The sequence below is a fragment of the Plutella xylostella genome, chromosome 22, assembly GCF_932276165.1.
Source record: "Plutella xylostella chromosome 22, ilPluXylo3.1, whole genome shotgun sequence".
Classification (NCBI taxonomy): domain Eukaryota; kingdom Metazoa; phylum Arthropoda; class Insecta; order Lepidoptera; family Plutellidae; genus Plutella; species Plutella xylostella.
In genome coordinates this window covers 10,631,361-10,919,718 of record NC_064002.1, presented here as the reverse complement: position 1 = coordinate 10,919,718, position 288,358 = coordinate 10,631,361, and the positions used below count along the sequence as shown (strand labels likewise).

At 37.5% G+C, this 288,358-nt stretch overlaps 7 protein-coding genes and 2 long non-coding RNA genes across 11 annotated transcripts in view; 5 read left to right on the top strand and 4 right to left on the bottom strand.

Annotated features, from left to right (window-relative positions):
- Positions 1–89,205, bottom strand: part of LOC105381728 (protein qui-1) — a 123,127-nt gene extending 33,922 nt beyond the window's left edge. Inside the window, exons 1-14 of the mRNA XM_048628841.1 lie at positions 88,705–89,205; positions 49,326–49,475; positions 47,366–47,445; positions 36,480–36,602; positions 35,990–36,159; positions 24,371–24,525; positions 22,140–22,308; positions 18,960–19,119; positions 17,009–17,753; positions 16,510–16,653; positions 13,582–13,782; positions 13,066–13,244; positions 9,241–9,387; positions 5,444–5,562 (exon numbers count right to left, since the gene is read on the bottom strand). Of these exons, the coding sequence (XP_048484798.1) occupies positions 5,444–5,562; positions 9,241–9,387; positions 13,066–13,244; positions 13,582–13,782; positions 16,510–16,653; positions 17,009–17,753; positions 18,960–19,119; positions 22,140–22,308; positions 24,371–24,525; positions 35,990–36,159; positions 36,480–36,602; positions 47,366–47,445; positions 49,326–49,437 (2,504 nt within the window). The 5' untranslated portion in view covers positions 49,438–49,475; positions 88,705–89,205. The remainder of the gene's footprint in view (positions 1–5,443; positions 5,563–9,240; positions 9,388–13,065; positions 13,245–13,581; positions 13,783–16,509; positions 16,654–17,008; positions 17,754–18,959; positions 19,120–22,139; positions 22,309–24,370; positions 24,526–35,989; positions 36,160–36,479; positions 36,603–47,365; positions 47,446–49,325; positions 49,476–88,704) is intronic.
- LOC125490252 lies at positions 74,995–76,235 on the top strand. Its single transcript, XR_007267572.1, has 2 exons — positions 74,995–75,545; positions 75,946–76,235. It is a non-coding gene; the product is annotated as an uncharacterized LOC125490252 (long non-coding RNA).
- A 60,556-nt stretch (positions 89,206–149,761) lies between the features above and the next one.
- Positions 149,762–171,903, bottom strand: LOC105395541 (folliculin-interacting protein 2). Its single transcript, XM_048628928.1, has 13 exons — positions 171,691–171,903; positions 170,315–170,504; positions 165,400–165,512; positions 164,656–164,834; positions 164,211–164,324; positions 162,610–162,767; positions 159,872–159,993; positions 158,805–158,945; positions 156,586–156,732; positions 152,226–153,706; positions 151,747–151,873; positions 151,220–151,328; positions 149,762–150,885 (listed from the first exon to the last, which is right to left on the bottom strand). The coding sequence occupies exons 1-13, from the start codon at positions 171,765–171,767 to the stop codon at positions 150,679–150,681; spliced, it is 3,165 nt and encodes a 1,054-aa protein (XP_048484885.1). The 5' UTR covers positions 171,768–171,903; the 3' UTR covers positions 149,762–150,678.
- Positions 171,904–172,099: 196 nt separating this feature from the next.
- On the top strand, positions 172,100–173,880 carry LOC105395542 (bifunctional peptidase and arginyl-hydroxylase JMJD5). The gene has a single exon (XM_011567494.3). It carries the CDS (start codon positions 172,599–172,601, stop codon positions 173,811–173,813), a length of 1,215 nt encoding a protein of 404 aa, XP_011565796.3. The 5' UTR covers positions 172,100–172,598; the 3' UTR covers positions 173,814–173,880.
- A 17-nt stretch (positions 173,881–173,897) lies between these two features.
- LOC105395543 (isovaleryl-CoA dehydrogenase, mitochondrial) lies at positions 173,898–179,892 on the bottom strand. Its single transcript, XM_011567495.3, has 9 exons — positions 179,727–179,892; positions 179,208–179,334; positions 178,724–178,802; positions 178,300–178,405; positions 177,730–177,891; positions 177,249–177,404; positions 175,100–175,291; positions 174,316–174,484; positions 173,898–174,062 (listed from the first exon to the last, which is right to left on the bottom strand). The coding sequence occupies exons 1-9, from the start codon at positions 179,847–179,849 to the stop codon at positions 173,929–173,931; spliced, it is 1,248 nt and encodes a 415-aa protein (XP_011565797.3). The 5' UTR covers positions 179,850–179,892; the 3' UTR covers positions 173,898–173,928.
- A 5,522-nt stretch (positions 179,893–185,414) lies between these two features.
- On the bottom strand, positions 185,415–245,817 carry LOC105395544 (bifunctional 3'-phosphoadenosine 5'-phosphosulfate synthase). Of its 3 annotated transcripts, none has more exons than XM_048628877.1 (16): positions 245,599–245,817; positions 208,321–208,495; positions 207,382–207,554; positions 206,745–206,882; positions 199,816–199,935; positions 193,355–193,495; positions 191,900–191,962; positions 191,142–191,244; positions 190,487–190,623; positions 190,165–190,209; positions 189,787–189,897; positions 189,276–189,381; positions 188,581–188,723; positions 187,657–187,818; positions 187,185–187,293; positions 185,415–186,931 (listed from the first exon to the last, which is right to left on the bottom strand). In XM_048628877.1, exons 1-16 carry the CDS (start codon positions 245,635–245,637, stop codon positions 186,822–186,824), a joined length of 1,875 nt encoding a protein of 624 aa, XP_048484834.1. In that variant the 5' UTR covers positions 245,638–245,817; the 3' UTR covers positions 185,415–186,821. The 3 variants fall into 3 exon arrangements, with proteins under 3 accessions (XP_048484834.1, XP_048484833.1, XP_048484835.1); XM_048628876.1 differs by lacking the exon at positions 245,599–245,817 and adding an exon at positions 211,652–211,862; XM_048628878.1 differs by lacking the exon at positions 245,599–245,817 and adding an exon at positions 209,298–209,443.
- Positions 245,818–246,165: 348 nt separating this feature from the next.
- LOC105389230 (inner centromere protein) lies at positions 246,166–255,061 on the top strand. Its single transcript, XM_048629243.1, has 9 exons — positions 246,166–246,485; positions 250,867–250,944; positions 251,309–251,447; positions 251,875–252,013; positions 252,318–252,438; positions 252,770–252,817; positions 253,053–253,243; positions 253,865–253,984; positions 254,547–255,061. Exons 1-9 carry the CDS (start codon positions 246,377–246,379, stop codon positions 254,634–254,636), a joined length of 1,035 nt encoding a protein of 344 aa, XP_048485200.1. The 5' UTR covers positions 246,166–246,376; the 3' UTR covers positions 254,637–255,061.
- Positions 255,062–255,802: 741 nt separating this feature from the next.
- Positions 255,803–257,015, top strand: LOC125490344. Its single transcript, XR_007267611.1, has 3 exons — positions 255,803–255,872; positions 256,418–256,475; positions 256,928–257,015. It is a non-coding gene; the product is annotated as an uncharacterized LOC125490344 (long non-coding RNA).
- A 7,914-nt stretch (positions 257,016–264,929) lies between these two features.
- Positions 264,930–288,143, top strand: LOC105381829 (protein FAM13A). Its single transcript, XM_048629035.1, has 12 exons — positions 264,930–265,103; positions 268,633–269,290; positions 269,514–269,603; positions 270,615–270,827; positions 272,837–273,173; positions 273,619–273,791; positions 274,809–275,090; positions 280,525–280,608; positions 283,130–283,273; positions 283,611–283,724; positions 284,103–284,282; positions 284,953–288,143. The coding sequence occupies exons 3-12, from the start codon at positions 269,580–269,582 to the stop codon at positions 285,127–285,129; spliced, it is 1,728 nt and encodes a 575-aa protein (XP_048484992.1). The 5' UTR covers positions 264,930–265,103; positions 268,633–269,290; positions 269,514–269,579; the 3' UTR covers positions 285,130–288,143.
- The last annotated feature ends 215 nt before the right edge of the window (positions 288,144–288,358 follow it).

The following is a 288,358-nucleotide window of genomic DNA, read 5'->3' as shown; positions in this document are numbered from 1 at the left end:
GGTAAAAATGCTACCAAATGGGTAGCCGATAACGGCCGCCGGCACAGGGGCAGACCCAGAAGAAGATAACGGGATGACCTAGACGTGTTTAGTAGGAACTGGAATGAGGGGGCCATGAACAGAGATAGTTGGACCCAGACCCAGGAAGAGACCTTTGCCCAGCAAAGGGTCACAAATGTCACAATTGAGTTGGGAAACTCCGTCACATATTCTCCTCGGCCATCCCTGATCAGAGAAGAAGACTTTTATCATTAGAGCCTGAAGACCAAAGTCTTCTTCAACCAGTGCATCTTGCTAGTGATGACGTATGGGTCAGATAGGTCGGCACTGACGGTAGTACTGGTCCACCGATTTAAAGTCGCTCAGCGTGCTATGCTTGGGGTTTCTCTGATGGATCATATCAGAAATGAGGGTATCCGTCAGAGGACTAAGGTTACCGACATAGCTGTCAAAATGTGCAAGCTGAAGTGGCAGTGGGCTGGCTATATCTGCCGAAGAACCGATAACCGTTGGGGTCGACGAATTCTCGAGTCATAAATAAGGACAACCGTAGGCTGGTAGCCAGTAGTGGCTGGATGAGGAAGCCCGAGGACCGAGTGTTGTGGAGCTCCTTGAGAGAGGCCTATGTTTATCATTGGATGATTATTGACTGATGCTTGGACACAATGGGGTCTTCAAAAAACATTTTATAAAATAATTGTATTTTGTAAAAAAAATTAGGACCTAAACAAAAAATAATATAGCGCAATCAGCACCCTCCTAAATAGGTTATTTAAAGATCCGTCTTTGAATTTTTCCATATATTCCCTAAAACAACGACGAAAAGTATAATACGCCATTAGATACGCAATAAAAGTCCGTAAAAAAACGACGTATCATATAATGCGACATAGTAGGATACATAGAACAATGACCTATCTGATTTTTCAGGAAACCTAGACTTATTACAGACTAATTATACAGGCTATATTGCAAAAGTCCATTTATTTAATAATGTGACCAAATTTCAAATGAATTGCTTCAGCCGTTTTCATTTTATCGAACAAAACGTTGTTTAAAAACTTTAACTGGCTCTCCTGTAAAGTTGCTGTTTTGCAGATCCGTCATTGTTCTACGACTGCGACGATTTGTGTCGTGAATCGTAATGTAGCAATTTGAATTTAGTGTTGGAATCGTATTTGATGAAATATAGGTGAGTAATTTAGTTAGGATAATGAGGACGTTTCTGAATATACCATACATTTTGTGTTATCTAAGCGTAAATTGGGTACACCCTTGTACCTTTAAATCCCACGGAAAACCTTCCACACTAGGCAAAAACTTCACGTGAAAAAGTGAGTCCGTTCATACATAAAAGCCTAAGTTTCTGAAGAGCACAAACACTTGTGTAAAATATGTTGTCGGCATTGTTGAGATCTCTCCCGACTCTTGATGTTTTGCTGAGAGATACTTCAACGCAAGACATATTATGTGTGGGGCTGAAGACACTCGAAAACATTGTACAGCGTACGCGACACTAGAATTTGTTTTTTTACGTCTGACCAAAAAGACGAATGTTTCATCTTATTGTTAACTAGACGTATGTATGTACATAGATTTAAGAACAGTGTAATGCAAACATAGTTGCAATAATAAATCGTCGCAGTCGTAGAACAGTGACGGATCTGATTTTTTTCGATTTTCGGATTATTGCAGATTCTTCATTAAAATTTCATTATTTACCTATACAAAAAAAGTTTTTTTAAAAATCTTTTATAATAAGCGAAATACAGAGTCGAACACTGACGGTTTTGATTTTTTCGCGTAGAACATGGGCGCTTGTGACGTCCCGTCGATGTTCCGCGGTGACCCTCACCCCCCGCGACCCGCTCCCGCGCGACGGTTTGTTTGTTCTGTCAGTGTTCTCTGTAGGAGCACATGGAACACGTAATGAGTACTTAAAATGTTTTTTGGTATAATTATTATTTAAAAAGTTCTGTTTTCCAAGTAAATATTTTTTTAATACTTCTCCCATAGAACGAAGACGGTCTCTTAAATCCGTCGTTGTACTTGGAACGCTGTTTTAAAAAAATAAAAGCCCTAGTTTTCGCTAAAATCATTGAGAAGTTAGTTATAATTAGGTACGGTGTATTAAAAAAACAATATTGTTTGTTTGTTAAATTTAGTGACGGTATTTCAAATGCGACTATGTTCTTTGTCCTAACTATCGGTGTTTTGTATATACCGTCATTGTTCTATGGATAAGTGGTAGACGTGTGTAGATAACCGTCGTTATTCTTTGGAATTATTTTAGGATACGTCGTTGTTCTTTCATAATATTACGTATTTTCAATGGAAAATAAATAAATTTATGATTTTTCAGTATATTTTGCTAATTTATTATGTTTTTAAAACTATGTGCTAAAAAACAATGTAAAATAATGTACTTTTTTTGTTCATTAACTCTACTGCCAGAGGCAGGTGACGATGGGAGCACAGTACTATGCGGGTAGGTTTGAAATTATGTTTTTCCAGCCATTTGCATGAGTTACCAAACATACAAATCAAGTCAGCCGCAGAATCCACGTCAAACATTAAATTTCTGTATTAACAACTACCGTTACATCAACTGCAAAGGGAAAGTCCCAGCATCAACCGAACACTGGCGACTGTCAAACAGCTGAGGACAATGACCATCGCGAAGCAGCCCGAGAGGATCCCCACACGGCCACGGACAAGATGACAGCAATTTCCTTCATTGACTGACCACAATCAGTAAATTCTCTAGTTCTAGGGGTGAATGGCATCGCGGGGAAGTCAACGTGATCGGACAGCAGTGAATTTACTGTTTGCGGGCAGTAAATAATTAAGGAAACTGGTATCATCCCATCTGCAGCCATGCAAGGATCATCCCGAACTGCTTGGGGACGATAACCCTCCCCAGCCGTTCCACAACCACCAGCACTCGATTGATACTAAGGGCTTTTCCTCTTAAAAATAGGTGAGCCCACTTTATTCACGTATTAATTTCAGGAAAAATTCCCCGTAAATTCTGTAATTCTCACATTATACTTACTTCTCCATAAAAAGGGTGAGAAATCCGACCTCGGAAACTATAGACCCGTTAGCTTGACATCACACATGTATAAATAATTCACAATCGCATCCATTCTCTGCTGAACTAATATCAACCACCAGAACAAGCCGGTTTCCGACCTAGTTATTCAACCAAGAACCCTCTATACACGTTCAATCAGATTGAAAAGTTCATAGCGCTTAACACACCACTTTACCATGTATTTATTGACTATACAAAAGGTTTCGACAGTATCTACCATCAAGCAATACTTTCCGCCCTTAACACCACAAAATTCATCCAACCTACATCGAACTCGTTGGTACTATCTACATAAACAGCTCAGCCAACGTGAAATTGGAAAAACCTGGTACTGGTCCAACGTTTCCGATTGAAAAGGGTGTCATACAAGTCGACCCTCGCTGTACACGATTTACAATTTTCCTCAAAGAGATCTTCAAGAAGTTGACACAGTCCTGGGAGGACAAGGACATCAAATTTTGGAAGTAAAAAATAGTCAAACCTCGGTTTAGCGAACGATATTGCCCTATTCTCCCACTCAACGCCCGAGCTCCAACAAATGTTGCGAGAGCTATCCACGGCAAGCCTTGAAGTTGGACTAAAGGTGAACCGTTCGAAGACAACAGACATGACCAACAGCACGAAACGTAGGGTTGAGGTAGAAAGGCAGGAAATACAATATGTCAATGAGTAATTTATTTGGACGAGATAGCGTCCTTCGTCGTGGGTGCTAAGACTGCCAAACTGAAGCCCGCCGCCCAGTGAGACTGGGCGGCGCACGTCTGTCGTATGCAGCCGGATAGGTAGGGTAAAAATGCTACCAAATGGGTAGCCGATAACGGCCGCCGGCACAGGGGCAGACCCAGAAGAAGATAACCGGATGACCTAGACGTGTTTAGTAGGAACTGGAATGAGGAGGCCATGAACAGGAATAGCTGGAAGACCCAGGAAGAGACCTTTGCCCAGCAAAGGGTCACAAATGTCACAATTGAGTTGGGAAACTCCGTCACATATTCTCCTCGGCCATCCCTGATCAGAGAAGAAGACTTTTATCATTATAGCCTGAAGACAAAAGTCTTCTTCAACCAGTGCATCTTGCTAGTGATGACGTATGGGGCAGATAGGTGGGCACTGACGGTAGTACTGGTCCACCGATTTAAAGTCACTCAGCGTGCACTGCATGGGGTTTCTCTGATGGATCGTATCAGAAATGAGGGTATCCGTCAGAGGACTAAGGTTACCGACATAGCTGTCAAAATGTGCAAGCTGAAGTGGCAGTGGGCTGGCTATATCTGCCGAAGAACCGATAAACGTTGGGGTCGACGAATTCTCGAGTCACAAATAAGGACAACCGTAGGCTGGTAGCCAGTAGTGGCTGTATGAGGAAGCCCGAGGACTGAGTGTTGTGGAGCCCCTTGGGAGAGGCCTATGTTTAGCATTGGATGATTATTGACTGATGCTTGGACACAATGGGGTCTTCAAAAAACATTTTATAAAATAAATGTATTTTGTAAAAAAAATTAGAACCTAAACAAAAAATAATATAGCGCAATCAACACCCTCCTAAATAGGTAATTTAAAGATCCGTCTTTGAATTTTTCCATATATTCCCTAAAACAACGACGAAAAGTATAATACGCCATTAGTTACGCAATAAAAGTCCGTAAAAAAACGACGTATCATATAATGCGACATAGTAGGATACATAGAACAATGACCTATCTGATTTTTCAGGAAACCTAGACTTATTACAGACTAATTATACAGGCTTTATTGCAAAAGTCCATTCGTATAATAATGTGACCAAATTTCAAATGAATTGCTTCAGCCGTTTTCATTTTATCGAACAAAACGTTGTTTAAAAACTTTAACTGGCTCTCCTGTAAAGTTGCTGTTTTGCAGATCCGTCATTGTTCTACGACTGCGACGAAATGAATATTAATATGAATATGTAATGTATGTAATGAATATGTTAATGCATGATCGACACTCTTTTATGTGTCTGGGGTGCGCCGGACGTATAATTATAACGAACAGACGATACCTCACGCTTCCTTTCATGTACATTTCTTCACTTTAGAAATAAATTAATACCTAATGATTAAATTCTTCGGTAAGAAATTAATAAATTTCATCAGTGAAGAATTTATACTTACTTACCTCGTGTTCGGGACTTAGGTCACCTTATATTGGCCTGCTGAAAACCAGCGCTCTGGCCTTATTTATACAGCACATGCTGATTTGGTGCCTATTTGACGCAGCCCAACTTTTTATGTTATTTATGATTTGTTTTGTATTACATATTTCCTGTCTATTTTATATTTATCAGTGTGTTAAATATTTTCGTTATCTTAATCACTATCTCACCATCCGTTGAGCGGCACCAGCAGCGGCTTGTCGTACCCGTCGCACCACGCCATGGCTGACGTCACGAGCGTCGCCAGCACCCCGCGCCGCGCCACCGCCGGCCGCAGCCACGCTATTATCTGGAATAGGGAGAATGGTTTAAGGCATATTCGCACATATCAGGGTTGCTTCAGTGCTGTTACTGACATGATATGTTGAAATTGAGTAAAATACGTAGGTGGTCTGAAAAGTTTCCGACCTCAACGCGAAGATGGCAGCACACATCAATTAAAGTCAGGGAATGTAATTGTGCATCTTAGCTGAAAAATACCAGGCGACTAAAAACGCAAAGAAGTTAACAAAACGTGCTACGCGGCATCGTAGCGATACGGGCTACAAAGTGCTTCGACATCTGTTACCTACTTACTACTTATGCTGCCCTATGTGTGAATACGTCCATAATATGAAACAATAATTTTTCCTGTCACTGAACTGCACTGGACCTGTGACGGCACTGAACCAACCCTGATAATTATGTGCGAATGTTTGAAACCGAGAAACTGTTTTAGCGTCACAGGTGTACCCAGTTACACAGCTACTCAGAGTTTGAGACTATTAGATATGTAAAATTGATTGATATTACATAGATTCCTACTTATCTCTATAAATTGAACATGTTTTCCCCTGCACTATATTGCAAACTGTCTTTGAATCGGCATTCGCTACGTGACCTCATACTATTGGATTTTAGATTTTCAGCGCTAATGCCTTAGACATAACGTTTATGGCGCAATTTCATTCAACCTTGCAACGCTTTTCAATTCGAATGCAGCTCAAATGCCAATGCTATTGGCAATACGCCTTTATATAAAGGACTTAGTGCCGGGATATAGGATATGGAGTTGTCGACGCAACGACTTGTGGACTGCCGGGAAATATAAAACCATGACGGAGATAGCATTTCACTCAATGGCTTTAGATAAAAGCAAAAACATTCAGAAGTAGAAAATGGTTTTTAAACGCACGTTCTTTGAAACGAAAGTTTATATTATTGAAAAGAGGCGAGTAAATTATAATGTTTTTGTCTGACGCAGCCTGGTATCTCCAATAGTCCAAGTTCGGACTGATTCCAAAATGATATTAATTCGGTTTTCTATACCTCATTGCTACAATTATTTAAGAATAAAATTATGGGATGTTATCAGTGCGTTGACCTCATACAAGGACCATGTATCCAAAATTATTAAGCAAATTTTAGTAAAGGAATAACTCTGACATTGTCAAAAAACGGCAACGTTACTGATAAAACTCTACCCTGTATATGTAACTTCGAGGAGCTATAAATTTCCCCGTCTCTTAAATTCCTTAATCCCCCCACGAATTTCTCTAAATCGTTTCAAGACGCCTGTTTAGATTGAGAGGCTGAAACGTGTTTAATTAGTTTTGTTAAATGTTTTATTACCTGATGAAAATCTGCTCCCCAATTAAATGTTATGTCGCTCGTATATTTTAAGCAGACCATTAAGAATGTTATTGTAACACTGGTTTTATTATGCTGACTAAGCTTGTGTTTAATTGTACATGACGTGTACAACTCATTAGGTAGGTAGGTACTTCATTGTAAATAATTTTAACAGTGCAGGGTAGAAATTAATCAGTGAAGCAGCTTACTAACTAAAGTTCCAACCGATGGCAATGATAAAAAAGAAAGATAACTAATAAGGTCATAATTTTATTGAAAAGCGTATTCATTTGAGAAACATTTTCACCATGGATTGAATTAGTTCATCTATTTCTGAGCTACACGCTTCCTACCTGAGATACTTACTTGCCAGTAACTTGCTAGTAAGTAGTCAGAAATTCTGAAGAACAAATTCAGTGAAAATTACCTATTTACCGTCGACCACATGACCTGATTGAACCAATTTTCTTTTAGATATGTCCTCGATAGGAACCTAAAATATACATATTTTCTCGATGTGGATAAAACCACGCATCGAAGTCCTGGGATCGAATTCGTTTGAATTCTGAATTCGATTTTATTCACTCTCGGGACTAAAATAAAACTTACGGAGACGTGAGTCGAATAGAATTGAACATAATGGATCAATTGTAAAGGATGTTTGACGATCGAATGGTGTAGTGGTTAGTGACCTGACTGCTATGCCAAAGGTCACGGGTTCTATTCTCGGCTGATGCAGATATTTGTTTAAAGACAGATACTTTACTACTTTTACTATGTAACTATATATGTGTTAGTGTAAATATATCAGCTGTCCGACACCCATTAGCTTTTGGTCGAATGGCCGTGTGAAAGATGTCCCCACATATTTATTTATTAATTTAAGAATTTCATAAATGTTTGTAAGTATTTTATAATTGCTTGATTCCAGAATAAAATTAAGGCAGCTGTGTACATTGACGTGCCGATTGATTTTGCACATTTGCTTCCGGAGATCTTAGCTGATGTATTGCCAAAAACCAGCTTAACGGGTGTTTAGGACAAAATTCGTCATATTTATAAGACGTTTAGCAAATTTTGATGGTAAAGCCCCAAACATCAAGTTTTTGTTCAATATTAAAAATTAAATTAAATTAAAAAATTGTTTATTTACACACCATGTAAGCATAGACAAAATATTATACAGTGAGAAACATTACATAAAAGATGGTAGGTACAAGTCGTCCATACTAAATGATGACATAAGGTATTTCGCAGGTTTATCTCGTGTTTGTTGTATTGTACTCATTTAATTAAAAGACAAACAAAGCAAAGAAAACAACATCTAATTATATGGAACTTTAATCACGCCATAATTAATCAAACTTAAATGGATTTGAAACTCTGCAAACTAAGTTTTGCTTAAAAGTTTTAAATAAGAGGATTCATTAGTCCCCCTAATGGGTTTATAATGCTGTCAAATTACGCCGAGATAAGTACTGCTAACTTTGTTACAGAGCATTATGGCTCTCTAATTAAGTAGGTATTATTATCCGAGATTCTCTCGTCGGATAATTATGGAAGATATCTTATGATACCATCGACATGACTCTTATTAAGTGGGGTGCCAAAAAATGGCCATAATTATTTGATAAGATCAGTCTACGTACAATCATTTTTAACACCTACTTAACTATAGGCTTCTGCGACTTTTCAAAGTATGTGTTAATTCAGAAACTGTTGGTTGGTAGGACCCCACCCACAACAACACAATATAATAGAATAGAACTCCAACCATATGTGAAAGATTTTCTAGACACCTGTGCTTCAGCATAACTTCTTGCTTTAGGATATCATTGTCCGTCTAATAAGAGACCCAGCATACCCAACCCTAACGTGAAAGAAAGAGACATCAACACACCTGTGCGCCCAGCTGCATGGGATCCCTGATGAGGATGTCGCTGGCCTTCCTCACGGCTCCGTAGATTAACATGGAATTATATTTCGACAATGCACGAAACTACTAAAGCGTACACTTATGTAGAAAGAGACACAGCGTACCCAACCTCACGTAAAGGAAAGAGACATCAACACACCTGTGCGCCCAACTGCATGAGATCCCTGGTGAGGATGTCGTTGGCCTTCCTCACGGCTCCGTAGATTAACATGAAATTATATTTCGACAATGCACGAAACTACTAAAACGTACACGTATGTAGAAAGAGACACAGCATATCCAACCTCTACGTGAAAAAAAGAGCCATCAACACACCTGTGCGCCCAACTGCATGGGATCCCGTGTGAGGATGTCGCTGGCCTTTCAAAAAGAGACACAGCATACCCAACCCCTACGTGTAAGAAAGAGACATCAACACACCTGTGCGCCCAGCTGCATGGGATCCCGTGTCAGGATATCACTGGCCTTCCTCACGGCTCCGTACACCAGCTCCACGTCGCGGTCCAGGATGTAGCAGCGAACGTGCTCGAGGATGCACCGGAGGTAGGAGACGGTCACTGTTTGTACCTGTGAGAGAGAGAGAAAGAGGGAATTAGTGTTATGTATGGATAGCTAGTGGTCGACTAGACCTATAACCCCTTCCTCCATTGGAAGGAGACCCGTGCCCCACCAGTGGGGACGTGATGGGTCGTGATGAAGTGATGATGGATAACTAGCGGTTGCTCGCGAGATTTGCTGTGCCAGAAAAAGTTTACAGGTATGTCGCCACAAGGTATTTCAGAATAAAAAGTATGCCTATGTGTTAATCCAGAGTACCAACTTACTGCATGCCAAATTTCATAAAAATCGGGTAAGCCGTTTTGACGTGAAGAAGTAGCAAACATACACACATACTGTCAAACTTTCGCATTTATAATATAAGTAGGAAGTATGTAGCATAATATGCTGTTGCCCACGAGGTGTTAGATTTCCTTCCCTTCACCTTTTTATCCCGAAATACACACCTGAAAACTTTTCAGGTAAAAATCTAAAGTGTTTCGGTATAAGGGGTGCCGAATATCATGAAAATTGGTAAAGCTGTTTTTCCCTGAAAGTATTGTGGATGCATTTTCAGATCTTACACAACTACCTCTAAAGTATGTCATAGGCAAAGGTCCATTAATTTTAATAATCAGCCTCCGAGGCAGAACTTTGATAACTCCGTGAACCGACAGCGTTGTGGAACAACAAAGGATAATTGATTTTAGTTAGTGGGCCTTATTGCGACCGCCGGAGCATATACTGCAGGGTTACTACGATATCCAATATGATGAATATAAGTTTTGATAGCTTAGACAAGTTTAGGTTGTAATGTGTTTCATCGTTGTTTGTGTCAGGTATGAATGAATTCAGATAACTTGTGTTGGTGTAATGTACCTACCTACTTACTTAACTTGCCTATAATTACACCAAAGATGCCTGGCTACCCATAGCACAGAGTATCCTAGTTTGGGAGCCAGGAACCCGAAATGTGAGCTAGCTATTTTCTTTCAATGATAATTTTCAGAATATTAAATATTGTTTCTTATTCTTTTCTACTTTCAATGAATTTCAAGAGTAAGCTTGTCGATTCCACAATTAATTATTATTGCGAGCCTAAACGTATCATGTGAAATTTAATTACAACAGATCAAATTAGATTAGCTTAGTTGTATTCAATAGTTTACAGTTTTGAGGCATCCGATTTGAGATTTACTGAATTTGTGTAATATTATCATGTACAGACCTACATGGATGGCGAAAATCGAAGGCAGAATATTGTGGCTTAGTAGAAGAGGCCCAGGTCCAGCACCGGGTGATACAATGATTATGACACATGCAATGAAGTCAATAGATCATATTTTAGAAATTGTAATTTAACGTAGGTATTATGTGCGATCTTTAAATATAAATACGTACATTAAGCTGAGTGTACATTGTCGATGGCCCATTGATACAAGTAGCACAATTTACCATTTTTATTATTATCATGCTTTCAGAAAAGGCAAACATTGTTGCAACTATGCACTTCAAGCCAGGCGTAAGCGTTAACATGTAAATATTACTACACGAGTAAATGCAGCATAAAATACAAAACCCACAAATCAAACTAAAAGTGTTTACTCCACACACTGAGGATGCAAGTTTTTATACAAACAGAAAACCAGCGAATGCACCGAGAAATCCGTTTGAAAAATCCCAGTATAATATTTCAGTAGCATTGGTGCGCTTTTCAAGATACTTCAAGTTATACCGTCAGTCACTCGTGGCTGGTATGGATTCGATGGAGTGAAACTTCGCCTACCCAACTTCATGATGTGATTTATCGACGCTATAACATCACTTGTTGTGAGGTCCGCATTGGGAAACCTGTATGTACCTTTTAGTCTATGCCTATATGTACCTATATTTCTTTCCAATTACCAAAAATCGTCGAATAAAAGTTGTTTAGAAATGCCCTTCTGAGTCACCCCTTTTCGGCTTACTATAGTCTTTTTCAACACTTTTTCTGTATTATAAAAGTTGAAAAGTAGTAAAATATCCAAATATCGAAAGGAGTTCCTAGTATATCCGGAGTGAACAGTTTCCATTTAGAGAAACCTACATAAACCGCGAGTAAATATGAACAGAAAACTCGTGTTTTCTCACTGAATTGATAAAGAAAAGACTTGGTTCTGTGTGTGAGAAGGAAATGTTTACTAAGCTAAGACAACACTGCTCACGAACATTGTTAAACTGCAAACTCCAATACCAGTAGTTAGGTGAGGTTTATTTGAAGTTCTTACTGTGCATAATACTCGTACAAATAAGGAAAGGTACGTAAGTAAGTCGACTATATTATGCAGGTCTGTGGAAGAAATGCTACATTCTAGTCATTCTAACCATTGTCTTCGAATTCATCATCACTCGTTCATATTCACTACTAATGTATCTTACATTATTGGTATCCATCGTTTCATAATTTGATTATTTTTTCATAATAATATAGAGTTTTACCATCGTCTTATACCGCGAAAACGGTATCCTACGAACGTTTTGTCTTTTCGTAACCTATTTATACTTGGTTAAGAGGATTTAAGGTAAGCGTCCACCTATCGGTATCGTACGTATAGCATAGCAACAAACGGATTGTCATAAAAATGTATGGAGAAACGGCGCCGGCAATGCCGATGAAATGGACGCACTTGTGTGAATAGAATGTGATGCACCCGTTGCGTAATATGGACGCTTCGCTTACCTATAAGAGACAAGTACTAGTAAAGATTTCAGTATGAAAATTTAAGTCTAAATTAAATATATTTCATAATGGCTTATAAACCGAGGCCGCCGCTACCGGCTGAATCTGTGCTGTCCGTCCGTCTGTCAATTAGCAGCGGCCCGTTGTGTCTCGCTTCGATTATTTTAAAAGGGTAGCTACAAAATCACTTTGCTAATAATACGGACATTCATTACGTACTTACTAGTGAATATTATGTAGGCACGAGGTTGGGTTATTAGTTTCATAATCTTTGTCTTTTGTATTTATATAAATAGAAATGTTTACACATATCGGAACTAGGTACCTTTACATAGCGATTAACTATTCATCATCATCATCATCACGACCCATCACGTCCCCACTGCTGGGGCACGGGTCTCCTTCCAATGAAGGAAGGGTTTAGGCCTAGTCCATCACGCTGGCTGGCTGATTAACTATTATTAAATTTATAATATACTGCGACTCTACGAGTGTACATAAATAGAGCACAATGAAATTGGAAAACAATGGTGTATTTATTTGTTCAATATTTATTGTGAATGATAAAACTGCTGCGCCACAGATATATTTATAATGTCTCATCAAACTAACGTAAATATATTTCTGCTATTAGGTACGATGCAAGAATACAATATCCACACTAGACCATTCACAGGATTCAATCGCCCACGGAATGGAAATTTTGTATACCTATACCTACTTAAACGCGCGATGATGCCAGAAAGGCACTAAGAACCATCCGATCTTACGCAAATCGATCCAAATAAGACCGAAATACAGCAGAAAGTCAAAGTTGCAGACAGAAACCTTCATCCTTCACCTGCAATATTTAAGCTAGGATATCAATGGCATTCAAAAACCTACTGCTGCCAGCAGAAAGTCGAAGATGCAGACAGTGGCGTCCTTAACCATTCACCTGCAATATTTACGCTAAGACACCAAAACACCGCACCCACAAATCCACCTACCGCAGCCAGCAGAAAGTCAAAGTTGCAGACAGTAGCGTCCTTCAGCTTGGTGAAGTCTCCGGCCAGCAGCAGGTGCAGCCAGGACTCCTCCACGTGCCGCTGGGTGAAGGCGGCGGCGGTGCGGCTGCCCGAGTGGAAGGGCGTCGAGTCGAGGAGCGCGTCGTCTTCGTCCACGCAACCTGTGCCGGGTTAATATGTGGTTAATGTTGGGTTACAACATTGGGGTGTACATAAAAAAAAAGGAGTTAAGAATGGCGTAGCAACGCACCCTTACGGACGCCGACGGTTGGAGAGCTATTGGCTCGGGGTCAGGTCAAGAGATTTCAGGCATAGTGAACAGTGCAAGAGTAGTGGATGACTGAAGTTATGACTAAAGTTGGAGTTAATATGTATAAGTTTCAAATATAGAATTTAACAAAATGACTAGGAAAACGTTTTCGAGACCTCTAGAGCGAGTTTGAAGGAAAACTTGTCGTCCGCTGCGCCCCGTGCTAACCCTGCACTAAAAACACTTACCCGGCTCCTGCGCCTCAGACGTATCTGTATCATCAGCATCAGCGAGGAAGTGTGCGAAGTGCAGCGCGGCGAGGTCACTATGAGCGTCCCGCAGCGCGCTTTGCACGCGCACGTAGCGGCGGCGCGCCCGAGCTGAGGCGGCTGCGGCGCGCCATCGCCACGTGCAGCGCCCGGAGACCACGTTCTCTTGGAGGAGGGTGCCTGAGGAAGAGCAGTTTGGTGTTAGGATTTATCATGGAGAGCTGATTTTCCACATTTAGCCTCTAAGGTTGGCCATTATGCGTGAAATACCTATGGGGGCCAGCCAAGCTCACCGCCTCCGTAGATCTGAGGGTTTGTGACCGTAATAGTTAGCTCTGTTCATATTATTATTATTATGTTGTGTCGTTACCATCTCGGGACCATGGGGTCCCGGGCATTTGGAAGGCGTGCATGGGGCCGAAGCCAACATGTAGAGGCCCTTTTGACAACATTAATCTATATGAAATGTGACACTAACCGACGATTTTCCCTATGAAAACTATAGAAGTGAGCCCAAGGAAAATCCCCGGTTAGTGCAGGACTATTGTAGGATATGGAGAAAACTTATACAGGGTTATGGAATGGGGTGCTAAATGGACTGGGTATCTGGGAATATGGAAGAACTATGGCCCCTGCCTGGACCTATATGTTTCACATACGGATAAAAAGGCAGGGGGTGACTCGCACACACATTAAATGGGCCCCCCAAAACAGTCGCTAGCACATTACAGTGACGTAGCAACAAGGGGGCAACATGGCATGAGGTGCTGAGGGTGGAGAGGTATAACAAGGCTCTCAGAGCAATCACGGATGCCGGTCAAGACCCCTACAAGCACTTACTGGATATACTTCCTTCCTCCGAGCATTTCTGCTCTAGCGGTACACCACTCAAGCCAGCCAATGAAGGCAAGCAAGAGGTGGGAGACCCTGTTCATCGTCAGTGTTCACTCTGGACAACCAATAAAGGCAAACCAGAGATGAGGAACAGGGGTTCTCCCCGGCATCGGGTGGGTGGGGTCGCTAATGCCCAACAGCTCGCCACAAGCTGCCCTGCCGCGTTATTATTATTATTATTAAGCTTATAAGTATTGTATACTAACTAGTTTTAAGCCTTTTTTTGAAAAGATGGCTCAGGAGTTTCTTGCCTCCGTTCTTCTCCTTAGACAGAAAGAGCCCCCCCTTATCCGAACGGAGAGTAGTTTGTAAAAATTGACGTTCATCAGAAAAAAATATATTTTTACGATGAATAAAAAAAATTGACTTTGACTTTGACTTTAGTACCTCACGCCTTTGCAATGTCCCCACATAGGTAGGTATTTATTATTTATTTATTTTATCTTCCTCCATGCAATTTCTGCAGAGGAGTGATGTAGATTTTCATGCGATAAAGGTGTTTAATTAACCGGCAGTGGCCTGTTATGTTTCGTCTTAGGATAAGAAAATGACATGGTGAAGCGACCTCATACCGTATTGTTTAAGTTAGAGATTTTAGTTCCTATACGTGTCGTCTATTATTAAAAATGATTATACCTACTTGAGCCATAAAAACGTGCGAACCATTCAGACCAACACTAACTTATCAGAGCTCGCGTTTGCACTTAGGGCAGACTGCATAATATGCTAAATAATTATAATAATGTTAACGAGTGCAAATGTAAAAAAAAACACTTTTTAGGTTACAACAGGATAATTTGTGTCCTATTCGGAGATGTTTACATAATAGGAGAGAGCGTGATTTATGCGTGTAACGCATGAATCATGAGTCCGATAGATAGAGATATTGAAAGAACTGGAACCTAGGTATAGGTAAAGAAAAAAGTTACTAACGAACGAATTCAATTCGATTTCGAAACGACGGGAAAAATTCAGCTTCCCTGGTGTTCACTCTTGGATTAAAAAAGTAGCAAAAAACTGAAGCCTGACAATTGAAAAGTTACGCCTTACGAAATACCTATAAGTACCTGTGTAACTCGATAATTTTCATCAGAGACTTTTGTCTTCCTTTGCCGTTATAGAAACGGAATTTCTGCAGACTTCTTTATGTGATTTTGATCCAACTAAATTGTATAATTGGAGACGACAAATGCATTGATGCAGTAAATGAAAGAAACGAATGCCATTGCATACGATTACGCCAGAACTTCGATTAGAAATGCTAATGTCATTACGACGTAGCTTAGATCCAGCATCAATGCATGATTTTTCATGAATTATTCAACTTTGAAAACTGTTTTGCATCAATCGGAACAGTCGTGTTTGCTGAATGCATTACGATTGTGCGAGCACGTGCAAGTGAGCTCCATCCAATATTCAATCAGACCAAAACCGCAGAATCAATTTAAAACTTTTGAGCGGATTTCGATATTTGCTTATATTTGGAAACTTTGAGCAGCCACAGAGCTTTATCATTATTAATGGCTACCTCTGCCTTTTGTATAAATTCATTGGTAATATTTCCTAATATTAAATTTTTGGAATTATCCCCACAAACTTAAATGCTATAACTTATAGCCATGACAATTTTCACGTACTTAACTATGTTTTGTAATTTTTCTATCAGTAAAATCTGTTTTTCTATAGATCTATAGCTATATCAACGTATTTCCAACGTATCACTGCATACGTGGGTAGATCTGTGGAGTAGGTAGGTACCAAATAAATGTACATTTTTGTCTTTCTTCTTAGGGTTCCTCAAAACGTAAAAACGGAACCCTTAAAGAATCACTTTGTTGTCTGTACGTCTGTCTGAAAGGTCTGAAGTTGGTATTATGGTGGATAGTAAAATTATAGCATGGATGTGTTATGACGAGATGTAACGTAACGTGACGTGACTTGACGTGACGACGCGACATGGTGTGACGTTATGTAGCCAGGATGTGACAAGACGTGACGTGACGCAATACTCACTCATCATAAACTTGGCGGCACATAGCGTGGAGAAGTTGAAGTTGGCGTCGCGCAGAGAGATGACGGCGTCGCTGTTGGACGTCGGCATCAGCAGCTCCAGCAGCTCCAGCTCCGTCAGGCCGAACTCCGAGCAGGTTATGTAGCCTGGAATTTAAGCTTGAGTGAGATAACATGTGACACAAACTCTCAATTAATGTTACCACTATAAACTATATAATGATTATGGCACTAAAATATAATCAGTCAATGAATTGCATGGTAGCTAGTGGTGTCACTTAGGTCTCATCATCGGGTTACATGCGAGAGCCTATGTTTTAATTCAAGGTTTCAACCTAGTGCGAACCAAGTTTCATGAAAATCAGACAAGTAGTTTTACATAAAATAGTGACAAACATAAATCCACATTTATAAATGTTCGCTTTTGTAATAGCTTATTGCTCTAATAGTAGCACACTGAACATATTATCATATATCTGTATATATTTATATTGTTATTTACCTGCCAATTTACTGAACGCTTTCGCTCCGAACACCAGTTCTAAGTTATCAAAGGCACCGTCGATGTAGTCCCCGTAGCTGTGGTTCTCCGGAGTCTCGGCGATCGCGTCCAGCAAGTAGTAGCAATGCTGAACCTTGAACTTCTCCTTCTGAGCTGGAGTCAACTGGAGCTGGTCCAAGGGAACCGCACTAGTGCACACTAGAAACACATTCCTGGGCAAAGACATCGGCAACCAAGACAACCCCGTCACTATATCACATTCCAAAGGATTAACTCTATGCACATTGTCTATAAATATCAGTAAGACCTCGTTATCCATATCCTCGCATCTCCGTAGAAGGCTCTGGAACCAGTTGTTTATGTATAGAGGATCAAAGCTCGCGTCTTTCGGTAAATATCCTTCTGGAATGTTCAAGATGATCGAAATTTGTTGGCACATGACCCTGAGTAGCTCCAGGTTATAAGCGGATCTGGGGGTTGCTGCTGAGAATCGAATTATCCTCAGCACTGGTTTAGGGAATATCGTTTCGCAATTGAAGTATAAGTGCGTCAATAAGGTGCTTTTTCCCGAGGCGTCAGGGCCGTATATTAAAACGGGGTTGTGTCTCGTTTTGCTATCGTAAATCTGTTTCATATTGCTTAGTATACTGTTGGCTGCGTCTTCCACTTGCTTAACTGTTACCTTATATAGATTATTATGTTCTATGCATATTCTAAGATGAGTGATGTGTTCTAGGAAAACTTCCTGAAACAAAATACAAAACTGTTTAAAACAAAGGCTTAAATTAATTAAAATAGATAATCTCTATCCGATTCAAATATTTATTCATTCATGAGATACAAGAGTTCCTACTAGTATACTAGTATCTCATTACACACGTTATCCCTACAAAAATATAAACTCTCAAGTCGACGAAAAGTTTCTCAAACAGAAACTTCAACTTACGTATGCAATTTTAACGTTTGAATTGAACTTTCAAACTTCCCAAGGTAAATTTTTAGATGTTGAAAACGAAACAAGGGATGTCTCTCGAGTGAAAATAATTGCAAGTACCACTTTGATCTCAAACAATGAACGCCTGAGTAAAACTTGGGCAGACAACATCAAGAACAGAGGGGTACACTTTATCTTACGATAAAAGAAGATTCGCAGAGCTTCTGCACGACTTTATCTCGTCGTGTTAAACGTACGAATTGCATCTTTCGTTCGTTCGTGAGATAGAATAACCCTCCAGGCAACAATGAAATTTAACGGCAAGATAAACGGTTGTTTTCTAAGTTCCGAAACTCCAAGTTTCCTTTTGTCGGACAAGCGTTATATTGCGATATAAAGGAGATAATTGGGCTGATAATTTTCTGGTATTCGGTTGTTCTATAATTTAAATTAGATAATGGAAAACGTTTCCGTTTATTTTGCTTAGTTAAACCGTGCAAATTTTGTCTGTAACACTTTTAATTTACTGTATTTTATTCCAAGAATATCATACGCGTAAAGTTTCAAATGTTAAAAGACTTCACTTATATTATACATTATTTGGAATTAGCGATCATGACATTTTCCTACCTTATTTCACCCTAAAATAATTCGATTTTTAGAACTAAGAGTGCAAATCGACATCGCTACCGCTTATCTAACCCACACCACACCCCTATTTCACACGACAACAATATCCCTTATAGCTCTGTGGCCGCTACACGGGTAAGTTATCGACGTACATAAAAACTCGTTTATTGCGAGTTCCACCAATCACATCGACGTATCTTCGGCAAATCGCGACATGGTGACGTTTATCTAACCATCCATAACAGACCCGTGTAGCAGCTCAAAAGGTCTTCCAACCCCACAGTACCTGCACAGTCTTTTTCCGTCCCTTCCCCTGGTGAATCTATAAATCTAAAGTTTATTTAGCCTATACCCCTTACCCCTGAAATACTTTTATCCCCACAGTACCTGCACAGTCTTCTTCCTGCCCTTCCCCTGGTCGGGCTCCGTGCTCAGACTCTCGTCGACCAGCGCCGCCACCGCCGCCACCACCTGCTCCCGGAGGGGGGCGAGCCGCTCCTCGCACTCTGAGGGGGGATCCGTCCGGGATGATTCGGCTGAACTTGGCCTGGGTAAGGGAGAGGGAGATTAGATGTAGAGGTCAGCTGCATAAGTCGTTATACACTTCTGTACCTTGTCAAACTGACGAACCGTCAATATTTCAATGAATGGATAGACGGTTTCAGATTGACAAGGTACAAAAGTGTATAGCTACTTCTGCAACTGACTGTACCTATTATGTTGGTATGGCATTTTTCATCACTCTTGTTCGGAATGTATAGTTAATATATTATTTGTATTGAAAATAGGGATCCGTATATGTGTCTCTTTTAGTACATCCATCCAAAGATTGTCTGGAAGCGATAGCTATAAGCGATAAGACCACCTTTTGTACCCTAATTAAGTTGTAATGTGAATATGTATGGTAAATTATTTCTTGTTGTACATTGGCACATTTTTCTAAAATGCATAAGAATGATGTACGCTACTAACCCACCAACCTTATAAATATTTACTTTATAATATATTATATAACTAAGCTGCGTAGTGTTTCGTTACAAAAAAGCACATTTGCTGAGATTCTACTCGAAGTTTACAGCTCCCATCCAATGCTACAAGAGTTATTTTAATAATCAAATAAGCTTGAGTTAACGGAATGAAGAAGGGTGTTATTCTGAGGCAAAATTAGTATAACAATAACGTAATTATTACATCCAAATAATGCATAATTTAATACCCTCCAGCAGCCAGAAAGTTTTAATTAATTATGAAAGGCTTTGATAACAATCAGTCAATTATATTCTTCTTTGATAACCTTAATTATATTTGGAGATAATTAACATACACAATTTGGTGTAACTTTCCACAGTATTTTGGTAGTCTAAAATTTGAATATTCTCAAATTTTAATCTGTATGAAACAGGAAAGGATTAAATAATGATGCGTAAATAGATGGATGGAAAAATGTTTCTGAAAACTACCTAACTAGGTACTGTCTTAACAAACTGCAAATGTAGGTATTAGAGCAAGCAGCTAAAATTATATTGAAAGAAAATACTGAAAGACATTACAGACACTCGTCCGGCCCCAAAAACCACTTCCTTTTATAATCTTTACTATTATCTACATCTCTTCTAAAGTTACCAGAGCAGCCGGCAAAAGGTCCCGGGATCAATCCCCGGCCGGGGCAGGAATTTATTTTAAGACGGGCGTTGTGTGTTAAATGTTTGTGAGTCTTTCAGGCTCATATCATGTAGTAAATTACAGTACCATGTGTTTTCATTTGTTTTTTATTCCTCTCGTAATAAATGACATAAAAGCTACTGTACTCACTCGAGCCGTATAACATGCGCTTCCGGCAGCACGTGAACCATCCGCCTCTGCAGTGCGCGCCGGTCCAGAGTAAGCGAGTCACCCGCTTTTCATTGTACATTTTTGTACTCACGTAAGGTCGCGAGCCTCATCATCCACTGCTGGACATAGAGCTCTCCCAAGGAACGCCACAACACTCGGTCCTCGGCCTTCCTCATCCAACCACTACCGGCTACCCGCCGATCGTCAGTTCAGCGGGCAGGAGGGCGTCACACGCTGCGTTTGCCAGTTCGCGAGCCTTTTTTTTATTAATCTCGTAACAAATGACTTAAAAAGCCACTGTACTCACTCCAGTCGTATAACATGCGTCTCCGGCAGCACGTGAAGCATCCTTGTCTGCAGCTGGCGCACGCGGGCGCGGGCCGGCGCCGCCGCCGGGGGGTCGTCGGCCTCCAGCTCCGGCGGCTCTCGCAGCACCGCCACCACGCCCTTGGGGCTCCGGTCGAGTGTAAGAGAGTCACCCGCTTGTCGCTGCACATTTGTACATTTGGGAACAGAGCGTGCCATCAAAACAGCTCCGGAACCTGTCAGGACATCAGCACCCCGAGGCGACTCTCCTTGTGAGTACTGTAGCTATACGCTGCAGCGGCTTGATCTACTGCTCCATGTATCCCTGATGTCAGACTGCCGTCTGACTGAAGGTATGCCTGTAGTTTATGACCAAGTCGTCGGGAGCGACAGGTCACTATATCAAGTAGTTTAGAAAACGGGTTACGTGTACATTTGTACCCACGTGACAGGTCGCGAGCCTGTTTTAATTACTGTCCCAATAAATAAACTAAAAGCAACGTGACTCACTCGAGCCGTATAACATGCGTCTCCGGCAGCACGTGAAGCATCCTTGTCTGCAGCTGGCGCACGCGGGCGCGGGCCGGCGCCGCCGCCGGGGGGTCGTCGGCCTCCAGCTCCGGCGGCTCTCGCAGCACCGCCACCACGCCCTTGGGGTGGCCGGTCCAGAGTAAGCAAGTCACCCGCTTTTCGCTGTATATTTTGTACTCACGTGATAGGTAGGTGAGCCGTATCCTTGTTTTTGAATGAGTCATGCACTTTAGGAATCTAGAATCTAGATATGCAGATTTCCTCACGATGTTTTCCTTCGCCGTAAGAGTAATGGTATTGCTCTTACGGTGTAGCATTGTCAGCGCCGGGATTCGAACCCGCATCTTTAACGTTCGAAGCGGGCGCTTATCTGACTGAGCCACCACCGCTCGTGTTTTTTTTTACTCTCCTAACAAATGACTTAAAAGCTACTGCACTCACTCGAGCCGTATAACATGCGTCTCCGGCAGCAAGTCACCCGCTTTTTGCTGTACATTTGTACTCACGCGAACCGTATCGTAGATTTTGAATGAGTCATGCGTTTAAGGTACGAAATGAAATGAAATGAAACGAAACGAAACGAAACGAAACGAAACGAAACGTCATAGTCATAATCTACCACCATTTCACAAAGGCCCCGTCATTAAGGAGGAAAGAAATGGCGAAGGCTAGAATCTAGATATGCAGGTTTCCTTACGATGTTTTTCTTCACCGTAAGAGCGACGGTATGAAATGTACTTACTTAAATTCCAAAGAACTCATTGGAACACGTCAGCGTTGGGATTCGAACCCGCATCTTTGGCGTGAGAAGAAGCGGGCGCTTACCTGACTGAGCTACCACCGCTCGTATTTTTTATTATTCTCCTAACAAATGACTTAAAAAGCATCTCAACTCACTCAAGCCGTATAACATGCGTCTCCGGCAGCACGTCAAGCATCCGCCTCTGCAGAGCCATCACGCGGGCGTGGGCCGGCGCCGCCGCCGGGGGGTCATCGGCCTCCAGCTCCGGCGGCTCTCGCAGCACCGCCACCACGCCCTTGGGGTGGGTGCCGGTGGAGAGGAGGTCTGGTGGGAGATAGGTTGTTAGTAAATGGTGGGAGGGATGGTAAAATGTGTGTGAATTAAAGGTACTCCATGCATCGCGACAGTCGTCGGCCGCGCGCGACTGTCATTTTGTCCCCTATATGTCTGTCGCAGCTACACCCGAGTCCGCGTTGTTCTATGGTCGCAGCAGTGCCATACATTTTCATACTCTGACAGTCGTAAGCAGCGCGCGGCCTACGACTGTCGCGATGCACGGAATGGTACCTTAAGGCCCTGTTCCACAATGTCTGGTTAGTGGCTACCTGTGAGATAAAATACATGCTGTCACTCTCTTTTATTATTTTTTTGACAGTGACAGCATGTATTTTACCTCACAGGTAGCCACTAACCAGACATTGTGGAACAGGGCCTTAGGGTAATAAATAGCAAATATTTCAGTTAAAAAAGGGTCTCAGAGGGTCATTCAGACTAGAAGTCCAGCAGTGAGTAAGGTATTTTTATTATATTTATTTGTTATGCATTTTTATTTGTAAAGTACTTATTTAAGTAAGTAAATCATCATGTTTTTCTAAGTTATTTCTTGCCACTTGCATATTTCCAAATATCAATGTTTATAATTGTGTTAACAATATTACTTAAATTTAATATCCCCGACATGTAGACAAGTTACTTTGCCATTGCATATAATATGAAGAAAAATATGTACCTATACATACACGCATGATTTCTGTACAAATCAAGACCCCTTGAAATAATTATAAAAATAAATAAATAAATATGTGGGGACATCTCACACACGGCCATCCGACCCCAAGCTAGGCAGAGCCTGTGTTATGTGTATCGGACAGCTGATATATCTACACAAATACATAGATACATATTAAATATAAATATCAACACCCAAGACCCGAGTACAAATATCTGTCTTTAAACAAATATCTGCCCCAGCCGGGAATCGAACCCGGGACCTTCGGCTCAGTAGTCAGGGTCACTAGCCACTACACCAGTCGGCCGTCTAAAGCTATGTAAGTAGGTAAAGCTACACCTCTTGATAGAAATAACAATTCACTGAAGTCTTCAAATAGCCATTAAGTAATGCTATCTATAGCCATAGATCTTTACTTTAATAAAACTTTGCAATAAAATTCAAGACTTTGCTTCAAAACATAAACAAAGCTTCGTAATGAAAGCTCACAAAGGGACGTTTCATTTCACTGTCCATTTTTTATCCATCCGTCTTGCATTAAACAGTAATACAATACGCTCTGTTAAACAAATCGCTTCAGGGCAATAAGATCTCAGATTTGCTTAAGGTACTTATATAAATAGAATGCGGCAATGCTAACTTTGTAACGAGTAAATGAATGAAGAAGCTTTATTGATACTGAGATATGATAAACCGTGAGTCAGCCATTATATCTACTTAATACACACTCTCTTTTTCTGTCTGTACAAACTTCCTATTGGCTTATAAAAAGATGATGCTATGACATAATAGCACTCGTGTACCGGTGTACCAATTCCGATACGTTTACGATATATCCGGGGCCGACGGTTATCTCGAACGGGATAATCGCTAATCCCGTAAACCAAGTGTCGTGAACATTTTAGAGGCACTCCTCGATCGATCTCGACTACGCGGTTCATTTATTTTCATTATTTTGCCCGACAGTCTCTGTTCTCACTTCGTTTTATGATTACGTAGTAAAGCTTTAGTATTATCATTACTGGTAGTAAAAGCTCAGTAGCCATTTGGGGATGTTATGTTATGGAACTTGTGAAATACGGTATTTTTCTTCGTTGTGTAATGTTTGTATGTTTTGTGTGTTTCTGTTTCTTGTTAGAATCCTATTGGGTGTTAGCGGATTTAAAAACCTTAACTATAAGGATAAGAATTTACTCGATAAAATTAGAAGAATGAATGAGAGAAATGAATCCTAGAATTGTATACTTATATCGTAACAAACTACTTACTCTGTCTACACTAAACCAGAAGTACCTACTTATAGCTTACATACACCAGCAACGATTAGTTTGCCTACTAGGAACGCAGCCTGTATAACAACAAAATCTTCTTTCTCACCCAAAGCCAGCTCGCACTGTATCTCCACAGGGCTCTTCAGCAGCCCAGCCACGTCCACGCCTCGAGCCATCGCGTCGAGCGCTGCAGCGGTGAATGCGTCCTGCACCTCGGACAGACTACGACGCTGCTCTGTACGGTCTTGCAGGTCGCTGAACCTGAGGGTAGAAGATTGTGCTCAAGTAAAGTGGACATAGGATAGCGCTGCAGCGCTTACCATTCTTGCTGGTCACAGAACCAGGGGTTGAAGATTTTGTTTAAGTAAAAAAAAAAACAAATATCCCGACGAATTGAGAACCTCCTCCTTTTTTTGAAGTCGGTTAAAAATGGAATAGAATTTAGCGCTGCAGTGCTTACCACTCCTGGATGTCACCATAGGTGCGCTAGATACGCATTTACAGTTCTCCCATATTAATAATGCGCATGCAAATCTTCGCAAACTGTCGTATTCCCGAAAACACCCGAATCAGTGCCTTAAACAAAGCACTTGCATTTTGATCCTTGTTCGAAAGAAATAGTAGTCAATATCATGTGACACATAATCGAAAACAATTTGGGCCGTCGTCGGTGGCTGTCACCGATCAGTCAAGGGTCTCAAGGTCAAGATCAATATTACTTTTATGGAATTATAAAGAGCTGCAATTACACATCGTTCTTGTTATTTTTTTCAAATGTGAATTTAATTTCAACTTTAATTATTTTTGACGATGCCATATTATGAGGCACATTTAAGAATAAAATATGCGTCACATTGATAGACTTCACTTTGCCAATAAAGCCACACCCAAAAGACCAAGTTTGTAATTGTAATATTATTGTGAATGATCAGCGCTGTAAATACTTTTGAACTGAGATTTTAATGTAAACATTTTTATTAATGTGAAATAATCAGTGCTGTAAATACTTTTGAACTGAGATTTCAATTTTTTTATATAAACCTGTGTTTGAAATCCATTTCTCCTTATAATATAAACCTAGTGTTATTCAAACCTTCTTTCATCCATCTTTACATCAGCTTCAGTAAGACACTTGAAAAGTACCTATTGTAACATTTTCGAAGTAAATTTTAATATTATGGAATATTATGAATTATCGAATCAAATTTCGTTACTGATAAATCAATTATCTCTTTTAGCACCAATTACATAATTCTACTAAAATTTCATGAAGAAAATGCACTTAACCACTCTAAATACATAATAGTTTTCTAACGCTCGGGAATACGACCGTTGCCGAACAATGACGAAGATTTCTATGTGCATTATCAATTTTGGGGAACTGTACAGTGCTCCAAAATTGATAATGCGCATAGAAATCTTTGACAGATCGGTTGTTTTCGATTATGTGACACATGATATTGACTCACTATACTATTGGGGGGCTTATCGCTCACGTCCGTAGGTACAAACCCTAGTTACCCTACACGTGTCCCCTGGGTGGTGCTAACGAGTGACAACGCCGAATGTCGGGCGGCGGTAAATCGACGAGACCTCCTCTCCTAGCAGAGGCGGCGATCTCCCGCCGTAAAAAAGGAGAATCACCAACACGCCTGCCAAGCGCGGTGATTATGGCAAATACACCTCCTGATGGAAAAAACAAAGCCCCGGCCCCCAGTCCCCGGCAGCCCCGCTATCCCGGACTCCGGTAGCGGTCACGGTAACGGCGGGGCAGGGGGTGCGAAGAATCTCCGGCAGAGAGTCGGCTACCAGCCCAACCGACCCTTGCACCTGGCAACATATAACGCACGGACACTGAGGGAAGACGTGAAGATAGAGGAGCTGGAAGAGGAAATCAGCAAGCTAAAATGGGACATTATAGGGTTATCCGAAGTCCGACGAGAGGGAGAGGATACGGAAATTCTCCAGTCCGGAAACTTGCTGTACCACCGGGAGGGCGACCAACTGTCCCAAGGGGGTGTCGGGTTCATCGTCAACAAGTCCCTCGTCAACAACATCGTTGAAATCGGAAGTGTGTCGGCACGGGTTGCGTACCTCATCCTGAGAATATCTAAACGATACTCAATAAAGGTCATACAGGTTTACGCACCCACATCTAAGCACACCGATGATGAGGTCGAACTTGCGTATGAAGACGTATCGTCTGCCCTGCGTAAGCTCACTACTCATTTCACGGTGGTGATGGGGGACTTTAACGCGAAACTCGGAAAACAAGAAGGCGGCGAGACGAAAGTGGGGTCACATGGATTTGGAGTCCGGAACCATCGTGGGCAAATGCTGGCTGACTTCTTGGAGAAGGAGGGCCTCTATATGATGAACTCCTTCTACAAGAAGAAGCCACAAAGGAAAAGGGGGTAAGTAATACGAGGTATAAAAACGAATGGTATAACATTCACAAGGTATATGCCCATATGATATAAATTTATTAAGTATACCGATCACTGTGCATAACAAACGAAAGACATAATTACTAAATACATAATTTCGTAAAGAATAACGTTCAAAAAGTATAATTTCAATTGATATATCGATTAAAACATATAAAGTTCATAATATATAACGTTTATAACATATATTATTCAACGGATATAATATCAATATGTATAATGAACAAAAAAATATATTATCATTGGTTTTGGTACTAGGGTTTTTCACAGCGATATTATTATTGAAGCTATTTTGGGAGACGCTCCGCTCCGCTTCGCTGCGCTCCGCTTTGGTTTCGACGAACATGTGCACCTAACACGCTCCTCCTCGCTTTGCTCGTCGTCGCACCTATCTTTAGGTTTTGGTATTAGGGTTTTTCACAGCGTTATTATTATTGAAGCTATGTTGGGAGACGCTCCGCTCCGCTTCGCTGCGCTCCGCTTTGGTTTCGACGATCATGTGCACCTAACACGCTCCTCCTCGCTTTGCTCGTCGTCGCACCTATCTTTAGGTTTTGGTGCTAGGGGGTTTGACGGCGTTGGGTAATTTAACACATATATGATATGAGAAGAACTTTATACAAAATGATAGTATATATTTTAATTGATATACGTAATGTATGTTATACGAATTGATATGAGTCCTCTTGAGTGTTAGTTATTTTGATATTATATGAAATGTAAGTTATACCAATTGAATCTTATACCTTATGAAAATATAGATGTTGTTGTTATACGTAACGTTCATTATATATTTTGAACGTTATTAATGTGAAATTATACATTTCGTTTTTATACGTCGCAATACGCACCCAGGAAAAGGACGTGGATTAGCCCCGATGGGAAGACTAAAAACGAGATCGACTTCATATTGACGGATAAGAAGCACATATTCAATGATGTCTCAGTGATCAGTAGGGTTAACTTAAGACCGGCAGCGATCACCGACTCGTAAGAGGCACTTTGAATATAAACTGCAAAATAGAACGCTCCCGTCTAATGAAGTCCACGCTCCGTCCTACTCCTGCTCAAATCCAGGATCCCGAAAGCTTTCAGTCTGAGCTTTGCGACCGCCTGATATGTTTAGAGAATTGCGTTACAGTTGACGATTTAAATAATAGGTTTGTGGAAACTGTCCGAGAGGTAGGATCGAAATATTTTTCGTCCCGAACCAACCGAGGACCTCAAAAACTCTCAGATGGGACTCTGAGTCTCATAAGAGAACGGAGAGAAATGAGGTTGCAGTCTTCAGTTGATATGGTCGAATACAGACGTCTAAACAGACAGATCGCCAAAGCAAGACGTTGCGATATGAGACGCTACAATTGCAAGCGCATTCAAGACGCAATAGAGCAAAACAAGGGCTCCAAAGTCTTTGCTAGAGATCGACCTGTTCGGCAGACTCTGTTGACCCAACTGAAGACCGACAGTGGCAACACCGTTTCATCAGTGCCCGAAATTCTGGGAGAAATTGAGAGATTCTACGGACAGTTATACACCACAACACAAAACCCTATTACCAGCGGTGCTCACGACAGCCGAGCGCCACTCACCCGACACTATACCGAAGATATTCCGGACGTCAGTCTAGACGAGATTGATTTGATTTTCAAAATTCTTTATTATCAATAAGTATAATGGTAACAAAACAGTACAACTAAAATATTATACTATTTTATGACATTGTGGTTTACACACTTAATTAGGCTGCAGACACCTTTGTAAGTTTACAAATTATTTGACTTAATGCTATTTACATCGATAAGTATTTTAGTAACAGAGTAGGAATGTACTAACTCGACAACAGTATTTTAAATGCGTACGATCTCATTAGTGTTGAAGACCATTTTTTGCCGGAGACCATTTTTTGCCGGGCGAGACGAGATTAGTATAGCTCTCAAACAGCTAAAAAACAACAAAGCTCCGGGAGATGATGGAATAACGACAGAACTTCTGAAAGCCGGCGGTAGACCGATTTTAATAGCACATCGGAGGCTGTTTAATTCCGTCATACTCGAAGGCACAAGCCCGGAGGCATGGAGCAGAAGTGTAGTGACTTTGTTCTTCAAGAAAGGCAACAAAGCCCTATTGAAGAATTATAGACCCATTGCACTTCTGAGCCATGTGTACAAGCTGTTTTCGAGAGTTATTACGAATCGTCTCGAGCAAAGACTCGACGACTTCCAGCCACCCGAACAAGCCGGGTTCCGAAAAGGCTATAGTGCCATAGATCATATACACACGCTTCGGCAGGTTATACAGAAGACCGAGGAGTATAATCTACCTTTATGTCTAGCGTTTGTGGACTATGAGAAAGCCTTTGATTCTATTGAGCTCTGGGCGATGCTTCAATCCCTTCAGCGGTGCCATATAGACTATCGCTATATCGAGGTGTTGAGATGTATGTACAATGCTGCCACAATGTCAGTTCGATTACACGAACATAGCACAAAACCGATCCAGTTGCAAAGGGGCGTGAGACAGGGAGATGTTATTTCTCCGAAACTGTTCACCTGTGCACTGGAAGATGTTTTTAAGCTTGTAGAGTGGAAAAGACTGGGCATTAACGTCAATGGCGAATATATCTCTCATCTACGATTTGCTGATGACATAGTTATTATGGCGGAAACGCTGGAGGAGTTAGGCGAAATGCTCACAGACCTCAATGATGCCTCTAAACAAGTTGGGCTGAAAATGAACATGGACAAGACAAAGGTCATGTCGAACGAACATGTTTCATCATCGCCCGTAACTGTAGGAGGTGTCACCATCGAAGTTGTCGATCAGTATCCCTACCTAGGACAAGTGATCCGATTAGGTAAATCCAACTTCGATAAAGAGGTAGCTCGTAGAATCCAACTCGGATGGGCAGCGTTCGGGAAATTACGACACATCTTCACTGAAAACATACCTCAGTGTCTGAAAACAAACGTTTTCAATCAGTGCGTGTTGCCAGTGATGACTTACGGAGCCGAGACGTGGTGCTTCACCAAAGGGCTTATCCACAAGCTCAGAGTTGCTCAGCGTGCTATGGAAAGGGCTATGTTAGGCGTGTCCCTGCGAGATAGGATTCGTAATGAAGAAATCCGCAGGAGAACTAAAGTTACCGACATAGCCAAAAGGATTAGCACGCTGAAGTGGCAATGGGCTGGCCACGTAGCCCGCAGAGCCGACGACCGCTGGAGTAGAAAGGTTCTGGAGTGGAGACCCCGTGTCGGCAAACGGCGTGTCGGTCGCCCCCCAACCCGTTGGTCTGATGATCTGGGGAAGGTAGCGGGAAGCCGCTGGATGCAGATGGCGGGTGACCGTTTGGGGTGGCGATCGTTAGGAGAGGCCTATGTCCAACAGTGGACTACAGAAGGCTGAGAGAGAGATATTGACTCCTATTTCTTTAGTACAAGGTGCAAAATGCAAGTGTTTTTTTAAGGCTCTTACGATTTAATGATTCGGGTGTGAAGATCTGCATGTGCATTATTAATTTTGGACAAGTGTAGCTATGCAAGCGCTTACTGTGATACTACGGTATACGTATAATATGGTATACGTAGCAGTGACTATAGAGTACGAGTACAGCTGGAACAATTTTGATGATGATTGGTAAGTATATGGCAAGCTTTTTACATACCGGAATTAAAACAGTTTTTTAAAAAGTGAAGTGAGTTCCAAGGCAACTAGTTTAAAATAAATATAAACTTAGAACAATACTTTTGATCTATCAATTTAATTCCTTTAACAAGCAGTTACTTTTTATGCTACTGAAATCACTTTCTAAAGCATCTTCCGTCTCAGGACTCCATCCATTTAGCCAATTAAATTACTTAATTGCCGACCAAGTGCTCATAATTTCGATTGTATTACTGTACAGGCTGTTGCAAAAATTGTCATTTTGAAAAACTTTTACTAAATATAATATACAATGTGTTGTTTTTCGAACCCGACAAACTTTAAGGGTGTATTCTACGAGTGATTACATTAAGAAAACACCCCCATATGTGGGGTCAAATCCCAATATTCTAGAAATGGCGGCTATTTTAAAGTTTTAGATACTTAGTTTTCATAAAAAATCATATCTCGAGATTTAAACGCCTTACGGACATGAAATAAAATGCTTTTATCCGCAAAAAGTCATTTCAATCCAATAAAAATATGCACAATTGCAAAAGTGACATAAAATAAGTAACAAGCACCTAATCTAGTTTTTTAACAAAAAAAAATCAGAATTTTTTTTTACATTTACTTGAATAACTTTGAAAATAGCCCCCATTTGATGGTATTAAGGCGTTTAAATCTCGAGATATTAATACAGATAAGCAACAAATAAAACTAAATATTTTACTCGATACGGATTGATCAATAAATCCTACTATCCCAATAAAATATGTTATGAACGTCAATAAAAATCTTCTACTTCAAGTAATGTCGCGAAAAGAGCAAGGAAAATACAACCGACGGGGAGAAATGAAATAAACATAACAGTAACTTACTATGTTATTGTGTCTGAGTGGCTTTATTTATCAAGCGGATAGCTCTCTTATTTCCACTTCCATTATTATAAATACATAATAAATAGTAATATACAAGACAATTTTCCGCGAATAATACCCACGTGATAGCCTCAAACGGATTATGGGAACGGTAATAACAGTTGTGTGCAAAAATATCATCTATTCCACTGTAATAAGAACGTGGGACACTGTCTCGTCAGTCTATATTAGTCCACTCCGGCCCCTTAATACTGTTCTATTTGTGATTCAAAGTTAGTTCTATAATAAACATAATATAAACTGTGAAATTCACAGTAGGCCAGCGACACCTGAGTTTCTCAATGAAACATAGATAATAATATCGGTGATAACAGCTACTGGTTCTGTTAGAAATGTATCATTGACTCATCGCTCATCGGTGATCTTTAGAGTTTATTTTAATTTCAATTAAATCTTACAAATACTCTTTTTCTAACTACTTAGCTAAGTGGTAAAAGGTGTAGTTATGCCTCATGTAGACTAAAATAAGTTAAATAAAACTCTATAACGTCGTTTAATTTCATACATTATTTTATATTCTTTTAAAACCCATTTCCTTTTAAAAGCTTTTAACTTTTATTTAATTGTATAAAAAGCACTGAGCTTTGATTTTATGGCATGGCATTTTATGGACATGGCTGCGTAAATAATTGAAATTTACACAGAGTTGTGTTTTAATATCGATTACTTATACAATAACTTACGTTGCGTACAAAATAAGTATCTATAGGAAGAGCGGAGTCTCCTGGCACAGGTGTTTATAATACTTAAAACTAGCATTTAAGCATATTTTTGGTTTACGTAAATAAACAATTTTGAATTTTTGAATTTGAACTTAGTGAGTAACTATAGAAAGCCAAATTACTGGTTTGAATACAGTCATAAATATATGTATAGTAAAAATAAAGTACCTATAATTTGTTTTATCTTTCCTCTTTTATGTCCCCTGAATAAAAAACGAACCTTAGTACGTAGTAGTAGGTAGATCTACATGAAAATTAAATTTTCAGGATATTATGAAGGTAAAATCTGTATATATGATCTGTATTCTACGTAGGTAGAAGGCTTTCCTAGGTTCACCGGCAGTAGCTCCATTTCCCCCCTGAATATAAGGCAGTGACACTGATAACCTACTTTCAGACTTGAATATAGGTATTTTGTTTGTTTCGTAGCACGATTTTTATGTAAATTGAAGCCATAAAAAAATTACAGATTGCGTTTTACTGTATTTTCAATGATAATGAAATTCCACTTTACAGTAAGTAGATTTTGTTCTTTTGCATGATTAAATAATTATATTCCTCCTCAGATTTGGCTTTCCATCATACACAGGATGTACTTTTAGTCAACGTTATGACGGCAAGAGGAGATATAACTCGTCATTCTTGACATTCTAAATTTTTTTGGTTTCTCCTTACAAATTGGCTAAGTCAAATTTCCCAAAGAAAAAAAGTAGCTTAGAATGACGATTATTATCACCTGCTACCAAGTTGACGTTGACTAATGGGACACCCTGTATTTTATCTAAGAGGACGTGCGAGATAAAACATGGAGTATCCTTATGAAGGCAGGAAAAATGATGGTCCACTCTAATGAAGGCACCTAATGGATGTGTACATTTATGTAGAGAAGAATGCTTTGTTACCGATATACTTAGTGTAGCGACCATTATTATTTTATACTGATGCTATGTCGCTGGTAAAAATGGGTAATCCTTGCATTCAAATATCAGGCATTTCTTATTTCAGACATACTTGACTACAGTGAAATATAATTATACATAATAATTAAACTCATTTATTATTAAAAAAAAATACATAAAAATCTAATGATGCATATTACCCTTGCCTAGGCATAGGCACACAGATACGGAAATACGGACCTTAAACTTTTTAAATCTCTCTTTTCCGATCAAGGTATAAAAAAACAAGGTTTTTTTTAGTAAGGCAACGGAAACATAGCCATTGTTAAAAGCAGACCTTTTTTCTGAACCTTAGGATACATTTCGGTTTTTATAAATGTAGACTATTTAAGTAATAATTATTTTTCTTTGCTACATGCAAAATTATATAATTAAAGCAAATATTTATAATTGGATTTTTACTGAAAGAGAGAGAAGCTTGAATTTCGTCCTTCGGATTAATCACAAAATCCTCAAAGCATGTTTGAAGGTTTTATGAATTCGTTGTTATCATTAAAATTAGAAGAGATATTTATGGTATCCTATCTTCCATAATTATGAAGTTATATTTTCGCACAAAATAAATTAGGTATTGAAAATGTGGTATTTTCACCCCCTTTCGGCTTTATATAGCATTTTTGCAGCCACCTGTATATTATTTAATAAGTAATAGTACAAAGTATAAGCGGACATCACTAAATCCTCTACTTTTATTATTTACCAATGTTATAATGCCGCCAAGAAAAACACACAATATTAATGATAGACACCTGTCAGACGAGCGCTGCCGAATATTGCCGGCTTATATTCGGATGTCGCTCGGGATGATAAAATATGAAAGTTATTACTGAAGCATGAAGGCAGCTCTGTCACTGGTACGTGCCTTGTTTATATACGGCTTACTTTGGCAATTGGACACACTAGATGTATTATTTGCTATCTGTTCGATCACTTGGATATGGATAAACATAAGTTGAATGTAATTTAACATTGAGCTGTATAAAAGTATTGGATGGCTGAGCAGATTTTTATAAAGTCAAAAGGGGAACTCTTGATCAATGTAACTGTAATGGTTTATTATACCACTTTTGAAACATCCTGTATTTCTTTTAAGGCTCTTATCCTTTCTTACTAATTGTCAAAAAAATTCTAAACATCTAAAGCATTTGAACTAAGGCTAGATATCCTTACGCTTTTTTATTAGAACTTCAATCAGCTTTAGCGGGGATCAGTAAGGATTTGTACGCTTCGTAATTTAGTATCGCATTATTTTTATTTGATACTACCTTCGCATAAACCAATAATAATGTACCAGCCAGAGGACTTAAATCGAACATGGAATATGCACTGAAAATAATACATTAGTCACCCAACAGGTTGGCTCAGTAATCAGTTGGATCAGTAATAGGTACATCTGACAAATATGACTGTAATTTTATTTGTGCTACAATCATAATGATTACATTATTTGTAATGAATCTACCTACAGGGTTGCAATATGATAATCTCAGAACTGTCCAAGTTAGCTTTGAGTATAAGCCGTTCTAAATCAATTCTAGAAGGGTTATGAAAGACACACATGATTCACAATCCTCTCTCACAAATCATGAATATTGTCGACTCCAGTCGATAGGTACCATAGCAATGTGTATATTAATATCTTGATGGGCCCCTGACGGTAACGTTAGAAAGCCTTGACATAATGTATGTAAATTATAATCTATGTATACTTATCGTCTTTCTTTAATCTGGTTGCCGGTATTATATTCTCCCCTACAAATTAAATGCATGTGCATGTGCTAATAAATTATGTATCTACTTATTTGTATGTCCTACTCTAGTTGGACAGAACATAGCGTTCACAAGAATTGTTTAAAACATCTATTAATATATTATATCATGTTCTATGAATGTATGCATAATGCCTACCTGTGTTCTCAAATAAATATATCTGAATCTGAAACCAATGAAACACATACTGAAGTTTTTCTTACGCCTATCTAACTATAGACTAAAGTCGACAATAGTCGTGACGTGATTCGCACACTGGTTAGTGGTACGGAGCAATAAGTTTTGTATTGGTCTTGTTATCAACCTTTTTGGTTTGTGCTTTTCCTCGCTACCAACCTTTTTGGTGGTCGGATCGTTAACTTTTTTATTAGCTTCGTGCCGTTCCGTTTATGGTAATCGAATTTTGATCCCTTCATGGCTTTGGTAAAATTTTACGTGATCGTTGCGCGGAAATGGAAATTTAATTTGAAACGGTTTTGATTAATCCATTTGGGTAGAATATTCTGATACAATAGATGCGTTGAGTTCAATCAGAAAAAAATAAATGATATAAGTTTGTTTATGTGTATTTATGCTGTCTGTGACTACGTTGATCCGTTATGGATGTTAAATGGTTTTTTCTTTGATAGGTGGCTTAACTAAGAGTAATTTTAGTAATATACTCAGCCTTTCAAAAGTTATTCGATGTTTCGGTTACAAAGAATACAAAACATAAAGCGGATTCCAGAGCAGCCAAACAATTCTATTTCATAGCATTTTTTTCGCGGAATCAACATGTCTATGTCAAAAGCTGAATGAATTTAACCATCGTGTTTTTCTTTCATTATGTTTGCCAAACACAAATAAAACACCAAAATGTTAGGATAAATATTCGTTTTGTAGATACGGATCGTCCTTTTTGTATTCAAAGAAGATTATGCTTTGTTACGCAGAGCCGTAGAAAATTTATATTTTTATCCCTGACTTTTTATGTGGCATTGTAGATAAAAAATCATTATAATATAGCATATAGATACTGTATATTGCTTTTCCCCCTTATCCTAATTTATTTATTTCAAAACATTCTACAACCTAATTAAGACCCATCTAGCTGTGTACAGTCATGTGCATTAACTGTTTAAAAATGTTTAAGTACACTTTTTTAGTTGTAACAGTTTCTTAATTTACACTTTGAAGATACGTCAAAATAGTCTAAAGCATAGCATAGGACAGCAACAAAAATACCATCCACAACAGTAACTCACCATTTCTCATCGCCCTCCAGATGATAGCTGCCATCTCCGTTCAGCCTATAGTGTTCCTTGACCAGGGCAGCATGAGGGGAGTCCCCTGGCACCAGCTGCTCGAAGACATCAGCTGGTATTGTGAACGGGAGCACCGGGTGGTATGATGACGGGTCTCCACCGATTAGGCACTGTGGGATAAATTATTATGTTCAATTGATTATCTTTTGTTTAATTCCATTTTTTATCGTGTCGTTGACCAATATTACAGAGGTATGTAGGTAGAGCTGCATTAGTAGAAAGGGATGAAAGACGCGCAAACGCAAACTTGTACTGTGATGTGAGAGATCGCACAGCAAATTTTTTGTCACGTCTTGTGTCGCGCCCGCTCTGCCTACTCCGCGCTCCGCACCCTATATAGCCGTAGACGCGGCCTTACGCCATGTGCCAGTTACGCTATAAGCAAGTCTGTAGCAGCAACACTATTAGGTATACTGGCTGATCTACTCACCAGGAAGTACCCTGCCTTGGAGGTGCGGTGGCAGCAGCGCAGCTCATTGAGGTGGTGGCGCAGCAGCGCGGGGTTGGTCTCGTCGCCGCCGTCGGTGCCGTAGTGCATGTCCACGAATTCGATCTGCGGAAATACAAGCATGTATTTGTGAAGGTGATGGTAATATCGCAATGCGAGAATGTATTTGTGAAGCTGCTGGATGATTGACTGCTCATGTCATTTTATAATCTACAAATAACTAAGAGTGATATTGTTTCATTGAAAAAATTAAAGTAAAATAAGTGAAATAAGCTAACTTGAAGGTAGTTTACCTCCAGAGCCAATCTTATCTGTCCACCCTGTATATGCTCCCAGTTGTAATTCCCGAAGGGGTAATGAGTGCTTCACAAGCGAGACAATTAGCACCCATATTTTATTCTTCAAAATAACTCCAAATGGAGACCAAACAACCCAGGATTCATCCTATCTATCTACACTACATACATAGCTTACAAGCTAAAATCTAAAACACGGGGTCAAAACAAAATATTCGTTCGACGTAATCCCGAGTTTTTCCAAACACACACAGCGCGTGGGAGCCACATCCAGTTCTGGGTGTACTGTGAAAGAGTTCTCGCTGCTTTACAATTTGCTGCCATGTACCAGGGAACAGTTAGAAAAAAAACATACATACAGACGAATTGAGAACCTCCTCCTTTTTTCGAATTCGGTTAAAAACAACGTTAAAAGTAAGTATACTGCATTAACACACACTAAGGGTGGATTCGACTAACGTCGAGTAACTTTTTACTCACGAGTAAACTACCAGTTACTCGCGAGTAAGCCGATTTTGCATTCTACCAAACCCGAAACCAAGATAAGTAGCTTATCCCAAGAATAAAATGTTATACCGCCAAAATTGACCGTGTAACGAGCTTATCCGAGAGTAATTTTGTAATGGCGGCGGCACATCAGCTGATTAGAAAACCGTCATAATGACATATAAGCACATCTGTCAAAACATAAACAAAAGTAAGTTAATAGGCAAATTCTCAAAATAACAACAGCGAATAAAATATTAAAACATAAACAATTTCATACTATTATAATCCATTCAAACTAAGTTGGCATGTCATTTCTATTGCATGCTTTGAAACGCAACTATTTTTATTTTAGTTGCATTACAGTTTCGTTCCTCGTTCATTGAATTAATCATGGTATAACTTGGTAGAATGCAAATGTACTTATCCTAGATATTTACTCGCGTATAAATTTTATTCCGGTATAGTTATTCTCGTGTAAGATGATGTTTGGACGAATTCGCCCTAAGATTATTTGACTTTTGTGCCAAGTGTGAATGAATGCAGTTTATATTTATCAAGCCATACGATAAATTAATAAGTCAGGGCACCAGGGAACTGACTACTGTAGATGTAGATGAGTGAAGGCCTTGAACAGGAAAATACAGCATGGGACATCTTCCCACCCACTGTACCGATGACTGGGGATGACAAAAATCAAGCAATAGTTTGATAACGATCTGACAGAAGCCGTTGTTGGATAGTACCAATATGATAATGATGACGTAAAGATCGATTTTTTAAATGTAAAATAATATATTATGTGATTGCTATAAACAAGCAATAATTGAGTATAATAATAGATAGCCTTTTTGTGTTTTAGTTTTTAATAAGTTGCCTGTGTGTTATTCTGCTGGTGAAACAATAAATAAATAAATAGCTGGTAAATATAACATAAATTCCATAAGTCTAAGTTTATATTTATTTAGTACGCCAACTGTACCTTGGCACAGAAACAGGTGGCTTTGAAATGGATTTCAATTTCGGTTTGTGGGTTCTATTTTTGAAACTCTATCCAAATGTCTACGCTGAGGTATAGTCTATGGAAATCCTGAAAACGCGAGACAGACGTGTTAGCGGATTAGCGGACTGTTTCACCAAAATGTTATACTCACGAGCAATGACAAAGTTCCATGACATGGAACGATAATGGCGGGTGGAACTTTTTCAATGCTCTTGAGTGTTTTATACTACACATTGGTGATAAAAAGCTGATAACACGGATGATTACAAAACTTTATTGTATGTCCCATAAAAAAACAAGTCTTCTTTTCCACGCAAACTCGTAAGCTTATTACCACTTTACAACAGCCTTCCCGTTCACGGAACTAGTGCTATAAATTACCAGCTCTATTCTATTGATACTCGAGTTTGCTGCTGCGAATAGTTGAGCATTTATCAAGAAACTTCTGTGATATATCAGCGTGAGCCGTTGATGGCTGTAGAAAGGCAATTTGTTACAGCGTTCTCTGGATTCCTCGTTTGTTGTTTTTTACTTTTACAGGTTAGCATTGATTGATAAGTATTAGATATAATACAATATAAAAAACATATTTTCGTTTTTTTATCTGTGGCATTGTAGTCGAAATGCAAGTCTTCACGTGGGTGCGTAATCATATAGTCCGGGACAGTAATTGAACCTAGGACCTACAGCAAAACGTTAAAACCACTGGGCCATCCGGTAATCTGTACGCAAGTTAATTAATACACAAAGGTACTTAATAAAGTTTGTTTACCTAATTACTTTTCACATGGATATTTTACATCGCTAATTGGACTTGATATTGGGTTACTGTAACAAATTAATTTATATAAATACATCTGAAATGTTAAACTCGATTAGTTTAAAAAGTCAATACAAATTAGATTTTAATGTTTAGAACACACTTTTCCAACATCACCAAAGGTTGACTGGTAGAAAATGCTGCTAGCATTAAGTTCGCCTTTGTACCCATGTACTTTGTGCAATAAATAATTTAATAATAATAATTGAATTCTAAATTGGGTCCATTATTTTTTTTTCTGTGAAGCTGTACCTTCATTATACCTGCATACCGTAAAACCACACAAAGGAGATACTCAAGTATCCTAAACCGAACAAACTACACCATTACACAACAGAACTTCACACATTTGGTAACCCGTTACAACTGAGAGCAAAGTTTCAGGTTTAAACCGTCAACAACTACCTATTATTCAGCATTAAAGTGCCGTATAGAGATGCGCAGAATAAAATTATAGTATAACCTATTCATATTTAATGTAGAGAGAAAACTTACAAAGATTCAATTTAAATAAAAAATAATTTCTTTGTTTAGGTAGATATGACCTAAGTATAATACAAAAAAAAACTTAATAATATATGTCAAATCAAATCAAATCAAATCAAACTCTTTATTCGTGTACACAGGTAAATGGAGATCTTATACAATTGGTAGTAGGTACATTCCATGTACTGCTTATTAAGCATACGAACATTTAGTGATATAGCACACTAGTTAATACATGCAAACTAATAGTAACAGGCAAATGTACAAAAGAAGGTATCCAATTAACAATATTATCAATCAATAATTAAATTTAAATTAAATAGGTATTAAATAATAGCTAAGGTGAGTAAATAAATAGATTGTAAGTAATTAGAAAAGTCAATGTCATAAAGTAAATAATTTGTAACCGAGTAGTCCATTGTCAATCTCATTCGTTACCTATATTGTAGTATCTCCAAAAAATTCTGTTATCGTATAATAGCATTTATCAGTCAATAATTTAAATAATTTTCTTTTAAATAATTTTAGGTCTAAATCTCTAATACTGTTCGGTATTTTGTTATAGATAAGTGGTGACATGCAGAAAACACTTTTATTCATTAAAGCAGTCTTTGAGCTTTGGATACATATCCTATTCCTATGGATCGAACGGATTCTACTGGAGTGATGTACATCTGCTGCTTTGATGAAGAGATTAGGATTTGTTTTTACAAATAATGCGACTTCGTAGATATAAAGACTTGTAAGAGTTAATATTTCATTTTTTTTAAAGTACGGCTTACAGCTGTGTGTCGTTTTAAGACCACACATTGATCTGATAATTCTTTTTTGCGCTTTAAATATTGTATCTTTTTTAGTGCAGTTGCCCCAAAAAATTATCCCATAACGAAGTGTGGATGCCACATATGCATGATAGGCTATTATAAGTGTATCCATATTAACAATACCTCTCAGTCTGAAAAGCATATATGAGTGTTTACTGAGCTTTGAACAAAGATCATTCGCATGATCGTTCCACGTTAGTTGGTTGTCTATATTAAGACCTAGAAATTTAGTTACTCGTGTTTCATTTACGGGCTGGTTGTTGTAAGTTATTGTAACATCAGGAATGGTTTTTCTCTGATGAAACATCATCAATTTAGTCTTACCGAGATTAGCTACCAAGCTATTGTCATCTAACCAGTTTATAATTTCTGACAGGTTCTTATTTATTGTCTCCTCATAGCTGAGTTTATCTGTGCATTCTATTATGACAGTGCTATCATCTGCGAAAAGGATCATGGGATTGGAAACATGTTTAGGAAGGTCATTAATATAAGTCAGGAATAACAGTGGGCCCAGTACACTGCCCTGAGGAACTCCATGTAGTATTTCTCTATTATCCGAAAGGTATTTTATTTCCATTTTAGTTTTAGGACACATTTTGGTTATTTGTGTACATTGTTTCCTATTGCTTAAGTATGACTTTATGAGTTCAATAAGGTTGCCCCTGATACCGTATGATTTCAGTTTACTAATTAATATATTATGATTTACGTAGTCAAAGGCTTTAGTCAAGTCCATGTATATGGCACATACGGGAGTTTTTTCATCTATACATGTCATTACTTTACTTAAGAATTCAAAAATTGCTAAATTTATAGTCATATTTTTTCGAAACCCCTTTTGCTCGTCTATAATAATATTGTGCTTGTCAAAAAATGATGTCAAAGAATTATAAATATATTTTTCAAATACCTTGGAAATTACTGATATTAGTGCTATAGGTCTATAAAACTGCATTTCTTCTCTGTTGTCTTTTTTAAATATAGGAAGTACAGTCACTGGTTTAAGTTTATCCGGATATATTCCGTAACTAACGCATACGTTAATTACGTATGCTAAGTGGGGAGCTACTGTTTCTGCTACGTATTTAAGTACATTAGTAGAGATCTCATCATAGCCAACGCTATTCGTGTTTTTTAAATCTTTGATAATCTTTATTATAGCATCAGAGCTTACTGGGTTCATAAATATAGATTGGGTAATGAATGCCTTTTGTATGTTAGGTGTTGCTGGTTTTGTTTGAGAGCATTTAACTTGGTCAATAAAATAATTATTAAAAGCATTGGCTATATCCTTTGGGTCAGTAAGTAAATTGTGATCTAATTTTATCTGTTTTATTTCCTCTTTGGGAAAGTTTGAAGTACTATTTATGACTTTCCATGTTGCTTTAGACTTGTTTTGTGCAATTTGGATGTAGTGATTATTTTGGGCTTTTTGTGTGAGCTTAATAACCCTTCTATATCTTTGTGAATAAGATTTTAATTTTATTTTATTACTTTCAGTTGGTTGTGTTCTGTAGTTCCAAAGAAGTTCTCTTTGTCGCCTGCTACATTTGCGTATGCCCTTTGAAATCCATCTCTGCTTCTTTTTTGTATATATTTTGATGATTTTAAATGGGAAGCAAAGATTAAAAATCAACAAAAATGTCTCTAAGAATGAACTGTATACTGCCTCTGGTTCATTTAGAGAATACATCTCTGAAAATGTCATTTTTTTTATGTGTTTGTTAAAGAGTTTAAGATTTTCTTCACTGAAATCCCTTTTTTTGACGAACCAGTATTTCATTTTCGTATATTTTTTAACAGGAATAGATAGCAGTTGTGCTGTGTGGTCCGATAACCCATAGTCTAGTACTTGGGCTTTACAGCCCCTACGAATGTTATGTGCATAGTTATCGATACACGTTCCGCTTGATAGCCGGGTAGGTTCGTTGATCTCTAGTTTTAGATCATACTCCAAGAGGGTATTTTGAAAAAGTCTAGACTCATTATTATTTTGCAATCTATCAATATTAAAATCTCCACAAAGGATGATTTTTTTATTTGATTTCTTACATAACTTATTCAATACACAGTCTAATTTTTCATAAAATATCCCTAAATATTTCTTTTTTTCTTTCGATTTAGGTATTCTATAGGCACATATAATTATTATACTATGTTCTACGAGCTCTATTGCGCAAAGCTCTATAACACCTGAAACAGATAATTTTGCTACGTCTTTAATTTCTTTATATTGGTGATAGTTTTTAACGAAAATGCAGGTGCCTCCTCTTCTTTCATCGCTACGTGAGAAGTTCGCTGCAAGTTGGAAATTTGGAATATTTATCATCTTTTCTTGGCCTAATTGCACAAAAGATTCAGTAGCACATATAACGTCTACATCAATTCCTGCAGTGTTAAGATTTTCAAGATGAACAATTAATAGATCGGACTTATTTATAAGTCCAGCTATATTTTGATGAAATATAGATATGCTATCATGTACAAAAGAATTAGATTTATTTGAATTATTGACGAAAAAAGTCGGGGTCATTTATGTGGTCTGTTGTAGAATTGTCAAAATTATTATTTATGTTCATAATGTCATTTAATGCGTATTTAATGTCATCAAATACTACGTTCATGCCTACGTCATTTACATGTCCTTGTTGTAAAAACATATTGTAGTTATATTTTATATTTTTATTAGTGTCCATCAAAAAAACATGCTTATGTGTGGATACATCTAAGTACAGTAGATTATTGAAGGTCTCTACTCTCCAATTGTACATAGTTTTATACCCATTATATTTATATGTCGGGAGGCATATTAGGATATTAGTGTTCTCAATTTGCTTTGTAGCATTTCTTATTAAGAGGACTAGTTCAAAATAATCGTTTGTTTTTTTAAAATCGTCTTCTCCAATCATTACTACGCAAAAATCATTTCTAGTCAGGTGTTTAGTGTTTTCCGCGATATCTTTAAACAGTTCCCTGATTCCTGCATTAGTATTCAGGTTGTGGCAAATCTTGAACGTCGGTCCTAATTTTTCCTCACTTATTTCCAATATATGATTGGTCTTATTGGCTGATTTAATCAAAACATTCTGTTTATTTTTCGATTGATACTTCTGCTGTCGGGTTGAGGGTTTTGAGCCTTTAGGTATTTGTGATGGTAAGCTTTGTTCCGGTTCTTGTGACTTTGTTTGTGTCTGCGCATCAAGTTTTGAGGTTAGTGTTTCCTTATTTTGATTGGGTGAGTTGTGATTTACCGCTGGTGACGGTGACTGACTATTGTCACTACATTTTTTTCCTGTAAAACAGGAATTTGACTTGTTCAGTGAGCCATCTGAGATGTTATTTGCCTTATTGCCTTTTCTTTTCTTCGGGGTTGTGATATCATTTTTAAGACTGTTAGTCACCTTTTTCATAATTTCATTATCTTTTTTTAATTTTTCTATATTATTTTTTAGGTCTGTGTTTTCTAAATTTAATGAGCTTATTTCCTCGTGTGCAGTTCTCAGCTCTATAGTAAGTGTCTCGATTTGGTCCTTCAGAGTTTTAATTTTATCATCTTCATACCCAATAGGTATATAAAACACTAATAATGGAGGTGCACATATTTTCCCACAGCAAGCAAAACATATAATTTAAGATACAGTTTATTAATGTCTGACCAGAACCTGAACCGCATAATCGCATTTGAATACAGAATAACGCTCCGTAAGGTACTGGCAACCGCAAACTTACCACTTTCATCCTATTTGAGAGAATTTGGTTTATGTTTTAACATACCTTCCCTCTTAATAGTTTACTAGCTAGTAAATTTAGTCTCATACTAAATTAGAACGAGCGAGAATAAAAGGTTAAAAATATAAAAGCACAATAAACCCAATTGAATGATCCCAATATTTTAACACTATTCCGGGCAGACCCATGTTTCAATATAGGTTCATAGTACATAACACACACCACTTAATAAATACTATACGATATGAGCCTCCTACATGACAAGAGGTCATTGCCATTATCTCCACGTTTGGAAGGCGTGTTAGAGATATAACACTACATAGACCCGAGTACAAATAACAATATTTAAACACCTGGCCCGAGTATCGAAACCGTGACTTATATAGCGATCTAGCTGACTAACCGCTACACCATAATAGTATGTACATCATTATAAATCACCGACTACAAACTTCGTTTTACATACGACTAAAACAGTAAATGTTTGCAGTGGCATATCGGGTCTCGCGCAACTTTGAACTAGTTGGAAATGGATGGTAACGTTTTAGTTCCATTTCATTTCAAAACAGCACAGAACTTTATGGCATAATGCAGAGGACATGTCAATATATGTAGTTGCAATAATAAATGAATATGAATATGAAGGCATAAGTTGAGCATAAAAGTGTCTAAACTGTCCCTGAGCCACGACTTCACGAGCTCATTTTAACGACCAAGTAGTCAGGTCAGAGGAACTTTTAATATAAATTTAGGAGTCGGTTTTTTTTCCTTAGGAGATTTTAAATCAATCATCAAATAATACATACATACATACAGTATATGCTCACGACTGTAATCCCCGAAGTATCAAATAAGTAATTTACAGATTTATAAGACGCATGGAGAATATTTACTAATTTAAATTATTTACTAGTTATGCACAGTTAATGATCGTAGATACCCACTTACCATAAAGAGTAATTGAATACAATTAAATATTCAATTATTAACCTACTACATAATTATTATAAATTACTATCATCATGTCACAAATAGAGATCAGTTTTCTGAATGATCTGCTCTCGTAGTGCAGACTACAGAATATTTCCTTTGCACAAAAAGCCGCCGGATCCAGAAAGTTTGTTCACAAACAGTTGTAATTGCAGGGAGCACGTAAGCCCCTAATGCGACAAAGTTGTAACTTGATCCTTTGTGTTTGCACCAGATTCCGTGTCAAAGTAAAAGTATGTGCGCTGCAATATTGCTCGCTGTATTTGCCCGGCTGCTTTTCTATTGTTGTTTTGTAGGGTTCCGTACACAAAATATATCAACAGGAGTTAAAACCTGAACGAGGCAACATATTATGAGCTTTAGAATTATTGATATTGAATGTCTAGTTAAGGTTATAATAAACGAAGCTTTCAAACCTTAAGTGCCAATTTTTCCATTCTTGGTTAGAGCATAACCAGGGAGTACTGGTTCACTTTTCACACATCTGTCATGAATTTTATATGGAGATGACGTTTAATTTATGAATCAATCCCTGTCGGTTAGATAACCGACAGTGGAGAAATTGGCACTAAAGCCTCAAAGTGTCGAAGAAGTGTCCACAGGCCGGATGACACAATAATATACAAACTCAAACTCAAATTTTTTTATTCATCGTAAAAATATAAAATTTTCTGATGAACGTCAATTTTTACAAACTACTCTCCGTTCGGATAAGGGAGGCTCTCTCTCATATACATTTGAAATGCCTATCTACATGTATCTAACAAAATAGTTTAACAATGTGCACTGCTAAACATCATACGTAGTATCTCTAAGTAGTCTGTGATAACACCCTTTTTTCCAATGGTGTAAATTTAATTAAATAAAATAGAACCCTTTGATTTTGAGTCTGACTCGCACTTGGCTGGTTTTATTTTTGCTATTATTTTCTGAAAGTACTTGGGAGGTTGTTTCAAACAAGGTTTGAAATATACCAATAGCATCTATATTTATAATTATAATGGATTTTCTCTGAATTACTTATACAACTGCTGACTTCATGAAATATTTAATAGTGGGTTCATGAAATGTAATAGTCTAGTTACTAGCTACTACTCGTTGTTACCTACTAAAGTCAGTATACTAGCTAACCAGGTACACATTAAAAAACATATTAACTTTGTATTTTCATTCCAGGTTATAAAAGCTAACATTGTGACTCAGTTTGTATTCTTTGCACAGTTGCATGGCAGTATGACAAGGTTGTATTTATGGCAATGTACGTAGTTTACGAACCACCCTCTTTACGTGACTAGGGTAATAGGCGGAAGTTTGAAGCTGTTACTATGTTCTTGGGAAAATGTAATGAAAGCACGGCAATCCATATCCTAATATTATAAATGTGAAATCCTTGTTTCTTGTTTTAATATGGTTTTTGATGTTTTTATTTTTTTAATTTCAGAGGAAAGACTCGAATTTAATTCAAAACGGTTATAGTTTTGAATTGAAACTAGACTAGTAAGTTGTCTAAGCTTCTATTTCCTTTTGAAGTTTTTAGTAAACACAAACATTCGTGAAAATGGCTCACAGGATTGATTTGTTTACACGTGAAGAACCAAAACATAAAATAAAGTGTTATAAAGCATCGGACATAAAGTGAAATAAACTGATATACAGACATTGGCACTTCAAAGTTATTTCACTCCGGTTTGGTTAAACCTACCTAACGAATGTAGGTTTATGCTGCACAAAATAACCTTGTGGTTTATAAGTTATCCAGACGACGCTGCTCGTAGCACTTTGCTACGACAATGCTACGAAATTGGCTACGACAGTGCTACGAACAATTTTGTTCAACGTCAGGGAAATAAATAAGTGAGGAGTGTTATGGGCCGTTATATTAATGTCTGAATATTTTTGAACGGATGGACAGATTTTAATGCACTTCTCATTTTTTTATTGTCACTACGAGTAAAACTATAAAGTCTTGAAAACGGAAGTGCATCCCAACAAATTTTTAAAGGCCGTATTTCATCGATTTATTATATTTATTTAAAGACCGTCAAAAAGCCATTATCAATCGCTACTTTATTTTAAAACTTATCTAAATGTATTTAAATTATGATAAAAAGTATTTGCCAAATCGCACTCTTCATTGCCATAACTTTTTTATAGTTGGTCTGTAACTCAGTTTCATTAGGATGTTTGAAAGCCTGTTGTTACCTTCGATAAGGTTCTACTGTGGTACGTACCTCGATGTAGCGGTCATCGTACGTGGCCTGCAGCTCCGGCCCCACCAGCTCCAGGATCTGGCGCCGCTCCTCGCGGAAATCTGCAAAATATAGTCACGATTATTTCCACTATAATGATATTCAGTACAGTCTATTTTTTATAACAAACGAGTACTGCGAATTTATCTAGCACATTTCCGATTATATCAGAGGTGATGGATCATTGTCAAAGACAAAGTTAAATATTTTTATTCATCGTAAAAATATAAAATTTTGTGATGAACGTCAATTTTTACAAACTACTCTCTCATTGTTAGGACTAATTATAGCAACGCGTATATTACGTGGAGTACGTGGACTAATAGCCACGTAGTAAAATAGTTTTATGTATTAAAATTGGATTCCTCAGTCAAAACGAATAATAGTTTACACAGAGGATTAAGTTTGACCCCCTAAGCCATCCTCTTTTAGCTTATTATACTAATTACTTTAGCAATACCCTGTATACTTATGAATTTAATTATGATAGGTAAACTTATGACTTTACAAACTATTAACTAAGTACTAGGTAACTTGTGGAATTAGAATATATCCATGTATATGTATATGAAACGAAAAATGTTCTGATCTGTAGAAAAAAGACAGTAACTTCTAGTTAATGGAAAGCGTTTGATGTTACAATATTACTTACAACATTCACGACACAAGAAACAACTTACCTGAATCAGTCAAAGGTTACACGTGCACTCTTTATGCGTCTAGATCTTTTCTAGAGAAAACATGTTTGCAATCTTTTCAGTTATAATTGGGAATGTTGTTGCTTCGTGAAAATTTTCAGGTGAGTTCATAAGTATGATGCAGGTAAGGTAGACATAATGAGGGTATGGTGCGAAAATTCATACATACTCACGCCTGTCTCCTAGATAGGAAAGTGGACCTCCACGTGTCACAATCCTGACATACTTCTTTCGCATCTTCTATATATTCACAAGTCCTGTCATACATTTGTGAAGTAAAACTAAAACTAACAGGCAAAATAAAAATAACTAAGCTAGTACCTACTAAGTCAATAAACCGCCCCGAGACATAACCGACGAAAATGTGCCCATGATGCTAGCGGCATTACCTCGCTGCACAGCCAAGGAGATCCTGTGCATCAGGTATTCCCCAGAGCGGTTGTCATAGCCCCAACTCCTCAAGCGACGACCGATCGCCCTAACAAAGTCCCTTCCCCGTTCACCCCAGACCCCCACAGTCTCCAACGCTAACGGGACAAAGATGTAGGTAGCCATCAACTGCCCATACTTAATGCACTTCTGCCTTGCAGCTGCCTCTGCAGCGGAACCAGCGGTTACTGTGGTTAGGCCTACATGGGATGGGGCAAATGTACAAACGCACGTCGCATCCCATAGCACGGACCGGCCCCGCTCCCACGGAATCAAAGTGAGACCGTCCGGGCACTTCCCGTCACTACGGCATAAACCCGGCGGTTCTAAAACCACTGGAACGCCAGCCGTGACGAGAGCTCTACGGACGATGTCATTAATCGCTTGATGCCGAGAGAGCCTCCCCGCGCTGCGAACACAATGAAGGCCATGTCGGCCTAGTCGGTCCACCGTCGCTCCACAAACGCACGAGTGTGGCTCACAGATATCACAGCCGAGGCGCAGCGCCACACGCAGGGAATCGTCATCCAGTAACGTCCCCAAAGTTTGTGAAGTTAATTTATAAAGTGTTACAATAATTATACCAGTAACACGCGGTATGTCCAAGATAAGCCTGACTGCTATTCTACTTATGCACTCCTTCAGGTATGCGCGCTTCAAGACGGGGGGCAGAGTCAGCTGCTGCGCACTGTCACGTCTCTGACTCTGTCACGCTCGTGGCAACCTCGCCCCCACCTCGCCACACATACCTCAGGGAGTGCACATCACTAATGGTCACACAACATTAGTTCCAAGTGAAACAAAACTCAGCTCACCATTATACACAGAAGCCACATAGATCTTGGCGGTGCGCGGGCCGGGCCAGGCGGCGGCGCCCCCCCCGCCCCCGCGCAGCGCCTCCAGCACCGCCGGCTCGGGCGCGCTCATCGCTGCCTCACCCGCCGGCCAGCCTCCACACCGTCATTCTGTGGAGAGAGGGAGAGGTGAGTACATTATGACAATAGTAGTCTATCTAGGCCGACACTACCTGGGTCCCCTTCCCAGGTGTCTGTGTAGATTTTCCTCCAGGAGTGCAAAAAAAAACAATAATATTTTATTAATAATAATATATATATAAAAGATATATATTATATATATATATATATATATTTATAATAAGCTTCCACATTGAGTAGTGAGTATTTAAAAGATGAAGATAAAAAACAACCAAACTCTCACAATTATTGATCTCTCAAAAAGGCACGGACATAAAGTCTGTGGAGTGATAATAAAATCTTAAAAAAAATAAAAAAATGGTAGTCTATCTGGGCACATTTGATAAGAGCCTGGCCGCCGCCTCACCCGCCACCAGAGCGTCACGACGTGGGGAAATGGGGAAGTGAGTATAGGGTGACAGCAGGATGGTTGGAATTATGAAGTAAAATCTGACAGCAAAAAAATTGATTTGACCAATTTTGCCATACTCGGTTAACTTATAACCAGGGATTGGTTCATCAATGATAAATAGATAGATAGAGTACTCTTTATTTATTTGTACACCAAGAAATGATTAACAATTTTACATAGACACTTAACTAGGGTACAAAAGGCGGTCTTATCGCTTATAGCGATCTGTTCCAGACAACCTTTGGATGGATGGACTAGAGATATAAAATAATACGTCATCTCCATATTAAATTCTTGACACATGTGTCAAAAGTCAACCACTTATCCCTGGTTATGATCTAACCGAGTATGAAGAAAATGGGGCAAGTGTCTCACATGGACCCGCTGATAGAGGCCTTTACATAAACAAAACATAAATTTATTCGTAGTCAAAGTAGTATGTAGTAATGATAATAATAATAATAATAAGCCCCTCACAAATCTAACTCCACGTCCGGCACGACCATCAGTGCCACGTGAGGGGCGGACGCTGGCGTCGTTTATCGACATATACTTACCAGCGGCTAACGGAGCCATAGTCATCATCATCATGGTAGCGGAACGAGAGACGAAGCTACCCCAGGCGGGTCCCAGCGTCAACAGCGCTGGTCAATCCCGCCCCGGGCCACGAGGCTCGGGCTGCCCCTCGTACTCTGGGGGGGGCAACGTACCGCTTATGAGAGTGACGCGATCAACCAGCAGATCATCAACACCAATAGGAGAGACCCAGTCCACTGTCAATAGTGCTGCGCCAGATACGAGAACTAGGACTTGGACCAGTACTACTAGGAGATATAATTTAAGGTCGCTTCCCGGAGGACGCCGGGGCGCATCTGGAGCCAGTGCTGGATGTGACAGCATGCGAACCATTGGCGACGCGGAGCTGAGCAGGCGGGCTCCCGTCGAACAATATGTTACAGCCGAACAATCAGACCAGGAATCGGACCCATACTCACCCTATTCATCTTCAGCCACAAATCCATCATACCGCTCTTCCCCAACACTTTCTTCATCCTTCAGCATACTGCCTGTAGATGTTGCGCAGGAGGCTTCTACAGTCTCAGATTCTGTGCCCACTACTCGCAGCAAGTGTACACGCAGGAAATGGACCAAAGACATGAATAAATTCATACTGCGTACCTTCTATCAACTTACCGCAATGGAGACAGACTTAAAAGTATATCTTCCACCACTACACACCAAGTTTCTGGAAAAATTCCCTCACATGCAGGTATCACGGCAAAGAATAGGAGATCAGCGTAGGGCCATCATAAGGAGCAACCTATTAACCCTAGACGAAATAGAAGAAATAAAAAAAGAGGCTGCTACGGAGCTAGAAAATATAGAAACAGGAATTGAAGGTGCTCGTCTGCAAAGTACCCAGCATACTCAATCACAATCACAACGAATAAGGTGGACTTCTGAATACAACGAGGAAATAATGCGTTGTTACTTTAGAATAACAGAAATGGAAACGAACTCAACAGCATACAGACCTCAATTACATCAAGCCATTACAAGCAGGTTCCCAGAGCTATCACACCTATCAGAGCAGCGAATTTCGGATCAGAGGAGAATCATAATGAACAATAAACTTATAGATTATGATAGACTCGCCCAAATACGAACAGAGATTGCTTCAGAATTAGAAATAGCCTCGAATTTAGCTGATACAAACACACCATTAGAATTAGAGAACAGACCCGATTTTATTTCTCAAATCCAAACGGACTGCCTTACAGACATATCAGTACCACCTAAACAAATTGAGTATCTAGATTCAGAGAAAAGCCAACAGATTGAAGAAACATTTCAAAATGCTTTAGACTATTTTACAAACATTGCACCTACTAATAGACCATACATTCCCCGCCAAAAACCATCCAGAAAACTAGCAATGTTAGTGGAATACATAGATAAAAAGATCCTGCCTGCTAATGTTAATGCCAATACTGAATTTCATTCTTTACAAACCACGATATACTGTGCAGCATGGACCGCAGCTAAAATGAATGGAGCTAAACTTGACCATACCCCGCCGACACCAGAAAACCAAAGCACCAATAGATATAATTCAAAACCAAGATGGCAGATTAGACTTGAGCGAAAAGTAGATGACCTAAGATCTAAAATAAGCAGATTGACACAGTATATTAATGGAAATAGAAGTAAAAAACTAACGAAAACTGTAAAAAAGACCCTGGAAGAATATAAGGTACATTCAACCCACGAACCTCAAAACTCCGAACTCACACACTTTTTAGACACCCTGAAACAAAAACTCACCGTAGTAGCTAGTAGATTGAAACGATATACAGCCTGCTCACTTCGCAAAACACAAAATAATCAATTCTTTAACAACGAAAAACTGTTCTACCGTAATCTTATAAAATCCTCTACAAACAACACCACTAACCAAACCATAGAAACACCTCCACCTGAAGAGTTACAGGAGTTTTGGTCTCAGATATGGGCAGATCCAAAAGAACACAATGCAGACGCCGAGTGGATCAAAGAGGAGGAACTAAGATATTCGGAAACCATTCAGATGGAATTTGATCATATTCCGTTGGAGACGTATCAAGATGTCCTAAGATCTCTACATAACTGGAAAGCTCCTGGGACTGACAAAATTCATAATTACTGGTATAAAAAATTTACATATTTACATCCGTTCATGTACAATTTCATCAATAACTTCATAAAAAATCCACAGAATATGCCCAACTACGTTACAGAAGGGATTACATACATGATACCTAAGGATAGTAGTGATACTAAAAACCCAGCAAAATATAGACCCATTACATGCTTACAAACTATTTACAAAATAATTACATCCTGCATTACCCAATTAATTTATATACACTGTGAAAGCAATAAAATTTTAACTGAACAACAAAAAGGGTGTAGAAAATTCAGTCAGGGATGCAAAGAACAACTTGTGATAGATTCAGTTATTCTAAAATTAGTTAAACAAAAGAAAAAAGACTTGCATACTATGTACATTGATTATAAAAAAGCATACGACTCTGTTCCACATTCATGGCTCTTACAAATCTTGGAAATATATAAATTAAACCCACAAATAATTAACTTTTTGAAATTACGATGAACAAATGGACTACACAACTAAAACTTAATGACAGACTGACAGACCTTATTAAAGTTCAAAGGGGCATATTTCAAGGAGATGCACTGAGTCCAATGTGGTTTTGTCTTGCAGTAAACCCACTTTCAAACCTCTTGAACTCGTCCCAATCTGGATTCCGACTTTCTAATAGGCACCCTGACAATAATACACCTAATAATGATCAAAATGTAAAAATAAACCACCTTCTTTATATGGATGACATAAAACTATATGCCTCTTCTGAAAGTGAACTAGACCATTTAGCTGAACTTACAGACAAACTATCACAAGACATACACATGGAATTTGGAATAGACAAATGTAAAATAAATTCTGTTAAAGCAGGCAAAACTCACCCACACCAATATCAAACACAATCCGGAAATACAATAGAACCAATAACTGAATCTGAAACCTACAAATATTTAGGATATAACCAAGCTAAGCAAATTCAATACAAAGAAACAAAAGCCAAACTTACTCAACAGTTTAAACATCGTCTTAATGCAATATTAAAAACTCAACTTAACGCTAAAAATATAGTAAAAGCAATAAATACGTACGCAATACCAATATTAACTTATTCTTTCGGAATCATTTTTTGGACCAAAACTGAACTTAAAAACCTTCAGAGAACTATAAACACATCCATGACAAAACAAAGAAAACATCACCCAAGAGCTTGTGTCCAAAGACAGACCCTACCACGTAGTGAAGGAGGCCGTGGACTAATTGATATAGTCAATTTACATAATAAACAAATAACATCACTTAGAACTTACTTTCACACGAAAGCTACAACATCTAATATCCACGAAGCTATAGTACAGACAGATACAAAATTTACACCATTAAACTTACAAGACAGAAACCAGCAGCTTAATGAAACACAAACAGACCATAAAACAAAGATAAGTGAGTGGAATCGAAAGTCATTGCATGGAAGACACCCCCACGACTTGAGTCAACCAAACGTCGACAAAGAAGCGTCGCACGAGTGGCTCCGTCGAGGTGAGCTGTTCCCGGAGACAGAAGGGTTCCTAATTGCTATTCAAGATCAAGTGATAGAGACCAAAAATTACCAGAAGCACATTATGAAACTCCCTGGCTCTCATATAGACCGATGCCGTAAATGTAATGCCTTACCTGAAACCATCCAACATATCACTGGTGCCTGCAAAGCAATAGTTCAGACCGACTACAAGCATCGGCACGACCAGGTGGCAAACATCATACATCAAAAACTGGCAATTAAACACAACCTTGCACCTTCACCACCCACTCCGTATTACAAATATACCCCGGAAGTTGTCATTGAGAACTCCACACACAAACTTTATTTTGACAGAGCCATCCTCACAGATAGAACCATTCACTTCAACAGACCGGATATAACATTAATAGATAAAGTCAACAAATCAGCTCTTATCATAGACATTGCAATCCCAAACACTCATAACTTACAAAATACAATAGCAGAAAAACTTACCAAATACACAGACCTTAAAGATGAGGTAATTCGTATGTGGCAACTCAAGACAGCTACCATAGTCCCTATAGTGCTCTCCACCACAGGAGTGATCCCTAAGCAATTAGAAAAATCATTAAAAACGCTCGATCTCCCATCCTACACATACAAATCCCTCCAAAAAGCTACAGTCCTCAATACTTGCCGAATAGTACGTAAATTTTTGCAAACCGACCCAACAAATACCCCATGAATTACACTTGGCTTAGGCCCGTGTGGTTCATTATACCAGTTATTTGTATAAATAGCTGAGCTGAACAAAATCAGAATCAAAAATAATAATAATAATAATGTCATCCTAGCCGAATTTCGACCACGGCGGCCAATCTCATTTGAGATCAGCCATCTACGCAGGAGTAGATTATAGTGACCAAGTGTGTGCGCAGTACACAGGAGCACTCTCTGTTCCATCACTCTCATAGCCCAATGGGATGGATTGACCGACACGACTGGAGAGAGCTAGGCGCAGGACCGACTGCTTTACATGCCCATCCGACAGCATGGATCGTTTCACTGTTTCGGACATCAGGTGATCAGCCTTCTGTGTCCTAACCAAACTTAGAACCACAATTTAAAAACACAAATTGATGGTCCCACCCGGGAATCGAACCCGGGACCTCTGGGTCATGAAGCGAAGCTTCTACCACTAGACCACAGAGGCAGTATGTAGTAGTATGTATCTCTCAGTTGTAGAGGTCAAAATGTAAGAAAAGAAGCAGATAATTAAAAATAAATTAGTCATAAGTACTTGTTCGTGTTGTTGTCTTAGCGTGTCGGTAGAAAACCGTATAGTTCTACGCTGATTCTGAAGGTTTTTCAATGTTGTGATTGGATAAGCCAGTCAAATTTGCATCAAAGTTGCTGACGCTGATCTGGCAGGCTAATCCTTTCTCTGTAGCAGATCTGGAGCGCCAGCAGTAAATATGTTTGACGCCTTCCTCAAAAAAACTTTGGTATCGTACGAGAATGTGTTTTTTTAAAGAAAGTAACAATAAATGTAATTTAAAAAACCGGCCAAGTGCGAGTCGGGCTCGCGCACAAAGGGTTCCGTAGCAACAAAATTACAGTTAAATCAACCTATCTCAAAAACTATAAGAGATACTTTGATCAAACCAAAAATCGTTGAAAGAGTTAATTAGCATGCATCACCTCTATTTTTTTTAGAATTTTATACCCCGTAGTTATAAAAATAGAGGGGGGGGGGGACATACTTTTTACGACTTTGAGAGCTGATATCTCAAAAACCGTTCACTTTAAGAAAAATGTTTTTTAGAAAACTTTATATCATTTTAAAAGACCTTTCCATTGATACCCCACACGGGTATGTACATCGAAAAAAAAAATTTCATCCCTCAGTTACATGTATGGGGGCCCCACCCCCAATTCTTTTTTTTACTATTTAGTGTCATATTTTTGTAGCGGTTCATACAACACATATTCCCATCAAATTTCATCACTGTAGTACTTATAGTTTCCGAGTAAATCGGCTGTGACAGACGGACAGACGGACAGACGGACAGACGGACATGACGAAACTATAAGGGTTCCGTTTTTGCCATTTTGGCTACGGAACCCTAAAAAAGATGTATCATTTAGGCTTTAGTAGACTTGCTTTGGAGAAATTATGAAGCCATCTTGTTTGTGCCCTGCTTCTGTGTTTATATAACAAGATAAACTTTAATCATTCAACACACATTTAACAAAGTCATAAAGCAACTAAAGACCCATCTTTCAATAAACCATCACAACTTTATTTTATCGCAGCCATTGATCGTTTTTAACTTGGTATGTTCCGCTTTCGGATTAGTAATGCGAGAGAAACGCTATGCAAAGTAGTCATAAAACAGCGATATCAGAGGCCTTAAAGAAGAATTTACTACCGCCAAGTCATCGTAATTTGCAAGAATTTATAGACGTGGCATCCTATTCTGGAAAAATCAAAGAATCCAAAGCGATACGGACTCTATGGGACGTCTTCCATTGACTTTTCAGAGACGAATGGTCTTCCTGAAGAAGTTTGTCATTTTGTTTTAAGTAGCCCCAAATAGCATAATTGGCGTAAATACATAAATGTACACTAAACCACACTATACGTTGTATAATTTAAATTCAACTAAAGTGATGAACTACCTACCTACCACCTACCACAGACAATTTATTAAGGTATTTTAATATTTGTAGGTAGGTACTATTTTAGTTTAGGTTTATTAGTCGTAGATCATATTTTATTCTGTTTTATTTAATAAATCAATCCCTACTAAAGTGATATTGTAACAGTTCGAACGTTTATCAAATACCTACGCAACAAATTCTAGCATACACACTCTGACTTTTTTCATAGCTGCTTTCCTTACAAACGATGTGGAATGTCTCTACTCTACATAAAGAAGGCCATGGCATGTCCACAGCCCCACGTTCAAAAACCCATTATAGCCACATCGGAACTTGCCTCCATTAGAATAATACGGCACGATGTTAAATGGTTTTGTGGGAAAACAAAGTTCCGCCGCCTAAAAGAGGGTTAGCTAAAATTGGTAAATAATAACTCAATTTATCGTCGCAATGTACACGGAAAAAACATTGGTTACGGACTATCGTAACTCGCAAATTATCTTGTTTACGTCAGATATTCACAAAAGTTCCATTAGAGAAAGTCAGGTGCAGGCACTAACACTCCTGGACAGAATATAATAGAATAGTAGTTAGTAGATTAGTACGACATCATCATCATCAATCAATCATCGTCTACCGTTGGATATGGACATAGGCCTCTCTAACCGTGCACCACACCAAGTCCCCTCTACCTTTCTCAACCAACCACTACCACTATTATACGGAAACATCGAATGTATTCATCATTGTATCACTGGGCTGTTATTGATATTAGTGAGTCTTTACGTTTTGGCATTTCGCGAATCTATGTAATGCCTTTGCAGCCCTATCTATTATATATTATGTAGCTATTATATGGCATAAATATATCTATACATACATAATATATGCTATTTAATACCTCGCTTCATACTCGGTTGGACGTCAATAAGCTACTATGTGCCCGCAAGTCCCCACTTACTTTGATGTCCTGTGTAACTTTGAGCCGCAAACAGACTGCATGCAAATGACTATCACCTAGTTTCAATGCGGGTCGCTTATCTATCGAATGTACATTCATGAAATTTCAGTGGAATATATCTGAGTTCCGTCGAAAATTTTGGCAGCATTTTCGGATGACCGAACCAATTATGATTTACTTGATTTTAGCACAGTATCTAATACCATTTTTCGTTTTGTATAGAAGCACTTTGGATCAGTGACCTTTTTATTACTTAGTTTGAGGTTTAAAAAACGTCATGATTTTTTTCCGCGAAATAGTAATAACCTTTTGCAAAGATATTTTAAAAAAGATTTCGATATGAAATAAAAATTATAAACTCAAGGAATTATTATTTTTTCTTTTTTGCGCCGTTGTTTGTTAATGCTACAGCTATCAAAGTCATCATTTCAAAATAATGATTTGTACCTCGGAATAATAACGGCCCGGCGTTATTCGTTCCTACAACGGGGCGTCCCCCACTTTGTACTGTTGTCACACCCATAAAATGTAACCTGATTATGCATGACGTCATAAATAGGTCATCGGCCCAGTAAGGCGTTAAATTATCGTGCAAAAGAGTAATTTAGTCCATAAACAAATTAGAATGCACAAACGAACACAATCTACAACTAAACATGTGAATATGGCATGAATTTGAAAGGAGTGACTTATTAATTAAGCCCGATAAAAATACAGGGAAATTCTATCAATTAAGGGTGGTAAACGTATTTAAAATTGTAGTTAAAACAGCGGGTAAGTCCACCTGTGTGGTCAACATAAACCATGTCTATGTTAGTGGGTAGTGGATGGATGAGGAAGGTCGAGGACAGAGTTTTGTGGCGCTTGTTAGAAGAGGCGTATTTCCAGCAGTGGAAGATTACAGGCTTCTGACTAGCTACTGATTAGTAGGGATAATAATCTAACATAGAGCCTCATCGGCACATAATAATACAATACAATACAATACAATACACTTTATTTGCACCAAGAACAAAAATAACAAAAAATAACAAAACTTAAAAATAAAACAGTACAAAGAGGCGGCCTTATTGCTTATAGCAATCTCTACCAGACAACCTTTGGATGGAAGTGAGTGAGTCTATAATGATTGTGAGGTAGTTGTGGTGCAAGTATATACATAAATATTTATATACTACTTAAACAGTACATACACTAAATAAATAAAACAAATAAATATCTAATAACTATATATATAATATATATATACCTATAATATACTTACATAAATAATCATACATACATTACATAATATTATATTCAACTAGTTAGTCAGTGACTGTAGGTAGTGCAATTTGACCCTTTCTTTGAAAGAGGCCACAGATGGTGCACGTCTAATTTCTTCAGGAAGAGCATTCCAGAGAACCACTGATTTCGTCGTAAAGGAGTCACCATAGAAGTCAGTTTTATGCGGCGGAACTAGCAGTCGCAAGTTCTGAGCAGACCGAAGTGTGCGATCGTGTGAGCAGTGCCGAAACTGAAAACGCTCTTTTAAATATTGTGGGGATGCCGGGTTAAATAGTATGTTGTAGAGAAGCGTCACATACCTATTTCTGGTCGACATCTGAAGGCATTTATATTATTTAATTTCATCATCATCACATATACTTACATAATTATATCTAAAAAAAATCTAAATTTCATGGCAGAATTAATGAGGGGCACATTTGCAACATAAAAAGCAATAGAAGAATTTCTGAACGTAACTGAAAAGAAAAACGCGATATAATGAGCTTCTTTTGTGTTGCTACCTCCGCGGCAGTGGCGGCCATTTCACCGACAATGTCAACTATATGATGCAGCAATTAACGACAATGATATTGGAATATTATGGAAAGCGATGAGAAATTAAGACTCGTCTGGTGGAAGTCCTAATGCAAGGTATATTTGTTCTTGTGTTTAAATAAGTCACACATTTTCTCATGCATTCGCCAACAGTTTTGATGAAACATAATATTATTGGTAACAGCAATCGACCCAACAAAAATGATATATTCAATAATGTCCATGCTACGTAATAAGTGGCCAGTGAAATACAGACACAGATGCCAAAGTTGTAAGTATAACACCTCCCTTTTTCTGTTCAACGTTAAAAGCCGTTTAATAAACATTCAGCTGGGGCACTGGGGTGAAAATTATAAAGTACAGGTATTTTATTCGAAAATGAGCTTTTTCGTAGGAAAACTTTTTATTTTATTGTCGCATTAAGTTGAAAAACTTCACCTATTAACCTGGTTGTACGAGTACTTTGACAGGAATTTATTTTCTTTTTCCTTTAACAAAACGTTTTGGAAGCGTCGCGACGCTTCGACGATATTTTAACAATAACTGTTTATTTCGGAGACGAATCTTCTTTGGAGGTCTTGTCTTAGAGTTTAGGATATACTTAGAAATTAGTATATATTGAATAAAAAAGGGCTTTTCTACTGGCAATTTAATGTAACGACGTAATTATAGCGTATTTAACGAATGCATCAAAGCATGAAACCATACACAACTCAACTTGCTTAAGTTATTAAGTTTCACATTACCCTTTTTGGTCAATGTATTTTTTATTTCTATTCAGACGACCTTATGACTGAATAGGTAATTCAGTCTTAACATTACCGTATGAAAAGATTGAAAAGGAGATTATTCTGTTTTAGCTGAATGTGTCCTTCACAACATCAATGCAATAACAGCAATAACCATTAGTCTATTTCATTACGTACCATTCATATGGCTAATCAAAGAGAAATGCACCCGTAGAAATTATATAATATTATAAATGCTAAAGTAACTGTGTCTGTCTGTCTGTTACTCTTTCACGCCAAAACTACAGAACGGATTTGGATGAAATTTGGTATACATACGGTCTAGACCCTGGGAAAGAACATAGGCTACTTTTTATCCCAGAATTCCCACGGGAAAACTTTTTAAGGCGAAGCGAAGCTCGCGGGAACAGCTATAAAATATAAATTGCTTTTCATCGTCCTTATTAGCCGGAGCACATAGCATAGAAAACTATATCTATAATCTAAGGCAATAAGATCGTATTAAATAAGGACGGGTGAAAAGGCTCTTGGAAGGCTTGAACCCCCGTTTTGTAGAGCTCTCAACGGAAAGCTAACGGACCGTATTCTTAGTTGTGATCTCGATAGAGATTGAGATTATAAGTATTTAATAGATTTTATTTATATGTATTAAGTAAACCAACATCACATTTTACCTGCATAGAGGCTAAGAAAAAAAGTGGGTGTGACTGGTACGTTTATTCGGGTATGCCACTTCCATGCGATTTCCATACCAGAAATAATGCTCGGGTTATAGAATACGTGAACGTAATAGGACATAATGACGTGAAAGCAATCCATTTAATTGTTCTTTATTTATTTATATTTGGAAAACAACCAGCTAAATTCAAATTTAAGTTACTTGAGGGGGTTGTAAACGAATAAAAGGTTTTCTCATTGAGGCACTTTAATCTATGTATATAACAGCGAAAGCAAGACAATATTTTACAGATTTAAAATCAACGAAATAATCCATGCAAAAAGAATTAAAATAAAATTGTAAAGTAAGATCTTACGTAAAACTAAAACCTAAAATCAAATTGGGACGTGAGAACTAAGAATATAGATGGAGGATTTATAGTGGTCGGCCATCGTGGCGGCTCGGATGTGCGGTGGAACAAATGGCGTGTGTGCTCTAAGTGATCTAGACCTTCTAAGTCTTAACTCTTGTAAGAGTTTCGGATTTCCGGAAAAGCTGTGCTGTTAGGACTTAGGACTTATAGGTTCTTCAGTGTGGAATTGTAAAATATTTAAAATGCACAAAAATCTGTGTGTAGATTAGTATCACAAGGGAAGTACTTACTTTTAATATGCATAATTATGCAAATTAAATTAAAATGATGTAAATATTTGAATGTCTGTGAAGTTGAACCTCAGACAAGGGTTGTTTCTTTTATGTACCCATGTAAAAAGGCCACATTATTAGAGTGAGCTTTATTTTTATTTCGGAACTCCATCGCAAAACAAAAAGCTTCATAAAATTATAATGAAAACTTTCAGGTCAGTTATCCCGCCCTCATCCTGCAAGCATGTGGACTATGCTCAAAACATTAACGTTTTTATTTAATCCCATCAACATGGGCCTTGAACAACACTAAATATCTATATTCGTAAGTTAACTATTCGCATAAATTCAAAGCTAGTTTTTTACCGAAAAGTACAGTTTGATAGAAGTGTGATATATCAATGTTGTCATTTCAAGCAGGATGCTTTAAAACTGCCGGACTTGTACGAGTATGATGTAACTGGCCCAAACAAAGCCACGGTAATAATTAACGCCAAAACGAAAATGTAAAATGGAAACTTCCTGGAAATATCAACAACCTGTAGCGTCAATCAGAGCTTAATCAGGTTAATGTCGTGCGACGCATACAGGCGGCGTGATTACGCAATAAAATCAACAAAAAAGTCATCATTTTCGGGACTTTTCACAAAAAAACGTATAATTTTTTGGGTGGATTGAGACAGAAAATATATTTTTTAAATGTTTTCACAAAGAAGTTTTGTATAGAAAATAACTATGTATGTATGTATGTATGTGTAATGTAATTATGTTGAACGATTGCCGTTCACGGAAAGAGCCTTCTCGAGTAACTTATTACCTGTTTCCTATGCCTGTTTCATAAATCAACTACTGCTGACGCTAATCTGTCTGACGAGTCCTCGGGGACAAACCCTAGTGTAGCTAACACGTGTGTCAATGATACGATTAAAAACAGATAATATTGAATTTAAAAACGTACTCTTGCTGTGTACTAGTCCCGAAAAGGCGAGTCCAAATATGCATCACTTTAAAGAGGACTCCCAACCTCTGACTACCCCTTTGGAGATAACAGTCATGAGCATATGTATGTGGGTATGTATGAAAAACACATCTCTGTGAAATACGAAGGATACGGATAACGTAAACGTATCCGCTGACACGCAACGTAAACTTATTCATTCCGACGGTGACAGTAACACGGAGGTACACCTACAGACCAAGTCTGCTAATCTAAAAAAATGCTAGCAGTCAGACTCTGTAAGAGTATAGAAGGGGATACTAATTATAAAAGTAAAGATTGTATTGTTACGATAAACTCCACAACTGGGGCAGAGTGGAACACGCAGAAAAAAGTTATAAGAACTTACCTATTCACTATTTCCTTTACATAATTTAATACAATATGTTTGTGATTGTGAGAGCAGTGCCCGTATCATGAAAATTCGAGCTAACGAATAGAATCGAATGCGAGTGCGACTATTGTCAACTTGACAGCACTTTCGAACACTTTTTACCTTTCGAATGAGTTTCGAAAAGAATGACCACAGAGTACATAATATTATTCTGACAATGACCTATGGAATGATAGCTGTCAAACTTTCGCAAATCTGTACACCGCAATTCACCGCCATTTTGTTGTTGACAGGTGGACAGCACTTTCGAATAGACTATCGAATAGAATGTGCTGCGTTTTTTCCGGATCGCTCTACAGTACCTATGATCTTATATGAATACTAATGATACTTTGTCAAATTTATACAAAATTAACGGCATCGGTAGTGTCACTATCCGAAGAGCAGACTCGACACTCAGAAATGAGGTTGCGTGTATCGATCGCACGCTTTCCACCTCCTTTTCATGAACATCACGAATATTTTTCTTTTTAGTGCCATAGACAACAGACAACGCGGCTGGATTCGGAACTGCGATTCGAAAAAGTTCCTTATTCGAACAGGGAAAAGGCGCGGCGCACCTGTTGAGTTTGCTCTCGTATCGATCGCGCGTACACTCGAGCTATGTTCAAGAGTTTATGGTGTTATGAAATACAGGAGAGACATGAGTATATTTAAATCGACCTTCATAAAAGCGAGTAATGGCTGGATGAGGTCTATACCAATGTGTTGAATATATGCATATAATATCCAGCAGTAGATGATTGCATCTTCATTACCTACATATAAACTAGAATATAAACATAAACTAGATAAGTATAAAGTAGTACCAACAAAATTTGGGCAATAAAGCATATTGCTAATTGCTATATTACAGGCACACCCACACCAAGGGCTAATGTGTATTCAAACAAAATAGTATTATTTTTTATATACAGGAGTATTGCATCAGAAATTCACCGTTTTAATACTCTAAAATAGTTATCCAAGGATGTTCATTTCCCACTATGAACGATAGTACAAGCAATCTATTAAGTTATGATTAAGAGAACAAAGCGAGGCCCACTTCGCCTAATAGCGAGCTGTAATAAGCAGTAAGTGCACTACCAACGCCTGAACGTCTAAATACGTTGGAGGAATAACGTTATAGGTCTATAGTGCCTGGGGGGTCAGTCTATATGACGAAAAACTAAACATACTCTACTCTACTCTACTGTACATCGTTGTATTAAATGTGCCGATTGCACGACAGCTCTCGTTCGTTACTTTTTGGCCATTATAGAGTAACCCCCTGGTTACATATCTTTACTTACATATACTAGGACTATAACTTGACCCAATTCAGATCACATTAGAATTCCTACCCTTGTAATTGAAGCATTAGAGTTAATTTTACATTGTCCTGCTATTTAAAATAGCGAGGGTTTATAAGTTGACAATGATTCGTAACAAGGGAATTTTAAGTTTTTTTTAAGGGGATTTTGAGTTCTACGGAAACGGAAACGGAACGGAGATTTAAGAATCGGCCGTGGAAGACATTAGGGTCAGGCCACATTTCTGGGGGTTCACAGATATGAAGTCTGTCAAAATATATGAAAAACGACAAAATGTAAAGCTGCGTCAATACCTATCTGCCAAATTAATTTCATACAATAGTACTGTCGTTGCGACACGTCACGTCGTCCGTCGTCGGCTATAACTATAACCTCATCTCATATACTTCGCCGCCTACTTTTACCCTTAATTACCATATATCTATAATTATTATAGCGTTGGTCCTTTTGAATGCTTTGTTCTATTATTTTTAATGCCTCGAGGCTAAGCTTGGACATTATAATGCTTTTTCTCTTAATTTTCCTTCGCTTTGTATACTTTACTAATTCTTTAAATATACTTTCTCTTTGTTGTGTCGCCATTTCTTTGCAGGCAAGAGGTTAATCTTTGTATTCTTAATGTTAATAATTGATAATGGAAAAAGGGATACTGGAGGGTTACTCCATACTGATGAAAAACGAACAAACGAGACCTTTGAGTTTAATACAACGAGATAGAGTCGTGCCTCGCGCAGGCGCTCCGAATCTTTGTTTTTCGTCATATAGAGTTTCCATATTGTGTTATAGCTTAGTATAAGTTCTCAGACAAACAGTTCGCTTACTTGGAACGTTGTATTATTTATGAGGTGTCTCCTACGCCGAAGGATATCTGAAGGAATTATCATGACATGTCACTACTGTCCCTTTCTCCTCCACTAAACAGCATTATCATAATTACCGGAACACGGACAGTGTCGACTAATTATTCTGATAATTACATCCGAAGCTTGTTGTTGGTGTGGGTATGTGTAATGATGTATCAAATGGAACCATTGTAGGTGACAGGGTGATGCAAAACTGGTATACTTATACTTAGGGCTGATTTTTCAATGGTCAGATAAAATGTTTTCTAAGGAATAAAATTGTTGCTATCATTGTCTTATATACAATTATTCAGATGCGACAGCATCAGAATTATTCCTCAGATTACTTTTATCTGACTATAGAAAAATCAGCCCTTAGTAAAAGATTTATTTTCAAAAGTTGTAGAACAAAAATTGCTCAGAATAGCTCATTGAATCGGCCACTTTCAGCTTACTATAATATCGTTAAAACTATGGTTGAAATACAAATACTACAAAACCTATATTTTTGATAAATCCAACACACCGTAAAGAACCCATCAATATCTACCTATTTTATTGGTAAATCTATCGTATTGTAATAATAATTAGGTATGCGAGTGAAGTCACGAGGCGCCCATTAAGCAAATTCCTCACTGCCCTCTCGGAAACCCAATTAATTTACACATGGGTAGATGCATCATCTGTGATAGGTAATGTATGAATAATTTAGGAATTCGTGGTATAAATCATGTTATTATAATCGTATATGGTAGCCATATCATGTGAGTAGTAGAAAATTTCAGCATACATTTGACCGAGTGTGTACATGACGAATTATTTTTAAACTTACATCTACATAACGAGTAGGTAGAGGATAGTGCGATGCATTATACTTTTAGGGTTACTTTACTCCCATTTTACTTCAGTGTAATTATTAACACCTATGTAACCTATATTCAGCAAATAAATGCCTTTGACTATGTTTTTTTTTTTTTTTTTTAAAGCAGTATCAAACAGGTTGTTAACAATACATGTCACAAATGATTAAACATGGCTAACTTACATACTTAACTAATTAACATCCCACAATAGATACTGACAACATGTCTTGTTAGTTGCTTACATAGTATTATATAAGTACAAAAGTTAAGAATTTAAGGTTGAAATAGTTATACTTAAATTAAAGTTTAAATTACTGGTTTTAGTTTTACATAAGTAGTTAAGTTAAATTTATTACTAACCAACAGTTTCCATATAAAGCTCAGGTTCATATAATTTTGGATATAAAATATAATATAAACTAGTGAAAGGAAGAATAAATTAGTGATCGCAATGTAGTTTTATTACTAACAAATATGTCCAAATTTGGTTCACGAATGGTTAATTCGTTGTACTGTCTACAAATGCGAGCAATTGGAGAGTTCGAATCTCTGTTTGTTCTACGTGTCTTAATATGAAATGTCTTGTAGACTCTACCTGCTCTTGGTGCTTTTGTGATAAAGTTTATGTAAATTTCAGACAAAAGTGACGTATGAAGACTTCCGTGGATTATTTTATGTAGAGTCAAAATATCTGTAGAGCAGCGTCTATTCTTTAACGAATCTAATCCAAAATGAAGTAGTCTACTTTCATATGAACGTAACTTGTATTTAAGACCAAAACGGAAGGATAATATTCTTAAGAATTTTCTCTGAATGCGTTCCAAGAGGTTAATGTGGACCATATAAAACGGGTTCCAGATTATACTGGCATACTCTAATTTCGATCTAACAAGACAATTGAAAAGTGTAATATATGTGTAAGGATTTTTAAACTCCTTGCAAACTCTAAGAATGAAGCCTAACGTTTGATTGCATGAGCTAATCAGCTTTTCGTAGTGAAATTTAAATGTTAATTTTTTATCTAATATGACTCCTAAATCTTTTACTGTCTCCTCAGTTTTCAACACGGTGTTATTAATTTTGTATGTATAATCTCGGGACTTGGCTAGATTACTAAATTTGACAACGAAACACTTAGAAATATTTAAACACATTTTATTTGATATGCACCAATTATTAAGAGTTGATATATCGTTTTGTATATCCAAACAGTCAGCATCAGATGATATCTTTTTAAAAATCTTAAGGTCATCTGCGTATAGGAGAGAGTTACATTTTAGTTTTTTAGGAAGGTCGTTTATGAATAAAATGAAAAATAATGGTCCGAGGTGTGACCCTTGAGGAACACCTGATGTTACCAAACTTGGAACAGATTTGAAACCCTTAAGAGTTACCAACTGAGACCTATTTGTCAAGTAACTAATATATACGTATGTAATAAACGCCCCGTTTATGCCTTTTTTGAGAGATTCAAAAGTAACAAACGAGAATGGGAATCGGACCTGAGGCACAATTATCACTACACAGCTGTATTCAATATAGAGAGCACATAACGTTATTATGTAAAGCCTCCTATGTGCTACCTCAGCAGAACCGAAAGCCCCTTTGAAACGATCTTACATTAATTCGTTATGAATTTGCAAATTTCAACCCTTTTTTATGTACCTACGTACATAATGACGCCCTTTTCTGCAAACGTAGTCAATTTAGCTGACCGCTACCATACAGCGTTTTTAGGTCACGCAAAAAGACCTTTTTGGATTAGGAAAGCTTTTGTGGCCATAATTACTGTAGGTATGGAAAAAATATGTTTTTGTTAAGATTTGAGTTACCCAGTTGCATGATCTAAGATCCTGAATTAAGTAATCCATCTTTCTATAATACCTAATTAATCCAAATTTGATCAGAAGACCATAACAATTAAATTAAAGTAAGAAAATAGGAACATATTTATTACCTCCTTTTATTTTACCGTCCATAAATTTTTGATGACAAAAGTACGCACGATAATAATCACACACACATTTTCCCTAAAAATAATAGACGGTAAGTAACAATACCATTTCCGTTGGTCAGTTGCTATTAAAGCTTCATAAATATTAAAGAAAACTACTACCTTCTTACCAAGTAATTATTTTATTATTTTTGGCCATAAAGTTGGCCATGCGATCGATATGAAATGAGAGGATTGCTGAAAAAAACTAACCTTAATAATATTTTCCTGAATACCTACTTATTTGTGTATGTGTATCAGTTTGCCTATTCCACAGACATATACCATATTCCACAATGTAATCTACCAACAATAGAAAAAGAAGATTGGACCTCCTTTTTTGAAAAAAACCTTGTAAACCCTAATATCTGAAAACCAGCGTTGTGGTCTTATTGTCTCCAGCACATGCTGAGCTGGTGATTTGTTGACGCTCTGGACAGCAAGCTTTTGTGTTATGTTTACTTGTTTTGTAATGATTTTTTTGGTTTTTTGTATTGTATTATTTTCTTCATTAGAACTGGACAATATGAATTTATTTTCCATAAAATGGCGTGAGCCATCCAGTTTTCCGCACAACTGTATTTGCGTCTAATCTAAGCATACATGATTTTTTACAGAATCACCTAACATTATTGCATAAATATATTCTAGGTATTTTTTTACCGTTTCAAACGTTCAAATAAACTGGTATTGACCCAAAAAAAAACCAACCAGTTGGTAAATACCAGGTTGAAATGTACCGACCATCACAACCTTTCGCGGCCGCTGACTACTGAATTCTTTATATCGTAAATAGAATTTTGTATTAGCTACCGAATCTTTTATCAGACAACTCAATAGAGGTATTTATAAAATGTTCTTGTTAATCAGACACTAAAAAAAAACGTCTGTATTATTACAGCTTCATACTAAATAATCACTGTTTATGAACGGAGATAAAAGTCAAATAAACAACAATTGTTTCATCAACTCGGCAGTTAATTCACGCAACACATTTTCGGTTTTAATATTAAAGTAGAAAAGTGGATATTTCGGTAGCTGATACATACTTTTACTGTTTCAAGGTATGTAGCTGCGTGTGCGTTTGAAGGTGAAATATAAAATGAGAGTTAGAATTTTAACTGCGAGTTTCGCGCGCGGCGTGAGATCAAAGGCCGTTCAGAAACTTCGACGCAACTTTGTCACCCTGTCCTCATTTATGTCACGAGGTGGTTTTTATACGTAGTTAATAGTTATTTTCTCAACTGTTCTAAGTAGGTAAGTATATAAGATACTTTTCGCTGTTTGCTCAAGCATTCCTTGAGTAATAGACACATTGAGAATGATATAATAATATAGATATAATGCGACAATCCATGTTTAGAACAAACGAAAATAACCTAACTTGACCAACGTAAAAAATGGTGGGTAACACTTTTTTAGGAATTATGCCTTTATTTGAAATTTTGTTATATTTACTTGTGAGATATGTACATTACTTAAATACGTTTATTACATTTATTTACATTACAATACTTAAAAATGTATAAAGTTAATTAATACCTACTTAAAAACTAAATAAATTTAATACAAATAAAAGTTTTTACATTAAAAATAATAACTACTACCAAATCTAAAACTTAATAAGAACCAAAATTATTTATCCATAATTCTATTATTTCATTTCATTTCACGGCTATTGGTTGTATTACTTTATACATACATACTTACCTACAAAAGTTTTTTCATGAAAGGATAAATTTTCGTCCAATATAATACTGCTATTTCTTCGCTAAATTGAATGAGCTGACCTTTCCAACATTGTTAGGAGTTATATTACCAAAGAAAGTAAAATATTAACTGTACTAACAAAAATATAAGTTACGTAAACACTCACACAATCTTGTGAAATATTCCCTCGAAAGGTATACCTGCATTTATGCATTCACCACTGCCTATGTCACATCAAGACAAATAAACCTTCCCTTTCCCTACACATAGTTTTAGGCCTTTCCTAAGAACCGCTACACAAACCAAATACTTTTTGCCACATCTAAGAACTTTGAACAAAATGTCTATACAAATACCAGCCTCACCCCAACTTTGTATCAAATTAATTCTAAGTTATTTGAAAATAACATTAGCCGATAATCATAATCAAAAACCAAGAGTAGCAGGCCTCGGTATCTACTACAGGGTGTTGCAAAAAGGGTATACTAAGCCGAAAGGGGGTGACTCAGAGGGCTATTCTGAACAATTTTTGTTCTACGAGTTTTGGAAATTCACGAAAATACCCTTTTAGCAACACCCTGTAGAGTTGGCAACTCAAAAACTGGCGCACGCAACGCTTGTGTTTGTATACCTCCTTTGTAATTTCAGCAAACAAAATGAAGTAAAATTAGACACGGCTCGCATAATGTTTATCTTAAACTACCTCGCACGACGCGGGAGAGTTTTAAAATAAATCCGACGTTCATAAAAAGCTTTGTTTGGCAAACATGAATATGATGATGGTAGAATAGCATAGTGGATACTAGTGGATAGTAACGGTGATATTTTGGGTTCCTCGATCGATTCCCAGATTTGGTGGACATTTTAATTTTATTTTAAGACAGATATTTTGTACAGTCGTCAATGCTAAATTTAGATTTAATATTTTGGTGCATGTCGCCTTAATAATACCTCATTAGCAAAACGCTAACTAGGTACTTAGTAGTTTAAAATAGATATGAGGTAAAAAATCTATAGATAGATAGATAGATTGAATAATCTTTATTTGTACTCACACATAATAAAATAAACTTACATAACTTAAATACTTACTAACAAATATGTACAAAAATGGCGGTCTATACTTTCATGCAGGTGAAACACATAACTCTGCTTTTTGCTTTACCACAGTTGGTGGTAAAAAGAAAAGCAGTCTCGCAAACATTATTTATCACCCTGTAGATCTCGTAATTTACCTAGCGCGACCGGCGCGACCGGCGCGGCAAGGTACAAAAAATACGTTTGCTATTTCAGCAAGAGAAAGTAGTAAAATGACCTACTTAGATTTACTTAGGCCTTGTTCCACAATGTCTGGTTAGTGGCTACTTTTTTTTTAGTTAGATTGTAAATGCTAACTGTAAATGTATAACTATCTTCTTTAGATATAAGGACAGACAACACTGTCACTTTGCAGTGCCCAATATGGGTAATCAAGTATTAAGCACATCCCTATATTGAAGATCTAATGTACACTTGATTGCAATAAATATTTTGATTTTGATTTTGATTTACCTGTGAGATAAAATACATGCTGTCACTGTCAAAAAAATAATAACAGAAAGTGACAGCATGTATTTTATCACACAGGTAGCCACTAACCAGACATTGTGGAACAGGGGCTTAGAATTGTTGCTGTTTATTTAAAACCATTTTCTTCTGCAAAATATGAAGATAAAATTTATTACATAAATTCAAGTAACATAAGGTTGAAAAAGGTTGAGCTAGCCTGCTAGACTATCCGTACACTTTAAGGGCTTACATAGAGTACTTACACTGGTATATATAAAATTTGTAAGTAGGTATACAATAAATTAAAGAAATTAAACAAAACTCGGTCTTGTCGTTTTGGAGCTGCGCTAGCACAGACAGATACACAGAAACGTTAAACTTATAACACACCTCGTTTCACGTTAAAGCATATAAATATGAGCAGTGCTATTTATTCTGCAGAAACTGCTCCCACTGACTTTAATAACGTTAACTTCACACTCCAATCTTAGTAGGTATTTAGCAGAATTCCGGCCCAGTTCATTGCCCTTGCGAGAGGCTACAGAGTATGTAGCAGCCTCACAGATCGCTGGCTGCTCTTCAGAAGCGATACAGCAATGCTTAAGCAGGCAGATCTAATGAGATTTTCAGCTTCAGTGCGTCGCCCGCGCCCTGACAGGGGCCGCCTGCGAGCGCCGAACGTGGCGATTAAAACCATCACAGTCCTCGTATAATGCCCGTAGATTAGATAGAGAAAATAAGAATAATAAGGAAATGTTAGAAGCCTTCTATCTGGCTTTAAATTAACAATTATTGCCAATACTCCTTCCACATCTTATTAGCGTGTAGGTCTGTCGGTGTAACTATGATGAAAGGATTAGCCCAGTCAGAATATCTGATAGAAAATGATAGCAGAAATGAACAGATATCAAATGACCTAACCACATTCACGTTAAAAACCTCCGACATTCATCACTCAAAATCGCACAACTTTTGAACGGCAAAGCCAATTTTGATAAATTATAGCTAAGAACACCATTAGTGTTAAGATTACCTACCTCAATGACAAAAAATAATAATCGAAATCGGTTCCGAAGGTTTTTTTTCGTATGTTATAAATATACATATTTTATCTTTCAACTGAAAACTTAATTTTGAATATACACTGAATCCGCCGTAGGTTATAATCATAGCCATGGTCATGTTACAAGTAGCCAAGATCATAGTGACTCGCCGGCCGTGTCAATTTACATCAATATAGAATTTCCTCTTTACTAATGTACCAACTAGAATAACTACTTGTTCCACTCAAGACTGCACGAATCAAGGCGTTCTCTGCACGTTATTTCGCAAGTCTCCTGTGCCAAGCCATTATGAATTATAACACCGCACTGTAAGGTTCCTCTCAGGGGACTTTTGATGTGAAATAATGAAATTTTAGTGAGTACTAAAAAACCCCGGTATCTTTGCATCAGAATGTAAATTCATTCACTCCCTAGGCCCCAGTGAAATAAGATGATTTAAATAAGTAATTGATACACACGCTCTATTATTCGTTTCATGTATCACTAGTAAATTTTATAAGGCATTGCTTGCTCTTGGAGTGGACACGTATTTCTTTTGCTGACTGTACAAGATTTCCGTCTGAAGGCGTGTCGTGTCGTGACGTGAGTAGCGTGATGAAACAACATGGGAAATGGATGGTTAAAAGTAAACATAGAGAGCGCTTAATAATAAATAATAACGCTTCCCGTAACTACCTATTAGATACTATATAGATTACAAAAAGGTTCTGACTTGGAATCATTTTTATTGTATATAGAATAACGCGGAATTATACTCACATTATAATAGATAGGAAGCTACGTACTAGGTTTTGGTAAAGTTACTGAAGAAGAGTAGTTTTTTTTTTGTATTATAAAAAAATGTAGCCACACTTTTATAAAATAATTGTAATTTAACTAAGTATTTAGTTTAGATAACTAAAGTTCGGACCGCCTCTGCAATAAATTTAAAGCTTTATAAATTTTCATCAATGTTCCTATTCTAGGATACCGCGTCATAAACCTTATGCCATCATCCGACCCATCAAACATGTCCAATAAACGCACCAGGCACCATCGGTACACATTCCTAACTACACTGCACTTTTATCAACCTTATGCGCTTAGTCTTTAGGGCTAAAATTGATAATTTATGGTAATATTAGTGCGTATACCTCGCCCCCGCAATTTTGCAGGCTATACAAAGGCTGATGTGGACGCGTCGTTACGTTATGTGATTAACGTCATTTGTGTCCACCCTGTATAGGCTTAAATAGGGACTATAATTACTGTACTAAATTAATATGCGGTGTGTGCGTGTCTTTACTAAATGTGTAGATCATCCCTTAGGGGCCGTGTGTTTGTACCGTAGAATTAGATAGACATAGAAGTTTTCCTACTTTTTAACCTCGACCGAAGAATGATGTGTAGAAAGTAGAAATTTGTTGTACAGTAGCCAATTAATTTATTTGTATCATTTTTGAGGATCGATTTATCAAGAGATTTATGTAGGGTCCACTAAAAATATATAAGTAACGTATTATTAGTCCTCCTGAAAAAATAGTTCTCAACCAAAACTATATTTGGTCTACTTTCAATCATATTAAGGGGTTAAAATTATTGTTCACAGCGTTAGGCAAGTTAACAAATTTACTTCACTAACAACCGTAGCAATTTACCGGCCTTAATTACATTTACAACAAGCAAATTTCTGAGGTCAGGATTCATAATAGAAAAGATAAAAATAAAATATTTTTTTCATAAAACCTTTTCGTTAGAGGCGCTCCAGTATTTTGGGTGTTAGTGTTCTGTGGCTGAAATAAAACTTTTTTTTTACTAGGTGTTTTAAAAGGTAGTAGTAGTTTGGCAGAAACTTAGGACGTGTTATTTTTTTCCGTTACTCTTAATCCTTGCTCTACAAGAGTGAATTTTAACTAGCAAAAGTATTAGTACTGCATGTGTGTAAATTTCTTATCTCGTCGTATTTAATCAGCCTTGAATTAACATGGTATTTACATTACATAAGTGTAGATAAGTTTGCGTTGTTTACGAAATTAATCTAATTCGCATGTTTAATAAAATGAAACTGTTCGTACATATACCTACCTATATGAATAAAAAAAAACACTGAAAGAATAAAATTTCAGCCTGTTACACAATATTAAGCACTTTTAGCATTAGAATTTACATGGCGGCAAATAGTAAATATAATATACATCATCTCAATGTAATGGGAATGTATGAAATTACAATATTTCATTAACTCCATATACATACTGTTTCAAGGCTATCACGCTTCGCTGGTGTTCAGCTTGACATGGCATGAAGGAACATACGAGATAAGTACGGATGTGGATTATACTTGCCACTATTTTGTAAAAGGTACTAACTTGTTTATAGTACTCGTACGTTACGTTACGTTATGTACTCGCGGTACTGAAGTTCTTTATTTCTAAACATTTCATTGGTACATGTAAGGATTTGTCATATTATAGAGGATTTTTTATTTTTGTTACCAAATACCAATCGGATGAACCTGACCCAAAGGTGGAAGCTAAGTAGACGTAATTGAAGGAGGAAAGTCGAGGACTACCTAATTGTAGGAATCTTACTCGTATGTCCAAAAGTAGGAGGTTAATAATTATGGTTCTTTTATTACAGTAATAAGTATACATAAGGAAGGAAGTTAATAATTATGGTTCTTTTATTACAGTAACAAGTACATGAAGAAAATTTTGGTCAAAATAGTAAAATTTATAGTTTGTAACGTTGTAGACGTACATTTCTTTAATTAAACGTATTATTAACCTAAATCTAGCTTATTTTCTACATTTTAACACTTAACTATGTAATAAATAAAATAAAATATTAATTAAATCTAATAACTAAAAGTAAATAACATTTTAAAACATAACTTCTTTTAAAGTACATTCGTACTCAAAATACTGAAACGTAATCTGTAGTCATAAACAGTTTATGGTAGAAATTTAGTTTCATAAACCTGCCCACATTTTAATATTGGTAGAAATTTATTGTTCATAACCTGGTATTATTTTTAACATTCCGTGACATCGTGACACTTTCAACGGCTGTCGCCGCTCGCTAGCTAGTCATTCATTAGCTTTGCCATCACTGGACTCGAACGTACGCTTGCGCATCTAAATAATAATTGCTTTCGCACATATCATTGCGACTTAAAAGTAAATTTTTAAATAGATAGTGCACCTTAAGTGTCCTAACCGTTCCGGGTCCGCTATACAAGGCGCTGCTGGCTCTGTGTACCTGTGTTTTACATAAATCCTCAAACCCCCATATTGGGTAAGTTGTGAACAAATGTTATTTATTTTAATTTGTGTGCTAACTTTTCTTCTTAGCTTTTGAATTGCTGTTGATTGTCTTTTTATTGGCGGTTACGGTGTTCAACCGACCGTTGGAATATTCCAGTGGTCGCATTTTGAATACCGTATCCTACCTTCACCTTTTTAATATTTTCATTTTTAAACTTGTAACTTAAATATTTCTTTTTAATTGCCTTCTGCATTCATTATCTTTTGTTAAATTTAAAGCCTACTTAATTCTTCGCATTTGTAAACTCCGTTCTGATTGTTTTCACCACGGCACCGCTTGCTACATAAGTACTTACCTACAATGCGTTGCCGTCGGTGGTAACACGGAACGTTATGGAATCATTCCTAACGTATTTCGTTGGCCATTCCAGGGTTTCAGTACGGGATTTAAGAAGATTTCAGTACGGGATTTAGAAGACCTAGGCTTCGCTTCGCTACCTACTGCTGCCTACCCTCTGCTTCGCTTCCGCTTCGGACCTGCAGCTTAGCACGGCGACCTACAACCCCGCCCGTGGCTGACGACCTGTTCCACCGGCATCTGACCATCCAGGGGAGTGCTTGAACTACGCAGTGAAATCAGATACTAGGCCGACACACCACGACCCGTTCTACCGACTTAGGTGGCCTGCGGCCATCAATAAATTTATTTTCGTTGGACCTACCTACCTCTTTCATTTACCTCCCAGTAGGGACGATAGGTAAACAGGTAGGGAACGTCACACTGGCGCCCAACGTCCGTAAGACGGGGGGTCACAAGTTCTGAGAGTAAAACACCATTTCTCACACGAAATCACCCCGTATTAAGTAGTAACCTAAATCAAAGAGCCAAAAGTAAGTTTATCTTGTTATCCCTTCTGCCCTAGACCACCACGAATAACTTGTAAACTCTATGCCACAATGTAGATACCTTAACCCCTGCTCCACCACGTGACTTCAAATATTTGAGAGATAATCCGGTATCTGCCTTGATTTATTTCATAGACTTAGTATATAAGTATATACTAAGTCTATGATTTATTTGGACCCACAGTCGGTTAAGGTTACTGTTCATTTAAGTAGTGGTTATCTAAAACGTTGGTTTCGCAAACACGTTATAGTAATTCAAAGGGGGTTGAAATATGGGTAAAACAAACAAATTTAGTTCCAAGACTTTTAGAAATTCGTGAAAAAAACATTCCTTTCCCCATAGTAAAAAGTCACGCGACCAACGAAATTTCTATGTAGTTTAGGTTGTCAGTCACTCCTTTTCGGCTTACTATACTTAGGGCCACTTGCAGAAACATATTAAATCTAGATTTAGTGTCAAATCTCGATTTAAGAAACGTCAGTCCATATAAAATTTGACACTAAATCGAGATTTAACACTAAATCTAGATTTAATATGTTGGTGCAAGTGGCCCTTAGGTACTTACAAGTCTTATAACTAAACAATAGAAGTTGTACGCAAAAGGCCTTCCTTGCATGGCAAATAATAGTCTAGAATCCGGGGGCATTGGCCATTATTACCCCAACATTACCGCCATTATAATACAAAACCCTACCAAGAAATGTTAGTGTCACATTATGTGGGTTGAATGCGGGTAAGGCATTTACTATTATAAGATTTCTATGTAGAGGATAAAGAAAGGTTTCCTGTAATTTCCCTCGTTAACGAAGATAAACAAATTTACCAATTATTACAATAGTAATGAGCGCTATAGACGTAAGATTTAAAAAATACGGATCAAAGTGTAAAGAAAAAAAACTACGTAGACTTTACAGTTTAAATTAATGATTAATTTACAAATATTTAATCATTAACTTCTAAGTAAAAGCAAACTTTCTCAATCATATTAGCAACAAATCCCAAATATCAACAAAACAAACTTATTAATGCGATTTTATTAACCGTAAAATGACTTTCAAATCAAATATTTACGTCTAGCAAAAACTTTTGACTGAGTATTCGACCTTCTTGTGCCCCGGCTATGAACACGGGCAAATAGCGAATTGGCTTATATTTTAGTGGCAGTCTAAGATCGAGACATAGTCGGTTCATTCTACAGCAAAAATACGACATAACATAAGGCATTTATTAATTATGCACAAGAAATGTATTGAAAGAAACAAAATCATGTAATCCAAATGCTCTGCTTATCATCAGGAGAAGAAATGATGAACGGTTAAAAATACATCAAAATCGTATATAGAAGAAAATGTATGTGGCCCCAAATTAATCAATCAAGCAGAAAGAGGCTACCCCCCTCCCGTCCCCTAACGGACTCAAACAAAAACCACTTAGGAACTGAATGGGGACCTCTAATTGTAAAAGTTTTTGCACCAGATTCGAACCTGGGAAGACCCGAAAGGAAATTCCTCACTTAGTAGGCTTTACAACGATGGATGTTGCTGACGATATGGCGTGGCGCAGTGGTTAGTAACTGTGACTGATGTGCTGAGGGTCTCGGCGTGGATTCCCGGCCGGGGCATATGTTTTTATAAAGACAGATATTTATTCATGTTTGTCGCCCATCTTTAGCTTAAAACACGAATAGGGGGTCACTCTATATGACATAAAAAATAGTTTCAGAGCGCTACTGCGTAAGCCGCGACTCTATCTCGTTGTGTTAAACGTGACAGCCTCTCGTTTGTTCGTTTTTCGTCAAAAAGTAACCCTCCATTACCGCATTAGTAGGCTATTCATCTAATGCAGCATGTACCAGCCGTAACAAATATCGCATATATCACACGAAACCTACAGGGAGTGTTTCCGGTAAACTAGCTAATGGCAGTAATGGACAAGCACCGGGGGTAGTGCGTATATACAGCGTGTTTCCTTTTTGAACTGTCAATTATTCACAGATGAGGGTTCGCTTTCACATTGTGTCTCTGAAAGCCTCCCAAGTATAGTGCCACAAACTTATCTGTTCCGGTGAGAGCGAAGTAAATTGATCCATATCTCAGTACTTACTATGAATTGTATATTGATATAGATTAGATGGGTTTATTAATACCGCAAGAGCGAATTAACAATACGAGCAAAGTTAAAATCTTATAGAATTAAGAAATATTACACATTTACGTGAGCTGTCACCGGAACAGATAAGTTTGTGGCACTGTAATGTGTCAATTAATATTCATGGAACTTGATAGGTAGCGCGCCAGAGCCTCTCTGGAGTGAGTAATAATGTTGTTTATTTTTAATCAATTTAAAAACGGGGATGGTTTAAAAATATAGAAGTATGTACTTACTTATCAATTTCTTTTAGTCAACATTTGATTATTTATGTATTGTGTTATGTTATACTTCTAAGATCTGAATGTTAAGTGTTTTTACATTACGTTTGACTGTTCGTGGTCTCCACTTGAGAACTTGTCTAGAAGCGAATCAAATCGATGTCTTCCAGGCAACCTAAGGTTGAAGTAGTCACTTTGTAAGTACTTAAGATGGGAAGTCGCACCAATGTTAATATACAAAGAGAATAATAAATTACTAATACTAATTCACGGATGGAATTAGGAAAGCCAAGGACATGGTGTTGTGCCACTTGTTGGGAGAGGCACATGTCAAGTTCAGCAGTAGACATCGGGTCATAACGATGGTGACGATTTAACTTGTTCTACTTTTATTGATTTATTTTACAATATTAGGAAAACTTAACTATTTTAATATGTAGATAACAATGAAAGAGTAACTCATGTTGCACAAGTTTCCACCTATAGGTGTGTTAAAAGTTTAATATTATAAGTTAAATGTATGCATAATATGCGATTCATTCAAACAGTCAACTGAGCAGATTGTTGAATTGTTGATGCAAGCAGGTGGTGTTGAAAATTGCATTTTAGATTTAACAATAAAAGTTTCAAAAAGTTATAATATAATTTCTAACTCATACAATCAAGACTGGCTGCTGAAATTAGCATAATCTCCAACTTTGCGTGTAAATCCGCAAACCCCATTTACAATTCAAATTGTGTGTATTGAATCTTTAAAAAATATTTGACTATTTTTTTCTTTGTTATGGCTTTCAGGGCTTAGAGGAGGCGCTGAAACGTGCGCTGAAGGAGCTGAGCTGAAAGAAATACAAGTCTGATAAAACGTCTTCACTGAAACTTTCTGAAAGTTGGCGGCCTTGTTATCGTTGTCTTATTAAAAACTGTTTCTTTACATTGTTGTAGATACTTACATAATACAATACAATACAATACAATACAATACAATACAATACAATACTCTTTATTTGCACCAAAATAGAACATACAAAAAAAAAACTTAAAAATAAAAACAGTACAAAAAGGCGGCCTTATTGCTTATAGCAATCTCTACCAGACAACCTTTGGATGGAAGAGAGTTATAAAAGAAAATAGAAATAGAATTAGAGGTAGCTGAGGTGCAAGTGTATAATACACTACTTAAACACTACATACACTAAATAAATAAATACAGCAAGAAAATAAATAAATAAATACATAATATATATTATTATACCTAAACTTACATACAATAATACATAATGATATACAGCAATAATATATTCAACTAAGGCAGTGAATTTAGGTAGTGCATAATAATACTTATGAATAAAATATAAGGTGTTAAAATAAGAATAAGAATTACTCCTGATTTTCCTACCTTATATCTACCTTTTTTATCACTTTTGTTCAAAAAAATTTGATAATTGGCGAATTTTTACAGCTGATATCAAAAAATCTGTGGTAAAGTAATAGTCGGCATTTCAATACCGGTTCATCTATGACCTTCAGTCCTCCGTATTGCTCATCCAGCCATCTGCCGTCCACTGTTTTCCTATTACTGGACCACCATTCCTGAAAATGCCAGCAAAGTTCAGGGGCGCAATGTTCTATTATTACACCAACGTGAAAATTCACGAGGCGAATTTTTTAAAACTCTCTCCGTTATTATTGTAAAATGCGAGTATAAAAGGGACAGCACTCACTGAAAATCGGCTTGTCACGATGTTCATAAAAAATACCGTATTTTATTTCCAAAATATGGCAGAAAGTTTAAAACTGCTCAAGTACTTAGGTATAATTTTAACCAGTGACTGAGTGCATGATGCCCTGAGTCACCACCTTTCCGTTTACTATAACACTTTTGCACCACCCTACCTACATAGGTATGCGACCTACCCTTTGGTACCTACGATGAATAGAAGAAAAGTATAAATTCAACGAAGCAAGTGAGGCTGTGTACACAATATAGAGATTGATGCACTATAAAGTCCGCTGAAGAAAAGGCATAAGCCGGAAAAGCCGGGAGATTATGAGCTAAGCTGGTATTAACCATAAATCCGCTACGCACAGCCAAGTACAAAACGTTTTTGTTTCATTAAAAGTTTTTTTTACTATGATTGTTATACCTAGATATTTTTCTTCGCATAATATTTGGAGTTGTTTATAAAGACAGCTGACTTATTTAGTGTATGAATGTATACTATATATGTACTTACTGTTCATTATTAAACCTGGTCATGCCTCCTGAATCATCGTATTCCTGAATTTGTTGTAGGTAATTCTATATTATAATGATATTGTACAAATACCTACTTGTCTTGTTTTGTAATAAATTTAAATCATGTCGCGTTGAATCAAGGTGAGCAAGATTGAGGACGGAAAATCGTTGTTACGATTGCTATGATATGCCGATTTATTTCGCAATCCTAAGTATTCACAAAGGTTTTTTTACTTAAATATTGAAATGATACAATGTGCGTTGGTTTAATATTTGTTCAGGACGCGGCCAATATCATCTCGGGTTTTCTTGTTGAATTTCAGACAAAAGTCCTCAAGGAAAATAATCCCGAAATATTAAACTTATCTTTTTCAGGATTCCGCATCAAAAAAGAAAAAAAATCGAATTATAGTGCCACAATCTTATCTGTTCCGGTGGTCAAAATGGTGTACTAACAAGACGTCATTGTCAAACGTCATTTCATACTCTGTGCGTTATTTGAGTTGTCAATTTCTGCGAAGAGGCTGACGCTACGTTATTTAATTTGTTTTGTGATTTTCTGGGTGTAATAATGCCAAAAGCGCTGAAAAGTGATGCAAGAAAAGTAATACTAGATATATTGGCTTTTATGCAGGAAGAATAACGTATTCAGGCGCCTTTAATTCCGTTAGAAAAATTGGAAGAACGGGTTGCAGCGGCTACAGGTTAGTGTTGCCAAATATGACGAATAATTTTACCCATATACTCACATGTAATTTTATTAATATTTTCCCGAGAGACCCGTACCCGCAGTGGGGACGGGATGGGTCGTGATGAAAGTATATAATCTTTATTTTTCTTTGATTACAGGTGTGAGTGAAGCTGCGTACCTTAGGCAGTATACCAAGAAGAATTTCTCGCACCTGCAGCGATTTTAGACGAAATAATGATGATTAATGACATCTTCTTCTTCCACTACGAGTATCAAGGGTTGGCTGGAAGAAATGGATTTTTGGCAATTAGCCTTTGTACATTGTCTGAATTTCTTTTAATTTTATGCTATTGTTTCTTGTTACTTAAGAAAATGAAAAAAATAAATAATAATTAAGTACAATAGTTTTCTATCTCGTTATTCCCACGACCCACAGATATTACCTATATCATTGTAAAATCTAGATTTAATGTCTTATATCAGAACATAATCAGAACTAATTTTGTTTCTGTTCGCCGTGGACAATTTTTTTATACAACAAATGTCGTTTAATATGTTTTATCCTCTTTAATTTACTATCGACCCTATATTTTGATTTATCTATACTTATTGGTTAATTATAAAAATACGTAATAGCAGAAATGAGTTGTCGTTTAAACCAGAAATAGGCAAAATTTTATCGATGGCATCACTGGATTCAATCACAGCGACGTCGCCACCGGAACAGATAAGATTGTGGCACTATACTTATTGTGTTGTCCGTCTATCTGTCTGACAGTTTATAAGAACTAACGTAACGCGTCCTTATTCCGAGGTAAATCACAACATTTGAAAGTAAGTAAGAAAAATAAGCATTTGTAACCATTAATATTGATCTGAAATATTGTCTTCTGTAAGAATATACGTTAAATTTTATATTTCTTAACACAGATTCATTGATAACACATTTATTATACGTAAAAAAATATAATTTATTACACATGTCGATTTACCCTAATACCGAGGTAGGATTATGGTTTCTTCCATATACCGAGGTAGCCTGTTCCATATTCCGAGTTAGTCCTGTCAGTGGCTCCATGAGTGTGGCCATGAACGTAAGGAAATTACATCGAAAATATCGATATACTTTTTTAACCTTAAAGTACTCCAAATAAATTTAATTATTCTAAATAGTAGTTGAAAATAATGAAAAGAATTAAATACTCTCCATCTATATTGGTTTTCGTGATAATTTCTATTATTTATGTAACATTTTCATAATTCATTATTGCAACTGGTAACATTGGCTAGAAAAAAATATTCATAATGCTTGTATGATGTTCTATGGACTTTTCCAAGCGATTAAAAAAAAATAGAGTAGAGATGGGTTAAATTGATGAAATAGTGACAGTAATCGAATATAATCGATTATTGAACTCGAATGATTTAAACATTTTTTACTATAGTTTTTATCTAAGTAAGGTCTAAATTTTTTCCACAATATTTTATGTTCTTACTTAAATGTTTAATAGTTGATGATACGTAATACAAGTAGATGTGTAAGGACTGAGGAAAAGTATCGAATACTTACAAAAGCATTAATACCTTATCAGTACTAATTTCCGATGAGTACCTAATGTATTTACCATAAACGAATATGATTATAATAAAAGTATCTACCAAGGAATCGATCCAGCATCGATTATTTTTTCATTCAAGCATAGGTCGGAAGCAAGGAACATTGCACTAGGTACATCTCTATGGCGCATGCGCGCTGGACTGGAGGCGCGCCGGCGCCATGTTCAATTTTCCGCCGAAAAGTTTGCCGCTATTCTTTGAAAGTATTTTTGTTAAAAGTCTTTACATTAGAAAACAAACATCTTTTATTAAATTATTATGTTTGTATTTGCAATATGCAATTGGAAAATCGATAAGGTAAGCTTGTGTGCGAATTATTTTAGGAAATTACCTACGTAAAATGGAAATATTTTTATGTTTTTATCAGTAATTTGGCATCAGTTTAGTTACTAACCTAGGTTTTTGTTATAGCGTTTTCGTTTCTAAACTCACTAAGTTTTGTGAAAATGGGTACATACTTATAAGGATAAGCTTAATTCTGGCAACTATCCATTACTTACTTTATTTTTCAGTGACAACAAGAAGAAAATGACAAAATCAACCAGACCCCTAAACCAAACATGAAATGCAGTATACAGGACATTCATTTATCTGGGAATTCTGGGATAACAATATTACAACGGCCATCAGACCAAGAAGTAGAAGGATAATGGAAATAAAATACAGAAATGAAATTAGGCAATTGTGTATATAAGTGTTATAAAAACTCAACCGTCGTGTGTGTTATTTTATTCACCCAAATAAAGTTTTACGTCTACAAATCTCTTTCTTTCTTCTTTGAAAAAGAGTAATAAGTACTTTTTATAGTTATAGATATACTAGATATAGTAGTAGTTTCGTAAAGTCAGGCATATCTATCCAGACCCCTTTTAAATTTAGGAAGAAAGTCGCTAATTCATCTTGATTTTATGGTTTGATGACGGCATCGGATGACACTGCGAATGTGTGATGTAGAGTCATATTCCGATTTCCGAGGTACCTACCTATGTAAAATGTCATACTCCATATTAAGGGTTCAGCAAGTATTTTAATAATCCATATTTCGAGTTATCAAATTATCGATTTAGAAACAACATAGATATGTTACTCAAATCATACATAAAATATTGGTAAAAATATGTATCACTTACCTTAATAGCGATAAAATAACACTGTTTTTTATCATTTCAAATAAACATACTAAGTTAAGGTTTTCTAGGTAACCATGATTTTTGCGTCAACAATTATCGTGTCGTATTAAGATTCCTAGAGGATATTTTGTACCGCCGAATTAGGTTATAAGCTTGTCACGTTCATCATTATTATTATGTAATCAAGCATATACTTCAAATGTTATTATTTGTAAAGTTATAAGCTAAAAATCATGACATAGTATTTTTCCTTATACCGAGGGTACCTCGGAGTTAGGAACAACGTATAAAAATCAGGCCATTATACCGAGGTATTTTGTTTTTGAGTTTAAAGGGGTTAAATTAGTTTAAAAAGAGTTAAAATTTAAATTAAATGTAAGTATAAGAATATAATACACTAAATATAAACTATTTACAAAGTTGAACGTCGTATAAATATTAAAAAACACAATTATTAAATATGGCTGGCCTTAAGTAAGCCGGGTCGCGTTTGTATGAAAAACATGGCGGCGTCGCCCTCACGGCACATTACATGAGTTTTTAGTAATTTTAGGCAATTTTAAATATATTTACTAAATCAAGTAGTTTCAGTTAAAGATAATGAACGATTAAATGTAATTTTAGAGTATCCAAACCTATTAAAATGAGTAATAATCATGAAAATAAATATAACTCGAAATAAGGACGCCATTTTGAATACCGCGAAATATGGACTCTCTACCTTACGTTCTTGCTCTACAATTTGTTCTTTGACAGAGAGTGACAAAACAGTGCAATAGCTAATCCGTCCAGTAACTTTTTTATGAATAAGGGTGAATTCGTCCAAACATCACGTTACACGAGAATAACTATACCGGAATAAAATTTATACGCGAGTAAATATCCAGGATAAGTACATTTGCATTCTACCAAGTTATACCATGATTAAATTGAATGAACGAGGAACGAAACTGTAATGCAACTAAAATAAAAATAGCTGCGTTTCAAAGCATGCAATAGAAATGACATGCCAACTTAGTTTGAATGGATTATAAATGTATGAAATTGTTTATGTTTTAATATTTTATTCGCTGTTGTTATTCTGAGACTTTGCCTTTAAACTTACTTTTGTTTATGTTTTGACAGATGTGTTTATATGTCATTATGACGGTTTTCTAATCAGCTGATGTGCTGCCGCCATTACAAAATTACTCTCGGATAAGCTCGTTACACGGTCAATTTTGGCGGTATAACATTTTATTCTTGGGATAAGCTACTTATCTTGGTTTCAGGTTTGGTAGAATGCAAAATCTGCTTACTCGCGAGTAACTAGTACTTTACTCGTGAGTAAAAAGTTACTCGACGTTGGTCGAATCCGCCCTAAGGGGGTTAACATAATTACTTATCAATTATTGACTTTACTCCTTTACTTTCATCAATTATTGACTTTACTCCTTTACTTTCATAGTGAGTTTCACGTGGATCCAACATTCCCACGACGTCACTAATGAGAGCCGAGACCTTATCCGTTACTCCACCATGACCCACTACTTAGGTACCGTCTACATAATATTTTCACTATCCAAGATATTGGTTGTATTATGTTATTCTACTATTACATTTGCAATGCGGCCTTCACGCATTCCCCTTTTACAGTCTACTGGAAATAGAGCATAATAATATAGAGAAGACATCGTAGAATAGTAGGCAACAAACCGTGGCCGTGGCTTAGTTAATCAGCGCATATTGTTTACTCTACGTAAGTATATAATGTTCATATTAACACAAGCAGTCTGTGTTTGCGTCGGAGTGGTAAACTGGCAACCTCACTGAAAATATTTGCTTATCTTTTCTCGTTCTCAGCTTATTCTGTGGAATGGATGTTGGTATAAATGAAATTAGCCTACTTAATGACGACCGAATGGCGTAGTGGTTAGTGACCCTGACTACTGAGCCGATGGTCCCGGGTTCGATTCCCGGCTGGGGCAAATATTTGTTTAAACACAGATATTTGTTCTCAGGTCTTGGATGTGCCCGTAAAATGGCAATAGGCCCGCCCCCTATTACATTGGGACTAACATAACACTCTGGCGAAAAGTGGGTGCAGCAATGCACCTCTGCCTACCCCGCAAGGGAGTACATTAGTACAAGGCGTGAGTGCGTGTTTTTTTTTTTTTTTTTTTAGCCTACTTAAATTATCTCTTATCTTACTATGAGTAGTTACTAAAAATCTACTAATGTAAGTGTAGGGGCTAAAAGGCAATAACAGTTTTTAATAACACCTCACACACAAGCTACGCCATTATGGTTATTGAAATTGCACATAAATATTAAACATAGGAAGGAATAGTAGGGTAACGTAACGTACCTTGAGACGCTTGTACCTCGGGACATTGATTGTATTTTAAAAACCGGCTAAATAAACACATTAAAATTCTACCCTAGGCATAGTATTTTACTCGCTTGGCAAAACTAGTGAGTCTCGTGATCATACCAGCATCGAGTGTGTGGTGAAGACAATATGAAGTTTTTTGGAATCAAAAGTAGCTTTTGTATAGTTTTTTGTGTTGCTTTATCTCATTGAGGCATGCTCAAAATAAAGACATGGATGTCACGTATAACTTTTCAGTTATTTAATTTTATGACATGGCAATTATCTGAAAGATTCCTAAATTAAAAATAAAGATATTTACATTTTGGTTAAATATTGCTTTTTTGTACCTTGGGACACGATTAAATTTGTACCTTGGGACACTGTTTCCTATGGCTTTGTACTATGGAAAATGCAAAAATCGAAATAACGCCTTATATCTCTGTTCTTATTAGTGCCAGAGTGAAACTAGACAGAAGAGAGATGCAGTAAATCAATAAGAACAGAGATATAAGGCGTTATTTAGAAGTTTGCATTTTCCATAGTACAAAGCTATAGGAAACAGTGTCCCAAGGTACAAACGTGTAACGTACCTTGGGTCAAAACAAGCATTTTTACTTTTATCTTAATTTAATAAAATCTGGCCACACTAAAGCTTTAGCACAAATACTAGTGATAATAGATTATATATCCTACCGAATAAATAAAATTTCACATTAATATCTTAGTTGTACGCTGCGATAGCTTCATTCAAAGTTGGGGTAGTCGAAAATGTCCCTAGGTACGTTACGTTACCCTACCTAATATAAAAAATAATATCCTCAATATAAGTATTAATTTATTAAAAAGTATCTAACTGGGGTAGGTAATGTTCTTCATTACCTAATTGCTGACTTAATTCTAGGTTGTTTATTGATTTTAATATTAAAATATGTGATAATAATTTATACACTTAAGTAGTTTTTCATCAATACTGTGACCTAGTTTTAGTTTAAACGAAGTTTTCTATTTGGTCAATTTTTATTTAGATGGATTTCAGTACGTCTATTCTATAAAATTGCATTCTAATTGAGACTGAACGGCATGAAACATTATAATATGAAACTCAAGTGACTCACTACGAAAATTTTATTAACTTACCTAGCAGTTTATTTACATTGTTCCTGTATTACCTACCTATATAATTATGGTCTTCTATTAGCTCTATCATGAAACCTAGGTTACCATTTAACACCTAAGCAATATAATATATGTGTCGTTTATTCACCTCCCATTAATTATTTTTTTCAAGTTAATTCTACTAATACACTTAGTTGGTAGGTAATATTATAGGATCGAAGGTATTTTTCAGTTGGTGTGGGTTTCATTTTGATAGAATCACACCCATTTTCTTACAAAAAAATTACTGGCTACCTTTAATAGATTTATATAAATGTGAGGGACCTAAACAAAAACCAAAAAGACGCTCGAAATCCAAGTTTCATTTTCTTTAAACTTTAACCCCTGAAATGTTAAGGAGCTACTTAAGTGCCGACATTCTGAAGACTGAAGTAATTACTTACCTGAAATGTAACGAGGGCCTCCAGACATAATTAAATTAAATATACTATGCCCAAAGTTTTTCGAGAAATGTCGACTTTCACTGTCTCTTTCCCCTATATAGATTTTTTAAGAAGGAAAAAAATTGGACTATTAATAAATACATTAGAAGGAAATGAGACTGTCAAGTGTGCTCTACTTAAATATCATCCTATAAGTATCAGGTAAAAAAGAAAACTCAGTATCCCAAAAAAAATATAATGAACGATAATCCATTTCTTTCTTTTCAGAAGGCTTTCAGCACTACTACATAAACTATTTAATTTCTACAACAAAAAACAGTCGCCTCACCCAATCAATCAGACCGGGATTCGTTCAACCGCCTTTTTGTTCACAAAACAATAGAATCACACAATCTAATCTACAGGGAACACAGAGTAGAAACCACAGCACTGGCAACCTCACACACTTTAAGAGACAAAACGGGGTTAGAGGGATTTGTTTTAATTCAAAAATTCGAATTTGGAATTGGAACACTCGCGTTTTCAAGATGGCGGGCGGGGTGCGTGCGAGCGCTCCGCAGGGTCCGGCGAGACTGCAGCCCGGGCGCCCCCGCGGCCCTAGGCCCTGCCACAGGTACGTACGCCCAGGTTTATCTCCTATAAGCAGAACTGGCAGAATACAACAATTGTCGTTACCGAGATCGGATTTGGGCCTTTCCGAACGTTGCACGTACGACGGTTAACCCTTCCCCCTGGCCATTTTAAAACGGAGATTGCGGAATTGTTTTGTACGAAATACAAAGGTGGAAATTTATCTTTGAAATCACGCTTGTCCGTAAGTACCTGTGTTCTCTCTAGTAGATTAGTTTCTGCGCATTTTTATCGTTAAATCTCTTATCAGGTCATGTGAAATTTTGAATTACGTCGGTACGTAATATACGCGGTGTTGCGATTAAGATGGAACCTAACACAATTTGACACACTGGTCACTGAACACTTTTATCAGTGATGAGCCTTTATTTCTCGATGAATAAGGTTTTATTACATAGGTGAGATGTGGTATACTGAAAATTTTTAACTCAAAGAAAAAAACTGAAGAACACCCTGTGAACAATATGTTTTTTACACGTCATTGTTTTTAATCTTCCTTATCTTTATGCGATGGTCATGTGTCAATAAAACAAAAAATCGCAGTGAATAAGATTTACATTTTAGCACCAAGATAAATATTTTTATGCTATCAATCATTTTAACCGTCTCATAAAATAAACATTATAGCATTTTATGATCTTTTGGTCAACTATGTAGTCAACACTAAGCCATATTATCTCATCGGTTTAATAATACCTAATGCTATTTATTTTATGCGCGTGTATTTTCTTATGTTTCTAATAAAATGTTGGTACGGACTACTACAAATTTCCCACTGTAACTTGTGTAGTATAGATAATTATAGAGTCTCAAGAACCCACCAACCCGCAGTGTACCAAGTGGTGGGAAATCGTCCAAGCTTAGAAACACAGTTTAGAACTTGGAGATATGCACAAAGGTTCCATTCGAGAGAGCCAGGTGCAGGTACTAACACCCCCACAGAGAATAGAATAGATCCCTCCTGTCTTGGAGGAGGTTCATGTCCTGCAGTGGACTATATTTACTGCGTTGTGTATGTGTGTGTGTTGTATGATTCTTGAACGGATATGATCAACTTTCCGCCCTTGTACCACAAGTTATTGCCGCAATGTTCTCCTGAATGGAACATTATATATTCACGATCCACCACCAACTTTTTAGATTGGAACGTGAAGATTCTAGTGGCACAAAAGCTCGAGAAGTAAAAAATTTACTCGTAAATATTCATTGAATTATTTATTTTAGGAAACTTTTTTCTTCGGGAAACTTCTTTTGGATGTTTACTTATTGGGACTTTGTTGTATTGGCACTTTGCGACGAATTAAACTTTTGATTGCCGCGATCTTTAAATATACGTAAGTACTTTTACATAGATTGGATACACGCGCAGTTTAAGTAGCATCACATAAAAAATGCCGGAACAATTTTCACCGAAAAAGCTATTTAAAAAAACGTAAACTGCAAGTAGCTTAGCCACTTAAGCCAACTATAGGTACACTCGTTTGGAAAAGCTGCCACAGGACACGCTGCTCTTTTGTTTAGAACGAACGCTGAAGAGCTTTTGTTGGTGAGCGTACCCGCGTAAAGAGCAACTTGACCCAGTCACCGTGAATGCCCGCGAGTGTACCGCAGTATGGCCGTCGCATTTCACCACTAATGTTCGCCACTGTACCCGTAATGTCGTGTACTAGACGCACTTTGTACAGTCTGGTAAAGTGATACCTGACCCTGTGATAATGGTACCTAGGAAGGGTCGGATTTACTTGCCTCACACTGTACATTTCGTGAGACGTTTCAGTAAAGGCGTGTCAAATAGGCGGTGGTGCAATATCATTTTTTTCTCAACTAATAATAATATGAATATGTAGGGACATCTCACACACGTCCATCTGACCCAGTTGATATTATTGATACAGATACTTATAGATAGAAACATATTATATGCTTACTAACTAACTAACTAACTACCAATCATCGAAAGACACAGTTTTAGAAACTGGCAGTGATTAGGGAATGCAATCTCGTCTCGCCGAGATCTCGATCTCGCGAGATCTCGGCCATTTTTTACGAGATTGAATCTCGTCAAATTTTGTACGAGATTTCGCGAGATAACGAGATCGAGAAATGCAACGTGACGACGTGTTTTTCATGCAAAATATGTGTTTTTTGACAAACTTTCAGACAAACTAACTTGGCTTTCCGTACCTTGATAACTTCATCTTCTACTTTAAACTTATTGTATTTGATTAATACGATCTCACAACATTTATTTCAAACTCGTGAAGTTAAATTTTTGTTTTTATTTATAAACAGTAATGTTGTATTACTCTTAATTATTGAAACTAAAGCAATACTTAATATAGATCATTAATTTGTTACCAATATTTTATGAATTTGAACTTATCAGCTACAGTAGGGACTTATGATAATTAGGTATAGACATAAACAAATGTTATTAGAGTTAGAGACAAAATAATAAGTACTCTGCTGTTGATTTTTAAAAGAAACTTGCATTATTTTAATAACTAACAACGAAGTTACTATTTAATTACAAATCATGTCAGTTCCTACTTCCATTCTCCCAATCTCGCGAGATCTCGTAATTTGCGAGATCTCGCGAGACTGCGTTTTGAGTCTCGCGAGATCTCGCTAGGTGGAAATCTCGTACGAGATTGCATTCCCTAGCAGTGATACTTGCTAATATTATAAGACTCGATTTCACCATTGAAGAATAAGGCTATTCCGGGAATAAGTCATCTATTTACTCGACAGTAACAGTTAGCAATGTCATTCGTCAACTTATTCTTGGAATAGCCTTATTCTTCAGTGGTGAAAGCGGTCCTTTCTGTCAAGCTGCTTTAAAGCTTCCCGAAAAAGCTACTCTTCAATACATGCCTATTTTGAGAAAATTGCTATTTTCAGTAAAATCTATGTATTGTTTCAGCCGTAGTTCTAGGAAATGCAACGAGTATCGAATACTTCCGAACTTGTGTGGTTCTCGTCGATTTAAACTAACCACAGGATGTTTTAAATCAGTGGGATACCAGGCGTCCTTCTATAAAAATGTTTTTAAAAATCTCCTGTGATATTAAATTTATTCTGTTTGACCAGGAATGTTATAATCTCCGAAAATTTCATCCATTACTGCACAGTTATGGTTTAGTGGCCTGCATAGTTATCTGACCCCTCTTAAAGTGGCATTATACACAGAACAGGCGGATAAAAAAATAACTGTAGATATTATAATGGAACATTGTTATCGTCAAAAAGTCTTCTTCTTTCGTGTCAGTGTGAATGCATGTTTATATTTGTCCAGGCCAAAAATAACCGAATTTGATAGCATTCTAATTGGACTGGAGTAAGTCGTCTCGAGTGCAAGTGAAAGGGCACAAGGGACAGGAAAGTAAATGCTCCATACTCCCTTTTTAACCGACTTCAAAAAAAGGAGGAGGTTCTCAATTCGTCGGGATCTTTTTTTTTTTTTTTTTGCAGTACCTACATGCTGGCATTAGAACCCAGGGCCATCCTTATACGTATTTTACACATTACCCCTCCAATGCTGCTTGGTACAAAAATATGTTCCGATTAGCGCGTCAGCCAGGATACCCCACCTCATAAAGAGTGCCTGTTTTTACTCAGAACATGTCACTGTAAAGAAGACGGATGGGCTCGTCGGGAGTTCACACCCTCTGTCATCATTTGCTAGTGATACAGAGCCGTAGGTTATTACTTACTAGCAACATCTCGTGTCTATGTTGTTTCAGCTAACATAGTTATGAAAAAGTTCAATTGAGAAAATTACTAAATTAATTCTAAACGGAAAAAGCTAACTTAATGACGCCTTCTGCAATGCTTAAGTACATTTTACCGTGCATCAGAATATTACAAATTAAAATAGTAAATATTTTGTAAAAAAATCCTATTAAATGTTTAAAAAATAGGGGCCATTTGGTGTCTGCGTTTTATAAGTGGAACAGTTTCTTTGCACGTGAGTGTATAATGTCGAACTAGCTGTTGCCTGCAGTGTCCCAGATGAAAAGTAGCCTATATTTAGCAGCTTTCTCTGAATTCCAAATGTCTGTTTATAGAAATCTGTATTAGATTTTACGTCAAAAAGTCAGTCATAAATACTTTTCAGTAACTCATAACTCGCTCGGATATCTCCCAAAATATTCATCGGCGCTTTACTGGCTTGGCTTCCAGATTTATACTCGAACCCCTTACATAGGTAAAGGATTACAGCTACCGTACTGTCAAGCAAAAGAGAAACTTTAGAATATTTTATTTAAGTAGTTAACTTTTTGACTGAAGTTTGAATTGTATAAACCTAGATACGTAGTATGTGAGATCGCCCATGTTGTAACCTGAGGATGTAAGTAATATTTTCTTGATGAAATTTCATGGATTAATAATAAAACGTTTCATTATGAAAACTACAAGCCTTGCATAATTATTTTACAAATAGAACTTAGCTAAGTAGTATTTGATAAATCAATTATTTTATCAACTAATGGACAGAATTTTTGTGTCCTACAGTACATCAGGCTGCAGGTAGATAATAACCATCACGGGCCATAAACTAGCTTTATTCCACACGATTACCCCTAAAATCTAGATTAATTCGTCTTCGGGGCGCATGAACATAAAACTAGCTTAGTCTAGTAGGTAACCTAGCCATTTCATTGATCGCTAGTCCCATGCCTACTCAACTTAGTACTCATAATATACTGCGCATAATAGATTTTCTATAAAATTCAGGAGTTTTTTCACTGAAAAGTTGTTTAGAACCACCCCCTGAGACACCCGATTTCGGCTTCCTATACTTACCACTTTTACAACACTCTATATAAGATTGCATTTACTTACAACACTCTATATGTATAAGATTGCATTTACTTACAACACTCTATATGTATAAGATTGCATTTACTTACAACACTCTATATAAGATTGCAGTAGAAACTGCAAGTGTTGCATGAAAGACGGCTTCGTATAATTCGTAATACAAGCTGGACGCAGCTGTATTTCTGAAAATAAATGGCGAAATTATTGTAATTTTCAAGTCTGCTGCTCCATTAATTGGATTTTTAAACAAATGACTTCTTTGAATAGGGTTTTTAGGCGTTTATTGTTAATTAAAAATAAACAAAGGGAGCCATCCGTCTTGCCGGATTATATAGCAAGAATTGTTATAATATTCCTTATCGTTATCAGATAGAGTTATTGTTATCTAGGGCACTGAAAAGTAACTTTTAATAAAGTTTAACGTGTGCCTGTTGTAGGTAATAATGAATTTTTGCAGCTTAAAAAGCTGTACACCTTTAAAACAATCGTTGTTTTCTTTTGTTCATGTGTAGGTATAAACTTATATTCATAAGCAACAAAAAAATCCTTACGCTAAGTTTGAAGGAAAACGTACAATAATTCGATGCCCGTGTTATAGGTAAATTGAGTAAGCGTTTCAGGCCGCTCCCCGAACACCGCACTCCAGCGCCGCCGTGTCATATGAAAGCTTTTATAGGGTTCCTTAATAACTATGTAATGGAACCTTTAACATATCTGGTATGTATATAAGGTAGAATTTTATCTGTGACGTTAATCTTCCCATCGTACTGAGCAACTTTCAGTATGGGATCAACCGTGAAATCGCGAAAATATAAACTGCTCTTTTTTTTAGTAAAGTAAGTATTTTAACGGAATGTCACTGATATAATTTCCTGGATACTACACGGTTCCGCTTGAGATGCGCTTATATGTAGCGGAAGCTTTAGTAAATTCACTTTTATATGAAACGTAAGTAGTAAGTATACGTAGTAAGTATATTCTTCAGATTGGAAACAGAAGAATACGTTGTTAGATTACCTGTATTCAAACATAGAGTCGATAGAGTGTATAGAGAGCCTGTTATATCGTGCACGATAGGGGCCTTACCTAGTGACTGGCGCACCATGGGCAGTGGGCAACTGGTGATGTCTTGTCTGACTGGCTAAAATTTGCACCACAATGAAACACGGACTATAGACTACCTTTCCTTTAGTCATCGGCAAGCTAGTTATATATTATTTTAAAATGCAGATAACATAATAATAATGTTTTAGTTAGTAAAACTGTGCGATCTTACTCACATAAACTATACCTGTATGAATATTGTGCCCTGAAAAGTAACTTTTCCTAACAACCTGTTACTGAAATTGGTATTTCTATTATGAGAAATGACTTTGCGCTAACTTAGAAAAGACACGAACCCTCAGACTGTCATGTCACGGGTCCCCTTGTAAAAGTTTTAGGAAAATGGATAGCATTTTGCAATTTAGTTATGTAGAAGGCCATAGGAGCGGCTGACAAATACAATTTATATAATGATGTTACACAGCTTTAGCTAAGTGGTTAGTGTTCGTATGGAAATTGGGTACAACGGCACAACACTGCAAGTGTTTTTAACCCCAGGAAAACGCGAGGTGCTATTTATAAGATAACCACTTCGTCCGCTCAAAACTAAACGAAAATGTTTATGGAATTCGTTAAGTCTTGACGTCTATTAACAAACATGAAAAATGCAATACAGTTTATAGCACGTTGATAGGTTAACTACTTTTGCAGCTGTCACAATAATATTTTGAAAGCCTTCATCGTCGTCATAATCGACCTAATTCGTACTTGATGGGAGTGAGTGATAGAACCACGTCACCGGGGTTCACTCTAGATTAGGAAAAACCAAGTTTTGGAGCCAGGCTTACTGCGCAAACCACGACTGTATCTCATTGTTTTAAACTTACCGATTGCCTAACAGTTCTCGATTCTCCGTTTTTTGTCAAGCTGTATGAACCCCCCTGTTTTATACGAGCGCTGGAATTTGACAGTATCGTAATTTATCACGTGGAATACGCAACGCAGCCGTACCTACCTGGACTAGGTACTATACATACGGCTTTTTATGTTACCCGCTGTGCAAGGTATGAGCGGGCAAAATTAGGGTTACTTTATGTGCACTTTATTTCCCCTCGCTGGTAAAAAGTAAGACTTGATTTTGTATAGTGTATTTAACCTAAATATCCCTGTAAATATTTTTTTAACTTGACTTTCTATTGTACGTAACCAAAAGAACCCATCGTAGGTAGGTATTTTGTCCGACTGTCTTTGATTCATTAAAATTAGGCTTTCATACTCTTTAGTCTTGCTTGTCCGCATTACCCTTATTAAATTCAACTTGTACAATGTTCCATCCAATAATTTTCAGCAGTTTTAAACATTGTAACCGATTCAATGAAGATGTAACTGTGCACCAGTGTGAAGTTGGCAGCCTAAAGTTAGCAGCCTAAGTGAAGGCGACCAAATTAAGTGGGTTACGATTTGTACGACACACATTATTCAAAATTAAGGCTAATTTCATATAACTAATAAATACAAATGTATAAAATAATGAAAATTTAAAACATCGAATGACAAAACCGCAAAATAAAAAGCAAAATAAATTAAAAAAAAACTATTCTTCATAAGTGGATGACGTTTCAACCACGAAGGAGTCGGAAAGCCACGACCAGACCTAGTTTAAATCGAAGGCTGGTTAGGTACCAACACCTGAAAGAAGTTTCATGAACATTGAAAGAGGATTACAGGTGTCAGTAAGAAGAAGAATGCTGAAATCTGGGGAAAAAATACATATTTCACAAAGTGTTTTAAAATTTTGAGCTGAAAATGCTGATAAAACCACAACGTCTGCTGGTTTTTATGATCGGCAATGATGATTGCTGAAAACCATTTTCAGGATTTTCAGATCACATGAGTACCTCTCCAGTTATAGGTAAATAGGTATTTAGCGGCCTAAGTCGAAATATCACTTTTATACCCTCAGATACCCTAGTAGCAGGTGGAAAGCCACGACCAGACCTAGTCTAAATCGAAGCTTGGGTAAGTACCAACAGCTGAAAGAAAATTCATCAACATTGAAAGAGGATTACAGGTGTCAGTAAGAGGAAGAATGCTGAATTCTGGGAAAAAAATACATATTTCACAAAGTTTTTTAAAATTTTCAGCTGAAAATGTTGATAAGACCAATACGTTTGCTGGTTTATATGATCGGTACTGATGATTACTGAAAACGATTTTCAGGATTTTCAGCTCACATGAGTACCTCTTCAGTTATAGGTAAATAGGTATTTAGCGGCCTAAGTCGAAATATTACACTCATACCCTCAGATACCCAAGAAGCAGGTGGAAAGCCACGACCAGACCTAGATTAAATCGAAGGTTGGTTAAGTACCAATAGTTGAAAGAAGTTTCATCAACATTGAAAGAGGATTACAGGTGCCTGTAAGAAGAAGAATGCTGAATTCTGGGGAAAAAAAGACATTTCCCAAATTTTATTGAGATTTTAGGTGGAAATCCTCATGAATCCCCTAGAAGCAGTTGGAAAGCCACGACCAGACCAAATTTAAATCAAAGGTTGGTTGATAACCAACATCTGAAAAAAGTTTCATCAACATTGAAAGAGGATTACAGGTTCCTGTAAGAAGATGAATGCTGAATTCCGGGAAAAAAATACACATTTCCTAAAGTTTATTGAGATTTTAGATGGCAATCCTCATGAATCCCCAAGAAGCAATTGGAAAGCCACGACCAGACCAAATTTAAATCAAAGGTTGGTTGATAACCAACATCTGAAAAAGTTTCATCAACATTGAAAGAGGATTACAGGTTCCTGTAAGAAGATGAATGCTGAATTCCGGGAAAAAAAATACACATTTCCTTAAGTTCATTAAGATTTTAGATGGAAAGCCTCATGGATCCCCTAGAAGTAGTTGGAAAGCCACGACCAGACCTAGTTGAAATCGAAGGCTGGTTAAGTACCAACTCTTGAAAGAAGTTTCATGAACATTGAAAGAGGATTACAGGTGTCAGTAAGAAGAAGAATGCTGAAATCTGGGGAAAAAATACATATTTCACAAAGTGTTTTAAAATTTTCAGCTATAAATTCTGATAAGACCACAAAGTCTGCTGGTTTTTATGATCGGCACTGATGATTGCTGTAAACCATTTTCAGGATTTTCAGCTCACATGAGTACTTCTCCAGTTATAGGTAAATAGGTATTTAGCGGCCTAAGTCAAAATATTACACTCATACCCTCAGATACCCAAGAAGCAGGTGGAAAGCCACGACCAGACCTAGATTAAATCGAAGGCTGGTTAAGTTCCAATAGTTGAAAGAAGTTTCATCAACATTGAAAGAGTATTACAGGTGCCTGTTAGAAGAAGAATGCTGAATTCTGGTGAAAAAATAGACATTTCCCAAAGATTATTGAGATTTTAGGTGGAAATCCTCATGAATCCCCTAGAAGCAATTGGAAAGCCACGACCAGACCAAATTTAAATCAAAGGTTGGTTGATAACCAATATCTGAAAAAAGTTTCATCAACATTGAAAGAGGATTACAGGTTCCTGTAAGAAGATGAATGCTGAATTCCGGGAAAAAAAATACACATTTCCTTAAGTTTATTGAGATTTTAGATGGAAATCCTCATGAATCCCCAAGAAGCAATTGGAAAGCCACGACCAGACCAAATTTAAATCAAAGGTTAGTTGATAACCAACATCTGAAAAAAGTTTCATCAACATTGAAAGAGGATTACAGGTTCCTGTAAGAAGATGAATGCTGAATTCCGGGAAAAAAATACACATTTCCTAAAGTTTATTGAGATTTTAGATGGAAATCCTCATGAATCCCCAAGAAGCAATTGGAAAGCCACGACCAGACCAAATTTTAATCAAAGGTTGGTTGATAACCAACATCTGAAAAAAGTTTCATCAACATTGAAAGAGGATTACAGGTTCCTGTAAGAAGATGAATGCTGAATTCCGGGAAAAAAATACACATTTCCTAAAGTTTATTGAGATTTTAGATGGAAATCCTCATGAATCCCCAAGAAGCAATTGGAAAGCCACGACCAGACCAAATTTAAATCAAAGGTTGGTTGATAACCAACATCTGAAAAAAGTTTCATCAACATTGAAAGAGGATTACAGGTTCCTGTAAGAAGATGAATGCTGAATTCCGGGAAAAAAAATACACATTTCCTAAAGTTCATTGAGATTTTAGATGGAAAGCCTCATCGATCCCCTAAAAGTAGTTGGAAAGCCACGACCAGACCTAGTTTAAATCGAAGGCTGGTTAAGTACCAACACCTGAAAGAAGTTTCATGAACATTGAAAGAGGATTACAGGTGTCAGTAAGAAGATGAATGCTGAAATTTTAAAAAACTCTGTGAAATATGTATTTTTTCCCCAGAATTCAGCATTCTTCCTCTTTCTGACACCTGTAATCCTGTTTCAATGTTAATGAATTTTCTTTCAGCTGTTGGTACTTAACCAACCTTCGATTTAGACTAGGTCTGGTCGTGGCTTTCCACCTGCTTCTAGGGTATCTGAGGGTATAAAAGTGATATTTCGACTTAGGCCGCTAAATACCTATTTACCTATAACTGGAGAGGTACTCATGTGAGCTGAAAATCCTGAAAATGGTTTACAGCAATCATCAGTGCCGATCATAAAAACCAGCAGACTTTGTGGTCTTATCAGAATTTATAGCTGAAAATTTTAAAACACTTTGTGAAATATGTATTTTTTCCCCAGATTTCAGCATTCTTCTTCTTACTGACACCTGTAATCCTCTTTCAATGTTCATGAAACTTCTTTCAGAAGTTGGTACTTAACCAGCCTTCGATTTAAACTAGGTCTGGTCGTGGCTTTCCAACTACTTCTAGGGGATCCATGAGGCTTTCCATCTAAAATCTCAATGAACTTTAGGAAATGTGTATTTTTTTCCCGGAATTCAGCATTCATCTTCTTACAGGAACCTGTAATCCTCTTTTAATGTTGATGAAACTTTTTTCAGATGTTGGTTATCAACCAACCTTTGATTTAAATTTGGTCTGGTCGTGGCTTTCCAATTGCTTCTTTGATATTCATGAGGATTCCCATCTAAAATCTCAATAAACTTTAGGAAATGTGTATTTTTTTTCCCGGAATTCAGCATTCATCTTCTTACAGGAACCTGTAATCCTCTTTCAATGTTGATGAAACTTTTTTCAGATGTTGGTTATCAACCAACCTTTGATTTAAATTTGGTCTGGTCGTGGCTTTCCAATTACTTCTTGGATATTCATGAGGATTTCCATCTAAAATCGCAATAAACTTTAGGAAATGTGTATTTTTTTTCCCGGAATTCAGCATTCATCTTCTTACAGTGGTGTCGCCACCTATCTTTTAATATATTTACTTTCATAATTTTCGCAATTTACGCTTTCCAAAAACGTAATAATCATATAATCATCTCGCTTCAAATACACATAAAGTATTATCCCGCTATTAGTAGTTAGGGCTACTGTACTTAAATAGGTCACGCATTTTACGCTTGCTGCAATAATAGGCATAAGAAGGTAGACTCACATTCACTCGCCGCCGCGCCGGCGCGGCGCCATATTCAATCGCGTTATCAAGTTATCATTCCAATTGTACACCCACATTCCTGTGATTGTTTAATTTGTTTGTTCATTTTATTTTCCGACTTCACGATGTCGAAAGCATCAAAACCGCATAATGAAAAAGATTCGGTGAAACATAATTATGAACTCGCGACACTGCAAGCAAAACGTAATGCTTTGTTCGAGTGTTTACAATACGCGTTTGATTTATCTACCGAAATAAATAAAGGGAACGAGGAGAGAGAAGCTTTTCTCGATGCGAGTATTAATGTAGATACAATTCGTTCAGATTTCCAAAAAGTGTTAGATCAGTACAACAGCTGTTTAATGTCCAATGACCCTACTGCCAAGCCAGATTATAAATCGCTAGTTTCTTTCGAACAGCTGTACTGTCGCGTAAAACGCTTGGTTGCGTCATGTACCGTAGTCACGAAAACTACCCAAAATAATGATTGTTTTCCACAAAAAAGTAAAATTAATTTACCGCCTATCGAGGTGATGAGCTTTAATGGTGACATTCGCCAATGGCCACTATTTTATGCCAATTTTAAATCTACTATTCACGACAATAAGTCCCTCTCAGATCATGAGAAACTTCATTATTTGCTAGGTAAATTAACAGGCAAGGCCCAGGCCGCTTGTGCGGGCATTACGCCCTCCGCTGAAAATTATAAAACGTTATTTGATACCCTAGTAAATAGGTATGAAGATAAGCGCACGCTAGCAGCTACCTATTTACAACAATTAATGGAATTCAAACCGCTGTCGTCGATTTCCGCACCATGGTGTCCTCCGCGAGGACAAGTCCACCACGAAGCTGCGCCCCGTGTTAGATGCAAGTTGCAAGACTTCATCCGGTGTCTCGCTAAACGAGGTGCTGCACAGTGGGCCAAATTTACAAGGGGACTTGTTTAAAATTATTTTAAATTTTCGCCTACACGCTGTAGCGATGACCGCTGATTGCAAACAGATGTTTCTGCAGATTATGCTTCGCGAATCTGATAGACGCTATCAGAGAATTTTATATCGTTTTAATCCAAACGATCCTCTGGTTCTATATCAATTTAATAGAGTATGTTTCGGTTTAAAGTCAAGTCCCTTCCACGCGCTCCGCACTGTGCAGCAGCTCGTCGACGATGACGGCGCCGAGTATCCCCGCGCGGCGGAGATCGTCCCGTCCTGCCTGTATATGGACGATATCGCCTTTTCTGTTGATACAGAACAGGAGGCGGTGGACGCAGCAAAACAGCTGATTCAAAGGTTCAAGGGTGCCCAGTGGGATCTTGTTAAATGGAACAGTAATTCACAATACGCACTCAATGAGTTGCCCGCTTCGCACAAGATACCTACTGAGGTTGAATTCGACAAGGCTACAGAGCATAAAATATTAGGACTCGGTTGGTCTACTGATAATGACGACTTTTATTTTAAAATCGACCCTCCTGATTTGGACTCAGTGTGTACCAAACGCACCATAATGTCAACGATCGCCCGACTTTGGGACAGAATGGGTTTCGTCGCGCCAACTGTATTGGTAGTTAAGTTATTAATTAAGAAACTATGGCAGCTGAAGGTGGATTGGGACGAAGTCCCGCCCGACCAGGTAGTAAGGCTTTGGCGACAATTTTGTCGCGAACTGCCGGCGCTTAATGAGATAAAAATCCCTCGTTGTCTCAGCGTCGCGACTGGTTGCGAGGTGACCTTGGTAGGGTTCGCAGATGCTAGTGAGCAGGCGCAAGGCGGCGTTGTGTACGTGCACGTCGCTTCTCCGTCGGGTAATGTGGTCCGCCTTCTCTGCGCGAAGTCCAAGATAGCACCCACCCCGCCCCATACGATTGCTCGTATGGAGCTTTGCGCAGTTCTTTTACTGTCGAAATTATTACGCTCAGTACTTGAAACGTATAATTCCCGCATTCCAATTAAGGTCCGCGCCTACACAGATTCCAAGGTCACGCTTTATTGGATAAAAAATCCGCCCCACCGTTGGCAAACATTTGTTGCCAACCGTGTTATTAAAATAAATGAAAATGTATCCGCTGAAAACTTTCATCACGTCGCGGGGACAGACAACCCGGCCGACTGCCTGTCGCGCGGCGTCGACCCCTCTAAACTGAAAGCCCATCCGCTGTGGTTTAACGGGCCGTCCTGGCTAGCATCAAATGCTTCACAGTGGCCTTCCTTTGATGAAGTTAACGATTCCACTTTAGACGTCGTTCCCGAGCAAAGGAACCTAGTTCACGCTGTTTTGACACCTGCTGACGAGTGTAGAATTTACCCCGCTGCTTCTCGTTCCTCGTCATGGACCAAACTCCTGCGAATAATCGTTTATATATGTAGGGTTTTAAAACTATTACCACGCCGCGAACCTACGTGTATAACCGCTACTGACTTGGAGTACGCAGAAACAAAATTGCTGCAAATACTCCAAAACAAACATTTTAAAGATGAGTTATTAAATATTAAAAATGACTTGCCTGTTTCCCCGGTGCTTAATAAATTAAGACCGTTTTTACACAACGACCTAATCCGAGTTGGCGGGCGACTCTCCAATTCCGATTTAGATTTCGATAATCAACACCCGGTACTTCTGCCTCGTGATGATCACGCGGTTAACCTGATAATACAATATTATCACAAAAAATATTTGCACGCAGGGCCAGAGTTGCTCCTGTCATTACTTCGCCAGAAGTACTGGATTCTATCTGCTCGGCGCGTAGTGCGGAGGATAGTGCACCAATGCAATGTTTGTTTTTGCGCGCGCCCGCGTCCGACTTATCCGCTGATGGCTGACTTGCCCGACTGTCGCACGAAGCAAGTTACGAAGCCATTCACCCACACAGGTTGTGACTACGCAGGGCCTATCGCTTACACTCCTGTTCGTCGCCGTGGAGCTAAGGCTATGAAGGCCTATATTTGCGTCTTCACATGTCTTACCACTCGCGCACTACATATTGAGGTAGCGACTGACCTGAGCACCGCCAGTTTTTTGGCCGCTTTAAAGCGTTTCCTGTCCCGCCGAGGCCCGGTAAAGGTCATGCATTCTGATAGGGGAACTAATTTTGTCGGCGCTAATTCTTACTTACGCGACCTTTACAAATTTCTAAACAGCGACGAATTCAGTTGCAGTCTCAAGCAGGAGCTCACAGAAAACCGAATTGAATGGAAATTTAACTGCCCAGCCAGTCCACATTTCGGGGGGTGCTGGGAGAGCATGGTGAAGGTGGTAAAGAATCACCTATTTAAAGTGATTGGTCAACAGCTGCTTTCATATGAAGAGCTGGTTACTGTACTCGCTCAAATCGAGAGTGTACTCAATTCGCGGCCTCTTACTGTGCTCAGTGCAGACCCCGCTGAACCCGCCGCGCTGACGCCCAGCCATTTTCTTCACACCGCGCCTTTACTTTCGTTGCCCGCGGCTGAAGTGCATGACGACAACCTTAGCCTACTTCATAGGCACTCGTTGCTCGATAAACTCGTACAATCCTTTTGGAGGAGATGGAGAGTGGAATACTTACATGGCTTGCAGACTCGACAGAAATGGAATGTTCCATCCTCTGCTATTATACCTGGAACAGTTGTAGTTATCATAGATGATAACGCGCCTCCGCTTTCGTGGCCATTGGCGATTGTCGACAAAGTTCATCCTTCAAGGGATGGAGTAACGCGGGTGATTACTGTAAGGACTGCTAGGGGCACATACGCTCGCCCGGTTGTACGTTTATGTCCGCTCCCGTCACAATAAACAATGCATTAGTATCTACCGCTGTAGTTTATAATTAGTTTTAGTTACCGCATTAGCTAGGCTATAATTTTGTCTCGTTTCACTTATGAATGTTTTTAAAGGTGACCCTTTAAGGGGGGAGGAAATGGTGTCGCCACCTATCTTTTAATATATTTACTTTCATAATTTTCGCAAGGTTTCGATCCTAAAATCCTTTTCCCTATTTCCGCTTATGTCGTGCACCGCAACGTTACGTGTGGCAACACTGTCTGCGCCACCCACAGACAATCAGTTCCGAAAACGAATTCATGGCCGCCGTCGCGCTAAGTTATTCGCGATTGAACTTATTTTCAAAATAGACGATTGGCTAGTTGCTAAAGTCTTCCGCTTCTTCTTTATTCGTGGTGAACCGCTAACCGAAGAATATCAGTGTAGGTGTTGAGTGCTGCAGTGCTTTGGATTGCTCTGATCTCTGATCGATCGAGCACGTGGCGCCAGGCGAGGGTCTGGAAGCCGGCCGCCTTTTCCTGGTCTCCTGAACTGCCTCCAGCGACCAGGTAGGTGCACGACACTTCATCAACCCTTTCCCTCGGTGAGACACCATGCTGTAGTTTCTTTTATTTATTTTTTTTTCTATCGAAGGGACTCCGGCTTAGCGGCGTTACCTGTTATCCTCTTTCAATGTTGATGAAACTTTTTTCAGATGTTGGTTATCAACCAACCTTTGATTTAAATTTGGTCTGGTCGTGGCTTTCCAATTGCTTCTAGGGGATTCATGAGAATTTCCACGTAAAATCTCAATAATCTTTGGGAAATGTCTATTTTTTCCCCAGAATTCAGCATTCTTCTTCTTACAGGCACCTGTAATCCTCTTTCAATGTTGATGAAACTTCTTTCAGCTGTTGATACTTAAACAACCTTTGATTTAAACTAGGTCTGGTCGTGGCTTTCCACCTGCTTCTTGGGTATCTGAGGGTATGAGTGTAATATTTCGACTTAGGCCGCTAAATACCTATTTACCAATAACTGACGAGGTACTCATGTGAGCTGAAAATCCTGAAAATGGTTTTCAGTAATCATCAGTGCCGATCATATAAACCAGCAAACGTATTGGTCTTATCAACATTTTCAGCTGAAAATTTTAAAAAACTTTGTGAAATATGTATTTTTTTCCCAGAATTCAGCATTCTTCCTCTTACTGACACCTGTAATCCTCTTTCAATGTTGATGAATTTTCTTTCAGCTGTTGGTACTTAACCATCCTTCGATTTAAACTAGGTCTGGTCGTGGCTTTCCACCTGCTTCTAGGGTATCTGAGGGTATAAAAGTGATATTTCGACTTAGGCCGCTAAATACCTATTTACCTATAACTGGAGAGGTACTCATGTGATCTGAAAATCCTGAAAATGGTTTTCAGCAATCATCAGTGCCGATCATAAAAACCAGCAGACGTTGTGGTCTTATCAGCATTTTCAGCGGAAAAATTTAAAACACTTTGTGAAATATGTATTTTTTCCCCAGATTTCAGCATTCTTCTTCTTACAGGAACCTGTAATCCTCTTTCAATGTTGATGAAACTTTTTTCAGATGTTGGTTATCAACCAACCTTTGATTTAAATTTAATCTGGTCGTGGCTTTCCAATTGCTTCTTGGATATTCATGAGGATTTCCATCTAAAATCTCAATAAACTTTAGGAAATGTGTATTTTTTTCCCGGAATTCAGCATTCATATTCTTACCGGAACCTGTAATCCTCTTTCAATGTTGATGAAACTTTTTTCAGATGTTGGTTATTAACCAACCTTTGATTTAAATTTTGTCTGGTCGTGGCTTTCCAACTGCTTCTAGGGGATTCATGCGGATATCCACCTAAAATCTCAATAAACTTTGGGAAATGTCTTTTTTCCCCAGAATTCAGCATTCTTCTTCTTACAGGCACCTGTAATCCTCTTTCAATGTTGATGAAACTTCTTTCAACTATTGGTACTTAACTAACCTTCGATTTAATCTAGGTCTGGTCGTGGCTTTCCACCTGCTTCTTGGGTATCTGAGGGTATGAGTGTAATATTTCGACTTAGGCCGCTAAATACCTATTTACCTATAACTGAAGAGGTACTCAAGTGAGCTGAAAATCCTGAAAATCGTTTTCAGTAATCATCAGTGCCGATCATATAAACCAGCAAACGTATTGGTCTTATCAACATTTTCAGCTGAAAATTTTAAAAAACTTTGTGAAATATGTATTTTTTTCCCAGAATTCAGCATTCTTCCTCTTACTGACACCTGTAATCCTCTTTCAATATTGATGAATTTTCTTTCAGCTGTTGGTACTTAACCAACCTTTGATTAAGACTAGGTCTGGTCGTGGCTTTCCACCTGCTTCTAGGGTATCTGAGGGTATAAAAGTGATATTTCGACTTAGGCCGCTAAATACCTATTTACCTATAACTGGAGAGGTACTCATGTGATCTGAAAATCCTGAAAATGGTTTTCAGCAATCATCAGTGCCGATCATAAAAACCAGCAGACGTTGTGGTCTTATCAGCATTTTCAGCTGAAAAATTTAAAACACTTTGTGAAATATGTATTTTTTCCCCAGATTTCAGCATTCTTCTTCTTACTGACACCTGTAATCCTCTTTCAATGTTCATGAAACTTCTTTCAGGTGTTGGTACTTAACCAGCCTTCGATTTAAACTAGGTCTGGTCGTGGCTTTCCAACTAACTCTAGGGGATCCATGAGGCTTTCCATCTAAAATCTCAATAAACTTTAGGAAATGTGTATTTTTTTTCCCCGAATCCGGCATTCATCTTCGTCTTATCAGCATTTTCAGCTGAAAAATTTAAAACACTTTGTGAAATATGTATTTTTTCCCCAGATTTCAGCATTCTTCTTCTTACTGACACCTGTAATCCTCTTTCAATGTTCATGAAACTTCTTTCAGGTGTTGGTACTTAACCAGCCTTCGATTTAAATTAGGTCTGGTCCTGGCTTTCCAACTACTTTTAGGGGATCCATGAGGCTTTCCATCTAAAATCTCAATAAACTTTAGGAAATGTGTATTTTTTTCCCGGAATTCAGCATTCATATTCTTACCGGAACCTGTAATCCTCTTTCAATGTTGATGAAACTTTTTTCAGATGTTGGTTATTAACCAAACTTTGATTTAAATTTTGTCTGGTCGTGGCTTTCCAACTGCTTCTAGGGGATTCATGAGGATTTCCACTTAAAATCTCAATAAACTTTGGGAAATGTCTTTTTTTCCCCAGAATTCAGCATTCTTCTTCTTACAGGCACCTGTAATCCTCTTTCAATGTTGATGAAACTTCTTTCAGCTGTTGATACTTAACCAACCTTTGATTTAAACTAGGTCTGGTCGTGGCTTTCCACCTGCTTCTTGGGTATCTGAGGGTATGAGTGTAATATTTCGACTTAGGCCGCTAAATACCTATTTACCTATAACTGAAGAGGTACTCATGTGAGCTGAAAATCCTGAAAATGGTTTTCAGCAATCATCAGTGCCGATCATATAAACCAGCAAACGTATTGGTCTTATTTTTAATTTAATTTTAATTTTCTTTATTTGGAAAACAAACAGCTTATACTATTACATATTATAAATTAACATAAGGTTTACACACAAGCCAATAAAGTTTTCACACCTATTTTTTTACTAAATACTCAGAACATCACTGAACTGCTTAAGATGCATAAAGTTAAGAAGTTAACAATCAACAATATAATTAGGTACTTATATAATAATTATATAATTAGGTATATTACCCATGTACTATGTATTTATATGATAAGTTACTTACAGACAAATCTACTACTACGCTATTTTTAAGTTAGTAATAATTTTTTTCTTAAAATTAATGAGTTTTTCGCTAAATATATCAGTTATATGATGTGATTTATTGTAACTTTTGCAAGCTCTTATAGCGAAGCGGTTTTTAGTATAGTTACTACTACAGTTTTTAATAACAAAGGTCTTTGGATGGCGGGAGTTGCCTTTACAGTAAAAAGCCATTTTACCAAGTAGGTATGGACTGTCAATATGGTTGTTGATAATTTTGTGCAAAAACATCTGGTCTCTCATGTCACGGCGGGTTTCAAGTGAAAGAAAAGAGTTGGAATCGAAATTTTTAAATTTATATTTTAAACGTTTAATAAATTTATTTTGCATTCTTTCAATATTATATATGTGATTTTGGTATTGAGGGTTCCATACCGTCGATGCATATTCAAGTATGGACCTAACAAAAGAGTTAAAAAGCAAGATAAGAGTGGTGGGGCTTTTAAAATCTTTACTCTGTCTAAAAATAAAACCCAGCATCTTATATGCTTTTGCTGTAATTATATCGTAGTGTCTCCGGAACGATAATTCACTATCGAGGTGGACTCCCAGGTCCCTCACCTCGGTTACCCTTCTTAAATTTATATGTTGAAAATTATAGTCATATAAAATTTTGTTTTTTTTTCTTGTGAAAGATATGACACAACACTTATCGATATTAAGTTTAACTTTATTTTTATTGCAATACTGTATTAAATTATTTAAATCTGCACATAAATCTGTACATTTTCAGCTGAAAATTTTAAAAAACTTTGTGAAATATGTATTTTTTTCCCAGAATTCAGCATTCTTCCTCTTACTGACACCTGTAATCCTCTTTCAATGTTGATGAGTTTTCTTTCAGCTGTTGGTACTTAACCAACCTTCGATTTAGACTAGGTCTGGTCGTGGCTTTCCACCTGCTTCTAGGGTATCTGAGGGTAAACAAGTGATATTTCGACTTAGGCCGCTAAATACCTTTATTTTATATTTTATTTATTTATAAAAACAGGCATATATAGATTACATTTTTGTTTGACAGCGCCATTAAACCGAAATGGTTTGTCTTGGCACATTAAAATGAATTTTCACATATAGTAGGTACAATATTACGATACATTCACGGTTAAACATTACAGTACATTAGTCGGTGAAGTATTATACTTATAGGTATTATCTTAACACATCGTACACTCCTGACTTAATACAAAAGCAAGTACCTATTTACCTATAACTGGAGAGGTACTCATGTGAGCTGAAAATCCTGAAAATAGTTTTCAGCAATCATCAGTGCCGATCATAAAAACCAGCAGACGTCGTGGTCTTATCAGCATTTTCAGCTGAAAATTTTAAAACACTTTGTGAAATATGTATTTTTTCCCCAGATTTCAGCATTCTTCTTCTTACTGACACCTGTAATCCTCTTTCAATGTTCATGAAACTTCTTTCAGGTGTTGGTACCTAACCAGCCTTCGATTTAAACTAGGTCTGGTCGTGGCTTTCCAACTAACTCTAGGGGATCCATGAGGCTTTCCATCTAAAATCTCAATAAACTTTAGGAAATGTGTATTTTTTTTCCCCGAATCCGGCATTCATCTTCTTACAGGAACCTGTAATCCTCTTTCAATGTTGATGAAACTTTTTTCAGATGTTGGTTATTAACCAACCTTTGATTTAAATTTTGTCTGGTCGTGGCTTTCCAACTGCTTCTAGGGGATTCATGCGGATTTCCACCTAAAATCTCAATAAACTTTGGGAAATGTCTTTTTTCCCAAGAATTCAGCATTCTTCTTCTTACAGGCACCTGTAATCCTCTTTCAATGTTGATGAAACTTCTTTCAACTATTGGTACTTAACCAACCTTCGATTTAATCTAGGTCTGGTCGTGGCTTTCCACCTGCTTCTTGGGTATCTGAGGGTATGAGTGTAATATTTCGACTTAGGCCGCTAAATACCTATTTACCTATAACTGAAGAGGTACTCAAGTGAGCTGAAAATCCTGAAAATCGTTTTCAGTAATCATCAGTGCCAATCATATAAACCAGCAAACGTATTGGTCTTATCAACATTTTCAGCTGAAAATTTTAAAAAACTTTGTGAAATATGTATTTTTTTCCCAGAATTCAGCATTCTTCCTCTTACTGACACCTGTAATCCTCTTTCAATATTGATGAATTTTCTTTCAGCTGTTGGTACTTAACCAACCTTCGATTTAGACTAGGTCTGGTCGTGGCTTTCCACCTGCTTCTAGGGTATCTGAGGGTATAAAAGTGATATTTCGACTTAGGCCGCTAAATACCTATTTACCTATAACTGGAGAGGTACTCATGTGATCTGAAAATCCTGAAAATGGTTTTCAGCAATCATCAGTGCCGATCATAAAAACCAGCAGACGTTGTGGTCTTATCAGCATTTTCAGCTCAAAATTTTAAAACACTTTGTGAAATATGTATTTTTTCCCCAGATTTCAGCATTCTTCTTCTTACTGACACCTGTAATCCTCTTTCAATGTTCATGAAACTTCTTTCAGGTGTTGGTACCTAACCAGCCTTCGATTTAAACTAGGTCTGGTCGTGGCTTTCCGACTCCTTCGTGGTTGAAACGTCATCCACTTATGAAGAATAGTTTTTTTTAAATTTATTTTGCTTTTTATTTTGCGCTTTTGTCATTCGATGTTTTAAATTTTCATTATTTTATACATTTGTATTTATTAGTTATATGAAATTAGCCTTAATTTTGAATAATGTGTGTCGTACAAATCGTAACCTACTTAATTTGGTCGCCTACACTTAGGCTGCTAACTTTAGGCTGCCAACTTCACACTGGTTAACTGTGCAGCGATCACAGGATTCGATACTATTTTCGAATCTACACAAACATAAGGAAAAACAAATGTCAATTTTGGAACTGACAAATTTTGACAGTGACAGTTGACGATACTGTTCTTTTTCCATATGTTTGTGTAGTTTCGAAAATAGTATCGAGTCCTGTGATCGTTGCACTTTCCTTATAACTTAGGCCATCCCCAACTCTCTTTATAATACATTCGCCGTTTTTTCCCGTGTCGTACCTCGCCGGCACGTGTTCTTAAGAGCCACTTTGTTTGAACCACCCCGATAAAGCTTCTGTTAAAGATGTGGACTTGAAGAAAAACATCATGAGGAAACCTGCATATCTAGATTTTAGCACATCTAGATATGTGAACCCTCCAACCCGCAGTGGACCAGCGTGGTGGGAAATGGTGCAAGCTTAGGAAGGCAGTTTAGACTTTGGTGATATGCACAAAGAGAGAGCCAGGTGCAGGTACTTACTCCTCCACAGACAATAGAATAGAATAGATGTGGACTAGCCACGCTGACTTAAATACCTATTTTCAAAATTGGGATGCATTAATGAATAATCGATCACTTATACACTGAGCAATGAAAAAGTTTCAGTGAGAAAACATATTACAGAGAAAATTATACCCATTTAGTGAACCCGAGTCCCGAGTCCGCGTTGTTCTATGATGACTGTAATATTGTAATTGTGTTCTATAAAAAAATGGAGACCATTTTTTGTGTCTGAGTTTTGTAAGACGAACTTTTTCACTGCTTGCTACCGAGGCAAATTGAATGAAAAAATCATACTCAGTTTGTAGTCAATAGCCTTATGCTATTCATTTTAATTATTTTTTTTTATAATAAAATTAATAAATATTACCTCGATGTTATTAAATTCTTTATCTTTTAAACCAATTAAGGACCTAATCCTTCCTTTACGTTATTACATTTTGCTACTTCGATGTTGCCAGCCTACGATATAGCACAGAAATCTTTCCAAATAAATCTTTAATCTCCAGTTTCAATAGAGATCCAGGGAGACGGTTGAGGTATTCCGGCGAAAAATATCTTTCATATACGCGGATTATAGACTTATTTCACTCAGCTCCGATGTAGAACCTACCAGAGAGAGTAAGTAGGTAAAGTGCTTTCATTCACTTTCATTTCAGTTTCGGCTGGATATATTAGTAATATATATTGCCCTTCATCCCAAAACATATTATTATCAGAAAATTAGTTTAGTGTGTTATTGACAGAATATCAGCGCTGCAGTCTTGGGCTAAGTGCTTAGCATATTTTTATTACTATATGTTGTTTTGTATAAATATTTAATCTATTTATCTAATCTATGTATCTAAAAACAGGTTTTTGAATCACCTACTGAGATCTAAATACATTTTATTAAGCACAATGTATTTACAACCATTGAAGCAGGATGAATTTCCCCAAAATTCCACAACCCTAATTTAATTTGGCCACCAACATCGAACTTTGTTCTCAACTCCGAAGATCAAAGGGTGAACTAAACCTACTTAGCAATTTTAAGTAGATTTTAACGTGACCGTTAAACCAATGATCGATTTCATATTTTAAATTGAGAACCAGGTCACGTAGCGTCCTGCCGCTGCCTGATAATGGCCGGCGATAAATGACCTTTGTGGTGATAATCCTACTTTCTCCCAGGAAGGAGGATTTATGGATAAGAGAATGGCAACTCCTTGATGTAAAATGCAGCCGGAAGATCTGTAAATCAGTTGATAAGTAGGTAGAGTTATAAGTGTGTAAAGGTTTTTTAAAAGTATTATCATGATTAGTATCATTTCATTTAACCTACCTATCTACCGCTTGATGGAAAAAGTTAATCTTTACACCGTGTATTTATATCACGTCTGATTTTAAATAAAGATATGTAACCTATTCTGATTAAAATTATAGTCCTGTAAATCGGTATCCTAAAGGCCTGCTTCATAATATTTTGTTAGTGGCTACCTGTGGTATACAAGATATGTATAAATAAAACATAATTACACAGTGTGACAGCATGTCGTTTTATCTCACAGGTAGCTATTATCCAGACATTGTGAAACAGGCTCAAAGTGTCAGATCGACTTCAAGCCGATATCTTTCAGTGATCCTTGTCTTATCGCCGGCCCTAGGGACATCCCGTAATAAAGGGCATCTCAAGACGTGCGCCGCATCATAAAGTGGCACTTATCCATTTTGTAATAAGACCCGCTTTTGTCTAGACCTTTAGTTATAGCTCTTGATATTTTGAAGGACCTTTCACACCATTTGCGTCGTTGAAGTTCCTGAAGAGTGAGAGATTGTCCGCATTATTATGTAAAATTAATTTGATTATGTTATATATGTCATATGTACGTTGTGTATCTGTGACCGTGACCTTTATTGCCAAATTAAAATACCTATTTATAAATGGAACCGGTCACGTGAAGCTGTGGCTGGTCCGAGCTTGAAGGAGATATCGAAATTAAAGTGACATTGCAACTTTACGGTAATTTTTATGTTATTTACTTACTTTGAGTACTAAATCAGCATCCCTTCCGATGATTTTTTTCATAAAGAATACATCTACTTATATTAAATAAAAATATTCTAATATTTAATTCGTTTTAATGTATTAAGTATTATTTCCAAATACCAAACACAAGTATTCGAAAAAATCTCCTGTTTCACCTTCACCTATGGCCGGGTGTAATTCTAGGACCCCATCAACGAGGGTCAGGCCAGAGAATGACCACGTCTCGGAGGCCTTAATTGAATCCGACCTCATCTGAAGGGCGACTCTTCACGGCAGGGGGGTCACTCTTTATGACAAAAAACTAAATTTCAGAGCGCTGCGCGAGCCACGACTTTATCTCGTTGTATTAAACGTGCCGATTGCACGACAGCTCTATTCTATTCTGAGAGGGGGCAGAGTTCCTGTACGTGGCTCTCTCGAGTGCAATCTTTGTACATAATAATATCCCCTTTATTTCAGCTAAGCCTAGCTCCCGAGTAAACTGGAGCAGCAAGCCTGGGTGTTGCAATAGCTGAGATAGGCGCTCTGTTGGTCCAAGAACAGATAATCTCATTTCTGCAGTAGATGGACTAGTTAGTTCGTTCGTTTTTCGCCAGTATAGCGTGACCCTCCAGATACGCTTACACTTCACCCCCATCGGGGCGCGAACAGGCGTAATCACCTGGATAAATCGCCAAATAAGCTTAAGTGTTATTCGATTAAGAATCGATCAGTGTTGGGAGTTGGCGGGAAATATGTGTGTTTAGTACTTGTGTAGGGAGGGAGGCACATTTTTAATTTTGCAAGCTTTTTAGGGTTCCGTAGCCAAAATGGCAAAAACGGAACCCTTATAGTTTCGTCATGTCCGTCTGTCCGTCTGTCCGTCTGTCCGTCTGTCCGTCTGTCACAGCCGATTTACTCGGAAACTATAAGTACTACAGTGATGAAATTTGATGGGAATATGTGTTGTATGAGCCGCTACAAAAATATGACACTAAATAGTAAAAAAAAGAATTGGGGGTGGGGCCCCCCATACATGTAACTGAGGGATGAAATTTTTTTTTTCGATGTACATACCCGTGTGGGGTATCAATGGAAAGGTCTTTTAAAATGATATAAAGTTTTCTAAAAAACATTTTTCTTAAAGTGAACGGTTTTTGAGATATCAGCTCTCAAAGTCGTAAAAAGTATGTCCCCCCCCCTCTATTTTTATAACTACGGGGTATAAAATTCTAAAAAAAATAGAGGTGATGCATGCTAATTAACTCTTTCAACGATTTTTGGTTTGATCAAAGTATCTCTTATAGTTTTTGAGATAGGTTGATTTAACTGTAAATTATATTTGCTGCTACGGAACCCTTTGTGCGCGAGCCCGACTCGCACTTGGCCGGTTTTTGTTATAAAGGCATCGTAGGCTCGTTATTGAATATCTTAATAGTCTATGTGCAAATAAATTAGGTATATGAAAAAAAATATGTTTTTATTTCTTACTTTTCAATCGACATTGATGAGCCCACAATATTTTTTAGTGAATCGACTAGAGCTAATTATATGAATCATATCTCGATTTCTGAAATGCCAGTAATTATTTATGTTTGACGAATTGAGAACCTCCTCCTTTTTTTGAAGTCGGTTAAAAACTCACTATCACCTAACAAAATATCACACAACCCGACGAAACAATCTCACGACAAACTTTAAAACTTTTCACAAGACGACCGCTCTAAGAGTATTCTGGTACTTATATTTACGTCTCCTGAGGGCCCTTAGCGTATTCTAAAGAAGGGCTTCTCTGAAGTTGCTTGATGACTTTCAGCTGTTTTCAGCTGTGTGGGTCACAGAGTGTTGACACGGAGGGGGGAGGGTGTGAAGACAGGGGGGTAAGGGAAAGAGAGCGGTATAGTATCTTGTGTGCATGGATTTTATGTGTACTATTGCTTATTTATTCGTTTGTTTTGACTGTGATAGCAATTAGAGTTGGGTGTGGTAGTGTAGCTTTGAAACAGATGGACTGTTTTAAGGAGCCGTGAAATGGCATGCAGCACCATTGTCTTATCTGGAAGTTTAGACTTTATTTCACTTTATACAAACTTTTTCACTGTTATTTAAAATATTTAAATTCTTTGGGTCCACCAAATATTATAGTATGATAGATATATTTGTAATTCTATGGCATAATACTCGTATTATACATGATTGTATTATGTGAAATATCAAAAGCATTTCATTCGAATTTCAAAAATGTGTACGCTGATTGTCGTCATTTGTTCTCGAATTTGCATGCAATGCTGCATTTTGATTGGTGCATCAATCTCGAAACGAAGTAAAACAAATGAAGCGAGAATATTTTACCAAATGAATACTATGCTTTTTTATTATACCTCTACTAGAATGGCTAGATTGTTTCATACACAATACCACGAAGTATGAAAGTGTGGAGTTATGTCATGTTTAAAGCGACTTTAAGGCTACCTTGTTTAGTATAAATAGTACCTAAGAAGGCACTCAAGATAGCTTTTTTCATATCAACGGTGAAAATGCAAAATACTAGAAGCACTTTTTCTATAAAGTGTTTACCAGGGCGATTTAAACTTAAATATCACTAGAACTACTCTAACTTTTCGTATCAATAGTAAAATATAAGACAGCAGCTGTTATAATAAGTGACTTAGTAATGCATGGCCAGGACAAAAAAGTTTTCACCGCGTGTTTTCAGGACAAAGGCCCTGAACATCCATTAATAATACCTGCACCCATTACCCTGTCACGCCTTCGGCTGTAAAATTAATCTTCACCATTAATCGTACTGACATGTTTTTATTGTGCGACCTCGAATTACTCATCTATTTGGTGGCGACAGGTTCATTTGTATCTTATAATACTTTCTATCCACATGGAAATGTATGTAAGTAGATAAGTATGTAAGTTTTTCATAAGTGTGGTAAAGAATGACTGCTGTAGAATGATAATTAAAAAAAAATAAGCTATAAAAAAAAACTTTGGTAGTATAACACGCATATATATATATATATATATATATATATTTACTCACAAGCAATGAAAAAGTTCCATCTAGCATTGCCGTTCCATATATTACTGAAACGATTTAATTGCTCGTGAGTGTACGATCGTGCGTAGATACAATCATCATACACTGCCGGGCAATGAAAAAGTTTCACCCACAAAACGCCCACACCAAAGGACCCCCAATTTTTTCAAAGATTTAATTAAAAATTGGATCAAAATATAACATTGTTTAGTTGGTAATGTCCTGATGCTCTATTAAATGTACTTAAATGTTGCAGAACATGTCATTAAGCCTTTTCCGTTTAGAAGTAATTTGGTGTTTTTCTTAGTGGAACCTTTTCATTGCATATAACACAAATCAAAACTCAGCTTGATCCGCTGATGGGTGAGAACCGCCTCACATAGATCGTCATGTTGCTTAATCATGAATCATTATGATTCGATAATTATCATTATGGTGTGTACAAAGCAAACATATCTCTGAATAGGGATAAAAGTGCCCAAAAACTCTATACCTCGTTTCAGCTAAGATGATGATGAGAGAGTGACTTTTATAGAGATGGTTCATATTAATTATAGTGTCGAACAAATTTAATCTTTTGATACGTTAATCTACCGAACCTCCAAAGAACAAAACATAATATTATGACGAAAAAGAGCCAAAAGAAAAATATGATAATGGATAATTAAATTTGAATTTTCTATATAATAAAATAACTGATATCACAGGCGGTCCTCAGGGATCATTAAATAAGGGGAAGAACATCGCATTTGTCAGCGCTCGCTCGAACACGACAATGATCAATTGTTCCTTTTCTAGGGATCCTTCGTGAGTGTTTTATCAACCACTCCACTGATATTTAAGGACTTGCACTTGCATAATGCATATATTTAGTAACAAATACACTTTTTTAAATACACTCACGGGCAATGAAATAGTTCCACTCACAAAATGCCAATACCAAACGACTCAATTTTTTTCAGACATTTAATTTAAAATTTTAACAAAATAATATCCATTTTTGTAGGTAATATCTTGATGCTCTGGTAAATGTATTCGAATGTTGTAGAAGGCGGCATTAAGCTAGCCTTTTCCGTTTAGGAGGAATTTGGTGCTTTTCTAAGTGGAACCTTTTCATAGCCCGTGAGTGTATTTACTTAGTTTAAACACAATAGGTACCTACTTACTTACTTTTTTAGTTGGTATAATATTCTGATGCTTGTTAAATGTACTCCTATATTGCTAACAGCGGCGTCAGCTAACCTTTTCCGTTTAGAATAATTTGTGAGAGAAGATTTGGTGATGTCACTGGAACTTTTTCGTGGATCGCGATTGTATTTTTCTTTCGTTCTGTAACTTTTATAATTTTTAGTTTATTTTTTTATCACCTACTGACCCAATGCTAGGGTACAATATTTACTACTACATAAAGTACCTAGGTTCATATTCCTTTCTCCACAGCGCAGCTATCCTTGATTACTCGGCCTGTTTTTTTGTTTATATTCTGTTGTATTTTTAATCGTCCCGGTATGGTAGCTACGTACCTACCTAATTACATATTTGATCCAAATTTAGGAACTACATATTTTAACTTTTAGGTAATTAGTGTAAATGTATTTTAATTTTCAGTAAGCTTAACATATGTTTAACGTAAAAGATTATCCCCTGGGAAATTTGGGATAAACAATATGTGCAGGTAGGCAGCTTCCTACATGCCTAACATGCCGAACTGTATGAAAATCTGTCCTGAATGTATTGTATTTATAGCAATGTTATTAGTTGCCGTTAACCTACGTATATTTTAGAGATGCCACGAATATTCGGCAAGTATTCGGTATTCGGCCTATTCGGCCAGTTTTTTCAGTATTCGGTATTCGGCCGAATAGTAAGTAGTATTCGGCCGAATACCGAATACTTAAAAAATCTTACAAAAGGGAATAAAAAACTATTTGATCGAAACACTTAACTATCAAACAATCATTAAAATGCGAAAACCTGAATACAACATCAGTATTTTTAATATTTAAAATTAATTAAAGGCAAATTGTGATGAATATAGACAAGTTTTTCGCCAAAATATACAATACCTACTACTGAGACACAGGTATTTTTAAGAAAAATATGCAATGTGTTGTTTTTCGAACCCGACAAACTTTAAGGGGGGATTCTACGAGTAATTTCTTCGAGAAAAAACCCCCATGTGTGGGGTCAAATCTCAATAATATATCGACGTACAGATATGGTTTTGGTATCATTGTTTAGCTTAACTCAAATAAATTTTTAAAAAATACATAAAAATACCAACAAAGGGGGCTATTTTCAAAGTTATACAAGTAAATAAGGCGTTTAAATCTGGAGATATGATTTTTTATGAAAACTAAGTATCTAAAACTTTAAAATGGCCGCCATTTCTAGAATATTGAGATTTGACCCCACATATGGGGGTTTTTTCTCGATGAAAATACTCGTAGAATTCCCCATTAAATTTTGTCGGGTTCGATAAAGAACATGTTGTATAAGGTTTGGCTACTGATTCGAGTTGGTTCACCACCAGTTGTACGGATCTGCCGTAAGATTAAGAAGAACACTCTTCAAATAAAACTTTAATTTATTGAATTATACTGGATCACCTGCCGAATATTCGGTGGCCGAATATTCGGTATTCGGCTGAGAGCGCCGGCCGAATATTCGGTATTCGGCCAAATCACTATTCGTGGCAACACTAGTATATTTTATCAATTTTAAATCATGTCATTATTACATGATATTATTAGAAAATGTATACTGAGAGGCCACAAACTATTTTCTAATTAAAATCACGGACGCCGGCGCGCCCCGGACGCCAAAATATCCAATTTCACGCTTTACCTACTTATTTTCCGCACTAATTTCTTGCAAAATTTTAATCCTTAGTATCTACTAGATGGCGTAGCGCTTTTGTTTTTTTGGCACAGGTTTTACAATAAGTGCCAATTTCTCCATAGTCGGTTAGAGCGTAACCAGGTATTAGTGGTTGACTAGTTTTGACACATCTGTCAAGAATTTTATATGGAGATGACGTAAAATTAATAACCAATCCCTGGTCGGTTAGATAACCGACTATGGAGAAATTGGCACTAACCCAATATACAAACCTACATCTTATTTTTTATATTTGTCGTTTTACAAGAAATGGTTTAAGATTGTCTTGCCTTCGATTCTTGACCAAATAAATATTTTCATAAAACATAGTGATAGGAATTAGCACATTTAACGAAACGCTGAATAAACACTGGGCATAATAAACCGATACGCCGCTAACTCAGTCCGCCATGAACAGGTTTACCTACTGGGAACGCGGTCTAAGTGCCAATTTCTTCATAGTTTCTTCATAGTTATTTAACCGACAGGGATTGATTTATAAATTAAACGTCATCTCCATATAAAATTCTTGACAGATGTGTCAAAAGTCAAACACTACTCCCTGGTTATGCTCTAACCGACTATGGAGAAATTGGCACTAAGTCTATGTATGTTATTATATGCTGCCACACTCTCGGCACCGCCTGAAAGCCTTCTGTCACGTATGTGAGCCTTCGCCTCATGAATATTCACACGGAATATTGCAACGTCAACGCGGCCATGTTGCCGACACGTTATCATGCAACGTAGCGGTAAAATGCATCATCAGATCTGAGGTATATTGCACACATGCAACCCGTTTTCTTCTTTTAGTGTGTCGGTGACAAACACTAGAGGTATATAGACTAGGGTTTGCCATCGTGTTTGTGGTAAGAGGGTTCGGGTTCAACCCTACGAATCATGCAATGCGCATTTTTCTCTTAATGTTTATACTGTGAGATCTAAATTATGTATGTATAAGACAGTTACACCAACGCATTTAAGTATACCTCTGATAAAATGAATTAGTATTTACTCATATTTATTACACTATTTGCCCTTAAAGCTAGGTCAATAAAGCTAGGACTCTATGGAAGCTACTCCTCATTCGTATAAGAGTCATAAGAAAGCAATAAGGTACCACGCTCTGCTAATCTTGTCTAGCATTTTATTGACCATTATGTTTTATTGCCAATCTATTAAATGAATGACTATTATTTTTATTTCATCATTTCAGAGATTCTAGGAAGGTGCAATAAAGTTATAAACATACCGATAGTTAAAGGAATATAAAGATTAGTAAGCTTAAGGTATTTCTTCAGTAAGTGCACTTACATCTTAGGTACTTTTTCACTCCTTATAAGACCATCCACTATGTTATCTAAACAAATTTTAATAAAATATAGCAAGGAAATAATATACGTTGTATTTTAAGAATCCGGTAAATTTACGTACTTTTAAATCACGGGAATGTATTGAACGCAAAAAAGAAGAAAACTGAATTCTATAAATAGAGCCAAACATTGTAAGTAGTATTTATTGGTGTAAAAGATTTTTCTATGTTATTCCCGCTGCGGGTATCGCATTTGAATATGAAAGCGTTGTATTTCCCGGTTTGCGTTCCATTTATTTCCAGTATGAACCGACGCGAAGTTTGTAAGCAAATACAATGAGCTCCGGTTCTGTTTTTCAATTAAAAGTTTATTCAGTGTCTTGTTTTTGCTGAATTGCGTAGCGTTTTCATTATTATTTGGTTCGTGTTGTGTTTTTTGGCACTATGATATTTTCACAAAAGTATGCGTTCTAGTTGCGGGATAGCTGTGCAAAATATATAAATGTTAGTCACTCGCTGAGTTACAGAAAGGAACATTAAGGAGCTTATATCGGCATTAAATGTATACCTGCCTTGCTTTGACAGTATACGGACAGAAAGAGATAGACATAGATTTAATGCCGACATAGCTTAAAGTTCCTTTTTGCAACTCTATAAGTGTCCTTTAAATTCGTGGTGTCCTTTGGATGAGAATGTTCCAATGGCATAGCAATTAACCCACTGGGAACTTTAGTATTGCTCGCGAATGTAATTCATCAGACATAATCGGTAGTAATAAAAAATGATGTCCGATTTATGTGATATACAGGGTGTCCCAAAAGTCAACGTCATCCCTTAAAGGGCTGATAGATCAGCTCATGAGAGGCCAGAATATCACAATATGACCTTAGTAAAAACTCGATAATTTTCGAGATATTGACACTTTTATAAATTTGCTGAAAATCGACACCTTGGATCAGTTTTTTGCGTGCCGCCGGTACAAAAATCCATATTGTTAGAATTTGTTTGGTGTTGCATCACCCTGTATAGCCCTGCTATTGATCGCAGTCAAAAAAAAATATCGAGTAATGCTGCTGTATGTTTAAAAAAAACACGGTTTTCAAAGTCATAAAAGGTAATCGTATTTTTTTATAAACAACTTTTACTCTACATACTGTAAAAAAATATACCACGCAAACCTGGCACCTTATTTGAAAAGATTGCTCACTTAATGCAGTTTCCAAAATGGTATGAAACGTTGCTATTGTTTCAATTAACAAAAAAGTTATTGCTATTTTAGTACAAAACGACCTCGATGTAAAATTGTTTGAAGGAAATTTATCTGACTGAATTTATTAAGGGTAAGTCATGTTGGAATGAGTAAAAGTAAAAAAAATTAGTACCAAATCCTGATTCTCTGTTTTAGAGAAAAATAGAGTTTCTTTTGCCTAATATACTTTATAAGTGCACAACCATACAATCAGAGGTAAAATCAGGGTGTTACTTAATAATAATGAATGTTCCTGAAACAGGGTTACAAATGAACGCCATCAGTTAATGTACCTTTGCTTTATACTTTTCATAGATAGCCGTGGTAACAATTTAACATGCTACGCGTGTGTCTTAACGCGTGTGTAGCAATAAAAATCTGTTTAAGAGTAGAGTATAGCACTTGCTCGTCCATACAAAAAGAGAAAACGTTTTACTACCCCTAAATATTATCCAATCTCCATGATTTTTTAATATGTTATTGACACAAGGAATAACTAGGTTTATAGGTTTTCCTTTTTTTAAAATTTTCTATAGATTCAAACTTATAGGCACCTCAAATAAAGTTTTTTTTTGTGATTGCGACTTTGTTGAATTAAGCCGTTTGTGGATCAATAACAACGTATTTTTTTAAAAAAAGCGAAACCTATAAACCTAGAATATATTAAGCTGAAGCGATTGACACTAAAATCAAAGAGATTGGTTGATATTTAGTTAGTGTAAAACGTTTTCTCCCAAAACCAGAATTTCATCAAGAAAAGTACCTATTGTCAGTCCCGAGCTGCAGTGCTCTCTATCGCACGATTGAGGGTCGGGGGGGGAAGCAAAGCACACGTACGATAGGGATGTCCATAGTGAAGTCGATAGTAGAGATGGGATCCCGCCTGCGTTATCGATATCTATAGATATACAGGATGTCCCATGTTAAATTGCACATCCGAATAATAGTGACACAACTCGTCATTCTAAACATCTTTTGTTTTAAGACTTGATTGTTTGCGAATTTTATTTTTGCTAATTCATAGAAACTTTGTTGGCTATGAGATTTTTTACTATAGACAGTAGATTTTTTTTCACGAATTTACAAAAGTCGTAAAACAAAAGTTGTTTAGAATAACAAATTAAGTCACTATAATTTGGATGTGCACTTTAATTTGGGACACCCTGGTTATAAAAAGATGTGAATACACCAGTAGTTAAACATACCAGTAGTTTAAGAATTATAACGGGTCAAAGTTTCTTAATTAATTTTGTCACTGACTCACTCACTCACTCACTCACCGATCATAAAAATTCTAAGGCACTTCTAGCAGACCTAGAAGCTTCAAATTTGGAATATAAGTAGTGTTTGGTGTATGAATCAAGGGAAAAATAAAATATTTGGGGGCACGGTAGTGCCCCCACCAACTCTAGTAAAATTTTTCAATTTTGGTCCAGTTTTCTAGATAGGTACATATAACTACTTAAATAATTTCATAATCACATATCTGGGGGCACGCCATGGCAGTGCCCCCACCAAGTAAATATAGGCGCACGATAGTGCCCCTGCCAAATCGAGCAAAAAATTCCCGTCATGCAAATTAAATCCGCAAAGGATGGTTTACCTACCTACGGACAAAGCACACCAGGCTACCAGTGCAACCACTTATAGTCAAATTTTCTTAATGTACAATGAACTTTGTGTATTGGAAACTAAGATTGAAATTTAATTAGGGAAATTTGATGCAGTACGAAGTATCAAAGTTAAGTTTATTCATTACGTACATTACGTAGCCAAAACTAAAGATTCTTGATTCTTATCTCAAGTTTGTGATTTATGTATGTAGGTACCTACCAAACTAAGTTAACGCACTTACGTACCTAGAAAGTACCGAAAAGAAAAAAAAGTAGAACTGTCTACAAAATACAAAAAGAAATGAGATCCCATAAAACTTATTATGATTGAGAGTGGTGCCTTCCTTGCACTGCTCACTTGACACAGTCAATATATTGTTTATTTTGTTAATTTTTAAATAACAGCTTAATTAAAATGTCACCGTTTACCCACAGTCAAACCAAAAATATTGGTTTTGTGGGAATTCTTCTGTACCCTATGTATCACTGCAATGATTATAAATAAATAAATAATAAAATAATCAAAAACAATACTTACTTGTCAAAAAAAAATTGTCACTTAATAATTTAATTAACACGTGTTTCCATGCGATAGCCGAGTCAATATATTTATATAAAACACTAGCTGTTGCCCGCGAGTTTCGCTTCGCCTTAAAATTATTTTGCCGTGGACGACTCCCGAACTACCTACCCAATAACATGCCATGGTGGTATTAAATTAGATGAAAGTTTACAAATAAGTACGAAGATACTTGACTAAAAATGATTTTCATGACTTCATTGAGCAAAGACTTGTATAGCAATGGCAGAATAGTAATTTATAAATGTTTAATTTCAAGCATCTAACTTATGCAGTTTTGGTTTTTTTCATACTAGGTACTTACTTATTTTTTTTCACTTTAACTCCCATTTTTCAAAACAAAACCATAACTTTACTAAGGTGTGCAGACATGTTAGATTGAAAACATCTAGGTATCTTGCAATATCCTATTGTAACTAAGCTTTACGGCTGTTTTAACAGCATGCAGATTTCATCACGCACGTGGGATAGCACGCCATTTTCCCGCATCTCGTGTGCATATTCCACGCGTTACAATGAATACTTGTATGAACGCGTGCGGGGAAATCCCGATAACTTCCGTTTTTGTGGGAAAATACGGTACCTAAGCTACGTCCCTTCCAAATTTCAAGTGCCTACGCTACGTTTAGCCTATGCGTGTCAGTCATGGGAATTCCGTATAGAAAATCTCTGCACAATTTTCCTATAACACCTACGTAATAAGTTTCATGGTTTTATCTTCAAAAATGACGCATAAGAACCAAATTAGTCCTGTGTCGGTCACGAGCGATCGTATCACTTTAATCCAATCATAAACAACGCGAGCGTGATCCCATCGCTAAAATTTCAAAGACTCGATCGCCAGAGACCAGCGCCCTCACAAACAGAATCTCCGTGCTCACGCGACGACCAGTGACCGGCGAGTGTGTGTGCGGGTGCCGGGCTGCCGGGTGCCGCGGTGACAGAAGACAGAACACCCACCCGGCGACCCGCGATCGAGTAACCCTCGTAAACATATTATCAAAATAGGGTTTTAATCTATTAAAAATAAGAACTAATTTTAATTGACAAGTATGTTTCGAGTATTTTTAAAAATGGGTTATCTGGGCTATAGAAATTTTCTATGTTCCAACGGTCTAAACAAAAAAATTCAGTGTTTTCCAAAATACAACAATGATTTAAACCTGACAACAAAAAAAGTGAAGAATAATAATGATGTGTGTGGTCGCAAAATGCATTTAGCATAAGTCGCGAAACCTAATTAGGTTTTATTTCCATAGAAATAGAAGTTACTTTCCGGGATTTTGTTTTTTCTATCCGAATGTCTGATTCGATTAAATGATCAGGTGCTCACGATCCAATCGCGGCGCCCGTGGCTCGCGATCGACGTCTGTCACGAAAAATAATCGACCGACACAGGTCTAAACCCAATGACAACGAATGAAACCACGTATTGAAAAGTACAGTCGTTTATTGGGTTGTTTTCGAGGACCTTAAATACATTCATACAAACTATAAGTACATTAGCTAAAATCAAACCATACCGCGATCTATATCCGATCCGACAACGCCATCTAGGAGCGGACATAGCTACTATATAAATTAAACTTCTAAAACTCAACACCCATAAAACTTTCAACCCCAATATTACACCCCCACACTGTGTTTTTTTTTAAATGCTAATTATTATTTTTTTGTGATTATGTAGTGCCTAAATACAAAATATAATGTTTTTATCTTCAAAAATGACGAACTTCATACAAAATATGAACCGCTATTTCATTCACTCACAGATCGAAGTTTCAAAAACGCTAGAACAAAATGTTTAATTATTGCTCATCAAGTGCTTAAATATAAAGTTTATTTAAAAAAAGATCTACCCCGGTCGGGAATCGAACCCGGGACCTTCGGCATAGCAGTCAGGGTCACTAACCACTACGCCAGATTTTTATCTTTTAAAATTAAGTATTCGCATACAACTTTTAACCCCCCCCTTTTAACCCCTTACAACCTCCGTTTCGCTATAAAAAGTTGCCTATGTTCTTTCTCAGGGTCTAGACCATATGTATACCAAATTTCATTCAAATCCGTTCAGTAGTTTTGGCGTGAAAGAGTAACAGACAGACAGACAGACAGACAGACAGTTCCGGATATAACCAACAGATGGCACTAAAAGCGCAATACAGAGAGCTTGTATGGAACCGAGGTCAATTAGTATGAAGATCCTACATCGCGGTATTAAAGTTTTTCAGTTGTCTGAAATAAATACATAACCTAATATGTAAAATCTATTCTATAGTAGGAGAGTCAGACAGTGACTTTCGCAATTATAATATTAGTTAGGATTAAGATTTTTAAGATTGAGATGCGTGCGTGGATAAGACTTGGTATTACATGGATCTCACAACTTTTTACCGTCAGAACAACTGAGTTACGAGACTTGGTTTTTTTTGACAAGTATTGTTTTTGATGGGATTACTTCTTTCTATTTATCCTAACTAATCCTAATCCTAATCCTAACTAATATTATAAATGCGAAAGTAACTGTGTCTGTCTGTCTGTCTGTCTGTCTGTCTGTTACTCTTTCACGCCAAAACTACTGAACGGATTTGAATGAAATTTGGTATACATACGGTCTAGACCCTGGGAAAGAACAAAGGCTACTTTTTATCCCAGAATTCCCACGGGAAAACTTTTTAAGGCGAAGCGAAGCGCGCGGGAACAGCTATCTTCAATAATTTCAAGTTACGCTCACAAGGTCACAAGTCACAATCACAACACAGAAATAATAATAATATGAAGGTAAGACGAAGACACTCCGTGTTTGGTCGCAATTTCTCGCCAACCGGCGCGGGGCGGCGCGGTGGCGGCGGTGGCGGCGCGGCAGCGTCCATCGATGTGTGCGTGACGCTACTTGCATGTGTGTGTGCGGTGCCCGGCGCGGGCGAGTGCACGAGCGACAGCAATACTTTTCCTAAATACCTATTTCGCTAGGATCGCGAAGCTATACTCTCCTCTGTGTGTATATGTGTATGTGTATATGTGTTTAAATAATTAGGTAGGTTTGTGAGAAGAAAACTACATTATGTTTAATAACATTGCATGTTGCATGTGCTACCGCCACATCACATGCAATGTTCAGAATACAAAGTCGCAACCCATAATTTAGTATTTTTACTGCGACATTGCAAATTACTTGCAGTTTGCACCGTAAAATGTGGAACTTATCATGATTACACGTCGCGCAGGATGATTTTTATACACCTACATATTGCAAACATTTCGTATTTTGTTCTAAACTATACGTACCTACGTACTACGTAACTTTTACGTACCTAATTTCTTTTGTTTTTACATTGTGACGCCACAGGTGTGGCACCGCCTGTGTAGTCGTGGTTTAGTCTTCTTCTTATACTGTCTATGTCAAACCTATAATGCGGCAAGTTACTTGGCGACCCTCCTTGCGGGGTGAAAGAAGTGGCGGGGGCGAGGTAGCACGACATGCTACACACGTAGAAAAGTGTGCCCGGATTAATCTCGCGATAGCTTGTAACTATTTCTGACGTAAGTAAAATTTTATTCTATGAGTGTTCCCGTAAATGTCATATTTAGCTTAAAATTTATAGTTTGACAGCATTAAAATTTGGATGTTTACCTTCAGAATATCTACCAATTTGAATTTATTTATGTAAAAGTGTTTTATTTTATAAATCAATTTACATATCACTTTCATGTTCACTCTCTGTTTGAACTTGTTCATCGTCGTCGTCATCCTCATCTTCATCATCGTTTTCATTAGCTTCAATTATAAATCTAAGACAAAAACCAATTTATGTTTAATTTACAATAAATTATAAATAAACAATAACATACCTGTCCAATACATCGTCAAATACTCTATCAGATTTATAATATTCGTCTTAATTTTTTATGACATGGTCGTCACAATTTCTCCACTTTTTAGGCGAATAATTAGAGAAAAGCAGCTCGCCTTTCACGTACCGCCACACAAGTTCAATAGGATTTAATTCCGGGTGGTATGGGGGTAGGCGAAGCACGATATGACCATTTTCTTTCAAAATTTCATCAATTTTGTAATTTTTCTCTGTGTTTTGCTCATTAATTACTTTCATAAAATCACATAAATTTTGGTTGCTTTCCTAGTTACAAGAACTGACAACTGACGCACTGTCATATGGACTCTTCGTCTTTGTTGTTTACTTTTTCGTATCTGACTGCGCAGTACCAACCTTAAGCCGCGTAGCATGACTGATCCGGTACGCTGTTCTACAAGAAGCCCCTATATTGAGACATTATACGATTTGTTGTTATTAACGTTATTTTGTTGACGAATTATAGATACCTAATAATAATATTAAAAAGGCCTCAACACTCATCCTAAGACTAATGGTCTCAGGATCAATGATCTCATGTGGGTCGCACTCAAATTATGACAGACTATATAAGACATGTGGCCGCCTCGGCTGCGCGGCCGAGACTGCCGTAACAATGACATGCAGTGCACGCGTTGCCCTTCACCGCTACCCCTCCCGCTACCCGCTGTCGTCTTGGGTACCTCGTCCCCTCCGCGTCTTTCACCCCGCAAGGAGGGTCGCCAAGCAACTTGCCAATCTATAGAGCTAGACTACATTTGTCACCATATCGTTAAGAGGCCAGCCATAGGTATATTAGGAATACAAGATACGCCACAAAAGGTTACTTTTGTGCAACCCGCGTAATTTAGTTAAAATCATATATTTAGTTTCTTTCTAACACAAGGCACCTTAATCAAAGGTGGACGTTCGCATGTTGATATGATTTACAACAGCAGCTCCACGGCATCTGATATTGAACGGCCATTAAGTTGATGAGCGGTGGCTGTAGGCAGCTATAGGGACGGGATTAGTCGCATGTGTGCAGACAGAGAATCAACTGTTAAGGCGAAGCTTACTTAAGTATAATAAATGAATGTTTATTTTTGTTTTTAGCTTGTCGTTGTGACAAACACTACCACATCAACTAATCTAGCACGGGGCCTCTCGAGGCCGCGCGATGTGAGTGAGCGAAATGCAAAACTTTTGTCACATCTTAAGAGTAGAGTATACCTTCGCGATTCTAGCGAAATAGGTATTTAGGAAAAGATTTGTTATCGCTTTCGCTCTCATGCCCCGGGCACGGGTGCGATAGAGATGCACTGCTGCACGCGACTGACAATAGGTACTTTTCTTAATGAAATTCTGGTTTCGGAAGAAAATGTTTTACAGTAACTAAATATCAACCAATCTTTGAGATTTTGGTGTCAATCGCTTCAGCATAATATATTCTAGGGTTATAGGTTTCGCTTTTTTTTAAAAAATACATTGTTATTGTTCAACCAACGGCTTGATTCAACACACAAAAATTACGTTATTTGAGGTGCCAATAAGTTTGAATCTATAAAAAAAATCGAAAAAAGAAAAAGCTATAAACCTAGTTATTCTTTGTGTCAATAACATACTAAAAAATCATGGAGATTGGATAATATTTAGAGGTAGCATAACGTTTTCTCTTTTTGTATGGACGAGCAAGTGCTATACTCTCCTCTTAATCTCTCTATGCTAGCCCTTCAGGAGTAGAATAATATGTTCCTGTATGACTATACTAAGCAAAAACCACTAGGAGGATTGATTTCAACACCATTATTTATTACGTTACAATATCTCAAAGGAAAATATACTTATTTATATTCTGATATTCCATCGGATAAACCATTAAAGGCGAAGCGCACAGTGCGGAAGAAAATCTTGTAGGTAGGTAGGTTATGGTCTATTCAAATAACTCTTTATAGTAAATAAACTTTAATGAAATAATTTAAACATTAAGAAATACTTTATCGTTGGTTTTGGTTACCAAACATTGAGTACCAGAGGCATCATAAATAGTAGCTAACAAACATGCTATCTAAATATACCATATCAGTGATGTTCTACAGTCATTTACTAGTAACAGAGAGTAGAATTTAACCGACTATATACAGCAACACGCTTCCCCTTAACGCCAATCTATTGATTAAGCAGCTGGAAGCATGCCTTTCATGCCCAGGGGCCCATGCTACTATTTTCTATTTTAATAAAAAATAACCAAATAAAAAACTGTTACACTACATAAAGCTAAAAATCGCATCCAGTGGCGTGCTTTGGGAGAGGCCTACGTCCAGCAGTGCACTGCTATAGGCTGACGATGATGATGATGATGAAATGACATAAATACACACTAGATATTTGCATTTAACGCTATGGTAAAAGCAACAAAGGGTAAATTTAGCTAGACCGACGCTGCACGAGACAGTAAAAAGCCCTACATACAGTGACAAATGGTATACAGCTACCATTTTGGTTTGCGTTACGATTTCAGACATTAATTTGTTAACCCACAATGAGCGAACTCGGCCCGCGTAGGTTTATCTGCTTGGCAGCCTCTGAATATGCCCGTATACTAACCGAATGAAGATATGATTAAATTATAAACGATATCTTTCATCCCACTCCAGCCTGGGTGAGAGAGGGAACGACTGGAAAATACGCTCCGTATTACAGAAACATCCTCATTTATTTATGTGTAGCTCGCTACTCGAAAGGTAAGTATATAAAGGCTATAGGACGGTTATGTAACTGGCTTTTGTTGGTCAGATGTAAAATATTCACGGCGAGCTTTTCGAAACGAAAATGAGGATGAGCGAGTTGACAAATGTTTTGTAGTTCTAAGTATAAGTAAAAAGAGCGTGGCATGTTACTACACTCACGAGAAATGGTAAAGTTACCTTAGTAAGATAGTTAGTTGATAGCTCTTTCCTGAACCTCTAAATTAATTATTGTTATATAATATTTATATATATATATATATATATATATATATATATATAAAATATTTTTTTTTTATATATTTATTGGTATATATTATTTATATTATGCTTATTTATATATTCATAACTTATATTTGATGTAGTTACGTATTTTATATTATATTTGGTAATTATTATTAAGTGACTTGTTTTTAATTTTGAAGTAATATTGTTGTTTTCTTTTTGCACACCTTATAATAACAATTTCTTGCACCTCCTGTGGGTTGGCTGGTAGAAAATGCTTGTAGCATTAAGTCCACCCTTTGTACACTTATTTTTATATTTGTGCAATAAAGGATTAAATAAAATAAATAAATAAAGTTCCAGTGACAATAGCACCAAATTACCGTCTGCAATATTGAAGTAGGTACATTTAACAACATTTGAGGTTGCCTGTAAGAGATCGCTCTTAGCGATAAGGCCGCCTATTGTTCATTGATCCTAGTTTATAAATTTTCTTTGTATGTTTTAATTTGTGGTGACCAATAAAGATATATTCTATTCTATTCTACATTTAACAACGCATCAGAATATTACCGACTCAAAACGAAAATTTAATCAAATTCTTAACCCGGATTTGAACCCGCTTTTGATTACGCTTTAACTACTATCGCTCTTCAAAAAAACACGTGTACCTATACCTGCCAAGCTGCCTACTACATACGTAATACAATGTCGGAATTTTAATTTGGAAAGCAGATTATGAAATGAGATTTTCATATTTTAATTTCCGGCATTACCACAGCTCTGATAAATATCATTTTTGGTCCACTAACGGTACAGTGAAATAGCGATTCGAATCTCGGCATTAATATTGACTCTACAATGTTTCGTATCAAAATAATTAATGTAATTAATAATATCCATTTGAAACACCTATTAAGTATAATTAATATTGTGTATACCCTTAGTATTTTTATTCAGTTAAAGAGTTTTTGGCCTACAAGACAAATATAAAAAACAAAGTCAAATTTAACATTGTTTGAATTTTCTACTAACGTATATTGTGTATATTGTTATTGTGCATGTTACAAATATTATTATTTAACTTCACTATGTCACTTCTGCATAAATATTTGTTCACCTTTCAGGTAGATTAAGGTCTCGTGCTTATTATCATACTTCAAAAACTTTTATGTACCCTTAATCATGCAAATAAATACTTTTCATTTCATTCATTTCATTTCATTTCATTTCATTTCATTTCATTTCAGTAGGGTTTTAAAATTATCTTAATCGATTTAGGTAATAATACCTAAACTTATATTATACCAATTTTTTTGTGCAAACTAGGGACAGTTCCCCAAAATTGATAATGCGCATAGAAATCTTCGCCATTGTTCGGCAACGGTCGTATTTCCGAGCGCCAGAAAACTATATGTATTTAGAGTGGTTAAGTGCATATTCTTCATGCATTTTTTTTAGATTTATGTGTTTGGTGCTAAAAGAGATATTGATTTATCAGTAACGAAATTTGAGTCGATAATTCATAATATTGTCATAATATTAAAATTTACTTCGAAAATGTTACAGTACTTTTCAAATGTCTTGCTCAAGCTGGTGTTAATATGGATGAAATAAGGTTTGAATAACACAAGGTTTATGTTAGAATAAGAAATATGGATTTAAAACACAGGTTCACATTAAAATCTCAGTGCAAAAGTATTTACAGCGCTGATCATTCACAATAATATTACAATTACAAACTTGGTCTTTTGGGTGTGGCTTTATTGGCTAAGTAAAGTCTATGAATGTGACGTATATTTTATTCTTAAATGTGCCTCAATTATGGCGTCGTCAAAAATAATTAAAGTTGAAATTAAATTCGCATTTGAAAAAAATAACAAGAACGATGTGTAATTGTAGCTCTTCATAATTCCACAAAAGTAATACTGATCTTGACCTTGAGATCTTTGACAGCCACCGACCGCCCAAATTGTTTTCGATTATGTGTCACATGATATTGACTACTATTTCTTTCGAACAAGGATCAAAATGCAAGTGGCTCTTACGATTCAATGATTCGGGTGTTTCCGGGAATACGACAGTTTGCGAAGATTTGCATGCGCATTATTAATATGGGAGAACTGTATCTTTTAATATGCATTAAAAGTGACACAGTAGCGAGCTTTCTATTGGGTAACTGTCAAAGCAAAGCTTTCGTTTTAGCTTCTCCTAAAGGTGAGTTCATGCAAGAGCTTTAATTCCCATTTAAAAAGGAATAATATTAATTTTAATTTGCCTTGCTAGAAAACTATTACTAATTTATTTCATTGGTTTATATTTGTATTACGTCGTATCATCACATCTCTGTAAAAAAAAATCACCACAATTTTTTTGCAGTTTACCCTAGGTTCATCACGACCCATTACGTCCCCACTGCTGGGGCACGGGTCTCCTTCCAATGAAGGAAGGGTTTTTAGGCCTAGTCCACCACGCTGGCCAAGTGCGGGTTGGTGGACGCAAGACAGAATTGTCGGGTAAGTGGGCAACCCGACTGTCAGATGTTTTCAAGCTGCCTCTGGATACATGGAACCTCCAACTACACCGAACATTCCATTACTTCTATATCTGGAAGGCAATGGCGAAGGATCCATACAATACGATTGAATTCGCTTAATTATTTGAATTGAGTGATTTAACATAGGTACAAGTACACACATATTTTTAACACCGGCTTTCCCTACAAAGACATTAACCCTTCGCCACTATAAAGCTTCCACTATGTTATTGTATTTTTGATGTTTCCTTATGTCTGGTAAGTAAAATAGGTTTTCCTTTGCAATCATCAAAAGATGTATGGGATTTCGAATGTCTAAAAACCAATAATATGTATAATGGACAGCGTATAGTGTATACCCACCCGTGGTCGTGGGCGATTCAATTACCGACTACATGACGTCGCTATGGACGTCCACTCCACTTTTAACACCATTTCCGCACAACGCACCGGACTAGTAATAAAGTTTCAGAAATATCGAGCGCGGCCAGTTCTAGGAAATCAAAATATTACGGTCACTGCACATTTTACTTTTAGTTTTCAAAGGAGAATGGCCGAATCTCTATGGCGCCATGAAACGCCAGAGCAGCCATTGATGAAACATGTACTGATGTGTAGCCCATGACTACAGTATATCCTGGAGTAAACTTTATTATTATGAGGCATGGGAGAAGGAAGATATAGGTGCTGAATCGAAATGATCAAGTATTTGTACTGTACTAGACGTTTTCCCCTAACTAAGTATCGTTTTGAAAAGTGGTTTATATTTTTTTAAATATTTTTCCCTTATACACTTTATCACTGAATAAAAATAGGTTTGGTTAGTGGCTGCAAAGCGGGTTTATGTCAGATTTGGCCATACTCTTTTAAGATCTCAACTGTAAATGTAGGCACTAATAGGTACACGGAAGACGATGGTGGGGACTAGTTTTTTCAGGATTTGACAACCCGCAAAACTTTCCCACAACCGACAAATTTTGAACTAGTGGCTACGAAGTATCGTAGCGCATGCTACGGCTCACCGCTACGCCGCCGCTACGATGCTACGCGGCTACGAAGCTTCCCGTACTACGGAGTTTCGTAGCACAAATTCCTACACTACACCACAACTTATGCTATCCTGGTAGCTTGGTGGACTAACTTATCTATTTAATGCCTATGCCTACCATATGGACGGCCTCGAATGGGTTCTGGACCTTTCAGTGTCCACCATTTTTACATTTTCACAGCGTCTTCTGTCCAAAGAATACATCCTGCAATAAATTAAAAGTTGAAGGTGAATTTAAAACATTTTACTAGAAGAACAAAATAAATAAAAGAGAAATAAAATCATTTGAAAACTCATCAAAGTTACTGCTATTTCACAAGCCATTTTATTCAAACCCTTATTTTTACTCTGCAACATTTTTCCTCAAAGCAGCCACAAAAACTCCTCTGAAGTTTTTTGAGTCGCTTAAGTATTTCATAAAGTTGCTTTGGCCAAAGTTCCACCATTAAACTTCTCCTGTGAAGCTGGATACAAAGAAAAATAAAATTCTTATTTTAACAAAATGTTTTTAAGCGGAAATTCATATACGGTATCATTAAATTTACCCATCCATAATAGGTATGACATGAAATGAAATTAATTTGACATTATTATTACAGTAAAGTTAGAAGCAGTTTGTTTCTCATTAAAAAGGATTTGTACTATTGATAATAAATAGTAAGAAGACTAGACTGTGTAGTAAGTAAGGGTTTTTAACTTATATATTTCTGTAAACCTAATATTGTAAGTAGGTACCTACATATTTTTTTATTACAAAATATTGATAATATAATGTTGGTTTTTCATCTGTTTCAGGCTACTTTCGGTAGAAGCACTTAAATATTTTGCAAAAACGTTACATTAAATTACAACTTCCTTCCAAGTAGAACAATAATTAGCCCAATCCCCTATGCCTGGGTCAACCATACCCGGGTCAACTGGCACTAACCTGCAAGTCAACGGTTCAGTGAATGGCCGATAAACCCCAGCCCGAGGGACCTAACGTAAGACAAACTAGTTACCTACTAGAGGTCACTATACCAGTATACAGGGTGTTGCAAAAGTAGTGCAGTAAGTCGAAAGGGGATAGGTGAGGGTCAGGGGGTCATGTTAAAAAACTTTGGTACTAGGAATTTTGAAAATTCATGAAAATAAATCTACTTCTCCATACTATATTGTTGGTCGCAAAACCTTTTAATATGTGGAAGAGTTTTTTTTCGTGTATTACTAAAAAGTCGTAGAACCGAATTTGTTGTTGTTGTTGTTTGAACGTGTCACTCATTTTCGGTTTGCTACACCATTTTTAACCCCCTGTATGGGGCCTTGTAGACACCCCACCACCGATAGTGAAATTAATTACAAGATAATATGACGCTATATACATAGATACAGAATCGCTTATAAGCAGAATAGCAATATGAAGTCGTGTTGGTCAATCCATCCCATTGGATTATGAGAGTGATAGAATAGAGAGGAGACTGATCTTATATGAGATTGGCAGCCGTGGGCGAAATTCTACTGGAAGGACATTATTATTATTATTATGTTGTTGTTTTGCAATCTCGGGACCATGGGGTCTCGGACATTTGGAAGGCGTGCATGGAGCCGAAGTCAACATGTAGAGGCCCTTTTTTATTATTATTATGTCTATTATCTGTATGAAACACAAATACTCACCCGCATTGTAGCGACTAAAGGGTCCAATCAAAGCTTTGCCCGCAGTAATTGTATTTGTAAAGATTTTCTTTGAACGAAAACTAGATCAGGAAGTTAGTCACCGACCATCGCTTCTCTTCACTATTTGTTACTAGTGGACCACTTTAGTTACTTTTGAGGTTTAGCGATAGGTTGACTTGGATATAAGTACTTAGGAAGAAATTCGTTTTTGAACGTAAATATTCTTCCACCCAAAGGTTGTCTTGAAAAAATATTTTTTTGTGATAAGACCGCCGTTCTTGTTCCCATGTTTTGTAGGTATATAAGATTTGTACAGTAGAAATAAAGAATATACTATTCTATCTATCTATCTAACTGTTAGTATTTAAGAAATAAGTTATGTAACTTCAATTCTTCAGTCTTAAGCACTCCCACAGGATGTCAGGTTTAAATCAAGCAGCTACTATCTTAGTCTAATGGAAAACCAGATTTAATCTAAGTTGTTCCAACGAAGAGGTTTATGTAAGTTATGTACAAGAGGGGTCACTCTATATGACGAAGAACTAAGTTTCAGAGCGCTGCTGCGCGAGCCACGACTCTATCTCGTTGTATTAAACGTGCCGATTGCACGACGTTCGTTTGTTTTTCGTCAGTATAGAGTAACCCTCCAGTCAAAGTAGTGGGGTCAAAGTTGCTTCTCCTAGTTTGGGTAACTTTTAAGTACTTACCTATATGGGTCCAATTCAGTAAATGGTATCCCGACGATGTTAGAGATAGTTTTGATGTGGGTCACTTTACAGTGACGCCTTTCGGCCAGCTGGAACAGTGACCTTATACAGGGTGGAATTTTATAACGGACGTTTCTGTTACTAGGGAAATATGTAGTACTTACGAGGATACGTATTTATATCGACATTTTAGAGTTTTTTCTATGATGTGAGTTTCTCCATAGGCCCCGTAGTTACGAGTACATTACGGTTAGTTGACGGTCGAATGGTTAGTGGCCCTGACTGCTATGCCGAAGGTCCCGGGTTCGATTCCCGGCTGGGGCAGATATTTGTTTAAAGACAGATATTTGTACTCGGGTCTTGGTTGTTGATATTTATATTTAGTTCTTCTATGTACTTGTGTAGATATTTCAGCTGTCCGACACCCATAACACAGGTTCTGCCTAGCTTGGGGTCGGATGGCCGTGTGTGAGATGTCCCCACATATTTATATTTATTTATTTATTTATTAACGTGTCAATGGTAAGTGGTAGTAAGTACCTACCTGGATAAGGAACGCTGAGGACATTGTGCCGTGGCCCTGTTTATGAATTTCACTGGCAATAGAGAATAGAATTCCCGAACTTTCGAGGACAGTGCAGCGTGCAGCAAAATTCAATAAAATTATTATAACTTCACTAAATATTTCATCAATAATCTACTGAAGTCGAAATAAGCATGAAACTTTATAGGTATTTCAAATTAGGGCCTCATTGCAGCGGATATCTTGATCCGATCAGATAATGAATTCGGGGAATGCCTATTCAAATTATTGTTCCCCGAATAGCACGTTAAACATTTCGAGAGGAGAAATTTAAATAACAGACAAAATGGAATTACAAATCCAGTCCCCGCTGCACGTGTCCGTTATCGCTGTAGATAAATGTCACTATATCGCGATTCGTGATGAATACGGTGCAATGATAGGTGGAACCCGTTCGATAAATGACCCATGCAGCGAGGAAATAATGCCCATCTTATCAGCTACAATCCTTAGAAATAAGTAGGTTCATATTTATTTATTGTTGCCGTTAAGTTGTTATTCTTTTATTTTTCGGTTTGTCTTGTGTCTTTTTCGTCTCTTCTTTATTTGCAACGTGCAACTTCACTATACTGAAGGTTGCCTCTGCATAACCTAGCCCTGAAATACCTACATAATATTTACATAACAAGGCACCACGAATCGCAATTTCCTACCACAACAACATTTAACCTCGCATAAACTAGCAGTGATTTCAAACTGGAAATTCTTCACACGCTGTCTAGAACAAACAATGTCTGCTCCACAATAAGGTCCAATAGTAAGGCCTAACACTTAGCATTTATACAGCTTAAGAGCTAAGCTAAGATAAGTCTCGTCCCCGTAAGAGTTAATTTTGTATAACCAGTATTGCCTTTATTTCGGCATCCACAGTGTACCACTAACAACCCTAAGGAATCATTAGTCTTGATTTACAGAACGTCTACAGTTTACAACTGCTGCTGTTTCAATAATAAACCACTTTGAGGACTGCTTCTAAACTAAACTGGAACTTATGGCTGTGTTATTAAGGTTCTAGGATTGTAGACTCGAATTGGGGCTTTAAACAGTAAATCTGACCTCTGAAATTCGTGTTCTCAGAATATGTTTCAAAGTAGGTATATATGAGGAGAAATGAAGGTTTCCGGTAGGTTACGGTTTTGGAAGATAACAGTAACAAAAGATTTTACTTAAGTAAAGTATGTAGTAGGTTTTCATAATAATTATCCACTTAAGTACAAAATTTCAACACCAACCAATTTTTCAATAAGTATTTATTTTTATTTGAAAAAAATATTAACTTTTTTAGTTGATCATAATATCATGATTGCACATAGAACAGTTTAGGAGAACCTAAGTGGGCGCTATGTCACACGGACTTTTCATTGCTCGTGAGTGTATCAGCGGCATCACTCTGCTTGTGCGTTCATTTCTGTGAAGCTAGAGCAGAACCCCCCACTTCAGAATCACAATACTTTGCATTACTTCTTGTAGTCTTTAAAAAAATCGGTTGGACATCATTAATTTTCTGGTCGCGTCGTAATATCTCAGAGGCATTAGGTATTAGGGTAGGTAGGTACTACTACCCTGACATGGCGCGGTCTGGCAGCCTCGTAAAAACATCGTAAATGGAACCCCTGGTTAGTTGCATTTTTGTGGCAACTTCGTGCGGTGCGTACCCAACTAACAAAGTAAAGATATAAGTCTTAAAAACTTTCCCAGTGACTTTCTTGGGAGAATATGAACGAAATTCACTCCATATTATGAAAACAAAGTACCTAACTATAATATGTGGTTTATTTTAAGTGATTAATGACTTAATCAAATGCTTGTAAGTACCCAGGCGCGGATCCACCCATATGGGCAAGGTGGGCATGCCCATCACCTAAATGTCTTGCCCCATATCAAACCATGGGAATTTAATATTTATAATTTAGTTATTTTATCACCTAAGAGGTGTGATTGTTTTTTATGTTGGTGGTGATTATTTCGGGTTATGCTAAATCATTTTTTCCAGCCTGAAAGCCCTCCGGATGGTTGTTAAAGAAATTCAAAATGCATAAAATTTTCAGTCATGCCAAGAGTCTGTGTTACGGTTACGGCTTACGGCCAAAGCCACTATTTACGTACTTATAAGTACATAATACTCGTACAAGCCAATAAGTAGTTTCTATGATAATTTTATTTAAAATAAAGAATTCGATTTTTTTTGCATAACGGCCAGAATATCAGTTTTGTTAGATTTTCTCAATTGTAACCCCTAAGTTAAGTAAGCAAAAGGTTTGCCGAATAATCCCTCTACTTAGTTAATATGTAACAAAATGCTATGTCTAAGTATACAGGGTGATTGGCAACCTTGTCTTAGATCTGTGCATTTGAGTCGATGTATTCCTTTAAATGGGTTGTAGACGAAGGCATTTCCAGTTGATTAAACCCCATAATATCATCATCATCTACCCGCAACTTTTGCGACGTAAAGACGTAATTAACGTAACTGCATATATTTTATAAAAATAAAATGAATAAATGTGATTCGTGTAATAAGTCAATTACCAAAAGAAGCCCTGGCCTGGAGTGCAGCAGATGTACAAAAAAGGTACATGCTAGTGTCGACTGTGCGAAAGTATCAGCGAAACAGCTGACCGCGCTCCGCTCATCCAACAGCCTGGAATGGAGCTGTAACGAGTGCTGCAGGAACACCCCGAAGCGAGGCTCATTCTATGTCCCCGAGGAGGAGGAGAACGAGGAGCATGCACCAAATCTGCCTGAAACAGCTGCATTCGACGTGAAGAAATTGCTCCGGGACATCAGTTCTGAAATACGAAAAGCAATCAAGGAAGAAGTAGGACCCATACAAAGTTCATTGGACTTTCTGAGCGACAGATTCGATGACTTCCAGGAACGCATTGAAACCATGGAATCGAAGCTGAGGAACCTGGAAGGTAAGAATTCCAATATTCTTAACAGCAACAAAAACATTGAGCTTCGAATGGCTGTCCTGGAGGAGAAGCAGCAAGAATTCGAACAGAACCTTCTTTGCAACCAAATTGAGATAGCCGGGATCCCCAAATTGCCCAACCTGACCCCAGATGCAATGGTGAAACAAATAGCCAAGTACAGTAAGATCGAGCCAACTGATATGCAGCTCATACGTGAGGTACCACCCCGTGGAGAACGTAATGGCAGCCTTATCGTGGAGCTGAAGTCCAAGAACATGAAAGAGTCATGGATCAAAGCCGCTCGCAACACCCCGCTGTCTGTAGGCGAGGTGCTTGAAGACACACCTAAAGAACTGGCCGGAACACCCATCTACATCCGCGAAGCACTAACACAGTACAATAAAACCTTACTGTGGAAAACTAAGCAACAACTTCGCAACTCTTTTAAATTTATCTGGACGAGCAACGGTAGAATTCTGATTAAGAAGAATGAAAATGCTAAAGTAATGCAAATACGAACCGAAGTGGACATACTATCAATGGCTGACAAGTAACTTACTACCAGATAGATTATCCATCTACTCAACCGCAAGTATACTTAATGGATTTAGAACCAGAAATTACAGAAATCTTTGATTGCACTAACCTAAATAATTTAATTGCACAGATACCTAAAACGAATTGTAATCTAAACCTAAGCCTTACCTGTATCCATATTAATATCCGATCAATGATTAAAAATTTCCCTAAATTAGAAAGTTTAGTATCATCTAGCCTTAATAAAATTCATATTATCGTTATAACCGAGGCTAACATAACTGACAGTATTTCAGAATTATTTAAATTGAGAGGCTACACAATGCACACGGAGTTACGAAAAAAACAAAAAGGCGGAGGCATCATTATATATACGCTCAATCCACTCAAATTCACGCAACGAATAATTAAAACGTACTCATTTGAAAACCTCATCGGCACTATTGTATCACCAGACAATATTCCCATAACACTGTGTGCACTGTACAAACCTCCTATAAAGAGTAAATCCTGTTTTATCGACGAACTGAATAAGCTTGTAAACAAACTTAGCCAATGTATAAACCTCATACTAATCGGCGACATGAACTTGGATTTAAAAATATCTAACTCTGTTACAGACTGTTACTTATCGACCCTTCACGGGCACGGCCTAGCGAGCGGAATCTCTGACTACACCAGAATTGAGGAAAGAAATGGAATAATAAGTAAATCGTGCTTGGACCACATATTCGGACGCTTCCACTCGCTTGAACCGTACACCGGAGCTATCGACACCGTACTGGCCGACCACAGAATGACTGCGATTGTATGCGTTAATAAGGTTCATGTACAGGCTGCTCCTTTGACCATTACAAAAATAGATCAGAAAAAAGTGTCGGAATATCTTAGTACTTGCGATTGGAATAAAATTAAAGATTATGATTGCCCTACCACAATTTACAACTTCATTAGAGACAACTTTAGTAATGCATATAAAAACGCCTCTTCGACGCTTAAGTTCAATTCACAAAAAACTAATAGGAGTGGTGAACCTTGGATAAATAGAAGTATCAATAAATTATGTGAGCATAAAAATAAGTTATACCAAAAACTACGCAAAGACAGTAACAATAAACTACTTAGATTACAATACAATAAAATTAGAAACCGCGCAAATAAGATGTTACATCAATGTAAGAATAATTACTTTAAAAACGAATTTAAAATTAATCATGGCAATTCACGTCGAATATGGGAGCTTCTTAATAGGATTACTGGCAGAATTAAACCTACTCTAGACGAAGCCATAAAAAATAGCTTCTCCTACCTACTAACCGACGAAGAAATTGCCAATAAGTTCTCAACGGAATTCAATACTAACGTGCAAACGACTATACCAAAGTGCAAATCCCCCATACTAGATGAAACATCATATCTAAAGCCCACTAACGCCAGCATACGATTCAAAAGGGTTACTGCAGGGGATGTTCATAAAATAATAAAAACACTAAAACCTAAGAAGGCAGCAGGCATTGATGGTATTAAAACCATTGACGTAATAAATTTAGCACAAAATATATCTATCGCCATAGCCAAACTAATAAACACAAGCATACGACAGGGACATTATCCTGATGAACTAAAAGAGGGTTGCGTACGACCTATCCATAAAGGAGGTAAACGAGACGATGTAGGTAAATACAGGCCCATTACCATATTATCTTGCATAGATAAAATTGTGGAAAAGGCAGTCTGTAAACAAATGCAAGAGTTTTATGGTAAGCATGACGTACTGACTAAACTACAATACGGCTTCCAACCTAACAAAAGTTGCACCCAGCTACTGTCGGACTTCACAGATAGCGTTAATGCCCACCTTAACGATAAAAAACACGTTTTTGCGCTGTTCATAGATTATTCAAAGGCGTTTGATGTCCTGGATCATAAAAAACTATCACAAAAGCTCGACGCTAGTGGCATCAGGGGCCCACTGCTTAAGTGGTGCGATAGTTATGTCGCGAATAGGTGTAGCTATGTAAAAATTTGCAACTCACTAAGTAAACGAAGCATGGCGACCCATGGTACAGCACAGGGTTCGGTAATCGGACCCCTTCACTTCCTCGTGTATGTCAACGACCTAGTTAATGTCCTGAAGCACTGCCAGGTATATCAATTTGCTGATGACACATGCATCATATCAGCTGATCGTAATGTCAAGGATGCAATATCAAAATTACAAAAAGACTTTGACAGGCTGTGTATGTGGTCTCACGACTCTGGACTTGTCCTCAACGCACAAAAGACTAAAATGGTTCACATACACTCACCTCACATTAAAAACGACCAACTCATCGAACTGAAAGCACATAGTCACAGTTGCCTTCATTTGAGGACTCAAAGCTGCAAGTGTGAGTCAATAGAGCTAGTCAAGAGCCAGAGATACCTCGGCCTCGTGATTGATGAGCATTTCAGCTGGGGTCCCCACATTGATGGAGTCAATAACAGACTACGGGCAATACTAGCCAAAATATACATCATCCGCAATAGGTTAACCTTCCATACACTGATGACGTTGTACAAGGCATTAGTTGAACCAGTGGTAGATTATGGACTTAGTAGCTACGGACGCACGTTCAAGTCATACCTCGAGCCCCTATTAAACCTGCAGACTAGAATCATTAAAAACATAGTTGGCCCTAAAATTAAAAATAAGTTCAGAGAAAACTGCAACGGCCTATTCAAGCACTGTGGTGTTCTGCCCGTGGACTTAAAATTTAAATACGTGCTTCTCAAAGAACAGTTTTTTAACCAGGAAATCCAACAGCCCATATCCCACAAAATCTTTACTCGAAAAATTGCCAATAACTTTCTCAAAATACCCAAACACAACAATTACTATGGAAAACGCATAACTGCGCAGCAAGTACCTATCATAATAAATAGTATTCCAAACGAAATCCGGAAAAAAATTACTCCCTTAAATATAAAAATAAAGTTAAAAGAGTTTTTCCTACAATCATTAGAAAATAATTAGCACCCTGTATATGTCGTCAATGTGATAAATTTTACAATGTCGGTAGTTTCTTTAGTGTGATCGCCCGTCCTGTAAGTGTAATTAAAAACCACTCTTATTACTATTCTATCAAGAGCTATGAAGAAATGAATAGTGTTATCTGCCGGCCGGCACGATCTCGCTCGCTGTATTTGTTTTTGTGATCGTATGTTAAGGTGTTAGAATACTTTTGCTTATATGGCTTATACCTACTTATATTGTATGACTACGTTAATCATTACCTAAAAATTACTTGTATGGTAGATTAAAATCGCATCACACACAAACCTTTGAAGGCTTATGTGGTGTTGTATACTGTTAATTATATGTACCAATATGTGTTTGTTAATAAATAAATAAATAAATAAATAAAATGCATTATCCGAAATTCAACCATTTCTGAGTTATTTAATTTTTTAGTTTTTTTTTAACCACCAAATTGCATCTCCTATAACACTATTCGGTGAAACTTTTACATTTGGCACAGTGTTTGAACACGTTGAATTTAAAACAATCATTGTCAAACAGTGCTATGTCGAGAGCTACTGGCCAATCATGTTTTCGGCGAATTAACTGTCGTCAAACAGTAGTTTTGGGGAACCGGTTTGTGAAGAATTATTTTGTTTTACCAATCATAATTGAAAATTACAATCGGCTAACCATGTTATCGTACAAGCATTATTTCGGTGAAGCAACCTTGTCTTAGATCTGTGCATTTGAGGAACCGCATTATTGGAACACAATTATTACTAAACGGTTTGGATCTCTACAAAGTCCAGTTACAATATAGCTGAACATAAAAGAGTAGAGAATCATTGAGGGCGTGGCAATCTAAGAAAGTGGCCACACTATTATAGTATAGAAAACGGACAAAAGTATCACGATACTTTAGCAGAAAAAATCAAAACGAGAAATGTTTCAAGTATTTACTAATTATAAAATGCCACTTTTTGGGGAGGTTTATGTTAAGAGAAGAAATTAGTAGGGGTGAGGGGGGCAGTCTTGAATGAATTTCATTAAATCAAATCAACTGTAAATTTTATTTCATTGTGTATTTCATAATGTTTTTTTGCACTGAAATACGTGTTGGTTATCCCATTATGTAATTACTATAAGAGAAAAGTGATAGTATCACACATCGATATTTTATTACAGTTTTTTCTTGCTCAGGAAAAAGTTCAAATGTGCCTCGGCAATTCTTCTAAAACTGTGTTTACCGATTTTCCTGCAACAAATTATTTAATTGGTCTGAAAAGCAGTGACTTGCAAATTATTATGTCTGGGGAATTTATACCGACTCTTACATATTCTTACACATATTTTTACAATAGGTACTCTACACGGAGAGACCGACACACATAGACAGTAGACACCTACAGCTGTAAAACTTATCGATACCCTTTTTGAGTCGGGGGTTAGTAAAAAAGTATCTAGACCTGATGTTTTAACAACATTAGCATCCAGACCCTGATGTCATGTAACGTTTGACACTAGTATTTTCTAACCTCTATAAGAATAACAAATACACATTGAAAGTGCATTGAAAGGCATTCTATTACATCAAAATAGTACTTTTTTTACAAGAAATATAAGCAATGTATGTTAACGGTTAGAAATTAGGTACCTACTCACCAGTATAAAACGCTGCTCTTTCATAAACATCGTATATATTGACTAATACTTCTCCAGCCTCATTCTCTGCCAAACATCGCAGGTAAACGCTGTAAATCATCTGTCTAGCTTCGCTGCGAATGGTTTTATTAATTTTCACCTTGTGAACAAACTCAACAATCCACAAAACTCCAAAATTAAGCAAAATTCGATTTGTTTATACCATGTTTATACAGGAACAGGGCGAGTTTGACATTCGAACCATAGAAACAGACCACAAATCACATTTTTTTTTTATTGCCAGGTTTAAATCTGTTTAGTTCCAAAAACACTAATCTCTACTCTTTTGTGTTCAGCTATACTTTTTACCTTAAAATTGGAACAAAATCTTGGTTGTTTCCCTACTGGGATTTGTCCGCCTTTGCGGTTGTTTTGGCTATATCTTGGTCATATCTTAATGGATTTTAGATTGGAATATGTCATTTTAAAGCTTATAAATTGATTATGTTTTTAAGCTGTAGTGCCTGTTTTTTAATTTAGTTTTTTTTTGTTTTCACCTTTCGTAACATTTTCTTAATGTTTCAACTATTTTGAAGCACAGTGTCTAAATTAAGTTAAATATTGCGCATTTAATGATTATAATTAGTTGGCTAAGGTGTCACTAATACAAAACCATAAAAAAAGTATTTAAAAAATTGACAGTTTTTTTAAAATATTTTGCTTTTAAACATAAATTTTGGCAAAAACCTAAAAAAAACTTTAAACTTAAATAACTCAGAAATGGTTGAATTTCGGATAATGCATTATGGGGTTCAAACGAATGGAAATGCATTCGTCTATAACCCATTTAAAGGAATACATCGACTTACCAATCAACTCATGATAGTTCTTTGGATTCAGCTGTCTAAAGTTGTTGTGGTATTTAACAATTTATGTATAGATAGGGACTTAATTCCATTAAATAAATAAAAATAATGCATTACCTGCATTTACTTACTTCACGAACGTTATCTAACAAAACTTTAAGATCTAGCTGCATTTTTTGTCTCAAAATAAATGTAAGTAGGTACCTAATTAAAAATATTTTAGTCTAACACGCAAAGTTTCAAGTTTTTGATCCATACATGTCAAATATTTTGGATGTTGTATTAGGAAAACCTAGAAAACTGAATTTGTGTTAAAAATGTGGTAATTATGTCTGCTTAAAAGATAACTTTTTACTATGGCTATTTTAGATACAACAAAGATTAAAAAAAGATTTTTCAAAAAATCAAAAATCAAAAAAAAAATCAAAAATATTTATTGCAGTACCATAAATTTCAAAAATATGAGTTGGCTGGGGCCTTCTTTTAAGTAAGAAATACCTGTACCAGAAGACCCCGCTCCTTAACATCCATCGCGTAATGGTAAAATAATAAAATATTTAACTTATGGATAATACTAACGATCTAATTTTTTACAAAATTACCTTAGTACCTTATATTAATGAATTACTTATAAATGAATAGGTTGATTTATATTGTTGTTAACATAATTATATAATTTTATTAGCATGCAAAATTAATTAACTAATTACCTAACGTAGATTAAAAAATATAAAATTTTCAGCCATGAATCATGTCGGATCATCAACAACATAATAAGTATCAAAAATGCAGCGATATCGTAATGTCAGATTTTTTAATTATTATACTGAAATTCTCTTAAACATCGGTTCGCCTTAAAAAGTTTTCCCTTGGAATGGTGTGTTTTGAACTTGCAATAATTCTTGACTGTCTCGACGTAGAGATACGGTTTTGGTATCATTTTTTAGCTTAACTCAAATACTTTTAAAATAATACATATAAAAATACCATCAAAGGGGGCTATTTTCAAAGTAATTCAAGTAAAATGAAAATTTTGCTGTTTTTTATTATCAAAAAAACTAGATTAGGTGCTTTTAACTTATTTTATGTAAATTTTTAGCAAATTTTGACATTTTTATTGGATAGAGATGACTTTTTGCGGATAAAAGCATTTTATTTTATGTCCGTAGGGCGTTTAAATCTCGAGATATGATTTTTATGAAGAAGAAGAAAAAACTAATTATCTAAAACTTTAAAATGGCCGCCATTTCTAGAACATTGAGATTTTACCCCACATATGGCAATTTTTTCTCGATGAAATTACTCGTCCTTTAAAGTTTGTCGGGTTCGAAAAACAACACATTTATACATTGTATAGTTACCTTGGCGTAACACGGAGTTTTATCGGTAAAATTTAAAAAAAAACGAAAATTTATCAACAGTTTGTATTATTTAACAATGTTTTTTTGATACGGAGAGCTTTTGAGATGCATTTCATACATACATTTAAATAATTTAATTTAGTATAAGTACTTAACAACGTACAAAAAAACAGCTATCTGTCCCTAAAGGCGAGGCAAAAAAACTTTTTTAGATTTGCCCATCACCTATTTTGAGGTCTGGATCCGCGCCTGTAAGTACCTACCCATTACCCAACTACCTACTCATTATCTACGCACCTTCACTTAATGATCTTTACAATGATCTTATCCTTGCAAATTTTCAGCTGAAACATTCAAATCAGTCAATCCATTTTTTATCCTTATAGGTAGGTATAAACCAGTTATCTCCAAGGCTCGGCGGCGTACGGGCCCCCACGATGCTTGAGAAATCCAAATAATTCTTCAGGTACACACACAAAATTAACTCGTCCGTCGTCGTATATTATAACTAAAAGTTATAATATAATAAAAATCAAAATATGACCAGACGACCGAATGGCGTAGTGGTTAGTGACCCTGACTACTGAGCCGATGGTCCCGGGTTCGATTCCCGGCTGGGGCAGATATTTGTTTAAACACAGATATTTGTTCTCGGGTCTTGGATGTGCCCGTAAAATGGCAATAGGCCCGCCCCCTATTACATTGGGACTAACATAACACTCTGGCGAAAAGTGGGTGCAGCAATGCACCTCTGCCTACCCCGCAAGGGAGTACATTAGTACAAGGCGTGAGTGCGTGTTTTTTTTTTAAACAAAATATAATGCCTAATGGCAGCTGATGATATTGAACCGATATTTCCCAAATACACATATTTCGATAATCGCGACCGCGCCGACTCACAAAAGCTTAACAATCAGACGAAGACTGGCAACGACTGACTTTCTTTTTCGCTTCTCTTTATCGCTTTTAGCGATAAGGCCGCTCTTAGTGTATTATAGATTTTAATTCTTAAATGTTATTTTAAGTGTTTCATGTACAATAAAGTTATACTACTTCTTGTCAAAGTTAAATTGACCTAACCACATAAAAATATTAAAGGTGTTCAACCGGTGTCGAACATCTACTGTACCCTGTACCCATACCTACAATAATAACAGATCTCCATTCACTCCAACACATGCCAAGGTGTTGGAATATTAATTTCAAAGATGTGTTTCATACAAAGAACCTCCATTTCCAGTCTACTGGCTCAAAGTTCCTCTCAAAAGGCCACCGGTGTCGCAGGCACATTAAACTGTTAGCTAGTCATACCTCTAATTAGCCTACAGCGCCCATTAGCTAGATTAGTTCTCGCGAGGGTCATATTTTATGAAAGCGCGCGCGTCGGGAGTTCAACTATATTATGAATGGGTAGGAGCTTAGATTAACCATATACGAAAGATGGTGCGTGTCACATACAAAAACAGACCAAAGAACTGTACGAATTTTTATTAGTGTCATACTTTTTTTAAGTTCAATGTAATGCCATGGTTCTAATCAATACAGTCACAAATGTTCTAACCGAACTAATTCAAAATAAGAGGTCAGTAGTAGAACTGGGGTGTTATTTGTTGAGACGTTTCTTAAGCACCGACACGCCATCTAGTTCGTAATAAAATATTGTTGGGGTGGAGGAAAGAGATTGGATGTAAAACGTTTTCTGTTCCAGCCTTCCAGGGATTCAGAGTTCTCATAGAGAGAAGTGTCGTGCATGAAAGTTTTGCTCATTTAGTTTCTTTCTTTGAGTTGCAGAAAATGTCGAGCTTAAAAATATATGGCTACCTTGATTTATCAGCATGCGGAGAGATACAGACATACAATTATGTCGACATTAGCTTAAAGCTCCTTTCTGCAACTCTACAATGATTCCGCTACTCGTATCTAGTTTTAACACAGGTATTGATATTCGTGGTCTGTCATGTGTACTCCTCATTAATACTCACACTAGTAGTGTAGATAGATTGGTCTCATCTAAAAGGTGGATATTTGAATAAAAATCTTTAATCAATGTGAAAAAAATATTATTAAGTATAAAATAAAATTGTACTTACAATTTCCATTTAATTAACATTAAATCAAAATTAAAGATACATCACAACTAAAGGGCAGCGTTTTGAACGTTGCCTTAAACTTTTAAAATATAAAAAATATGTTTTATTAATAACAATAAATATATGGGTAGGTACGTATTATTATGGCTAAACGTGTTTATAAAAAACAAAATATACAAATTAAGTAATATTTACAAAACTCAATGAGTATTTAGACATTATATCGATTTGGTTAGAGTTATAGTAAAGCCAAGATCATTGTAAAAGGCTTGTACCATTAGAACAATACTATACTATAGATTAACAATCATTCACATGCCCGATGTAACGGTTATAGGTTCTTCGGCAGATATGGCCGTCCCCAAATCTATATATTTCATCTCAGATTGCACTTAGTTATCACATAACATCCGTAAGGTAAACATAAATAAAACCTCATTCATAAATTATATCTCATATTCAATCATCATGATAAATTAACTTTATTGTAAGTTAACTTTTAATAACTTGTGATATTTGTATGTATTAGGTATTATAAGTGTTATTTAACGTTAACTTAGTAGAAATCAAATATATTTTATAGTATTTAAACGTTCTACATTTGATATCTCGTAGTGATAATTGAATAAGGTACACAATACACAACATGCCTTCGTAAAATATCTTAATTTCATCACAACAATACACAAATGTATACAGGATATGCTTTACTTTTGAACAATAGATTTTTAAAGCCACGACAGTTACAGAGGCAAGCTTTAAGTTTTGCATACTAGAGCCCTGTGGCAATGATTCAACGTTCTACTTCCAACGTGATGTAAATCTGCTGTTATCCAAGCCGGTATGTGTGAACAGACCCTTACGACACGTCTATCTATAACTGATGCCGTATCTTCTTGCGACTGACGGCGTGTGGGTAGTTGCTACTGCCATCAGAAGTGGGACGTCGTTGATGTCGATATTGAGAGACTTGGTCAGCGTCGCGATGTCACAGAAGTCTTTAGACATGAGTACGTCGGCCAAGGTCTTGGATAAGACGCAGAACTCACGCAGTTTCGCTTCTAGGAAGGAGAGGCACTGTAATTAAAGAATATTGGAGTGTTAGTTAATATACATTATCTGTCAGAAGTTTAATGATAGTTTCCGCTAGAGGCGCCACTTTGTATGCGAGAAAACGTAAACTTTTATAGTTTTTGATAAACTATCAAACCTGTACTAGATGTACTGTAGATTTGTACTGTCTGTTATATGTATGTATGTTACATATTTACACAATATTACAGGTTTTGCCTAGTTTGGGGTCTGACTTTCTACTTAGCGATGGGTGACTAACAGTACAGCTGATCTACAGTAGCTGATCTAGGCTTTATCTGTTTGTTTTGTTTGTTTGTCACCGTGGTGTGGTACGTACCTGGTGCGCCGGCACCCGGGCGCGCCACATGTGCGGCAGCGCGTCCAGCATGCCGCCCACCAGCGCCGACATGCCGCCGCCGCCGCCGCGACCCACCACGCGGACCTCCCTGTGAACAATACACCAAGATTAGACGTAAAAAAACAGAAGTACGGTGAGCTGCATAAGTAACTATGAGAACAGATTAGTACCTTGTGAAACTACCTACATAACAAACCGTCAATGTTTGAATAGGCACTTTGTGATTTTGACAAGGTGCAAAAGTGTATAGCTACTTATGCAGCTGACTGCACAGTGTGACGTCACGCCTCGCAATAGACTGTAGCGAGCCGTCACGTCACTGACCCTCCCAAATATTATCATCAGTAATTTCTCTCAAGTAATACCAAAATCGAAGTCTAAATTAGTCCAACTTTAGTTTACCAGGCAGATAAACTTATACAACCTCCAAAGTGGTTACCCCAACGTGATAACACAAGAGAAAATTTGTACTACAGAGAACAGAACAAGAACAAAAGCTAACTCACCAAGTGTTAGTATCCCCAATAATGGCGATGGCCTGTATGGGCGCTTCGAGGGTCTTGTTCAGATACGACGTGAGATCGAGGTCCCTCTTCAGCTCTGACTCCCAACTGCTGAACGGAGCTTGAGTTCCTGAAATGTTATTACGAGTTTGTATAGCGACACTAGAAAGTATGGTTGATTGGCTCCGATGGCTAATAGTGGAGATTTTGGTGGAATAAATTTCAGGTTGTGTCAGAAAAGTTAGTGTCAGAATGAATTCGATTGCATCTCGGGATGGTATTTAATTTATCAGCAAGGTTTGTGTATTCGAGCGATTATGGCCCTATTACATCAATCGATACATTGTATACCACCGGCGCATCAGGTAGGTACATACATAAGTATATGATCCCCTAAATGTATTAACTAAAAGTGCATATGGCAATGCATGTTTGCCTACTCCATAAAAGGTTTTAAAACAATGAAGTGAACTAAGTCTCACCTTGTAATACTAAATCAGGTACATAATGGTCGGTGACTCCACCCAGTAGACTAGCATCGAAGCCCGAGCGCGCGCCGCCGCGCCCTGTAGTGGACGAAATCGGAAACTCTATCACTTGCTTCACCTCGCTACCCGTCTCTTTCCTTCCCTCCTGTTTATCTATCTCCTTTTCCTTCTTTTCCAACTCAACAGGCTCATTTGCTATCTCTGCCTTCTTAACTTCCTCGATTTGGAAAGAAATGCTCGGCTTTATCGGGTCTTCAGGGCATTCGGACAGGTTGACCACTAGAGTGTTTCTCTTCTGTTTGCGAACGAACGTTTTGGGCGATACTTGCGGGAGGTCATCTTGGTCTTTGACTGTGGTTTCTTTAGCGTATTGCGGCTCTGAGAGTCTCGGCATGTCGTTCATAAACTCCAACTCAGAAGCGTTGGTAGGCGTTTGAAGTGTAGACTCCATCAGCTGACATTTATAGCAGATTTCGCATCTTTCTTCTTGTATAGGGGGCACTACTGTCGGGTCAAACTGGAAGTTATCCAACTTCAGATTCCCCGGCTTGCCGATGTAGTGTCTGTCTAGTAGCTCCAAGTTTTTGCTCTTCATATAATTAGTGACTATTTGGGGGTACTTATCGAACTCGAACTTGAAACCGGAATGTTTGATAGGCTTGGAATGTTGCAGGGTTTGCGCGCAGCACTTTGAGGGACTTTCAGTGTTGCGCGAACACTTCTCCACATCACAGTTTTCTTTGGTAACTTCTTTCTCTTTCGCACTCAACTCTTGCGCCTTTGACGACTTCTTCACACTCTTCCCACCGTTCGACTTGTTCTTCAACCCAACTAGCTTCTCATCGTCACCTAGCACGAACAGAACTTTCTTCTCCTCATCTTCTTCGGAAGAGTTCACGCTAGAACTGGAGTTGGATTTCACGAAGCCAACAGTGGGACTCCGTCGAAGCTGGCTCGTCATCGGCTCGTCTAAACTGTCCTTAAATTCACCACTAGAGAGCGTCTCACACAAGTTGGCGAGCGTCACTGACCTCTTTACGTTCTCACTAGACACTACCGTCACACTGGAATCACAGTCTTGAGTATTAACACTGACCGCCGGCACCTCAAGTTTTTTCGTCCGTTTCAAACTAACACTTTCATTAACACTGATGACTTTGGTCTGTTCGGGGGTGCACTTTTGGTATTCAAATTCGTTTCTTGTGACTTCGCCGCAGCGTACGAAATACGTTAGCACTAGAAGTAGTCTGTTGACCAGTTGTGGGTTTTTTGAGCCACTGATGATGGTTTTGGCGGCTCGTGGGGGGAAGCCTATGCTTCCACACAGGTCGTTAAGTTGGGCCCAGAGAGCGTTGTAGGGGCGGGTTGGTTCCTCTGCCGAGGACTTCTGAGGATCTAACACGTCGTAGGGGCTGACCGTGGTGACCCAGCCCAGGTGGTAGGTTAACACGTGCGTTAGCAGGGTGCTAATGAAACTGAAAATAAGAATATGGAAATGATTTAATTTTTAAGGTACTCCACAAATTTTAATGTAGGTATACATAGCAGATATAATATAGAATCTCGTTGTGTATTGTATTGTAATATGTATAACTATTTGCATCACTGTTTGAAATGTAAGGTACAACGCCGATGCCTAAGAGCGAAAGAAGTTTTAGACTAATCTGTAGAATTGACGCAGCTGCTGGTAGAAACTGACTATGTAAGTACATAATATGTGTCGTGTATTCGTACGACAATGTATTGCTTCCAAGTCAATAACCTCCAGAAGTATTTATTTTGTCAAACAAAACCCACGGATCCATATTAAAAAATACTCGACAGACTGAAGTCTATTTAAAAACAAGCTATCAACCTTTCAGAAAATCTCAATCATTCGAAAGCAACACTTAAGAAAACATGATCTTCAGTGTAAAAAAAGTTGTTTATCATTTGGAAGATGTTGGGAAATGATCCGTCTGCCCACGCCTTCATTATACAACGAGGGTTATGGCGTCAAGCCCATTCAACAAAACAGAGTCACGTGAAGATTTACCTAAACAGCGAATTAGTTACAAAAATATACTCTTTTCCGAAGTCGAAAATAGACTTTGTCACGGTCATGACCGGAACGAAAAGTTTCGTCAGCTGAATATGAGTCCAAAAATATTTTTATAGATACATATTTATATGGGTTGTTATAACAACAAAAGGGTAATTAAGACTGTAAAATCAATCTTCACATTAAATAGGTGCTGAGGAATAACTTATTGCAGGATTATCAAATGTACATCATACACTGAACAGTTAATAATGATCTATGATGTCTTGTCGAATACATTAATTACATTTCTACGAGTATATAAAGTTGGGCAACAATTATCATTAATGTATTTAATGAATTAGACTTTTAAAGTTTCCCACGCGGAAATAGAACAACAACAAATTTCAAATTATCTCGCCAATAAGATGCTCCGAATAGTGCGAGAAACCGCATCGCTTCCTCATTGGAGCTCAATGTCAAAACCACGATAAAAACAAGAATTTAATGTGGGACGGCATCACGGCACGCGCGACGTTTCATAGTAATGCTTCGGCAAATATAGAATGGAATCTTATCATTGATCGACCCTATGTGCAGTTTTATGTAGTACTAGCTGTTCCCGCGCGCTTCGCTTCGCCTTAAAAAGTTTTCCCGTGAGAATTCCGGGATAAAAAGTAGTCTATGTTCTTTCCCAGGGTCTAGACCGTATGTATACCAAATTTCATTCAAATCCGTTCAGTAGTTTTGGCGTGAAAGAGTAACAGACAGACAGACAGACACAGTTACTTTCGCATTTATAATATTAGTTAGGGTGCATAAGATATTACTTACATAATTAAAATATCCGTAAAAAAAACTTATGTGTTTTATTCTACAGAAGCATTGACCTGCCACTTTGGCCACTCAAGTCAAATACGTATGATGCAACTTTATGGGTTCCATATTTCTTTTTCATATCCATTCAGTACCTAAATATGTATTCAAAAACGACCTTAACTTTTAACAGAGCATCAACTGATTACAATAAACTCGTCAGAACATTTTTTTTTTTTTTTTTAATAATATGTGGGGACATCTCACACACGGCCATCCGACCCCAAGCTAGGCAGAGCCTGTGTTATGGGTATCGGACAGCTGATATATTTACACAAATACATAGATAGATAGATATTAAATATAAATATCAACACCCAAGACCCGAGTACAAATATCTGTCTTTAAACAAATATCTGCCCCAGCCGGGAATCGAACCCGGGACCTTCGGCATAGCAGTCAGGGCCACTAACCACTACGCCATTCGACCGAATAATTCACTTTAATGAACAGGCTGCCACCTCGAGCTATAAATCTTGGCAATTAGCAAAGAAATCACATGATTTTTAGAAATAGAACTTTTGGATGCTTCCGCTAAATTATCTAACATCATCGAAGAGGCGATAGGATGGTTTTATAAATTGCATCGACTTAATCAATGATTTCTCAGTGAAATATAAAACGTTTAAGAACATTAAATTCCAGAAAAGGATAACAAATTGTGTACTACCTAAATGAAACAAACCTATAATATAATAAACACAAATATTTTAAGTATCTAATCTAAAGATAACATATCGTAATCCTAATAGTAGACACAGCTTTGAATTTTAATGAGATGGCGTATTTTGACTGTTTATAATTTACAGCTGTTCAAAAATATTTTTCGTTTCATAATGTTTATAAGGCTTTAACAATATTTCTATGAATTCTACTAATATATAAAAATATGCACTTAATTTTTTGCCGTAGGTTCTTTAGCAACCTCTCTTTTGGTATGATAAAGCTAAATATTTACTTTTCGTAAAATTACTCACATATTTATGAAATAAACGCTAATTTTAGCACACTTGTTTCCTTCAAGGTGTCTATTAAAATTTATACACTTAGAACTGTAACATACTTGCTGGAATATTTCCAAAGCAGTAATAGAGTCTTTATGAGCAACAAACGGGTATTCGTTTGTGTTATAAAGTGCCAACTTAATACTTTTGCGAAGAATAGGTATACAATTGTATAGTACACAATGAAAATATATATTCAAATGCTATATGCATAATGTACACAATAAGAAACCGATCCCTTTCGGGCACTTCAGCTCCGAAGTGGACAGAGTACAGAGTTGTAACAAACTGTTTGCGCTAGTATGGCATAGATGTCTCTCACAATAATCCAAAGAATCTATCTTAATCATAATACTAGACATACACGCAGCTTTAAATTTTAACGATAATTATGGTGTATTGTGACAGCTTATAGTTTACAGCTTCTCAAAAACATATCTAAAATAATACTCACAAGTTAGTATGCTTAGTATCTGCCGCGCTCAGCACAGCGCACAGGTCTGACAGTAGCGATTCGGCGAGCTTGCTGCTGGTACGGCCCGCGGAGACCACGCCGAGCCACATCGGCTGCAGGCGGGGGCCGTAGAGTAGGTCTGATAACCTGGAGGGGATGGGGTAGGGGGTTAGTTGGATGCGAACATGTTGGAAGTATAAGTGCCAATTTCTCCATTCTCGGTTAGAGCATAACCAGGGAGTAGTGGTTAACTTTTGACACGTCTGTCATGAATTTTATATGGAGATGACGTTTAATTTATAAATCGACCCCTGTCGGTTAGATAATCGACAATGGAGAAATTGGCACTAAAGGGGTAAATATTTTAGCCAGAAATCGTCCTCTGCTGGTCTAATGACTAGTTAATATTCTGTGGCTGGACATATTATACTCACGCACGAGTAATGAAAAAGTTCCACCTGTCATTGCCGCTCCATATAGATATCACTGGAACTTTTTCATTGCTCGTGAGTGTATTGAGGCTCTTTCTTTATCTGACCACTTTCAGAAGGGCTGTAAAAAGCCCTTCACTACCCTATATTTGGTGGCAAAATATCGGTTGTCAGAAAAGGTTTTGTATAAATGCAAAATGAAGCGACAGTCTGCTCAACCACAAAGCGATCTCAACGATGTAAATTAGGACGTCGGATTTAATTTAATCCTCCGTCTTTATTTTATCAAAGTGTCTACAGTATAATTAGGATTTATGGCAGCATACTTTTCGCACACACAAGGATTAAAACAAAGCCGTGTGTCCATTATACGCTCGACAAGAGTAAGAATATTGGCACACATTCCATCAACGCAAATTGGACACCGCCTAAGGTTTAGCCTTATGTTTATAGCTCTATTAAATATTTACTTATGCATAACTAGGACACTTTAGAATCAACAGACCGCTAAAACTGTTTGCTTTAGTTCTTACTTGAAGCCTAATTTTATTCGGATACTTAACATATTCTCGTCAAAAAACGGCGTGTTTCTGTTTATGCGTACCCTCGTGACTCGGCCATTAGATACTTTCACTGCCTCACGTGCTTCTTATGAGTCACGACTGTTTGTCTACTAAAAATATGCATATTCACCAGCACGGATTTATGAGATTGGTGCGATAACATGTCACAGATTGCTTGTTATAAATCAAGCTTTATCTCGATTGTGCTAAAGATTATTTCTGTGTTGTTAGGTATCCTGTGCTTTTTAACACTTTTCTGGAAAGGGCTCTATACCGTTTAAATAAATTTAACGTTATCAATCCATTACTCACAGCGTCTTACAACAATGTAGTAGAGTGGAAGTGCTATTCAAGTGGGTCCTATACTATAACCATTAAATAAATTTAACGTTATCAATCCATTACTCACTAGATCTTACAACATTGTAGTAGAGCGGAAAAGCTATTTCATATAGTAAAGGTTTACGCAAAGTGCGTTGCAGTTCGATCATTGCGTGGTTATAGTGACAGGGCTTCCTAAGCTGGTAAGGCCTGGATGTGGAAATTACATCTGATCGAGATCTGAAAATGAGTTTGCAACTGTACTCCTGGTATCTTTAAGAACTTACCAGGTAGCAGCATCAGTAGCAGCCTGGTGCAGCGTTCCCACGAAGCTCCCTTCAGCCCCCGCAGCGATGGTGGCGAGGCGGAAACGACACACCAGAGCTTGCAGTTGGGGCGATTGCTCCATGCATGTCTGCAACCCTGGTACCCCGTCGATGCTTAACTATCGTTACTGTATCAGAGCGCTACCAATTTACCACTCCAGCCTTACTGTAATGTCAGCGCTTCTTAAGCTGGTAAGGCCTGGATGTGGAATTTACATCGGCAGACTCCTTGAGACTTTGTACCCCTGGTATCTTTATGAACTTACCAGGTTGCAGCGTCAGTAGCAGCCTGGTGCAGAGTGCCCACGAAGCTGCCTTCAGCCCCCGCCGCGATGGTGGCCAGGCGGAGACGACACACCAGCGCTTGCAGTTGGGGCGAGTCCTCCACGCATTTCTGCAACCCTGGTACTTCATCGATGCTTAACTATCATTGCTGTATCAGAGCCCTGCCATTCTACGTCGCCAGCTTGGTTCCTAAGCTGGTGAGGCTTGGATGCGTAAATTACATCGGTCGAGGTATGAAAATCAGTTGACAACCTCTTTGAGACTTTGTACCCCTGGTATGATGGATAACTTACCAGGTAGCAGCGTCAGTAGCAGCCTGGTGCAGAGTGCCAACGAAGCTGCCCTCAGCCCCCGCGGCGATGGTGGCGAGGCGGAGGCGACACACCAGCGCTTGCAGTTGGGGCGAGTGCTCCACGCATTTACGGATCACGTCCCTAGGGGATAAATAATATAACATTAATATATTATACGCCGCAGTGTTATAAAGAATCAGCCATGCTATTTGTTCTATAGCGTATCCGAACAATGGATTCAGCTTCTCACGCTACAGTGTCAGAGTAAAATTCTATGATATTACAAAAATATCTATCACTTAAGTATATGTACATATATGAGAGCTGTGCTATTGTGCATACAAAGTTCCGTCTGGATGGAACTGGATGAAAACAAATATCTTATAAGGTACATAATAAGTTAGGAAAGCACCGTTTTTGCTACGGTTTTTGCATTCAATATTCACTAGAAGGCTAAAAGTGGTCTGGTTCACACCTTAGCAAGAAGTTTATATACTTTTCCAGTTATCACATCATATTTGAGTGCAAAGTGTTCTATTAGCACTAGCGGGACACTACTTAAAAGTATGCTACTTTATGGAATGTACTAAATATTTGTGTATGAAGATTTGACTTTCAATCATGTCACATATGTATCTTCGCATTCGAATCCATTTACCTGTTTCGGAGCTATAGCTAAGTGTCAATTTACATTTACACCCAAGCGCTCTCGGACAACAACAGCTCAATTTAATGCTAAAGATTAAAGACGCCATCATCATCAGCCATTAATCATCCACTGCTAGACATAGGCCTCTCCCAAGGAGCGCCATAACACTCGGTCCTCGGCCTTCCTCATCCAGCCACTACCGGCCACCCGTCTATGGTCGTCGGTCCAGCGGGCAGGAGGGCATCCCACGCTGCGTTTACCTGTTTGTGGTATCCACTCGAGAACTCGTCTACCCCAACGGTTATCGGTTCGGCAACCAATCGGCAGATATAACCAACCCAGTGCCACTTCAGCTTGCATATTATGACAGCTATAGCCCTAGTTGCTGTAGCCCTGGAGACAACGCACTACAACTCACATGTCCTCACTGTCGGTGACGGTGACGAGCAGTGCCAGGCCGAGCTTGTTCCTCCTTGCGCCGGCCGACGAGCCACTGTGCAGGCTGTCGCTCGTGCCGCTCGTGGAGCTGTTGCTGTAGCCCTGGAGACAACGCGAGGTGGTCAGAAGACATCAGCATAGCAAGGGGCCCAAGATACGTAGAAAAGTCAAAAATCTTACGGGCCCGCGCGATTTGAGCGAGCGCGACCTAAGATTAGTGACACGTCTTGGTGTGAGCGTCATGCGCTCCATGCTAGGTTTTCAGGAAGCTAAAGTGGCTAAGGGCAGCCCAGGACCGAAAAATTTGGCATAGGTAACACAAAAGGAGACATATTCCCCAACAGTGGACGATAGAGAGCTGATGATGATGATGGAAAAAACGGACTAGGGCCTATGTCAATAACTTGGTTTGGGCTGCCCCTCCAGTAGCTATACTGTTCTTTCTTTCTTTCTTTCTAACACGCCGCTGACTCAGTATAGACGGCCAACTGTTTGCCTACTTTAAACTCAGCCAAGGCACAACTATCTAAGCACTCAACTTGATAATTTGTTTGTCTACAAGTCAATTAGGTATTGTTCGTTCTGCCACTGATATGGCATTATCTGGGTCTGTTTGACGCGCACGTCACATGAGAATGGTCATGTGATGCGTAATCACTGCGAGCTGCCTCCGTGGAGATTATGAGCATGTGATCTAGGGCTTAAGTCATTGAGACTGTGCGCTAGTTGAATAAATAAGTGGCTAGAACTAGACTACAGCTTAGAAAGAATACCTAAGAGCGGTGACATCGCGATCGACCGCCCGCCCGTTTACCACTTCTTTTTGCAATGCAATTCATGTTAAAATTATCATGGGGAATCCTTAAGGACGGCACAAAAAAGCGCTCGCATGGAAAAGCTCTACCACAATGGAAAAGGTTTAGATAAAAAAAAAAGATAAAAATTCTTTATTCGGTGTCCAGCACCACACACCAAAAATACACAAAAACAAAAAAAATATAAACTTATTATTAGTACTTAATAGCGGTGTGTGTTGTCCAGCACCGAAAAGGCCCGCGCCTCAGCTTTCACCGCTTCAAGTGAGGTGGCATCCACCCACCTGACGCGGCACGCGGCGGTTTAGCTATGTTTGGTGCACGTAATTATAAATTTACAATAATTTCGTGCGATCATAAATAGATATAAATATGTACGCTAGAAGTACTTCTAGAAGCAGCAATCTATTGAAGTAGTAACCTTTAAAAGTGTCAGTTTAAGTACTTAACTTACACACAGTCTAGTAATAACAATTTTCTCACACAAACCAATATTGATGTAAAGTCACGGGACATAATTTACGATTTGTTGTCTGTTCGTATTATAATTACTCATAAATTTGCACAGTTATTATGAACATTGGCACATATTGCGCTAGAATACGACGTGACTTTAATAATATGTGTTGGTAATAGGGTTACTTACCACAAAAATGCAAACGTTATAAAATAGTTATGATTTAATTTACTGAGGTGATACTTTAAAAAAACAACAATACAAAGCACATTACTTTCCTTCAACATTAAAAAGATTTTATACAATTTGATGAAAAACTAAACCAACTATTGACTGTTAGTACAACAGTATCAGTACTACCTCAATCTCAAACAAGTTATACCTACTGTAAAAAAAACACGAAAACCTGTTTAAATATACCTACCAAAATAGGTAGTGAATAAGTCAATGTGTATTTATGTACGTAGGTACCTACTTAATGTAATTCGCGTTATCGAAAGCATGAAGTATAGTAAAAATAATATTGTATAATGTTTACAATTGTAGAGTAAGTACATAATATCGATCACATGACTTGATGTGCGTAGACGCACAAAGGTAATCAACACTAGGGATCCAAATTTTACTGCCATAAGCTGTTAGCATAGTATAGGCCTATAATATACAGATAAGATATATTTTTGTTTTAAATGCAACATAAACATAATATCATAAATAACAGCCGATTCTGAATGAAGCTAGTTTTTTTATTTATTTGCTTAATCATAAGATGATAATAACGTAACGATTGTTTTTCAGATTATTACTCATCATATCTTAGCTCATAATCTAAGTATAAGTAATTTATCCATAATAATTAACTGTTAAACACCTGCTCATTGCTCATTGTGCACTCTTTGTATTTAATCAATAATAGTAATTATGTGGGGACATCTCACATGGCCATTCAACCCCAAGCTAGGCAGAGCCTGTAATATGGGTATCGGAGAGCTGTGATATCTACAAATTTACACATATATAAATTCAAGACACGGTCTTTAAATTAAACAAATAGTTGCCCTGGCCGGGAATCGAATCCGGGTCCTTCGCTATGTCACCTTCGGGGATTACAGTCGTGAACATATGTCGGTAATCTAAATAAATAATGTATTTTATATATTTGTGCATAAAGAATTAAACTCAATCTCAAAATTTTTTATTCATCGTAAAAATATAAAATTTTCTGATGAACGTCAATTTTTACAAACTACTCTCCGTTCGGATAAGGGGGGCTCTTTCTGTCTAAGGAAAAGAACGGAGGCAAGAAACTCCTGAGCCATCTTTTCAAAAAAAGACTTAAACAAAAAGAATTAAATAAATAAATAATTAACCTACCTGAGAATCGCAGCTGTGCTGTTGGAAGTAAGATTCCTATAGCAGCAGTGGGAACGTCATGTTATAACCTACCTGTGAATCGCAGCTATTAGCAGTGGGCACGCTCAGCAGGTGGGCGCCGGACGCGAGGCTCGGGCGGGAGCTCAGCTCGAACCTGGTGGAGAGCCGGCGGGACGCGCGCCGCTGCCGGCTGCCCGTGCTCGAGGTGCTTAGCTTGCGGCCGGGGGGGGCTGGGGAATTAAATTATTTATAGCAACTTATGTTTTTTTCTAATTCCAAACCGTTTTCGATCTATTACCCTCGGAAAAAGTTGAAATTTACAAGAAAAATGTATTCATGTCAAAACATTCATAAAAATTGCATCATATTGCCTAACCTATTCATAAATGAAAAAAATGAATAAAAAAGGAGTTGTAGATTTTTAATTTCCTTTTAGAATATACAGGGTTATTTGCAAGTAGACCTGATCCTTTCAGGAGGTGATAGAGGAAGGCATTTCCAGTCGATTATACCCTATAATGCATTATCCGAAACTTAACCATTTCAAAGATATTTAATATTTAAGATTTTTTGAATTTTTGCCAAAATTTCATGTTTAAAACCGAAAATAAAAAAAAACTAGCCATATTTCATTACTTTTTTTGTTTGTTTAGCATTAGTAACATCTTAATAAACTAATCAAAATAATCAAATGTGCATTATTCGACTTAAATTAGACACAATACCTCAAAATAGATAAACATTTAAAAAAAATATTCAAAACCTAAAAACAAATAAGTTAAATTAAAAAAGAATTTCATATAACAATTTTTTGTGAACTTCAGCTTAAAAACATTGTCAACTTATAAGCTTTAAAATGAGATACTTACTTACCAATAACCCTGTATATACATATGCTGGTCAATGTCCAACCAGCCAAACGTTACAGCTATTTTAAACATGAATTTTGCTTAACTCACTGACATAGCTCACCGAGTTAGTAAGCTTAAGTGTAAGTAAAATAGCTGTAACTTTAGGCGGGTTGGACATTAACCAGGATATCTATATATATTCTAAAAGGGAATTTAAAAATCTACGTTTATGAATCGGTTTAGACAATATGATGCAATGTTTATGAATGTTTTGACTTGAATACATTTTTCTTGTAAATTTCAACTTTTTCCGAGGGTAATAGATCGAAAACGGTTAGGAATTAGAAAAAAACTTATGATACAAAAGTTTTAGATAATTTTAAGAGCTCCATTTCATTAGTTCAAAATATTTATCTCCGATGCACTGTTTTCGAGATATAAGCGAAAAACCAAAAATTCATACCTTTAACCCCCCCTCCTCCCCCCCGCTCATCACCTAGGAGTCAGGACTTTTGGTATGTTAACAACCTAAGCCCCCTGAACAAGTTTCTGAAGGAATCGTTTAGTTACCTGCTCACGCACTCTATACCTCATTTTGAGTCATTTATTGACTGGACTATTATCTCTTGAGTCTGTTGCTCGGAACAAGGATGTGGTGTTTCAAAAGCTCTAGACTACCTACCCGTAATTCGATAGCAATTTGTATGACAAGTGACAAGTGACTATAATACGTTGGCGCTGTTTTTTTTTCTATATGTTTGTGAAGTATCATTGCCACGTTAGCCCGTGATAGAAACAGTGAACATTAGCAGGTATACTCACAATGAAAAGTGTAGAAGTCGTCCTGCGAGCAGTTGGGGTCGTAGTTGTCGAACATGGAGAAAAAATCCCCCGTGGAACTGACGCTGCTGTGCAGAGAGTGCTCCCCGTAGAAACCTGATTCAATCGAAATGAGAGGATGTTTAAACATTGGTATATACGCCCAAACATAACTCCTAAAGGGCATACAAGGCAGTCATGCTCGAATACCTCGCTATATTTGCATACATCGTAATACAAGCTACTGTGAAAAATGCTGAAGATGATGGTAATTTTTTTTTTATTATATTCAGACCATATAGTCATGGACATAGGCATAGAGTCAAGAGGAAATAGGCCCAATAACCTTAAAACCTCCACCCCTACATTATACTAGTTATTCCGGAATTCACACGGGAAAACCCTTTAAAGAGATACAAAATAGCCAAGAGTATTTCCCCGCACTCACCAGAATCCCCCCGATCAAATGAGAAGCTCAACGACAGCTCGTCCCGGCTGGGCACCACCTGCGCCCCGGACCCGTCCCGGCCACCGTCCCTGCTGCCATCCCGGGCGCCGTCCCGGGCGCCGGGTCTCTCGCGGGTCACGCGGCCCGCCGGCACGCAGAATAGCTTCGTGCACAATAGTCTGTGAACGGAAGTGGGATGTAAACAACAGGCTTGAAGGGACTAGATTCCAGGGCTGAAATATCTTCAAAATAATGAGGGGAAAGGTTGTCTATTAAGTGTGAAGCCATGAGTTCTTCTTCTTCTTATCGTGTCGACGACAAACCAAGAAAGTCGCTAAATAAGCCAGGAGTTTACAACGGAGTTTAACTTACACATATATATTTTTTAAATGGCAATAGGCCCGCCCCCTTTTACATTGGGACTAACATAACACTCTGGCGAAAAGTGGGTGCAGCAATGCACCTCTGCCTACCCCGCAAGGGAGTACATAAGTACAAGGCGTGAGTGCGTGTGTGTGTATATATATTTTTTTATTTGTTGAGGCTGGAGCCATTAAGAATGGATGATATTTGGTACTCATTTACGGGATAACCGCTGGGTTTCAGCCCGGAAAACCCTTTACAGGCCAAGAAAATTTGTCGGGAAAAGCTAGTAAATATACCTAAATGTAGGTAGGTTTAATATCCACAGTATTACTATTTATTAATTTATCCCGGTGGAATAAATAGGTATATTATTGTTACCTTCTAGGCTCATCCATGATGTGTATCTTGAGAGAAACGCTCTTGTAGTTGATGGCGACGGCGCCGAATATCATCTCACCGAGGGCACTCGCGTCCTCCGCCGGCCCTTTGTACTGCGGACAAACAGACGCTGTACAGTCAGCCGTAGAGATAACTGACCACACCTATGTGATGCAATGGGAGAGGTTTAGTTTGATGAGAAGCAGATCTACCAGTCGGCAAAAATTTAATAGAATAGAATAGAATACTCTTTATTTTGCACCATTAAAGACAACATTACAATTCACAACTTATATATAAAATAGTACAAAAAGGAGGCCTTATTGCTTAAAGCAATCTCTACCAGACAACCTTTGGATGGAAGAGACAATTTTAACATAATTAATAGGAGTAGAGGTGCAAGGTATACTACTTAGACAGTACATACTATAGACTATTCTATTCTATTCTATTCTCTGTGGGGATGTAAGTACCTGCACCTGGCTCTCTCGAGTGGAACTTTTGTGCATATCCCCAAGGTCTAAACTGTCTTCCTAAGCTTGGACCATTTCCCACCACGCTGGTCCAATGCGGGTTGGTGGGTTCACATATGTAGAAGTGCTAGATCTAGATATGCAGATTCCTCACGATGTTTTTCCTTCATAGACTACTTATATACATATATTATAGACTATTAAAGTGTAAAGTTGTTTCTGGTAACTGAACATAGATGTGAAATGTGCTAATTTAAATAACCCACGTATATCAACCACACCATCTACACAGTATAGCGCATTTGGGGCCTGTTTACAAGGTCTGGATAATGGCTAACTGGGGATAAAAGACATATTGTCACTGTTTAATACATAATTTCAGGGAGTGTCTTTTATCCCACACGTAGCCAGTAGCCACTACCCATACATTGTGAAACAAGCCATTACACAGTTAGCACAGCTTAGGTATTAGGTAGTAATAAATTAGTGAGCGGTCAACCACCTCACGAATTCATAATAAGATCCATTACTTAGGTACCGTTAAAGCAATATCTTCAAATTGAGGAAACAATTTGTAGTAATGAACCGCGAACTCGGAAATTTAAATTTACACATAGCGCACTTGTAATAAATGCGAGCATGGAATCTCAATTTTACAAAACAAACGAGACATTACATGGTAGACATAAGACAGTATATTCTGATAACTTAAATATATGTATATATGTATAGGTACTTATGGTTATCTATGGATCTTATCTTATCCCTTCAGTGTTTAAGTCATTCCATTGCCATTGTAATAAACATTGCACAAATCGTTCGCTTTAACAATGTCAATTTATTAATTACAAGAATTTATATTTAAACTAACACACAAGAGGCACACTGTCACGAGATCGCCAATTTAAGACAGTTTTATTTATTTCGCTCTCCGGTCTATATTTAGCCCACTTAAGCCATCCTTTTGTATGGCCACTTGAGAACTAGTGTTCAAACTGGATACTGTAATTGAGAGTAATTTTAGCTCAGCACTAATTGATGTCACATGACTGAATGTGATTAGACGGAAACTAAATTACTTGTGCGTTTTGTAGAGACACGTCTAGGTGATATTTCTTTGATAATCAATCAGTATCCTGCCATGTCTGTCGAAGGTTCTGGAGCGGGTGGTGTATAACCAGGTATCAACATATTGTGAGGCAAATGACGTCCTGCCGTCCTATCAGTCTGGCTTCAGGAGGGGCCATAGCACGAACACTGCTCTTCTTGATGTAGTGAACAATATTATATGCTCACAGGATGGCGGAAAGGGCACTCTACTGGTCCTACTCGACTTCTCCAGGGCCTTTGACTGCATCAATATTCCACTTATGCTGGCAAAATTGGTTTTTTACGGTTTTGATGCACAGGCTGTTCGCTGGTTCGAAAGCTATTTTCAGGATAGGACTCAGCAGGTTCGCTTAAAAAGATCTGACGGATCCTCCTACATCTCTAGACCTTACAAGGTCGAACGAGGGGTGCCACAAGGATCAATTTTAGGTCCACTTCTTTTTATAATATATTCGTCTGATATAATAAAATCAATAAAAAATTGCAAATTTCATTTATATGCTGACGATCTGCAAATATACACGCATGTATCCAATAATGATGTACAGTTAGGAGTAGCGCTGCTAAATGAGGATCTACATAGGATTTCTGAATGGGCCACAAGAAACTGCCTGTTGCTCAACCCTAACAAATCCAAATATATGATACTCGGGTCTAAACAACATATTAAGTTAATAGGAAGCCAAAGACCTAGTATACATATCCATGGAGAACCCATCGCGAGGGTGTCTGAAGCTAGGAACCTAGGTCTCATCATGGACGAGGAACTGCGTTTTGAAACACATGTGGCGGAGCTAGTTCGTAACTGTTTTTACAGGCTCAAGGTCTTATACAATATAAGACAGTTTCTTAATGTCAACATGAGACATAAGTTGTGCGAGACGTTAATTTTATCAAAATTAAATTATTGCATCGGTGTATATGGACCGTGTTTACTACAAAAAACCTACAAAATGTTGCAACGGGTACAAAATGCCTGTATACGTTACTGTCTCACTGTACCACCTAGAACACACGTAACACCTTTCATAAATAAAGCAGGGATCTTGAAGATTGAGGCCAGAATGAAGCTACATCTTTCCGTTCTACTGTTTGGTGTCGTAAAAACGCATAAACCAGCGTACCTCTTCACTGAGCTTTCCTGGCGCAACTCGCTGCGTCGGTGTACAGCACCTTTGTTAACTCCCCCTTACCGTACAACAAAATTTCGAGGCTGTTTCAAGTATATGGCGACCAAATGCTGGAACAATATACCCCCTCCCATCAGAGATCTTATCAATAAACACACTTTTAAACTGCGCTTCCGACTTTACTTGCTAGCTGTACAAAAGCAGGCTGCGTAGCTTACGTTCTAGCATTCTCTTCGCCATATACTTTTTCTAGGTGTCACCCAGCAAATAAACTACCACATCACTTGCTATCATTTTCACACATATCACTTAAACTCACATCACAATATATTCGTTTACACATACTACATAGCATACACCCATAATCATTTAACACAATTTATTGTTACATATTATTATATACATACATTCATAACATAAAATATAAATATCTATTTTATTTTAGTATAAATATAATTATAACGTACCACAACACATTTTTACATATTTACTACACACATATTTATGTTTAGTTGAGGCTCCACTCCCACTCACAAAAATTGGTCCTGGCAGAATACCAGCGCTGTGATTATTTAATTATAATCATAGTATTATGCTGAGTCAGAACCCTTTTGCTAACATGATAAATACACATGTTGCTTTTCTATCTGCATGTCTTTTAATAGTGTTTTGTGTTTATGTAATCTTAAACTTTATGTTAAAAATCTTGCTGTGTAACCTGTGTATGTGTTGTGTTAAGTAAATAAATAATTTATCTATCTATCTATCTATCTGATACCCAAAATTAAATATGCAAATATTATTATAAATGGATAGAATCCTTAAATCAAGGCAAAATTTAAAATAAAATAATTGCAACGGAAAAACTGCCACTAAACATAATATACATATATTGTTTTTTTATGCTATACATAACCTACTTATATTATAGTATGAACAATTTATGTTAATAAATAGCGTTTGAATTTGACAGACGCTTAATCTTGTAAGTTTCTTTGTCCTCCCCTTGTACATAATTTACCACATAATCTAATCAGCGATAATCGCTTAAGTACCTACCTAACTAGTCTGATATGGCTATAATTTTAGCTGACCGATAGGAGGGTACGTATCAATTTCTTTACGTTATAGGTAGTATATACCTAGTTCCTTTAGGTATCTCCTTTTTTTACTTACTAACTAATAACCAACTAATTAATAACCACACAGAAACATTAGTGTATGTTTTGCGTATTTACTTCTCTTTACATACCCGAGATGTCAGTTTTTGTTCTCTGGGTTAGATGTTAAATAAAAGCTTGTGCTTACGGACAACGAACTATATCGGATAAGCAATATACCGTTACGCGCCCATACTAACGCAATGCAATAGATACCAAGTTACCACAACAGTGCTCTGGTACCAACATAGCACTTATAATATGTGAAGTAAGAATGTCCATAGCATTAGACTTGCATTAAGTAGGTAGTTAGTACTTAGGTATTAAGTTTGATGTAAATATTGAAGTACTTATGGCTAAAAAGCCAAGTTATGAAACCGGCTGTGTCCTTATTTTTTTTAGTACAAACAAAGATTAATATACAATAATATCACTCTATGTAGTTCTTCAGTCCTTCTTATTTCAGATTAACATCAATGGAAACCAGTGAACTTCGAAACATCAAAAGTGATATGCAGCCAAGCAATAGCTATCCCTAATGCAAGGGTATAGAGTTGTTGTTTGCGCTGAATCTGATAAAGGAAACTGACATACAGTATAATGAACTTGTAAAAGTTGACATCTCTTTCAATGTTCCTGACAATGACAGTGACCGTCATTCAAGGGAAAAGGTGTCATTTTAATTCTTGGCAAAGTTACAAAAGATGATGAGATGGTGACAGATCCATTGCTTATTTTTATTTTTAATCTGCTAAACTTCATTCAACTGGTGGGGTCCCAGGCCCAGGGAAGCGTAGGAAGTGTAGAGTGGGTTTTGATAATTAATTTCAGTAGGTATCATAATGTTATACAGTTAACTCCACAATAGTTAACTTAATTTTAAATTATAAATAGTAGGTAGTTTTTGAAACAAAACTTCACAACTGTGAAAGTTAAGTTATTTATAGATTGTGTGTTAGGCCAAATTGTAATTAAGCATTATGTAAACTAGCAAATCAGAAACTGACGTGAATATTAACAGCAAAATACCCTAAAAACTTACCAAGTATGAATATCCATTTGACACCTCAACAACGTATGGCACTTGAATGGGTTGTTTAACTGATGGCTTGTCATTCTTACTGACGGGCACTTTCTCTATGGTTGCCGAGTCGAACAGGAGTTTCCTGCCTCTCCAGTCACACTCCTTGAATAACAGTAAACGGACCTGCTCTGGGGTTATTCTGTGAGACCTGTAACAAATGAAAATCTTATTAGGTAGTGAATACTTACAGCCAGGTCCAGATGGCCCTTGGCAGGCACAAATAGTTTGAGAATATTCAGTTGTAGAGACTTCAACTTTTTCACCTATGTCAATATTGCTTTTTAGTAAGCATAATATTAACACCTCTCTTCATATAAGTTTTAATCCTGTTATTATGAATCAGAATTATGAATAATATTATTGAAGAATAATTTATTTTTTATCACTTTAAAAAAATCTAGATACCTTATACAATAACTTTAAGAACATATATCTGTTGAGCTAATGTTTATAGCTATAACAGATCCGAAGTTTATGTGATGTTGTTGTAATAAATTTGAAAGCAAGGAATAACCTGAGTGAGTTAAAACCTTGAACCAATATCTCTGTTTACAAACAATTTACTGCAACCACAGTCAGTAAATAAGTAAACTATCTTAAGAGGATATTAGTTATTCCAGACATCAATGGAAATAAGACAATCAGATAAATATTTCAATGATTATGATTTCTAGAGATAACATTATCAAAAACCATTTTTACACTTATTACAAGTCCACAAACAGTCATCATAAAAATGTTCACAATCAACCATCCATGACTCACACATGATCAAGGAAGCTAATACAGGATCTAACCAACTCAAACACACTATTTATAAGTGGCCTTAGCATCATAGACCTGGAAACAAATGAGTTCAACAGCTAACCAAATAGGTAGTTCACAATTACCTAACTTTCATCTTATTTCATGGTTGTCACACAGCTTGGCAACAACCTAACAGCAATCTAGACAACAGGTTAACAGTCATACACTGGGACACAAATCGGCACTGAGGTTTCACTTTTAAATGCAGTTCGATCGGTTGGAGCGCGCGCGCACGACCAACCTGTGTGGAATGTGCTAGTGAACTACAGGAGAATGGGTAAACATTGGTGAAGCGTCGCCGCTCGCGCGATGTGACGTCGCTCCAAGCTCGGCCGCCGCGCATTTATCATGCACACACCGCGCAGTTCACGTCCACTCACTGACTGCGTCACAACACAGCCTCCTTGCTCCTCCAACCTCCTCACGAGGGTGCGAGCCCGAGCCTCAGTGCGTCACCGCCACCGCCACATGCCACACCACTCACAAATAGAAATACGTGAATGAAAAGCATTCGTTTAATGACGTACCTGCCGCGGTCTCGTGATTCGCGACTACCACCGTCGAGTTTTCTCTTTGTTGAAAATAGCTTATCAAATAGTGCCATCGCCTCAAATGCCACTCGTCGTCATTGACGCTCGCTTCAATTCACCTGGCATTGTGGAAGTAACTTATTAAATTAGCCATGTGCCTGTAAAATTGTGGGGTGATTCAATATTTTCGGAAATAATACTTTTCTTCCCATGTTGTTGACAGATCACATGTCAAAGTCATATGATTGGCCATAGACAAATAAACGGGTTTCTAATGTTTCAGTCATGCAGGTCAAGGTCAAACTTTCTTACTGCTTCTCTGTTCCCTGGTTTTGAAGAATCAGTTTTTAGGATTGAGTATAGTCTCTACAAAATCAGAATACTACTGTGTAATAAATCATAATAATAATAATTAATATTACCGTATTTGATAGTGATTCTTTAGTGCTTAATACTAACCATAGAGTACAAACCAAAATACACGCTCCTTCATACGCATAATGACTTAAAATAAGTCGTGATAAAACATATTATGATAGCTTAAGTATTTTAATTACTACTGCTGTTAATTTGTCCAAAAATACCTATTCTACGTTGAATAAATGATTTTCAGCATGTTTATATAATATATCGGGGGAAAAAGTATGAAAGGAAGAAGGTAATTTTGTAAAATGAAACGTACCTGTCACCAGCTGTTTCGCGTATGTCAAATCACTGTCAAAATGACAAGCAAAACAATAACATAACCTCAATTTGTTTTTTAAGATTTACTGATTTCATTAAACATTAAATTAATATCTAAATTAATTTGAATTTACTTTCGAGTGTTATAGCTTAGTTTGTGACTATATATTTGAATGTGCAATTATTAATTGAGAGAAAACTTTATTAATTAACGACACGACATGTCGACTGCAAGTGAAATTTATACTGAACTTCTGGAACTGAAAACTAGAATAGGCTTAGAAGAAATAAGTGAACTTGATATAGCGTGTAAGTCAACTATACATCGCTTCCTCAGTAATGACTCTGCATTGTCTAATATTTCTATTATTAAAATTGATGCAGTCCTGGACTACACCTATGAGAGAATAAATATTGGAAACTGGAAAGATGTAAAACCGTATTTAAGGAAAACCATGACGATAGCTTCATACATCAAATTAATAGCTAGCATAAAATCCATAGAACCTACCTCACATTTGGATGTCATTCACCTTCAAAGAATGTACAAAATTATTGATCATGGCCTTATGTTTGGTTGTCCTATACAAAAAGAACCACAACTACTACAAAAATGTGCCACCATTCTGAACAAACACTACTGTGAACAGTTCACAGATATGAAACTATCAAGTAGTGCCCAGAATCAAGATGAGATCCAAAACATAGATTCAAGGTGCCACCAAGGTAAAGAAATAGATGTTGTGGACTGCCCAAGTATGGAATACTTCTATAAAGAACACATACTTACACAGAAACCTGTAGTACTCACCAACTGCATCCAGCACTGGCCAGCATTAACAAAATGGACTGACCAAAATTACCTTTTAAAACTAGCTGGGTTGAGGACTGTTCCGGTAGAATTGGGCTCCAAATACACTGATGCAGAATGGACACAAAAACTAATGACTCTTGGAGACTTCATAAAGCAACACATTTTTACCACAGAAGGACCTACAGGCTACCTAGCTCAGTACCAACTATTTGACCATATCTCTGAGCTGAAGAATGATATATGTGAGCCTGAGTATTGCTGTTTCTCGGATACTAATGATCCAGTAGATATTAATGCCTGGTTTGGACCTAAAGGCACTGTTTCTCCACTACACCATGATCCCAAAAAGAACTTACTAGCCCAAGTTGTGGGAGAGAAAAGGATATATCTTTTTTCTCCCTCTGATTCAGAGTTTCTGTATCCACATGATGATGAACTGTTGAATAACACAGCCAGGGTGGATCCTAGATGCCCTGATTTGGAATTGTACCCTAAATACAAGGACGCTAAACCACAAATTTGCATACTGAAGCCGGGGCAAATGTTGTATATTCCACCTAAATGGTGGCACTTTGTAGAGTCACTATCCATTAGTTTTTCAGTCAGCTTTTGGTGGGAATAAAGAACATAAGTAGGTGTCCTCCTTACATTATTTATAAGTATGCTGTGATAATAGCCTGTAGGTAAATGAAACATTTTTTTATTAAATAAATAATAAATTTAATGCATTAATAGTTTTACTTGTATTCATTATTTAAAGCCCTACCAATGAGCATTCTTCTGACTTCAGAGGTGCCAGCTCCAATCTCGTACAGTTTGGCATCTCTCAGTATTCTACCTGTCGGGTAGTCATTGATGAAGCCATTGCCACCTGAAAATAAATAAATAACATTGTTACTAGTGAAAAATGAGATTGATTATGAAGGTCAGTCCTGAGTTGCCTGACAGGACAGGCCTGAGAAACTATATAGTTATAATTTGTGTGTGTGTGTTTCAGTAAAATTTGGTATAGGTACTATTTGGATAGATGGAACTTTTTCGTGGCACGTGGTGAGGTGAACTGCTATAAGTACCTACTATGTATCTGTACATCTCACAAACCATGTTTAAAAACAACAACGTACCAAGTATCTGTATAGCATCAAGGGCGAGTTGCGTGGCCTTCTCCGCACAATACAGGATGACTCCGGCGCAGTCCTTGCTGCTGGTGTGTCCCTGGTCGCAGGCGCGGGACACGCTGTATAAGTAGCTGCGGCACGCGTTGAGGGTTGTGTACATGTCCGCCATTTTGCCCTGTGAACAGTAGGTGTTGTTATGTATTACATAGGTACCCAACCAACTAACACATTTAGGTAAGTTTATGTACGGTGGCCTGCGCCTAAAAGTATACAGGCGGAGTTTTTAAAATAGCGATCCCGGATGATGAAGGGACCAGCTACATCTGTTATAAATCCGGGGACGTGTTGTGTGTGATATGTGTAGCAGTGGTGTTTATGTGGATGTGCTTGAGCAGCATGTTAGCTTGAGATCGCTATTTTAAAATTCCGCCTGTATATTTTTAGGCGCAGGCCACCGTACCTACATGATTGGTAGGCAGTGGTCATATCTGGATACACGGTAGACGACTTCTCGGATGGAGATCACAGATTCACCCTCTACTCCGCTTGATGGATTGTCAATCTTAGACAGGCAGCCAGTAGTGGCTGGATAAGGGAGGCCGTATAGAGGTTTGAAGTGCTTCTTAGAAGAAATCTGCATCTAGCAGTGGACGATTATTTTCTGGAGATGACGACACATAGAGGGGCTTAACTTGTTACGCTGTGATATCGACAGACCGACACATATTAAACTAATCATAAAAAGTACCCTAAATACCCTTAATCTCATCAAACAAGCCACCCAACAAACCTGCAACAACTGGAACTCGCCAATATTCTTCCCAAACTGCTTCCTAGTATGCGCGTACTGGAACGCCACATCCACGGCGGCCTGCATCAGCCCCACGGGCCCGGCGGCCAGCACCAGGCGCTCCAGGTCCAGCCCTGACATGAGCACGTAGACGCCTTTGTTGTACTCGCCGAGCAGGTTTGAGGCTGGCACCTGGGGAATGAGAAATATTTAACTAGGTGAGATTGATAGGTGTTGGTAGAGGGTTAAGGTGTTGGTAGAGGGTTAGAGATTAACACGTAGACCCCTTTCTTGAAGTCGCCGAGCAGGTTTGACGCTGGCACCTGGAGTAGAGGAGTGTTGTGGTGAGGTTGGTTGTTGTTGATATAGGGTTAGAGATCCTAATGCCGCGGATTTACTATGTAGATAATTTTTCGGAAATCGTAAATTTTATTTTTACCCGACTGCGCGTTACCTACTTAGGTACATAATGTCCAAATCGATCAATGCCCTAATCTCGGAAGATCACTTGCTTTCTTCTTTCACTTTGATAACTAAGTATAAGTACTTCACGGCAGACAAATTGATGGTTGATGTGACGATGACTTGGAAACACACTGAAGAAAGGTAGGTATACCAACGCTGTTCATACTTTGTTGTAGGTTGTAGGTATCGTAGTAAGTACGTGACGTCAGCATAGTTTCCCATATCCGGTACACAAGTCAAAAACATCTTCAAATAGATCGGAACCAAACACGTCAGCGGTCGTCGATTTGGCTGGCAGGTTCATAAATATGCATTCTGATCTATTCCTGGTGCAATAAGTTGCATAATTGATTGTTACGCCCCCTACGTCAGTCTACTAGAATACGCATGTATTAAACAACTATTTGCTACGCTTGACAGTGGAATCTGAACTCTATCATCGTGAGTCCAATCCCTGTGCTACCGAACTGTAGGTCAGTAATTCAATTAACTGCCCTTTTGAATAAAGTTCATACTTGGTTCTTACATTGTGCACCTAAAGACAAAATTATATCCCTCCTACCACCTGCAAGTGGACCATCAGATTGCAATGTGATTTTTTTAAGTGTACACTCTTTATGGCTTAGCTTTAACAATTTGTGGTGAGTAAGTAAACAAGTACCTACAGTAGGTAGGTAGGTTGTTATTCTATGCTATCTACCTATAGTGCCACAAACTTATCTGTTCCGGTGAGAGTGAACTAAATTGATCCATATCTCATTACTTATTAATTAATTGTATACTGATATGGATTAGATGGGTTTATTAAAATCTCAAGGGCAAATTACCACTACGGGCAAACTTAAAATCTTATAAAATTAAGAAATATTAGACATTTACTTGAACTGTCACCGGAACAGATAAGTTTGTGGCACTATACAGGTTGAATTTTAAGTCACATGCTAGGTAATTCTTCCAAAAATCATCATCTGATGCTCATACAATCTCATACATTCTCAAAAATTAAAGAACTTGGATTTTTTTAAATATAAGTAAACACTAAACAACCATTTGAGAACTTGGATCACAAAATTTCCAAATCTCTATTTTGAATTTGTGACCCTTTTGCAGGTGCGCGCTACGACCAGGCAACGGGAACGTCACTAATAAAATTCCACCCCGTCTATCTATGTATGTTCCTACAGTCAATATTGACGACATAATCTTGGACCGAGTCGCTATTACACTGCATATTTTCCCAGCCCCGCCTATTGAAAACACGCACTAGGCATACCAAGTGCATAATTATCTATCAACGTTATTTAAAATATTTTAAATGCGTCACGGTATATAAGTACGTTGTTATTGGAAGACGAATGACGATCGGTCAGTGCCATTTGTGCACAATGAAATTAGGTAAGTACACACAACCCCCAACATTTACAGAAATGCATTTCTGCACAAACTATTCGTCAGCATCCAAGTCAAATAGGACACTGGGGAATATGTACTCTTGGTAAGTACTAAAAAGGCTTGTTCGGATTCATGACAACCTGTATAAGTATGCAGATTTCCGTTGGTCGACTCTTTACTGCATGGATATCCTATACATGCTGGATTCCTGACAACCCCTTGTTTATCCAGCTTTCCATTGGACACACTCTTTACTGAACACCCTGTATCTGTATTTAAACCATCAACTAACCTTGCAGTCCTCAAACACCAGCTCGCCAGTACTAGAGCCCCGCATGCCCAGCTTGTCCAACTTCTGTGCGGTAGAGAACCCTGGGTAGTCCTTCTCTATCAGGAACGCCGATATGCCGTGCTGCGGCTTCGTTGTCAGGTCCGTTTTTGCGTATACCTGTGGGTATGGAAGACATGATTGGTACTAGGGTTATTTTTATACCTACGTGTGTCTTTAAAAGGAACAGTAGTTAGTAGTTTATAAGTTAACATTGAAATAAAGCATGCCTACACTTTGAAGTTCCTAGTTACGCCCAAAGCCTTCCCCATAAAATCAGCGGAATTCTTCCCAGATACGTGCAGAAGAACCGATGATCGGTGGGGCAAATGAATTCTCGAGAGGACACTATGAACAGGCAACCTTAGCGTGGCCTATGTCCAGTAGTGGACGATTACGGGCTGATGACGATTCTTACGATGAGAGCGATTGCAGTGAAACTCACCACCAAAACGTCGGCATCCGGGCCGTTAGTGATCCAGAACTTGCTTCCGTTCAGCACAAAGTAGTCTCCCTTCTTCTCGGCCCTCAGTTTCATGGAGACCACGTCGCTGCCGGCACCAGGCTCCGACATGGCCAGCGCGCCGATGTGCTCGCCTGAACATAGCTGGGTGAGGATAAAAATAGTTTAAGAGCTAGGTACACAGGGAAAATTGTCGGCTGGTCCCACATTTCATACAAAATAATGTTGTGATGAATACTGAACAATAATAATAATAATAACTATTGTTCTAATCTAGAGGTTCTTTACCGACAGGGCAAGACGAATATTTAATGGAATACCTACTTTACTTACCTACTTAAGTACTAAAAATAATTTAAAATTTTGTCATATCATATGCGCTAGGAGAGATTTGAACATTTTCCATTCAATCCTCGTTCCGCCTCGTTTCACCCTGCTGGTGGAAAACCACCATAAAACTTTGTGGAAATTTGTGAAAAGAAAATTGTAGTATTAAGACGGTAGGACCTAAAATTTTCTCGAATTTGTTCTAGTTAGCACTAGGAAGGTTACCTTTGGTAAATACTTGCTCTTCTGCTCAGGAGTTCCATTCCTATTGATTTGGTTGACGCATAAGTTCGAATGTGCTCCGTAAGAAAGAGCTATTGAACCGCTTGCACTGAAATACAATAATGCATAGATAGTTAAATAGAGATTAATAGTTAGTATGCAAATGTACCGCGCGCAAATAAAGAAAGAAATAAAAATGGCGGCCGTTACATTAGCAGGAGCAGGAACGCGTATACACTAGGTACAATACCTATACTATAGGTACAGATTACCGACCTTCGAATAGATCATGTATACGTAGCTTGAGTAGGCCCACCATTTTCATTTTTATTCTTTATCTACGCATGTTATATCTAAGTTTAAATTCGGCTAGAAGTATTTTCTTTTATTAATTTTTGCATTTGTTATCATGCATGTATCTATTTACCGAGATAATTCCTCCATGATAACGACATGGTCCGTGTATTTGCCGCCGGTGCCGCCATATTCGGGATCTGCTGTGATACCTGAAATGTATTCAGAAGTTTCCATCAGATATACCTAGTTAAGATAGGGTTGGAATAGATCTCTACATCTCCACCTGTAAAAGTCGCAGAAAAAGAAACAATACGAAAATGGCGGACGGACTCATGCTATCCTAGTAGCACTGTTAATATACTAAGTTATAAGTACCTACCTCAACTCAACTGCTAACCTAATAGAGAGCAGAAAGGAACATTAAGGTAGGTAATGTAGGCATGCATTAAATCTGTGCATGTCTCTTTTTGGTCCGTATTGTATAAGTACCTACTTACGTAAAAGCAAGGCAGCAGCAATACAATGTTTTTTTTTTTTAGCTTAGCTTAAAGTTCCGTTGCATGAGCAACTCAGCGTAAGTAGGTATACTTAGCTATAAATAATGAGATAATTACCTAAAAATCCGAGCTGTCCGAGTTTCTTCCAGAACTGTCTGAGCTCAGTGAAGTTATTTTCCTTGTCTATTTGAGCTGCTTTCGGCGCCAACTCTTTTTGGGCAAATTCGAACACGAGTTGACGGAGCTAAGGACAGACAATTTACATTCAGGTAAAAGTCAACATTTTCAGTTGCTAAGTTTTCTTACTTCATAATATACACGAGAAAGCGATAAATATGTAAGTATTACATCATTAGGAGTAGATATTACACAAAAACGCTCTTGTATGAACAGTAATTTTGATAACTAAACTACCTATCTACTAGGTATGCTGTAAGTGGGTAAAAACTTACATATTTAGGTATGCAGAGCTTATGCACATATACCATATACCTACCTACTTACATAGAGATTATAAATAAAACATTTTGGTTATTTATTATTATTTAGGTACTTAAGTAGGTATGTACCTAGTTACCTACTCATGATTAAATATTAAAATAAAATGATTCATTAAAGTTGAAATAAACCACTTACCTGTTGCTGTTCACTGGACAATCCAAACACCGCTTCATCAATGGGATAATGCGACATGCATCGCCCTGAAACTTGGCCCAAACATTTGGTCAAAAGCCTCGGCACAGCAACCAACTTCGACATGTCCACACTTTGTCACTAACCTCACCAAACTAAACTTGGAAAACATGTTTTTATTCAACATCCATATTCATTAAACTAATTTGAATATTTTATCGCCAGTAATAAGGTTCAGTTTGCGTTGTTTTTGATAAGAAATCGTCATAATTATTGACTCTTACAGATAGTGGGTCAGTGTATATTATCTTGTATTATCATTATATTGTTGAATATTTGTATTGTTTTGCTGTTGATAAGCGTATAAGAATTCTTCTTTCGGTTAAAACCTTGCCTACTGAAATATTAAAATTAATTAATGCAATTGCATGCTGTGGTTAATTCACCACGGTGACAAAACCCTATTAGTTAAGCTCCAGTGTTAACATTTAGGTAGAGTGTATGATTGTAACACAATTTGCGATGAGGGAAAACCTTTTATTATTATTATTAAATTCTTTATTGCACAAAGTAAATTGGTACAAAGGCGAACTTAATGCTAGCAGCATTTTCTACCAGTTAACCTTTGGTGATGTTGAAAAAGTGATTGGTAGTGCTTAATGCTTTGAGGAAAGAAGATGGTTTATATTGAGTACTTAACCGAAATATTAATATCTTAATATATACCTATCTATACAATATAAATATACACATGATACCTAAATAAATACATTACATACATACATAAATACATACATAAAATTACTATCATCATCATCATCACACAGATAGGGATCAGTTAGGCAGAATGTTCTGCTCTTGGAGGTAGTGGAGACGAACTTTAGATTTAAAAAGATCTATAGACTTAGTTTGTCTTATATCCAGTGGTAACTTGTTCCACAAGCGAACCGCTGTCACAGTGAAAGAATCAGAATACCCTGCCGCATTATGCTCTGGGGTACGAAAGAGAAGATTGCGACTTGACCGTTGAGGACGGTCAGAAAAGTCGAAGAACGTGAAGCGTTCTGTTAGGTAGGATGGGGCACAAGCATTGTAGACTATACTATGAACAAGAGATAGAATATGAGCATTCCTTCGGTGACGGATATTGAGCCACTTGAGTTTGTTCCGAAAATCAGAGACATGATCATACTTACGCAGGCCAAAAATATAGCGAATGCATAAGTTGAGCAGACGGTCGAGTTTATCAAGTAGCTCTTCGGTGAGATCGGGATAGCACACATCTGCATAATCAATAATTGGGAGCAACAATGAGTTGACTAGCGTAACTTTGGTCGAGTACGGCAGGAAGTTCTGAAGGCGTTTAAGTCCATGCATGGATGCATAGATCTTACGGCTGACCTCAGAAACCTGCAGCTCCCAAGACAAATTGCTCTGTATGTGGAGACCAAGATTTTTTACATTGTCACAGTATGACAAGCTAATTCCATCGAACACAACGGGTGGTAACGGTCCAAGTCTGGCCAGGTGAAACCTGCTGCCCACAAACATAACTTGCGTCTTTGAGGGATTAACAAGAAGACCATAATGAGCTGTCCAAGTTTTGACTGCTTCAAGATCGGCACTCATCTTGTTAATTGCCTCTAGGACGTCATCGTGACCACATGGAACATACAACTGAAGGTCATCAGCGTACAGGTGGTAAGAGCTATACTTAAGGACGGATACAAGGGTGTTGATGAATACGGAAAATAGGATAGGGGAAAGGACACCACCCTGCGGAACGCCGGCTGTAACATCACACCAATCCGATTCAACGTTATCCGTACGGATGCGTTGTCGGCGACCACACAGATATGAAGTGAACCACTCGGCTACTAAACCAGATATATTGAGAGACCGGAGTATGGACAAGAGGATGTCATGATCCACGCAGTTGAACGCGTTGCTAAAATCAAGCAGTGTCAGGAGAGTTAATTGGCGATCGTCCACGGCCTTACGAAGGTCATCTGTTATTTTTATTAGGGCAGAGCAGGTACTGTGGGATGGACGAAATCCCGACTGATAAGGATTTAGGAGATTATTACATGAGAGGAAATTTGAGAACTGTCGCATCACCACACGTTCAAGGACCTTAGAAAGAAATGGTAGAATGGATATAGGCCGGTAATGCTTGAACTCAACAGGATCTGAAATTTTGGGAACGGGAACCATGAAGGCATATTTCCAAAGGAGAGGAAACGTGCCTGAGGATAAGGAAAAGTTAATGATATAGGTAATAGGAGATAGGATAGATTGGAGAATGGGGAGCAGCATATCACGACCAATGCTGTCATTACCTACCGCCCTGCTTGGGATGGAGAGAATAATCTTTTTTATATCTGATTCAGTAGCCGGTGAGAAGTAGAATGCACTTGATGCTGCTACAGGGAGAGCTTGAATGCGATTTATCGTCAGAGCTTTGGTGCAAGGATCAAGGGTATGGGGAGGGGATGAGAAATGACGATTAAGGCCTTCCTTGTCGACGGACAGTGGTACGTCACTCCTGCACTTACCGAAACCCAAAGAATGGAGAAATTGCCAAAGGTTTTTTGACGAACAATTTTCGACACACGAGTGTATATGACGACGCTTTGCATTGCGTATCATCGTATTGCATCGGTTACGTGCACGTTTGAAGTGGTTCCAGTTAGTCTCCGATGGATCTTTTTTATGTTTGCGTCGCAGTGCATCTCGATGTGCCATCTGTCTGCGTATCTCAGCTGTCAGCCAAGGGGCTGGGGGCCGCTTCATGCGGACTGGATGGAGAGGCGCATGACGATCGAGTAGGTCGGTGACGAGGCTATTAAAGCACTTGACCATATCATCGATACTATCCATGCCCTCTATTTGTGACCAGTCCGTGTTAGCTGCGTCTTTAGCCAATTTTTCCTGGTCCATTCTCGCAAAGCTACGCTGAAATATAATTTTAGGTTTGGGTTTGGGGACTTTAAGTTTATATGAAGCAAAGATCAGGTCATGGTGAGAAAATCCAGAAGCAGTAAACTGACCGTGGGATGCAATCCGTTCCTTGTTTGATGTGATTATGTGATCTATGAGGGTATGGGAGTCATTGACATGGTGAGTGGGATCTAATTTAGGGATGTGGAGATTGAGAGAAGTAGTCAATGAGAGGAGCTTACGGGAACGGACATTATGTTGCAGAAGGCAGGTGTTAAAATCACCCATCAGCACTGCATGTTCGTATTCTGGCAGATGTGTGTCCAGCAATTGTTCAAGCGCGTCAAAGTAGTCGGAGTTGGGAGGAGCATACACAACACCCAACATAAACTTCACCGTATTGAAGTCAAGTTCAAGAAGAATAAACTCCATGCCTTTGTTGTACTTAGGGGAAGAGGTGGCTAATATTCGGTACTTAATATCGGCACGAAGATATATGGCGACCCCACCACAACCCTTCTCAAGTCGGTCGTTTCTTATAAGAATGTACCCAGGCAAAGAGAAAGAGGTTGTTGGTAGTGAGGGCTTGAGGAACGATTCCGACACTAGACACGCGTGAATGCAATTGCTGGTAAATGTTGAAAGAAGTTCAGAATAATGTGAAGGAATGCTTTGAGCGTTAATGTGACAGAGATTCAGATTCTTGGGGAATGGTGAGAAAGCGTTGTGAAGCAGATCACTTAGATGAACACAATCATCACTAGATACATCTGAGAGCGAGTCTAACGAGTAAAACAAGTCAGAATTTATCGACAGATCCATAAATTACAACACCTATCTAAATCAATTGACGGTATGATGATAATAGTATAGATAATAAATAAAATAAATATTCAATATAATATATAACTAATAAGAAAATAGATATGAACCAATAATACAATCTAATGGTTAAATACACTAATTTCGTTCTCTATTAATCAATTAAAATTCCAATCAATTCATCTACATCCACTGCCGGCCCACTGTAAAAAATAAATAAATAGAAAAGTAAATTTACAAAATGGTTACACAGCTGATTATACCAATAGTTATCACTCAGAACATAAATTACAGAGAACGGAACGTTACATGACCAGAGCAATATTAATATTTTGTGTAATGGCAACATTATAACAATATGTCAAAGTCACAATTTCTGTCAGCTGTCAAGCGGAAATCGATTTCAATTTAACAGATAATTTCAAATGTGGGTAAGGTGAGCCTAATGTCGGAAAAAAGTAAAGTATTACACAAATCTAATTAGCCAAACGAAAATGAAGTGATAGGCGATAGAAAACATTAGATTTAACAATGTGAATAGGAACTAGAGTGCTGTGGCAAAGATTTACAATGAAATCACTGATGAGTGATACTTGTTTGCTACTGTACTTATTACTACAAAAGTTGCAATGAATTGGGCCAATGATTCTGCACTGAGTACTGGGACACAAATATGGTAAGTAGTCTAAAGGCAATACCTAAGAATATCCTAGGTTATTTCAGGCATTTTTACTTAACCAATTTGTTCTTTTTTGCAGCCCGGTCCAGAGCAGGCCGAGATGCCATGTCTGCTGGGGCCTGTGTGGGCGCCGGTATCGCATCGAGGTCCTGCCTGGAGTTGATGCGGATCTTGTTGCCACCGTCCGGGGGCTTGACAAAGACATTGCCATCCTGCGTCCAGCAATTCTTCATCCCGAACCGGCGGGGCGAGCTTCCAGAAATATATCTCGCCTTCTAGCAGTCAGGAACTCACAGATGGAAACGGGTGTGGCTTTCAGAGACTTCTTCTTGCCCCACACTTGTGCCCTGGTTGCTGCATCTCTGAACCTAACCAGAATGGGACGTGGTCGGTCAGTCTTAGAGGCCGATGAAGCAGAGTTCAGCCGGAAGCATTTTTTTATGTCACTTGCTGTGAAGTCACTAAGGCCAAGTTTCTGCACACACATTGATGATACCACCTTGGAGACGTCTTCATCAGTGGACTCACAGACACCACGGAATAGCAGGAACTTGCGACGCCCCTGGTTGTCCAGGTCATCCGACACCTGGGTGACTGCAGCTATCTGTGTCTTCAGGAGGTTGAGAGTCTGCAGTATGCACTCCTTGAAGGTCCTGAAGTCAGCTGCCAGCTGTTCCAAGGTTGGTGTAGAGGTGTTGGCGGCTGCTAAGCGAGCATCAAAGGTGGCTAGACCCTGGCTCAACTTGGCTTCCAGCTTGTTGATGGCAGCCACGGGGTCAGGTGAAGACAGTGTGGGCTTGCTGCTGGTCCTTTTCTTCATCTTGTGTGTGTTTGGTGAAGTGGTGGCAGTGGATGATTTGTGCTATTTTTAAACTAGCTCATATATGCAGATTTCTTATGTACTTGGGTACACTTACAAGTAAGTATACTGTTAATTGTTATTTATATGATAAATATGTAAATAAACAATTTAAAATAAATAATTTAATTAGCAAAACAAATACACATGTGTATTGCTTGACTACCCTCGAGAGAAAAAAAAAAAAAAAAAAAAAAAAAAAAAAAAAAAAAAACCTTTTAATACAGGGTGTCCAGTAAGTAGCACGAGAAACTGCTTGGGGAACACTGATTTTTGCGGAACATAATTTATGTGGTTTAGGTAGGCATTGACTTAGGCTGTCACCCCACGCAGCTGGTCTAGCTACTTACTGGACACCCTGTATAGTGAGAAGATTAAATCAAACTGTGAATAGCTTTATATCATTGTAGAATTTATTATTTTAAAATAAAAATAACAGCTTCAAGCACCATACAAATAAATTATAACTAAAATACATCTTTATAACATCTAGGTACTTCATATCTTTACAGTCGTATTTACCAACAATTTATTTGTAATAATTATTATTATGTAAATTCTTTAACATAATTTATGTATAAAATTTAAAGATATTCATAAAAACTTAACTAACAAACAATAACTAAGTACACCTATTTACAAATAAAATGTTTAATACATTATATTGTATTAGGTTTCGTCCGTCCAAATAGTAAAATACAATGTTAAGTATCGGGAATTTATGTCCGAATATAAATTAATACTGTACATTGTACATAAAAGCTATCCCAAAAAAATACATAATACATATACAATAATAGATTGGAATGTATATGCATAACACAATTGATTCCTGAAAAAATTATATTTCAGCGAAGATACAACATAATACACAACAAATTATAGACAGTTTATAAAGTTTTGCCTTCTCAGTAGTCACTCATTACTTTTACTCATATATACTATAAGAGTTTCGAGCCATTGAAAATTATGTCATACCTATCTTATATTAGGAAAAGAAAAGTTATTAAAATAAGTTTCAGCTAATAATATATTATTAGTTTATATTAGTTGTGGACGTTTAGGCATAACTTGGCCGTTCTATCTTATCTAAAGGTCCCGTGTTCATTTTCACATGATATATTATGTTAATATTTAGGAGTTATATGCTCGCAGGTAAAGAAACAATATGAAATGGCGTACGGACTCGAGCGATGTAGCTCTATCTCTCTCTAATTTTATGTGTATACTCCCTCTTATGTAACGGCCGCCATTTTCTTTACTGTTTTATTATCTACGAGAGATATAGTATGCATTAGCTTTTACTGAATTATTTGCGTGCCTAAATAGCTCTAAGAAGGGAACAGTGTGAATTGTGATTATGGAGTTGTTTGAACAAGGTTTTTTATTAATTTCAATAAGTAGCTTTTTTCACGAATGAAAGTTTCATGGAAAGTGTCTCAAATGTGTAGAAGGTGCCACTGTATAGCAAAAAAGCTACTTTTAATTAAATATGTTTCAGATGAAGATGAAAGATGAGGTTTGAGTATACTATAGTCATTCAGTACTTAATGGATAGGGAATTTGCGACAAAGCATAAAAGGTGGGTATTTTTACAATTACATAGTACCTAACTTAGGTTAGGAAAACTTTTGATATATTAACGCCAAAACTAGGCGCGAATTCAACTTTCTATAATTTAACGTCTATCTGCCAATTTTCTCTGTAAATTACAGATCACTCTCATATATTTGTAGCTAATTAGTTATTATCCATCTTTGCTTTCAAAGACTGATAATCCGAGAGTACTTATTTGTTGTTAATTAGTATCCATCTTTGCTTTCAACGACTGATAATAGTCAGCGAGTACTTTCCATGCGGCCGGCGCCATGAATCCTTTCGGAGGCTCCTTTCCGGCACGAGCCAAACCTGGGGGACAAACATAGTAGATTAGTCTTCATAAATTATAAGGATTCCAACACTTATTGCATATAATATATATTGCAAAGGTTAAAAAAGGTTTTAAGTTTTAGTGTGATTTTAACGGTTTATGCACAGAATATTTCGTCTAACGAAAATGTGGAGGCATTAGCCTTTTTAAGTTTAAAAAGAATCGAAAGTAATTCGACAATATCAAATTATTATACGCCATTTCAGACTAGTTTTAGTTAGTGTTTTATACCTCTCATTCTAGTTCCCGAGATGAAGTCAAAGTCTTCTTTGCGTGTTGGATCGAAGAACGCCATTTTACCGACCGATGTGTCGTACGCAGCCACGCGGAATGGAATAATCTGAACAAGAATTATGATCAAATTAATTTAAAATTACAGTAATAGCGTTAGACCCTGATTTCTTAGCCTACCTCAGCTATGGCAACGCCCAAGCTTGCTGCTTTAGTTTACACGACAGCTAGGCTGTTTGCGCTGAAAATAAGGGGATATGTACAAAGTAAACACGTACAGGAACTTCGCTCTTTATCCTCTTACATAACTATCAATTACCTCGAGTGAGTCGAGTCCGGGGGCCATCTTGAGGCACATGGCGCCGTGGCGGGGGTCGAACAGGCCCCCGCCCCCCCCGGGTGTGGTAGGCCGGCGGGGTCGCGCCCTACTATGTAGTGTTGCAGCATTCTTATACTACACACTATGACTCACCTCGAGTGAGTCGAGTCCGGGGGCCATCTTGAGGCACATGGCGCCGTGGCGGGGGTCGAACAGGTCCCCCGAGCCCCCCGGGTGTGGTAGGCCGGCGGGGTCGCGCCCCACTATGTAGTGGTTGGCGCCGGCGTTCATGCGGCATTTCGCGTGCCATTGGACCTGTGGGTTGGGAGAGATGGGTTATTGTGGAGTTGTTTGTTGCACTCGAGATGGCATGAAATATTTGTTCTAAGCCATCAGGTTCAAAATTATGAGAATCTGTCATTTTGGCTTTAAATCTGTCATTGACAGTCTGAAACCCAGCTTACTTGAATAATAGGGGATGTAAATCCGTAAATCCTTTATATCCGTTTACCCTGGGGACCAAAACCTAGATAGTTAGGTGTACATACAGAGTTGGATGCAATAAATGATTGAGTATTGGTGACAACCGAGCAGACTGTCTTCCTTTTGTTCTACGACTTTTGGAAATTCGCAAAAAAACATTTTAATATTGCTTTTGTCACACCCTGTATAAAATTTTACTGTCAGTCACCTCGGTGGGCCCGCGTACATCATGTTCTACTCTCACCTCGGTGGGCCCGCGTACATCATGTTCTACTCTCACCTCGGTGGGCCCGCGTACATCATGTTCTACGTACATCATGTTCGGACGACCGAATGGCGTAGTGGTTAGTGACCCTGACTACTGAGCCGAAGGTCCCGGGTTCGATTCCCGGCTGGGGCAGATATTTGTTTAAACACAGATATTTGTACTCGGGTCTTGGGTGTTGATATTTATATTTAGTATCTATCTATCTATGTATTAGTGTAGATATATCAGCTGTCCGACACCCATAACACAGGTTCTGCCTAGCTTGGGGTCAGATGTCCGTGTGTGAGATGTCCCCATATATATTATACATCATGTTCTACTCTCACCTCGGTGGGCCCCGCGTACATCATGGGCGAGGGCAGCACGGCCAGCACGGTGGCTCGCGCGTCCAACACCTGTGAGTTGAGCACGGCCAGGTGTTGGCGGATGCGGACGGGGAGAGGCACGTCGTCGTCTTTGGTCCAGCCACCTGAATGAAAGAAGTATCTTATTGATAGCCAAATAAATCAAGCTGAAATGCTTTGTAAGTAATAATAATTTAAAAAAAAAATAGATTATCAGTAATAGACCAAAGGAAGCATGAATGTCAAAGAAATTGAATCAAATCGCGTTGATAGGATTATTATCTGTCATCTGCATACATCTTCGACAAAGGAAGGGTTTTAGACCTAGTCCACCACGCTGGCCTCGTGCGGGTTGGTGCACAAGCAAGCAGAGTTGTCGGTTATTTATTCATTTGTTTAATTCCAGTGACCTCTAGAGGAACTGTTTTGAACCTATTTAAAATACGCAAACTTTCTCCACTCCATAAAATATTCAATCACACACTAGGAGTGCTACTGCTTAGAAGGGCTAGCACGGGGAGCATTTAAGACGTGACATAGTTTTGCATCCCGCTCACTCACATCGCGCAACCTAAAGAGCGAGTGCGATGGAGAACGTTTATCACGTCTTAATTGGGCCCCGTGCTAGCCCTTTAGATAGACCTAAAATTAACGATTGACAAAGTTATCATACATACCTAGAGGATGCAACAGCAGCACGGGTCGCTTGTACCCCCGCGCCAGGAGCTGTCGCTGCGTGTCCTGCATGAGCAGGGCGTGCCCGTTGTGGATCGGGTTGCGGAGCTGGAATAAAAGACATGGTGTCGAATATTACAGAATGTTTATACTAATAATCCAGAAGGGCTAGCACGGGGCGCTATTAAGACGTGACAAAAGTTCTCCGTCACGCTGGCTCTTGAGGCTGCGCTTTGCAAAACTTATGTCACATCTTAAATGCGCCCCGTGCTAGCCCTTCTGCTCTTGTATTCCTTTATTAAATCCCACAGGAGTAATTATTACCTACTAGTGAAACGAATGTATATATCTGACGGCTAATCTTTTCAGCACGTCATGATAAGAAGAAGTCCATACATTTGTATAGATTAAACAATTTTCCAATTTAATGCATAATTAATTAGGAAATTCCTGGTAAGATTTTTAATTGGATAATAAGTAATGTCATCAATTATTGTATACGTAAGTTTTTACCTGGAAGGCGAACACTGCGTCAGCGTTCATCTCTTGGAACTTTTTCCTGAGTTCGTTGGGGGTGAGGCGGTACGAGTCGAGGCCGTCATCCCAGCGGATCCTTTCGAATACCTGGAAATAAACGTAGGTATTTAATTACAGATTATACTATAGTGTGTTTGAAGATATCTATTGGTTAACTATTTTTAATTTCACAAATTGTGATACTCAGAGTGCATCATAAAATTTAAGTGTTTTCGATGGGGTGGCATACATATCTCATTTGTTGACTGTACATGTTGATAACCGTACCAACTAGGTCTGTATCGACTTGTATGCTGATAACCGTACCACCTAGATCTCTATCGACTAAATCAAGTAGTAAGAAAATATATTTACCTCCAAGTTTCCGCCCACCAGCCAATCACCGGATTCCTCAATCATCTGAAACAAATTATAATTTTAATATATTTAATAATGGTCTTGATGGCGTAAATAACATATCACCTCGAGTGAGCTTCAACAGGTGCATTATTTGGGGACTTCTGGCCTGCTACACAATGTCTGGATAATAGCTACCTGATGGATAAAAGACACGTTGTACTCTGTCTTTCTCTATAATTATGTTCTAGACAGTGACAGCATTTCTTTTATCCCACAGGTAGCCATTATCCAGATATTCTAGACAGGCCCTTATACTTTTATAATTTTTCCTCCTCACCTTAATATACGGGTGTCCGGTGTTGTAAATGGAGAACTGTCTGGAACACCTCTCTTCTTTCCTGTGCGGGTAGAACTCGGGGGCTCGCAGTATGGCTACGCTCTTGCCGTTGTATGTGAGGGCTATGGCCTCGGCACCTGGGTAATAAAGTAGTATGTATTTGTTATCATTATAATAAATAGCCACGAATAAAATATAAGGGAAACTGTAAGCTGTGTATAGCATATGTGGGATTTACAAATATTTATATCTTTCTTACATACAAAATGGCGCCTCTAGCGGGAACCATCGACAAACGTATCACAGAAATAGTGCATTTCCAAAGTTATATTCAGCGCACTCGTGACAATTTCATTGGAACTTAGTTATTATAAGTGGAAGCTATGGGAATAAGTGTGATTTTGTTATTTTGGGTCGTGTCTGGGACTCTAAAAAAATTATATCTTTCTTAGATACAAAGTGGCGCTTCTAGCGGGAACCATCGCATTTCCAAAGTTATATTCAGCGCACTCGCTACATTTACGGGGGAACTGATCTATTATAAGTTAGCTCATTGAGAATAAGTGTGTTTTTATTTGTACTATCTTTTAAAACAGTGTGATACATTATTAAAAGTGTTTACAAATAAGTTATTTATTGTGGTATCATAATTTACCTTGTAACCTTTCCTTTTCAGCAGTCTGTACTGGCAATACGATCGGCACCGATTGGTTCACTCTTTCACCGTCAGATGTCGTTATACAGTTGAAGTGTAGCGACTGAAAACAAACGTATTTTTAAAATAATAATAACTTACAAGAAGAAGCCAGAAGAGATCAGACGAGTCTATCCTCTTTTTTCCTTGATTATACATAACAACATATTAAAATACTATTTATACTTTGTTAATAATACATAAATAACACGATGCCTATACAAATAATTACTTTCCATCATATCTACGTTAACTTTTCCTAGTCGAGATTTAGCTATAAAACTAGTGCAATCTACAAAAACAAATTAACAGGTAATAATCTAGTACACACACTTTACAACAAGCAGTAAAACTAATGAGGTCTAGTTAGTAATAAGTAATAACACTTGTTCTACTTCCGTTGCTGATAAATAATGTCACTAATGAGGGAGTAAGTACAAGTATCTCTGCTATTTACTTGTATAAGTAGTAAAGGAGTTAGTGCAGTTTAAAATAAGTGCATAGTATAGTTAATGATATAGAGGAGTTCTGCAGGGCCGCCGTTAGCCGGTAGTAGCTGGATGAGGAAGGTTGAGGACTGAGTGTTGTGGCGCTCCTTGGGCCTGACCCAGCAATGGACGATTACGGGCTGATGATGATGGTATATTATAGATACTTATTCGAACATGTTATATTTGAGGTTCCACTATTCATTGTACTGGAGAAATAAAATAACTTACTTGTAAATACTCGTTTTCCCTCATGAATCCCTTCAGTGGATACGCCCATCCTTCTGAAAGTACCTGAAAACACATATAAATTCTTATGAATACAATTAAGGGTTTCAAATACCTCTTTATCATGTCTCCTATCACTATAATATCATCTAGTTACAGTAATATAAAAGCAAGTAGGCCAAAATTTGCCATTATAATTACATACATAAACCTACTTACACTATCACAAATCAAAAAATCACGCCGATAAAACCAAAACAATACCTATAATTATCTAAATCGGTCAACGTCCGAATCGACGACCTGGAGGGATACTCTATACTGACGAAAAAAGAACGAACGAGAGCTGCCGTGCAATCAGCACGTTTAATGCAACGAGATAGAGTCGTGGCTCGCACAGCAGCGCACCGAAACTTCAAACAAACAACGTAAATAGAATGACCCCTCTTGTCATAATTATTATTAGGCCATCCACACGCATGTCGGGTAAATACGTATCGATACAGTGACCTAATCTGGTTCCGTTATCGTAACACCGCATTATATCATTCGTTGATACGGATTGTGGGTTGCACTGTAAACTTTGGAATTTATGAATTAGGCCTACTTAATACGGAGTGAGTCAGCACACTAGTCAACAACAACAAACGGATATACTTAGGTAAGTACTTAAAAGTTTGTATGATATTTATTTGCAGCGTCCTATGTGAAAATTTAAAGTCCTATATGATTAAGATAGGTGTGACATTAGGTTATCGTTTGTATGTATTATTGTAATGATGTACTTAATTTTACACATTTATCTATAAGGCTTTCAGTTGAGAGCGTTCAGCATGTGTATTTTTTGTATGGTAATGCAATAAGTAGAAGTCTTCTGTATCAGCCAATAACCATGACCTTATGCTGTATACAGAAAGCTAAAAACTTTGCGCTTACTTTACTCTGGATATTTTTCCAGCGCTTATCAACGCTGGCTCGGGAAAGTATAAAAAAATGATCGTTTATAAGTCTCCAGCTTACTTTCTGTATACGGCCTCAGGGTTGAAAGGGTAGACGCAAGCACGCATAACTGACGAGCCATAAACACAGATAAGCTAAAACAACACAGCGTCTCTTACCTGCACCCACTGCAAGTCCAGTGTAGTGATGTTGATCTGCGGCAGGCGCGCCGCCTCGTCCATGGCGCTGTCGAGTCGGTTCCCGTATATGAACAGCTCCTCCAGTACCCATAACTGAAGGGCCTTACACACAGATAACCTAAAACAAGATGGCGTCTTACCTGCACCCACTGTACTAGATCCACAGTGGTGATTTTTCCGCGCTTATCAACGCTGCTGCTGGCTCGGCAAAGTAAGTAATAAGTTTCCAGCTTACTTTCTGTATACGGCCTCAGGGCTTTAAGGACCTGTAACTGACGGGACATAAACACAGATAACCTAAAACAAGATGGCGTCTTACCTGCACCCACTGTAGATCCAGTGTAGTGATGTTGATCTGCGGCAGGCGCGCCGCCTCGTCCATGGCGCTGTCGAGCCGGTTCCCGTATATGAACAGCTCCTCCACTCCCAGCCGGGAGCTTTGCAAGTTGGGGATTATGCCCTGGGGATAAAAAGGGGTATATTTAGAGGTTAATAAATAGGATTGAATTGATCTGCGAGTAAATTAGTATTGATCGTTTAATTTACGGAGAAAGAGATCTTAGATACATAATACACGCTGTACCTGTTTATTATAAAACATAAGTAAATGAGAAGTCTTGGGTTCTTCTTGTATAATAGCGTAGTTTAATTAACTTTACACATTTTAGTATCGTTTTACATTTTAGTTGCAAACAATCATTAACAATCGAACAAAAGTATTAAGCATAGAGAAGAAAAGATATAGTTTTTTATGGACACAGATTACACTAGTTTCACAGATTAACAGTTTGCACTTATGGCGCGTTTACACGCGTGAACATAGTCCCCCCGGTTGAAGGGATCTTCAATCACTATGCACATCGATTGCACGTCGGCCATTCGTGACTTTGCGTCGGCTCCAGGCATTGCTATCGGAGGTGCTCGCTTGCTGCGTAGCACTGCGGCATTCTTGAGTCTTCTTTCTTCGGAGACGGCAGCGACATTAACGGCCGGTCAATTAGAAAATGTCCAAGAGAAAAAAACTTATGGCCTTAAGGACAAAACGATAGGGGACATAGTCGGCGACTAATAAAAATATTAGTGAAAAAAATAAGAATCCTCAAACGTGAGGTTTGTGTAGCCCATGACCCTTTTAAAGTGGTACTTTGCGGAATAAATTCCAGCGTCTCACAAGTCAACGAAATAAGGAGCGTGAGATAGATATATAGATAGTATAAAATTGAAGTTGATGGAATCAATTGCCGCAACATTAGATGCTTAAAAAATTTAAAATGTACCTTGTAGAAGTAATAGCAATAGTTTGACAGCTCAATCACTGCCTCGAGATGTACACATTTGTATCTTTGACATACAAAATAGTTAAGTTTAGTTTAAGTTAAGCATAAACAATTGATCTTTGAAATTTGAATTATTAAAACCTACTTAGAATGGAGAAAGGACCAGTCATATGCATATTTATTATAGATGGGAGTTCACATAAACAGTGAAGCTCGATGCATGTTGGATCGTCACAAAAGGCTCGCCTGGGAACATAAAATATGAATATGGGCTAAATTAGCTTATAAAAAATTCCCAGTGTTTTAATAATAATATCATTAATAATTAGGTACAGTTACGTCCCAATAAAGCTTATGTAACTATAGTTGATAGCATTTTGAATTGGACTGTACTAGAAATTATAAAAAATATAAGTATATTAGAAAATATAGAAAGTATTGTCTTTTTAGTGATTTCACTGGGCTGACTTTATTTGAAATTAAATAGAAATACCTTAGCTTGTTAATGGTTGCATCTCAACCTAAACCCAAAGTATTGGTGGAATCACTCAAAGTCTCGTTTACATTTAAATTATAATTAGAATTTTTGAAAAACGATGGCAAGTTGGGCCTGAACTTCCTTAAATGTAAGCATGCTGAACTCAGAGTATCTGTAAGAGACTCTAATATGTTTAGGAGTTCAGCTTCGGTGTCATGACACCCAAAATAGTTGTGAAGTTCAGGGTTTAGAACAGCTGATTCAGAACAATGTTCCTGAATAAATGTGGAATAGGCTGTCTTCAGTTCAAGCTGCTTCCTGAAAAGCTTATCTAGGGCGAGTAATCGCTTTTTAGCATTAATATAGGATTCACCAAGACACTCGGGTGAATCAGGCAGTTTATTACTAAACTGACCATTATCTAGGCGAGTAGTGTTTGTAAGCAAATATTTCTCACAAGCTATCTCGCTGTCACTCAGTAAAGGCTTACCCCCTTATTCATAGAGAAGTTACAGAACGTTTTAACTAATAAACTGTTTTGTCCCTCTCCGACAAAGAACAATTTGTTCTTTGACAGAGAGGGACAAAACAGTTTATTAGTTAAAACGTCTTGTAACTTTTCTATGAATAAGGGGGTTAGACTGGGGAAGCACTTCGGGCCCCCAGCAGCGGGCAAACTGGTTGTTCAGAGTGACATCCTCCTGCATATTATGGAGAGAGAGGGAAAAGTTACTTCGCGAATTATAGATAGGTTCACAATTATCAATACACATAGGGCCGGACACGATCCAACCTAATTGTGAACTGCGCAAGTATGGCTTGCCTTTTCCTAATGATTGCTGTTTGTCGCCGACAACATCCCAAAATATATCGGCACCGATGAGAACATCTATTGGCGCTGGGGTGTTAAAACTTGGGTCAGCTAACATTATTTTAGGTGGAAATTTAAATTCTTTTAAATCCACATGGACCTTGGGAAGGTCACCTGTTATTTCCCTTAGGACAGAACATGATAGGGTGACCTTAAAATCCGAATTTGTTGACTGAAATTGGACAATACTGCGTTCACTAACGGAACTGCTGTTGGTATTGCCTATGCCGATTACCTTAATGTTTGTAGGTAAGGCATCCAAACCTAGTGTTTGTTTTAGGGACTCGGTTATAAAACTAGACTGGCTACCTGAGTCCAATAGTGCTCTCACAACGCATTCTTTATTAGTTTTTGGATTTATGACCCGTAGCAGTGCTGTTGACAGAAAAACTAGATTAGTCGGCTGGACGCTGATGTTGACCGCCGTGTCCGCTTGTGCAACAGAAGAGGCGCTCGTTGCTGGCTGTGGAGAAGGTAAAACCTTATGCAGCAGGCTGTTGTGGCGTTTTCTGCATTCCCGGCATGGACCCATGGGGCAGCGGGAGCTATGGTGACCCAAGCGGAGGCAATTAAAACATAATCCCAATTTAGCAGCTTCAGCAATTCGTTGTTCAACAGGCAACGCTAAAAAATTAGGGCAATCATAAATTCTATGAGTTGCCTTGCAAAACACACATGCAAATGTCGGGTTAGTGTTGTGTGAGAGCTGTGCCGTGCAAGTATAAGTTTTCGCTTGTGATTTGTGAGGCGTTTGTGGCTTAGATTGGTCAAACTTGTTGTTGCTACATGATTCTAGTACATCGGCTCTATCCTTCAGGAACTTGTTAAAAATTGCAAGTGTGGGAGAGTCACTTAAAGTGTTACGATGCTCTTCCCATTTTAGATTGGTTGGAGAATCCAGTTTTGATGTTATCATATGGATAATCAAAGTGTCCCAACTGTCTGTCGGTTCACCGAGGCTGGCAAGTGCACGCAGGTTCTTGTTAACATTGTCAATCAGCGTACGCAGTGATCTGTCTGACTCACGGTTTAATTTTTCAGTGTTGAAGAGTGAATTTAAATGGTAACTTATCAATTGCCTCTTGTTGTTAAACCGATCGCATAATAAAGACCATGCTTTGTCATAGTTAGACGCTGACATTTCTAAGTTTGATGTGACACGGGCAGCCTCTCCTTCTAGGTAGGAATTAAGGTAGTGGAACTTATGAACGGGCTGTATACTCGGATTCTCATGTATCAATGATACAAACATGTCCCTAAACTCGAGCCAGTGGTGGAGTGAGCCATCAAACTTTGATATTTGAATTTGTGGAAGTTTAAACGATGGACCTCCAGAAGGCATGCTATTGGATGCATTAGATTTAGGCTTCTCACTGCTTAGGATAAGCTGGGCTTTGGATATAAATTTATAGAAGTCTTGCTCAATAAGTTCCCGCTCATCAAGCTCTGAATCTAATGCATCAGAGTTTAAAATCTCGATCTGACATTGTAAATCATCAAATGTTTTGGCCAATGACTCAATCTTTGCCAATCTTAGCGCAAGCTCATTAAGCTGCTCTGCACTTGGTTCAGTTATTGATAGTATAGTGTCAAGATAGTTATGAAACTTTGTTAAGCGGCCCTTTACGGAGCTGCGCTTGGCAAAAAGTGCCTTTAGCTCTGTCATGCTTGTTTGTTAAGATAGCAATAGGTTTAAAATAGCAGTGCAGTGCAACTGAATGTACAAAAATAGATAGGTGGTGTCTCACGCTCCTCCTCGGTGACTTGTTACCGCTGACCGCGAAGACTTGACCACAGGATCTGGGGCACTGCTCGACGTAGGCTGACTCTGGGCAGAGGACGCTCGTTGTGACGTGCACGAACCTCGCAGGATAGCGGCCCAGCTGAAATTGGTCGGCAGAGCAATGCTGATCACTTGTTGCAAACAAAGAATGCAAAAAAACTTGGGGGAAAATTGAAAACTAGTGAGACTTATAAAAACTAGGTAAGTTTCTGAAGTAGGAATAGTTACCTACTTTCTTGAAAATAGCAGAAACTTACAGCCTCTAGATAATTCTAAAAGAATTTAGGTATAGCAAACTAGGGAGACTTTAAACAATAGGTAAGTTTTCTGAAGTATGAATACTTGAAATTAATAGCAGAAAACTTACAAAGTCTCCAGCTAGCTCTGTAAGAACTAGACTGAATATTGAAAACTAGGGAGACTTTAAAACACTAGGTAAGTCGCTGAAATAGGAATTGGTACCTACTTACTTGAAAATAGCAGCCACACTTACAAAGTCTCCAGCTAGCTCTATGAGAACTAGACTGAAATGAAAACTAGTGAGACTTATGAAAAATAGGTAAGCATCTGAAGTAGGAATCCTACTTGAAAGTAATAGCAGAATACTTACAAGTCTCTAGCTAGTTTTATAAAAAATAGACTACATTATCATCTTATTAGGAAGATGACATTGTTTGCAGTAGTAGAAAATAGCAGAGAAAGTTGTTAGGAACTAGAAAGAAGCATTTGTTAACTTGAAGATAGATAGAATGCTTGAAATTAGAGATTTGGACACTTAACTAATAGGCCAAGCCGATCTGGTGGAGATAGCCACTGCCGCTGCCGTTTGTAGAACTCGAAGATGGTGTGGAGGTCTGCCGCGTAGAATATTCCGGAGTCTCAGACGGCTGCTGCACAGGTGACGCTGCAGTTTTGATGTGTCGGATCGACGTCCTCAATAATCTTGTAGATACCCTGACGTGAAATCTGGACGATACCCTGATGATTGCTCGTTCGTCGGTCGTCGTGATAGCAGGCTGGGTCTTGATCATGATCATTTATAGCGGGAACAATTTGTTTGGCTTCCTTCGAGTTGGGCAAAATGGCGGGATCTTGAGCTTGGCTGCGAATGCGCCGCGTTGTTAATCGGTCATTGCAGAAGTTCTCGTCTTACGGTCGCCAAATTATGTTTATTATAAAACATAAGTAAATGAGAAGTCTTGGGTTCTTCTTGTATAATAGCGTAGTTTAATTAACTTTACACATTTTAGTATCGTTTTACATTTTAGTTGCAAACAATCATTAACAATCGAACAAAAGTATTAAGCATAGAGAAGAAAAGATATAGTTTTTTATGGACACAGATTACACTAGTTTCACAGATTAACAGTTTGCACTTATGGCGCGTTTACACGCGTGAACAGTACCTAGACCACACAAATGACCCAAAAAGAGATATCACAGAGGTTCCTTAAGGGAAAATGCCAGAACTTGGTGAACTAAAATTTAACCATTACCTACACTGGACCTTTGTAATTCGGTGAGATCACACCCCTTTAATCAATGCAAGATACCTATAGATAACACAAAAACCTGTGACTCTAACAGTTTATTTCCATTCGGACCAGCCCAGATCAGGAACTAACGCGCCTATCAAAACGGTGCTGCTGGTAAGCTGAAGTAGAGGTGATGAAGAATTATAATTATACTCGGTTTTTCTTGTGTATTTACAAAGGGAAGTAAGTGTCTGTCATATAGAATCTTCTTTATTACTGTGACGCTGTACACTGCTGTAGAGCGCTGTACGCTATACGCCTGTTAGCATAAGGCGTCTTAGCGTCGTGTACAACCCCTATAATCAATATAGAGTCCACACTGACCTGTGACTCGAGCAGTTTGACGACCTCCATGGTGGACTCCTCGATGGAAGCCGCGACGGTCTTCACCACCAGCTCCGGCGCCAGGGAACTATCACCCCTAATACCAGCACCATAGAGTCCACACTGACCTGCGACTCGAGCAGCTTGACGACCTCCATGGTGGACTCCTCGATGGAGGCCGCGACGGTCTTCACCACCAGCTCAGGCGCCAGGGAACTATCACCCCTAATACCAGCACCATAGAGTCCACACTGACCTGCGACTCGAGCAGCTTGACGACCTCCATGGTGGACTCCTCGATGGAGGCCGCGACGGTCTTCACCACCAGCTCCGGCGCCAGGGAACTATCACCCCTAATACCAGCACCATAGAGTCCACACTGACCTGCGACTCGAGCAGCTTGACGACCTCCATGGTGGACTCCTCGATGGAGGCCGCGACGGTCTTCACCACCAGCTCCGGCGCCAGGGAACTATCACCCCTAATACCAGCACCATAGAGTCCACACTGACCTGCGACTCGAGCAGTTTGACGACCTCCATGGTGGACTCCTCGATGGAGGCCGCGACGGTCTTCACCACCAGCTCCGGGGCTTCGGGTCGCTCGTACTCTTGAGTGATGCCCGTGAAACCCTGCGAGGGAATTGGGAGTATGTTACTATTGTTATTGCAGTAAGTAGGTATAGTCTCGCTTATCCGGATCCCGTTTATTCGGTAACCGAGGTAATTTTGTAAACGCAACTTTAAAGATTGCAATACACTCAAGACACGAGCAATACAAAATGCCAGTGACATATTATGGAACGTCAATAGCTGGTGGAACTTTTTCATTGCTAATGTCGTGAGTGTTACAATGTTTAAAGCCTTGTATTTTTTTTATTTTATAGTTGCTATACAAGTAGATGCAAAATTCTCAACAACAAACACACCATCATTCATTTTGTGTTTATAATACCTAATAGTAAAGGTAGAATCACTATTGTCAGAAATTGATTAGTTTTAGTTTAGTTTATAAAAGTTCTTTATTAACATAATATTTTTACAATAAAGTTACATCACTAACACGGTCAGTGTGAACAAAACAATAAAGTTATTAAAATGTTTTTACAAGCTAAACGCCTTTTTAAACTTATAAAATAATAGAATTGAGCACTGTTTAAATCTAAAGTAAGGAATACAGAATACCTAATCATCATACTTGAAAATTTATATTAACCTAGGAGATTAATATTTGTTGACAAGGTAATATTAGTACTTACGATGCACCAATATTTGACTCAAAGCTATAAATTACCTCGAGGGTAACTGGCAAAAAACTGCTATCATAGTATGCAGCGGCCGCAGAGGCTAGTTTTGTCCGGCTACCGACTACGTCACGGCTCGCTCAGGAAATAGTGATGGGGTAAGCGGTACGATCGATACGTATCGATGTAAGGTAAGTTTGACAATCGCGATTTACCTATTGATGAGACCAGATTGTTACTGTGGTGTGGATTTTTGTCGATGTAGAACTTTCGACCGAGGTTACAGACGAATGTTTTTATATTTAAAAGTTTTATTTTATTTTGTAAACGTTTTAGATTGGTGTAATATGGGGTGTTATAGGCGGTTTTAAGGGCTTTGTTTTGTATAACTTGCAGCTTTGAATAATTGGAATCACTTGTGCTGCTCCAAACTGGTGCTGCATAGGTTATAACGGGTCTTATTAAAGTTTTATAGATCCTTAGTTTAGTATAAGGGCTTAAGTTTGACTGCCTATTTAATATGGGACGAAGACCGGTTAAACACTTGATGCCCTTTTCATGTAGTAACTTGATGTGTGGAGTCCATTTCACCTTGGGATCAAGAATAACTCCCAGGTATTTAACGGTATTGCTCCAGGGTATTTTGTGATCATTAAGAATGAGTTGGGTTTTTGGGGGCTGACGTTTGCGGGTGAATATGATAGCTTCTGTCTTTGCCTCATTTAGCTTAAGTTTCCACTTCTTAAAGAACTCCGATAGTAAATTCAAGGATAACTGAAGACGCCCTACTGAGAGTTCAGTATCGTTCGAAGATGAAAATGAAGCTGTGTCGTCCGCAAAACAGGCTAGGTGGGTACGAGGCTGTTTTGGTATATCGTTTAAATACACCAGGAACAGGTACGGGCCCAACACAGAACCCTGGGGCACGCCAGCTGGTACGTTAAACATTGATGAGAAAGTACTACCAATATAAACTTTGAAGTATCTATTTTTTAGATAAGACTGTATAAGTTTTACTAATTGTATGGGGACTCCAATGTTCAGCAACTTGTGTAAGAGACCTTCGTGCCACACTGTATCAAATGCTTTCTCAATGTCGAGCAAGAACATCGACGTTGAGCGATTTCTGTTAAGATTATCTGTAACATGTTCAGCAACTCGTGCAAGTTGCTGAACAGTGGAGTGTCCCCGACGGAAACCAAATTGTTCACCAATTAGGTGTTTGTCGGTGTATCGGGAGAGCCTAGAAAGAATTAGTCTTTCAAATACTTTGCCTAACGTACAAAGTAAACTAATAGGTCGATAACTACCCGTAAGGGAAGAACTTTTACCTGGTTTTCTGATGGCTATAACTTTAGCAATTTTCCAGGTAGACGGATAATAGAATAGATATAGGCACCCATTGACTATTTTTGTTAGAAGTACGATACACTTTCGGGGCAAGTTCTTTAGAATAATATTAGGTATACAATCAGGACCTGGTGACTTCCGGCATTTTAGACTACGTATCTGTTTCCATAGCTCTTTTGGATGTATAGGTTTTATATGGTCGGAGCTTATATCAGAGTGCGCGTTTATTTGTTTGATTGAGTTTTCAACTTTACTAATAGTGTCTAGGTCAGTAGACCAATTTTTTGTGAGAAGCATGTTTTGGTGAAAAGCTGCAGCAAGCTCGTTGCATTGCTCCTGAGTGTCAGCCGTAACCGACCCATCCGATTTGATTAGGGGTGGAATAGTGGGAGATTTTTGGGATAAAGACCTTACAAGTTTCCATATATCTGTACTTGGATTGTCAACTGAGCTGAGTTTTTTATTCCAGACCCTATCTTGATTACTTTGTATAGCTACGTTTATTTGTTTTTGTAATATGTTTATATTACTTCTTAAATTTTTACGGCTTTCAGGACTTGTTTCATGTTGTTCAAGACGGCGTAGATGATTTTTACGTTTGATAAGTTTTTTAATGAACCTTGGCAGTGGTTTTGATTTACGTCCAGTGTGAACTTGTGGAACAAACATGTCTCTCGCTGTTGTGATGGTAACTATGAACTCAGCGATTGCCGCGTCAAGCTCGGCTGTCGAGGAGAAGACTGAAACGGAAAGTTTAGTATTTTCGTTTACGAAAGAACGGAAGCTGTTCCAGTCAGCTTCAGAGTAGTTAAATTGGATTTTATTTTCACGTTTGAGAGCTCCGTTTAAGGTAAATATGACTGGTAGGTGATTGGAGGACAGGGCAGGTATAGTGCGTAGTTCTAAGATAGCATCAACATTTTTGGTGAGGCAAAGATCAGGCGTTGATGGGGCAAATTCAGACCTATAGTGGATAAGAGTCGGGCTATCGGAGGCATGTATGGTGAAGTTGCTTTCCATCATATGATTAGCAATACAAGCACCGTGTTTATTTATACTAGCACAGTTCCACAATGTATGCTTAGCGTTTAGGTCACCCATGACTAGAACTCTTGCTCCTAGGCTTAGTACGATGTCCAAGTCATTAGGGATAAGCTCTAGGTTGGGTGACTGGTAAGATGACACAATCACATAGTTATGTGATGAGATCGAAAGTTGAATGCCAATAGCCTCCATAAATTTAGTTTCCGGTATTGGTACACAATAATGTTGGATGTCACATTTAATAAAAATAGCGACACCTTGTCCTTTACCCCTACCAGGATGTTTATCTTGTCTGTAACAAATATAACCAGGGGTATCCAATACCATAGTACTAGTCAACCTTGTCTCACTCACCGCCAATATATCTATCGAATGGTTAGAGAGGAGGTTTAAAAGTTCGTTTAGTTTTTTACTGAGTCCGTCTGCATTCCAGAACATCAAGTTAAGATTACTAGCATCAAACATATTCACCTAAGTTAGTTAGTACTAATATTACCTTGTCAACCATAGTATTGCAAGCTGTAAATTGTTGTTTTATATTTTTAATCACTGTAAGGATTTGCAATATTTCGGTTGTGGTGGAATCGAAATAGTCAGTCGTAGCTTTGCTGTCATGCGCTACGGAGCTTCCTAGCTTAGCATTGAGCGTTGGCTGGCGATCCTGTGTTTCAGCTTGGCTCACTATCTTGGCCCATGATATCCCTTCTTTGACAGTATTAACATTTCCTGGCTTGGTGGAGCTGTGTGGTCTACGTCTTGTTTGAATGCGCTCGAGGTATTTCAGGCGCTCTGTGCACTGCAGGTAGTTGGCGGGGTGTTCTTGGTCGCAGTTGCAGCAACGAGCAGGCAGATCACGAGTTTTGTTGGGGCATTCGTTAGTTGGATGTTCTTCGGTGCATTTAACACAGCGAGGAATTAGGTTGCAATTTTTAGAGGCATGTCCAAAGCGCTGACATCTGTAGCATTGCGTGCCTTGTTTGGCATTGGGTCTAAAGCGTTGTATTGTAATGACACATTGGCATAGGTATTTAATTTTCTTGAATTTAGCTATATCGGAGCCTGCTTGTAGTTGCACCATAAACGGCGGATAAGGGGCATCAGGATTTTTAGTTTTCATTTTTGTGACAATAGCATCACTAAAGCCGAGATTTGTAAGTTCCGCTGGTATCATGGTCTCTACTGAAGCGGGAAGGCCATGGATCACTACTTTCGAGAGCTTTTCATCCTTACGGCTGTAAGTGTGGAAATTTGCCGACTTGGCGATAAGACCTTCTTTTAATTTTTGATGGCAATCAGGGCTGTAGCAGATAATTGCGACGGTGTTTTTGCCTCGGTATACCAAATGGAAGTTTTTCGTAAATTCGGAGACTATAGATTTAATTGTTTCGTGAGTCCAGTTTGGCTTTATCTCCATTACAATTGGAGGGATTTTTGGAGATTTGCTTGGTGGTTTCTTAGTTGGTACATCAGACTGAGGTTGAGATGAACCACTAGTTCCATGATCATGGGGTAGGATTTTAAATCGATTACTAACTTGGATTTTAGTATTGCCAGTGTTTCTTGCCGACGACGTTGGAGCTGGTCGTTTCGGAACTTGCCAGATGTCATCAGCGTCTTCAGCAGGTCTTTTTCCGCCGCTGGAAATGCTCTCAGTCGACGAGGTTCTTGTGATAAACTTATCCATCGTAGTTGTTAAATTTTATCGATATCAAAAATATCGACAGTAAGTACCCCATCACTAGTGTTGGGTCAGAACTAACGGAGCTGCGTAGCCAGTCGTAACTGCGAATAATGCGTGCGCGTATCACAGAGTTATACGAGCGAATGAATGTATGAACGATTGTAGACTGGAAATACCAATTAATATTTACCAATTATAAATTATAATAATGAAGACATAAAGCAGGAAAACTCATTAAAAGAAAAGATAACCAAAAACATGTATCTTGTGAACAATGAAGTACTAAGTATCCTTGCTAACTGTACCAGATTTCTCTTTCACTCCACATACAAATAAAGACATTCTACTTTATGTTGAAGCGAAAGTAACCTCTCGATTTTGTATGTCTTCGTAATTTATTACGTTTTCTTTATATTGTCGTTCATTAGTTTCATTACGGAAGTACAATACAGTGACTCATTCATTATTATAGTAAGTGGCAGTAATTATGTCAAAGAACCGATTAAAACTAATAAATATAAGTATAGCTGAACACAAAAGAGTAGAGATTAATGTTTTTGGAACTAAACAGATTTAAACCTGGCAATAAAAAAAAACTTGTGATTTGTGGTCTGTTTCTATGGTTTGAATGTCAAACTCGCCCTGTTCCTGTATAAACAAATCGAATTTTGCTTAATTTTGGAGTTTTGTGGATTGTTGAGTTTGTTCACGAAGTGAAAATGAATAAAACCATTCGCAGCGAAGATAGACAGATGATTTACAGCGTTTACCTACGATGTTTGGCGGAAAATGAGGCTGGAGAAGTATTAGTCAATATAAACGATGTTTATGAAAGAGCAGCGTTTTATACTGGTGAGTAGGTACTTAATTTCTAACCATTAACATACATTGCTTATATTTCTTGTAAAAAAGTACTATTTTGATGTAATAGAATGCCTTTCAATGTGTATTTGTTATTCTTATAGAGGTTAGAAAATACTAGTGTTAAACGTTACATGACATCAGGGTCTGGATGCTAATGTTGTTAAGACATCAGGTCTAGATACTTTTTTACTAACCCCCGACTCAAAAAGGGTATCGATAAGTTTTACAGCTGTAGGTGTCTATGTGTGTCGGTCTCTCCGTGTTAGAGTACCTATTGTAAAAATATGTCTAAGAATATGTAATGCCGAGTTGCAGAAAGGGACTTTAAGCTAATGTGGACATTAAATCTATGTCTGTCTCTTTCTGTCCGTATACTGTCAAAGCAAGGCAACAATACATTTAATGCCGACATTAACTTAAAGATCCTTTCTGCAACTCAGTGTAAGAGTCGGTATAAATTCCCCAGACATAATAGTTTGCAAGTCACTGCTTTTCTGACCAATTAAATAATTTGTTGCAGGAAAATCGGTAAACACAGTTTTAGAAGAATTGCCGGGGCACATTTGAACTTTTTCCTGAGCAAGAAAAAACTGTAATAAAATATCGATGTGTGATACTATCACTTTTCTCCTATAGTAATTACATAATGGGATAACCAACACGTGTTTCAGTGCAAAAAAACATTATGAAATACACAATGAAATAAAAGTTACAGTTGATTTGATTTAATGAAATTCATTCAAGACTGCCCCCCTCTCCCCTACTAATTTCTTCTCTTAACATAAACCTCCCCAAAAAGTGGCATTTTATAATTAGTTAATATTTGAAACATTTCTCGTTTTGATTTTTTCTGCTAAAGTATTGTGATACTTTTGTCCGTTTTCTATACTATAATAGTGTGGCCACTTTCTTAGATTGCCACGCCCTCAATTATTCTCTACTCTTTTATGTTCAGCTATATAATGAATACATTGAAATATTTTAACATGTACTCAAACTTAAGTTTAAGTACCTTTAGGTAGGAATCCTATCGGATGGGCACGTCTAGTGAGTCCTTCGTACCTATATACGCCTCTGTGGTTGAAAATTCCACGAGGAAGTCATCATTACCTATTGTACCTAAGTCCAACTACAAATAAATCTTGTTTTCTTTCATAGCAGCATGCACTAAATGCAAACTTCCAAACTTAACGGATTTAACTTCCAACTAAATGCATGATCACAATTTATTGCACCCAGTTAAGGAATCACCAACAAACCTTAATCTGTCCATCCCTGGCCTTCTTGTACAGTCCCTTGGTGTCCCGGCGCTCGCACTCTTCAAGCGGCGTGTCCACAAACACCTCGAAGAACGGCAGGTCACTGTCCGTGTGGATGCGCCGAGCCACTTCCCTGTCCTGGAAAGGGGAGCTTGTTAGCTTTAGCTGCTACACGCTACACGGGAACGTTATGGACGTCGATAAACTCGTATAATGCCCGTTTATCGATTACAGCGCCCTATGTATGGGGAATTGAGATATAGTTACGTTTATCTAAGTCAATAACGAACTCGTGTCGCCGTAGCTAGTGGATGAAGTTTTTGTCTGCGCTTTTGGGGAGATAATAGGGTAGGTAGTATGCTGTATAATTGGAGTAGGCGGCATATGTGACGTGTCAACTGAATCTTGTAGGTAAATACGTCCGGCACACCTTGGTAGTCAGCGACTGACGCTAATGCATTACCCTGATAAAAGGAAGTCCAGCATTCATCCAATTGCTTATAAGTTAGGTGGTCTGCCTTTTTTAATAACGAAACTTAAGTATACATAATTATTATCCAAGATATATTGACAAAGGATAGAGGAATCAGAACAAAAAACATTCATATAAGATTCATCAAAAGTCCCTATCACTGACCTCAGCAAAAGGCGAGACGAAGCTGCAAAGGCAGACGACCCCGCTATCGGCGAACAGTTTGGCGACCTCCGCCACTCGTCTGATGTTCTCTTCTCGGTCCTCCTTGCTGAAGCCTAGGTTCTTGTTCAGGCCTGTCCGGATGTTGTCGCCGTCGAGGCCGTATGCTGGGATACCTGGTTATTGAGGGAAAAATTGTTGTTTGTATTGCATGCCCTCATTATCAGAAGCCTCTGCCTGAAGATGGAGAGGAAGATTAAGGATTTGTACTGGATACCCTTATAATCAAAGTAAAAACGTGCACACTAATTGATCACATGCATTTCCCAAGAAGTTAACAAATACCTAATTCATCAGCATCATTAGCATATAATGGTCAGCTGATGAACAAAGGTAGTTACTATTGCTTAGCTATAGCTATAACTCATTAGCAAAAACATTACCCTCCTCCTTCGGCAGTCGGGTAAAAAGGCCGTGACACAACATAGGTATGCCTACTCTCACACACCGAGTGAACACGTTACGATGAGGCCGGCATTGATGACCTATTCATTAGTGCGTTGAGGTTAATGAGAGCATTGCAATTACACCATTGTAAACTGTTTATTACGGCATGCCCTTCGCTTCCGCTCTACCGCAATTTTGACTATTTTATCGTGGATCCATCCAACCAAAATCCACGCTGAAACCCTCAGTAATACTCCATCTCTTCCTCACTTACCCTTAGACACCAGGTAAGCCTCAAGTGCGAAGGTGATGCTAGTCTTCCCAGCTCCAGAGAGCCCGGTGAACCAGACGGTAGAGCCGCGGAAAGCGCGAGTGCCTTTCGCTTCTGCTCCACTGCATTAGGAGCTACTTTATCGTGGAGCCAGTGGCGACATCCAACCAATGTCCATGAATAAACCTTCTATCTATACCATACTCTATCTCATTCTCACTCACCCTTGGACACCAGGTAAGCCTCAAGTGCGAAGGCGATGCTAGTCTTCCCAGCTCCAGAAAGCCCGGTGAACCAGACCGTAGAACCACGGAAGGCGCGACTGCCGAGCGCGCGGCTCCGCTTCGCTCGGGAGACCTGGTGTTTCTGCTCCACCACGTTTGTGGCTACTTGCGCACACTGCAACAATGGATTGGTGTGATTAGCTTTTCGTCTGTGTTCAGAGTGTTAGGACAATAACGCACTGGCATTCAAGTAGCAACGGATAGGAATAGATAATAAGTATCCACTAGAGAGATTTTGCCCAAAATTTGGTCTGTCTCTCAATTTAGGGCCTAAATCGCTAAATAGGAAATGCTCCTTGTAGTTGAAGGAAATAGAACGAAAAATTACTATATTACAATATCATTACACAAATAATATTTGGTCAGCTGTTTTAAGAATAATTGAAGCACATTAACATACTTATCTAAATAAAGCTACGTATATTTTTTTATTTGACCAGATGCTAAACAGCTGACCTTTAAGAAGGTACTTATGCAATAGATTCCATTTAATAAAAGGAAGGCTTGATGATGCATCACGTTTATTACTGTACGATTTAGTTTCGGCATCGTGCAGGAAGCAATAATTAGCATTGACCTATGAACCTGTTTAGGAAACATCACTGCAAGTCATTGCCAACATCCGAACTTCCTAATGATCATCAGTTTATTTTAACATGCTCTTTTATATCGTTTTATATTTTAAAAAGCCAAGTTTAATATTTGCCATGAATATTTTGTAACATTGGGGAGAGTTATGAAAGCTCTATATTTGGTAAGTAATAACTATGGCCTAAGAATAATCCGTACAGTTTATGCTTGTTACCTAAAAAAATAATAATTTTATCCTTGATCATTACTTCTAACAAATAATTCATACCTACCTAATGATCTAATTAAATGCATAGAACGGTAGGTAAAGTATGTGAAAAGAATACCTTATCATCCAAAGCTCTTTTCATTTTGCACTCGTACGTTTTACTAAACACAAAACCTGACCAGTCCACACTTGGAAAAACACTGCACCAACTGTGCCAGTGTCAAGATAATCAAGTTCGTAGCTCTATACTTTATCTGGTTATCTATCTAGGTATATCTACATTTATAGCATAAATTATCGCACTATTTATCTACTAAATACTACGGTATAGGTACAATACATTGAAGCTTAGGCACAAGAGATTAGTTTAACAAGATATCAATGAGCATAATGTCTTATGTTTTTTGATTAAGGCTATAATGGGTTTAACCGAATTGGAAAAAAAACCCAAAAATTATCAATTTGGATCGGAAAATCATATAATAAAACATAAAGAGTAAAAATTAGTAAAGGATTTCTGTTCAGGCAAAGGCATTGACAAACGCTACTATTATATTATTTCTAAACAGTAAGCTATTTTAATATAAAAGCTAGCTAAAGTACAATGCAAGACTCCATACAAATGTCTGAAGCCTAACCTTAACTTGCAAATACAAGCTTTCACATAATTATACGACTAGTGATAGTGGACAGATGGGTAGACATATTATGGACCTTCTGTGAAAGCATTTCCTGCTCAGTTTAACGACATGTACAATTAATTAACTTTATGCACTCATGAGATAAAATATACGGATTACGTAACATAACACATGTATTCCATTACGAGGTAGGAAGATGTGTATAGAAGGATAATAATCAGCTGTTGATTAAGGATCAGACAATTTCTACTGACGAACAGGAAATATGCCAGTAGTGAGAGCCACAAAACTCTGTCCCAGACTAACACAGCAGTCTATCATCATCATCAGCCTGTGAACGCGTCTATTGGACATAGGGTTCTCCCAAAAAGCGTCAGCTGCAGTATTTTTGTAGTGGAAAACAACGTAAAACAACGGCGTAAGATTTAAAATGGTACAAACATGTGGCGACTCTTTAGTTTTTTTCAAAACAGACTCACAGGTAATAAAGTCAATAAATTATTGTTATTAATTCTAACAGAGCGATTGATGTTAGCTAATAAGAAGCAACGATCGGAGAAAGTGTGTTTTACGTAAAGCCGCCAGCGTAACATAGCTAATACATAGTGAGGTACTAAATTGTTATTATTTTGCCGCAAGTTGCGAATGCGATGTTTGTAAACATAGATTTTAGTTCAGATAGTGCATTCAATATTGTGTAAGGTATTTGAGTGGAGAAAAGTTAAACATAATGGATTTCTCTAAAGCAATTCAAAAATTTAAGGCAGGATTTTTAGGACTGCGAAATCGTTTTCAAGAGCATGATTACTATGATGCTACCCAAAAATTAAATAGTAATTAAGTAGCTGGTTAGTTTCAAAAGCTGTGATTTATCCCAGTATCTTATTACTTATCGCAAAATAAGCAATTATGTGTTGGTCAAAATCAATTTGTGTTTTATAGAAATGGATAAGTACTACTTTGTATTCTACTTACATATTACATAAAGGCAAAGGGGAAAAAGCTCATGCATTTAATAAGGGTAAAATGTCTCTTACTATATTATTGCCACTTCTTGGTAACATTCCCAGAAAGAGCATTGACCAATCACAGCCACTGTGACTCGTCTCTTATCAAGATGATACAACGGCGAGACATTGACTCTGCTTCTTCATGTTGCGTCGGTGATAAACACAATAGGAAGAGTAGGGTTAGGGTTTGTAACCAACTTAAAGCTAATCAAACTGAAGGCTACATACGATACGATACGCTACGATTAAGTGCAGACACAAAGATGCTTACTTAAAAATTATAACACCCCTATTTTAACGCTGTAAAAATCAGCTGAACCATTCACGGTCACGGCTCAGTTGTTGAGTGCAACAATGGTATGTTTGTGCAACGGATGCACCACACTATTATGGTAATAATTGCGTCTATGCACGTAACATGTATTCAGAGCGAACGTTATATACAAAGCGTGGTTATGTTCATGAACCATAATACACGCACATTCAAGTTACTAGCCGCTACTCTATCGCTTTTTTGAAAATATTAGGGTTTGTTTTTCCTTGTGGGACTCTCTGCTCTGGTCTCTTCACCCTTTGTTCTATGGTTGACCCTTGTATAATGTGGATATCACAGAGTTGTGGTGGATATAATATAATAGAATGGAATATTACTTTTAGTTTACGGGATTTATCAATCAGATCTATAAACAAATATTATACTATATTTATAAACAAATGCATGTAGTTTAGTGGATGATCTTGTGTTAGGTAAATATACCACGAAAATACAAAAATCTATCAAAATATTAACGAGGACTAGGGATAATATAAAAAATGCTGACCGTTCTTGGTCCCCATTCCGCAATTTTATATTTTTCGAAGCTGTCCGCAACTTTCTGGAACCGTTGCTCCAAACTCATTTTGTGTGAAAAAAAAAAACAAAACACAACTGTCACAACACTTTCGCGCGTAAAGAGAAGTTGCGTTCGAAAACCGGGTTAGAAAGGCGGCAGCTCGGATGCCGTTCACCGGACAACTGTGCTGGGGCAAAGATTCGCGTGTTGTATGCCAACGTAACTATAAATGAGGAATAATTCGATACGTTTAGTAGCTGTACAGTGAAGGACTCAATAAAATTGGCACCATGGACTGTATACTAAATACACATGTGCTCTTAATTATTGCTCCACAAGTTCTGTATGCTAGGCTTTCCACTGTACCAAGGATATTAATATTGTGCTGACCAAAGATTTACTTATTATGATGGTAAAACGCACCTGAAAAGGTGGGTATCAACATTCTGTTGGAAGTTTAGAACTCATAATACCAATTAAAATACAATCAATAAATTTAAGTTGTGGCTTTATGCCGTGTGTGACTAACACCAATTTAAATACTTACAAGTGCTTTATTATATCATGTATTTGAGATTGTATTAATTATTACATTAGGTATTACCTAGTACGGAAAATGAAGGGTTTTTCATAAGTTAACGTAATCCCGTTAGGAGGTGCTACAAACTACAAATCGCTATTGTAAAAAGCAAGTTATTGGGAAATTTAAAAAATCACATATATATTTTGTGGGGTTTTGTATTTATTTATTTCGCAATTATCCCAAGAACAAAAGTTGGTTAAAATGTAGATTTCAAGATTTGTATCACCTCCTCTTATGGGACACCTGTATTTATAAATATGGTGACTCGCACTAGTCGCACCTTCTAACTCTTCGAGGATTAAAAGTCGTGTTAAATGGAAATTATACAATTTATGTAGTTTGATAAGCCCCTATATTTGTCGATGCAGTAACAATTATAATTCTCATTGCCACCCGTTGCTATTACCTTATCGCTGAACTACCTAGAGCTAGACCTTAGTGTTATATATATTATCTAAATTACCTGAGTAGGTATACGCAACTTAAATGTTTAATGCTTCCTTCTTAAACTTAAATGCTTAAGTTCTGTATGCTAGGCTTTCCACTGTACCAAGGATATTAATATTGTGCTGACCAAAGATTTACTTATTATGATGGTAAAACGCACCTGAAAAGGTGGGTATCAACATTCTGTTGGAAGTTTAGAACTCATAATACCAATTAAAATAGAATCAATAAATTTGTGGCTTTATGCCGTGTGTGACTAACACCAATTTAAATACTTACAAGTGCTTTATTATATCATGTATTTGAGATTGTATTAATTATTACATTAGGTATTACCTAGTACGGAAAATGAGGGGTTTTTCATAAGTTAACGTAATCCCGTTAGGAGGTGCTACAAACTACAAATCGCTAAAATTGTAAGTAAGTTATTGGGAAATTAAAAAAATCGCATATTATTTTTTTGGGTTCTTCAATAATTAATTTACATTTTAGTATTGAAAGGTTTATTTATTAATTTTGCAATTAGAATGTAGATTTTTATCACCTCCTCTTGTATGTGTAAAATTAGGCTTGTATTTAAACCTCCACCAGAAATTATATGATACTGCCGCCAATAAATTCGAAATCTCCGCCAAAACGGATAAATCATCACCAAATCATGCTTCCCAAAATATGTTTGAAATGAACCAAATTATTTTTTACTGCATACTGTAAAACTATATTGACACCATTAAAATTTATTTCAAACCAAATAAAGTATATCATCGCTATATAGATGTAACCAAAATATTCTTTTATCAGTATCATTTTAATAATCCTTTCTAACCAAAAAAAGTAAAAGTAAATATTAAAAATTAAGTTTATACCAAATAATAAATAGCTTATCCCAAAACAAAGTCACTTGTTAAATTCCTTTATGAATTAATTAAATCATTAGTATGTGCCTAGTAAAATCTATCCGTTACGCCATCTCGACTCCCATTCGTGTGGCCGAGGGTTTGAATTTTGCCATGTACCAATAAATTCTATAGAAATAAGGAATTGAAATACAATTTATGTATTATAGTTAAGTGCTTGGTGCTTGGGGTTTCTCTGATGGATCGTATCAGAAATGAGGTTATCTGTCAGAGGACTAAGGTTATTGACATAGCTGTCAAAATATGCAAGCTGAAATGGCAGTGGGCTGGTCATATCTGCCGAAGAATCGATAACTGTTGGGGTAGACGAGTTCTCGAGTGGAGACCTCGAACAGGCAAACGCAGCGTGGGACGCCCTCCTGTCCGCTGGACTGACGATCTTAGGCGGGTTGTGGTTGGATGAGGAAGGCCGAGGACCGAGTGTTGTGGCGCTCCTTGGGAGAGGCCAATATTCAGCAGTGGATGATTATTGGCTGATGATCATGATGATGATAGGTAAATGTATGTACAGTTCCCCAAAATTGATAATGCACATAGAAATCTTCGTCATTGTTCGGCAACGGTCGTATTCCCGAGCGTTAGAAAACTATTATGTATTTAGAGTGGTTAAGTGCATTTTCTTCATGAAATTTTAGTAGAATTATGTAATTGGTGGTAAAAGAGATAATTGATTTATCAGTAACGAAATTTGATTCGATAATTCATAATATTCCATAATATTAAAATTTACTTCGAAAATGTTACAGTAGGTCCTTTTTAAGTGTCTTACTGAAGCTGATGTAAAGATGGATGAAAGAAGGTTTGAATAACACAAGGTTTATATTATAAGGAGAAATGGATTTCAAACACAGGTTTATATAAAACGTAGTGTTCTTTTCTCTATAGGTTTATATAAAAAAATTGAAATCTCAGTTCAAAAGTATTTACAGCACTGATTATTTCACATTAATAAAAATGTTTACATTAAAATCTCAGTTCAAAAGTATTTACAGCGCTGATCATTCACAATAATATTACAATTACAAACTTGGTCTTTTGGGTGTGGCTTTATTGGCAAAGTGGCGCACTTCTCTATCTATCAATGTGACGCATATTTTATTCTTAAATGTGCCTCATAATATGGCATCGTCAAAAATAATTAAAGTTGAAATTAAATTCACATTTGAAAAAAATATCAAGAACGATGTGTAATTGCAGCTCTTTATAATTTCACAAAAGTAATATTGATCTTGACCTTGAGACCCTTGACTGATCGGTGACAGCCACCGACCGCCCAAATTGTTTTCGATTATGTGTCACATGATATTGACTACTATTTCTTTCGAACAAGGATCAAAATGCAAGTGCTTTGTTTAAGGCACTGATTCGGGTGTTTCCGGGAATACGACAGTTTGCGAAGATTTGCATGCGCATTATTAATATGGGAGAACTGTATATGAGTATGCGGGCGCGGGGGGATGGCGCCGCTCAAATTTGACCTTGTCCAGAAGGGGTGAATTTGCCGCGATGTATTGAGGTCGATGTACTAGACATCAATACATTGCGTCCACAATCATCGCGCAAATTCAAAATTCATGCCGCACCACTCTTAAAGCCGCAAATGCCTACATATTAAAATTAACAGGTAAATCGATTACCTTTATTCTATTTTTTATATTGTTTTTGGGTAGGATAATTTGGTGATATAAAAAAAATTGAACACTTAGTTTTGGTGTCAATGTTTATATTTTAGTATAGCATAATTTGGTGATGATTTATCCGTTTTGGCGACGAAAAAGATTTTCTATTGTAAACTTGCAATTATTTGGAGGCGTGTTTATTTATTTTGGAACGTAAACGTTTTTTTTGGGGTTTCGATTTTGGAGTTGATTTAATTAATTTGGTTTTATTTAATTTTTTGGTGCAATGTATTAGCGTACAATTATTTTTTTTGGTGATGATTTAAATTGTACCCGTAAAATTATGGTTACTCGCACTAGTCGCACTTTCTATCTCATCGAGGATTAAAAGTCGTGTTAAATGGAAATTACACAATTTATCTAGTTTGATAAGCCCCTGTATTTGTCGATGCAGTTACAATTATAATTCTCATTGCCTCCCGTTGCTATTACCTTATCGCTGTACTACCTAGAGCTAAAGACCTTAGTGTTCTATACCTAATTACCTAAGTAGGTATACGCAACTTAAATGTTTACATAGGAACAGCTAGTTTACCTACCAGCCGCTCGGCCCCAAAGACGATAAATGACTTTTCTAAATAAATATTTTCCCTAGCCTTCTAATACTAAACCGTCTTGTAACTTATGATCGTGCTGGTTTATGGGAATGATGATCATGTTTTACATATGGTATATTAGTCTGAGAAATAGATTCTGAATATGAGAGGACACCCAGAAACATAGGATAAGTTTTTTGCTGTTCTTATGTTACTAATTTAATTACCTGCTCGTAAGCCTGTAACTACACAGTTTTATGCTAATTACGGACTAGTGGTAAATATATTTATTCAGATCATGGCTAAATTATGCCAAGATACAGATAATACTTAGCATTAATTGCTCGACTAGATAACAAAACTAAAACAAGAACCAATAATACGATGTAGGTATAACTATGTAGATCTTGATTCGTTTTAAGTGATACAGTCAGCAAAAGAGATTTATAAGTATCTGTAATAATTCAATTTTAAGCTATGCTGGCGAGTTGTAACAAAAATATGAATAATAAAATGTATATGTATTTCATTTACCTATCGTCTGCCTATCTAAGAGTCGTGTGATCAAACAAGTCATTATCGAAATAAATAATGTGAGTACCTACTTAATTAAAATTATCTCTCCAGTTGACTGTACATAGTGAATAGCTAAGATGGCGGCTCTTCAATTTTTCAATGTTTATTTGGGACATTGAACTTTCATTGATTAAACAATACTTCCCTATGTTATGATGTATGTACTAGCTAGTCGAACCGACATAATAATTGTTATTTACAGGGCTCTACATTGTTTCATTATTTCTTTCCTGGACCTTAACTGAATCCTTACCGAAAACTATTCTTATTTTTTTGAAGTTTGTTTATTTATAATAATTTACGATGTTTGATCTAAGTTTTATTTGGTTTGGGGTTATACATATATACCTACATAAGTGCCTCCTATGAGGCTACGAGCACGACTTTCCTTTCAGCCGTATGTAAGGTTTCTTATCTCCATTGTATGTTTATAGGGAAACACCACAATGCTTCATATTATATTCTCTCAGGATCCAATACATTCACAAGATTAGCAGTTTTTAACTAAGGTTTAAATTATAAACTGCATTTTAGTAGGTACAGGGTCATTATACCTACAACCCGTAAAAACTGACCTAAGACAAGTTAGTTTTTGTGGCTGTACTGAGACCTTAGAGTAGGTGTAGAAGGCCGAGGCGAGGACAGAGTGCTTTGGCACTTCTTAGGGAGAGGCCACACGAGCGTAATTTTGTGAGTTGTGAGTCGCGCATTTTCGGTCGCTTAATATCTGCCGCATTCGGTTTCATAGAAAAGTCCTATTTGATTCACACGGCGACGCAAAATGAGTTGTCTGCCGATGAATTCGACAACTCACAAAATAACGCTCCTGTGGCCTCACTCACCCTTATGTGAGCTCGCGGTACTACTCGGGAAATTACGGGCATAGCGAGCAAGATAGCCAAAAAGCTACTGTTTACCTCGGAATGCAAAATTATAAAAAATTGTTTTTACGCCACAGTTTAGTGATTAACTAATAGCCATTGCATGCAGATATTATTTAGAGAATTTTAGAGCATAACTGCCGTACTCAGAGAAGATATTTAACATTAATTTTGATTTAAAAAAATACTGACTGTCTTTATTTGTATTGATAAAAACTCTACCACAGTAAATTACTGATCACTAAAACCGGAAATACGGAAACAGGAAATAGATATTTTAAACCAACATGTTTAAAAGTTAAAGGTGAATTGGTTGGATATTTTAATACTTTATTACTGAGTTATGTTATAATCATTATTCAAGGTTTAAATAGTTTACTGTAATGGTGTCACAGTCAACAAGTTATGAATAAACACATTTTAATTGTATAATTACAGAAAATAACTAGTGTTCCAGTTTATTAAGCTCTTAACCATAAAAGACATCAAAGTACATAATTTCAACTGCTAATTACTTGAGAATTTTAATTCACTGCAAACCTACATCTACCGGAATACCCACATCCTTTCACTATTGCATTCAATACTGTTTAACCCAGCATACCCTGCGTACCTTAAGGGGATCCCTAAAGCTAAAATGCTAAAGTCGGCTTGATATACTTGATTAGATTGGAAAAACGGTGGCTTCTATCACATTGATAAAAATATATTTTGTAGCAGAGGGTATACTGAACATGTTAGTTGCTTATTTATTGGTGCAGGATTATAATAAGTATGTTAAAAAAAAATTGCAAACACACCATGTCTTTTGCCATTTTTTGACTTATTATGAAAAAACCCTCGAAATCAGAGGGCCCATTTTCATGGAATCTTATATGTATGTGTAGGTAATTAAATTCTTAACAAAGTTACCTTAAAGAGTTGGATTTAATGGACCAGAAGTCAACTTTTTTTGCAAAAAACTAATAAATTCCGGTTTAAAAATGATGACACCGTGACAGATTTCAGATTTCTTCAGTCGTCGCCCTGGTGGCGGCCTGTTAGGAGCGATACCCACGCCATTTTATTTTTTATCAAATATTTCACAAAAACTGATTAAATCAACAAATTATGACTACAAGTATTATAATACATATGCATTTGCTATGGAAAGTTAATTTTCTAATCATTTTAGATGCAGAAAAGCCGAAAATTCTTAGAAAACATTTCGCCTTTTCGATTTGTTTACATTTTTTACTATAGAGTTACAGATGCATAGATAAAGGTAAACATTGCACATAATGACACTTATTAGATTCTCCGAATAAGAACTCTACGGTCAATGCAGTATGCCAAAGCGCGAGCCTGTTTATATTCTGAGGGGTAATTTATTTTATTTTAACGGTTGTGTATGGTAGGTAAGCTACACAATATACAGGGTGTTGAAAAGTAAGTTCATAATTTGTTTTATTTGAAACCAAAAACCGTAGTTAATTAAAAATATATATATTTTAAGATGTGGTAGTCTGTACACTACAGGTTGTTAAAAATAAGTAAGTATTTTTAAAAATTGAAGATCTAAAATTTACATAATTTTTTAAATCTATTTAACAAGCTTTGCAAAAAAGCGGTTAAGTGCGACTGTATCTCGCCATGAAAAAAATGAAATGTTTACTGTAGCTATGAATTTAATGCGTTACAAGTGGAATAAAATACCGCATAATATTATGTACAACTATGTAAGAGCCTAGTTTTAAAAAAAAACTCATAAGAAAATATTAAATACACAGGTTTTTTAACCCCTGAAGGAAATAGAGGGGTGTTATAAGTTTAAAGTAAGGGCTGAATTTTTTTTTTAAATTAGGGTGATAGGTAATGTATATTTTTAATGATTTTTTCAAATAGATAAATGTTATACCATTTTTAAATTGCCATAAAATTACCTATAGTTATAGTTATAGAAAAGGGCAGGGCTACCAGTGCCCATTCGCCACTGCAACCTAAAAGATCTATAAATTATGACTCCCCATGCCGAGTCTCACTCTACAGGCCCAGGTCTTTTATAAACCTGATATTACCTATACAGGATGTTGCAAAAAGGGTATACTGTGCCGAAAGGGTTTGACTCAGGGGTTATTCTGAACAACTTTTGTTCTCCAAGTTTTGGAAATTCTCGAAAAATAAATTCGGTCTCTATAGTAAAAAGTCACGTGATCGAATAAGTTTCTATGTAAAAGGTTTTGTTACGTGAATTTTCAAAATTGTAGAAGAAAAGTGGATCAGAATGGCACCTAAATCCACTTTTGGCTAAGCTTTATACCCTTTTTTCAATACCTTGTATAAAATATCGTCAGCGTCACCTTAGATCGTAATCATCGTAACTCCTCGTGACCAAATTTTAGAGGAGACAAAAATACTGTTTTATTTGTAGTTCTAGTTGGCATACTACCCACCTAAAGTTTTTTTTAACTAGCCTAAAAATGATTTGTTTAGACAGTCTATCTTCCTGTTCAACCGCAGCCTGAGTGCCAGTGACTCAATGACTGAAAGGAGGCCATTAGTGCTCCTAAATAAATAAAGCAGGCCTGTAGATTATCTTTCAATGTACCGACACATCTGATTGCTGTAAGAGCCTGATAAGCTCTTCGAACGAGTCATACCTCTGTGGTGGTACGGTTTCGACCTTTCGGACAGTCAGTTTGGCATCCGAAATGCGGATTCGAATAGTGGGTACAATACTTTGCGTTCGTTCACTGTCGGAGCAGGATAAGAACCACGGGCGAGTTGTTGCGCTGGCTGTTTGCTTAAAAATAGTAACCGCGTTCAACTCTATCCCCTAGAGGGCGAACCTTTAGGGCGGCTCTTGTATACCATCACTTGTCTTCTTATCTGCAGAAAATTGACAGAGGTCATACGTGTCTAACAAGTACATTAAGGATGCGAAAAGAGAGGGTTTGTTTTCACTGAAGAAGTTCAGTTGCGGAGTTCCACAGCGGTAGGTCTTGGACCCCTCTGCTGTGGAACTTGGCATACAACGCGGTCCTGCAAATCAAGCTCGCAAACGGCGTTAGCACAGTGCATTTTTCTAATGTCACACAGGTCGTGAGGTAGGCTGAGAGCCTCCTTCGGGGATGACATCCCAATGATTCATTACGAAAAAATTGCTGCAGCTGTGCTCGCCATGCAGTGCATGGGCTACTTCCGAATCTGGGGGGCTGTTGCAAAGGAGTCCGTTGCCTCTATACGGTACGGGTTCCGTGCGATCTATGATCCTTCCGGGAGCACCTGTCTTGTCAAGTCGAAGAGAATGGCTCGTATTCGACGCAACCTGCAGTACTGGTGGGATTGGTTGGAGGACAGGACACCAGGAAGCTGCAGCAGCCGTCATGCTGTGATTCGACGCATAGATGCAAAAAAAAGTTGAAAGTAACTTCATGTTAATAAAATATTAGATCTTAATTTAACAACATAACATTGCAAAAAAAAATTAACATTGTTGAGTATGTTATTGTAATTTACTAAAGTAGTAATAAAAACAAAGGCTTATTGCATAGTTTTCGTTCACGTTCGCCTACATCGCACGTTGTATATGAGAATAAAGGGTATAATTACTAAGTTTTCTTGTTTAAAAATCACGGTTTGGGGTTTAGAGGAAAACAAATGGTAAAATGCGGAATACAGTTTTTTTTTTCGAATAAAGAGGAAAACATGTGAATTCAAAAAACGTTTCTATTGACACCAAAGAGTACTTTTCGCCGAGAAAAGTGGAGTTACAATGTTTGCGATCTAAAGTGATGATAGAACTAGAACTTATTTTTTCAGTTCACCTGCTGTTGAGTGAAATCGTAATTAGGTAAATGACTCCTTGACATGAAAATAACTTTTTTTTTATAATCGTTATAACAAAACCGTTTTTTTTAATACAGCAATATTTGTAGGTGTACTTACAGTGAGCAAAAGAGCGCAGCAAGGTGTAAATTTTTTGGTTTTTAAGAAACAAAAATATTATTTCTATCATATGCCAAATACACATAAGTACTTAAAAAAAAAAATACACACTCTCGCCTTGTACTAATGTACTCCCTTGCGGGGGTACTTACATGTTATTATTTTTCTGGTGACCTCCCCATATCCCTTTGCCAGCTACGTAACCTTTTGTGACATCCTGTATATGCAGAGTTCTGCAAACTACTGTTCTGCTTTTGAAACACAAAAAAAAAACAGGTCGTCTAACTAAAAGGTCACGTGACCAAAAAAAAATTATATGAAGAAGCGTTTTTTTCATGAATATAAAAAATTACGTTGGATAAAAGTTTTTCAGAGTGACGCCTGAGTAACGCCCTTTCGGCTAACTATACTTTTTTTATTACACGGGGGCAGAGTTTAATACAACACCCTGAACTATTAAACTCTGATAATATTTTCGCGATTTTTTTACATTCTGATTTCATTTCCTGGCTTAGAAATAACATCAATAACATGCTGCACACGTAGGTTTCGGCATAGTATTAAACCCTTTTTGCAACAACCTGTATAAATATCGGCACGGGTACGACTTTATATATATATAATTAATTATTAAATATTAAAAATACTTTCAAATAAAAATAAATATTTTCGTATCACAAAACAATATTACTTACTTAGTATATTTTTAACAAAGTGGCATGTCTTCACTTTTATGTTTTCGAGTACTATGTTAAAATTTCATGTCATTGTCCGTAGAACGCCCCGCATACCTCAACCCCCCCTCACTAGATTTGACAGATTCTGATTTTCTTCCAGCTTTAGTGACAGCCTTAAAGAGCGCTTTAACTTTCGGTACGAATCTCATACTCGGACACTTCGCTCATCACATAATCTTCGCCTTAATATCCCTCCCCATTCAACAAAATTTTACGGTGATTCCTTTACCATACAAGCCATCACCTTATGGAATGATCTCCCACTACACATACGTCAAGCGCCGTCATTGGCTTCTTTTAAAAGAATGGTAAAGGATCATTTTCTTAGTGTTTAGGTAGTTATTTTTTTATTTTTTATATATTTTTTTCGTTGTCTTATCATCGGAGCTCAGACAAGAATTAATATATATCCTATAAAATCTGATAATTATATTTATGTAGGTATATGTAGTTTATTATATGATATATATTATTATGATTGTTATGGGTATATAAGTATAACTAGAGGTTGCGTTGTGGCGCGGGCTGCAAGCAGCCGCGCGGTGCTTTGATGCTTTCGGTTTAGGTGGGTGACTGTTTTCATTATGAATTTCCATTTCAGCAGGGTATTGACTTGAATATACCGTAGCAAATCTTTCTTGCGTTTTGTTGTGCCTTAAAAACTGTGTTCACTATGATTTTTTTTCTCAAACTCATACTCAAACTCAAAATTTTTTTATTCATCGTAAAAATATAAAATTTTCTGATGAACGTCAATTTTTACAAACTACTCTCCGTTTTTATTAATGGGGTACTGACGATTTTGTTTGACGTGGGAAACAGTTTTCAGTATGAATTTCAGTTTCAACAACAACATCCATCAACAACAACATCCATCCATCCCCACTGACATTTTAAAGATAATAAAAAAGCTAAAGAACACTAATAGTGTAGGTCATGATGAAGTTACGACTAAGGTCATAAAAACCGTAGCTGAATCAATATCATTCCCATTAAGCTACATAATGAACCTATGTATGACAATGGGTGTATTTCCAAAGAGACTCAAAAACACTGTCATTATCCCCATTCACAAAAAGAATAACAAAGAATGTATACAATATTATCGTCCTATTGCCCTGTTATCCATTTTCTCAAAAATTCTCGAAAAATATATTAATAACTCTATTTACCAGTATCTTGTCAAATTTAATATCCTTGTTAATGAACAATACGGATTCCGGAGAAACACAACAATAAACATGGCCATATTTAATTTTCTTCATCAAACACTGATTAACATTGACAACAGAAAACCCTGCTGTGCAATGTTTATGGACATGACTAAGGCGTTTGACTTAGTCGACCATAAACTCTTACTTAGGAAACTACATTCTTATGGAATTCGTGGCAATATACATAAGCTTATTGAATCCTATTTAAGCGAAAGATTCCAATTGGTAGAAATAACCAAAATAAGTTTAGACACTAAATGTGAAACTACCTATAGGTCTCTACAGAGGATAAACAGTCGTGGTGTACCCCAAGGTAGTGTCTTAGGGCCTCTATTGTTCATTTTATATATTAATGACCTACCCCTTCACACAAAATTTCCAATGGTGCTATTCGCAGATGATAGCACACTTCTCATAGAATGCAATGATCCTCAATCTTATGAAATTGAAGTAAATGACTCACTTGGCACAGTTATAAACTGGCTTACAGGTAACAAACTTTTAATAAACCTGGAGAAAACTAAGCTTATGCATTTTTACCAGAGAAAACTACCAGATCACATAAATGTCAGCCATGACGGAAAGGTGGTTGAAACCACTAACGTCACTCGTTTTCTTGGACTATTGATTGACAGCAATCTGTCCTGGAAATTCCATGTAGATCATGTATGTAAGAGAATGAGTAAAGCTGCGTACGCCCTTCACAAACTTTCACGTACTACAAATCTAAAAACACTCCTAACTGCTTATCATGGTAATGCAGCTTCAATACTACGATATGGAGTTATATTCTGGGGCAACTCCACAGATAAAGATAAAGTATTCAAAGCTCAAAAACAGTGCATTCGAGCAATGTTTAATTTAAGAAGCACTGAATCATGTCGACCATACTTTATCAACACCAGTATATTAACATTTCCTTGCTTGTACATTTATGAGATGCTACTATTTGTAAAAACAAATTCAAATTTATTTAAAACAATGACCGATGTCACTTTAAGACTAGGTCGCAACAGAGACAGGCTGTTCACTGAGCGCTATAACACTACGCTCTTAACTAAGAGTATTGTGTGTATGGGCCCTAAGCTGTACAACAAACTGCCTAACAATATAAGATGTCTTGACCTTATCCAATTTAAAAATAAACTAAATACTATTCTTCAAAAAAAATGTTATTATACAATTAATGACTACATAAATGACATATTATAAATCTATTGTATAAATTAATGACTATTACTACCTATATCGTCACCTTAAATCGTAAAGCGCCTAACTCCACTTTTTGGCGAAAATGACTTTTTGGTATCAATAGATGCGTTTTTTCAAGGCGCATCTTTTCGTTTAACTCGTAAATTTATAAAAAAATTGCACTTCGAGTAAATTTACTTTTCGTTTTCCTCCTATATCCAAGCCGCCATTTTTGAATCATAATACCTTGTAACTCCCCCCACCTCAGTACAACGCACGATGTAGGCGGGAGAGCACGTCCGGTTTTTGAGTAAAACAGTGTTTTAAATAGTGATTGTATTACTGGGTAAGTGAATTATATTAATTAACATTCTTATTAATACATCTATAGTTGTAATTTGCCATTTTACCGCATTAGAATGCCTTAAAATTGAGATTAAATTGTTTACCTGGAGTTACGCGTTCTACGGACAAAATACTTTATGCCTTGGCTGGAGATAAAAGCTTTTATTATGTGCGTGATACTATTCTGGTCGGGACTGAATGAAATGACTTGAATTTAATATGACAAGAAACAAACTAAATTATTAATTATTTATATACAAGTAGTAAAATAGGTATTTATTTACTATGTATACTTATCCCGAATAACTTTGTTAGTACCTAATTAAGTTTTTTTGTTTGTTTACAGTCACATTATTCAGGGAGAATACCTACAAATTCAAAATGAGTAAATCTAAAGGACGAATTGCAAAAATTTTTGATATTTTAAAATATTCCGATTCCGAAACTACAGGCGACAACGAAGAAAATGTTACTCGAGAGACATACATGGTTAATTGTAATGATAGAGTATCGCTAGAATCTGAAACAGTGGACAGGCAGAGTAGACATGTAAATCCATCTATTATCACAGTGGAAGGTCTTCCTGGGAATATTTTGTTGACTAAGGACAAGAACATGATGCTATGTCCCCCAGAAAGTGACGAAGGTAAAGTATATTGTGATCTACAACCAGTCTCGAATCTAATGCAATCTGAAACAGCAGCGTCGCTATCAACTAAGCATGATACAGCTTATGAAATAGTTAACAAAGATACCTGCCCCAGTATGCTTCCAGATAATCAAAATGAGTTTCCATTCAACAATGGTGCTTTTGACTCGCTAGATCTCTCATCGAACTCATTAGATCCCCTGTTTTTCACCAAAGACAACTACAACTTAGAATCAAACGCTCCATTTGAAATGATCCCACCGGAGCTTTCACAAGAACTGTATTTCAGGCAAGTAACTATTTCTGCTGATATTCATTCAGAGCCTCATAAGATATGCAATGACCCCATTGAGTCCAAACAAAATATGATTTTCAATTCTCATATTGATAGGCTAGATGAGATTGAAGTCATTGAAAGCACTGACGATAAACCTGATACCATTATCCAATATGAAGTGATTTCAAACATAGCAAAGTCATCGCCAGTTTCTCCTAGCATTTTGAACTGTTCTTTTGATGATCTTAAACATGCAAACACACAGGAAATTAACAAAATTCTACAGGAAGAGACTTCAAATGAATCTGATTCTACAGATAGTCTTGATACCGATTTACAAAAGCGGAAAAGAAAAAAGAAAGCTAGTAAGGAATCCTGGGAGAAAACTAAGAATATGAAGCTGCGAGAAGAAGGAAAGGAATACTGTGGTAGGGTAAAAAAGGAAGGAGTATGGAAATATAGTGAACCCAGGGATGCACGCCAATTAAAACCAAGATGTGATTGCAAGCTAAGTACAAATATATCAAAACTGCAATGTTGTGAAATAAATGAAGAAGAAAGGCAGATTGTGTTTGATAAGTTTTGGAAAATGAGTTGGAAGGAAAAGAAAGTTTATGTCAGAACTTTAATTATTGTAAAAGAAACAAACAGGAAGAGAGGAAAAGAATCAGTTTCTAGAAGAAAAAACTCATTTGAGTTTTATTTAGAGAAGGACACTATAAAGATAAGAGTTTGCAGAAAGATGTTATTGAACACACTATGTATTGGAGAATGGACAATAAAAGCCTGGTTAAAGAAGAAGGACAGCACTCCGGTAGTTCATCAACAGATTTCTGAAAGAGATATGAAGAAGAAGCAGGTTAAGGAATTTCTTAACCTTTTGCCAAAACTCGAAAGTCATTACTGTCGAAAACAATCTTCCAAAATGTACCTAGAGACAATATGGGAGTCAAAATTGCAGCTTTTAAAATTTTACAATGAACGATTCTGCCCAGAACATGGTTACCAAAAGGTTAGTGTTGGGACATTCAATAATGTTTTTGACGAATTGAATTTGGGTCTTTATCAGCCTAAAAAAGATGCTTGCACTCTCTGTGAGCAGTACAAAACAAATAACGTTAGTGAAGAAATATACCGGGCCCACATCCAAAGAAAAGAATCTGCAAGACAAGAAAAACAAAAAGACAAAATGAGCGTCAAAGAAGTATTTACGATGGATTTGCAGGCTGTCCAGTTATGCCCGAAGTCTAATGTATCCGCCCTCTTCTTCAAAACAAAACTTGCGGTTCACATTTTTACTGGCTATGACCTGAAGAGATCTGAAGGATACTGCTTCATATGGAATGAAACTGAAGGTGGGCTTACAGCAAACGAATTCACTACTATCATCGTGAAAATGTTGGAGTTGTTCATGAACAAAAACAATATTAAAGAAGGATCAGAAATAGTTATTTACAGCGATGGCTGTACCTACCAAAACAGAAACGCAGTTTTGTCAAATGCCTTATTAAATTTTGCTGTGTTAAAAAAAATCACAATAGTTCAAAAGATACTGGAAAAAGGTCATACGCAAATGGAAGCGGATAGTATGCACTCGGTCATAGAAAGGAAAGTACGAAAGAAGAAAATTAATGTTCCAGCTGACTACGTCCACATTGCAAAAACTGCTTGTCAGATAAAGCCTTATTATGTACAGTATTTAGACCACACATACTTCAGAAACTTCGAGTCGGACCTAAACTTCAAATCTATTCGACCTGGCACAAAAACTGGAGATCCTGTTGTGACTGACATAAGACAATTGACCTATTTGCCAGAAGGAAAAATCTACTACAGGTTAGGTTTTACTGATGATTGTCCAGAATCGCTCCTGCCTCACCGGATTAAAAAGATCAAACCTCGAACAGTCGACGAATTGCCCCAGCTGTACACCGAGAGGCTGAAAATTAAGAAAAGCAAGTTCGACCATTTGCAAGAGTTAAAACTTACAATAGAGAGTGATTTTCACTCATTTTATGACGCTCTGCCATATAAGACTGATTAATTGTAAATATTTTATATTAAGAATAATTATACTATAGTCATTTATATAAGAAACTACTTTTACTGTGCCTAGCAGACATTTATAGTTCCTATTGTATTGATATAAACCGAGCACCAAGTGCTTTTAACAACTTTATGTGAAACAAAGAAAAATTATCTAGTTTTTAAGAATTTGGTTCTTTTTCTAAAAACTATGCTAGTTTGATTCATAATATTATGATAGATTTGATCTAATTATGCTAAAATTTTGTTTATTATTAAATTTTGTACCATTAACGTGCCTACTTTTCTAAATTAAAACGAAGACTATCCTGTGTGATAATAAGACTGTAATTAAGTATTTTTTAAGTACAATTTTATAGTAATGGACAGATTTATATTTTTATAGTTGCATTTAACTAGTTGCTTAATTTGTTATCATGTTGTCATGATTTTGAAGGCTGATTTTTATATTTTTTGTTATTTAATTAAACAAGTCGATACCGACCACGGAGCAAGTCGTAGAGACCTAATAGGGAGACTTTTAAGTTTATTTTTTTATTTTTTCTAATAAAGATGATTATTGATTATGAAATTATTTTATTCCAATAATAATAACTCCGATTTTTTGTAATAAATAATTGAGATTTCCATGTTTAAAAGGTGGTGGAAAAGTGTAAGTCCAGAATAAAGAACAATATTTAGCATTGTCTAATTTCGAAATCCTCGGATCGCCAGAAAAACACGCATCTCCACCCATAACATTTTCAACACAAATCGGGAAAAGCTCGAAAGTCCATTTAATGTATAAATAAATAAAAATAGTTAATTTTACATAGTCACATTCAATCCGGAACCTAATTTTTAGTCTAGTAATAAAAACACATTAGGGGGTGTCCTAACTAGAAGTACAAAATAATCAGTTTTTTTTGCCTCCTGAAAAATTTGGTCGCGTGGAGTTGGGCGGTTTACGATTTAAGGTGACGATATGACTATTTCATTATTATATTACTATTATTGTGTAATGTTAGTTTGGACTTATTTTTACTTCTTTATGAATCACAAACTGTAAATTTGCATGAATTTTAAAGTGTAAGCAAAAAGTTGTACGTACTGTATAGTGCAAAGCATGGAGAACTACCTATGATATTTTTGTAACACCATTTTGTATACCCATGTTTACAATAAATAAATTTTTATCTTTTATCTTTTATCTTTAACAGGGTATTGACTTGAACATACCGTAGCAAATCTTTCTTGCGTTTTGTTCTGCCTTCAAAACTGTTTTCACTATGAATTTCTATATTAAAGGGGTGCTGATGATTTTGTTTTAGGTAGTTATACGTTTTCAGTATGAATATTGGTTTCAGCAGGGTATTGACTTGAACATACTGTAGCAAATCTTTCTTGCGTTTTGTAAGGCCTTAAAAACTATTTTCATTATGAATTTCGATATCATGTCGGTATTGATGCTTTTGTTTTTGTTTTCAAAACAGTTTTTTAAGTATAATAATCGGTCAGCTGGCTTTACTTATAATATACCAAATTTCTTGCGTTTTCCATTGTATTCAAATTTGAGTGAAGAATACTTATGGCTTTATGCTTATGATTTTCTTATTATGAAATGTTGCTATTATAATTACTTTAGTGGTATTCATTTCGCCTTAAAAATACCAGTAGGAAAATTCAGGTAGGTATACTTTACAATGACGTAGCGGATCTTTCTGGTGTTCGAGTCAAAGACGCATCCAAATATTCGGACCATATCCCAACACTGCATCCCGTACTCGTACTCAAAAAAATTGGTTCCTGTTACGGATTGTCTCACACAAATACGGTAGAGAAACTAATCTATATGAAAAAAAATTGGTTTCGTAAACTTTACCTAGTATCGAGCCGACATCGTTTTGTGTACAAATATTGGGTTTTTTAATACCTCATAAGTCTGAGTCACCCCCATTCGCGCGTTTTTCTAGCATCTCGATTATTAGTTTACTCTGTCCTGAAGAGAAACTTTTTCATAGAAAAGAAATACACAGGCTTTTTTATTTTTATTCATTAATTTCTTACGTGGGTTTGCTGTTCAAGGCTATTTTTACACAACTATGTTTTACTTCAATTTAATCCATAATTGGAGCTATAAACGCCCAAACATACACTTTGTCTTTTTTTTATTCATTCAAGATATTTCTTAGTCACAATCGGCTCTCAGGTTATATAGTTGTGTTGACGAGGGTTTGAGTAATGTTGCCTCGCTTCGCTCGGCTCTCCAGAGTTTGAAGTATGGTGGTTCGCATTGTTTTGCCTCGCTTCGCTCGGCTCCTCTTTTACGGTAAGGTTATACTTAAATTGGATTGCCTCGCTGCGCTCGGCTCTTCAGTGGTTGTGGTATGATGTTTTGAAATGTTTTGCCTCGCTGCGCTCGGCTCACCAAGGTTGAGGTATGATGGTTTGGATTGTTTTGCCTCGCTGCGCTCGGCTCTCCCGTCAAACTGGCAGTTGGTTTGGATTTTCCTCACTTCGTTCGGCTTTGCAGTTACATAGGCACTTGCTGTTTAATGCGCTTAAGCCTCGCTTCGCTCGGCTCATCGGGTTTCCGGATGTTGATTTCAGTAGTTTTGCCTCGCTCCGCTCGGCTCTCTAGGTTTTGAATTGATGGTTTAGGTTGTTTTGCCTCGCTTCGCTCGGCTTTCCACTTCTTAAACGGGACTTTTCCCGTAGTTTTTCTTCTTTATTGATAATAATAATTATGATACGTAATGCCACGCTTCGCTCGGATTTCTTTTCTTTATGGCGGGGTTACTTGTCGATCGGATGCCTCGCTGCGCTCGGCTGGTTTTATTTTGGTATGCTTGTAGGAGGACTATGGCCTCGCTGCGCTCAGCACTTAATCTGTGGTAAAGTTGATTTACATTTTGTATGTTTTTAGGGAAAATATTTTTCCCCTAAAAGTGGGGAGTTTTTATTTTAAATAATAATTGTTTGTATTTATCTTCATAAATACGCCATATACCATAAATCTGTCTGACCACTTCAAAGAGGCGAAATTGCTAATTTTGGTAATTTTTTATACGTTTTTAGGGAAATTTTGATTTTTTCCCTACAAGTGGGGAGTTTTTATTTTAAATGATTATTGTTTGTATTTATCTACACAAATGTGCCATATATTAAAAATCTGTCTGACCACTTCAAAGGGGTGAAATTGCTAATGTTGGTAATTTTTTCTACGTTTTTAGGGAAATTTTGATTTTTTCCCTACAAGTGGGGAGTTTTTATTTAAAATAATTATTGTTTGTATTTATCTACACAAATGCGCCATATACCATAAATCTGTCTGACCACTTCAACGGGGTGAAATTGCTAATGTTGGTAATTTTTTATACGTTTTTAGGAAAATTTTGTTTTTTTTCCCTTGAAGTGGGGAGTTTTTATTATTAATTAAAAATCTATGCATTTAACTACACAAACACGCTATACATTCGAATCCCCTCAGACCATCTCAAAGGGATAAAATTGCATATTTATGTAAAATTTCCCATGTTTTTAGGGAAGTTTTGTTTTTTTCCCTAAAAATGGGGGGTTTTTATTTCATAGAAAAATTAAGCGTACCTAAACACACAAACGCGCTCTACAAGTCAAAACTGTCAGACCACTCAATACAGGTCAAATAGCCTTAAAACATGTAAAATTTCTCTTTTACAAAATGGCTGCCACTTCATCCGCCATTTTGATTTTTGCAGTTTTCGGAATTTTCCCATGAATTTCACCATATATCCAACCATGTACAAAGAAAAACATCACCCCACCTCCCTCCCTTCTGGGAGATCAATTCACCTCAACTTGAATCGACGTCGAACTTTTTCAAAAATATAATCTCCCGTATTTCTCAGGGTTGCCAGCCGAAAGTAATAAAAATAGTCAAATGTCATTAGTATGAGCCTTTCTGACTAAACTGCATCATTTTTTAAAATCCAAAACGGTTATTTCTATTTTTTATGTTTTTGGGGAAAATCTCAAATTTTTCCCTAAAAATGGGGAAATTTTATTTAACTGGTATAGTCTACCCAACAAACTACACAAATGCGCCATACAAGACAAATCTCCCCAACCACTCTAAACATGTGAAAAAACCAATCAAAAATCGTGAAAAAAAGTCACTTTTACAAAATGGCCGCCAAAGCAGTCCGCCATTTTGTTTTTTCAACTTTTCGGAATTTTCCCATAAACTGCACCATACAACAGACCGTGTCCAAAAAAAATCATCACCCCACCTGCCTCCCTTCTGGGAGATCAATTCACCTCAAGTTGGGTCGACGTAAAAAAATCCGAAAAAATATAATCTCGCCTATCACGCAGGGTTGCCAGCCGAAAGTAATAAAAATGGTCAAATGTCATTAGTACAGGTCTTTCCGACAAAACTGCATCAAATTTTAAAATCAAAAGTGGCCATTTCTACTTTTCATGTTTTTGGGGAAAATCTCGAAATTTACCCTAAAAATGGGGAATTTTTTTTCACATGGCAACTCTACTCGTCAAACTACACAACAGCTCCATACAAGTCAGACCTGTCAAATGCCTCGAACACACTAAAAAAATGCTTTGAAAATCCCCGAAAAAACACGTTTTTATAAAAAAATCTCCCCTCCCCCCGCAATTAAAAAAAAATCATTTTTTGGAATTTTCCCTTATATTTCATCATGTGCCTCATCGTTTACGAAAAACAGCATCCCCCCACCTCCCCCCCTTCCGGGAGATCAATTCACCTCAAGTCGGGTCTGACACGCCCTAAACTTTGCTTCACTGCAACTCGGCCGCCATTTTGTTTTTTTTATTTTTTTATATTTTTTTTATAATCTGTCAGACATTCTAAATACACCCTCAAAATATAAAAAAATGTATGGTCACCAAAAAAGAGGAGCAAAAAAAATTTTTTTTTTTTACAACTTTTTTTAAAAAGTCGGATTTTTTCTCTACTCACCCGAGCACCCTGTACATTTCCCTAAAACATTTTTATATCAAAAAATGGCTCCTTCTGGGAGAACAATCATGTCAGTCAGTGAGTGAGTGGTAATCCAGCTATATATATTATAACTAGAGGTCGCGTTGTGGCGCGGGCTGCAAGCAGCCGCGCGGTGCTTTGATGCTTTTGGTTCGGTTTCAGCAGGGTAATGACTTGAACATATCGTAGCAAATCTTTTATGCGTTTTGTTACGCCTTAAAAACTGTGTTCACTATAAATTTATATATTAAAGGGATACTGATTATTTTATTTCAGGTGGGATTAGTTTTCAGTATTAATTTCGGTTTCAGCAGGGTATTGACTTGAACAAACCGTAGCAAGTTTTTGTCATGTTTTGTTTTGGATTATTTTAAAAAAAAGTGTCTTCAGTATGAATTTCGTTATAAAAGGGGTACTGATGATTTTATTTCAAGGGGTGATATAGTTTTCAATATGAATTTCGGTTTCAGCAGGGTATTGACTTGACCATACCGTAGCAAATCTTTCTTGCATTTTGTTATGATATAAACACTGTTTCCACTATGAATTTCTTTATTAAAGGGGTACCTGATAATTTTGTTTCAGGTGGGATAAAGTTTATTAACTTGACCATAACGTATCGAACATTTCATGGGGTTTCGTTTTCCAATGAAATCTAATTTCAGTATGACTATGGGTATAATGTAGATATGGAAGCATTTAACGGAGGTGAAAAATAATTTCAGTATTAAATATGGTAACAGATGACTTTGCCATAATACAACGGATATTTCTGGCATTTGGCTTTACATAAAAAAAAACTTGACAGGAAATATTTGCTTTAAAACTATTTTCATTATGAATTTAGATATCACGTCGGTATTGGGTATTGATGCTTTTGCTTTTGTTTTAAAAAATACCAGTAGGAAAATTCAGGTAGGTATACTTAACAATGACGTAACGGATCTTTCTGGTGTTCAAGTTAAAGACGGATGCAAAATTTGGACCATTTCCCAACACTCCATCCCGTACCCGTACTCAAAAAAATTGGTTCCTGTTACGGATTGTCTCACACAAACACAGTAGAGAAACTGATCTATATGAACATTTTTTGGTTTCGTAAACTTTACCTAGTATCGAGCCGACATCGTTTTGTGTACAAATATTGGGTTCTTTAACACCTCATATATCTGAGTCACCTCCATTCGCGCGTTTTTCTAGCGTCTCGATTATTAGTTTACTCTGTCCCGAAGAAAAACTTTTTCATAGAAACGCAATGCACAGGTTTTTTTTATTCATAAATTTCTTACTTGAGTTTGCTGTTTAAGACTATTTTTACAGAACTACGTTTTACTTCAATTTAATCCATAATTGGAACTTTATCATTTGTCTTTCTTTTTCATTAATTCAAGGTATTTCTTTGCCACAATCGGCTCTCAGGTTATATTATAGTTGTGTTGACGAGGGTTTGAGTATTGTTGTCTCGCTTCGCTCGGCGCTCCAGGGTTTGCGGTATGGTGGTTTTCATTGTTTTGCCTCGCTTCGCTCGGCTCCTTTTTTACAGTAAGGTAATACATAAGTTGTATTGCCTCGCTGCGCTCGGCTCTTCAGTGGTTGTGGTATAATGTTTTGAAATGTTTTGCCTCGCTGCGCTCGGCTTTTCAAGGTTTGTTGTATGATTTCTTGGATTGTTTTGCCTCGCTGCGCTCGGCTCTCCAAGGTGTGTGGTATGATGGTTTGGATTGTTTTGCCTCGCTGCGCTCGGCTCTCCAGTTAAACAGGCAGTTGATGATTAAAGTAGTCTATCCTCGCTTCGCTCGGCTCCTTTCCAGGTCATGGAATTATGGTTTCGGTTGTTTTGCCTCGCTGCGCTCGGCTCCTCTCCAGGTCTCGGAATGGTAGTCTCGGTTGTTTTGCCTCGCTTCGCTCGGCTCTGCAGTTACATAGGCACTTGCTGTTTATTGTACTTTAGCCTCGCTTCGCTCGGCTCTTCGGGTTTTCGGATGTTGGTTTCAGTAGTTTTGCCTCGCTCCGCTCGGCTCTCTAGGTTTTGGATTGATGGTTTAGGTTGTTTTGCCTCGCTTCGCTCGGCTTACCACTTCTTAAACGGGACTTTTCCCGTAGTTTTTCTTTATTGATATTGATAATTATGATACGTAATGCCTCGCTTCGCTCGGATTTCTTTCTTATATGGGAGGGTTACTTGTCGGATGCCTCGCTGCGCTCGGCTAGTTTTATTTTGGTATAGCTTGTAGAAGGACTATGGCCTCGCTGCGCTCGGCACTTACACTGTGGTAAAGTTGATTTACATTTTGTATATTTTTAGGGAAAATATTTGCTCCTCTAAAAGTTAGGAGTTTTTATTTAAAAAAATAATTCTTTGTATTTATCTACACAAATGCGCCATATACCATAAATCTGTCTGACCACTTCAACGGGGTGAAATTGCTAATGTTGGTATTTTTTTGTACGTTTTTAGGGAAATTTTGATTTTTTCCCTACAAGTGGGGAGTTTTTATTTTAAATAATTATTGTTTGTATTTATCTACACAAATGCGCCATATACCATAAATCTGTCTGACCACTTCAACGGGGTGAAATTGGTAATGTTGGCAATTTTTTATACGTTTTTAGGTAAATTTTGATTTTTTTCCCAATAAGTGGGGAGTTTTTATTTTAAATTAAAATTGTATACATTTAACTGCACAAACACGCTATACATTCAAAACCCCTCAGACCATCTCAAAGTGATAGAATTGCATATTTATGTAAATTTTCCCATGTTTTTAGGGAAATTTTGTTTTTTTTCCTATAAGTGAGGAGTTTTTATTCTCTCTCTCTCTCTCTCTCTCTCTCTCTCAGCCTTCCGTAGTCCACTGTTGGACATAGGCCTCTCCTAACGATCGCCACCCCAAACGGTCACCCGCCATCTGCATCCAGCGGCTTCCCGCTACCTTCCGCAGATCATCAGACCAACGGGTTGGGGGGCGACCGACACGCCGTTTGCCGACACGGGGTCTCCACTCCAGAACCTTTCTACTCCATCGGTCGTCGGCTCTGCGGGCTACGTGGCCAGCCCATTGCCACTTCAGCGTGCTAATCCTTTTGGCTATGTCGGTAACTTTAGTTCTCCTGCGGATTTCTTCATTACGAATCCTATCTCGCAGGGACACGCCTAACATAGCCCTTTCCATAGCACGCTGAGCAACTCTGAGCTTGTGGATAAGCCCTTTGGTGAAGCACCACGTCTCGGCTCCGTAAGTCATCACTGGCAACACGCACTGATTGAAAACTTTTGTTTTCAGACACTGAGGTATGTTTTCAGTGAAGATGTGTCGTAATTTCCCGAACGCTGCCCATCCGAGTTGGATTCTACGAGCTACCTCTTTATCGAAGTTGGATTTTCCTAATCGGATCACTTGTCCTAGGTAGGGATACTGATCAACAACTTCGATGGTGACACCTCCTACAGTTACGGGCGATGATGAAACATGTTCGTTCGACATGACCTTTGTCTTGTCCATGTTCATCTTCAGCCCAACTTGTTTAGAGGCATCATTGAGGTCTGTGAGCATTTCGCCTAACTCCTCCAGCGTTTCCGCCATAATAACTATGTCATCAGCAAATCGTAGATGAGAGATATATTCGCCATTGACGTTAATGCCCAGTCTTTTCCACTCTACAAGCTTAAAAACATCTTCCAGTGCACAGGTGAACAGTTTCGGAGAAATAACATCTCCCTGTCTCACGCCCCTTTGCAACTGGATCGGTTTTGTGCTATGTTCGTGTAATCGAACTGACATTGTGGCAGCATTGTACATACATCTCAACACCTCGATATAGCGATAGTCTATATGGCACCGCTGAAGGGATTGAAGCATCGCCCAGAGCTCAATAGGCTCAAGTGAGGAGTTTTTATTATAAATTAAAAATCTATGCATTTAACTACACAAACGCGCCATACATTTGAATCCCCTCAGACCATCACAAAACGATAAAATTGCATATTTATGTAAAATTTCCCATGTTTTTAGGGAAATTTGGTTTTTTTCCCTAAAAATGGGGAGTTTTTATTTCATAAGCAAACTAAATGCATCCACTTACACAAACGCGCTCTACAAGTCAAAACTGTCAGACCCCTCAATACAGGTGAAATTGCCTTAAAACATGTAAAATTTCTCTTTTACAAAATGGCTGCCACTTCATCCGCCATTTTGATTTTTGCAGTTTTCGGAATTTTCCCATGAATTTCACCATATATCCAACCATGTACAAAGAAAAACATCACCCCACCTCCCCCCCTTCTGGGAGATCAATTCACCTCAACTTGAATCGACGTCGAACTTTTTCAAAAATATAATCTCCCGTATTGCTCAGGGTTGCCAGCCGAAAGTGATAAAAATTGTCAAATGTCATTAGTATGAGCCTTTCTGACTAAACTGCATCATTTTTTAAAATCCAAAACGGTTATTTCTAATTTTTTATGTTTTTGGGGAAAATCTAAAAAAATTCCCTAAAAATGGGGAATTTTTATTTAGTTTGTATAGTCTACACATCAAACTACACAAATGCGCTATACAAGACAAATCTCCCCAACCACTCTAAAAATGTGAAAAAACCAATCAAAAATCGTGAAAAAAAGTCACTTTTACAAAATGGCCGCCAAAGCAGTCCGCCATTTTGTTTTTTCAACTTTTCGGAATTTTCCCATAAACTGCACCATATATCAGACCGTGTACAAAAAAAATCATCACCCCACCTGCCTCCCTTCTGGGAGATCAATTCACCTCAAGTTGGGTCGACGTAAAAAAATCCGAAAAAATATAATCTCGCCTATCGCGCAGGGTTGCCAGTCGAAAGTAATAAAAATGGTCAAATGTCATTAGTACGGGTCTTTCCGACAAAACTGCATCAAATTTTAAAATCAAAAGTGGCCATTTCTACTTTTCATGTTTTTGGGGAAAATCTCCTAATTTACCCTAAAAATGGGGAAAATTCTTTCACATGGCAACTCTACTCGTCAAACTACACAACCGCTCGATACAAGTCAAACCTGTCAAATGCCTCGAACACAATAAAAAAATGCTTTGAAAATCTCCGAAAAAACACGTTTTTATAAAAAAATCTCCCCTCCCCCCGCAATAAAAAAAAAAACATTTTTTGGAATTTTCCCATAAATTTCAGCATGTGCCCCACCGTTTACAAGAAACACCATCCCCCCACCTCCCCCCCTTCCGGGAGATCAATTCACCTCAAGTCGGGTCTGACACGCCCTAAACTTTGCTTCACTGCAACTCGGCCGCCATTTTGTTTTTTTATTTTTTTATATTTTTTTTATAATCTGTCAGACATTCCGAAAACACCCTCGAAATATGAAAAAATGTATGGTCACCAAAATGGAGGAACAAAAAAAATTTTTTTTTTTTACAACATTTTTTAAAAAGTCGGATTTTTTCTCTACTCACCCGAGCACCCTGTACATTTCCCTTAAACATTGTTATATCAAAAAATGACTCCTTCTGGGAGAACAATCATGTCAGTCAGTCAGTGGTAATCCAGCTTTTTTATATAGTATAACTAGAGGTCGCGTTGTGGCGCGGGCTGCAAGCAGCCGCGCGGGGCTATGATGCGTTTGGTTCGGTTTCAGCAGGGTATTGACTTGAACATATCTTTACAAATCTTTCTTGCGTTTTGTTACGCCTTAAAAACTGTTTTCACTATGAATGTCTTTATTAAAGGGGTACTGATGATTTTTATTTCAGGTGAAAATTAGTTTTCAGTATGAATTTCGGTTTCAGCAGGGTATTGACTTGAACAAAACGTAGCAAGTCTTTGTTGTGTTTTGTTTTGGATTTAAAACTGTTTTCAGTATGAATTTCGTTATAAAAGGGGTACTGATGATTTTGCTTGAGGGAGGGATACAGTTTTCAATATGAATTTCGGTTTCAGCAGGGTATTGACTTGACCATACCGTAGAAAATACTTCTTGCGTTTTGTTATGCCTTAAAATCTGTGTTCACTATGAATTTTTTTATCACAGGGGTACTGATGATTTTGAAAGAAGAAACAAAGAAAGAAAGATCTTTCTTTCTTTTTTTCTTCTTTCTGATGATTTTGTTTTAGGTGGGATACGGTTTTCAGTAAGAATTTTGGTGAGATACGGTTATTCACTTGACTATAACGTATCGAATATTTTATGGGGTTTAGTTGTCCCTTGAAATCCAATTTCAGTATGAAATTTGGTAACAGATGGGTATTGACTTTGCCATTTATAATACACTCACAACTTACAAATTCAAGAAATATCCGTTGTACACTCCCGGGCCATGAAAAGGTTCCACTGAGAAAAGCTAAACGGAAAAATCTAGCAGTGCCGTCTTCTGCAATATTCACGTAAATTTAACAGAGCGTCAGGATATTACCAACTAAATACGGTAATATTTGGTTCCAATTTTAAATTAAATCTTTGTAAAAATTGGGGTCGTATGGGGTCGGCATTTTGTGAGTGGAACTTATTCATTGCCCGGATTGTACAACAGATATTTCTTGAATTTGGCTTTACATAAAAAAAAATACTCCACAGGAATGTTAATATTTGCCGTGAAAACTATTTTCATTATGAATTACGGATTGTCTCACACAAATACGGTAGAGAAACTGATCTATATGGTAATTTTTTGGTTTCGTAAACTTTACCTAGTAGCGAGCCGACATCGTTTTGTGTACAAATATTGGGTTCTTTAACACCTCATAAATCTGAGCCACCTCCATTCGCGCGTTTTTCTAGCGTCTCGATTATTAGTTTACTCTGTCCTGAAAAGAAACTTTTTCATTGAAACGAAATTTACAGGCTTTTTTTATTCATTAATTTATTATGTGGGTTTGCTGTTTAAGACAAAGTAAGAAGGATAAAGTGCGTTTTTTAACATTATAGAACTATGCTTTACTTAAATATAATTCATAATTGGTTGCACACGTATGGAACTATAAACGCGGCCAAACTTACACTTTGTCTTTCTTTTTTATTCATTCAAGTTATTTCGTAGCCACAATCGGCTCTCAGGTTATATATATAGTTGTGTTGACGAGGGTTTGAGAAGTGTTGCCTCGCTTCGCTCGGCTCTCCAGGGTTTGCAGTATGGTGGTTCGCATTGATTTGCCTCGCTTCGCTCGGCTACTCTTTTACGGTTAGGCTATACTTAAGCTGTATTGCCTCGCTTCGCTCGGCTCTTCAGTGGTTGTGGTAAGATGTTTTGAAATGTTTTTCCTCGCTGAGCTCGCCTCTCCAATGTTTGTGGTATGATGGTTTGGATTGTTTTGCCTCGCTGCGCTCGGCTCTCCAGTTAAACAGGCAGTTGGTGATTAAAGTAGTATAGCCTCGCTTCGCTCGGCTCCTCTCCAGTCTCGGAATGATATTTTCGGTTGTTTTGCCTCGCTTCGCTCGGCTCTTCGGGTTTTCGGATGTTGATTTCAGTAGATTTGCCTCGCTCCGCTCGGCTCTCCACTTCTTAAACGGTACTTTCCCGTAGTTTTTCTTTATTGATTTTAATAATTATGATACGCAATGCCTCGCTTCGCTCGGATTTCTTTTCATTATGGCTGGGTTATTTGTCGGATGCCTCGCTGCGCTCGGCTGGTTTTATTTTGGCATAGCTTGTAGAAGGACTATGGCCTCGCTGCGCTCGGCACTTAAACTGTGGTAAAGTTGACTTACATTTTGTATGTTTTTAGGGAAAATATTTTTTTTTACCTAAAAGTGGGGAGTTTTTATTTTACATAATAATTGTTTGTATTTATCTACACAAATGCGCCATATACCATAAATCTGTCTGACCACTTCAAAGGGGTGAAATTGCTAATGTTGGTAATTTTTTCTACGTTTTTAGGGAAATTTTAATTTTTTCCCTACAAGTGGGGAGTTTTTATTTTAAATAATTATTGTTTGTATTTATCTACACAAATGCGCCATATACCATAAATCTGTCCGACCACTTCAACGGGTCGAAATTGCTAATGTTGGTAATTTTTCCTACGTTTTTAGGGAAAATTTGTTTTTTTCCCCTTTAAGTGTGGAGTTTTTATTTTAAATTAAAATTGTATGCATTTAACTTCACAAACACGCTATACATTCGAAACCCCTCAGACCATCTCAAAGTGATAAAATTGCATATTTATGTAAATTTTGCCATGTTTTTAGGGAAATTTTGTTATTTTTTCTATGAGTGGGCAGTTTTTATTATTAATTAAAAATCTATGCATTTAACTACACCAACGCGCCATACATTCGAATCTCCTCAGACCATCACAAAACGACAAAATTGCATATTTATATAAATTTTCCCATGTTTTTAGAGAAATTTTGTTTTTTTTTCCTATAAGTGGGGAGTTTTTTATTATTAAATAAAAATCTATGCATTTAACTACACAAACGCGCCGTACATTCAAATCCTTTCAGACCATCACAAAACGATAAAATTGCATATTTATGTGAAATTTCCCATGTTTTTAGGGAAATTTTGTTTTTTTCCCTAAAAATGGGGAGTTTTTATTTCATAAGAAAACTAAATGCATCCACCTACACAAACGCGCTCTACAAGTCAAAACTGTCAGACCACTCAATACAGGTGAAATAGCCTTAAAACATGTAAAATTTCTCTTTTACAAAATGGCTGCCACTTCATCCGCCATTTTGATTTTTGCAGTTTTCGGAATTTTCCCATGAATTTCACTATATATCCAACCATGTACAAAGAAAAACATCACCCCACCTCCTCCCCTTCTGGGAGATCAATTCACCTCAACTTGAATCGACGTCGAACTTTTTCAAAAATATAATCTCCCGTATTTCTCAGGGTTGCCAGCCGAAAGTAATAAAAATAGTCAAATGTCATTAGTGTGAGCTTTTCTGACTAAACTGCATCATTTTTTTAAATCCAAAACGGTTATTTCTATATTTCATGTTTTTGGGGAAAATCTCAAAATTTTCCCTTAAATGGGGAAATTTTATTTCACTGGTATAATCTACCCTACAAACTACACAAATGCGCTGTACAAGACAAATCTCCCCAACCACTCTAAACATGTGAAAAAACCAATCAAAAATCGTGAAAAAAAGTCACTTTTAAAAAATGGCCGCCAAAGCAGTCCGCCATTTTGTTTTTTCAATTTTTCGGAATTTTCCCATAAACTGCACCATACATCAGACCGTGTACAAAAAAAATCATCACCCCACCTGCCTCCCTTCTGGGAGATCAATTCACCTCAATTTGGGTCGACGTAAAAAAATCCGAAAAAATATAATCTCGCCTATCGCCCAGGGTTGCCAGTCGAAAGTAATAAAAATGGTCAAATGTCATTAGTACGGATCTTTCCGACAAAACTGCATCAAATTTTAAAATAAAAAGTGGCCATTTCTACTTTTCATGTTTTTGGGGAAAATCTCGAAATTTACCCTAAAAATGGGGGAAATTCTTTCACATGGCAACTCTACTCGTCAAACTGCACAACCGCTCAATACAAGTTGAACCTGTCAAATAGCCCCAACACAATAAAAAAATGCTTTGAAAATCCCCGAAAAAACACGTTTTTATAAAAAAATCTCCCCTCCCCCCGCAATTAAAAAAAAATCATTTTTTGGAATTTTCCCATAAATTTCATCATGTGCCCCACCATTTACAAAAAACACCATCCCCCCACCTCCCCCCCTTCCGGGAGATCAATTCACCTCAAGTCGGGTCTGACACGCCCTAAACTTTGCTTCACTGCAACTCGGCCGCCATTTTGTTTTTTTATTTTTTTATAATTTTTTTATAATCTGTCAGACATTCTAAACACACCCTCGAAATATAAAAAAATGTATGGTCACCAAAAAAGAGGAGCAAAAAAAATTTTTTTTTTTTACAACTTTTTTTAAAATGTCGGATTTTTTCTCTACTCACCCGAGCACCCTGTACATATCCCTAAAACATTTTTATATCAAAAAATGGCTCCTTCTGGGAGAACAATCATGTCAATGAATCAGTCAGTGGTAATCCAGCTTTATATATTATAATTTCACGTAAGTATATTGTTTAGTTTGTAGGTATTTATAGTTAATTAATTAATTCTTTAGTACACTTGACCCTATCTGAACATAAATATTCTTCCACCTAAAGGTTGTCTTGAAAAAATCGCTTTCAGTGATAAGACCGCCTTTTTTGTACCTATGTGCTTATATTTAAGCTTTGTATAATCTATTCTTGTGTACAAATAAAGAATATTCTATCTATCTATACTAATATTTGATTTGATGATTTGATTTGAATAAGCTCTAAAGCTTCTGGACCTAATTCTAATTATCTTTTTCCACTAAGTACTATTTTTTACCCATAAACTTATATGGAAAACCTTAAAAAGTAATATGTATAATTTTTTAATATGTATGTATATATACTTACTTAGTAGGGCATGCCATACCGGTAATATTTTCAATACCGGTATTGAGTTCCGGTATTAGAACTCAATATCGGGATCCCGGTATTAATGCCGGTATTAGACTTCCTTGTTATAAATGGCATATATTTTGTTTAAAGGTCGTATAGGGCAAAATACAACAAGAAAATGCAATAAAAATCTGTACTATGTAATTTTTTTTACGAGAATTGAGTATTAGAGTTAAAATTTTAGAACGCATGGACAACAAGTAGGTTTCCAAAGACCAAAAACCGCATGTAATGGTTGAAAACAAGTGAATTTTCATAGTATATAGGAGCACAAGGCTAACTATATCTTAATCGCTTGATTTATAGGCTAAAAAATGACCAATTCCGGTATTACTTCAATACCGGTATGGAGATGCTGGAGGTGTTGGAGCATCTCCATACCAGTATTGAAGTAATACTGGTATTGAAGTAATATATGCTGTACTCAACTTATGCCTACCCTGTAAGGGGCACTGTATTATGGCATTGATTGCATCTGTACATATTCAATGGCAAGCTGTGGCTGCCTTCACGACTCAATCACCACAACCACAAGGTGAGTGATCAATGTCTATAGTAAATCATAACTAGGTTAGGTATGTAAGTACCTATCCACATCCATTTACATTATGAAGATGTCTTCTTATTCTTCGCCCTAGCCTTTTCCTTATTTAGGGTCGGCTTTGGGCGTCATGTCACGCCATTTTACCCTATCCTCTGTCATATCCTCATTCACTCCACACTCTTTCATATTTACATTATGTAGATGTAAGAACTAAAATAAATAAGGTTCACTAGCATCACCCACAAAAATAATTATTAAAATTTAACTAACCAGCTCTGCTAAGTTTCACTTTGCCTTAGAAGTAATTTCAGTGGAATTTCTTATATTTTTTTTGCTCTTGTCTGAATGAGTGGTGATGGCAGCACAGTCTGTCAGGTAAGCAAGTGCTTCTCTGACAACCGACATTGGACCAGCATGTTGGGAAATGGTAAAATCTTACATTGGGAGTTTACACCTTGGGTATGTGCAGAAAGGCTCCATTCGAGAGAGGTAGGAGCCATTAAAATATGGGACCCTCACAGAGAATAAAATAGAATAGTTTGGTGTGGTCAAGCGCGAAACCCCGAAATACTTGTATGAAAAACTGCAATGGTCGTTCAATTCATACAAGTATAAGGTCCGCTTGTCCGTGCCACGACATCGATCGGCCGCCTTTCGAGGCAGTTTCAGATATGCGGCGTCCAAGTGCTGGAATGACCTACCCCCTCCTTTGAAAAGGCTACATGGTAGGTACATCAACACCTTTAAGTCCCAACTTAAAGGTTATTTGCTGACTGCGCAAAAATCTCTAACATGAATTTCAGCACTGGACTATAATGTAATTTAATTTATCGTACTTTTTGGCTTCTGTATTTATTATTATCTATATATTAATATTTACCTATACACTATACATTAATATTTATACACTGCTGCTTGTTTCTGTTTTTATTTTAATTTATTTACTTATGTTGTATTTTTATGTCTCGATGTCGTTTCCGTGAGTCACGTAAAGGGTCCCTGCTGAAAATCAGCGCTGCAGGTGCATTTATGTACTTGTAGCATATGCTGAGCTCGGGGCCTTTTTGGCGCTGCGCTGATGCACCACCAACACAGACTGGCCAGGTATTCCTTATTTGTTTCTTGTGTATTTTTTGTATGTATGTTAACTATTTTTTTTTGTTTTTTTTTTGTTTTGTGTACTATCCTGTGTTTGTGTTATTAGCGTATATGTAAATTGTTTTTCTGTGTAAGTGGTGTATTCGTGTAGCTCTAAATAAATGTCTTTTCTTTCTTTCTTTCTTTAAATAGGTGTCCTCTGATTTCTATATTATTTTTCCCAGTAATGAGTAGATTATGGTGCAGAGTAACCATAGATTAAACACTAGGCTTTTTATATAAATCATTTTATACTTATTTTTATGTGAATAACTCATAATACAAAAATGAATAGATACCCTACTTAATTAAAATACAACAATTTATATGCCCTATTTAAAGAAAACTACAAAGATATAGCAAAAAAGGGTAGTATAGTGATCGCTTTTGCAATTTACTTAGGTTTAGTGTTGCTTTGTGTTATTGTAAATTATTAAAATTCTAATATTATGTTATAATCTGCTGTCTTTAAATAAGTAGGGTAAAGTTCAATGAACTCTATGTATTATTAAAATGAACTCATTCAGAAAGTGTGAAGTTAGTATAAGGCAATTCAGAAACTAAAACTATTATTGCTTCACTCCATAAAAGAAGGTCTAAAAGTGTTTTAGACATTATAATTATTATGGTGCAGTTAGGTATGGTTACAGTACTGTAAAAAACTATAAGTAGACCTAATTCTAATTTTGTCCTACAGAACATGCACAAGTCGGTCAAAACATTATCTAAAATATTATATATATTTAAAGGATTATTTATGAATATTATTTTAATAAGGTCAAATGATTTGCTATGAAAGCTAAAATAAACTTACAGTCTTCATTTTCTTCTTTGGTGCCGACGATTCGTCCATCGTTGAAAAATTAAGAATACTCCGATAAAATTACACCGTAACTTTTTTGTTTAATAATACCACAACACGCTTGTTTTTATTCTTATTTGAAAATACTTTGAAGAAAGTTACAAATAACAATAATTTACAAAAAATTGTAAATAAAAGGCGAGCGAAGGCGAATGGTTCACAGATTAATTTTGTATACGTCAAAATCTGCCGACGTCAATGAAAAATAGTGATGCTCCAAATAATAACGACTACGAATTGCCATCGACATTGTAAGCTTTTATTATTATTTGTAAGCTATACTCTTCATCTACATGCTTCAATGTAAACACTACCTACACAAAACCGTTCCAAATATACGTTATGTAAATGTAAAAATAATACAATCATAGTTAACTGATTGTTGCCCGGTTTAGAAATATGTGAATACCCAGAACAATGACACCTCATTTCATAAAACTAGAAAACACAGATTGATTTTTCTTGATTGACGTTGTCACAAACAAATACCTACACCATAGAGCAGTGATAGAGCACACAGAATAGAAAACAAAATCACCAGCCAACTCGCATTTTGTGGATTTTATTTTGTATTTTTATCTCTAAATCGGAAAATAAACTGAAACTGTATTAATCAAATCTAATCTACGCCTTATTTTCCTGTTTATTTGCTTCTTTTTTTCGTTTAAATTCATTCGTAAAACTGGAGTCTACCGCTGTGTTGGGTCCTCAGCAGACCCCGGCGCCCAGTATGCCTGCTGCGACGACCACTGCTGGCGAGGAGCAAAATGACGCTGACCAGAAGATGTGGAATGCCCTCAAACGGTACATTATACGGGAACGGCAGAGAAAGAAAGAAGGTAATAAGATGGGAAGGATTTGCGTTTTGTTGTTGATATTATTTTATTTTATTTTATTTTATAATATTTGGAGAACTTACAGCTACAACACAATATGAACATATCAGGTAAACAGCTACTAGCCAATTACAAGTTCCCACATATGGTTCCAATGGTAAGGATTGAATTCTAGAACCCATCTCTTCGCTATTCAGCGCTGAGACCGGTTCCAGAACTCAATCCTTAGTTATTATACGTAGGCGTTACACGACACCAGCTGTAACACACACTAATACTAAAACACTAATATCTTTACTTAATAAAAACAACTAAGTTAACTAAAACTAGATAAGATTATTAGGTAGACTGTCTTAGACTTAGACTTAAATTATTTTGTTCACAAAAGCAACTGTTAGGTATCTATTAACATTACTATGTTTCTTACTGAATGGATCAAACTCTGAATCGCTATAAATTTTATTAAGTGAATTACTCGCACGTATAAAAAATGAATTCTGTCTATAATTAGTTTTTACAAGTGGAATTTGCATTATGGAATGGTGACGGGGTAGGCGACTAGGGACATAAAATTTAAGCTTTGCGACTAGATCTGAGCAATCAGTCTTACCATTAATTATATTGATTAAATACGAAATATCGGCAGCTTCTCTTCTTATATAAAGTGGAAGTAAGTGTAGGCGTTTGCAAGACATTTCATATGATTCCTTTGGCAAGTGGAATTTAAATCTTAAAAACCGTATGAATTTTTTCTGAATTTTTTCCAATCTAGAGACGTAATCTTTGTACCGAGGGTTCCAAATTTGGGAGGCATATTCCAGAATACTTCTTACGTAAGCACAGTAGAGAACCTTCAGAGATTTCAATGACCGAAAAGATTTAGAGACTCTCATGATGAAACCTAGGGATTTTAAAGCTTTTGTAGTTATAGCATCTATATGTTGATCAAAAACCAATTTCGAGTCATGTATAACTCCTAAATCACGAATGTTATTACTTCTCTGGATGTGTAAACCTCTGAGAGTGTAATTAGATAGGAAAATATGGATTTTTCTAGTGTAAGATACTGTGTAGCATTTTGAAATGTTTAGATCTAATTTATTAGTATGACAATAGTGGTCAAATCTGATAAGGTCCTCCTGTAAAAGATTTTGTTGCTCAATGTTATTGACTGTGCGAAATAATTTTAAATCATCAGCAAATAATAGACACATAGAATGCTGAAAACAGGAGTCTATGTCATTTACAAAAATTATAAACAGTAAGGGCCCTAAAAGGGACCCTTGCGGAACGCCAGAAGGAATGCCAGACCAAGGAGACATAAAACCGTTGAGTACAACAGCTTGCGATCTGTTATCGACATATGAGCAAAACCACCTAAAGAGGTTACCCCTTATACCCAGTCTTAGAAGTTTATTCAAAAGAAGCGCGTGGTCAATTCGATCAAAAGCTTTACTGAAGTCGGTATAGATTACGTCAACTTGGTCACCCCTATCCATACGTTCAGTAATACAGTCATTCAGTAAAGCTAGATTTGAGACAGTTGATCTTCCCTTAAGGAAACCATGCTGTTGCGGTGAAAATATTGGTTTTAAAGCCGAATACATCTGATCGTAGACAATTTTTTCCATAATTTTGGCAATAAGACAGAGCTTAGAAATAGGTCGATAATTTTCAACAAGCTTTTTTGGTCCTTTTTTATGAATTGGACTTATAAACGCGGACTTCCAAATAATAGGTACGCTACCCTCTGAGAAACATTTTCTAAAAAGAATACCTATAGGAACCTTTAAAGAGCTAGCACAGTATCGAAGGAAAGATGCTGGTAACCCATCTGGACCCGCGGATTTATTGATATCCAGGTTACAAAGAAGCTTCTCTACAGTATCATCTTCAACAGTAATTATGTGGAGATCACCAGCAGAGTTTCCTGAATTGTCCGTGTTATTTATGTTAACCGTGCAGTTCGATGAACTTGAAAAAGTAGAACTAAAATAAGAACTGAATAAGTTGGCGATTCCTTGAACAGTGTCGCATGATGTATTAGAGTAAGTCATTGTCGATGGGAAACCGGAATCACCACGTTTATTTTTAATGAAATTCCAAAATACTTTCGGGTTATCAATTAGCGAGTTTTCGACTAGTGTCAAATATGATTCATAACAGTCACGTTCTACTTTTTTAGCTCTTAATCGTAAAAGATCAAACGAACATTTATCTGATAAATTTCCGTACGTCTTAAACTTTTTTAAATATTTATTTTTTTCTTTTAGAATTTTGATTAACGCTGTGCTATACCACACGGGATAATTAAATTTGGAACGAGACTGAGTAGGAATATACCTATCACGAAGCTCATAAATTATGTCATAAAATAAAGTTACCGCCTCATTAACTGATAAAGAAGAAAACAAAAGATTCCATGGTTTATTTTCAATTTCTGTGTTGATTTTAGCATAATCGCCTTTGTTAAAAATATATTTTGTTTGTTTAGAATAGGAAAGAGGCAATGAATCAGTTAAAATATATTCAATGATGAGTGCTTTGTGATAAGGATCCTCCGGAATTAACGGGTCATAACATTGGGTAACCTCTAAAGTGGTATTTGATAAAATTAGGTCGAGAATTCTATTATCTTTATTTGTTATTAAGTTAAACTGAGTAAGATTGCACAGCGATAGCGTATCAATAAGATCTGTAGCTGGCTCGCTATTTATGTAAGAAGGAGTCACACCTACGTCAGATTTAGTCCACGTAATGTAACTCATGTTAAAATCGCCTGCTATCAAGAAATGGTCTGTAGAATTATTAGTCATAATATTTTGTAATTTATTTGTAAAGTTATGTATTTGCAATTTAAAGGAATTTCCCTCATTCTCTGCACAGATGTAAATGCAGCATAAATGTAGTTTTATATATTTATTTGGACTATGAGTTTTTATTTTAATGGTTAGCCAAATATCTTCCGCGCTTGAGTGCCAGTGGGGGCAAGGTTCGAATAGTAGTTCCTTTTTAATTGCAATCAGAACGCCGCCACCGCGGGTTTGCTTTGTCTTCACATAATCACGGTCACGACGACAGATAAAGTATCTACTGTCGAATAGTTCTTGATCAAATATACTGTCCAAAAGCCATGTTTCCGTTAAAGTAATAATGTCGTAATTATTTAATGCCACATTACGAGAAAACAGCTCCGTCTTGGTACGCAAACCTCTTACATTTTGGTAGTATATCTTATAAGAGATCACTGCATTTTACATTTATTCTAAGCGGGTACAAAATTACGCTACCAAAAGCAATCAAGTAGTTAACAAAAAGCAAAAGCAGTCCCAAGGTAGGATAAAATATCCAAGACTGTAAATACATAGAAATAAGGTTCACAGTTAAACGTGCGCACTTCAAATAGTTCAATATTTTAGTTAAGTTGCTTTTATGACAAACAGTAATAACAGTAAGCAAAGGTAAAACACTTAAGCTCATAATATTATGGTGCAAAATTGAAGCAATTAAGTTAAGACAGGTAAACAGCGTTATCAGTAATCGTCGTTCAAGCTCACAAATGTGCGAATACAAAAGGTTTTTTGTGCCGTTTGAAGTGAATAGATAACCAAAGGCTCTCAAACATTTATGAGTTATTAACATAAAGGGATTTAGTACATATTCAGAAGTGGCGGGTTTTACGGAATAGCAAGATAATTTAGTTAATTTTAGAAATATCCAGATCAGAACGAATTTGAAATACCTTAGAAGTAGCATTTTTGCGAGCCATAATCTTCGAGTGCTTGACCCATATGAATTGAAAGTCACAATTTTTCGCTGACTGCTTTGCTTTTGTAAGAAGCTGCTTGTTAGCCATTGTAAGGTGGTCGTTTATGTATATCCTGCTTGAATCTCCAAATCCAATGTTAGCAGCTGTCAGTCCTTTCGAGATTCGACTAGCCGCAATAAAATCCTCTTTCGCGTAGCGGTTTAAGAAAGAGACGATGATTGGTTTTGGTAGACCCGAGTTGCGCGATGGTACTCTTGTTACATAGTTCAGTTGGGTTTTAGTTACGTTATAGTTGATTACAGAACCAATCTTGCTCACCAAATCGAAAAGATTTTCATTGGCTTTCATGGGAACTCCTTTAATTTCGACGTTATTGGAACGCAGCCATTGATCATTATCGTTGATTTGAGCCTCAAGTTCAGTGATTCTCTCTGTATACTCAGTTAAGATGGTCTGATTGACTTCAATTGCCTGCACACGAGCTTCCATGACCGACATTTGGTTCGAAATGTCACTTGATTGGTTTTGGATATTGGTGATATTGCATTCTTAGTGGGCAATGCTTAAGAATTCTGAATAGTTTTAATTGTTTCAACAAATGCTATTGTTTTTCAGAATATGAAGCTGAGGTTGAAGAAGAAAGACTGCGGAAAGAGAGGGAAGCCAGAGAGAGACAGGATGTCATGACTCTAGGTAATGTTGTTTGTACACAAAGTCGGACTGTTTACAATCATTCCAGAATACTTTTCACCAAAGAAGCCTTTTTGTCGCCGTTTTTTACTGTAGACCCCTATGTTATGTCCTCCAATCTACATACACTGATAGCACTAAAATTACTTAATTAAGTAAAACTACTTACTTAAAACTTCTGAAGGTTTTTATCAATCCGGACTCTGATAAACACTAGAACTGGTTTAGAGTTAGCCAGTATACGGATTAACTATTTAGATAAGATGTCAGTTGCTGACTGCCTGGGGTGACTTACTTACTCCTCTTGTGTGCTGGGTTGATGGTGGCTCCTATTGTGCCCCCATTATTATTAGACATTATTTTACAGAGGAAACAAAAGAGCAGATTGAGCAATTAGAGCAGAAGCTGAAGCAGCTGGAGAAGGAGAAACAGAAGCTGTTCATGCAGCTGAAGAAACTGCTCAATGAAGATGAGGTTCGGAAACGACAGCAGCAGAAAGAATCCAAGTGAGTATTAGCTTTATTCTAATCTGAAAGGGGGTGAAGTTTCTGTGTGTAACTCCCTCGAGTGGAACCTTTGTACATATCCCTTTACTTTTAGCTCAGCCAGCCTAACTCCTCAGTACTAGCTTTAAAGCCTCACAAGTATTGTTGCACCTATTTTAATCAACAATGTTCATTATTAACTTAAATCAACAACATTGTAGAAAGATAGGTACTATACAGTTTTTTGAACACCAAGGCATGCCAATGATCCATAGTTACTGTAGAATTTGCTCTCTTATCTTCAAAATATCAGCTTATCATCACCCTCTTTGAGACACAGGCCTCTCCCAAGAAATGCCACCACACTCTGCTTGGCTTTCCTTACTCTGCCACAACCTTCAACTCAGGTTGCCTAACATCTATCTTAAACTCTTATTCCACTTCCCAGCGAGATGCAGCCAATGAAGATGGGCGGCATGGGAGGCAACATGCAGATGCCAATGTTCTCCTCAATGCCTTCATCAGGGCAGGGCGAGCCGCCGCCACAGGGCCGCGGGCAGCCCAATGATAATCACATGATGAATAAGGTTAGTGTAGTGTAGCTGTGGAAAAACATCTACATACATGGCTTGAGGTGCCACTTGGTATGTCAGAAACATGTACTTTTTGTTTAAACTGTTCTAAAGGTGAAGATGGTTGAGGTGAATTGATGCGTTGACTTTATTTTGGTGATCCTCATCAGCTAATCTGTGGAAACTAGAGCAGAGTACCCCACCAAATAGTAAAATATGTGTTTGAGATTTGTATGATTACTATAAATCATTCAAAATTACCAAACCATCCTACTTCTTACCACCCTTAAACCAATACTTATAAAACCTATATTTGCAGCAACCGATGGGCGTGCAAGGCGTGAAGCGACAGCGCAGCCCGTCGCCCACATATCCACACAATATGTACCCGCACCGCCACCAACCGCCCGTCAAACACCAGACCATGTACACGGATCACAGTGAGTGTTGGGGTCACCACTTTGTCACTATTTGTATAATTTAAGATTGCATAGTGTATATTGTGTATGGGTGCTTACTCACCTGTACCGGTATATGTAAAAGCGCTCACTCACGGGGCATTTCCCGGATTTTTTAATGTCATGAGCGCTTTCGCACACACCGGTACACATACCTGTATCGGTAACCTGATTCTCTATGTAAGCACCCTATGATAGTCTTACGTGTTGGAATTCAATACTTTATTGCTAATAGAATAATGTCAGTTTTATACTATAGTCCACATAAAAATAACCATTACTGCAAATAAAGAATGTTCAATTGTTTTTTCAGAGTTGGAAGATGGCCGCCGACAGTTGACAGCACGCGTTCTATGGAATAGTAAGTTTTATTTACTGAATTGTACTTGTTTAATGAGGTTATTTGTAGTTACTGGATATGATTTTTTCACCGAGGTGAAATTAATATTAGATAGACAAATTATTTGTTTGTCGCTGGTTGCCTAGGGTGCACTGGACGTATAGTTGTAAGATACAGTTGATGCGTCAATTCAGTAGGTTCCTTTTGTGCATTTGTATACAAAAGATTAACAGTTAACCCTGTCTTCTAATTCCAGAGCCGCACTCCCAGTACTCGAACGTCGGCGGCACCGCCTCCTCCCCCTACTACTGCATGTCGCGCCCGGCGGCCCCGCGCCCCCCCCCGCTGCTGTACGCGCCCCACCCCGCGCACCCCCTGCTGTACGCGCCCCCACAGCAGCCGCTGTATATGGACGTCAACAACAAGCACGACCCCAACAAGGACAAGGTACTGAACTACAACATGCACTTATCACGCGACAATACATTTATGAAATTTCAAATAAAAATCCACCATTTTTAGGGTATTTTTCATTTGTTTTCCAAATAATATCTATGATAAAATTAACACTTTTGACATTACAACGTACATAATAACTCTAACATAAATAACTGAACCCATAATTCCAAAGCCTAAAGAGCCGAGCGAATCGAGGCAAAACTAGTACTATAAACACGAACTGCGTATTTAACTGAAGAGCCGAGCAAAGCGAGGCAAAACAACCGAAACCACCATTCTAAGACCTAGAGAAGAGCCGAGCGAAGCGAGGCAAAATAATTCAAACCATCATACCCGAAATCCTGGAAGGCTGAGCGAAGCGACAACTGCTGGTGCTGCTTGCAGCCCGCGCCCCTACCTGACCTCTATATAGTTATAATTATATACCTAAAGAAAGAAGACTAACCCCCTTATTCATAGAAAAGTTAGAGGACGTTTTAGCTAATTAGAACAATTTGTTCTTTGACAGAAAGGGACAACAGTTAAAACGTTCTATAACTTTTCTATGAATAAGGCTGTTATCTATAAATCTAAATAGAATAAATAAATAAATTCCTTCTCCCTCCACAGCCGCAAGTCCTAATCGGTCTCAGCGAGGCGCACCACGCGGCGGTCAGCGGCGGCGCCGTGTACGCGCAGCCGCCGGCGTCGCGCCACGCGCCCACGCACTCGCACCACGCGCCCATGCAGGTTGGATGTGGCTGACTGTACCTAATAATAATAATAATATGTGGGGACATCTCACAGACGGCCATGCGATCCCAAACTACGCAGATCCCTATCTAAACAAATAGATACTCGTAGATAGAAACATTAAATATAAATGTCAATAACCAAGACCCGAGTACAAATATCTCTCTTAAAAGACATATCTGCTCCAGCCGGGAATCGAACCGGGGACCTTCGGCATAGCAGTCAGGGCCACTAACCACTATACCATTCGACCGTCTAGTGACTGACCTTGTGTGTGGTAACAACGGACAAAAGTACTTGGGTGATAGTAGCTGGTCTGCGCAGGCTTCTACTCTTATAAATAATCATCATCAGCATTAGCCAACAATAGTTTACTTGACATAGTGTTTTCCCAAGAAACGCCATAACACTGGCCATAACTGTCAATGGGTCATCAGCAGAAATGACCTGCCGTCTGATTTAAACATAAACCTAAATTTTATGATAAAATTAAGTTATTGTACCTCCAATTTAGATTTATGTGAAGTGTTATTAATTAATATTTTTTCTTGGTCCACAGACATCAAAGCCTGGCAGCATCACCCAGGGTTACCCTGTCCAGTCCAACCCCAACGTACAGAACCCGTATCCTAACAGACACCGCTATTAGCTAGTAATCTTACGACGCAACTCTGCTAAGCAACCGTAAACCACACCCGAAGTGGACTGACGTAGTGACATCTCCCTCTAGCATATGAGAAGGAAGGGTCGAAGTCGAATGGTGGTGCTATCATGTTCTAGCAAACTCTTGCTGACATGTAAGAAGTGGTATGGTTATATCGTGGGGTGGGATGTGATTGGTAAGAATCTTCTTTAATAAAGCAAGTATGGATAATACAATAGAAGTGGATGGATCTGTGTTAGCTCAAAAGCTGAAGGTAAATTATTACTGAGAAATTATACAAGAAGTACATAATATTCGAAGGTTCGGATAACGTCATAACGTTATACTACTTAATTATGTGAAGAAAAGTGTCTCCCAAAAACAGTGCTAGAAACTACATCAGGTAATAAGTGAATCATATTGGTCTGTTTGCAGTGTTACGTTCAGTGAAGAACAATTTAAAGTAAAGTGTCTAGACAGGAAATTATGATACATTATAATAATTAGGTATTATTAGCAAAACATGATCATGTGCAAAAAGGTAATATTCTGCAAATCAATGTAAATAAAATAGCTAAATAGGTACAGACAGTAGCAATTGTAAATCATTTATTTGTACATGCAAAGGTTAAAGATGTAATGAGTGAGTAAGTACATCAATTTTATTTCTTTCGGGGTAGGTATATTATATACTTATTTACTATTTATATTGTTTATCGACGTTTGTATTTACTGTAACTAGGTAATTGAGATAATAAAACAGTTTAAAAATATATTTACTGTTTTGTGAATTTGCAACCCTACTTCACCGTTTGTTTGTCGGAAAATACACTCACGGGCAATGAAAAGGTTCCACTGAGAAAATCACTAAATTACTCCTAAACGGAAAAGGCTTGCTTAATGACACCTTCTGTAACATTGAATTACATTTAACAGAGCATCAGGCTATTACCAACTACAAACAGTCATATTTTGGTCAATTTTTTTATTAAATGGTTGATAATATTGGGGTCGTTTGGTGTCGGAATTTTGTGAGTGGAACCTTTATATTGCCCGTGAGTGTAAGACACAATATAAGCGTTGCTGCTGACGCATTTAAATAAAATATGAGTGTGCACAGGTGTTCAGATTTTTGGGTATATAAAGGCGGGGCCAGTGACTCGAAATGCATAGTTCATCAGACAGCAGCCAGACACAAACATGACCTTATGCCACATCTTCACCGACGCCGCTCTGGGTTTGGTAAGTATCTATTTTTCAAATTTTCTTTTAAATCCTAAGGTCTTTAAAACCAGTGTGTTCAGGCATTGGGTATTCAAGGGTCGTTTTACGATAGAACTAGCCATAATTAGAAGAAAGTACCTCTTACCATAGAATAACGAGTAAGTACTAGTACCTACTGTACTTGTTATTCTATGCTCTTACATACTAAGCTTAAATTCATTTGGATTCTTTAGTACTTTAGTTGGTCTGGTTTCTTTTTTCAGAGTCTGAGCAGACCTGTGTGTAACCATAAAAGTTATAGAATTATGTTTTTGCTTGTTACCTATACGTACTCTGAGTTTTAACGTAGAGAAATATCAGTTCATAAAACTTAGGTAGTGCAGAAAAAAAATACTGCTATATGACCGATTTGTCGCCTTAATTTTCACGATACTTAATTCGATTTAACAAAATTAAATACCTAATTAGCAATATAAATATATGAAAAACTAGGGAACTATATTTACAATAAAATAGGTTAGTAAGTACTTAGAAAGAAGTAATTTGAAAATTGTTTTTTTCAGATGGCTTTAATGGGAAACACAAATGCTAATGTTGATTTGAATCAGAACTCTGCGAACCGTAAGTACCTACCTATTAAGACTTCCGTCTTCCTCGAATGAACATGAGAATCTGTCAAAAGTAGCGAGGTGAACTTGAGGGGCGAGGGGCGCTCCAGGGACAATGACATGAGATTGTACCTATCACCTATGTAAAAGCAATTTTACAGACACGGCTTAACAAATGTTTAAGTTTTCATTTTAGGTTTTCCTCTAATATGACACTATATAAGTTATTAAGTTCTGTTAAGTACTTAACAGAAACGGTTATACAATCCTAACAAATATTGTCTGTCTGTTACTCTTTCACGCCAAAACTAATGAACGGATTTGAATTAAATTTAGTATACATATGGTCTAGACCCTGAGAAAGAACATAGGCTACTTTTTATCCTGGAATTCCCACGGGAAAACTTTTTAAGGCGAAGCGAAGCTCGCGGGAACAGCTAGTTTTATTATATTTTTCACACGCAGAACCAGGATTCTTGAATGGACCCAAAGCTGTTCTTACGAAGAATAGCCCGCAGACGAACTAAGCGAACTTCGAGTGAGCGCCCGCGGCATGAGACTGCACCCGCGGCATGGGACGAGCGAGCACGCGACTCGTGTCATGTGTTATACTGCAGCCACTATCCGCCAGCTGTATTGTACCTTTCATATTTTTATTGTCTCATAGATAGGTATTATTTAAGTATTGTATTCGTAATATAATAAACTATGTGACTGTTTACTATTTTGTTTCAATTACATGTACAGTCAGCTGCATAAGTAGCTGTACACTTTTGTACCTTGTCAATCTGAAACCGCCTATCCATTCATTGAAACATTGACGGTTCGTCACTTTGACAATGTACAAAAGTGTATAGCTACTTATGCAGCTGACCATACCTACCACGTAGGGTAACGTAACGTACCTAGGGACATTTTCGACTACCCCAACTTTGAATGAAGCTATCGCAGCGTACAACTAAGATATTAATGTGAAATTTTCTTTATTCGGTAGGATATATAATCTATTATCACTAGTATTTGTGCTAAAGCTTTAGTGAGGCCAGATTTTATTAAATTAAGATAAAAGTAAAAAAGCTTGTTTTGACCCAAGGTACGTTACACGTTTGTACCTTGGGACACTGTTTTCTATAGCTTTGTACTATGGAAAATGCAAACTTCTAAATAACGCCTTATATCTCTGTTCTTATTGATTTACTGCATCTCTCTTCTGTCTAGTTTCACTCTGGCACTAATAAGAACAGAGATATAAGGCGTTATTTAGATGTTTGCATTTTCCATAGTACAAAGCCATAGAAAACAGTGTCCCAAGATACAAATTTAATCGTGTCCCAAGGTACAAAAAAGCAATATTTAACCAAAATTTAAATATTTTTATTTTTAATTAATAGGAATCTTTCAGATAATTGCCATTTCATAAAATTAAATAACTGAAAAGTTATACGTGACATCCATGTCTTTATTTTGAGCATGCCTCAATGAGATAAAGCAACACAAAAAACTATACAAAAGCTACTTTTGACTCCAAAAAACTTCATATTGTCTTCACCACATACTCGATGCTGGTATGATCACGAGACTTACTAGTTTTGCCAAGCGAGTAAAATACTATGCCTAGGGTAAAATTTTAATGTGTTTATTTAGCCGGTTTTTAAAATACAATCAATGTCCCGAGGTACAAGCGTCCCAAGGTACGTTACGTTACCCTACCTATATACCTACAAAATATAGTAATTATAGATTCGCCGCATACTTGTACTGTCATTTTGTCGAAGAAGGACTTAACGCACGTGCGTTTTTTTGGTGATCTTCGCCGCTTTGACTGAGATAATTTCCAGAGCCGGAAAATACCCACCTAGCGCCGTAAAATTAAACTATAATATCAATGAATAATTGAAGATTGCTGTAAACACATCAAAGATGGTCTTACTATATCCAAAAGCTTAATATATTTAGTTTTATAGTCAAAGTGCCAGTTACTGACACATGCCAGTTATACCACGATTTACCCTGCCTTGTAAATCTGAAACCGCCTATCCATTCATTGAAATATTGACGTTCGTCAGTTTGACAAGGTACAGAAGTCCTACAGGCAAGAAAACGAAGGCCGGCTAAAAATTCTACTCGAGGAGGCCGAAGCCTGCATATACGATAACAGTAGTTGCCAAGTCCTCAGAGGCAAAATGACTGGAGCGTATATGGCGGCTTACAGCGAGGAAAGCGGATTTGTACCCTGGGAATGCAACTCCTCAAAATTTACTGTCCCACACAACAACCAAATAGTGGTCGTCGCCCAGTGCACCAGGATTATGCTAGAGGATAAAATCCTAGCAAAAGTGGAAACCATCAACACCAACTGGAATCACTGGACGATGCCCACTATCACTTGGGTGAACGGGGTACCTGGATGTGGGAAGACAACCTGGGTGATAAATAACTTCGATGTAAGCAAAGACACCATTATCACAACAACAACTGAGGCGGCCATCGACATAAGAAACAGGCTAGCGCATCGTATTGGTGACATGGTCAGAACTAGGGTGCGTACGATGGCATCAGTCCTGGTAAACGGCTTTAGAGAACATGTCGGATGCCAACGCCTGATAATTGACGAAGCCCTGATGAACCATTTCGGGGCAATCGTAATGGCCGCCCACCTGTCTCGTGCCTGTGATATTGCTCTGATCGGAGACATCAATCAGCTACCATATATCGACAGAGAGAACCTATTCGAGCTTAGGTACAATCGCCCAACACTGGTAGCAAACATCACCCAGGAGCTGTTGTGCTCATACAGAAACCCCATGGATGTTGCATACGCCCTAAAGGAAGTATACTCAGGCATATACGCAGCCACAGCGCGCATCCAATCCCTGCAGCTGAAAAGGTTAACAGACGCAGTAATTCCCAAATCCCAAACCAACACTCTGTTCCTGGTGCATACACAGGAAGAAAAAGAGACCTTGACCAGCCAAGGGTATGGTGAAGGAATGGGCTCACGCGTCCTAACCATACACGAAGCACAGGGATTGACGTACGAATCCGTTATTATCATTAGAACAAAAGATAAAATAAAGCTGCATGATAGCGTACCTCACGCAGTAGTGGCGCTGTCGAGGCACACCACCACCTGCACCTACTATGCGGATGACACCGAGGACGCTATCGGCAACCTCGCTAAAACGGCAATAACAGCGCCAAAGAAACGCATCCTCGAGTACAATCTAAAAATGGCAGTTAAGAATCGAGACGAAGAGGTCATTGCACTTTCTGGGGAAATGTTAAGAAGGCATAACGGGGCGGAATAAAACATAAAATATAATTTTGGTTAAGAGCTCAAAATATAGGCCAAATTGATTATTATATAATTATTATAAAAACTAACAATTAAAATAAGTTATCTTTAAGAACAGAGTCACACACTAACATCAGGCAAAACATGACCTATAACGACTGAGGGGCCGAGCCATTGCCAGGTGTCTACTAAGTTCTCCGAAGAAAGCTGGCATTGGCCCTGTCCTTCTTAAGTTTGTTGCCATTACTAATGTAAGTGTGACTCTGAAAACCATTAATAAAAAAAAAAAAAAAAAAAAAAAAAAAAGGAAAAAAAAAAAAAGACATTTCTTGTATAATGAGATACACGGCTGGGGGTTTTTAGTCGGTTAACGCCCGACACTACCTGGGTCCTCTTCCCAGGTGTCCATGTGGATTTTCCCCCAGCAGTGAAAAAAAAAGAGAAAAAGAACAATATATATATAAAAGAAAGAATATATAAACTAAAGACAAAATAAATATATATAAAAGATAATATATATAAACTAAACTTCCTTACCGAGTAGAAAGTAGATAAAAGAATTAAAAACTATCTCATAAAAATTACCACTCTTCAAAAGGCACGGACATAAAGTCTGTGGAGTGATAATCATTTATTAAAAAAAAAAAAAAAAAAAAAAAAAAAAAAAAAAGGTACAGAAGTGTATATAACGACTTATGCAACTGACCGTACTTACCAAATTTTTCATTAGAAATTATATCGCGCGTCAGCAAGGGTGTCCCGTAAATAGTGGACCAACTGAAATCCGGAAATACAGGGGGTTTACAGGAATAAGTTTTTTTCCCAAAGTGTTAAAATTGCTTCATTTGGCATGACTTGCTCACATTGAAAAAATATTAATAATTTACTAAATTAAAAAAATAATTGCTTGATGCCATTAATAGGTCCTCGCATATATATACATACTAATAGAAAGAAGAAAGAATTAAATAGGTTTTTCCGTAATTAAAAAAAAAATTAAGAGCTCCTGTGATTCGCCGGACCGTTTAGTACCTATCTTATGAATGGATATTCCTAAATGTTATACATTTACCACAAGACGTTGTAAAGTAATAAACATACGAAAATGTAGACGTACCTAAAATAATTCAATTTAATCTCTCGTTTAGGATCCTACGAAAGTTTATATACTACTTATAACTTTCCGCGTGAACTTATAAACTTACGGATCTTGTTATAAGTATTCCGGTAACATATATTATAGGTACTTAAGTAACTATTTGGAAAGTGTAGCTAAAATCAAGTAGACTATTACCTGTGTACTTGATTTCAGCTAAGTGTAACGAAATCGGATATTCTTAAAACCCAAATGGCATTCACCTAGTTCCATAATATCCTCCTATTACGATCTAGACATCTCACGCTTACCTAAAACCTCCCACTCAACCTACCTATCCTTTGTCCTAGACCGCTTCCTAGTACCAAGTCTTCAATGCACTGACTGACTACCTTATTCGTGGGTACGAAAGTATATTTCCGAACGGTAAAACATTGCCAAGCACAGATCATTCTAGAACGTAGTGCATCTACTGCGCATGCTCAAACCTATCGACTGGCCCCCACTTCCTCTTCCCCCAAAGAGGTAGTTCTCACGTACATACAATGCGAATTAAAGGGAGGTCAAATATCTTCTAAGTATACTTTAGGTCACAGTAGCAATGAACTCTTACGTCTTGGTACAGTTAGTGAACTTATTAGGCGGCGTCGACGAATCACACAGATCTTTCCACAGTCACTGTCATGTCTCTAATTAGCTAATTACATTAGGTCTGTTACCGGGTTCAAATCCCGACAGTAAGTATAAAATTCGGAAAGCACAAGTGACGATCGTGACGCGCGCTTCTACTGAAAAACAAAAAATCCATGCTGTAACTTCTGTATTTATTTCAGATATTGTAGATTTCATGCAAAATTGCATAATGCTCATCACCATTGTCAGAGGTGACTGCTGGCAAGCGAGTCACCGCGTTTCGCTATACATTTATACTCTCGTGATAGGTATCGCCGTTTATGAATGAGTACAATGCACTTTTGGTAGGTAAACATCTAGAATCTAATGTGCCGGTTTCCTGACGATGATATCCTTTACCGTACGCGGTATAATTGTACTTAAATTCCTTATTTCTAAAGAATTCATTGCTACATGTCAGAATTCGTACCCACGGCCTCACGAATGAGATCCGAGACCTTATCCGTTACACCATCAAGACTCTACTTCACCTCCTGAAATTACATGGGTTTAGTTACAGATACATTAAATTTCCGACGGTTTAACCCTTTTATACCTAATTAAAGCATAATAATATATTATACTCACGAGCAATGAAAAAGTTTCAGTGGCAATAGCGCCAAATTACTCCTAAACGGAAAAGACTAGCTTAATAAAGCCGCGCCATCCGCTATATTATTGAAGTACAAACAATTAACAGCGCATCGGAATATTACCAACTAAAAACGTAAAAAATTTTTTTAATCAAATTCTAAATTACTTAAATGATCTTAAAAAGTTTAGATCCTTTGGTTTCGACATTTTGTAAGTGAAACTTTTTCATTGCTGGTATTATAATATACCTAACTGAATATATTCCTCAATCCTCAAGGTCGTCCTGAAACTGCGTAGTGCGTGGCCCAGTCGGTGCCAGGAGGGTTACTCTATACTGACGAAAAACGAACGGACGAGAGCTGCCGTGCAATCGGCACGTTTAATACAACGAGATAGAGTCGTGGCTCGCGCAGCAGCGCTCCGATACTTAGTTTTTCGTCATAGAGTGATTCCCCAGGACGGTTCTAGCTTGACAAAAAACGATCCAACGAGAGTAGTCATGCAATCTACACGTCTAATGCAACGAGATAGAGTCTATACTCTCCGAAACGCCGTTTTTTATAATATAGTGAGAGCCCTCTGCCGGACTGTTGTTTACTTTCAGTTGCTCACTGATTTAGAATGCTTTCTTTACAGGTACCTATTATGTTATGTTACGTATTGACTATTAATAGAAAACTTATTAAGCAAGTACTAGATCAAAAGTAGGTACTTACACTTCACTAATTACTTATGATTGTTATGTTAAAACGTTTGTTTTTGTGTTGTTATGTTAAAATGTTTTGTAAATGACCATTCTTTAAAGTCGTACACAAAATCCTGTGAATGATTATAAATTAAGTACCTTCTTTGGGTTTCAAAACAGTTTCAATATTAGGTATTAAGAAATTTCTCTCCAATTCACAATGTTTTGAACATGTTTCACTGGGTCTGAATAATTTGATATTCATAAATTATGGTAAACAAATAAGCAGCCTCGTTTTTCAGCCAGAATATTATGAAGTTATAGGTCAAAAAGAGACTCGATTAACCGGAAAAAGTAAGCCTTGTTATGGCTATGGTTATAGTATTGGTTAGTAAAAGAAATGCAACATTTGATTTATTTTAATTGTGTAAAGTATACACTCGCGATTAATGAAAATGTTCCAGTGACATAGCACCAAATTACTCCTAAATAGAACAGGCTATTGAAGTAGGTACTTACATTTAACAGCGCATCTGAAAAATACCAAGTAACTAAAAACGTAAAAAATGCATTGACATATATAGGTATTAAAAAATGTGTTTATTTTAATTTAATGTTTTTAAAAATTATTTGTTAAGTAGATATTTGCATTTGGGTGTTTGGAACTTTTTCTTTGCTGGTGAGTGTAATATAATTGATGCAGAAAGGTTTGTTTACAAACGCCGCTTCCCTGTCCCCTCCTTGCATATAAAGATGGTTCTATGTTATACTATAGTATAATACCACTGTCAAGGTCATATCGATCCTGGATAGAACGGGACAAAGCTGTGCAGAAGTATGCCTATCACACTCGCACCATGAATTAAAGTTGATTTTATTTTAATATAAAATTTAAAAGCTGCTTCGTATTATTAATCACCACCTGAAATATGAGGGTTTGTCTAAGTTAATTGAACTAAATAACACCGCTTTTCAGCTTGGAAGGATATCTCATACAGATTCAGTATTTGTTATTTTTCCAATGAAGAAAAATGTGAACGCGTTTTTAATCCTTTGTAAGTACTTAATCATAATTATTATAGACGTATTATATCCGTTATCAAATATATACTTTTCAGTTTGTTAATGAAATTAAACGAATTTATTTAAGTACTTAAGTACTTAATAAAAGTAAACAAGTCAAAAACATTCAATCATGAATGTTGAATCTCATCACGATGAAAGATGACCACGACATAAAATATCATTGAACCTCGATAAACAAAGGAAAAATCATAACTAAGCGTCCTGAAGTGCGGGCCTGAGTGACTGTGAAAGCTCTACACGGTATTATGAGCGCCTCCGTAACACTTCAGTTATGCATTCCCTCTGAGTATTTCACAAAAACCACACCCATTGCCCGTTTCCCTTCACGTTTCCAGCCAGTGTGGGGTTGTAAAACTGAAATGGATGTGGGCATATCGATGTGTGAGTGAGATAGCTGTTTCAGATATGGGTGTGTCTCGTTTTAGAATTGAGTGCCGGCCGGCGGCGCTGTTTACATGGTGTCGTGTCGTGCTTACTTGGCTATCGATATCGATGGCTTACTGCAGGTTGCGCATACTCTCATTTTGAGCATTAATGGTCCCTAAAATTGAATGGTAATTCTCTACCGATTTCTCTACAATTCTTGGACTTATGAATTAAATAAGCTGGTTGAAATAATTCAGCGGCTATCACGTGTCAATCGCAGCTGAACACAACACAACACAGAGCAGCATGTCTTCTGAGTTATTACCAAAGAAAAGGAGCCGCTTTGTCAACTGGTGCCAACAGAAACAGCTCCGAAGAATGTACTCACCGTCAGTTGTTCTGCGCCCAGTTGTTGCTATCCACCGACCGACCATTATCAGGTTATAATAATTACTGATTCCCACTCCTTGTGTAAAGCAACGCTTCATAGATAAATAGGTAGATTTTGTTGCGAAAGAAAAATCTTCTGCGTTAGAGAAAAAAAATCGCCTCACCATCTTTACAGCTTCAAGTGAACTTGCCTCCACCAGGCCGCATGAGCCGTAACTCTCTCGCATTAGCGCAGATAACCTGACCTGCCTCAAGCGAAACTATCGATAGTTGTTCCCTTCACTTTCACTCCGGCGGCGCGCATCCTCAGAGCCAGTCGATCCCGCGAAGCGATTCGCGCCACTCGCGTCGGCCATTTTGAATCCCGGACGCCATTCTGTGACCGGCTTACAGCCATTTCCGTTTATCTTCTCTCTGGTTTGGTTATCTTCCTTTCTGTGCAGCCAATTACTTTGTGGTAAGTTGATTTGTTTCTATGAGATGCGCTTTAAATGGACATTACGTTTCTTTGTTGATGTCGATGTTATGAAATGTTACCCGAGTGGGTGGGACGTTGTAATTTCGTGTGGGCGGCCTTTGTTGCTCCTGCTTTTGCAGTTCATGCATTTTCATGGTGCAGTGCTTTGAATAGAAATAGAAGGATTTTCCGTGACCAAATACATGGCTTGTTCGGAACACGAATGGAATATAAGTATGAGAATAAAAATGGTAACCGTAATGTTTATTGGGTAAATAGTATTATACATTTGATAATGTATACCATTTTTACTGATTTGATTAAACATCACAATAAAATACTGGCATAAACAAAATATCGGAAAATTAGGTGCAGCCTTGCACCTCTACCTGCCGAGGTGGAAATGGGTGTTGATACTATAAAAAAAACCTCTTATCCACCAGCTGATTTAATGGTGAAATTGAGGCAAAATACAAAATAGACACTTTGTAAATTTTAAAATTTTGTTTTTTTAACCTTACGGCAGATTAATTTTTTAAGAAGATTTAGTGAAATTTATGCAAGGAACACAACCTACCTGGCACATAATTATGTCACACTCAGGCGCCTTTGAAGTTGAATAAAAAAGGATTCATTTTTTTATTATTACATTACGGAGACATAAAAAACTGGTATAAGGTCCGCAACCTAAGTTACCCCTTTAGGTTTCATTACATTCGTAAGCTTTTTAATTTTAATCATGCCAATATAACAAATCTATCAAATTTTCAAATGTCGAACGAAAAAATCAACGTCTGAAACGAGGTCACGCGGAGACACTTCGTCCTGCACGTTTTCAATACATCTTAGTTTACACGAAACATTCGTTATTCATTCTGTCCCCACCGCACAGGTCCGTTATCGACGTAGAAATCTGTTATTATATAACGGCGCTGTGATTAGTGGAACAGTAGTTAAACGCGTTTATCGACATAGATAACGGACGCGGGCCGCGGGGCCTGAGGTGGATACATTTTGAAGCGTATGTAACAAAAAAACAACAAGTAATACTTATACATTTAAAATAATCAAACAACATTTAGAAAGTTTACACCGCTACAGGTGAGATGGTGTTGTTATTGTTTCAACACAGATCACAGTAGAAAGCTTTTAAATACAAAAAACAATAATTATAATGAAATTAAAGTGTACGACGCTACGGCTACGAGCTACGCCGGTGCTACGACGCTACGATGCTACGCAGTAGGCTGCTACGCCGCGACGTAGGCCTCGCTACGAAATAATATTGCGCAATACTTCAGAGCTAAAGCGTATTTTTCTGAACTTCAGATGGATTATTTCACTGAAGGTCGAGTAGACGCTTCAATAATATGTTTGTTTTGTTGAAGTGGGAAGAAATATTGGAAAAATTATAATTTTGCACAAAATACACGATATTATGTTGTACTTGATAGAATTAAAGTACAGTGACTTTATTGCTTAAGATATTTAAGTACCTACATGTTAGTGCCAGTATTGTGTAGATAGATACTTATTTTTCCTTTTATAAATGGTACTCGTACTTTAACGGATTAGCAAAATTAAATAAGTCTGTGTAACCTTTGCTATTATTGACACAACATTTGTTAGCGTTTTGCAAATCAATGGGAAGTGTCTCAAACTCTACTACTGTTTAGTTATAATTTCAACGACATAATAATAACTACTCACCTTAACAGTACCAGATTATCCGAAGTTAATGCCTTTAAGCCATGAACTTGGCTCAGCTGACCGTCATTTGGAGGCTTCTGATTGTTAAATCGATACATGATTGCCGGTTTCATTCCACGTGGCAGTTTGAGGTAAAGTTTTTTAACCAACGATAAAAAAGGAGGTGCTATTTAGTTATCTCTTATATTGTGATGCTGTCTGTTGTACTTTTTTAATTATGTGCTAACAGTATATTATATGTCGTTATTTAAATGAAAAAATATATAATGTACCTACCGTTAAATATAAATAATTTAAAGTACGTTATTTGCGCATCGAGAGTGGAATCAATGCTATGTGTGAGATATTTTTACCACACTAGTATCGTCCATTTACGTATTTGTACGGTTTCTAATCTGTACTTACTAGGGAGTGACTACAAATATACAGGGTGTTAAAAAGGGTCTTGTAAATTGAAATGATTTTCTTATAAAGTAGTCGTAGAACAAAAATTATTCAGAATGACACCTGAGTCATCGCCTTTATTATTATTTCAGATTGTATTTTACATATTTTATGTGCTTAATGCTCTTCATTGATATTTAATAAAGGTTTTTTTTTATGTAAAGGCGTAATCTGAAGTCGATAATTCCTAAATTTTTAACTTTAAGATAATTTAAGATATTTGTGCAATAAAAAATTCAATAAATAAATAATCTACTACTAAATATATTATCGTTACATCTATGTGGCGTATACTAAATACGTTGTAACAGTAAAAATTAATATTAATAACATAGCGTGACAAGATATATCAACCATGTAACTTTCAGATACTGTATCGCCCTTCGTAATGTCAGACAAATACCGAAGACAGTAAATTCTTACATAAATGCTTTGGCACATGATACCGTACCATCTATAAAACACCACTCTGTATTATTGTCGCGTGACTATAAGTTATCAACAAATATAAGAAGCTCTTTACCTCTTTTCACTAATGTTTGAGCTGGCTTAGTTTATCATGGCCTTAGATCAACAATATACCAACATTACGAAGAAGATGATTTGTGTCACAAAAACAAAGCAAAAAAAACGTATTTTGTTTACTCTCAAATCTCAAACCGTTTTAAGTTTAACCTAATGACAACCATTGTACCAATGAATAAAGCATGGCATAAAGTCTCTCTAACCGAACTGATTCAAAATAAGAGATAAGTGGTAGAAGTTGGTGTTATTTGGTCGAGACGTTTCTTTCGTACAGACACTAGTAGTTCGTAAAATAATGGCTATTAAATTATAGCGTTGACATGTTTAAATAATAATTTAAAATCTTGTTCAAAATAATTATAACTTACCTCCTGTAGGTCCTGTCCTCGGCCTTCCTCATCCAGCCACTACTGTCCACGTGTAAATAATAACAAGTGTACGAAGGTCGTCGGTCCAGCGGGCGGGGAGGGCGTCCCACGTTATTTCGAAGCCATGCGATATCGCTAATCGACAAACAGGAAAAAATACCGATTTTCAAAGTATATTTTTTAAAGCTTCGTGAGCTTAGACAAATAGAAACCTTTGTTCTTAAACTGGAAAGTTGATAAAACTTTTCCTTTAAGTACTTACTTAGTTATAATTTCCTGACTGGTTCAAACTGATTTCACAATTTATCATTTTAGTAATTTAGTGAATGCCTCTCTTTATATCCTCTATATATTAATTGGTATTTGGAGGTGTATACGAGTAGTTGTAAGGTGTGAATGGTGTGACAGAATTATCTACTGATTTAAGATTATATTTATCATGAATAAAATACTTGAAGTAACAGATGTTTCTTTTGTTTCAGATTGTGGAGAATTAATCATTAAAAGTGACTACCAAAATTAAACCGAATATTCAATTTGTGAAACTATTACTTATTCATCAGTGTTTGGCAATCAATCAAAATGATAGACGATAATTGAACTAGCGACTAAGTGCCCTAATTTATCAAAATTATTCAGTGTGCAAGTGAAAGTGCTAAGAAAATGGAAAAGTTTAATTGAGAGACTGAGCTAAAGCTCCACAACCCTCACCTTCACCCATCAATGCTAAACTACAGACTCGTGTCAACACACTTCTTGAAGCAGCCGTAAATCCGTTACGAGACATTAGAATAAGGACTCAAGTAGGCTAAATTATGTGCCGCGACCGAGATATGATCCTCCTTCGCAGTGGAATAGTGAAATAAGAATTCTGAACGCATCAGACTCTATCCAGTCTATGGTTTTAAAGTGTCAAGAATCGCGCCAAAACGGCGACCGATTCCGCCTTACCGCTTCGTTTTAGTTCATTCAATTTGTTTTATATAAAGGGATAAGCAATATTGTGGGTTCACTTATGGATTTATTTATTGGACGAGCAGGGTCAGCGGGCCACTGAGGTCTCTCTCGACCCTGGCAAGCCGTCGGCGTAACATTTCTAGGATATTCGACTCCATTGTTGGCGCAGCAAGATATTGCATCGTAAGTACCTACCTTCTATTCTTTGTTATTTTGTTAAAATATCTAAAAGAGGAAAAATAGTCTCCGGTATGTCTAATATAACATGTCATGATGTTTCATGCTGTTTTTTAGTTTACATACGCAACTATAGTTGCAATTAGCGAAAGCATTTGCTAAAGCGACATACGAGTAGATGCTTGTGAACTGTGAAGTGCGTTAGTCCGACCCCTGGTTTAAATTTCAGAACGGCCACATTACAGACCGGTACAGAACCAACGTCTGTCCAATTGGGGGTCTTTTAGAAGCAATCATGGTACAATTGGAAATTGAGAAGGTACTGGGACAATCTGGACATTTGGTGGGCTTTTTTGAATTTAGTAGTGACTTCTAATACCCTACTTAGATATAATACGAGTACCTATATAAAGCTTAATATACGCTTTGCCAAATCCTGTCACATTGGACAAAGTTTACTGCTTCTAAGCACAAAATATATTATTGGCAGATACAATTTTGAGTACATCTTATACGTTTATGTATTTTATGAGTACATTATCCATGAACACTTATCAACTCTACTTTTCGTCATGTTCAGACCACATTGTCATCATTTGAATAATACAATCACTTATGATGGGTTTTCCTATCATCATTGTTATGTCTAACGCAGGTCTACTACATTCGACTTTTAACCATTCTTATACTTTTACATACGTAGCATGTATCACTTCTGTACATGGCTGGAATTTTATCGATATTTATCAGTATTAGACTTTCCTTATATAAAATCAGTGATAAATTTCCAGGCTGAATATATTTACATGTCTAGAGTGCTACGAAATTCGTAGCAAACTTTCCCGTAGCAATTTCGTAGGCCTCTTGCTACGAGCTCAGCTATCTTCCATCTCGCTTCCACATCACCTCTCCCACTGCGTGTGTGTGGAAGACCCATCCATACTTAACACTAGCCAGATTATAAATAAAGCTGGCTTGGCAAATTACAACTAGCGACTGAATTTTGAAATTAAATTGATAAAAAAGGCATCATGCTTATACTGAATAACGTCATGATTTGTGTCTTTATGTATATGTACATAAGCTGAATGGACAGTAGCGGCAAAGTTGATGACAATTTATGTGAGGTTTACACGTACCGAAATAATTAAACATCATTATTACTTTGCTGCCGGTTTCTCTACTTCCGGTTTTTATGACGAAATTATAAACTTTGTAATCTATCGATAATTGTGTTTCCAAATTCGCTAAAACACCACTCGAAAATTTGCCAAGCCAGCTTCACTTTCCAACTTACCAACACCATTACTAACTAGCCCCATTCAACCAGGGTTACGGCCGCGAGGCAGACCCGTCAGACCGCCGCGTGTCGACCGGCAGCCGGCGCGACAACATGGCCGCGCCGGAGGGGGAACGCGAGGTGCGCAAGCGCAGGGAGAGACGGGACTCGGGGTGCGCGCATGAGAGGAAGGAACGACGCCCGCACAGCGAGGAGCGCGCGCCGCCGCCGCCGCCGCCACTGCACGACCATAACAGACTTGAGGTAGGAACATATCGCATGAAAATCTCCAGGGCCTCTAGTACGGGTTTCGCAATTTACCTAAACGAAAAAAGTTTTGGTTTTCTTCTGTCATCTGCATACATTATCTGTCAAAAGATTCATGATAGTTTCCGCTAGAGGCGCCACTTTGCATGCGAGAAAACTGAAACTTTTATAGTTTTCGTCAATCTATCAAACCTGTACTAGACCTACAGCACTCCTCTTTGCAGAAGTTGCATGGAGGAAGCCGAATCAGCATCCATTGTGTTTTTACATTGCAAAGGCGTGGATACACTACGATCAAATACCTTCGGTTCTCCTGGGTCTCTCCGGGAAGTCATAAATAACCTGGGTCATCTACTGGCTTTCTGGTGTGTGCTTGGGTGGCTTAATAGCTAGTTATACCATTGGTATTTCACGTGCAATGGGCCTTAGAGGCTAAATGCGGAAAATCAGCTCGCCACGATAGATAGATAAATGTACGCTTGAGGTACAGTGTTCTATTGGACAGGTACTGGTAAAATAAACAATATCCCCTTTCGGCCCACTATACCACTTCTGAAACATCGTGTAGTTCGATAATATACATCGTTTATATGAAAAAACCTTTCATTTAAATAAATCACATACAAACATAGTATACAGTTGTCAAACTAATTACCTCATATTTCCATGTTGTGTAAATCCCATTTTATGCAACGAGATAAAATGAGTTTAGCCAAGTGCATTTTTACTACATGAGTTGGCTGGCGCAATGAAATAAACTAGCTTATCTCGTAAGAAAGTAAACAAGAGTAAAACGCTTGGCAACTGTTCAAATCTCCGACTAGGTTACGTCAGCTGACTAAATATTTCATATTATGGTCTTGGCTATGAAATATGTACTTACATACCAAATAAATGCTCGATGAGTTTCTTTCGCCATTTCTTTCCTCCTTATATGACAGGGCCTTTGTGAAATGGTGGTAGAGTAATATTATGACAATGGACAAATAATTGTAAAATTTTACGTCCAATACAGTGATATTCTATTATATTATATTCTATTCTAAACATGATTAATTCCTACTCCCTGCTACTGCACTACCTTTGCAACTAACGTCATCATAAACTCAATTACCACTGAAAAACTCAACTTATTTCCGTAACTGAAAGGTCTAGTTTCCTTCACGGCAGTTGCGGCGTAGCTCGTGACGTCATAGCTACGAAGCCACAGAGTGAATTTTTCATGGCCTCCGGAAGTTATACCGGCTGCAGTTGGAATTCAAATAAATGAAATTTCTTCTTTCGCGTTTTATATTAAATTTTATTGCAGTTAGTTTCTGTAAATAACATAACTAACCTACTTAATTGCCTCAGCTACCGCCTCTGTTTCCTGCTATAAATGGTAAATTTAGGTAATTTATGATTTTAACGCAAGTAAGTGTCAGATTCAAATGTTTTTATTTTATTAATTGGCTATTGCAGTAGGATATATTGTATTAGGCTCACACTGAAATAACGTGCAAATAACTCACAGAATAGTTTGTTGATGTAGGTAGGTAGGTACCTAGGTACTTAACGTACTTAACGTTGTACCTATCAAGGCTTCAGTGCAACAAAGTAGGTGATAGTTTTCGGAGAAAAAAAAAATGATGCATCGTTTTTCACACTAACATACCAGCATAAAGGTGCATTTACATTCATATCCATAGATTATTATTATAACGGACTTTGCACCTTCTTCCTCCTCAGTTTATTTATAACTAAGGGTAAGGATCATAGTACGCTCTCCCGACACTGAGTTCCACAAAGGAATTTTACTCTAATGTCGGCATTAAATCTATTGCTGCCTTGCCTTGACAGTATACGGACAGCAAGACACACACATACAGTTAATGCCAACATTAGCTTCATGTTCACTTTGCAATTCGGTACAGTCAGAGGCAGAGAAACCTGACTCCCCTCTCAAAGTAACAATGCTTCTGAGATGCCGATAGTCCATAACTAACAAGTCTTTAACCCTTCCGCAGTCGGAGCGCCGCGCCGAGCGCTTATCCCGCGCGCGCCGCCCACAATTCGGGGGGAAACGACGTCGCCAACCACGCACTCGCAACGACATCTACCGGAGCAAAGAGAACGAATGCCTCCTGCCCACTGACGCCATCTACACGGACTACACCGAAGAGTTCCGCACCAAGGAGGATGAAAACTACGCGGAGTTTCGTACCAAAGAGGATGATTACAGCGAGTTTCGTAGCAAGGAGGATGAGTGTTTGCTGCGCGTTGAAGATCGGAATGTTAGTCCGGAGAGAGATGAGCAGGATGCGATTGAGTGCTTGCAGGAGCCGGATTATGATCGGTTCAGTTGTGAGTATAAAACTTCAGGGAGTTTATCCCTTACTGTTACCCCTTAGACTAGTTAGCCAAATCCCTGGACTCACCTTTAGTACGTTAAGGTTATCAGACACCTATAATTTTTGCGGCCTCTTTTTGAAAAGCCGATCCAGGAGTGGACGGTAATGGACTGATGACAAATCTAATCCTCATGACTGTTGCTTCTGAAGCTGGAACCGCGGGTTTGAATCCCACCATAATAAGTAACCAAAGCAAACAGATGAGGTTCTATATAATTAAGGCCCATTTTAATGCGACAGTAAAATGTATGAAACCTCACAGCGCGTTCAGTGATGAATTCATCCGACGCAAAACCTCATCTGCTTGCGGACGATCGGCGTCGCACTGAATCGGGCCTTAGGATCGGATGGCCATGTCAAATATTCTCACATATTCATATCTATTAACTCCCCCCCAGTATACTCTGCGTCTCCATCAGGCCTGGACCTGGGAGCCTTACACCGGCAGCTCGACCGCGAGGAGCCAGCACGGTCCCACGCGGCCGAGCGCCCCCGCCCCGCGCCCGCCCCCGCCCCTGCGCCCCGCGCCCGCGACCACCACGAGCGACAGGGAGACAGGATTAGTAAGAAGGTGAGGTGATGGAACTAAAGAGTGCTACGATACAGAAAGAGCCCTTGTTACAAGCGCCATACTTTTGCCGAACCAGCTCGCGCTCCACGGATACGTTATCGACTTTATTGACATAGATAATCTCCACTTTATCCCGATTCACCATAAATACGGCGCTGCGATAGGAGGAACGCGTATTTTACGACTTTATCGACGACAATAACAAACCCGTACCGAGCCGGCACGATTTTTAACAGATTTCTAACCCATAGGTAAGTTTTTCACGTTAAACAAGGTAATTTTCACCTGTAAATAAGGTAAAAATATTAATGGAAAATATTGCATACATGTAAGTATACCTATAAGTACTGTATTTATTGTATGTACCTAACAAGGTAAAACATATGTATAGATATATAAAAGCTGCCGATGGAAGTCCATTAAAACGATATCGGATATCAAATATCCGAGCACCGTAATACTAGTGGATAGCAAATATAATCGAGTGACATTCCAGTTTGATAAATGACCAACAGTACATATTGACTACGAATTTTCCATTGCACTGCTATTATATTACTAACACTAATGGACTCTACTATACAGTATAGTCTTGTATAAGTATAGGAGTATAATATGACCATGACAATAGCATTTTCTTTAGGAATTCGATCGATGTTAATTTACTGAATGAATAGCTTCCACATTGTACTTATTAATGCCAATATCCTTCTTTGCGGTTGGTAATTAATTACGTCGACATTTTTAATGCCTTTAGGGACAGTAAGTAGGTAGAATTTTAATCATTTATTATCCTTTTATGATAGGCTTCCTATTTATAACTATGAAGGTATGAACCGCACCTTCAAGATAAGTGTGACGATTTTTTATGATTAAGTACCTACTTGTACCTACACCCACACCCGTTCATAATATTATATGAAATACATCGATAGAGATAAGTACTTATAGTTACTGAGCTTCCATCCATCTCTTCGTGTTTTGATCAAACTCATACCAGATTTATCAAAATTCCAGATAACCGTCCTAAAGAAGACCATAGCAAAATACGAGGCAGACTTCCAGCGGCAGCACGGCTACGCTATCACCCCGAGCGAGCGTATCACCGACGTGGCGCTCACCACCATGCAAGAGTCTCTGCGGAAGCTGCAAGCGGAGAAGCGGCTGATCAAAGCGGACCCCGTGGAGTACGCTCAGAGAGTACAAGCGGCTAAGCTGCAGAAGGAGAGGGATGATAAGCTGGATCTAGCGCTTAAGAGCGAGAAGTCTATGTCGGATGTTGTCAGGGATATTGAAGAGGTACTTACTATTATGTTCTTCCTTCATGTATTTTTCATAGAAATGGTATTGGCTCTATTTATGCTTGGAAACTTTTTTCATGACTTACTTACACTTTAAAGTCACCCTTCTCGTTAGAGAAGTACTCATTAAAATGTTCCTTGTACACAAGTAGTACAATAAGGGTGGATTTCAACAAGTCCTAAAAAATCTTCATTTCCGTGGACTTTTTTATCTTAAGGTTTTTTATATCAGAAAAACGCTTTTATTAAAGTTTTTGTTAATGTTAGTGTTCTTACTAAATGGGTAGCAGATAAGTTAAAAACTTAACAAGATACGGATGATTAAAAATTTCGTGCCACGGCGATGAAACATGCGTTCACGGCAATGAAACAAGCGTCCACGGCAATGAAACAAAGGCCCACGGCAATGAAACAAACTTCCACGGCAATGAAAGAACTGTATACGATGGAAATGAAAGAATCAATCCACTGCAATTTTTAAAAAAGACTGTGAGGGAAACGCAAACTTAGACAGGCATGTATGGCAGAAATATTTGGATAGATATTGGAACGAAAGAAAGAACGACAGTATGTATAAAAAAATAAGAATATAGTATGGAATTCTCTAAGTAGCATTGTGGGGTTCGTATTGCGACGTATAAAACAAAATGTTTCATTTCACACTAATAACGTTTACAACATAATATATAATAAACCTTACCTATAACATCTATATTTTTATTTATAAGGTATAATACCCAATATGTATACTGTTCATTTTATGTAAAATTCATAAAATATACTATAATATGACATATATTATCTGTGCTGAATTACACAACACCGGCAAAACACCTAGCACCAAAATATAAACATAGGCGTGTGCGGTTAGGTGCACATGTTGGTCAGCTAAGCGTCTCCCTACATAGCGCCAATAATAATAACGCAGTCAAAACTCCTTGCACCAAAACCTAAACATAGAGCGTCTCCCCATGTAGCCCTGCTTCGCTTTTGCTGAACATGTGCACTTAACCACTCCTCCTCACTTTTCTCGTTATCGCACCTATCTTTAGGTTGTGGTGCTAGAGGTTTTGATGGTGTTGTGTAATTTAACACACATTATGTGATATGATAGAATATTTTATGAACTTTATGCTAAATCATAGTATATTTTAATTGGTATAATAAAATGAAATGTACATGTTGTCATCATCAGCCTATAATCATCCAATGCTAGACATAGGCCTCTCTCAAGGAGCGCCCCAACACATGGTCCTCGGTCTTCCGAATCCAGCCACTACCGGCTGGTAACCTTAGTCCTCTGACGTATAACTTCTTTTCTGATACCATCCATTAGAGAAACCCCAAGCATAGCTCTCTCCATAGCACGCTGAGTGACTTTAAATCGGTGGACCAGTCCCACCATCAGTGTGTCCGGGTCTCTGCACCGGGTTCCCCTCATCTCGCCTAATCCTTATTATCCTAAACTCATTTCGCATAACTCGTAAGGTTTAAACTTTTTTGGTAGAATCATCACTTGGCATAAGACTCGTTTCGTCTAAAAGTCTTTTGGCACAAACCTGAAACATCTAAGTCTCGTTTGCTCAAATGGTTCGTATTGGTATAATCTTGTTTCTCCTAATATTATCTTACTATATTCAGTATGTTTTAAATGTACAAATTGTGGCATTTTTCTCCTACATCCCGAAAATCACGATATTGAATGATCAAAATATCGAAAGTGAATGACCATTATAATTATTACAATCGCCATTAAACCCGATGGGATCGAAACCTAAAGGTAGGTGCGACGACGAGCAAAGCGAGGAGGAGCATGTTAGGTGCACATGTTCGTCGAAAGCAAAGCGGAGCGCAGCGAAACGTTACCCACATAGCGGAAAATTAAATACCTAATGCAAGGCCCCAGTTTGCGCTATATAGGGAGACGCGTCGTCAAAGTTAAAGCCAAATGAATATTAGTAGTTTTTATAAGCTATGCCATAGTATTGTTAGCCTATTTGAGATTTGACCATACCGTTATAAGGCTAAATAAGATTATGCGAAATAACTTTTTAGTAAACGAGATTTATGCCATACAATTTTCGGCGAAACGAGACTTTGACCAAACGTTACTATGCAATACGAGATTAGGCAGTAAATCTTAGGCCAAAAAAGGTAGAACCCTCTGCACCATATGTCATAACTGGCAGGGTGCAATGGTTGAAGACTGTTGGATGCGCCTTTCAGCCTCCTTGTCGAAGTTGCTTATGCCTAGCCGAATATTCTGCCTCAGGTAGTCATATTATTGCACAACTTCGATAGTTGTCTCACGAACGATCACCGGCTCCGGTTGTATGTGAACATTCTACATGACTTTAGTCTTGCCCAAGTTCATACGGAGGTCTACACTCAAGCAGCATTAAGGCCACTTAGCATCCAGATGAGTTCCTGCAGAGATGTATGTTCTATTATATTCTATTCTACTATCTGTGGGAGGTGTAAGTACCTGCACCTGGCTCTCTCGAATGGGACCTTTGTGCAATGTGCATATCCCCAAGGTCTAAGCTGCTGCCTTTCTAAGCTTGGACCATTTCCCACCACGCTGGTCCACAGCGAGTTGGTGGGTTCACATATTACCTAGATGTGCTAAATCTATAGGTAGATATGCAGGGTTCTTCACGATGTTTTCCTTCACCGTAAGAGCGATGGTATACATTGTATTTAAATTCAAAGGAACACATTGGTACATGTCAGCGCCAGAATTCACACCCGCATTATTGGAGTGGGAAGCGGGCGCTTACCCGACTGAGCTACCTTCGGTCTTATTTATACATAACGTTCATTATAATTATGTTGTTATTGTTATTATTAATGTAATATTATATATTTCGTTTTTATACATCGCGATACGCACCCGTTTTAACGCACTGCAAAAAGAGGTAATTTGACTAGTTCTGTAGGTAATGTCAGTGATCGCTATTACCTGTATTACAGGTAAAAGATATGTTACTTTCCCTAATCATACATACCACGGCAATGAAAACATAAGTCACGGAAATGAATAACCTGGCCACGGAAATGAATAACATAACCACGGCAATGAATACAAATTATTTTACAAGACATGGCAATGAAATTTTTTTCATTGCCGTGGCTTTTTTTTCATTGCCATAGCAAATATTGGCCACGGAAGCCACGGAAATGAAAGAATGGCGATGAAAATCAAGGCATTAAATATAAAAAACTAAAAAAGTATTAACTATTCGAAGAAATAAACACTTTATAAGGTAAATATTTTCAAAAAGCTTTCTTTTGAATGCTTACTCTAGAAGACAAACTTAATTTTATAGAAGTTATATCTATCCACGGCAATGAAAGAAAAAATGTCCAGTCCCCAAAATTTTTACTGATTTTCACTATAGCGCAAAAACGCGGGCACCGATGTACCTCCTTCCACGTCGAGCAGTTAGGCGACACTTGTAAGAAACGATTAGCGCACTGAGGGGGGCACCCAAGTTCATAGGTAAAACAATAGCCTTGATCACGTTTAGGACACGGCAATGAACAGAAGTTTTGGGACACATGAATTTTCACTTACCGTTCGTTATATTCTTTATATATTTCAACAAATGTATTCCGTGACTATACTTTAACTATTAATGTATGAAATGAAACTAAGTTTAACTATCAATACTCAATATTTTTTCATCAATGAAGAATAATACAAAACGTGGTAACGTGGGGACACACACGGCAATGAAAGATTTGGGGGTTTAATATTTTTTTTTAAAATATCCATTAATCCTATTAATAAAATATTTAGTGCTACACATAGATAACTATTTCACTTAACCGGAAAAAAATATTAGAAAATTATAACTTGGTTCTTTAGTACCGATTTCATTGATGCCACGCAATTTTTGGCCGCGGGAAATTCACCCATAAGTATAGGCTCCTAATTAATGAGAACCGTGAGAAATGGGATGTAGTATTATCCTCCAGATACGATTAGTGACAGTTATAAATTACTAACACCGGGCTGGTGCTGTGATGATAATGATAATATTAGGTCCTTACATATGAAATTGGCGTTTTCTATAGGAGGAACATAAAGTCGTTTTTTTTTAAATGAAATATATTAAATTAATCAAAGTATGTACTATTGCTATGTATGCACTTTTGCCATCTCATAGGTAGTTCATTGATCCCCTTACTAAAAAAACCATTCGGGCGGGAATCAATAAAATCTTTGAAGGCGGTTTGGACTGCCCCATCGGAGTTGAATTTTTTTCCTTGCAAGTAGTTATCCAAATTGCGAAAAAAATGGTAATCTGTTGGAGCAAGGTCCGGAGAGTACGGTGGATGTCTAAGACATTCTAATTGAAGCTCCTCTAATTTGGTAGCCGTCTGTTGTGCAGTGTGTGGTCTAGCGTTGTCCTGAAGCAGCAGTGGCCTAGAGCGATTGACCAGCCTCGGTTGTTTAGCAGCTAGCTTTTCCATCATGGTTTGCAGTTGCTGACAATAGATATCTGCCGTAATCGTCTGGCCAGATTTAAGAAAGCTGTAGTGAACGACACCGGCACTAGTCCACCAAACACTTACAAGCAACTTTTTTTTAGTCAATTTTCGCTTAGGGCAGGATTTGGCTGGTTCGCCAGGGTTCAGCCATTGCGATGAGCGCTTCCGATTATCGTAGAGGATCCACTTTTCATCACAGGTAATGATTCGATTTAAAATTCCTTCATTATTGTGCCGGTTGAGTAACGTAACGCAGCAGTCGACGTGCGTTTGTCGGTTTGCTTCACTCAATTCATGAGGTACCCACCTTTCAAGCTTTTTCACCTTCCCAATTTGCTTCAAGTGGATTACAATAGTTTTATCACTAACACCGGAGCCTGCAGCTAACTCGGACGTGGTTTGCGATGGATCCGCTTCCACAATAGCCTTCAATTCTTCATTATCAACTTTGGTCTCCGGCCGTCCACGAGGCTTGTTCTGCAGGTCGAAATTTCCAGAACGAAAACGTTGGAACCAAAAACGCGCTGTGTTTTCTTTTGCGACACCGTCACCATACACATCATTAATCCTTCGAGCCGCTTCTGCAGCACTGGTGCCACGGTGGAACTCATACTCGTAAATAACGCGATATTTCAAGTTTTCCATTTTGTAAACAGAGTGACACAAAGAAAAAAACAAAAGAAGAAAAAACAAATGAATTAGGGGTTTGAAACACAAATGCATGAGTAAATAGCTGTATGAATTTGAATTTAGAATTCCTAACCATAAAGGTAATATTTGAGATCAAAGTGGCCAGTACGACAAAACGCCAATTTCATATGTAAGGACCTAATATTCATTGTCACACCTGCAGGTAGGTAATGATGGGTAGATAATTCCATATTCCCCACGTACGTACCTGTATAAATAGTAACATACCTCTGATTGGTCCGTAGTGGCTGGAAGGGTGCCGGCAGGCGGGCAGCCGGTGTCTCGAGCAGGAGGCGACGTGGACGGCATCACAACTGTCAGCTGAGAAGGTAATAAATCTACTTACTATGCCTACGTTTGTGCAGCGCGTCATACTAATTACCCCTTACAGAATATACTTTTGGTCACACTAAATCAAATCCATTCCTTCAAACGCTACAGTCGTGCGTCCAACGCGCACTATTACCTCTTCAAACATTACAGTCCAGCCTCCTGTACACTCGCCTGTAGAATGTGTTCACAGTATCTAATTAATTTTTTCACACTAAACAAAATCCATTTCTTCAAACACTATAGTCGTGCGTCCATCGCGCACTATTTCGCTTATACCCCATTTACACTCTCGCACGAGTGGCGAGGCGAGCGACAAGGCGAGGGGCGAGGCGCGAGTGTGAACAGACGCTCGTGGCTCGCCTCCTCGCTCGCCTCGCCACTCGCGGCGCTCGCGTCCGGAGCGGTTTTTGGGGCACGAGTCAAAGGAGCTCGCGTCGAGCTCGCGTCGCACGCGAGTGAGTGTTTACACTCTCGCGTCCGCTTCATTCTGACTTCTACATCGTGCCGCGCAGGTTGTGTTCGTCGTCGTATAATTATAACGTAGTGTTTTTCAATGGATAAACCTCAGTTGTATAATGGATTGGTCGCAAGACGAAACATTTAATTTCATATAAGTAAATATTTCAATAAAATAATAAAAAAAACACTAAAACGTAAGAAATAAAAGCAGTACTTACCTGCTTAGATATATTAGTACTGTCACATAGAATAGGTCTAAACCATGTCTAAACCTTAAATTATTTCTTACGTTTTAGTGGTTTTTTGAAGTCGTTTTTTTATCATTATTTTATTTTATTACTTATTTATACTTAGTTTATTTGCAATAATTGACAATCAAAATTAAGAAGCAAATGATACCTATAAGTCCTACTAGTCAGTAGTAAACACGAAGTAGTTGCTATATACCTACCGTTGAGGAGTTCCCTTGACTACCTTCCGTTTCCATCATCAGATCAGCTCAAGGTCACCATCATATTTTTTTTAATGTTAAAAATATAGGTAAGTACCTATGTACTTTCTAAATTTCATTAACTACAATCGGTTAATAGGTACCCAAAATGGAAATTCATAGCCTGTTTTTAACCCTTTACCCACCCTTGGAGGTGGAATCAAAATTTGAAAAAAATGGGACCACATGGGATCTCAACCCAATACATAAAAAAAGAATTTTCAAAATCGGTCCATAAACGGCGAAGTAATCGGTGATCATACATAAATTCTTTATTGTTGCGGCTAAAACTTCGACGTCCTCCATCGTTGCTAGCTCAAAGACAACTGAACTCTGCACGAGAGTGTAAATGTCGCAGCCGGATCGTATAATCCGCCGTATTACATTACGGCTGGCCGCATTACAACACAGGGCCGCTTTGTAATGCGGCGTATCAACGTTTAGCCGGATTGTCATTTCAATACGTTCTTCAATACGGCGGCCCACTTTTAGCCGCATCGTACTACTACTGAATTGTAGGGTAACCATGTCCATACTAAGCGTGACATAACAGGTGAAGGAATTTTGTGATCATAATAGAGTAAATATATCATATGGACTTCCAAGTATCAAAATACTGTTCATGGGTAGGTACTACTCGGATTGTAGGATCTTCGGAATTATTATTCTTCATCATCAACATCACTTCTGGACGTAGGCCTCTCCCAAAGCACGCCACTGAATGCGATCTACAGCTTTCCACATCAAATCATAACCAGCCACCTTTCGCAAGTCGTCACCCCATCTAGCCTGAGGGCGTCCCACACTACGTTTGCCTCGTTGCAGTCTCTTCAAGATCAAATAACCTTTACCGGCCACATTTATATTTTTTGACCCAGTAGTATTATCTGGAAATCCGCCGACCAGCAGAATCCATGGTCACTTTAGCTGATTGATGTGCGTTATAACTCCTGTACGTTTTTCACTGTACCGCATTGATCGGAATAAAAATTATTTAATTTCACGTGAAAATTGTTCTTGAAGTACTGTTTACTAGCATATTTAACACGATTTCTTCGTTTTAATCATCATCAAATATCTGTATCCAACGCCATTATTGTTGTTATGTCAAGCAGCGCCACGAGTGTTAAAAATCAAGACTAATCTTTCAATGCGGCGGCTAATCTCTCGCCGTATTACATAACGGCCAGCCGTATTGAATGACGTATGATGTCGAATACAATCCGGCGCATTTTCATTCAGCCGTATTCAATACGGCTAAACGTTGATCCGCCGCATTGCAAAGCGGCCCTGTATTGTAATGCGGCTAGGCCTCATGTAATACGGCGGGTTATACGATCCGGCTGCGACATAAACACCCACTCGCGTCGCACGCGAATGGGTGTTTACATTCGCGCCTCCGCACGAGTGACGAGCCGAGGCGAGCCCCTTGTACAGTGTACACTCGCCTGTAGAATGCGTTCACAGTACCTACCTAACTAATTAATTTTTTGTCACACTAAACCAAATCCATTCCTTCAAACACAACACTCAAGCATCCTAATCCTAATGCTCATAAAACCCCACAGTCCTGCGTGCAACGAGCCCTCCTCCGCTTGGAGGCGGCGCGCGGGCGGCCCCCCGTGCACTCGGCGGAGCGCGGCGCGGCGCGGCATCTGTACGAGCGGTACCGCGAGGTGAAGCGAGCGTTGGCTAGTGCTAAGCCTGATGCGGTATGTGTTTTAACTTTCTAACTCTATGTCTAACTAGGTATGACCTGCCTGTAATCGTTGTACCGTGTTACCATGCGTTTTATATAATACGACAGCGTAGTCGGTCGCTTTTGAAAGACCCAAGAGCAAATAACCGGCACCAGCCTGGATGTATGTATTCTATGTTTGAGTATGAAAGTGGGAAATGAGGGAGTAACTGAAGAACACACAATGTGATTCTGAAAATTTTGTAAACTTTCCATGGAATGTTTATTGGCTAATTAAATTTTCTATTATCACTAATTTGTCTAATGTATTTAACAGAAATATCTGAAGTATGTAAACAATATTATTACAGTTGATAGGCGGCAACGGCGAGCTCGCGACCATCCACGAGCACGAGGCCATGCTGTTCAACTGCAGCGTCGACAGCGCGAGTGACTCGCAGGAGAAACGCTCCGACGACTCACAGGTACACACACTACTGCAGCGTCAACTATGCTTTACACACACACACACACACACACAAATACACGCGAGTTCCTAAATTGTATTCTCTAAACGAGCAAATTCCCAACAGTTATCGGTTCATCAGCATGGTATTCCGTTCATTTCTTATAGACTCCAATCAGAGAAATTTCAAGCACACTCTCTTTTTACTTCACCTACTAATACGTACCTTAAATCATTAACATAATAATTATTTTCTCAACCCCTAGGAAATTTTCATTTCTTAAAATATATCAGAGAAATTACACTCTGAAACACACAATGAAACTTTCACTTTAGTAACCAAAACTTACTTACCCTTCCGTACCTTCTTAATCACCAACCCATCTCCCGTCCCCAGGAAACAGCCGACACGCCGCTCCAGTCGCCCCCCACCCGCGCCGACACAGAAGAAGTTCCCTCCACCGCCTCCTCCTGCAAGTCAGCTACCAGCGAGGAAGCGCCGTCCAATGAAGGTCTACATTGTCTCAGTCTGGAGGAGCTGACCCGGGCGCTGAGTGAGGCGAAGCTGCTGAAATGCGTAAGTGGATTGTTATAATAGTCAGTACTATAGGGCCAGGATATGTACAGCTGCATAAGTAGCTATACAATTTTGTACCTTGTCAATCTGAAACTGCCTATCAATTCATTGACACATTGTCGGCTCGTCAGTTTGACAAGGTATAGAAGTGTACTTATGCAGCTGACCGTACCTATATACAACATTGCGTTTCGACATCGCATCATATAGTGCCACAAACTTATCTGTTCCGGTGAGAACTCAATGTAAATGTCTAATATTTCTTGATTCTGTAAGATTTTACTTTTGCCTATAGTGGTAATTCACCCTTGTGGTTTTAATAAACCCATCTAATCTATATGAATATATAATTCATTGGTAAGTAATGAGATATGGATCAATTTAGTTCGGTCTCACCGGAACAGATAAGTTTGTCGCACTATAAAAATCTGTGACTGTACTGACAGCTGTTTAGCGCAAATTCTATTGTGTGTGACTGGCCCTTTTGAGATACTTAAATATTTATGCATTTTTCAGTCGTGTAGGTACTAATGTTTCACTGCTAGCCAAAGTTCTGTTCCGAACAGTGCCAACCTCTAGAGTATTAATTTCATGAACAGCATCTGATGAACCTTTATTGCTAACGATTCTTCTTCGATTCTCCAGTAAATTACCTGATATACTCTTTCAGGTACTCCGTCGCTCCATCAAGGAATACGAAGCGAGTTTCGAGCAACAGAACTGCAGGAAGCTCCAGCGGGATGACAAGAAGGGCAAAGAAGAGGAATACCTTCGCTACAAAGCCTTGAAGGCGAGAATCAAACTGCTCAACGCGCTGATCAACAAACACAGGTCCGCCTCGAATTGAAATACGAATGTAAAATCTGAGGACTAATTACGGGAAAGATAAGAAAAGTGTTACTTATGGAAATTTTATGGCAGTAGGTACGGAAAAGATTTGAGAATACCTACCACTGGTAAAGATTCAAATGAGAATAGGTATTTAGTATCCACACCTGAAAATGATATAATGAAACGTTTTAAGTACCTACCACACTTTATGTGACTACCATTAAAGTTAGGTATTCCATCTGCTAGGTACTTATGCAAAATATGAGCAAGTATAATGGAGTGGACTTCGAATTTTCAGATTTTGTTTCAGAAAATAAAGGCTTACAGGAAAAGTTATGGTAATGTCTGATGAGATTGTATGAGAATGTAAAAGTCAAAACAATGTTAGATATTGTTAAATTTAGTGACCTGAATATATTGTAGCGCTAAGCTTAATTTATTACCTAACTTTTAATGTTTTTTTGTACTACCTTTACATGCCTACTTGCATATTTATGTAGGTATTTATATAATACCAACGTAAATAAAAATGGGCTCTACAAAAATTTATACAGCGCATACTGTTAACTTCCTTAGATAAATGTAGTGTACCAATAAATAATTATTATTTAGTGCCAAGTAACTTCACACATATTAACGTACTTATTCAAAATACAGGGTGTCGTCAGGAAAGGAAGCCGGACGGTCTCTCAGACCTGTTGTTCTAATATTTATCAAAAATTGAAAATTTCGGCTTTCAATAGTACTTATTAGCCGGTGTTTTTGTAACACCTTGTATTTCTAACAAAACAACATTACACACTGAACATACAAAATATAAGTACACTTACATACTTAATTTAATGAACTATTTTATAAGTTGTTTTTAAAATGGTATTCGCCCATGATATGATGTTATAATTATAAGACAGTGCTCTTATCTTAAACCTGTAATAAAATGTGTAGTAATCGTTAACAATACTACCTAGCTAGGTATGTATTACCTACATAATATAATTGATGACTTCGTTGTATAATTTTCACCGCTATTACTATCTTTTCTACATATTTTTAGCGACTTTGTTTGAAGATGACTCGCTAAGAAGATTTTTCTAGTAACAAATAGTTAAATAAGTACGAAGAAGTATCGAATAGTAAAAATAATTATGGGTATAACTTTAAGATTAATTATACCTTGCGAATAAAATATGAAGAATAATGATGATAAATCATCACCACTTAATAAAGGAATTTCGAGTACAATTCGAGTACCTATCTAATCTCATAAAGAAAATACTATAAAAATGAGCAGTTAAATTGTCTATTTATATAGGTACTGAAAAAATATTACTATTTACTTGTTGAATATGTAAGTAAGTGAAATGTGCATGTTTAAGTATCCAAGATAAATAATCAAGTACTTTGAACAAGTCAAAACAATTCGGCAAGTTTCTAGACTATCTAGATACTGACTGAAATTAGTTCAATAGGGAAATTGTATTTTCCTGGAAAATCTGTTTGAGATTGGTCAATGGTCATAATCTTTGGGAAGGAACTTTGTAAATAATTTTCAGATTCTGCTCTGAGAGAATATTGGGAGAGTTACTTAAATAAACGACGATGACATTTTTATGATATGTGAGACCGAGATGCAAAAAACATTCGCCCTTTAGTATACATAGACGTTCATTAGATCAGTCGCCAGGTTCTAGATATTGAATGCTAATATAGTTACATGCACTAAGTTATGTACTTAATCTCATAAAATACCAACACATAACAGTATACATAACTGCACTGAAGGATACTATTAAATACCTAGATAGGTTTCCGTTTTGGAACTCCTAGCTTGTTACTGAATTATGGGGGTTTATGTAGTACCTACCTATATTTGAACTAAATCCGTAAGCTTCCGTTAAGGTAAATATGTAGTAATATGTACCTTACTTGTTACTGAACTTAATATTTTAACTATAGGTGTTCAAAACTGGTGTTGATACAAGCAGTGTTTTTTGTATCTCAAAATAACTATTCGGATGGGAGTGGACATTTTTGTAATGGAGTGGATATTTTTGAAATGTATCGTGCGATGTTTTAGTTTTGAAAACTATTATTATTACTTGTGCAATATTAATTTATAAATATTTATTACGGCGTTAAATCGTTGCTTTTAAATGGAGTCTAGTGAATATAATTTTTCGATGTTTGAGTCTCTTTAAGGGAAATTCGTAGTTTAACATTTAAGATAATAAATATACTGTGATTAATATAATTAACAATCTTGTGTAACAAGGTTATTTGTGATTTTTTTTCAGTTGTCGTCTTGCCAAGTAATTTTATCAATTATTTAACGTGTCGAAAGCAATTAATTATTTTATTTGAATTTAAATACCTATCGCAGTTCATTCAACTTGATATGATGTAAGTAATTTAAGTTTTAAGTACCTATGAGTTAAGTATACTTATTTAATATTTTTCAGTAAATTAAATAATTATGTACCTATCTACTTACCAAAATATATTACTTATATAATATTATTGACATATATAAACTTCCTTAACTTTTAACAACGTACATCACTGGCTATAGGAATGCATTAACTACGCCAACGTTATTAGGATAAGTGTCTCGACAGATGGTTTTTGATACATCAACTGTGTACTTACCTAAGTGTTATTGAATATATCTACTTACCTAAATTAAGTACTATTGATTGATATTTCAGACTAAGGTATGTAACAGTAAAGTAAGTAACAATCAACATACTTAATTTCCTTATTTTATACGTATGTATCTATGTATATAAATATATATTACTGGCATTAAATACCGTAATTAGATCAAAATTAGAAAAGCTTACAGTTTTGTTGTAAAATTGAACCATTGCTGACAAAAATATGTCAAATTGCCATATCAAAATTGTATATTTGATGTACCTAAGCTATTTTGTACCGACCATACTTACATATAAATTTCATTGATAGTGAACATTGGACAATTGAACATACAAATAATTATAAATAATATATACCTAATGCTTCTTAAATTTATACTTGCTGTTTCATTTATTTGTTTATTTCTAGGTAAGTACATAACTGATTCTGAAGCGTCCATACTAGTCCATAGTCAAGCTAGCTTCAGTGATCGTAACTGATCACTGAGGTTAAGCAACACATGGCATGGTCAGCCATAGGACGGGTGACCGATGTCGAGTGGTTCTGTTCTGGACGCTTCCGTGCTTCGGACAGCACGTTAAGCCGTGGGT

Bases quoted from the DNA above. Each gene is read 5' to 3' on its own strand.
- LOC105395542 (XM_011567494.3), top strand. From the start codon at position 172,599: ATGTCGACTGCAAGTGAAATTTATACTGAACTTCTGGAACTGAAAACT.
- LOC105395544 (XM_048628876.1), bottom strand. From the start codon at position 211,729: ATGAGTTTGGAGCAACGGTTCCAGAAAGTTGCGGACAGCTTCGAAAAA. The intron at 190,210-190,486 runs GTGAGGAGGAAA...AATTTGTTTCAG, and splicing joins CCGGACACCCGTATATTAAG to ATGATTGAGGAATCCGGTGA. The intron at 186,932-187,184 runs GTATAAAACACT...TTTGTCCCCCAG, and splicing joins CTCGGGAACTAGAATGAGAG to GTTTGGCTCGTGCCGGAAAG.
- LOC105381829 (XM_048629035.1), top strand. From the start codon at position 269,580: ATGGTACAATTGGAAATTGAGAAG. The intron at 275,091-280,524 runs GTACTTACTATT...ATTGGTCCGTAG, and splicing joins TTGTCAGGGATATTGAAGAG to TGGCTGGAAGGGTGCCGGCA. The intron at 283,725-284,102 runs GTACACACACTA...TCCCGTCCCCAG, and splicing joins AACGCTCCGACGACTCACAG to GAAACAGCCGACACGCCGCT.
- LOC105389230 (XM_048629243.1), top strand. From the start codon at position 246,377: ATGCCTGCTGCGACGACCACTGCTGGCGAGGAGCAAAATGACGCTGAC. The intron at 250,945-251,308 runs GTAATGTTGTTT...ATTATTTTACAG, and splicing joins ACAGGATGTCATGACTCTAG to AGGAAACAAAAGAGCAGATT. The intron at 253,985-254,546 runs GTTGGATGTGGC...CTTGGTCCACAG, and splicing joins CGCACCACGCGCCCATGCAG to ACATCAAAGCCTGGCAGCAT.
- LOC105395543 (XM_011567495.3), bottom strand. From the start codon at position 179,849: ATGTCGAAGTTGGTTGCTGTGCCGAGGCTTTTGACCAAATGTTTGGGC. The intron at 175,292-177,248 runs GTTAGTTGATGG...CTCATTCCCCAG, and splicing joins TGGTGTTTGAGGACTGCAAG to GTGCCAGCCTCAAACCTGCT. The intron at 174,485-175,099 runs GTTTGTTGGGTG...TACTGTTCACAG, and splicing joins GCGAGTTCCAGTTGTTGCAG to GGCAAAATGGCGGACATGTA.
- LOC105395541 (XM_048628928.1), bottom strand. From the start codon at position 171,767: ATGGCACTATTTGATAAGCTATTTTCAACAAAGAGAAAACTCGACGGT. The intron at 164,325-164,655 runs GTGAGTGCGGGG...CGATTGAATCAG, and splicing joins ATTTGATCGGGGGGATTCTG to GTTTCTACGGGGAGCACTCT. The intron at 156,733-158,804 runs GTAAGTTATCCA...CATCCCCTCCAG, and splicing joins GCTACTGACGCTGCTACCTG to GTTATCAGACCTACTCTACG.